The 288,358-nt window shown below is 43.6% G+C and overlaps 1 protein-coding gene across 1 annotated transcript; it reads right to left on the bottom strand.

The window, feature by feature from the left end:
• Nucleotides 1-135,370: 135,370 nt before the first annotated feature.
• Nucleotides 135,371-233,019, bottom strand: Hunk (hormonally up-regulated Neu-associated kinase). Its single transcript, XM_090348615.1, has 11 exons — nucleotides 232,759-233,019; nucleotides 196,714-197,006; nucleotides 179,023-179,078; nucleotides 173,313-173,448; nucleotides 167,796-167,923; nucleotides 157,583-157,718; nucleotides 151,405-151,567; nucleotides 147,022-147,105; nucleotides 143,253-143,303; nucleotides 138,343-138,523; nucleotides 135,371-136,629 (listed from the first exon to the last, which is right to left on the bottom strand). The coding sequence occupies exons 1-11, from the start codon at nucleotides 233,017-233,019 to the stop codon at nucleotides 135,971-135,973; spliced, it is 2,148 nt and encodes a 715-aa protein (XP_090204741.1). The 3' UTR covers nucleotides 135,371-135,970.
• Between the last annotated feature and the right edge of the window lie 55,339 nt (nucleotides 233,020-288,358).

Raw genomic sequence — 288,358 nt, 5'->3', positions numbered from 1 at the left:
TTTTAATTAGTTGTAGGGCTTGAACTCAGGGCCTAGGTGCTGTTCCCGAGCTCTTTAGCTCAAGGTCAGCACTCTACCACTTGAGCCACAGCGCCACTTCCAGTTTTCTGGTGGTTAATTGGACATAAAAGTCTCACCGACTTGGGGCCACAAGTCTGGCCTAGTGGTAGAGTGCTTGCCTAGCATGCACAAGACCCGGATTTGATTCGTTGGTACCACATGCATAGAAAAAAACCAGAAGTGGTGCTGTGGCTCAAGTGGTAGAGTTCTAGCCTTGAGAAAGTCCAAGGACAGTGCTCAGGCCCTGAGCTCAAGGCCCAGGACTGACAAAAAAAAAAAAGTCTCATGGACTTTTGTGTCCAGGCTGGCTTTGAACCGCAATCCTCAGATCTCAGCCTCCTGAGCACCTAGGATTACATGCATGAGCCACTGGCGTCTGTCTAGACTCTGACTTCTTGACCAGCTGTGTTTGGAAGTGTCTGTTCCCCAGTAGTGTCTAACTCCACAGATAGTTATTGTACTTGGTCTTCTCCATCGTCCTGATAGGTGAAATTTAGAGACCTTGAAGGACTCTGTTGTAGAGACTGGAGAAGAGTTGCTGGTGTCTGAGCCTGGAGGCCTCCTGTCCTGTGTGCTGCAGAACTGAGCTCAGCATGCTTGCTTCTCTAGTGGACCTTTGGTTCCCATTAGAGGTATAGCTTTGAGCGCTTGACTTCTCCTGCTCCTCCTTTAACAGCATCTCTGTGGCTGGATAGAATATATGGACTTGAAGCTGGAAGAAAACATCTGGAGCATTTGAGGACAGAACAGAAGCAGTGCGTGGTTACAGGGAGATGTAGAAGAATGAAGGCATGACTGCTTTTTCAGGGCACATTATAGTCCTGCCTTCTGATTGCTCTGCATTTGACACTCATCAAATCTCTCTAGGTAATCTGAGTAACAACGTTATGTCAGAGGAAGTCATCCAGTTATTCAAAGAAAAAAATGGATCCGGTTGCTTTGATGTTAGCTTTTCCCATCCAACTGATTTGCCACTCTCCTTCCTCTTGCCCTCAAGTTTACTTCACAAGTACCAGTTCAACCAGTCATGAGATGCACCCTCACTTAGGATGACTCAACTTAACAATTTTTTGACTTTACAATGGTATGAAGCAAACATTCATTCAGTAGAAATTGTAGTAGGAGCTGCAGTGAATTCATGAGGCTGTCTTGACATTCCATGGTGGACTGTGTTGGTAAACTGGGATCTAGATTAGGTGTGTTAGTCTACCTATGTACATTTAGCAGGATATAAACCACCCCTTATAAGTCAAGATGATTTGTAATTTCTCAAAGGCATCTACTGTGCTAGACTTATATGTATGTGGAGGCATGTATACATCTGGGAAGGTTTTTATAGAGGACTGAGGCAGAGGGGCCAGGGAGAAGAGCAAATGGAATCTTATCTTTACTTTTGACATAGTTTAAAATTGTTCTGTCAATGCAGATGAGGAAAAATTGATGTAGTTTGGGTGATATCCTATGTGCATAGTATTCTGGTCATTTTCTGTCTGCCCATGGAAATACATCACAGAAATATCTGCTCCAGCAGTCAACTAAAGGAGGTGGAAACTGGAGAGACAAAGTTTTCAGTCTCTATTTCAGAACAGATCCTTCAGATTTGAGCTCATACATGGTGGACAGAGGGCCTGCACTGATCCCTCTCTTGGGCACCTTGCCAACTGGTGACATAGAAAGGGGATCGGTAGCCATTTCCAGGAACAGATCCTGCATTAGAAGATGGTATCTGAAGTATAACATAAAGACGGTAGCGCAGTGAGTGTGTATCATTCCAGATTGAGATTAAGAGGAAAGAACAGATGTGTCATTTTGTTGAGCAGTTACATGTTTCCTTTTGATTTATTTCTCTGGTTAACAATCCTGCTTGTACTAGAGGCGTCATGGATCAGAGTTCACGGAGTCATGGACCTGAGTTCACAGTTATAAAACAATGGAGGAACAGGAGAGCAGAAGGAAGAGGAGAGAGAAGAGAAGAGAAAAAAGAAAAGCAAAAAAGAAAAGAAGAAAAGACGAGAAATAAATAAGACTTGACCATTTCTAGCTTATGTTGGCGTCTGATTGGTTAGTTAAACAAGGAGGTACAAGAAGATCTGAGTGATATTTGAGAACAGGACTCAATTCCCAGGATTCATTTGATTCCTGTAAAAGAAGAACATTGCTCAGGTTGGAGCTGAGATTAAATCCTACACTTGTTTTGGTCAGGAGGAATGCAGAATTAGAGCTACACTATATCCGCAACAGAGTACCTATGAATGGAAAAGTCAGCCTAAGAGAAAGGACTGTGGTTAGTACCTCTATTAAAGTTGAGAGGGTTGCTGGATGCCTGTAATCATAGCTATTCAGGAGGCTGAGATCTGGAGGACCATGTTTAAAAGTCAGCCTGCGGGGGGAGGGGGGAAGATCTATATGACTCCATATCCAATGCACCAGCCAAAAGCCGGGTTGGAGTCGATGGCTCAAGTAGTACAGAATTGGCTGAGTGAGTTTGAGACCCTGAGTTCAAACCTTGGGACTGGCATAAAAGAAAAAAAGGAGTGACTAATATTGGTCTCCAGAGTTATCAGTGGAAATATCTCGGTTCCTTAGGCGTTATTTCAAGTAGGCAGTGAGGTTAATTTTAATGGGAGCTTTGTGCTCATGTCATGTTCATGTCACTTTCACTGTGCAGACAGAATGGGGATGAGGCGTAGTAAGACGTGTGTAGTCCACTAAATGGCAGCGTCAGCCTTGGCCCTTTTTAGCTCTGTATTGAAAATTCATGAGGACAGGATAGGGCCACTCACTAAATATAAATGGTTAAAAAAAAGAGTCAACCAGGAATGAAGGTGAGTGATTGTAATCCCAATACGTAGGAGGTTGAGATGAGAGGGTCATGAGTCGAAGGCCAGCCTGAGCAACTGGAGACCGTCTCTAATCCAGAGTAATCTCAAAGGGCTTCTTATTTTGTTGTTGTTGTTGTTTTTGAGTAATTTCAAGACTGATGAGATAGATACATGTATAATCATAATAGTGCTGTTGTAATAACAAAGCTGATCTTGGTGCTTACTAGATACTGGAACTTAAATGATCCTTTTTTAAAATTTTTTTGTCGATTGGGGGGCTTGAACTCTGGGCCTAGGTGCTATTCCTGAGCTCAAGGCTATCGCGCTACCACTTGAGCTATAGCACGACTTCCGGTTTTCTAGTGGTTAATTGGAGATAAGAGTCTCATAGACTTTTCATGCCTGGGTTTGCTTTGAACCACAACTCTCAGATCTTAGCCTCCTGAGTAGCTAGGCTTGCAGGTGTGAGCCACTGGTGCCTGGCTTTAAAAATAATATTTCTAGGGCTGGGCGTTTAGCCTAGTAGTAGAGTGCCTGCCTGGCATGCACGAGGACCCGGGTTCGATTCCTCAGTACCACATACATAGAAAAAAGCCAGAAATGGTGCTATAGCTCAAGTAGTAGAGCTGTAGCCTTGAGAAAGCCCAAGGGCAGCACCCAGGCCCTGAGTTTAAGGCCCAGGACTGGCAAAAAATTCTGTAGATAGCTCATTTAATTCTCATAATAATAATAAATAATAATAACTAATTCTACCAGGTGGATGTTATTATCATCCCTTCTGTTAATGTGACAAAACCCAGAAGCCTAGAGAGGTTAAGCCACTTACTTGTCCACTGTTACACAGCTTAGATGTGAGGCTAGTGCTTCTCAATGCAGCCCCTAGAGTCACTCAGCGGAGTGAGACTCTGCACTCGGGGAAGACATCCCTGCTCTGAGCAGTGTAAGAATCTCTACTTTGACTTGGTGCTCAACAACTTTATGATCGCTGTGTCCTGTTCTTTGGTTTGGGCCTGATATACCACTTCTCTGAGCTTTAGTGCTTTATCAGAACGGTAGGGATGATGTTAAAATTGAAAAGATAAAACATAATCACTTGGGCATATGGAAACCGAATGTTAACACTAGAGTTATAAGCCCGATTTGAAAGCCAAGACTGCATTCCCGTCTTCCTAGGGCTCTTCATTCAGAAACTGAGCCTCTGTGTTCAAGGCAGGAAGATCTCAGAGGTCCACTTAACCTGTCAAAATCATGAGGCTAAATAAACATTGGCAAATTGTTGCTAAAAATGCTTTAACATATGCTAACCGTTTTTTTGAGAGAGAAGTTCCCATCTAATGCTAAGAATGCACCCACTTTGAACATCCTATGCTCTATTTTCTTTTCCAGAATTTATTAATACTTAGAGGTTGCAACTAAAAGTAGCTCTTAAAGCCATACTACATTAAATGAATTTTCTTTTAGATGTTCTGCCCTATATAAGTAAAAATGCCTTTATGTAGATGGAGAGCTATTGCAAGAACTTTCTTGAATGCAGCTTCTTTTTAGCCTGAAAACAGGATCGGGCTGGCAGTTGTGCCATTTCCAACCATTTTTGAATAAAAGAAGTCTTCTGGTTGCTTGGCGTTCTCTTCCATCACAAGGGTTGACTGGCGTGGAGCTCGAGCATGTGGCTCCGCCTACAGAACCAACACTTGTCAGAGCTGTGATTTATGTACTGTCTGCCACATATAAGGTTTACAGTGACATAGAAAAGGTTCACCTTAAGGCTGAGTTGTGAAGAGAAATTAAAAGGTCAAAACTCATGTTACTTTTGAATCATAGGACTTTAGATAACCTGATAAAAATTCAAGGAGATTCTTTCTAGAAAAAAAAATGCATGGCCCACATGTCCTTAGAAAATTGGTGATCTTTTTTAACTGTATTTTATTTTGTAGGGGGGATCTTTTTTCTTTTTTGGTGCTGGGGACTGAAGCCAGGACATTGCACTGAGCTACATCCCAGCCCCAAATTTGTAATTTTAATGAGGGTCCTTGAATGAAGAAATGGGGGCAGGGGTAGGAGGAGAAAGAGGGAAAGAAGAGAAGAGGAGGAAAAAGAAGAAGAGGAAGAATATAGGAAGAGGTGAAGAAGAAGATAGAGGAGGAAGAAACCCTCAGAAGACTTGGATAATATGACTTCTATCTTTAAGCCTTAAATTGAGCCCTGGCCTTTTACTTGTGCCCCCAGGACTGCTTGTCTAGTTCACAGAACTCCAAGGGGAACTTTGTTCCACAGTGATTAAAATTTTGTGAACTTTTAACCAAATTCAGGGCCCTTCTGAATGTGGAGCCCTGTGGGTGAACATGAACTTGACCCTGAACATAAGATGCAAAGATCCACAGTGGCCTTTCTGGGGAGGGAGGTGGTTAAAACCATATCTTCATAAAATATAATATCTGCCATTGCTAAATGTTCGGTGACGTTGGTACTTATTGTAATCTCTAAATTTCAAAATGAACATCATGTTTACAGTTAATAGATTGGGGGAAAAAAAGGAAAGGAAAGAAATCAACACAAAACCCAGAACCAAAATGTTTCCTGACCCAGGCCAATGCTGACTGTGAGGTGGAGATGGAGTAGCTACCTTAGCTGAACACAGCTGGGGGCAGATTTCCAGAAAGCTCATTTTCTGGTTGCAGACTGATAACCCAGAAAGTAACTTCTGCCAGGCTCCCAGCTCCCAGGCTAGCTGCTCTCAGCTATCTGTAGTGAACCACCTAGAAGGTTGCATACTTATGAAGTGTGACCCTTTTAATACTTTAAAAAATACGTTTTTATTATTTTAAGTAGTTGTGTAAAGGAGTTGCCATTGAACAAAACAGTTGATGAATACATTTTGTCTAATCGATGTTCCCGTTTCCCCTTCCATACACACACACACACACACACACACACACACTCTCTCTCTCTCTCTCTCTCTCTCTCTCTCTCTCTCTCTCTCTCTCTCTCTCTCTACATTTCTTTAGTATAGGAAAGGAAATAATTTTCCAGTAACATATAAAAACCAACTTCCCCTGACTTCCCCCATGCTTCCCTCCAAGGCTTTCAGCGTTCCAGAAGATTCTTCTGGGCTTTCCCATCATCTTTCTAGGTGAGAGGCCAGTCTGTAATGTATGTATTTCGTCATTGTCTGTCTGCTGACTTCTTTGAAGATATTCTTGTTATTTGTAGAAGCCCTATATTTTCTGAACGTGCTTCCCTTTCCTGTATTTTCTTGTGCAGTTCCCAAGATAGAAATCCCGAATGCTGCTTTCTCTGTCTCCCTTGCTGAAGGGCAGGACTGGGATTTAGATGTCACACAGACGCCCCTGCTGGAGGCTGTGATGTCAGAGCGAGCTTGTGAAGGAAGGAGGCTTCTGGTGAACTTGGTGGCACATGTCTGCTTTGTGAAGATGGAGGGCGGAGACCTTCCAGAATTCTAGTAATTCTAGGGCCTGGGAGTTTTGCCTAGTGGTAGAGTGCTTGCCTACCATGCACGAAGACCTGGTACTACATACACAGAAAAAAAAAAGCCAGAAGTAGTGCTGAGGCTCAAGTGGTAGAGCTCTAGCCTTGAGAAAGTCCAAGGACAGTGCTCAGGCCCTGAGCTCAAGCACAGGACTGGCCAAAAACAAACAAACAAACAAAAAAACAACCCCCCCCCAAAACAAAAAACTAACCAATACTGAGAATCATTCGCAAGTCCTGGTAGAACTGAGCCATCCTTCCCTACTTCAATGGCTTTACTAATACAACACTGTAAGAATATGTCCTCCTCTGTCTTGTCCCTTGTGCTATCCCTCCTGGTTTCTTAGAAAACATCACGAATAACCCACCAGCACTGAAAACAAACTCCACTTCTTACCTGACTCTCACCTTTAGAATTTTCTAAAGTGACTCTGCTATGACCTGGCAGTTCCCTTCATGCCCTGGGCTCGGAGGGGACCCAGTGCAGCCTAATTCCCTAGGCTCAAGGTGAGGGGGAAATAGTCCCCATCTTCTCCCGTGGATGTCACTCCCAGGAGATGTGTTTGGGGGTAGTGAGGTGTTACTTGGACTTTCTCAAGGCTAGAGCTCCACCACTTGAGCCACAGCACCGCTTCTGGCTTTTTTCTATGTATATGGTACCTAGGAATTGCACCCAGGTCTTCATGCACGCTAGGTAAGCACTCTACCACTAGACCAAACTCCCGGCCCTAGTTGGTTTTTTTGTTTTGTTTTGTTTTGTTTTATTTTGTTTTGGTCAACTCTACTTCTCCAGTGTTGAGAGTTATACTCTAGGATATTGTCTTAAGTTATATCTCAGTTATGACTGTATGGGAATTATATTTATATTTCTGTTCTGTATGACTTTTATTTTCTTATTCTCCTAGTTATTTCTCTCTCTCTCTCTCTCTCTCTCTCTCTCTCTCTCTCTCTCTCTCTCTCTCTCTCTCTCTCTCTCTCTCTCTCTCTTTGTGGATCATGGGGCTTGAACTCTGGGCCTGGGTGCTGTCCCTGAGCTCTTCAGCTCATAGCTACCACCTTACCCCTTGAGCCACAGCCCCACCTCCCATTTTCCAGTGATTGATTGGGGATAAGAGTCTCATGGTCTTTAGTGTCCAGGCTGGCTTTGAACCTTGATCCTCAGATCTCAGCCTCCTGAGTAGCTAGGATTATAGGCAAGAGCAACTACACTTGGGTGTTTTTTTTTTCATTTTTAATTACTTTATTGATATTATAGGAGTGATAATTAGTGAAGTTACATTTATATGAGTCAGGTAATAACTATATTTCCTTTCATACAGTGTCATCTGTGCCCTCTTCTTTCCCTAAGTAACAGGTTTTTTTTTTTTTTTGTTTGTTTTGTTTTGTTTTTTTTTTTCGGCAGTCCTGGGGCTTGAACTCAGGGTCTGGGCACTGTCCTTGAGCTTTCTCAAGGCTAGCACTCTACCACTTGAGCCAAAGTACCAGTTCTGGCTTTTTCTGTGTGTGTGGTACTGAGAAATCGAACCCAGGACTTCATGCATTATAGATAAGCACTCTACTGCTGGTCCATGCTCATTTCTTCCTTTCATTTTTTTTTTTTTTTATGGTGGGTTATGAGGCTTGAACTCTGGGCCTCGGCCCTGTCTCTGAGCTCTTCAGCTTGAGGCTACCACCCTACCCCTGAGCCACAGCCCCATTTCCTGTTTTCTAGTGATTAATTGGAGTAAGAATCTCAGAAACTTTGGTGCTTGGGCTGGCTTTGAACCGAGATCCTTAGATCTCAGCCTCCTGAATAACTAGGATTACAGGTGTGAGCCACTGTGCCTGGCATTTGTTTCATTTTTTAATGCAGTCTTCTAACAAGTCCTGTCAGCAGTGCTTATTATTTTACAAATCGAAGAACATTTCTATAATTCACTTGATTGATTGCCTCTTCTTGCTGACTTCCCTCCTAGGTCCTTTCTAAACCTTTAATAGGCCAGTTGTTGTTGTCCTGTCTTTCACTTCCTTTCATGTGCCTGTCACTGGTTTGAATACCATGGCTTGGGCCCGTGCCCTGAAGTTTCTTAGTACAGTCCTTGTTCAAAGAATATGTACAAAAGGAAAAAAATATAGAGAGCTTGCCTTTTGAAATACTTTTAGTCTATCTCCACATACTTGATTGATAATTTTAGCTAGATATATATAGATTTTTAGGTTGAAATGTATTTTTTAATGTAGATCCTTACAGATTAAGATTATACTACCTCAGTGTTTAGTTTTTTAGAATGAAGCTGAGAAAATGGTGCCATTCAAAGTTATACAGCCTGATCCTCCACATTCTAAAAGTTTTTAAATATTTATCTTTGGGGTTGTGAAATTTTACAATGAGGGGTTGGGGATGTGGCTCAGTTGGTAGACAGTCAGGCAATTGACAAAACATCAGGTACTGAATTTGAGTCCCAGTCTTGGAACAGAAAGAAAAGAAATTTCACAATGCTATTCATTGCAGGGTTGAGAGACAGCCAGACGTTTCAACGGGGGATTCCGAAATGTCAACATCTGAAGGCTTTTATATAGGGAACCCTCAAAATCTCTAGAGAAAAGTCATTAAATGTTTCCTCCAAGGCTCTGAGAATGAGTGGGGCGCAGTGAATGATGGGGATTTACATTGCTGTCATAACTCAATGCTGCCTTCATGGCCCCCTCCTGGGGCTAGTTCTCAACGCCTCACCCCTGCCCTTTCTAAAAGTGTGCATGACCCTGGCAAGATGGTCTGCAGTAACTGCCCTACTTTACAGCCCAAGAGCTTCCTGTTTTGCTGTATTTAAATGCTGGAGCCCACTCCTTCTGCACTCCCTGTATCTTCCACTCTGCTCAGCCTTCTTGGGGGCCCTCTGCGGCGGTGATGAAAGTCTGACCTGGTCTGTCAAGGTCTCTGTCTTTCTTTCTTTCATCCGCCTGATCTTTCCCAACAGTGTGGGCTTTCACCACTTACAGACTTTCTTGGTTACACATTTCCAACCTGTTTTCCCACCCACTTCCCATCCTGCTTCTTTAGTTCTCTGAGTAGAGAGTGTCTTTAGTTCAATTTCTCCAGAGAACAAATTTCTTAGCTCCGATCTAGGAATGGAATGGGGAAATAAGGAATCGGCTGTCTCATGTACTTTTTTTTGTGTCTGTGTGTCAGTCGTGGGGCGTGGACTCTGGGCCTGGGCGCTGTCCCTCAGCTCTTCGGTTCAAGGCTCCTGCCCTCCCCCTTGAGCGACAGTGCCTCTTCAAGTTTTCTAGTGGTTAATTGGAGATAAGAGTCTCACAATCTTTAGTGCTCAGGCTGGCTTTGAACCATGATCCTCAGATCTCAGCCTCCTGAGTAGCTAGGATTACAGGCGTGAGCCACTGCACTTGGCGCTTGTGTACATTTTTAAGCTCTGAGTTACTGCTGCCTTTTGGTTTTGTGGGGCTCCTCCTTTCCCATGGCTCTATGAGAAGGGGATTGGCTCATGTGGAGAGGTGGTTTACCAGTCTACAGTGGACTTTCCCCCTGGGATTTCACTTACTAAACGACTTGCTTACCCTTTGCCCTTGAGGGTTTATAATGTGTTTGTTTTTTCTTTACTGTGGAAAAATTCATAAAGTTTTAGTTTAGAGGAATCAGAAAATTAGTTGATACAATGGTTAACTTAAAAACATTCATCTAGTAGCTTGAGCATATGAATGGGAAGATAGGGGACATGGTGGAAGGAGTGGTGTGGCTCAAGATGCATTTTACTCTAGTTGAATTTAAACTCCTCTGTACAACTACTTAAAGGTAATGATAATTAAAAATTAATCATCTACATCATTGAAGAAATGCCCTTCTCCCCCCTCCCCTCCCTCCCTTCCTTCCTTCCTTTCCTCTGGCAGTTCTGGCCTTCCACTTGCCAGGCAGTCACTCTCCCTCTGAGCCATGGCCTCAACTCTTTTAACTTTAGTTGTTTATCCAGTTGGGTCTCATGTTTTTGTTGTTGTTGTTTTGCCAGTCCTGGGGCTTGAATTCAGGGCCTGAGCACTGTCCTTGGACACTTTTTGCTCAAGGCCAGCGCTCTGCCACTTGAGCCACAGCACCACTTCTGGCTTTTTCTGTGTATGTGGTTCCAGGGAATTGAACCTAGGGCTTCATATGTGCTAGGCAAGCACACTACCACTAGACCATGCTCCTGGCCCCGGGTCTCATGCTTTTTGTTCTGGCCAGACAAGACTGATCTTCCTAAAGCTCCACCAGGAGCTGGAATTACAGGCGTGGGCCACTGCACTCAACCCCATTCCTATTTCTGATTCCTCAGTTTGGAGTCAGCTCATCCCGTGTCATAGAAGTTACATTTAAATGTCAGGCCAACTGCCAAACTTACCAAAACAATGGTTTTAGACATCATTTAACTAACAAACAAAGGGCAGTATATCTGCAGTGACTTAGCCTGCCCTAGTTTATGCTGAGCCATAAAGAAGTTTGGTACGATTAGATTAGGTTCCCTTCTTTTTCTTCTCAGGGCAAAGCTGTAGTTTTCAATATTTTTTCCTAGCATGCAGTCTGCTATACTTGTTGCTTGAGTTGGGAAAGCGTCTGCATGTAGGGGGCAGAAACTGTTAAATTCCTATCCCAAATATGCCCAAACTTACAGTGAAATCTCCATTTCCCAGTTTTCCGTTACAGATAAGCCTTGGAAGCAAGTTCTGACTGAGAGATGGAAGTTGAAGTTTTTAAGTGGGCTCTTCAGAGCTGTCTTGGACAAAGCTCACTCAGCTAGAGTGTGTTTGTCCTTCCCTTTATTCTGGACCAGCCTACAGATGAGGTGGTTGGAGCTGCAGGAGAATCAAAGCCACTTGATGATGATGATGATGATGATGATGATGATGATGGTGATGATGATGGTGATGATGATGGTGATGATGGTGATGATGATGCTGATGGTTGACAATAAGACCAAAGGAGGTTGTGTTGGGTCTCTTGTGTTTACCCCAGAGCATCATCTCAGATTATCTCTGAGATCTTTGTTCTATGGGAAGACAAAAGCTCAAATATATTTAAAGCACTACTTAGTCACATTTTCAGTTTCTTGCAACTGAAGGCAGCCCACGCTGACACAGATTTCTTCTGTCTGTTGTGAGTCTGTGTTTGGTGTTATGTTCAGAGGGGGTGGTGATCCAGCCTTCCGTCTGTAAAGCAGGGCAGATGCTCCTGGACCTTCCACCCTCGCCCCTCAGGGCTCACTGTTTCTCCAGTGTCCGCCTGCTGTCCATCTGCCAGCGCCTGTAACATGTTGCCAAAGGCTTTCCTCTGCCTCCTGGACCCTGCTCTGTTTTTTACAGGACACAGGCTGGATAGAAGGTCAGGCAGCTAATGTCCCTCTCCCCTGCTAGCTGGGAGCTTCCCTCCATCCAAGACAGTTTACGCAGCATAGCAGGGCTCCCAACTGTGATTTTTTTTTTGGCCCATTCTGGGGCTTGAACTCAGAGCCCCAGAACTGTCCTTGGGCTTTCTCAAGGCTAGCACTCTACCACTTGAGCCACAGCACCACTTTTGGCTTCTTTTTCCCTATGTATGTGGTACTAAGAAATCGATCCCTAGTCTTCATGCATGCTAGGCAAGCACCCGATTCAATTTCTCAATACCACATACATAGAAAAAAAAACAACTAGAAGTAGTGCTGTGGCTCAAGTGGTAGAGCATTAACCTTGAGGAAAGCCCAAGGACAGTGGTCAGGCCCTGAATTCAGGCCTGAATTCAAGCCCTAGGACTGGCAAAAAACAAAACAAAAATGTTGGCATTAGGCCCACTCTGGTGGACAGACGGATGGCAGTTGTTATAGCCAAAACAAATAATGCGAGAGGATGCTGATGCCAGGTGTCTAAGTCCACAGCTAGAGAAGAGTCTTTCTAGTCCCCGGTGATCTGTGTCTTTTATCATATTTGGGTTGACTTCATCCTCTGATTTGCATACCTCTGAGGTTCTCAGGAAATAATGAAGACTGTTCCAAGTATACAATGACCTGAATATGTAATATTTTTCAGAATACGGAACACACTTGAGCAATGGAATGAGATTATTTGCTGCTAAAGAAAACTCCCCAATTTAAAGAAATCTGTTCAACTGGCAAAGCTGGTCACAAGCTAGTGAGACCTTACAGTTGGGATCAGTTGTTCTAAAACCCACATGTAGGCTGGAATATTCCATGTTGTATGAAGCCATATTTGTTCTCTGAAACCAGGGGTCAGTAAACTACTGCCTATGAACCAACATGTGCTCAGTGCCTGCTTTTGTGAATAATGTTTTATTGGAATACAGCCATGGCCATTTGTTTATATGTCTGTTGTTTTTATGTCCCAGTGACCTAACTGACTGGTTGTAACAAAGATTGTAAAATGAGAAAAGCTGAAATATTTACTATCTGAACCTTTATTTGAAAAGGGTACTGACCCCTGCTTTAGGCACCTACCAAAATTTCACCCAAATCTGGCTCTTCCTTCAGTCCTAACATACATCCTCCCTGATCTCACCAGAAATTCCAATCCACTCCACTCTAGTTCCCAGAATGGCTCTCTCAAGACCTCAGGGTGGCTGGGATCACTGGGTGGGCAGGCTGTTGTTAGTAGTGCAGGTTCTGATGTAGTTCCTCCAGGATGGGGCCCAAGGCTCTGCTTCTAACCAGCTGCCTGGGTGGGCTGAGGCAGGCTGAGCCCATAATGGGAGTACCAAGATTCTAGAAGACTGGACCTTTTCTGGACAGGACAAGCAACTGCTTATCAACATTTGGCTTGGCCACGTGAAATGGTCCCCCTTCTAGATCTTTCTCCCTTTCTTTACACACACACACACACACACACACACACACACACACACACACACACACACACACATCTAGATCACAGAACTATGGAACCAGAGCCTTTCTGGGACATCCTGGCCCCTTTTCTGACAGGCATCTTAAAGAGTTAAAAAACTGAGAAGCCAACAGCCGGAGAAAGCCAAAACTTTAATTAGTCTCCCTTTTTTATATTTAGTTTCTATTAGATAATGTGCGACACCTGTTCACTAGACAGATCTGTTTTTAATCTCTTAGATTTCACTTTCTTGGCTCTGCACACCATAGACATGTTGTGCTGTATGAGTAATCGACAGCAAGCCAAATAAAATAGCCGTTGCTTTGGAATTAGAAGCATAACAGGGACTAAAAACAACTGAAGGCTGATTTAGGCCAAGCACGAGGTGATGGTGGGAAAGACGACTCTGTGTCTGGAGCCAACTCCCAGAGTTCAGGCTCGGGCTGTTTTCTTTCCTTCGACTTAAAGCTCCATTGAGCCTTTGAAGCATGTTTCTTATCCTTCCAATGAAAAGAGAGAAAGGTATAAGTAACTTTCTCTTGCAGAGCTTTTCATCAGAGAACAGGCAGGCAGTCTCTGCAGAAATGATCCACATATTTCTAATTTGGTTTTGATGATTTCATTAGTGTAAAGTCACTCCAAATATTCAGTTTCAGCCTTAGGGATTCTGAGGCCTTTTCCCAGATGCTGCAAGGGAACCAGAAATATCAAATCCATCTTTAAACCTTTCTCTTTGGGTCCTTGGGCTTATTATCTGTTTGCCAGTGGCTGAAACTGATAGACAGATGTGGAAATTCAAATCCATAAATTATGCAAGACCCCGGGATGAGCACTGAATGTCTAAATGTCATCTGTACATGGTGGGTAGCAGACAGGCAGCAAAGCCCCAGAAAGCCTCAGCAGTGAGGATAACTCAATAGTGTAGGGTAAAATCTATCATAAGCTAATGTCTTTGTAGAACTAATAAGAATGGTCACTGTGAAGAGATTGTTCAACATTTGATGCTTTCCCAGTGTATCCAAAATGATTAACACTTCATCTCAGAACTGTTGGGTAAGTGATTACTAGTTTACAGGATTATGTATTTGCCACATAGCAAATACGTGTTAATTTATCCTGTAGGGTAGGTTTATGTATTCCCAGTGAGTCAGTTATTTATTTATTGTGGATCATGGGGCTTGAACTAGCCTGGGCACTGTCCCTGAGCTTTTCAGTTCAAGGCTATGGCCCTACCCTTGAGCCAAGCCCCACTTCCCCTTCCCCTGTTTTCTAGAGGTTAATTGGAGATAAGAGTCTCAGGTCCTTTGGTGCCCGGCTGGCTTTGAACTTTGATCGTCACATCTCAGCCTCCTGAGTAGCTAGGATTACAGGCATGAGGCACCACACCTGGCTATGAGTTCTTTATTTTTGAAACTCCTACGGATCTGTGGTAAGATGATTAAGTGGAAACCTCAAATGTTGAGTCTGTGTGGTGTATTACTTTTATCCAGACATCATAGGCTCAGATCATATATTATTAGTGGGTTTTCTCTAAGGAGATAAGCCATCTGGATGCCTCTGTCTCTCTGTCTGTCTGTCTGTCTGCCTGTCTGCCTGCTTATTTATTATAAGGTTTGGCTCATGTACTTAAAGAGGTTCAAAAGATCCTTACGTCTACACTTAGAGACCCTGAAATCTGAAGACCTGACAACTGGATTCCATGTCTAAAGCTGGAATAAATTGCTATCTCATGTTGAAAACAGATAAGCAGTCAGTCAGCAGATTGGATTAGGCCTTGGGAAGGGCAACTGGCTTCACTCCCTCTACTAATTCAAATGTGAGGCTCATACCCTCCCCGCAGAGTCACACACAGGAATCCAGGGTGATGGTGCATCTTGATTGTCAAGTTGACAATCACCTTAGGAAACATACTTCTGAGTGTGCTTCTGGGAGGATTAATTATGGGGAAACACCTGCTGTGAATGGCATCATCTCATAGGCTGGAGACTGAATGGCATAAAAGAGGGAACACAAAATTGCTCGTGAACACAGGCATTCTGTTTGCTGCTTTGCCATCCTTGCCTCTGAAGGCTCTGAAACCATGAGCCAAATCAATTTCTCCCTTTAAATTGTTCTTTCAAATATTGTGGTCAGTGACAGAAAGTAACTCACATCCCTAGGTAATGTTTAACGTATCTGGATAACCTATGACCCGGTCAAGTTGACATGTAATGTAACTATCACAGACAGATCGCCGTTTTGGAGTAGCCAGTCCACCTCTATTTTTTCAGTTTTCTCTGGAGCACAGAGTTCATAATTAAAGACATTTTAAAGCTTGTCATGGACCATAATATCCCCAGTAAAGAGAGACTCTCTCCCTTAAGAACTTTGTAAGGAAGTTTCAGAAAGGATATTGATTGGTCTGATTTGATTCAAAAGCCCTGAAAAACACACTTAGGTTTTCAGGGAGGGACTTTTAACTGGGCAGCTCGATACCAGACCCTATGGTGAGAAAGACAGAACTCTATGAGCATTTGAACTGGCGAGGTCAGTGAACTTAATCTGAGAACTTAAAATTGTTTCAACTATCCCATCGTGGAAATTGACCACTTTCTTTAATGACACACATGGGTCATACATTTTGGTAGTCCCTGTGACTTTGGAACAGAGGCAGCAAGCGTAAAGTTCCTGGTTGCTAGGGAAACGGACATGGTCACCAGGGTCTCTGATAAGATCAAATCCACCCACAAAATAAGCCTTTCCTGCCCTGCAAAGAAAAGTCTGTGGTTAGTAAATTGCTTACAAAATGACCCTTCAAATGGCTACAACCAAGAGGAACTAATAAAGATGCTGATAAAATTCCTTGGGGTAGATGAAGTGCTACCATCTTAGTAACAAGGATGCATGTGTAAAGGGCAAAGATGGTGTGCCACTTGTCAGTCACTCTGCCGAAGGAAGGATGGCTCACCCATGACCTTGACCTGAATAAAACCCCAGCCTCACAAGGCATCAAGTCTTGCAGTGTATCTCGCTTTCATTTTGATGAACAGTTGCTATCATCTTCACAACGAATTGCTTGAATGCATTTCTTTTTATATATAACATATATAGGTAAAACAAATAACAAAGCAATTTATGAATACATTCTCACCACTCTTCGACCTATCTCTTTCCTTCCTTTTCTTAGTTTTGTGATATATACAATGAGTTTTTGCCTGCATACTCGTGCCTTTATCATCTTTGTTCTGTCTTCCCCTATCCCTTTGGCCCCACCCTTATTCTTGGTTGTTGGTTGTACCCTTTTCTGGTGTTGATTTTGTTGGCCTTTCTTCTTCTTTTTTTTTTTTTTTGTCAGTCCTGAGGCTTGAACTCAGGGCCTGAGCACTATCCTTGGGTTTCTGCAAGGCTAGATCTCTACCATTTGAGCCACAGCACTGCTTCTGGCCTTTTCTATGTATGTGGTGGTGAGGAATCATACTCAGGTCTTCATACATGCTAGGCAAGCATTCTACCACTAGGCCAAACTCCTGGCCCTCTCCAGCTTTTTTTGTTGTTTGAAATCATCTCTAGCCAGGTGCAAAAAAACTGAGTTAGATACTGTTCTGGTTTCCTCGGAACAAGACCAATAGAAATAAAACTGTTGTTTCTATTCCCCTACTCTTTTAAAACATAGTCATTATAAGCCCAGCCTCAAGACCTTGTGAATTAATGCATTATTAAAAAAAAGGCTATCTAAAGCCCATAACTATATCACAAATCAAAATTTCCCAAGAAATAGGTGGTGTTATATAGCTTTAGATGCTTTAGCAGGTGAATTGATTTTATTCTACTTTATATTGTTTCTATGCCATCAGGAGCTTGAACTCAGGGCCTTGCAGTCTTGCTTGATCTTTTCTGCTTAAGGCTAGCACTCTACCACTTGAGTCACAGCTCCTCTTCTGGCTTTCTTGATGGTTAATTGGAGATGAAAGTCTCCTGAACTTTCCTACCCAGGATGACTTTGAACCATAATTCTCGGATGTCAGCCTCCTAAATTGCTAGGATTATAGGAGCAGGCCACTGGATTCTGGATGAACACTAGTATTCTTTATCTCTTCACACACTGGAAGAATGCACTGTCCCTTCTCATGCAGCTTCCTGTGCCTGTGGAGGAAACAGAGCAGCAACTGTGTGCTCACGGGCAAACCCTTCATGGGGCCGGAATAAGAAATCCAGAAGGGAAACCTTGCCGGAAAATAAAATTGAACATCAGCAAACTAACTGTTCTCTTGGGTCATTTCCAATCTGCCGACGTCTGTGATCTTTTCTGAGGTGAAGAGAGCTCACCATCCCATTTCCATTGCTTCTTATCCCCAAAGCCACACCAGTGCTTTAGAACCATTTAAGTGTGCTAAGGATGAATCCTTTTCCATCAACATATGTGATTTCTCTGGCCTTGAGCAAAAAAGCTCAAAGATAGCATCCAGGCCCTGAGTTCAAATCCGCGGACGGGCACACACACATTCTAAAGTCCAGTTCTCCCTGATGAGTGAGGGTCACTGAGTTCCCCATTCTCTCATTCTTATCACCTCAGAATGCCAGTTCTTAACTCAGCTGATTTTGCCTCGAGAACAACTGTGGGCACTATCTGCAGACATTTTTGGTTTTCGCAGTCGAGTCTAGAGAATAAAAATGAGAGCTGTTGCTAAACCACCGAAAATCAACCAACGAGCTCCTGCCACAAAAATGATCAGATCCCAAATGCCAGTACAGTCAGTGCGGAGAGGCCATTTCAGAGTCTGAGCATAAAAGACATCTAGTCTCTCTCAGGTTGCTCCATGGCCAGTCTCAGGGGTACATGCTAAAACACCACAAAAACAAAATACAATCAGAACAGTGCCAACAGAAAGGCACTGGTGTAAGTTGCAGTTGAGAGCAGGGCCTTCTTCGGTACATTTCTTAGAGAAAGAGAATGACTGACAAAGGGCAAAAATGAACCAGATATTATTCGCACAGTAGCGCCAGTTGTACATGGTAAGGTGTCCAGTGATGGGAGGTCATGGTGATTGGAGTGTTTTTCTATCTCAATGATGTGTGTGAAGGTTCTCAAAATCAAAATGGAGTCAAGTCAAACTGACAAAATGGAGGTGGCAGAGAGAGGGAGGCCAGGAAGGAAGACATACATGATTTGCCTGCTCATGGGAACTAGCAAAGGATTTGTCCCAACCCTCAGCTTGTGACCTGAGTCACACAGGACAGCAAATTACCTGATGGACGAGCTCTGCTAATGAATCAGTGTCAACTGCCATATGTCCTCAGAGCCAAGATTCTCTTTGTTTCAAAACAGCTTTGAGAACTTGTCCTTTTTATCTTTAAATGCTTCTTTTCCCTTCACCTTTCCAGGGCATCTATGCTTTGCTAGATTGGAGTACCCCATAAAAGCCAAACTGTTTTCTCTCTGTGTTTTTTGTCTCTTGTCTTTTCTCTCTGCTTCTGTCTTCTTTCTTTGTCTCTGTCTCTCTCTGCCTTCTCTTTTCCAATCTTTCTCACTTTCTACTTATTATCTCTATTCCTCCCTCCTCCCTCCTTGCTTTCTTTCCCTTCATTCCTCCTTTTCTTTCTCCTTCACCCTCCTTCCCTTTCTTCCTTTCTCTGCCTCATACCTCCCTCCTTCCTTCCCTTTTTCTTCATTCCTTCCTTTACATATTTATTTATCTGTCTAATCTATCATCTGTCTTCTCAATCATGCATCTTATCTATCATCTAACATCTATCTGTTCTGTCCATATATGTATCTGTCTGTTACTCTATCATCTACTTATCTGTCCTATTGAGAAACTGAACTCTGAACTTTATCAGGGTTAGCACTCTACCACTTGAGCCTCAGTACCACTTCCGGCTTTTTGCTATGTATGTGGTACCGAGGAATCGAATCCGGGTCTTCGTGCATGCTAGGCAAGCACTCTACCACTAGGCCAAACTCCTGGCCCCGGATTAATTTTTAAAATTCATTTTATGGCTGAGAATTACAAGTGTCTATCAACCTCCAGAAATGTCTACAAAATTTTGTGGGTAGGCTGGGTGTGGTGGCTCACTCCTGTAATAATCCTAGCTACTCAGGAGGCTGAGACCTGAGGATCATGGTTAAAAGCCAGCCCAGGCACAAAAGACCTTAAGACTCTTATCTCCAATTAATCACTAGAAAATGGAAAGTGGGGCTGTGGCTTGAAGGGTAGGGTGGTAGCCTTGAGCTGAAGAGCTCAGGGACAACGCCCAGGCCCAGAGTTCAAGTCCCATGACCCCCCCCCCCAAAAATGTGGGTGGCTGAATATCTAAATTAGGGGAGATCTATGTATCTTATCAGTTCTTCAGGGTTGGTATTTATTTATTTACTTACTTATTTTGCCAGTCCTGGGGCTTGAACTCAGAGCCTAGGCACTATCGTTGGACTTTCTCAAGACTAGCACTCTACCACTTGAGCCACAGCTCCACTTTTTTTTTTTTTTTTCAGTATATGTGGAACCAAGGACTTAAACCCAGGGCTTTGTGCATGCTCCGTGAGCACTCTACCGTCAGGCTACACTTCTGGCCCTCTTCAGGGTTTTTATTATTGATACTCATCACAGACTCACAACACAGAAAAAAAGATACAAATCCATCTGATGACTGGACATTGTCCAGTGATCATTTTTGTTTCTCAGCAGAGCAGTGGTGAGTGATAAAACTACTAGGAGTGGTTTTGCAAATACTGTGGCACTCAACCACTGTCACGATCATGCTACACGCAGGGAAACAGGGATGAGGAAAAGAAAAAAAATAGAAGCCGGGTGCTGTGGCTCACTCCTGTAATCCTAACTACAGAGGGGACTGAGATCTGAGGGTGGCAGTTCAAAGTCAGCCTGGGCACTAAAGTCCGTGAGACTCATCTCCAGTTAACCACTAGAAAACCAGAAGTGGTGCTGTGGCTCAAGGGGTAGGGCAGTAGCCTTGAGCTGAAGAGCTCAGGGACAGCGCCCAAGTGCAGAGTTCAAGCCCCACTACCAAAAAAAAAAAAAAGATGGCGGATGGGCGAGAGGTGCTACTGTAGCTGCTGACTGCATTTCAAAGAAGGAAGGAGGTGAATAATGCAAGAACAAGAGTAGAGAAAATACCTTCCACTCTTCCATGACTCCTTGAAGACTATTTGAAAATCTTTGTGCTCTCAGGGGTTCAGGTGGTTTGAGTTTCCCTGTAATCTTCAGCGTTTTCCAGTGGGCCGAGGCCTTTGTAGCCTTCGGTCTCTGATGTCTAGGGGAGAGCTGAAGAGGCAAGGAGGGTCATTCAGGTATTGGTTGGATAACTTCCTGGTATTGGGTGCTATCATGGGAGTGTGACGAGGTCAAACGTATCTCCACATATCTCAGACACCAATGAGAAGGAAAAAAATCAACACCGAGAGAGCTAAGAGTAGTGTGGAAGGACGATGATAGTACGAGACAGAGGAGTTTCCAGGAAAAGGCGCCTTCCTCTGACTGAGTGATGGGAGCACTGTGTGCAAGTGACAAACGTTTTGTTGTTGTTGTTGGTTGTGGGACTTGAACTCCGGGCCGGGGTGCTGTCCCTGAGCTCTTTAGCTTAAGGCTGTCACTCTACCACTTGAGCTACAGCGCCACTTCTGGTTTCCTGGTGGTTAATTGGAGATAAGAGCCTTGTGGACTTTTGTGCCTGGGCTGGCTTTGAACTGTGATCCTCAGATGTCAGCCTCCTGAGTAGGTAGGATTACAAGCATGAGCCACTGGCACCAAGCACAAGTGGCTATCTTTGAGGTATATCTTAACAGACAAAGGTGAGTCAAGTCAACTGAGTTTTGGATGTGAAACACAGAGAAGTGTGGCTGAGGAAGTAAAAAGAAACAGTGAAGGTGGAACCAAAACCATGGTGGCAGAGAAAGAGGGAGGCAGAGCTCCCAGGCACAGGTGGGAGGTGGTAAAAGGCCAGTTGTGAAGGGTCTTGAGTGGCTCTTCTGTGTCCCCTCTGTCACCCCTGGATCATCCCAGGGCCCCTTCCACTCTTCCATGGGGCCCGGGAGGGTATCCTGGGAAATATCATCATGATTATAATGAGATCTCATTAGAGATAGAGACAGCCCAATCAGATAGGTATTACTAGCGATAGCCCAACCCCACAGAAATGCAACCTTGGGATAATTCTAGTTCCTTGCTTTGATGTGTCTTGAGTTTTGATCCTTTGAGGAGAAACCGACATCTGTTGGTTTGGTAGCCCTCCTTGAGAAAGTGTCTAGGACTCTTTTATGTTTATACATCTCAGAACAGCCTTTTATCAGATTGCCTTTTTAAGGATGGACAGCTTTGGAAGATGTTGTCTTCCTCTAGAGCAAAGGACAGACATGTCTACTGTTCAGATAGAGGTTATAACAGATTTGGCCTTCCTCTTTTTTTGCCAGTCCCGGGGCCTGAATTCGGGGCCTGAGCACTATTCTTGGACTTTCTCAAGGCTAGAGCTCTACCACTTGAGCCACTGTACCACTTCCTGTTTTTCCTATGTATATGGTACCAAGAAATCGAACCTGGGTCTTTGTGTATGCTAAGCAAGCACTCTCACCACTTGGCTAAACTCTGGGCCAGGATTCCTCTCTTGTGCAATTCTGTGCATGCAGGTGGCCCCTGGCCTTTACCTTGCTCTGGTAGGTGGCTTGGAGAAACGACACATTCTCTTAGTAGTATTTCTGTGAGTATTCAGGTCCTCTGTCTGAGATCCAGTTCATGTCTTTTGCAAGCATCTAGGAAAGTGTGGCTGGTTGTCTTAATCAGCTTGGACTGCCTTAATCAGCTTGGCATAATGACATACATTGGATCCTTTAAAAATCTGACAGCGGAGCAATGGCTCATGCCTGAAATCCCCCTCCTGGCTCACGCCTGTAATCCTAATGACTGAGGAGGCTGAGATCTGAGGATTGCAGCTCAAAGTCAGCCTGGGCACAAAGTCCGTGAGACTCTTATCTCCAATTAACCACCAGAAAACAGGAAGTGGTGCTGTGGCTCAAGGAATAGGGCAGTAGCTTTGAGCTGAAGAGTTCAGGGAAAACACCCATGCCCAGAGCTCAAGTCCCACAACCACCACCAACAAAAATCAGACACTTAGCTGGTCCTAGTGGTTCATGTCTTTAATCCCAGCTGCTCATGATGCTAAGATCTGAAGGTCACAGTTCGAAGGCAGCCTGGGCAGAAAAGTCCAACAGACTCTTATCTCTAATTAACCACTAAAAATATAAACGTCCAGCTGTGGCTCCACTGGTAGTACACTAGCCCCAAACAAAAAAGCAGTGAGTTAGCACCCAGTTCTTGAGTTCAAGCCCCAGTGCAAGGACACACACACACACACACACACACACACACACACACACAAACACACACACACACACAGAGGTAAATCAGACATTTATTTGTCACATTTCTGGAAGCTGCTTCCACTGTCCTTCCTACAGTCCTCTTGGGATAGAAATGACCTCCTCACCTCTCATTCCATAACCTTTCATTCATGTTTGTATTATAGCTCTAGTCCAGGGTCAAGATTTATTATACAGAGTTTCCTCTTCTGATCTGTCAGTCTTAGTTTTAGTTGGCACAGCACCCAGTGGGTAATGCTTCATGACTAAGCATGGGGCTTACCTGTAATAGAGGCTGTAGGTATTAGTTCTGAAAAGAGGTGGATTTCCCTAACTAAATTCGAGTACATGAATCCCAAGCACACCACCACCTGCTCCGAACCCCTACTTCCTGCTTTTTCTACAGATGTGAGTGCTGAATCATCTCTAACCCAGCCTTCACTGTTGTAGCCCTTGAATTGGCTTGAAAATGCCACTGGAAAAGTCAAATGTTCCAAGTTCAAGCCCCAGGAAAATAAAAATAAGTAAATAAGAATTCAACAGCAGATGGCCTAAAAGGACAGAGCTGGAATTGAGGATTAACTGACTGGTAATAAAAGCTGTCATTACAGAGTGTCATCATTGGCAGGGTTATTTATTAGCTCTTCCCTTTAGATACCAAATGTCAAATGTGTTAATGCGCAGAAATCAAGACTTCCTTCCCCAGCTGCTCTGGTGTCAGGCTGCCAGCTTCATTGTCTTCTGAACAGGACCTGCCAGGAGTTTAGCGTTCATATGTCGTGTTATGCATACCATATTGCACTTAAAAAAGGCCAGATGAGGCTAGCTCATTCTAATCACCAGCCTGCCAATCATTCTGTTGTACTGTGCTCAAAAGTGCTTTCTCTCAACTCTTTCCTCTCGCTCGGAGAATGGGCTCTGCCTGAGCCCCAACCATAAGACACAAACGGATGGTTTATTGCACCAACCACTGCCATGGATCAGAGCTATTTCCACTTGCTTTGTGTCCATGTAGGCTTAAGGAGCCATAGAACTATTTTGTTCATGTGAGTGGTCCTTTCTTGAAAGACCTTTATTGTTCTTAATCACTCTCTCCTCTCCTCACTCTGTTTATCTTTTAATCTACAACTAAAAGTTTAATCTCGAGTGACAAAATTCCCTATGTACCGTTTCTCATTTGTGATGGTTTGGCTTACAGTTTTTAGATGTCATGAGAATTAGAAAGCCATCTTCTTTCAGTAGAAATTGTCTTGAAAATCTGAACTTCCAGGTGGGTGTGGCAATCTAAGCCTGTTATCTCAGCTGCAGGGGTCAAGGTCAGTGGGAGGATCAAGGTCACAAGCCTGCCTCAGGCAAAAGCACAAAACCTGACATGAAAAATAAACTAAAGCAAAAACGTATGGGGGTGTTGTAAAGTAGTGGGGTCCTGAGTTTAATCCCAAACAGCACCAATTTTTTTTTCAAATTTTCATCTTTTCCTAGGCTAATAATATGCAGTGAAATAATGGCATTCACTCACGATGTTGTCTATAGCAGACAGATTTGTGATAACAAGGGCACACCACTTGCATTCTACAGTACACTGAGTCACTAAGCTATGTGTTCAGTTTATTGGGGGTATTAAATTATCTCACGCCTATAATCCTAGCTTCTCAGGAGGCTGAGATCCGAGGATCATGATTCAAAGCCAGCCTGGTCACTAAAGTCCATGAGACTCTTATTTCCAGTTAACCACAAGAAAACTGGAAGTGGTAGTGTGGCTCAAATGGTGGAGCAATAGCCTTGAGCTGAAGAGCTCAAGGACAGAGTCCAGGCCCAGAGTTCAAGCCCCACAACTGACCAAAAAAAAAATTATCCCACTAGGTTTACCAGGATGTTACCAAATTATACGTTGAGGACATCTGTATTACATAATCAAGAAATGAATTGAATATGACCCTAACATCAGAGTTTGGAGATAGTTCCTATTGTTAGTTAAGTCAACTGAGCTAACAGTCTCCATACCACTTTTTAATTTTTTTTATTGTTGGGGTGATGTATGGAGGGGTTACAGTTACATTTGTCAGGTAGTAGGTGCATTACTTCTCACACATTGATAACCTTTTTTTTTTTTTTTTTTTTTTTTTTTTTTGCCAGGCCTGGGCCTAAGCTCAGGGTCTGAGCACTGTCCTTGGACTTTCTCAAGGCTAGAGCTCTACCACTTGAGCCTCAGCACCACTTCTGGCTTTTTTCTATGTATGTGGTACCGAGGAATCGAACCCGGGTCTTCGTTCATGCTAGGCAAGCACTCTACCACTAGGCCCAACTCCCGGCCCTCATACCAACTTTTACAGTGGATTTCTGGGGAGTCCCAAAGAGGCTAAGGCTTTTCAGAAACGTATAAGCTCACGAGAAGCAAGATGTTAACTATGTCCCATTTTCTATTTTCCTCATTATTCAAGGCAAAGTTATTTGGTACGAAATAGGTGTGTTGTCAAAGAAAAACATCTCTAAAGAATCTCCTAAATTGGGCTGGGAGTTTGGCCTAGTGGTAGAGTGCTTGCCTAGCATTCATGAAGACCCGGGTACGATTCCTTGCTACCACTCACATAGAAAAAGTCAGAAGTGCTGCTGTGGCTCAAGTGGTAGAGCTCTGGCCTTGAGAAAGCACAAAGATAGTGCTCAGGTCCCGAGTTCAAGCTCCAGGACTGGCAAAAAAAAAATCTCTAAATCATCATGACAAATCCTCGATTTTTTTTTCAGGAGTAGTTTTTGTCTAGGGTCATAATGAAAGTGTCAGAAGTTAAAAAGGATCAGAATCCTGCCAGAGTTGCCAGAAAGACCACAGTGTTAAGGACGGATTTGAGACATGAAGCTAAATGTAGCATTCAGGTCCTTAGATCTTGAGCAAGATCCTGGATAGGTGTGTGTCAAGAGCAGTCATTCTACCTGTTAGTGAATGTGGATAAGGTGGAGTTTATACAGAGACTTCGGAGTCCTAGGATGGTATGCAAAGGGACTGGGGCATGGATTGTGTGAGGTGATGGCAGGGTGACCAGAAAGAATGGGTAGCTGTCACATGCCCTGGGTGTCATGTCAGATAAGCAGGGATTGGAAGCCAAGAAATGTTTGGGGATATTCTGGTGACCATTTCACAGGAATATAAATAGAGAGCTGGGCGTTATAGCATATGACTCTAGTCTCAGTATGTGAGAGGCTGAGGTGGGAATATTGTAAGCCAGTTGAGCTGCATAGTTGGACTTTGACTCTACAAACTAAAATAATAATAATAATAATAATAATGATGATGATGATGATGATGATGATAGAAGAGAGAAAGAGCGAGAGGGGGGAGGATTAAAGAAAGATTCCAAATATCCTATTTCCTAATGAGAATACCACAGAACTACTAGGTCTGGCATTTTCTGTTTAGCCTGGTGCTGGAATTATAAGTGAGTAAGAAGATGGCATTTGGGCATTTTATTTGTCATTTCCTCCTTTATTCTTTCAGTGTGGAAACAAGGTCCCAGTTGGTTAGCTTTCCTGTTGATGTCTTTGAGAATGTTCTTCCTCCCAGCCTCATTCTGTGAGTAGGCATGTTTGGAAGTCAATCTTCAAATCTGCAGAGTTTCTTGAGCTTAAATGAGAAACCGGTCGATTTCCATGTGGCAGCTGTGGTGCTAGGGGCTTTCTGAAGGTGCGTGTGCTCTGTTATTTGAGCCACAGCTCCACTTTCAGCTTTTTAATGGGTCATTGGAGATAAGAACCCACCTGGGCTGGCTCAGATCCTCAGATCTCAGCCTCCTGAGTAGTTAGAATTATAGCCATTAGCTCCCGTGCCCAGCCTGAAGTGGCTATTTTGACACAGCTGTTTTGATGGGGGTGAGGAAGAGGTGAGGCTGAATGACTGTAGACCAAAAGGTGGTTCTGAGATCAAGTCCCAAACAGCGGATGCCCTCATCTCTTAAGCATGACCTCTGTAAGACTTACAGATTGACTGTTCAAATCCAAGCATCTATGATGCTGCTCATGAGTGATGCCTCTGATCCTGTGACTTTTCTTGGAGCTTTGAGAGCGTTGGTTTTCCTCTACAGAAGACACATTTGCTTATGTAGAGTTATAGAGTCATTCAGAAGCTTGTCTCTATGGATGGATTTTGAAAAAAATATTTTTATCAAGTGCCTGTGGCTCAACCTGTAATCCTTTTTTGGGGGGTAGAGGTCTTGGGGCTTGAACTCTGGGCTTGGGTACTGTCCCTGAACTCTTCCGCTCAGGTCTACCACCCTATCCTTGAGCCACAGCGCCATTTCCAGTTTTCTAGTGGTTAATTGGAGATGAAAGTCTCATGGCTTTGTAATGCCTGGGCTGGCTTTGAACTGAGACTCTCATTCTCAGTGAGATCTTAGCCTCCTGAGTAGCTAGGATTACAGCTGTGAGCCACTGTGCCTGGCTTGATAAGCCTTTCAGAAATATGTGTTTTTGTTTGTTCTTTTCTGAGACTGGGAGTGGAACTTGGTATCTGCCTCTTTTCCTCATTGGCTACTGGTCTACCACCTGAGCCATACCTCCAACCCCAAAATATGAGTTTTTGATGATAATCTAACTCATGACCTGGAGAAATCTGGGCTGGAGAGTTATCTCACCATTTGATAATCTGGGAACTTTTTTTTTGCCAGTCTTGGGGCTTGAACCCAGGGCCTGGGCACTGTCCTTGGACAGTTTTTGCTCAAGGCTAGCACTGTGCCCCTTGAGCCACAGCTCCATTTTTGATCTTTTTTGTATGTGTGGTATGGAGGAAAATAGAACGCAGGGCTTCGTGCATGCTAGGTGAGCTTCTACGACTAGGCCACACTCCTGGCCCCCTGAGAACATTTTAAAATGGTAAAAGTTCTACTAAAATGTACATTTTTGCCAATTCTTCTCTCTTTTAAAAATGAAAAACACTGCTAGGAACATGGGAATGCAAATCTTTGTGTGACACATGTTTTTATTTCTCTTGGAGGTGTATATGGAAGACAAGTATCTTAAGTCTCTATTTAACGTCTTGAGAACTACCAGTTTTCCAAAACAACTGACCCATTTGATAATCCCATGTGTATGGCATGAGCACTGAAAGTCTTCCAACCTTTTCCCACACTTGGTATGACCCATCTTCCTTCTAGCCATCTAAAGGGTGTGCAATGGTATCTTACTGTGTGCGTGTGTGCGTGTGTGTATTTTTTGCCAGTACTGGGACTTGAACTCAGGGCCTGAGTACCATCCCTGAGTTTTTGTGGTCTACCACTTTGAGCCACTGCTCCACTTCCAGTTTTCTGGAAATCACCATCCTTAGATCTCAGCCTTCTGAGTAGCTAGCTAGGATTCAAAGATTGTACTCCCAGGACTTGGCTTCCTATGAATGTTGATTTGCATTTTCCTAATGACTAAGAGGATTAAGCTTTCTTTCATAAGCTGAGTCCTTCCTTTTAACTGTCTTTTCTTTTTTCTTACTGGTGTTCTCAGAAACACAGAAATTTCTAATCTTCACAGTCTGATTGATCTATTTTTTTTTTCTTTTGCCTCTGTGTTGATGTGGGATCTAAGAAATCATGGTCCCACCCAAGGTTATAAAGATTTTCTTCCGTGTTTGTTTCTTAGTAGTTTTATAGGCTCTACCTTTAGGTAGATATCCATTGTGAGTAAGTTTGACTATGGTGTGAATGGAGTCTAACTCCAATGGGAGCCCAGTCTTTGTCTGGTTATTTTGTCATCCCAGCACCATTTGTTGAAAGGACAATTTCTCTCCACTATATTGCCTTGGACTCTTGTCAAAGATGACTTAACCACAGATGCAAATGTTTACTTTTGTTGTCCCCTAGTCTTTTTTTTAATGTGTGCGAATTCTGGGGCTTGAACTCAGGGCGTGGTCACTGCCCTTGAACTTTCAAATTTCTATTTTTGTGTGTGGGGCTTGAACTCGGTACTGTTCCTGCACTTTGCAGCTCAAGGCTAGTGCTCTACCACTTTGAGCCACAGCACACTTCCATGTCCTTGAGTATATTTTTTACTCAAGGCTAACATGATACCACTTGGGCCATAGCTCTATTTCTGGCTTTTTTTTTTTTGAAAGTTAATTGGAGATAAGTCTCATGGCTTTGAACCATGATCCTCAGATCTTAGCCTCCTCAGTAGCTAGGATTACAGGTGTGAGCTCCCTTTTCCCAGCTAGGAATGTTTATTTTAAAACTCTTAATCTATTCCTTTGTTATACTTACTTGTCTTATTTAGCTTTATTGAATACACTGAAGGTACATAGCCTACTGTTTTAATGTTTACATTTACTGAAATGGTTACTACAGTAAATTAACATATCATCTCACATACTTTCTGTATGTGAGTGTGATAAAAAAAATAAGCCTTCCCATATAGAATATAATGACTAAAGTCCTTCTCAGGCTGTGCATTAGATCTCGCTGGACAAAAAGAGATCGTCATGTTTCCAGGTGGAGCTCCATGACAAAGCACTTACTTGAACAGCGTGTGCAGATCACCAGGTTCAATCCTTACCACTGAAAACAGAGGGAACAATTCTGCTTTGGACATTTCAGTTTTAATCTAGAAATGTTTTAAAATCTAGAAATGCCCTGTCACTCAACTTCCCATGTTTTCGTTAGTGACTAAAAAGAGCCTCTGTGAAACAGCAGATGTAGTTTCTGATCACACAGAATGGTCAGGCGGGAACAATCCAGGAAGGGTACCAATTGCTTCACAAGTCATATCCGAACACATCCACTGCGTGAAGGAAATTCCTCCCCGGGAAGGAGCTTCCAGTCCTCTTGGCTTCTGTAACACAGGGAGGACAAAGCAGTGGCTTATTAACTGATTATGTACAAAGTCTATAGCCTTGACAAGGGCGGACCTGCTGAACTTCAGGCTCTGGATTTCTCTTAGAGCGGAAGTAAGGATGCATCTACTATAAGCCTTTCATTTGTCATGAAAAAGAGCCAGAGGAGGTGGTGGAAGATGCGAGTTTTCCGATACAGGAGGATTCACCAGGAGCACTGGGTAACTTGCTTGTAAATATATCTGTAGCTCAGGGCAATGTGTATGCAGCAGAACAGTCAAGTGGAAATTTGGCAAACGTGATCATTAATTATCTAATTTGGCTGTTTATTCCAATCAAGTTAGTTGGTTAACTGGCAGCATTCCACTCCACTTTGAATTGCTCAGGGGCAGCAGAAGGAAAGAGGATTAAATCACACATCTGATTCTTTTATACACAGCTGATGAAAATGTCTTGGCAGAATAGGAATTTGGCCTTTAAGGTAGTCTATGATGAGTTTTTCCCCCTGTATTTTGATTTCAAGATGACAGAAGGGGCTCAGCTGGATTTCTGGCCCATTAAGTCACTTGGATACTGAGATGAAGCCAGTTTCTCACTTCCAAGTCTCTGACATTGTCTATGGATTCAACAAGATGTGTTTAATAGCCAGATAGAAAACTCCTAGAGAAGTGAGCCCTGTGCCCTTGGCCTGAAAGGAGTGCGGAAGCAGCATTCTGTTCATTTCTGGAACTTTATGTCCCGATGTGGAAAATAATTATAGTCTCTTTCATATTCATCTATCAATCCATGTATTATTGAACAAGGGTGCTATGCCAGGCGCTGTACTAGGTGTACAAGATATAGAGATGAACCGTGGAAGGAAACGTTGCCTAGAGGAGCTCTTTGTTTGGGTAGAGTGTTGGATCCACTGTGGTTTGGTCCTTGGATAATAAAGGCATACATTTTGAACATTAGGTGTAGATGGTGGGGGGCCGGGGGGGAGAGAAAGTCCGCTCAGGTGATCAGGGAAAGCTTGATTAGTAACAGGGAGTTGGAATGGGTAGATGACCTGTCAGGAAAATCCTTCGTATCTCCTAGAGGGGCACATTGAAGAGGACAGGAGTTCTAAGCACGATGGCAGCTCATCCACTGAGCCACAAAACAGTGAGCCTTCTAGGAGAGCCACCTGGCGTCTGTAGCAGCTGGAGACTGAGATGTGGATTGTAAAGTGGGCGCTAAGGGAGCAGAAGGTAGGCAGAGCCTACTTGGCACTGTGAGGGAGCCTTTGGACAGCTCTAGAGGGAGAATTATTTGATCACCTATGAAAGGTTATTGCAGTGTGAGATGTGCAGAATCTCTGGAGCTACATTATGGAAACAGTCCAGATGTCCTACAATAAATGAGTGGACCCCAAAAATGTAGACTTTTATACAGTTATTAAAGTCAATAATATTATGTCATTTGCAGGGAAATGGATGAACTGAAAACAAATCATATGATTTAAGTAAGCCAAGCTGAGAGAGACAAATGATGAATGTTTTCTCTCATATGTAGAAGTTAGATCTCTATATACTGGCTCATGGTAAATTTTACAGAACTCTAGATATTCACGCTCAGTGAAACTAGAGGAGAGGAACATAAAGGTGCAATGCTTCTGATCACATCAAATAATATTTATCGCGATAAACTCCAGGAAATAGAAACAAGAGTTTTTTTTTCTGTGTTACTATTTTCACCTTGTCTTTCTGTCTTGCTTTTCTGTCTTTAAGAGAGTAAGGGGGTCATAGAAATGGCGGGAGAAAGCATAAAATAAAAATGCAGCAGTGGCACTCACTAGACATTCTGTTGAAAATGAACTGTATAACTTGAGATGGGAGGGAAAAACTGGGAGAAAATGAGGGAAGGGGTGACATTGCCCCAAAAGAAATGTACCTATTACCTGTACCTACCTGGACCTATGTAACAGTTACCTCTGTAACTGTTACTTCTCTGCATATATCACTTTTTTTAAAATCTGAACTCTGGGCCCGGGCACTGTCCCTGAGCTCTTTAGCTCAAGTTGGTACTCTACCATTTGAGCCACAGTGCCACTTCTGGTTTTCTGGTGGTTAATTGGAGGTAAGAGTCTCATGGATTTAGTGCCCTGACTGGCTTTGAAGTATGAACCTCAGATCTCAGCCTTCTGAGTGTCTAGGATTACAGGTATGAGCCGCTAGTGCCTGGCTGTAGATCCCCTTTATAGTAACAATTAAACAGAAACAAAGCCTTCTTTCCAGCTACTCAGGTGGCAAAGAGGGGAAGATTGTGGTTTGAGACTGGCTTGGGTAAAAAAATGAGAAAAGGACCGGGAGTGTGGCCTTCTTGAGGCTCTAATTTCAATCCTCAATATTTCTCTCAAAAAATAATGAAAACCAGAAAAGAAAGGAAATTCTGATTACAGCCTTGCATCAAACCCAATAATCCAGGGCATTATATATTATCAAGCTGGCATTCCCACGCATCTCATTCAAACACTGCTTCCAAATAAGGAAACGAGAAAAATAATGCATTTGCATAACGTGATGCACAGCTATTCCTGTATATCGACAACATGCAATCTTTCTCTCTCCCCCAAGGAGGACACACTTGGTTCATTTCACTTCTAGCTGAGTCTTTTTTGGAAAATACTTGTAACAACTATGTTCTTCCTTTCTTTACCTGCTCATGGCTGATATTTATTGCTTATTTCTTTTTTCCCTTCCTTCCTTCCTTCCTTCCTTCCTTCCTTCCTTCCTTCCTTCCTTCCTTCCTTCCTTCCTTTTTTGTCCTGGTAACCACAGCTTGAACTCGGGACTTTGGTGCTTTCTCAGCTTTTTTGTTCATGGCTTTGCATTCTACCACTTGAGCCATGCCTCTAGTTCAGGACTTTGTTGGGTAATCATTGATAAATTGTAGAAGACTTTTTGCCTGGGCTGGTTTTGAACCCAGATCCTCAGGGTCTCAGTCTTCTGAATAGCTAGGATTGCAGGTGTGAGTTTACCAAAGCCTTGCTATTGCTTTTTTTTTTTTTGTTAGTTGTAGGGCTTTAACTCTGGTCCTGGTTGCTGTCCTGAGCTTTTTTTTTCACAAGGCTAGTGCTCTACCACTTTGAGCCACAGTGCCACTCTAGTTTTCTGATGGTTAATTGAAGATAAGAATCTTATGAAATTAGTAGAAATCTTGGGCTCTCCTAGCAGAGATTTACAATAGAGCAAAACCTAGATACATAAGGCCATACAGAATGACGCTAAATGAAAGGACCTCCACAATATAGAAACAAAAGCCATGTAATGAGTGATTGTTGTCCTTAATGTACTATGTTATCTCTCATCTCTTTTGCTGTCCCTTGGTTATCTCATATTGTTACAGTATTTTACCTTGTTACCTATTATATATATGTTTATTTGATTATTTGAAATAGGATAGGGAAGGGGGAGAAACAAGATGAGGGGCAGGGGTGGGGGGAGGGACATGGGGACCAAGACATGAGAAAGGGTATCAATGTTTGTGAAGTAATGCACCTTCTATCTGGTGAATATAATGTAACCCTTCTATTAATTACAATAAAAAATATATGAAAAAAAATCTTATGACATTTGACAAAATACAACAACCATTCATGTTGAAAGCACTAGAAAAAATAGGAATAAGAGGTACATTCCTCAAAATAGTGAAAGCCAAATATGAAAAACCTACAGCCAGTATTATACTAAATGGTGAAAGACTGGAACCATTCACCTTAAAATCAGGAACTAGACTGGGATGCCCACTCTCTCCACTTCTCTTCAATATAGAGCTGGAACCCTTAGCCAGAGCAATAAGGCAAGAAAAGGACATCAAAGAGATCCACATAGGGAAAGAAGAAGTTAAACTATCCCTATTCGCAGATGACATGATCTTCTACTTGAGTGACCCAACAAACTCCACTCCCAAACTTCTAGAATTAATAAACCACTTTAGCAAAGTGGCAGGATACAAAATCAACCTTCAGAAGTCAGTAGCCTTCTTGTACACCAACAATACACAAACAGAAGGCCAAATCAAGAAAATGATCCCATTCGCAATAGCCCCCAAAAGAATAAAATATTTAGGAATATACTTAACCAAAGATGTAAAGGAATTATTCAATGAAAACTATAAAAGCCTAATGAAAGAAATTAAAGAGGACACTAGGAAATAGAAAGACATCCTATGCTCATGGCTAGGGAGAACCAACACAGTGAAAATGGCTATACTGCCAAAACTGATATACAAATTCAGTGCAATCCCCATCAAAATCCCAAAAACATTCTTTACGGAAATAGAAGATATAATCCAAAGATTCATATAGAACAAGAAAAGACCCAGAATAGCCAAAAATATTCTAGGCAAAAAGAGCAATGCTGGAGGTATTACAATACCAGACTTCAAACTCTACTATAGAGCCATAATAACAAAAACTGCTTGGTATTGGCACAAAAACAGACCAGAAGATCAGTGGAACAGAATAGAAGACCCAGAAATAGAACCACATACCTATAGGCAACTTGTATTTGACAAAGGAGCCAAAGATATATAGTGGAACAAACACAGTCTATTCAATTATTGGTGCTGGCAAAACTGGGCAGCCACATGCAGAAAACTAAAAATTGACCCTAGCCTTTCGCCATGCACAAGCATTAACTCAAAGTGGATCAAAGACCTCAATGTCAGACCGGAAACAGTGAAACTGCTACATGATGAAGTAGAAGAGACACTGGAACTCATAGGCACAGGCAAAAGATTCCTGAACAGAATCCCAGGGTCACAACAGATTGGAGAGAGACTGGACAAATGGAACTACCTAAAAATAAAAAGTTTCTGCACAGATAAAAGCATAGTCACAAAAGTAGAGAGACAGCCAACCAACTGGGAAAAGATATTCACCAACAATACATCTGACAAATGCTTAATATCCAGTATCTACAGGGAACTCAAGAAACTAATCCCCCCAAAATCCAATAAACCATTCACTAAATGGGCAAGGGAACTAAAGAGAGACTTATCAGAAGAAGAGATTAAAATGGCAGAAAAGCATATGAGAAAATGTTCATCATCTATGGTCATAAAGGAAATGCAAATAAAACCAACCCTAAGATACCACCTTACCCCAACAAGAATGGCCAAGATTTTGAACTCAGACAATGACAGTTGCTGGTGGGATTGTGGAGAAAAAGGAACCCTACTACACTGCTGGTGGGAATGTAGACTAGTTCAGCCACTCTGGAAAGCAGTGTGGAGGTTTCTTAAAGAACTGAAAATAGGGCTGGGAATTTGGCCTAGTGGTTAAAGTGCTTGCCTAGCATGCATGAAGACCCAGGTTCGATTCCTCAGTACCACATACATAGAAAAAAGCCGGAAGTGGTGCTGAGGCTCAAGTGGTAGAGCTCTAGCCTTGAGAAAGTCCAAGGACAGTGCTCAAGCCCTGAGCTCAAGCCCAGGACTGGCAAAAAAAAAAAAAAAAAAGAACTGAAAATAGACCTTCCCTACGATCCTGCCATACCACTTCTGGGCATCTATCCTGAACATCATGACCCAAGATATGATAAGGACACCTGCTCAGTTATGTTCATCTCTGCACTATTCACAATAGCCAGGCGATGGAAATAATCCAGATGCCCTACTGCAGATGAATGGATACAGAAAATATGTGGTATATATACACAATAGAATTCTACATAGCCAGCAGACAAGATAAAATAATGGCATTCGCAGGGAAGTGGATGAATCTAGAGCAAATCATGTTGAGTGAGACAAGTCAAGACCTAAGGAACAAAAGACGCATGGTATCCTTAATATGTGGCTATTAAATCCGAAGAGTACAAGAGCGAGGGCTCAATAACTGCATACCCAAAGCTATGGACATGGTAACAGAAATATAAACATAACTATATAGACATAAAAACCTATGACTCTATAGACATAATGTTTTATTTCATAAATTAATATGTTTCTATGACATATACCTTAAACCTAATTTTGATTAAGTTCTAAATACTAAGTCCCAGTGATTGTAAATTGAGATTCCCTCCTTGAACACTTGTTTGTTAAACTTGTCATTTAAAATATGATGTAAAAATCAACATTAATAAATTCTCTAATAAAAAAAAAGTCTTATGAACTTTTGTGCCTGGGCTGGTCTTAAACCATGATTCTCAGATCTCAGCCTCCTGAGTAGCTAGGATTACAGGAGTGAGCCACTGGCACCCAGATTCTGCCTATTGCTTTTTATCTTCCATGAACCAGTGCACAATTCTCTGATCTTATCAGGCACAGCAGGCAGGCAAGACTCTGCTCCTCAGTCTATGGCAAGACCAAATCATCATTCCTGAAAGGTTATGTGTGGTTAGCCATCCTGTCTAAGTTGACTTGCTTTAGTTCCTTATTAAGTTTTTGTTGTTGTTTTCTAATTTTGAGACCAGATCTTATTATGTAGCCTAGGTTGGCCTTCAACTCAGCATTTTTCCTCTTTAGATTCTTCTGCGCTGGAATTATAGGCATATACAAACTATCAACACAGGTGTACTGAAAGGTGTCCCGGAATGTCTGCTGTTCAGGTATCCTGTCCACTGCCCTCATGGGAAGCTGGCCTGGGGAACCCAGTCTCAGCTTCTCCATCAACAGCTTTGTGGTTACCTCCTAGAAGCCAGAACCTCTACACAAGCAAAAATCCAAGATCAAAGGGACAAGAAGCACAGCCTTAGCTATTGAATTATAAGTAAGAGAAATCTCTTCCTTTCCACTCTTGATTCCTTTACTACCGAAACAGCACAGTCTTGGTGATAAAAGCCCAGCCTATGTTGTTGAGCCCACACAGACCATCATGTCTGCTTGGCTAAGGAACTCATTGGTGAAGGATCTGGGGTTGGATCTCAAAAGGCTGGCTGACACCCATAGAGGGGGTGGCCTCTATGCATTTCCAGGTATGTTTGCTTTTGTGCTTATATTTTTGTGACACATAGATACCTTCACATTGTGTCCCTTTAGAGAGATGTACCTATGTCTCTCCCAGATCTTCTGGTCATTAATTTTTCAAATGTGCTTCTTTCGAATAGTTGATTCTCTGGTGAAACTATTCCCCATTGCTCATACATCACCATAAGTCCTTATCTCCGGTCAGTTGAGCTTCTTCAATCGGAATTTAGGTCTTGCACAAAAATTGGGAAATGTTTATCAATTATTTATTTAAATGATTTTTTTTCTGTTCTAATCTCTCTCATTTCTTCTTCTAATAATGGAAGTTTGTATATTATGCCTTTTTAAAACAGGTTCCTAAGACTTTGTCAATTATTTATTTCCCTTGTTTCTTAGGTTGAGTAAGTTCTGTGGATTTGTCTCTAGGTTCATTAACTCTTTCTTGAGTCACTTCTGTTCTGCTCCCAAGCATAGTGAGTTTTAAATATCAGTTAGTATGCTACTGATTGATTAATTGATTTTTGCTAGTCCTAGGGCTTGAACTCGGGACTTGGGCACTGTCCTTGGGCTTTCTGAGGGCTAGTGCTCTACTACTTAAGCCGTAGCACCACTTATGGCTTTCTCTGTTTATGTGGTACTGAAGAATTGAACTCAGGGCTTCGTGAATTCTAGGCACGCACTCTACTACTAGGCTGTGCTCCCACCCCCTGCTTTTTAATTTTAGAATTTCTGTGCGCATCTTATTTGTAGTTTCTGGAAGTGGTCCTGTGTTGTCATTCATTGTAATAATATCCTATCTTAGATCAATGAATGTAGCTTAATAGCTGCTTTAGGATGCAAACACGCCAACTTTATCATTTGACTTTGCTCTTTCAGACTGGGTGAGTTTTGTTGACTCTTCATATATTAAGTGGTTTTTGAAAATTATATTGAGGAGATTATAAAGTTTACTTTGTGGAATTGTTGATATATATGTATATGTATATATATACATATATCCTGTTATATTTTTTCACAGATAGTATATTTTGGCATTCTTTGTTTAAACATCACATTAACATAGATGAAAAACTACAAATTCAACCTGGATGTTTCCAAGCCCTGTTTTCTGTCTAGGGCTAGTTCTTTTAATTGCATGGTAATCCCTTTCAATGTGGGCTCTTTTCTGTAAGTTCCTCGAAGTAGTAACAGGGCCTAATTTTTGTTTTATATATAGCTGAATATTGACATTCATGGACCTGCCATGATGGTGAATGCATGAATGACCTATTGAACTATGTAATTCAGAAAACACCTATCAAATTAGGACATTTTACTAAGAAATGGGATCCATGAAGGAAAAAGATAGGAGTTGTGTATCTTCAACTTCCATCCTCCATGCTTTGGTGACATTTTTATTTGTCAGTCTCCTAACAAGAATCTGGGTTCAGTCATACCCTCATGTGTTATTTACTGCAAGTACACTATGCACTAAAAGAGAAGAGAGAAATAGTTTAACTGTACTTTAGCTATATTCCCATAGTGTGGAATTAATTCAAGATGTATAAATTTCAGGCACAATCCATGGCAGCGGTTCATTCATTCAATATACATTTGAGCTCCTCATGTTGTTGCATTTGCAATATTCTAAAAATACCAAAATTAATCAGCAGTGTTCCTGCCCTCAAGGAATGAGGAACACAGAGGGGCTAGCCATTTAACTACAATATTTACAGGTTTAACAAATAGTTATTGAGCAGAACTACTTTGTTCTGCAGGGATCTAAGGATACAGTAATAAGAAGATGTACAAACTTTCTGCCACTAGTGTTTTTGTGGAAAATATTAACTCCAAGGGAGTTTTTTTTAAATTTAGAGGATCCTTTATTAGTTTCTGTAATCAAACCCACATAGATAAGACCTTACATATTTAATACAATGTGTTTACTCCTGTACAAATAAAAAAATAAGTTTAACGTTTCTAGACCAATATGGCTATTAATTTCTGTACAATGCCAGTTCAACATGATAAGCTAGGATACTTTTTCCAAAGTTGACAGCGCAGCTAAAGTTTCCAAAAATTCAAATTATATACAGGTATATATATGTATATATTTATATTTATATAAAAAGATCAGTAATAGCAGTATGTTATGCATGGATAGCAGCAAAAGCTTTCCCAGGCTCTGCAGTCATCTAAACAAAATTAGACATCCAGCACACTCCATTAATAAAAAGAAAAAGATAAAAAAGAAAAACCCTGAAAAAATGTGAAGTTCTGTTACTGTTGTGGTGCCTGGCACCATTTTTTTTTATTAGCTTCTCAATCATTGTCTGGAAAGAAAACGTTCTTGAGTAACCTCATTAAAAACAGCTCTGATAAAGCACAGTCACCACGACGTATCATTAAGCAGGTACAAGGTATTTTATATTCACAGAGGGATGATACAGTACTGTCCTACGTCTATCATACTAGAGAATACAATTAAAAGGCATTATTGAGACTTGATTCTATTTTTCCAGCAGAAGTCCCAAAGGATGGTATGACACAGCTCTGTAAAGAAATTCACTTTCTTAGGATTTCCTTCCATTAGTGGCACAGTTCTAAGAACTCACTCTATCAGCTATAAATGGTTTGAAAATGGAGGCGTAGGAGTAAGAAGAAGAAAAAAAAAACCCAAACAACAAAACAAAAACCATACCCACAACCACTGGATTCATACAAAGATGACTGAATGAAGGCAAGAGGGACTCAACCTAACACCGTTCAAATGTAAAAGATTTGGTAAAATATTGTCCGGGGGAGTTTTTCTACATGCAGTCATTTAAGCACCACCCTCACACTCTCACCTTTTTTCTCTTCCTCCTCCCCCTTTTCCCTCTTTTTCTCCTTCCTTCCTTCTCCCTTCTCCTCTGCCTTCCTCAACTTATACAATATGTGCTGTTAACTCATATTTCACTTAAGTTTCAAGCTGCATAAACTTAAATAAAATTAAAATCAAAAGGAAAGACTGTATCATTGCTTGAGTATCCTATTAAGCCTTTTCAGATGCACATTAGAATAAATGTGTAATTAACAACATGCAAAATGGCTAAATGCAAAACATCAAAGAGTAAATGTCCCTCTCACATTGCTTTAAATGTGTTAAAATATTTAAACAAGAGGCATTTATAAAGTACTAAAAATACTTTGGAAATATAAAAGGAGTTATTAATTGTGCTTGGTGTTTATATGGAAGGCTCTGCAGAAGATCTCCTTGATGCGAATGACAGGATATTGTACCTTTCATAGTAGGCAGAATGATGACTCCCAACAAAGATGCCTACCTCCTAAAGACCTTGTTACATTTTATAGTAAAGAGCACTTAAGGATGCAGATGGAATTAAAGTTGCCAATTCATTATATGTAAAGATGTTATGCTGAACTATCGGAGTGGGCCCAATATAAGCACAAAGCTCCTTAAAAACAGAAGAGAGAGGCAGAGAGATAGTTAAGTGACAGGTTGTATAATATAAGGCAGGGCCTTGGAAAGCCTATGGACTCTAGAAGTTGGAAAGGGCAGGAAACCCATTCTCCTCAAAGCCTGTAGGAGGTTACACAGCTCTGTTGATACTTGGACCATAGCTCAGTTAGACCCCTGCTTGACCACAGAGCTGGATGATGATAAATTCGTGTTGGTCTGGCAATGTCACCCAGTAGTACAGTGCTTTCCTAGCATGCTCAAGGCCCTGTGTTCTATCTCCAGCTCTTCAAAATAGAAATGCTAATAATAATAATAATAATAAATCTGTGCTATTTTAAGCCACCAACTCTGTGATAACTGGTTACAGCAGCCAAAAGAAACTATTAAGTCCTTATGATACTAGGTATACCCTAGACATTGGTAGAAAATTCACCAAATGGAAGGAGGACAGGATTTTATCATGTTTGTGGAAGAAGAGAAAAAGATTGTATCCTTTCTTCCAGGCTAATCACAGATTTGCCAGAGAAAAAGCATAACAAATTTATTTAACAAAAGTTTCATTTGACCCAGGAACCTTCAGAAATGATGAATCAAAGGCCCAGAGAAAATTGTGTGTGTGTGTGTGTGTGTGTGTTTGTGTGTGTGTGTATGTGTTTAACACTTAGGTTTGATGAACAATGGGCTGCTGGGTAGAAATATAATCAGTCAGGAGAGGAGTTGAACCTAATGACATCAAACTGGGGCAAGGGAACTAGCAAGTCCTGTTGGATTTGATTCTTGTCCTGTCTGTGTAACACTTGCTCTGTACCCAGAGCAAGACACCTGTCACATGAGGATCTTATGACACTTTCAGAGGAAGAAGGCCAGAGGTCTTTGATAACTAGGTCTCACGTTGCAAGGTGTGGAAAGGTTAGAGGATGACCTGTATGTCTCTGCTATTTTCTCAATTTCCAAAGTGCTATATTTTGGGGTCCCAGGCTCTGGGTCTACACTGCCATTGCACTTGGCGTGGAGTTGTGGGGAGTGCATTTTGGATGAAGGCTCTCTTTGTACTGCACAATGAAACCTGGACTGAGTCCCAGACATGAACTGAGAAAGGGCTTTCAAGATGGGGAGTTGGCTGAGCAGAGATCTGCCTGTTCCTGGTGTGTTTGGTGAAATGTGTTCACATCTAGTATTAGGCTGTGTGCTGGGGGAGGGTGACAGCATCAATCCAAGGTGGTGACAGAGAACAGCTCATTTGGGGCCTTGTGGGGCCTGCCAAGAAGTTGGGGTTTGGGTCATGAGGCCATAGGGAGTCACATCCATTGCCTCTGGGTGGCGTGAAATGCGATACTCCCTGGCTTTCCTGTGGGCTCGTTTCTTTCATTCTTCATAGAATCTTCTGGATTCTTGGGTTTCTGGAAACAGGATCCTTGCCATTCATGCACATGTTTGGGAGCAGGCTTGACTTCTTGGGCTTGAGTTCTCGGCCAGGGTCAAGTACTGCCCCTTGGAAATGGCCAGACAGTGGCCTGAGCACCCAGATGGCTTGCAGACATCTTGTCTTGCTGCCTTCCTGCAGGAGCTGAGGAGCCGCCAGGGTCCTCACCAGCAACTCTGGGCGCCATGTGTATGCAAATATGATCACAGAGATACCTAGGGCAGCCCTGGTCGGGTGTGGAGCGGGGAGGGGGGGAATTTAGCTATGGAGTCATTGCTTCCTCTCTTTCCCTGTGCATTTTCAAGATGGCTTATTTTCCTTTCTTAAAGTTACAGTGGAATAAAAGGACAGTAATGAGTTCCAGATGCTTTTATTTTGCTTCTTCTATAATTGGAAACAAAAATATAGCATGGCTTTTAAATTGAAAGTGCCAGAGAGGGGTGATGCTTTTAGCTCTGGGGTTTTAACCATAATTTAGAGCTCAGCATGGGGCTGTGGCCGTGGTCACCACAGCTAGCTGGCTCAGGCTGCTCCCTGCAGACCCGCTCAAGGCTTTCTCTCTGAGTCTCAATGAGCTTCAGCAGTGAGTCCTATTTTAAGAAACTCAAATACAAGGAACTCAAATGTACAAAGCAGACAGATTAGGGCAGCCTAGTATTCAAAGGTTGTTTGTCAAGCAGGCCTACACAAATCCTTGCAGATCATTAATCTCTGCAGAAGGGGACAGAGACGCATTCTAAGCATGGAGTGCCAAGTGAAGACAAATGAAAAAGTCAAGATACCAGAATCTTGAGGCATAAAGAATCTTAAGGAGAAAGAACATTTGAGTTTCTCTGGGCCCATCCATTGGCATTCACCTTCAGGAGAACTTCAGATCCATAAGACAAAGACGTGATTTATAGTCCTGTTTAGAATGGCATCTTTCTTGGCAAGTTACACAAAGAGAATGCTCTAAACCTATAAGGAGAGGATAGTTATTTCATTTAGGCTAAAAACTTTAAGCCTCTCTTGGAATCCTCTTGGCTAATGGTAGTTTCACAATGGAATGGTTTGGAAAGCTGGATTCAGGTTAAGCATGGGAAAGCACTTGGCTCCCATCAAAAAGACAACAATTACACATTACATTTCCTGCTACATTGAAGGCGTAGTAGATCCCAGACCTCAATGTAATAGCAGGCCAGGAAGGAAAGATAAAGCTAAATGGCGGCTCAGTCCTTAGATAGTTTACACACTACACCAGCACACAGGAATTCTGGACCTCAGAGCTGAAATTGAAGAATAGTCCCTTCCCTTTTGTTTACTGCAAAATAAATACAGTCAGCCCTCCCTGTCTGTGGCTCACATGCAAGTAGATTTAACCAACAGTAGATGGAAGATATTGAGCTATTTTGGTGGTACTAGAATTTGAACTCTGAGCCTTCTGCTTGCTAGAAAGGTACTCTAGTACTTGAACCACACCCTCCAGCCCCTTTTTATTTTAATTATTTCTCTCAGATATAGTATCTTTTTTTTTTTTCTTAAATCCAAGACCAGGCTGGGTTATAGGTGTGTCCCACCATGCCTGGCGTACTGGTTGTGACAACAGAAGTCTTGTTCTCCTCCTCCCCCCACTTTTTTTTTTTTTTTTTTGGCCTGGGCTCATCTTAAATTACGTTTCTCCTGATTTCTATTTAGAAGCTTGGTTTATGGCAGATGCTACCATATCCGGCCCAAATGGAAAATGTCTTAAAATTGTGCATAGGACATGTGCAGATGGTTTTCCCTGTTACCATTTCCTAAACAATGCAAAGCAATATTAACAAATCATTTGCATCCTATCAGGTGGTATAAGGAATCTAGAGAGGGTTTAAAGAGGAAAAGAGAAGGCCATATGTTATGAGGAGATAGGATCCCATTTGTTTATTTATTTAGCCAATCCCAGGGCTTGAACTCAGGGCCTAAGCACTGTCCTTGGGCTTTCTCAAGACTAGAGCTCTACCACTTGATACAAAGCACCACTTCCAGCTTTTTCTATGTATTTGATACCAAGGAATCAAACCCGGATCTTCATCCATGCTAGGGCAAATACTCCTACCATTAGGCCAAACTCCTGGCTTTATTTTTTATATATTAGCTATTTTCAGGAATTCATTCTACACCAGACAGATGTGTTTCATTAGCAAAATGAAACAACTCCTTAACTGGAAAGTCTGATTACATTTGGCATAGCAGAAGAGCCTAAAAACTCTTTCAGAAAGCCAACAGAGTATGTATGTAAAGAAAGCAGGCAGGCCTGGAGTTTGGCCTAGAGGTAGAGTGCTTGCCTAGCATGCACAAAGACCTGGGTTCAATTCCTCGGTACCACATACATAGGGGAAAAAAAGAAAGAAAAGCAGGCAACTGTTGCCAAATCTCCAGTGGAAAGTAAGTTGCACGCCTGTAGCTCTAGCACTATGCCATTATATATGAGGAACCTGGGCATCTGCTGGCCTGCTGTCTGTGGCGGGTCTTGGGGACACTCTTTTGCCTGAGGGGTGATGGGACCTCTCTTTTGATGCCAAAATTTCAATCAACTCAACAAGCAGTAGTGACTGTCTCGTTCCCACTGCCTGTTCTTCCTTTGCGCTTGATATTTTCCTCTTACAGTCCTCAGCCATCTCTGAGCACCTGCTGTGTCGTGCTCCCTTTCAAAGCTCCCAGTCTTCTCATCTATACCTTGAGGAACAATCTGTCGGTGCCTTCCAAGGCTAGACTCCTTCCTGACCCAAGAGACCAGTGTCTCTGGAGTTTGAGTCTCCTGTGATCTGTATGCACAATGGCACTGAGAAGCTTCATTGGTCACTGGGAGAGCTGGCCCCGAGTTAGAGAGTCCTCCATGTTGTGGGGGCTGCAGTCCACTGGTTGTCTGCCCTTGGGTGTCAACTCTAATGGGTCAGCAAGGAAGACTGAAATGAAAGGCATATTCCTCATTCCTGGGATGGCTGCCATCCTGGGTCGAGTCTTTTCCTCACCTACTCAGTTCATTTAGAAAGCAACTACGAGTTCTTTTTCCTTCCTCGAAAAGAAGGTCTGGAGTCATTTTTCTGTCATTCTCTTCTTGCTTCTGCAATGTCTGGGATAGTCTCTGCTCAGCTCCTTCTAAAGCCATAAGATTCGGTTTTGTTTCTCTATCTTCTATTTGTCTTTATTGAGTATGACAGGCCCCGTCCACTCAGGGGAGATGAGCACATGTCTTCCAGGATATCTAGATTCTCTTGTGGGGTGTGTGTGTGTGTGTCTGCACCTGTCTTAGGGCTTGAACTCAGAGCCTGGATGCTATCCCTGAGCTTTTCCATTCAAAGCTGGCATACTACCACTTGAGCCACAGTTCTACTTTTGGCTTTTTGTTGGTGGTTAACTGGAGATAAGGGTCTCACCGATTTTCCTACCTAGGCTGGGTTGGAACTATAATTCTCAGATCTCAGCCTCCTGAGTAGCTAGGGTTGTAGGTGTGAGCTACTAGCACTCAGCTTTCGGTCCATCTTTACTTAGTTCTCATAGCCAATGGGCCATTTCAGTATGTTGCTCGATTCTGGTCTCGTACTGAGAGCCCTCCCTGGAAACCCCCAACCCTACAACCTCCAAAATAATGGAGCTCCCTGAACTCAGGCAGAGCCCCTGAGTGGGATGAGCCTCTTAGGAGAGAGAACCCATCAGCCCTCATGACTCCCCTGGAAGAACGAGGGAAAGAGAGAGGCCAGGAGGGTTCTTTCAGTAAGGGTCAGCAGCCTGCTTTCCGTGGCTCAAACTATCTGGCTGTCTGCTTTGTAAAATTAACTTTTAGGGGCTAGGAATATGGCTGCATGGTAGAGTGCTTGCCTAGCATGCATGAGGTCCTGTGTTTAATTCCTCAGTACCACATAAATAAAAAATTTTAAAAAATAAAATGAAGTTTTACTGGAACTTAGCCACATGTATTCATTGATGCACAGTCTAATGCTGCATTCAGGCTTAAACAGCACTGGAGCTATTCTCACAAGGGAATGAGAATGCTGTTGGCATGTATCTATAATCCTAGTTACTAAGGAGGCTGAGATCCTGAGGATTGAAGTCAGATACCAGTCTGGTAACAACTTGGATTACAGGTATGTACTACTATGCCCAGCCCCCTTCTTCTTTTCTTTTGTGTCGAATTGTCCTATTTAGTGCCTTCTAGGGATATTTTGATGCTGTTTTGGATCCTTCTAGATAATAATAATTTCCCAGAATAATTTCCCTGGCAAGGACTCATTCATCACACCTACAAAAACATCTTTTTCTTTTCTCCCAAATAAGGTCTCATTCACAGGTTCAACAATTAGGTTCTGGGCATATTACTAAGGGGTCTTGGGCCCTACCACAGGGGATAGAAGATTGGCTTTGATTCAGCAGGAATGACCAGAAACCAATGAGGAGTTTTGCAGGGCTATACATGGCAGATTCCAGTTGGTTTATGAGGGATTGGAATTCACGTTCTGTGCCCCTCCACACAAACACCATTTCCACTGACAAAGGGTGTGGACCACAGCAAGTTTCTGCTAACTGCGAAGAATCATAGCTGACAGGTCAGGAGAAAGGAGCCAGACCCCAAACTCACATTAGCTGCTCAGTGTTTCTCCAAATGCATCAACTCAGCTCAGTTTCTCAGTTTTAGGGAAGGAGATCCGTCACTGGTTTTCAAGGAAGTGACTAAAGTGGTCACTTGCCATTCTCCCTGTGGCAGGAGACAACAGGGTTGGTTTAGAACATCACTACAACTTACCAAGAAAGATTGTTGAAAGATTGTCTTATCTCAAGGATTATTTTTATTTTATTTTTTGTCAATTATGGGGCTTGAACTCAGGACCAGGGTACTGTCCTTAAGGATTTTCACTCAAGGCTAGAGTTCTACCACTTTGAGCCACAGCTCCATCTCTGGATTTCTGGTGGTGACTTGAAGATCAGAGTCTCATGGACTTTTCTGCCCAGGCTGGCTTTAAACCATGATCCACAAATCTCAGCCTCCTGAAGAGCTAGGATTATAGTCATGAGCTACCAGTTCCTGGATCAGATTGGTTTTTTTGGGGGGTAGGGGGGATGCTGGTCCTAGGGCTTGAACTCAGGGCCTGGGCAATGTTGCTGAGCTTTTTGGCTTAAGGCATTTAAGCTACACGTCTACTTCTGACTTTTTTTGATGATTAAGAATCTCAGTGCCCAGGCCCTGAGTTCAAGCCCCAGGACTATTAAAAAAAAAGACTCGCAGGCTTTCCTGCCTTGTCTGGCTTTGAGCATTGATCCTCAGATCTCAGCCTCTTGAGTAGAAAGGATTACAGTTGTGAGCCACCAGTGCCCAACATCAGCTCTCTCTTAAAGATTCTTAGAAACTGGTCTATTGTGACTAGGAATGTGAATGCCATTTGAAGGCATAGCTTTCTATAATAGTATTAATAAATAAAAATAAGCAGTATACAAGGCATGGAGACTTGGCCCACAAAAGATCTTCTATTTTAGGAGCTTGTTTCTTTTCTTCTTAGGCAACAAGTCTAATTCCATTTCTAGAAATCCCAGTTGCCCTTCTGTGGTCTAACTCCAGTGGGCATCTCAGAGCTCTGAGCAGCCTTTGGAAATGTCAAGACTCCCCAGTGCTGCTATTTATGAGGGAGAACTGGTGCACGTTTCTGCTTTTGGCAAAGGGTAGCAGTAAGGAACTTTCTCCTGAGTGGGCCCCTCTGGTGATCCATCTTGGCAGCGAGGCTGACCCTGGGCACATGTGTGTAACATATGTCAGTCTTGCCTTTGAATCTAGAGTATGAATCAGAGCGCAGCTCTGTTCGTGGGGATTTGAGATCGTGCCATTCCTCCGGAGTGGAAAGCAGTATTTGGCTTTCCGGGAGGAGGTGATATTTTCTCAGTCAAATGTGCACAATGAACACAGTCAGTACTCATTGTGAAGACTTAGAGAAAACAAGCCCAAAGGTGGCCATTGGCTGGCTTCCCCTCCATGGGGGTCATCCCTATCGTTTTCCCGTGGGCAGTGGGATGCAGGGACTCTCTTGAGAGGATGAGGTCATCCGTTCCATCAGCGAAAGTGTTTGCAAGTCTCTGGGAATTAAGAACTCCAGCAAGTTCTGGGGCAACACTGGGAGGAGTAGGGGTGCTCAGAGCATTTGCTTCTTATAAAGTGAACTATTCCAAGCCCCTCAAAAGTCACCATCTCGGCAGCAAACAGTTCTGATGACCGAGTTCACCACGGGTGCTTTGGTTTCTAGGTTCACCAGGGTCTCTCATTCTTTGTGGGTTATGATTTGGGAACTCCAAGAGTTTCCCAGGGCTTTGGGATAATTGGGGAATTCACATTGATCTGAGCCCAGTACCTTCTGTAATTTTATTTGTCCAGGGACTCACTGAATTTGGGCTCAATTCCCTGGGGTTGGACTCCACTGGGAGTTCTTGAGGTCTTTCAAGGTCCAAAGGAAGCTCAAGGTACAGAGTTTGACCTGCTGCTGTAGTCTGAGAGGATTTATGAGGGGAAAAAGCAAAAAAAAAAAACCAAAAACAAAAACGCGGGGCGAGTGGATTTGTCTGGACTAAGGCTGTAAGAGGAGAGAGGAGGTGATCTCAGAAGGACTGTCAGGGTGGTTCCCCACCCCCATCCAGGGCCTGAAATCCATGGGGCTGGTGGATTGGGTTGAGCCTGCCCTGAGGAAGGGAGGGCAGGGGCAGTCCCCATATCTGTGGGTCAGACACTGAAGCTAGCGTGGTGGACAGAGTTCCTGGCTTCCTGAGGTAATTTCACTGCACTCAGGCTACAAAAGAGAAGGCCATATGAAAACAGGAAGCCACCATGTGGAAGAGATGCTAGCTGGAAAGAAGGCGTGGATAGAAGTCGGAAAGGAAGCTAATGGGATGGCAGGAGCCACAGGACATCGGGTCCTGTCCCTCTGCTGCCCAGGGACCCTGAGCACACTGGAGGCGGAGGGCCCCTGGCTGTGGCTGAGGGAAAGGGACCCAAAGACCTGCTGTTGAAGGAACCTTTGTGCTCACGGTTGGTTTTGTTTTTGTGTCAGTACTTGAACTCAAAGTCTGGGCATCCCTGTTCTGCAGCTTTTTTTTTGCTCAAGGCTGACATTCTACTCCTTGAATTGTATCTCTACTTATGGCTTAAAAAAATTCAAATTATTATGAAGGGGATGTACAGAGGGGTTACGGTTACATAAATCATGTAGAGTGCATTTCTTTTTGGACAATGTCACCCCTTCCTGGCTGTCTCCCAGTTTTTCCCTCCTGTCCCGACCCGCAGGTTAAACAACTCCATTTCTTGGAGTTCATTTTGATAAATATTATTTTATATGATCAGAGCACAGAGACATTGTGCCTTTGTGTTCCTCTCCTAAGAGTATCTTCCTTTGGTCTCACTGGGTATGAAGGTCGAGAGTCTTGTATAATTTATCATGTCTTCTGTATTTAAACCTAGCTTCCACACATACTTCTGGCTTTTTGCTGGTTAATTAGAGATAAAAATCTCACCGACTTTTCTATTCGCACTGGCTTTGAACCTAGATCTTCAGATCTCAGTCTTCTGAGTAGCTAGAATTACAGGCAGGAGCTGCCAGTGTCTGGCTACACAAGGTTTTTGAACCCAATCCCTCCATGTCTCACTAGCACTGTTCTTGTCCCCTCTCCTCCCACAACCCCCTCCACCTTGATGCCCACACCCCCATCCCTGGCATTCAAACTTACTAAAGATGGGGGAGAGATAGAGACAGACAGGCACAGAGACAGACTGTGGGGGGGTGATGACATGAAAAAGTGCCTCTTAGGCATGGGTGTACACAGTGGGCTGGTGTGGGGAGGTAGAGGAGGACAGCTCTGTATTCCTCCACAGGCCCATCCTCATCACCTCCATTTTATTCTTTGCAGCTCTATCTCAACAATGGCATTATCTTTCAAGCTCACATGGAATGTTCTAGAACGATGTCAAGCACACTGACTGAAAGAGCCTAGATGCTCCTAAAAGCTGAGGTCAGGTACAATTAGGGTTCTAGCCACCTTCTCCATGACAACACCTTCCAGAACAGTAGTTAGTTCTCTGTGGACATGCCTTTCTCTGACTTCTTTTTCTAGAAACCAGGACAGAGGGGCTGGGACACTGGGGATGCACCTTTCCCGTGGTAGACTAGACAATCTGACCTCACCCTTCCTCTGTCCCGGGCCAGAAGGGGACTGGGTACCATTTGTAGACTGGACTGTCCAGTCAGGAATGCAGATGACAGGAGGTGAGAGCCTGCACGAATTCACAGCTTCCCATAAGACGCCCACATTTGTTTAAGACCGGAAGTGGTCCATTCTGTCCACTGAGAAGAAATTAAGCATCCAAATGGAAAGGGAAGACAAGTGGGCCATCTCTCCCACTTCACTTATGTTATTTATTAGAAGTGCAGCACATAGGTCTATTCTTAGCTCTTTTTAAACAAATAGCCACTATTGGCTTCCTATTAAATTAGCTTCAGTGAGGAGGTCTGAGTACCTTGCTCGGTCTTTTCCAGACTCTTCCTGGAAGAGTCTAGAGTAACCTCTCCCCCCCCCCTCTCTCCCTTCCTCCCTCTCTCTTTCCTTTTCTTGATTTTTGCTTTTGTCTTATTACATAACCCAGGCTGGTCTCAAGATCATGATGCTCCTGCTGGGATTGCAGGCATGTACCACTATGACTGGCTGTAGTATAATCCTTCTTTTGGAGCAAGTGTTTTATAGAGGTGGTGCTTTCAACTCAAGGAAAGAGCCCAGTTTGGGAAATCAAGCAGGTTTCAGGTTTGGGCATGAATCAGTTCTGTATCCTTTCCTGTCCCTCTCTCAGGGTCATTGCAAATATGAACTGAGTTTCTGTGTGTGAGGTGGTTAGCACAGTGCCTGGCACATTGCTAGCTCCATGTGGAGGTTTGCTCTTAGGACAAGGATGGCTATTATGGAGAAGGAACAGCTGGTAGGCTTCTCTCCCAGCCCCTCTCCCCTTGGCCATAGCCAGGAAATGTTCTTGGTTGCACTTCAAGGCACTTTCTTCCTGTGCTTTCTGCATTGTCCCTAAACCATGGGCGTCAGCATGGAGCTGAACTTCATTTTCCCACATGGCTGACTCAACATTTCTCTAAAACAGCTCAGTGGACATAACAGTTGGCAACAAAAATGGCTGGGCCTGGGTGCTGTCCCTGGGTGCTGTCCCTTTTTGCTCAAGGCTACTTGCTCTGCATTGAGCTACAGCTCTGCTTCTGGCTCTTTTCGTCATTAGTTGGAGATAGGAATCTCACAGACTTTCTTGTCTGAGCTGGCTTTGAACCACAGTCCTCAGATCTCAGCCTCAATATAGGCAAATAATGAGTAATGTGCCCCACATAGTAGGTTAAGTGGTAGCCACTTAATTATCATTGTTGTTTGCCTCTCCCAGTTAATGGTGGTTTATCTACTGTCACATCATGTGCCTTCCCCACAGGGGAAATGAGGAGCTCATAGCTCTTGTCTTCCTGGTGTCCTTTGTGGCTCCTTTACTTGAGAACAGCCTGTCACCGATCACCTGGGATGTCAGGGGATGGAATGACAATTTTGTACTATTGTCTATTTGTCCACAGTGAGCAGATGGCTTCTCTGATGTCACTTGGGTTCAGTGTCAGCTTAGGTTAGAAGCAGCTGATTTTGACTGGGCTCTAGAACTGAATTCAAAGTCATCCAAGAATCCCAGGTTCAGGCTAAAGTAAACTACAGTATTCCGATGGCCTTGAGGGTCCCAGGAGACACCCAACCTTGAACCCTAGCAGCCACGTTAGAATGTCAATGATCTCAGTCTGTATGTGCATGTGGAAGAGAGTAACATAAAAATGCATGGTTGTTCTGTAGCAGCCACATAAGGTGGATTTCTCTCAGCTCTAGAGATCAGTTTTCTGGTTTCTAAGCACTGACTCCCCATGCGTGGAAGGGTGAGAAATCGGAGGGACCTCTGTATAAGGGCACTGGTCTGTTCATGAAGATTCTGCACTCATAACCTAATCACCTCCAAGGCTCCACCTCCAGGGACCAAGGTATTAGTTTGCAGCACAGGACTTTGGAGTTCGTCATTCTGGCCCTTTTGCCTCTCTCTTGCTGTGGTGTGGGAAAAATAACAGCCTGCCTGGGGCATTCTTTTTTTCCCCCCCTTCAGGTTTTTTTTTTAAACCATGTATTAGTTGCACAAGGGAGGTTTCATGTGCTGCAAACAATGAACTTTCAGTCTCACCCCCCTTCATCACCCTCCCTTATCCATCCTCCTCCTCTCTTCTTAAAATAATTTCCAACAGGTTCCTTTTTTTTTTTTTTTTTGGTTGTGGAGCTTGAACTCTGGGCATGGGCACTGTCCCCAAGCTCTTCAGCTCAAGGCTACTGCCCTACCCCTTGAGTCTCAGCCCCACTTCCCATTTTCTAGTGGTTAGCTGGAGATAAGAGTTTCATGTTCTTTAGTGCCCGGGCTGGCTTTCAACCATGAACCCCAGATCTCAGCCTCTTGAGTAGTAGGATTACAGGCATGAGCCACTGTGCCTGGCCATGTTTCATTATTCTGTTTTCATATGCACATATGAAGGTAATTTGCTTTAATGATAATGGAGAAAAATGCTCCATTTCCGTTCTCTTGGAATGCAACCAGTACAGTCTTTAGGGGGTATTTTTGGAGCTTCAATCAAAGCACTTTGAATCTTTATAACCTAGTGGTTCATCAAGATATATAAGGAATTGTTCAGATGATCAGGAATATTCTCATCATTATATCAGAAATAGTGAAAACTCATAAAAATATTTCCTCATGGAGGGAGGGAAATGGGGACCAAAACATGAGAAAGGGTATCTATGTCTATGAAGTAATGCACCTTCTATCTGATGACTATAATGTAACCCTTCTATTAATTACAATAAAAATATATGAGAAAAAAATTCCCTCATATTAGGCAACATAACCTATTGACATTCATGAAATGAAATACTATACGGGGATTTCAAAATATTTTTAAGATTTTAAGTGACATGTAAAATGTTTTAGAGTGTATATATACATATATATACAGTATACTTAAATTACATAAGAAAAGGAGAAGAACTTGTATTTATTGGTGGTGGACTACATGCTCTATTTATATTGTTTTATCAGGAGCTGAGTTTTTGCCCCCAGTTAGGGCTTTAGCTCTGGACCTTGAATTCTCTGTCAGCTCAAGGCTGGCAATCATCCATCCTTGTGATCCTTTCATTTCTGCAGCATCGGCCTTTATTACGGTGACAACCACTGTCTTTGGTCCTCCGTGCTCTAAGCTATCTGTATGAATCACTTATTCTGATTGGTGCTTCCATATCATCGTCATCATCATTTACATTTATATACATTTCATTCAATCCCTCCCCTCAAACAGCTTCTTTATGTATACTATATATTTGTTGTTGCTTCATACAAGGAATAACACAACCCAATAAGCTCTAATATTTGTCCTCATGAAGACAGGCCAGTAAACAAATGCTTTAAAAAGAAATCCCAGCAAATACAATAAAGGATGAGAGAAGAGGCCAGAGTGAAGCAATGACTATAAATTGTGTAATGTTCTAAGATGCTGTTACAACAAATTATGCTGGAACAACTAGGCCATTACCTGGGGCTTACAAATATTTCAGTTCCACATCGCTTAGATTTTGACTGTAACTGGATTTGACTTGTGTTTGGTGGCTCTATTTCCTCAGGGTTGAAAAGAGGCCACATCTTTCAGGAAACAGGCTAGACAGCAAGCAAACTTTCCTCTCTGTGAACCATTTCTAGAAATGAAGACCATCTCATGCCACAGGGTATGACTGGATTTCTTATAGCTTGGTTGGCAGACCAGGTTGTTAGAGTAATGGAGTTTTAAGAAATGCAATCTGTATTTCTATTAAAGTTATACACGGATCCAGTTTAAAAAGCCAAACAGAATTTAAATGCTTATACCAAAATAGCAGTCCCTAAAACAACTTCCCTAGCATCTACTTTCTCCTCCACTGAGGCAAATACTTCTGCTGGGCTTTGATGGCTCCTAAAACTCATCTTGAAATTCAGTGGCAATTGCATTAAATTTTCTGAAGGTCTCACCTTAATCCATCCTGAGACTTTTCCTCAGGATGGACTAAGGCTGATATTGCAAGAGTGGCTTAGTTATTATGAGCATGGGTTGTTTTCTCAGCTTCTTCTGAGAAAGCTTACCCTGAGAAGCCTTCTACGATGCTCTGATGCAGCAAGAAGGCCCTCACCAGCTACCTGTACCTTGGCATGGGACTTCCCAGCCTCCAGAAGTGTAAGAAATAAATTTCTTTCTTTTTTGGATGATCAAGTCTGTAATAATCTGTTAGAAGAAAAAATGGAGTAGCATAAAATCTTTTAATATTTAACCATGTATTTCTTTTCTTTTTTTTTTTTTGCCAGTCCTGGGCTTAAGCTCAGGGCCTGAACACTGTTCTTGGACTTTCTCAAGGTTAGAGCTCAACCACTTGAGCTTCAACACCATTTCTGGCTTTTTTCTATGTATGTGGTACCAAGGAATCGAACCCGGGTCTTCGTGCATTCTAGGCAAGCACTCTACCACTAGGCCAAACTCCCAGCCCGTAACCATGTATTTCTAACTCTGCTGTTATTTCTCAGTTTATCAACTTCGGATGTTTTCATTTCCTACTCCCTTCTCCAATGTTCATTTTCATGTCTTTTGCCTTCCCAATACCTAGTTATAGGACAATACTTTGTTATCAGCACTTAAGAGCTATATTATTTTGACTGTATAAATATCAGTTCCATCAGAACCATACATAGCTAACCATGATTATCTTTGCCTTTTCATACAGTTATTTTTCCTAGAATTAAGAACTACTCATTTTCCTACTGGTTTGTCTCTATATGTACCCTGAATTTATTTTCTCTGCTAGGGCTTAAATACCTTTGAATACTAATATGCGGAATTCACTTTTTACATTATGTCCTCAGAAAGATTCCAGCTATGAATACTACTTTCCCTCTACTTACCTTAGGAAGTATTCTGGAGTTGGCGGTGTGGTTCCAATGGAAAGGGATCTGCCTATCAAGTGCAAAGCTCTAAGTTTAATTCTAAATATGAAGAAAGACAATGAGAAGGAAAAAGATATGCAAAGGAGGAAGAAGAAGAGGAGAAATAACAGGAGGAGGAAAGCAGTAAGAGGAGAAAGAGCAGGAGGAAGCAGAGAAGAAGAAACAGTAAGATTGTTTTAGTGAGGAACCCTAAATTAGAGCCTTTATTTCCTTGATAACATATCATCTTTAGTTCCTTGTTTGAGCGGAGCCTATTAACAAATTGGATCCATAAATGTCTTCACATAATTATACTTTTTCCTGCACACTTGGTTGTTAGTTTGATGAGGTATAATTTTTACTTTAAACACCATTTGCCTCATAGTTTCCTATGTTTCCAGATTTCATTATTTCTATTGAGAAAAATGCATGCCGTACTGATTCTAAATCCTCTTATATGTGGCACCCTCCACATCTGAGATGTTACAATGGTTTCCTCTGATCAGCTTTTCTGTGGGACTCTTAGTCATTCTTTGTGCATGACACTCAGAAAGCCCTTCCAATCTAGAGGGGGAGACCTGCAGTGGTGGTATTTCCCTGTATTTGTTCTGTATTATTATCTTTCCATTCTGTGTTCCTACATTTTATAATTCACATTATTCAATGCTGATAGTTCCAAACTAACCCAGAGGTCTCAGGATCTTCTCTCTCCTTCTTCATGTTTATTTGCTATTTCTGGGTGATCTCTTCTGCTTCTGGTTCTTCCATGCTTTTCTATGAAATTTTCCATTGTTACGTTTTAGGTTTATAAGAACTCTATCTCTTTGTGTTTTACAAATATCCTGCCTTCTTTTATGTGTCAGCTTTTTTTTTTTCCAAATGCTTCACAAGAACTTTGTATCTTCCTGAGGAGAACTTTAAAAAGTTGTGTTTTAAACTTTTTTCTTGATCTTATCATCCTGTCTCTTTAGGGTTCCTCTTATTTACCAGAAGCTTCTCCTCAAAATATGCAGTGACCCTTCCTGTTCATTTTCATCATGTGTGTGCACGTGGTATTGCTTTAAGGACAATGACATATTTGGAAGGGGATGGACACAGTAGTTGTATAGCATTGTGAATGTGCTTTAAAAAGCCTCTGAATCATTCACTTTTAAATGATTATTTTTGTCTTGGTTGAATACTACCTCAATAAAAATGATCACTGAAGAAATCCAAGCCAGAACCTCCCAGTCTTTCCCACAGCACAGCAGAGCTGCCCAATGAGAAATGGTGTTCTAACCCACTGTCTGGATTTCAGTTTGCCAATTGTCTCCTATCTCCCTGTTCTGAGTGTGGCATCTCAACCCACTCTAATATCCTTGTAATCAAGGCACCTTGGTTCAGTCTCTTCAGAGAGCAAACTGTTCCGTAGTCTCTAGCAGAGGTAGGGAAGGTGTAGTCTCTGTACTGGGAGGTCCAGGTAAAAGGAGGAAGCTGTCTCTTCCTTTGCTGGAATGAGGTCCAGGTTAGTGATAATGTCATCTTCTCACTGCCCAGATCTGGGAGAGATGGAAGCTTAATAACTTTATTAGGTTCTTGGATCTCCACATCTGAAACTCTAGAAAAACGACTTTCTTCATGCTCTGCTTCCAGTCCTCGTCCCTCTGACACTTAGGTTACTTTACTTTGATGCTCAGGTTTTCAAAAGTTATTATTTCCCAAGCACCATAATTCCTTCTATGAGGCTGCCACTGAGAACCTGATCCCTGGAGGAGAGTAGTGTACTTCTGATATGGGTAGATTCCAGACTTAGGACTGAAGTCAGGAAGCGCCTTAGCATCCAGGTCTTCTCTCTGCCTCTCTCTTAGCTCTGAATGTGAATGCATGACAGAATCCCTTGGTCTCTGGATTTGTCAGTATTTCCCTGTGTGTGAAATGGTTTTGAAGAAGGGGTCATTCTAGTCCACAAATCTAGTGCCTGGGAAGAAGCCATTGAGAGATCAAGTGTCAGCCCCTTTGGGAAGGGAGAATTACAGGGAGTCCCTTTGAAGCCTCATGTGGCTATTTAATCCTGCCCATACTTTTGGAACAACATTTTCAGTCAAAGGTAGAAAGCACATTCAAAGTAAGTGAATACTTGAAACACAAGTTAATCTCTAGGGCACAGAGCTATTGAGTAGAACAGGTGACTAGAATTCAGGCTGATGGCTGAAACTGATATGCTTTAAATTTTCATGCTTAAAGGATGACCGAGTTTACCCGTCAGCCTCTCACTCTGTGACCCTTCTCCATCCCAGGGCTGGCTTCTGGCTCAAGTGGGTTCATGTGAACCTCTAAATGGCAGTGGAAAACCAGAGTGTTTGTAGACTTCACAGTACTTTAGAAAAATCTAGACAAACCAAGGGAGTAAACAGCTTTCAATGTTCAAAAGAAGTTGGTGCACGCAGCTCAGGTTTCTCTTGCTCTTTCTATAAAACCACTAATACCATGATGAGCCTCACCCCATGGCTTCATCTAATTCTAATTACCTCTCAATGGCCCCACCTCCAAATCCCATCAGCATATGATGATTACATTTCCAGCAGTCAAGCCACATGGCCTCTGTTTACTTTCTAAGTGGAAGGTTGGATATAGCCCAGAGGATATAGCTCAGGGGAGAATCCAGGTGATGGATTTCTACCAGACCTGCGCCAAGCCATTTCTCTTCTGCCTGTTTGTCTATGAGATTCTAATTTCTTAGCTCATTTTTTCATTTCTTTGAAATGATGTCTCAAGCCCCACACATCCAATTAAATGGAAGAGGAGTTAGGAAGCACCAATGTGGAGAAGGAAGCTCAGGACCTGCAGTTAAATTGTTCCATGCATCTTACCAAAGCTCCAAGGTTTGGGTCGGATATATTTTCATTGGCCTGAAAGGTGAATGAGAAAGCTGTTTCCTTTGATGTGTTGAATCTGCCTTTTTGCCATCCTTGACTGGGATCATGAACTTATTATTTTTAAAGAAGTATATTTTAAAACAAATCTGTACTCAAAAGGACCCTTTATAATGCCCAGAAACTTGAAACCCCCCGGAAGGATCACCAGAGACCGAAGATCAATGCAAATTGCAATGAGTCGTTTATTGACGAGCTCGAGCACGGGTCTCTGCGCACTGGTAGTCGAGTGCAGAGCAGAGGCCACGAGCACAAAATTACAGCGCCTTTAATACATTCTTTGGTAGGGGGCAGGCCCCAGTAATCATTCCATTAAATGATTGGCGCAATACAAAAATGGGAGGAGGGTCGTGACTAGTCATTGGTCGGTTTAGCGAGCTGTTGCACTTTGAACTGATTGGCTGATGGGTGAAGGGACAGACCCACTCTGTGATCAGTGGAGAAAAACTGACAAGGGGCCTGACTAAGGGGTAAAGGACAGACCCACTATGTGATCAGAGGAGAAAAACCGACAAGGGGCCAAGCAGGCTAACAGGCCTGTGCCTAGTTCGTTGGCCCTCAAGTCCGATCTTGTACAAGTATAAATGAATACAAGTAAAAATACAAATGGCTTATACGGTCCCACCTCAATATGTATTTAATTATGCTTTTCACCTTGAATGTCTGTCTAAAGTGATATAAGACCCCGAGTCCAGGGAAGAAAACTGAACCTGGCTAGAGCCTCTGGGGAAAGGTCATAGGGTTTCCTGAGGCCAGCAGGTGGACATGTGTTTCCCAACTAATTTGCTGTGCAAGTTTAAGCCATGACTGTCTTCTCCATTATTTCCTTATGTACAGAATCTGAAAGCATAGTCTAAATGCGCAGGTAGGATTTTTATGGTTTAAGGAAGAAATATTTGGTGATCTGGTCAGACCAGACTGACACGTGGTAAAAATTGAGCAGATAGTCCATTGTGAAAGTGGCTCATAGAAGTTTGGGAGTCTTGGTGTTTCCATTTACTCACTTGCCTCCAACAAGGCTGGAAGACATTTAAAATCTGTGTTTTGGATTTGAGATTTCTTTGCTGTTTGTCGTATCGGCCCGTGACATGGCTGCCATAAATACTCTTTGAACTTACAACCTACTTGGGTGTGGTGAGTCCCCTGGCTGGGAGTTAAGATAGTGTCCCCTTCTTCCAGGGCTCCAGATTTTCATACCCATGTCTTGTTTTTCTCTGGCTTTAGGAGCAAGGTGCTCTAGTTTTAAGAACTCATTAGTACTCTTTAGGATCAGGTGTGAATGCCTAGGAGAGAGGTGGGCATCTCTCTGATGGGCTCTTATTTCCTACCCCAGGACACAGAGACTGTTTAACCTGCTAAGGCACGAAGATGCCAACCCTGATTATGTAACAGCTACTGTATTTCTCAAGATGCTTGCAGCACTGCAACTTTGAAAGGTGTAGCGGGAATGGGCTGTTGGATATTTTGGGCCAGATCTGTACCAAGGGAAATAATCGGAGTGATTTGAAGGAGCTTTTTTAAGCCCATCCAGCCTTGTGCTGAGTTTGTGCGTCACCAGAGACGTCACTAGCTTCTCAGAGGCTCCATGTGTCCCCTACCACACCAGCAGGCCTCAAGCTCGTCAGCCACTGGGCCAAACCGGGAGCTAAAGAACTCTCAGCTTGTATCACATGAGTTGAAAAGGAGCCAAGGCCTTTTACCATTAAGCCAGCATGCTAAAAATAACACAGAAAAAGAGAAGAAAGGCAGATGAAGGGATGGTGAAAGGCTGAGCAGTGGGTACTAAGAAGCTTCTGGGTACCATTGCACAGTATGGTCACTATAGATAACAGTTACTGCTGGGCACAGTGGCTCACGCCTGTAATCCTAGCTACTCAGGAGGCTGAGATCTGAGGATCATGGTTCAAAGCCAGCCTGGGCATGAAAGTCTGTAAGATTTATCCTCAATTACCAGAAAGCTAGTAGTGGCACTGTGGCTCAAAGTGGTAGAGTGGTAGCCTTGAGCTTAAGAGCTCATGGATAGCGCCCAGGCCCAGAGTTCAAGCCCCATGACTGACAAAACCAACGAAGAGCAGAAGAGGAGAAGTGGGTGGGTGGGGGGACTGGAAACAGGACATTCTCTCCAAAGCCATGTCCTTACAACTACATTTTCCAACAAGGCCCCCTTCTAGTTTATTCAGCTACAAACTCATCAGCAGGTTTACTCATTGGCACTATTAGCACTTTGAGGTCTAGCCATCTCTCAACAGCACCTTGTTCTGGGGACTGATCCCTCAATATATGAGCCTTTGGATGGGGACATTTCGTATTCACATGATACCTGTCATGGATTGTCCATTTCAAAAATCTCCCAGACAGGTTATCAAATATTTTGTCCATAAAGCAATGGCAAGTGTTTAAAGGATTCAACACATTCATTAAATGATAAATGGGGGATGAAAACATGGTCTCATCATAAAGTAGAATTCTATTTGGTAATAAATGTAGTGAAGTGTTTATATATACTGCACCATGGATAAATCTCAAATACATTATGTGACGTGAAAGAAAACAGTCAGAAAAGGCCATATATTGTATGATTTGTATGAGTCCAATTGTATGAGAAGTGCAGAATAAGAAAAATCCATAGAGACACAAGTAAGATTAAGAGTGGCCTAAGTCTGGGGTCAGAAGGGAAACAGGGAGTAGTTGATGAGAATAAGGGTTTTTGTTAGGGGTGACAAAAGTATTCTGAAGTTGAGATGATGGTTGTACAACTCCGATTAAACTCTGCAAAAACAAAAACATTGAATTGACTGAATGTTGTACCTGAGGAAATAGTATGTAACTATAACAATAAACCTGTTACAAAAATAATTGGCTTGTTTTTACATTTTTTTTTAAAAGAAACGACTTCTTATTCAGAATGAAAGCCTAGTACAGTGCTTGGCCTACGAACCCCTTGTCCAGTCTTCTGTCTTGACCAGCAATGGCAAGGCTTACCTGAGCCAACAAGGACTTTTTGTCCTTCTGGAGATTCCAGCAAATTACGGAGAAATTAGTACTTGTAGAAAGTTTATGCAGTGACAATGATGATGATGAATATTGGTTTAATTGTCGTGAAAGGAGTCAGAGACTTAGAGCAGGTCATTGATTTGGGAGACAGGTAGGAGCAGAAAGCTTGCTTCTCTTTCTTTCTTTCTTTTCTTTCTCTCTTTCCTTCCTTCCTTCCTTCCTTCCTTCCTTCCTTCCTTCCTTCCTTCCTTCCTTCCTTTCCTCCCTTCCTCCTTCTCCCCTTTTGTGTGTGTGTGTGTGTGTGTGTGTGTGTGTGTGTGTGTGTGTGTGTGTATGTGTGTGTATGTGTGTGTGTGTGTGTGTGTGCTGGTCCTAGACTTAAACTCAGGACCTGGACATGGTCTCTGAGCTTCTTTTGCCCAAAGCAAAAGAAGTTCTCTATGACTTGAGCCACAGTGTCACTTTCAGTTTTGTTTTGTTTTTTTCTTCTGAGTAGTTTATTGGAGATTAGAGTTATGGGCTTTTCTGCCTTGGCTACCTCTGAACCACAATCTCAACTTCCTGAGTAATTAGGATTACAAATAGGAGCCACTAGCACCCAGCTGTAATCCCCCAGATCTTGCCGAGAAGCACATAGAGCACTTTCTCCAAACTATCCTTCCAGAATGATGCGATGGTCCCAATGCACGTTGTCAGGACTAAGACTCTTGCTGAAGCTTAGTCTGTTGCTGATGCTTTGAAAGGTTAAGGATCTAAGGTGCCTAGGCAGTTCGCTCCTGGCCTCCCTAGTGAGGGGAAGACTGGAGCCTTCCCAGTGTCCCTGCCTACCTTGAGCACCCCCAGACCTTATTAGAGCTGAGTTCATGCCGGCGCCAAACCTGATCCTGTCAGCTCAGTAAGCATGTTCCTTTTAAGATATGTAGACCCAGGTATTCTGTTACTGTCCCACAAAATAGCCTAAGTCAGACATCTAGTCACTAGTTGCTCCGCCCACTGGCTGGGAATTGCTTGTGGGATGGTAGCTCCCCCACATTCCCAGGTTCACTTGGATGGGAGCCAGAGGCAGCTCCACAAGGCCCTGGAGCTTGAAGCCCTGAGCTGTGTGCAGCACACTTGAGGGGGTGGGCGCGCACATGGATTGTTCCATACGCAGAAACTGTGGAGACTTATTCTAGGCACAGAGGCATGTGCCAGAACAGGCAACTCTGGCTCACATGAGCGATTCAATGTCTAGGAGTAGGACTTTTTAAAATGTAGTAAACCAGAGCAAAATTTTCAGATGTATTTTCACTTGATTCACCTAACAGTTGTAGGACATCTGGGCTGTTGCATAACTTGGCTATTGTGAATAGTGTTGCAATGAACATGGGTATGAGAGGGCCTAACATGTATTCTGACATTCCTTCACATAAATAAGAATGGTAGTACTAGATTAGAGGATAGTTCCATTTTTAGTTGTTGTTTTTGTTTTTGTTTTTGTTTTTATTCAAGATTAGTGCTCTGCCACAGCAACACTTCCAGCCTTTTCTGTGTATGTGATACCGAGGAATCGAACCCAGGGCTTCACGCATGCTAGGCAATCACTCTACCACTAGTTTAGGCTCCCGGCTCCTGTCTTTTGCTTTTTGTTTTTGAGGAATCTCCATGCTGATTTCCATAATGATTGCACTATTTTACATTCCAACAGTTATACAGGCGCATTTGCTGTGCCCTTACGATGGCCATTTTGACTGGCTAGACATGTTGAATCATTTATTCATGTAGTCATTTTCATTTCTTCTTGTGAAAGTTATCTTTCAGTTCATTGTCCCATTTACTAATTGGACTGTTGATACTTTATTTTTATAATCAAAGGACATTTTTAAAGGTAAAGTGGGGAGAATCATGTCTGCTATTTTGAAACAATAGGTCACCAGAATTGAAAATTAAGGTATTCAAAGATTAACAAAGTTGGTGCCCATTCAAAATAGAGCAGTCAGCTATTGGGCAGACATCCTTATAGATGTATGCTTTTCAGGTGTGTGGTCATGGCAGTCTCCTGTGGTGGTCCTTCTTATTAGGCCTATGTGTTTGGGACTCCTCACCTTCACAGTCCCCTGGCTTTATTTGTCTTATGTTTTGCTAGAACTTAATGTGAGCAGCTCCATTTTGGTTCTGACAACTTTTACTGTACAATCCTCCAAAAGGCCTTATTTTTTTCAAATACTTTTACTTATAGTCTCCTATATGAGAGTTGGAGTCAAATGTTCTTGTAAACAGCCAGATATTATAGTCAAGAAGTGTGTATGATAGAAAGCAAAATGCATCTGAGTTGGAAGAAGTTCAGATGGGTCCCAGGAGCCCAGTCTAGCTGGCCTGTGTCAGAAAAGAGATTTGCTTAGAGCATAAGGTGATTTTAAGGTCCCAAAACAGCAGAAGCAGGAGTCAACTGAAGCCTCATCCTGTTTGCCAGAAAATGAATAGTGAGCCTGTCCTTTCAGCAGACCTAGCAAATGCTTGTAAAGCTTGGAAGTCTGGTTTTTCATCAAGTGGCTAACAATTTCCCAAGGTGCTAGTTTCACACCCAGAGAGCAAAAATGTGAAGTCTAGAATGCAACCCACAGTTTAGATGCAGAAAGTCCTGTTTCTCAGACAAATCTCTACCTATGTCTAGTTTCTCATAATTAAAATGAAGAGACTTCTCAGCCCCCTGAAGGATAATAAACACCCTCTGAAATGGAAAGGGGCTGGTGTGATGTTGAGTTTTTGTTGGATTTTTTTTTTTTTTTTGCCTATGGGAAAGAACCACTAGTCACATTGGGGTCATATGTATTCAGAAAAGTTATTTTAATGTTCCTGGCCAACAAAAGACACACTGATCCACCAACATTCAGCTCTATAGTTGGTTTTGCTTGTGCTGATGGGGATAACAGCAAGGAGGCATGCCCAGGCTTGCCTCCACAGGCTGAGAGGAGAACCAGGAGGGGTTCCCCCATGCTAACCTAGCCTTTCCTCTGGACAGCATCATGAACCTGGAACACTAAAGAATGCTTTCGTATTGGCCCTCATTCAGGTCTCCCCTTAGGCATTTTACCGTGTCAGAAATGGAAGGACAATGAGGGCAGCATCATTGGTTGCTCTTCCAACCCTTCTTCATGTGTTCACCTGCGAAAAACAAGCATCTATACTGAGGGTTCGGAGCCCAGGAATTTGCATCCTTTCCCTTTCTGAACTCCATCTTCCTTTTGCAGGAAGGCAGCAGTGTGCTCTGCTATTACAGGCCCTCTACTGCAGAGGTGAATGCGGATGAGGCCCAAGATGCTATAACATGGGTCAACCGAGAATGTTCCTGGGAGAAGATATGGCTGAAGATATGAAGCAGAGGTGCTGGACACTCAGAGAGGCCAATGTTTTGTCAAGAGTGCAACTGGTAAGTGGCTGACAGGACCCAAATCCAAAAAATCGATTTCATATTCTAGAACTTTTATAGCTTTTCACTTTGCATGTAATTCTATGATCTAGTTGATTGAAGTGTTTTTGCTGATTAATTAGAAATAGTCTCTTGGATAGCTGATAGAATTTTTTCGTGTGAGGGGAAGGTCTGTACATTTGGATATCCAGCACTATTAATAACTATTAATAGTAATAGTTATTAATATTATTATTAATAATAATATTCTGTGGCAAAGGGTTATGTATGTGTGTGAGAAAGAGACAGGGAGACAGACATAGACAGAAAGGTTAGAGTTACCATGTGGCCATTTTTTAAAAAGGATTGACTATTTCCTAGGAGAAAATTGGTTCAATGTGAACACAGTAAGCATGGCAGATTAAACTTGTTAGAAAACTCTAGTTGTTGATGGTAGGCAAGCTGGACCATCTTATGCTATCTTTTGGTATCGTCTCCAGTGTCTAAAGCATTGTGAGATATCAGGGCCCAAGTGTCACCCTTGGTTAGAGCCCCCTTGACACATCCTAGAGTAATAGACTAGTTTGCTGAATCTGCTACAACAAATCACCACAAACATGGTAGATTCAAACAACAAGAGACCTGTTCCCTCACAGGTTTGGCAGCCAGAAATGAAGGTGTGAGCAGAACCATATTTGTGCTGAAAATTCATGGGGAAGTTCTGTTTTTCGTCTCCTCCAGCTTCTAGTGGTGGTCACCTTTGCAGGCTTGTGTTTCCACGACATCAATCTCTGCCTTTCTCTCCTGTGTATCTCTTACAAGGATATTGCCACCACATGTAGGACCACCCAGGCGATTCAGGGTGATGTCATCTTAATTATATCTTTAAACACACTTTTTCCCCCATTCACAAATTCCAGGGATTAGGACATGAGCATACATTTCAGGACCGCAATTCAGAGCATTGCAAAGAGCTCAGGCTATTATCCAAATTGTGAGTTCATGAATGGGAAATAGAGTGGATGTTCACATCGATGTAAAAGCTCAAATGATATTAGCAGGACTTATTTCCATCTTTCATCTCCTTTTTCTTTTTGTTGGCCATGGGGCTTAGACTCTGGGCCTGGGCATTCCCCCTGAGTTCTTCAGCTCAAGGCTACTTCCCTACCCCTGGGGCCACACGCCACTTCTGGTTTTCCAGAGGTTAATTGGAGGTAAGAGTCTCACAGTCTTTAGGGCACGGGCTAGCTTTGAACCGAGATCCTCAGATCTCAGCCTCCTGAGTAATTAGGATTGCAGGTGTGAGCCACCGTGCCAAGCTTCATCTCTTTTTCTATCAATTTGATTTTATTTCTGCAAGCCTTTCTCATGGACTGTAAAGATCTTTCCCCAAAACTCCACATAGTAAAAGAGGATTGTGTGTGTGTGTGTGTGTGTGTGTGTGTGTGTGTGTGTCCACAGAGGGGTTGATGGATATTGTGGGTCATATGTTTTTGTTCACTTCCCTGGAGGAAGTGTTTGGAGGGAGGGATTTTACAATGATGGAAAATAGAACTATATAGAAGAAATATCCAAGGAAGACTGCTGGATATATAAACTAAATGTACATACTATGAGATATCCTTGCTCCTTCTATTACTAAATAAAGCACAACTTTGTGTGTGTGTGTGTGTGTGTGTGTGTGTGTGTGTGTGTGTGTACACATGCTGGCCTGGACTTGAACTCAGGTCCTGAATGTTGGTCTTGAGCTTTTTTGCTCACAGATAGTGCTCTATCATTTGAGCCACAGCTCTACTTCTGGCTCTTTGGGGAGGCAGTGCAGTTAATTAGAAATAAGAGACATAGACTTTCCTGTCTGTCGGAGGCCAAGGAGTTAAACGGAACATTGCAAAGACCCTCTAGCTTTGAGCAAACCGCACCTGGTTGAGTCATCTGCACAAAACACTTCTCGGAATAACCACAGGTTGTGTCGCTTGGGTTAGCACAACGGCCAAAAGAATAGCCTGACCCCCCCCTAACCTCGAAACGTCCCGTTCTTGTTATTGCAAAAACTTTCCATCCTCCCCATACTCCCTTCCTCACACTCAGGGTATATAAACCCTGCTCTGCTTTTAATAAATGAGACCTTGACGCGACCCAGACTGACTCTGTCTTTCTTTATGCACCTGGTCTCCTTCCTCTCTTTCCCCCATGGGTTTTCTTCTCTTAGGAGGTGCCTCCTCGAGCCTGACGAATAACTGAACCCGCGGGTCGGGAGAAGTGGCGCCCAACGTGGGGCTCGAGACACGGTGACCTACCGGACGGCGTGGAGAACAGGGGACCCCGACTATCCCGAGGTAGAGACGCCCGCACCGCATCGCTCGTGCACCGTGGGAGAGTCTTGAGGTGAGTTCTGCCGTCCCATCTACCATGGGCAAAGCGTTATCAAGAGAGGTATTATTCATAAAAGAAATGAAAGGATCGCTCAGGAAGAGAGGAATAAGAGTTAAAAAGAAGGATTTGGTAAAATTCTTTTGTTTTGTCAGAGAGAAGTGTCCGTGGTTGGTCTTGCACGGGCCAGACATCCATCCCCTTACCTGGAATAAGGTGGGAAAGAATATCAGTGATTTACTCCGCCAGGGAGAGGAAGTCCCGAGGCCTTCTTTAGCTTCTATGGGGTTGTTAGAGACATCTTGAAGGATGCAGAGGAGGGAGGTGACAGTGCTCGCTTACTAGTTTTAACAGAGGATTACCTAACGGGGTCACGTTGTCCGTCTCCTAAGAGCCAAAGCGACAATGAAAGACCTACGGCCACTGGCCTTCTGCCTGGCCCGTGCACCCCCTCTTTGATTGATGAGCCTGTGCCCCCAGGACGCCGCCTGGCGCCACCTTTAGTCCCCGAAAAAGAGGAACAAGTCCAACCCCCTTTAGAAGACAGCACCAAGAACAATACTAAAAAGAAAAATATGCCACTAAAACCTTATAAAAATATTTATCCTATTATTCCTAAGACTTCTCCTGATCCTGGCGGACTCAATCCCTCCTCTGAGGTGGAGCTAGAGGAGGAGGCAGCGCAGTATGAGGAAGAAAGATATGGCCCTCTTTCTCTTCCCCAAGTTTTTGCAGCTACACAGACTCCGGAATCAAGGGCCCTTCACTGGCCCTCCCCTCCCCCTTCTGCAGACCCCCCTCTCCCGTCAGCCCCACCGCAGGAAACGTTGAGGTCATTTTCTGTTCCCCCGGAGGTGCAAGGCCTCCTTAAAACCAAGGACTCTCTCTTAAAGCAAGTGACAGAATTAAAAAACATACTTCATTTAAAAAGAGAGTTAAGGGACCTCACTTTGCAAATTCATGATTTACAAATGAATCTTGTTGGGGAAGCCGTGACTACCCCCCATGCCTCGGGTAACAAGCCCGCTAAAACACCCTCGGCCTCAAAGAGCCGCAATAGTAGACTCAGATCCGGGGCGCAAACTGTTTCCCCCTCCTTCCCCGAAAGTACTCGTTCTAACTCCCAATTTCGGGAACAAGAAAGGGAGGAAGAAGAGGAGGCTGACACCACCAGAAGGCAGGAGGAAGGACAAAACCTAGATTCCTCTGCCTCCGAGGAGGAGGCAAGGGGAGATTCTCAAATTACATATAGGAAATTAAAATTTAAACAGATTAAAGAACTACATTCGGCTGTCAAGAATTATGGAATTAATGCCCCTTTTACTTTAACAGTACTGGAGGGCCTCGGGGGTGAGGGACATTTATTACCTCATGAGTGGCATAAAATTGTACAATCTGTTTTAACCAGGAGTCAATATTTAACCTGGAAAGCTGAATTTATAGATAAGGCAGAAAATCAAGCTATTACCAATAAAAAACATACACAAATGGCTTCATGGTCTTCTGATAAAATTTCAGGGAGGGGCAAATTTGCCTCGGAGGATAAACAACAAAGACTCCCTGCAGGAATATTAATCCAGACTGCCCAGGCCGCCCTGGCCGCCTGGAGAGCCCTGCCCGCTGCAGGAGCAGTTACCACCTCTCTTTCCAGGGTAGTGCAAGGCAATAATGAACCATATTCTCAATTTGTTGCCAGATTGTTGGAAGCAGCTGAAAGAATATTAGGTGAGGTAGATACAGATGATATTATAGTTAGACAGTTGGCCATAGAAAATGCTAATGCAGCCTGTAAAGCTGCTTTAAGAGGCAAAACAAAGACCCTAGATTTAAATGGTATGATTAAAATTTGTAATGATGTGGATTCCTTTGAACATAAAATGTCTAAATCTATTATTTGGCCATTGGAGCCATACTCCAAAACCGGACTCCACCTTCAGGAAAGCTAGGACAAATATCTAGCCCTAAAAACTGTTTTAAATGTGGACAAATGGGACATTTTGCTAGAGAATGCCCTGGAACTATTAAACAACCCAACGTTCCTGGGACGATTCCCCTCCCCCCTACCCCTGGCCTTTGTCCTAAATGCAAAAGAGGCCGTCACTGGGCTAGAGAGTGCCGGTCCAAGACCGATATAAATGGCCAGCCTTTGTCCCAGCACGGGGCCCTGCCTACCCACCACGACAACCAATGACCCTTCCCGCCCAAAATCTGCCTCTGATGCAAACATCGCTGACTCAGACTTGTTCCGAGCCACTGCAGGCAGCGCAGGACTGGACCTCTGTTCCTCCACCACCAGGATTATAACTCCAGAAGAAGGAACAGTTGTAATAAACTCTGGAAGGTTCGGGCCCCCCACCGCCGGGAATGTTTTTTATTATTATAGGCCGAGCTTCAAGCTCGCTGCAAGGACTCTCCATCATCCCCTCGGTGGTTGACACCGATTATTCAGGCGAATTAAAAATTTTAGTGCATGCCTCTCAAGGCCCTCTTGCCATATCGGCAGGCCAACGCATTGCACAAGCCCTCCCTCTGCCCGTAACAGGACAGTTCCCATATAAGCATCCCCAGCGTGGCAATTCTACCCCAGGATCAACAGATATATTTTGGGTACATCAATTGACAGAATCTCGACCAACCTTAAAACTTTTTTTAGAAGGAAAACAATTCCTGGGTCTTTTAGATACAGGGGCCGATGCTACCGTCATTGCAAAACAACACTGGCCTATCTCTTGGCCTCTGGAACCCACCGCTACCCATTTAAAAGGCACTGGGCAGACTCATAATACGCTCCAGAGTTCTAAAATATTAACATGGACAGACCCAGAGGGAAACACTGGGACAGTTAAACCTTTTGTAGTGGAAGGACTCCCTGTAAATCTGTGGGGAAGAGATATAATGACCCAAATGGGAGTTATCATGTTCAGTCCTGAGGCTGTGACTAACATAATACTTAAGTCTGGATATTTGCCAGGAAAAGGGCTGGGAAAGCATGAGCAAGGAATTAGTCACCCAATTATACCCAGCTATTACCCAACAAAATATAGGCTATTTTGACCCCAGTTTGCCTCTTTATTTAATTATATTTGCCACCGAATTTACCCCCACTGGTTTACTGTGGCAGAGAGCAGTACCCCTACTTTGGGTACATGCTTCTGCCTCTCAATCTAAAGTATTACCCCCCTATCCCCTTTTAATATCTCAACTTATCTTTATAGGATTAAAAACTTCAGTCAGGTATTTTGGAAAAGATCCCGATATCATAATCACCCCTTACTCTAAGGAGCAAATTAATTGGCTACAACAAAGACAAGATGATTGGTGTGTTATGCGCTGGGTTCCAGGGTAGCTTTGATACTCACATGCCCAGCGACAGACTTATTCAATTCTTTAATATCACTCCTTTCGTTTTTCTAAAAAATACCTTGATAAAGCCCATCCCCAATGCTTTGAACATCTTTATTGATGTTTCAAAAAATGGAAAAGCTTCATATGTTATTAATAATGTTTCCCACTTTGTAAATACTTCCTTTAAATCTGCTCAGTTAGTAGAATTATTTGCTGCGCTTTGTGTTTTTCGGTTGTTAAAGACCCATCCTTTTAATTTGTTTTCGGATAGCCATTGTGTTGTCAGAGCTTTACAAGTTTTAGAAATGGTTCCGGTTATTCAACCTACTACACCTACTTTTCAATTATTTTTTGAATTGCAAAAGCTTATTAGACAACGTTCGTACCCTTTCTTTGTAGGACATATTCGTGCTCATTCTGGCCTACCTGGGCCACTAACCCGGGGCAATGAATTAGCTGACTTGGCAACCCAAATAGTTACCTTATCTAAACAGTTGATCCGGTGATCCTTGCACAAGAGGCCCACGCTGTTCACCACCTTAATGCTCATACCCTGCGCTTAAAATTTAAAATTACTAGAGAACAGGCAAGACAAATTGTTAAAAACTGCAAAAATTGCCTAACCCTGCTCCCTGAACCCCATGTAGGTGTAAACCCCAGAGGGCTCATACCTGGACAACTTTCGCAAATGGATGTTACTCATGTCCCCTCCTTTGGAAGGTTAAAATATGTACATGTTACCATTGATACCTTTAGTGGATTTATTTGTGCCTCCGCTCATTTAGGGGAGGCCACAAAAGATGTTATAAACCATCTCCTATATGTTTTTTCTGTCATGGGACAACCCCAAACTATAAAGACAGATAATGGGCCCAGATATACCAGTCAAAAGTTCAAACAATTTTGCTCCCAAATGAGCATAAAACATATTACTGGAATCCCCTACAACCCCCAAGGACAAGGAATAGTGGAAAGGGCTCATCAGACTTTAAAAAACACCCTCATTAAGCTTGCTTCACAAGAAACATTATATTCCCTTAAAGGAAACTATAAGACTTTACTATTACATGCTCTCTTTGTCTTAAACTTTTTAACTCTTGACGCTAATGGCAAATCTGCCGCAGAACGCCTTTGGCATCCCACCACACAAACAGACTATGCCCAGGCCCTATGGAAAGACCCACTGACGGGAAAATGGAACGGCCCTGACCCAGTCATTATCTGGGGAAAAGGATCAGCTTGCATTTATAATTCTAAAGAAGGGGGAGCTAGGTGGTTACCTGAAAGATTAATAAAACCGTATAATAAATCCAGGGACCTTCCCTGAGAAAGCTTTTTCTTCTTCTAGGTTCCACAGCACTGTGGGGTCTCAATAACTCATGACCATTCCTGTAATTTGTAAGATAAAGATGCAGCCAAAACTTGTGCCCCTATGGCTTCTGGCCTCAATAATAATAAAAAATGTAGATTCAGGCTTTGGACCCCCCCCTCAAGAAAGGAACTTTCTACTGCACTCTTTGGCCCTCCCTGTGACTGCTCAGGAGGATATTGGCCTGAAGCTCCTGGTAGTTACACTCGGACAGTGGATTGTACAACTAAGGTGGCCTACCTCCGCGCAGAAGTAAATACTAATTCTGGAGGATTTCATCAACCTAAATAGGTTTGCATTAATAAACCAAAAATAGTTCCCTCTAAAACAGGCCAAGCCAGACAAAATTGCTCAGAATCCTGCGCATACACCACAGCAATACATAGCACTTGCTATACATCAGCCGCCATTTGTATAGGCAAACAAGGCCTTCAATACTTTCAAGCCTCCCTGACCAAAACCTTTCACCCTGAAGGAATGGCCACATCTGACCACTGGTCTTTTGGGTATACAAGACTCCATACCCAGTTGCAACTTGCCGGCTGTGAGGGAACTATTGGTAAACCCTCTTGCTGGCCCCTTACGGCCCCTATAGGCGTATCTGATGGAGGAGGGCCCACAGATGCTATTAAACATATCCAAGTACTGAAATCACTAGAACCCCAGCTGCCTTAATTTACGTATCATCCCTTAGCTTACCCAAGTCCCAAGCATCAAATTTAGATATAAATACAATGGATATTTTAAACACCACCTTTCTTTTACACAACAACTCTAACCCCGTACTTGCTAGTGATTGTTGGCTTTGTTTAGCAGCAGGGAGAGTTATGCCTTTAGCCATTGCCGCCACATATAATGTGAGCACTAAAGACACATGCTCCCCTAGCCCCCCCCTTAGGGTCCAACCCAAGGGCAATTTTACAACCTGCCTCTTAGGTGCAATGCAAAACAATACCCTAAATGTTGATATTGGCACATACCCCTCCAATAATTGTGAAATATTGAAGAACTATTCTCACCCTACCCCATTTCTTTGCCCCCCCCAGCGGCACAATATTTGTCTGCGGAGGAAATTTGGCCTATCCCCAACTGCCATCCAACTGGACAGGAAATTGTGTTCTCGCCTTATTACTCCCAGATATAAGTGTCGTACCAGGGGACGAGCCCCTACCTGTCCCTAGTTTTGATATGATAGGAGGAAAGAGACACACACGAGCAATTACATTTATTCCCCTCCTTGCGACCCTAGGAGTTACTGCGGCCGTAGGGTCGGGAACAGCCGGATTAGGTGTGTCTCTACATAAGTATAATCAATTATCAAAACAATTAATTGGAGATGTCCAAGCATTATCTGGCACTATCCAGGATCTGCAGGACCAATTGGATTCCCTAGCGGAAATGGTCCTCCAAAATAGAAGGGGATTAGATTTATTAGCTGCAGAACAGGGAGGTATTTGCTTGGCTTTACAGGAATGATGCTACTTTTATGCTAACAAATCTGGCATTGTCCGGGACAAGATCAAGAACCTTCAGGAAGATCTGGAAAAACGACGAAGGGAACTGACTAATAACCCCCGCTGCACTGGACTTAATGGACTTCTACCTTATCTTCTACCCCTGTTAGGGCCCTTATTTGGTATACTTATTTTACTCTCTTTCGGGCCTTTCCTTGTTAATAAAATTATGACTTTTATAAAAACCCAAATAGATCCAGTAGTTAAGACTAAAATAATAGCTATTCAGTATCAGCTCCTGAGTACCGTTGACACTGACCAAAGGCCAGGACTAGATTTTACCACTCTAGCCTAATTTCGAGACCTTTGTAAATTTTTCCAGTGTAATTCTTTTGGCCTTTGGGCTTTTCAGCGCCTTACATACCTTATAAAAATCAAATTAATTCTGCCCTTTAAAAAATTCAATCTCGGTGCATTATCATCGCCTAGAGGACCTAGAAGGCCCTGCAGGGCCTGTTGAGAACCCTCCTGAGAGAGGACTTCAGTTCCATAAACTCCTCACCCGTTAACCCCAAGGTAGCTAGAGAGCATCCAATGACGGGAATAGTATGGAGCTTACCCTGGATGGCACAACATACAGAGGCCGTACTGGCTGGCTCAACAAGGCATGTTGCCAGGAGTAAGGTGGCCCTCCATATAGCCTAAGACAGGATGTCCTCTCAACCAACCTTTAAAGACTGTTCTTTAAAGGAAAGGGGGAATTGTCGGAGGCCAAGGAGTTAAACGGAACATTGCAAAGACCCTCTAGCTTTGAGCAAACCGCACCTGGTTGAGTCATCTGCACAAAACACTTCTCGGAATAACCACAGGTTGTGTCGCTTGGGTTAGCACACCGGCCAAAAGAATAGCCTGACCCACCCCTAACCTCGAAACGTCCTGTTCTTGTTATTGCAAAAACTTTCCATCCCCCTTATACTCCCTTCCTCACACTCAGGGTATATAAACCCTGCTCTGCTTTTAATAAATGAGACCTTGACGCGACCCAGACTGACTCTGTCTTTCCTTATGCGCCTGGTCTCCTTCCTCTCTTTCCCCCATTGGTTTTCTTCTCTTAGGAGGTGCCTCCTCAAGCCTGACGAATAACTGAACCCGCGGGTCGGGAGACCTGTCCATTCTGGCTGTGAATCTTCCTCCTCAGATCTGAGCTTCTTGAGTAGCTAGGATTACAGGCATGAGCCACTGACTCTCAGCTGAGGCATAGCCCTTGTTTCTATGGGATATAATCAGCAGATAACATAATACAGTGACAGGAAAACATATTGATGAATACAGACATAAATTTCAACATGTTAGAGACTTAGCCAAAATGGGGGAGATGACTGGATGGATATTGTAACTGAAAAAAAACTAAGTGAGGTTCTATTTTCAGACACAGTTTAATCAGGATGTTAAACATCACCATGGGACTTACTCATCCATACTATTTCTTGGTTAGTTTTTCTACTGACTTCATTCTCTGGCAAGTTGTCTCTATGTGTTAGTTCTGGACATCCTCAGGCTTCTGTCCTCCAAGTTAGCAATTTCGGTGGAAAGATTTCTATGTCCACTTTGACTCAGACAATGGCTACAAGGATAGGAAAGATACCATCATTCAACTTGAGTGTGAAGCAGATGATAGGGGGACAGATTTAAGTTTGCTGATCACTAGGAATTGGGAGTCATTCCTTAACATGCAAATCAACCCATTTATTGTTTATGCTGTTTGTTTTTGTGGGTCATGGGGGCTTGAACTCTGGGCCTGGGTGCTGTCCCTGAGCTCTTCAGCTCAAGACTACCGCCCTACCTTTTGAGCCACAGTGCCACTTCCCATTTTCTAGAGGTTAATTGGAGATAAGAGTCTCAGATTCTTTGGTGCTGGGGCTGGCTTTGAATTTTGATCTTTAGAGCTCAACCTCCTGAGTAGATAGGATTACAGGCATGAGCCACCAGCCGGCTCCATTTATTGTTCTTTCTGTTGTTTTTCAGGAGTTTTAGTCTACTATGACAGGAGACTGATCCTTGGCATGAATCAGATTTCTATAAAACAATCAACAAATCCCTTCAGGAACTAGACAGAATCCTGTTCCATGCCTAAGTTAATCAGCTGGATGACTGACGGTCACATCCTCTTTATTCTGATTTCTAAGCCATCTGCTTAGAATTTGTTGGTGAGCACTTGGCAAAGAGCCTCTTCAACTGACCTTTTTCTGGACAGTTCTTTTTAATGAGTAAACCAGTGCTTGGTTTATCTATCTATCTATCTGTCTGTCTGTCTGTCTGTCTGTCTGTCTGTCTGTCTGTCTATCTATCTATCTATCTCTCTATCTATCTATCTATTTTTCTGCTTCTGGTGAGATTTCTTTGCATTATCCTTTTGGACAAATGTTGGACAAATATGTAAATAGTTTTTTCAGATTTAAAGATAATTTGAACTGGATAAAAGAATGCTGTTGGTAAGGGAGCATGTCAAATGTAACTGGAAGCGTGTGTGTGTGTGTGTGTGTGTGTGTGTGTGTGTGTGTGTGTGTGTGTCAGAACTCATGGCCTGAGCACTGCCCAGAAGCTTTTTCTCTCATGGCTAGTGCTTTACCACTTGAGCCACAGCACCACTTCCAGCTTTTTCTGGGTAGTTTATTGGCGATAAGAGTCTTAAGGACTTCTCATGCTAACTTTGGACTGTGATCCTCAGATCTCAGCCTCCTGAGTAGCTAGGATTACCGGCATAAGCCACTGGCCCTCAGCTAGGGATGGCGCTTTTAGGAATTCCTGGATGGCTACATTGGTTGGGAAATTGTAACTGAATTACAATCCTTTCCAGCCCACATTGAGTGTGTAGCAGCCTCTGGATGGCATGAATTGGCTGCAGAATGATTGTGCTGGTGGAAAGGCTACCTCCATAGGTGCCACAGAGACCAGCAATGGAGAAAAAAGGATTATGGGAACAAAGTGAGATTCCTCTTTGAACAATTTCCACAGACTTTTTTTTTTTTTTGCTGGTCCTGGGGCTTCAACTCAGGATCTGGGCACTGTCCTTGGACATTTTTTGCTCAAGGCTAGTGCTCTGCTACTTGAGCCACACACCACTTCCGGCTTTTTCTGTGTACGTAGTACCAAAGAATCGAACCCAGGGCTTTGTGCATGCTAGGTGGGCGCTCTACCACTAGGCTATGCTCCCAGCCCCTCCATAGTCAGGTGCACTCTGAGCGCCTCTACTGAAATGTGGGCCGTAGAAGTTAGATTCTCCACGCTGAGCAGCACAGGTTGTCTTTTGAAGAAATAATCTGATTTTGTTTTGTATTCTATCAGTCAACGTTCTAGAAAGTTGTTACAATTTAAAAGTGCCCCCATCTCCAATGCTTGTGTGTCAAAAACTTTGCCAGTTCCAAATTATATGTGGGAAGGGGGCGTTTGGAGGTGACCAGGGTCCACCTGAGGCCGTGAATGTGAGGCCTCTACACTGGCCTTAGTGGCTTTAGAAGAGGAAGAGCAACTCAGCTGTCTTTCACCACACGTGTGCAGAATATGATGCAGCCATATGACGTGTGGGACTCATAAAGAAGGCATGCGGATCTTAACTAAGACTAAAATAAGCCCAGGTTGTGACACAGCCTCTAAAATCGTGACTGGTCATTTCTCTGAGCACTAGCTTCCCTGAAATGATGACTACTTTCTTGGTATTGGCATCTGGTGGGAAGACAAATTATTCAAGGTGTTTAGTTTTTGCTGGGTGTTGTTTACCGTGGTCTGCTGGTCTTACTTAGTTTACTACCCTACAGCTTTACTGTTCCCATTTCCTGGTTGAAAAGGCCCGAGGAAGTGAAGACACTTGGCAAAGTCACACAGAATAAAGTAGTAGAGTTGGAGGCATGGACTTGAAACTACATTGATTTGTTGTTTAACAGGTATTTGTTCTCTGCCCCATCCTAAGCCTGTGTCTGAATATTTGAACATTTGGTTGATCTCAGCTGACCAGAATTTTCTATTGTCTTGGAAAACCTTTAACTGGTTTCTTTCAGGTAAAAAAAAATAAAAAAATATATATATGTCTTGGAGTGGAAACTGTCAGTCTGGACAATACTGTGACTTACGCTTGCTGATACTGAGAATGAAATTGCCTAAATCTTTCCCTCTGCCGAGTGCTTGATCCATACCTAGCCTGCAGAGGTCAAGGAAGGTAAGACACCTCAGAAGGAAGGAAAGCTGGGGGCTCTAATCCCTTAAAACTTGTGTTTCTTTCCTATAGGCACGAGCATTGTTGCAGGTTCTGGTGTTCTCTAAGGTTGCAGAGGTGGGGGTTGGGGGTGGCAGGGAGGAGAAAGAGTTAGGATCCCAAAGAGGAAAGAAAAACAATTTTGGGATTTGACAGCAGCCATTTAGAAAGTAGTAAACTGTGGCTGAACGTGTGGCTGAGATGGTAGAGCACCAGCCAATGAACAAAAGCATCCCATCTCTGAAAAACAAAACAAAACAGAAAGGAGGAGACTGAGGCCCATGAGGACTGAGGTCAAAGGAACAGCTTAGGGAGGAAGAAGGGACAAAAACATTTGGTGGAGACTGTGTGTGTGTGTGTGTGTGTGTGTGTGTGTGTGTGTGTGTGCGCACGCGCGCACGTGCACTGGAGCTTGAACCAGCACTTTCACTTGGCTCTTTTGCTCAAGGCTGACACTCTGCCACTTGAGTCATCCCTTTACTTTAAACTTACTGCTGATTAATTGGGGATAAGGTAAAATAAGGATGCTGGGTCTAAGTAACATTGCTTTGTTCTCACCCCATCCTGGCATTTTGATGTGGAGGGGACTTTTCACCCCTCTCCAAAAAGCCTAGAGGTGAGACAGGCCATTCTTTGAATTGCAGATGTCATGCTATTTAGCCTCAGGAAAGCTTTGCTACAGAGACTGCTGGTCCCTGAGAACTTAAGTAGATGGAGAGCTTTGCTTCTGAGTATTCCCTTGTATGCTATGGGTATGCTTTCACTGGGCTTGGGTTTCCACCTCAGGAATGTGGTTTTTATCTTTAAAACTGTTGTGCAAGCTTCTTTCTTGGAGCTGCAGGTCTTTGAGACAGAAGTCCACCTGCAGCTACCAGCTTTCTACTAAATACTCCCAGTCTGATCGCTCAAAAAGTGGCTTCTCTATATCTCACAACTGAATTCCCATAAAACAAAACCTCTCAGACTTTTCTGCATGAGTTGGCTCAAACCACGATCCTCAGATCCTTAGATCTTGGTCTCCTGAGTAGCTTGTGCCTGGCACAAGATTTTCAGTCACAACTTGAAGAGGACTACTGAGTGCATTTAGTAGGTGTCAGGTCAGGTGTTCTGTTCCTGCGTGGCCTTATTCTATGAAGATATTTCACCAAAAGGGGATTGGCTCCATACTTTTCAGAGATCAGTCATAAGGGCTGCTGTAGAGATGAAACGCCACGGTGCTCAATTTGCAGAGAGAAACTTAGTAACCAGTAACTTTGCAAAGATCACACAGAACGGGGCAGGACTAGGGTCTAAGCTGAAGTCTTTTGGCTCCAGAGCCTTACTGCAGCATAGAGAATTATCAGGGGCATGAAGGAGCAGTTGGCTTTGAGGCGCCATCATTCCTGGGAAATCTATAATGAAGCCAGTGTGGCTTTACTGGTTCTTTTTCTATAATAGACTCTTCTGCAGTCTGGAAAGAGAAGCTGCCTCCAGCCTTAGAGTAGATTGGAGAAAGGGTACATGTGCAGACCCATGATATGCCAGCTCTGAGTGTTGGTGATCTCAGCTTCTTGGGATAGACAAAAAAGTCTCCTGTCCAGTACCACAACCCAATAAAATGTGCTTGCCCTTGATAGTGAAGCTGCCTAGAGGAAGGAAGGAGGAAAACTGGAAGATGGGAGCAGAGCAGATGCCCCTGGAGGCCAGCCACATAAATTAGCCATGAAAGGAAAAGGGGACAGTGAAACTTGACCTAGGAAGTGACAAGGGCAAGTGCCCTTGGCCAGAGGTACAGAGGCCATCTGCCCATTTCTGCCAGGACACCTTGCTCAGCAGCTCCCTGGGCGCCAGAGAGAACAGAACCTGGCCCAGCCTGGGGCCATTGTCTGGTGAAGGAAAAAAAAAAGAAAAAAGAAAAAGGAACAATCATGCCTCCATGACCTAGTTTTAATAATGTGAGTTTGTAAGTAAGCTGAGGGAGCCAAACTTTAATCTTTAAAGGAGCTTAATTTCTCAAAAAAGCATCTCTGGTTGAGTGCAGTTCAATTTAAACCTTAGAATAGGAACTGTCAGAGAGTAGGCAAAGGGAGCTCTCCGAGACAGTGGTTCTGAGTCCTCTGAGTGTAGACCTTCCAAAGCTGACAGAAAAGTTGCAGAGCAACATGGTCTAAAGGGATGACATTCAAATGAGGGCCTGTGACCACATAGCTCTATAAACTATGGCATACACACTCACTAATACATTTAGGGAACTAGGCCAGATTGTTTTTTTTCATATATTTTTATTGTAATTAATAGAAGGGTTATATTATATTCGCCAGATAGAAGGTGCATTAATTCACATACATTGATACCCTTTCTCATGTCTTGATCCCCTTTTCCCTCCCCCCACCCCCTCCCGTCATCTTGTTTTCCCTATCCTATTTCAAATAACCAAATAAATATATATACAATATATCAGATAACATGGTAAAATACTGTAACAATACGAGATAACCAAGGGACAGCAAAAGAGATGAGAGATAACATAGTACATTAAGGACAACAATCACTCATTTTATGGCTTTTGTTTCTATATCCTGGAGGTCCTTTCAATTAGCGTCATACTGTATGGCCTTGTGTATCTAGGTTTTGCTCTATTGCAAATCTCTGCTAGGAGAACCCAAGGTTTCTACTGATTATGACAAATGAGGGAAACCATTGAGCCTATGTTCCTTTGAGTCTGTAGGCTAGATTATTTTAAAGTAAATTGTCTAAGAATATGAGAGTCCATAGGGCTTTTAGCTATTCTTCAAATCAAAGTTCTCCTTGAGGGTCCAGACGTTGAGTGATGACCCCCTGATCAGACTTCTGTTCTAATCATTTGAAAATTAGAATAATTACAAAGGTGTCTGGGCCAACTTTCTGGATATAAGAAGCCCCTTCGGAGAAAAGTGGTGGATGGTATGGGTAAGCAAGAAAACAAATACTGATGAGCCAGAGTCAACACGAAAGATGAAGGTCAATTTAATTCTCAAGCTTTCTTGCGCATGAAAAAAAGAAAAGTCTCAATGTCGATTACTTATTGACAGAGTTTAGATCTGTCAATGCAGTTGTCTTCACAAAGTTCATTTTTCTGTCCTGAGCTGTCTCAGGAAGTGCTGAGGATGAGATAGAGTGCTGCCATTCCGATCATGCTGGGATCCAGGCTCCTTTCATCTTTCCGTCTCTCTGCTCCTGACAGTTCACCCTTCACGGACCTGGTCCACTACTCTCCACTTTGCCTCCTCGCCCTGTAAAGAGTGTGGAGGGTAAGTAGCTTTCCATGGTAGCTGGACACCTAATTTCCACAACATCCCATTTTCTGGTACCTAGTCACGTGGTTATGGCTGAAAGGGAAGCTGGGACATGTAGTTCTTGGCTGGGTGGTCCTCCGTCTAGCAGGAGGAAAGGACTTTTGGTACTGGGAAGCCACACTCGGCAAAGAGTAAATAATATTCATTATTCTAGACCAGTAAAAAAATTGATATTGTTAAATCTCCAATCAGATGCTATCGTTCATAACTACAATTATGGCTAATTTTTTTTTTACTAGTCCTGGGCTTCAGCTCAGGGCCTGAGCACTGTCCTTGGGGTTTCTCAAGGTTAGAGCTCTACCACTTGAGCCTCAGCACCACTTCTGGCTTTTTTCTATGTACATGGTACCAAGGAATCGAACCCAAGTCTTTGTGCATGCTAGGCAAGCACTCTACCACTAGGCCAAACTCCTGGCCAATTGTGACTAATTTTTAAAGTTAAAAGAATTCATGCCTGAAGATATCTCTTCTAAGGGCTCCATAGATATTTACTCAGCAGAGCAAGAAGGGAGAAGCCCTCTGAGAGTCTGCAACTGCCGCACGCTGCCTGGTTCTGGAGTCTTCCACTGAGGGCAGCCAAAGCCTGCAGGGCTCTGGAGCTATAATACGGCGACCCAGGGAAGACGGGAGGGGAAGTCTGACCTAGGATATGCAGGGTGGTATCATGATGCCACTCAAAGCTTATCTCCCTCCACAGAGTGCCTGGCCACTGTTTCCTCTTCTCTTTCCATCACTTCATTTTTTTTTTTTTAATCAGTCCTGGGGCTTGAACTCTGGACACTGTCCCTGAGCTCTTCAGCTCAAGGCTACTTCCAGTTTCTGGAGGTTAATTGGAGATAAGAGTCTCACTGACTTTCGTGTCTGGGCTGGCTTTGAACTGTGATCCTCAGATCTCCACCTCCTAAATAGCTAGGATTACAGGCGTGAGGCACTGGTGCTCAGCTCATCACTTCATTCTTAAAACTATTCTATGATCAGAAAGCACCCACCATACAGGATAATTCATTTAAATGTGCACGCGCACATGCACATATATGTGTGTGTGTATACATGTGTATGCGTGCACGCACAGGTTCCTGAAATCTATACTTACCCCTACTGGAGATATGCATCCATGCCCGGTAATCCCTCACTAGTAGAGGCCCAGCAGGTGGTGTTCCTCAGGCCACCAGGGAGTTTTCACACAGAAGGTCTGATACCAGGTCCTAGCCTCTTGACGTGGCATTCAGGGCCTGTCCAGTGGGTGATCAGTGTCCCCATCAGGGTTCCCTCAGGCACTTGCATTTCCACAGAAACTGCAGTATGGTCCTCCCAGCCCAGGCAAGCGCCTCACAATGTCACAAAAGCAGGGCAGCAAGTGTCCCGTGGCAGTGGGGAGGGAGAGCTGAGCCATCACCTGCAGTCTGGATGACAGTGTGAGAGCTGGGGCACAGTCCCTGCAAGTTAAGCGGCTGCTAAAAACAGCAGTGGAGACAGGACTCATAAGGCAGAGGACATTAGAGGGGAGAAACTGACCTCCTCCCTCTCCCCAGGGCCTGAGGAGCTGTCTGCAAGCAGCTGCCCGGCTGGTGTCATCTCAGGCAGCCTGACATTCTTCATCTGTGTGTCTCAGTAGAGGCTGCCTAAAGAGACAGACAGATGGCCAGATGGAAAAGAGGGCATGGGGGCAAGGATAATGGAAAGAAGGAAGTAGGGACAGGAGATAGGGAACGACAGAACAGGGAAAAATATGGCAGTGACCAGAGGCAGGCAGAGTGGAAGGAAGGGAGAGAGAAAAGGGAGGAAGAAAAGAAGGAAAGAAGGAAGGAAGGGGAAGAGAAGGAGGGAGGGCGAGAGAAAGTAGAAAAGAAAAGAAAGGAAGGGAATAAAAGGAAAGGAATGAGGGCGGAGGAAAGAATAAAGGAAGAGCAATAATAGTGCTCAGGTCAAGTCTTTTCAAGTATTTCCACAGCCCATTTGTTCTGGATTAATTTTTGCCTCCTCCCCCCCAAAATAGGTCAAAAACCTCTCCACCCCTCCCTACCAGGACCTCAGAATGGACCTTAATTGGAAACAGAATCACAGAAGTAATTGAGATGAGTTCATACAGGGTAAGATGGGCTTCTAACCCAACTGGACTGGTTTTCTTTTTGTAAGGACCCAGATACACAGTGAGAAGTCATAGATAAGGCCTATGTTTTCCTAAACCAAACAACTAAATCTGGGAGGGGAAAGGAAGAAACCTTTCTCTGTGGGGTTTCAGAAGGTCCATGTCACCGTGTGTCCTTCCAAGCTTGGTGGCAATAGATATCTGTTTAAGCCACCCAGGTTGTGATCCTCTGTTAAGGCAACTACTTTGGTCAGGCTTCTGTACAGGAATAGGACCAACAGAATATAGATAAAACTATAAATTCAACCATAAAGGGGGATTTATTTGATTGGCATGATTAGAGGCTGGGACCTAGTCACGTGGCCATAGCTATGGAAGCTGGGAAATGTAGTCTTTGGTTGGGTAGTTCAGTACCAGGCAGGAGGAGGAGTTTAGTCTCTCATGGCTGTTTCAAGGCAGGAGAGGCAGAGAGCCTGCTGCTACTCAGCCCAAGAATCTGAAAGCACAGAACAAAGGTGACCAATATGACAACTGATGGCCTGGAGGTCCGCTGGTGTGACTCTGGTGTGAGTCTCTGGTGGAAGACTGAGGAAGCTGGAGAGTGATGCCCACAGGCAATGCCTGCAGCGATAGACACATGTGGGATGGAGGTTGAATGAGCTGCCTGGCTTCATTTCACCTTTTGTTCTGTTTAGGCCCCAGCCTATTAGTTGGTACAACCCACATTCAGGGCAGATGCATGATCCTCCCCACTTGCTGTCTCCTATTCTGATGGTCTCTAGTAACGTCCTCACAGACACACACTGGGTTGAGCACTTCTCGGTCCAGTCAAGGTGAACATGCCAGCACATCTAATATCCACATTGACTTGTGCCAAGAGGCTTATGCCTATAGCCCTAGCTACTCAGGAGGCTGAGATCTGAGGATCACTGTTCAAAGTAGGAAAGTATGTGAGATTTTTTTTTTTTAATCTCCAATTAACTACCAAAAGCCAGAACCAGAGCTATGGTTCAAGTAGCTGAGTGCTAGCCTTGAGTGAAAAAGCTAAGGGACAGTGCCTATTCTGAGTTCAAGGCACCCATGTATGCACATACACACATGACATGATTTTTAGGAAAGATCAAGTGGTTATAAGGAAAGAGAGGAGACAGAGACCTTGACAGATCAGATCAGATCAGACTTCTACCATCATTGCAGAGGGTAACAGCGAACACAGGGTGCAGAGGGAGTGGGGTCTAGGGTGTAAGTATAGCAAAAATAAGTAGAGAAAATGAGCAGCTACAAAAGACAGTCTGGCCAGGGGCTGGGGGCAAGGCTTCCTAAGAACTGGCCCCAGGGGAGTGGGAGTCAGTGAGCCTTGAAGACAGCATTGGGTTAGGACAACAATGCAGATTCCCATTTGTGATGAACAGGGGGGCTTCCAAAACAGGAGCCCACAGCAGATCTGGACAGACACTGGTCAGGCATTGCCTCCACTTACAGTGGGAGGGTCGGCATGGCAGGGTCTTTGGAGAATTACTCATTCTCAGGGAGCTGAGCAAAGAGGTCTGGGCCCAATGGGAAGGTGTGGGCAGGTGACAGTACGTTCACTTCCCACACTGCCAAGGCAATCTGCTATCCGTGACTACTGTTGCAGGTTGACTATTGGACCCCTGGGGCCTTGTAGCTTTGTAGAGGTCCTGTGCTCCTCATGCGTCTTGCCCTGGTCTCTCCCTCCTCGACCCATAATCCCCTTTGTCCCCTGAATAAACTCTCTTGTAACCTTTCTCACAGTTATGCTGTGGCCAGATTTGAAAAGTCCCAAGTTACCTGTGAAAATCAGAGAATAAATTTCAAGTTGTAGGAATAATGAATATGGACTCATTCCTTCAGCCTTCCCACATGGCAGGGAGAGTTTGGCAGGGAAACCGTAGCTCCTTGCAGGGGCTGGGATGCCTCTCTCTATTCCAGCATGGGACAGCTTTCTCTGACCCACCAAGAACCAAATGACACTTTCACAGAGTAAGATAGGATTGGAAGGAGGGGATGGGAAGAGCCAGGCGGTGTTGCTTCTCCCTAATCAACAATGAAAAGTTCATCTCCTTTTCCACATGGTGAGGAAAATGATCCCAAGTTAGAAATTTGGGGGTGTTCATCTAGATGGAAACTCTGACAACTCAGGCCCTTCACATGAATAAATCTCTACTCCTAAATTGAAAACATCTCAGCACATCTTGCATGTGGCGGTGGTATTATGGAAGACCAACCAGTAAATATTCTAGACAGAGCAACGGATTAGTATCCTCTCTCAATCAGGACCATCATCTGTGTGCTAAACTCCACGGAACATATTAGCCAAGCTTCTGTCCATGTACTCTAGATTTGAGTCCTTTTCTCAGAATACCAATTGTAGAGCCCATCTCATTGACCAGTTGTGTCTGGATTCCTAGGGTAACATAATACAGGGATATGAACTCCCCCCAAGTCTCCATGTCGCTCTGATCCACAGTGATGGCATGAGGTCTGTAGATGGAAACTTAAAGAGAGGAAGAACTCATAACAGACAAGGTGATTCTCTCTGGAACAGCATCACAGACCAAATACTTGCCAGCGGGCTTAAAAGACATTCATTTATTTAGTAACCTCCAGAAACATATTCCATTTCCTCATTGTGGTAGCTGGTGAGTCAGAAAGTTCTCACTAGTTAGATGATTCTTGTTAGAGAGCCTCATAGTGGATGGTGTCACAATAGTGGGAGTTATTATGAGGTCAGCCAATTAGTTTGCAGTATAGCCATTACTGGTGTGTGTGTGTGTGTGTGTGTGTGTGTGTGTGTGTGTGTGTGTGTGTAAGCCATCTCTGAAGTTTCCTTGAAAGGAACTGATTTTCTAGATACACGGTAACTGAGGAAGCCAATGGACTTATTCTGGGGAACGAGAGTTATCCTGTAAACCCAGCTCTGAGCCAGAACTAATGGTATTGCAGGGTTCTGAATGACCATTATAGTTGGCCACCCTTAGCTGCAAGGGAGGCATGGCAACTCAGTCATGAGCTGGATGGATTACACTGAAACTTCTCTTACTATAGAAGAGACTGAGAGACTGAAGGATATGGGAAATAATAGCAATTCCCACTGCAAAATAAATGAGAGGATTCCCTAGAGTGCATACAGAAAATATGGGAGCTGGTTTAGGAAGTAGTGTTCTCTGGTCTGTCTTCCCATTTGTGCTACTGGTTCTTACCATGACTGCCCTAATTTGTGCTGTCAAGTTACTAAAGTATTTTCCATTTCATAATTGTTCTTATTAGCCTCTTTCCTGTATCATTTCTATGCCAAACTAATTATGTCACATACACATACCCTACTTAAAGTCTTTTTGATAGATCCTCACTGCCTATAAGATTAAGTCCAATCCACACAGAAAAACTTTAGAATCCTGGCCAACTCTAACTCACCCTCCCCCACCTCCCCCGTGCCCTTGCATCATTAACCCAAGCTCCAGACAGATGGAACAATTCTCCAAAATGCTGTAATCTCACACTTCTTTGTCTTTGTTTTGTGTGGGAGGCCCTGCCCTGCTTTGTCTTTCTGGTAAGCAGATTTAGTTCAGTCTACAAGGCTCAAGATGTAGTGTAAATGTCATTCCTCTGTATAGCCAAGTTCATTTGAAAATCCTGGATAGGAAGGGCAATGGAAAATTCCAAGGCCTTTATAGTGGATAAGCCTGAGGTCTGAGGTCTGAGGTTTGGGTTTTTTTTTTTTTTTTTTTTTTTTTTTTGTGGGTTATGGGGCTTTAACTCGGGAGGGAGGGAGGGGGGGTGCTATCTCTGAGCTCTTCAGCTCAAGGCTATTGCTCTACCCTTGAGCCAAACCCTACTTCTGTTTTCTAGAGGTTAATTAGAGATAAGAGTCTCAGGCCCTTTTGTGCCCAGGCTGGCTTTGAACCTTGACCCTCAGATCTCAACCTCCTGAGTAGCTAGGATTACAGGCGTGAGCCACGGCTGGTCTGAGTTATTTCTATTCATGCATTCACTTTTCTTATCTATAAGCCAGATCTATCCATACCTAGAGTATAACCTACTTGGCACATTCTTGAACATAAGATGTGCTGACATAGATTTAGGAGGCTGTAACAAAATACCCAAGGTTGGGGCCCAGAGTTTGGCCTAATAGTAGAGTGCTTGCCTAGCATGAACGAAGTCCTGGGGTCGATTCTTTGGTACCTCATACTCAGAAAAAAGCTGGAAGTGGTGCTGTGGCTCAAGTGGTAGAGCGCTAGCCTTGAGCAAATCTGTCCAAGAACAGTGCTTGGCCCTGAGTTCAAGCCCCAGGACTGGCAAAAAAAAGAAAAGAAAAGAAAAACAGGTTTCTTATTACATCCATCCCATTTTCTCAGGATCTTATCCGATACTGAGAGACTTGACCCAGTCCCAAAAGGCAACATAAATCCCTACAGGAGATGGTGACTCCATGACCTAAGCACCATCTTTTATGTACCCCGTCTTAAATCTTCCACTACCTTAACACTGCTATACTGAGGACCAAGTTTAACCACATGAACTTCTGGTGACAAACTATTACCAAGCCCTGGCACAGGTGTGTGTAATGTCAGACCCATGAAAGGGGTCCAGTTCCTGTTATTAAAATTATTTCTCTGTGTCAGGGCACTGCTAATCTGATATAACAAGAGAACCCTCAGATCTGCTAAGGCAAAGGAATGGCCTTTAACTGGATGGAAGATTGTGTTATATAGATGGAATATTTGTCAAATCTCAGCATAAACACACCTGAGAGTTATGTATATTGTTGTATGTAAATATAATAATTATGGATGCCCAAGGATTCAGGATGAAATGTAGAGGTATAGCTACAAAATACTTGTATCCACAAAGAACTTAAATCAATGGATGAGTATATTATTTTTTAAACAAAAAGAACAGTAAAATACTTGTAGAAATTGGGTTGTGGATAGATGGATGTCCACTCTATAATTCATCTACCTTTCCTATATATTTGAGATTTTTCATCACAAAAATGGGTGGAAAGATCCTGTCATAAAGTAGTTATAAAATTGTAGGGATTTTTTTTTCTCCTGAGGTAAACAGCTCATAGGGAGTGTGCCAAGTTTGTGGGCAGTTCTGTTCCATCTGCTCAATGAGGGTGCCAGGCCTGTAGGCAGGGACTCTATTTCTTCCAGGTTGTCAAGACTTGCTCCATTATCCTCTAGCCTCAAGGGCCTTATCCATGTCTGTGGCCAGAGTTAGACCACTCTGTCCTGATCCTAAGGAAGAAAGAGGCAAGGTCACCCCACAACACCCAGACCTAGCAGTGGTAGCCATTTGTCCATTTACATTCAATCAGAAGACTGGAATTATGTCCCCAGAGAAACCTGGGAAACATCAGGACATATCCTAGACCCGGAAATACGCCAGGATGCCATATATGACAGAAAAAACATGTTATACATTTTCATACCATTAAAACCAAAATGATTTAACCTGAAATGGCACATCTTAAAGACATGCTTTTTGAATGAATGAATGAATATATGATAAAGGGTTAAAATACTTTGTTAGAGAATATGTCTCTATATTTATCTACATTTATCCAGGGAAAACAAACCAGATCTTGATCACATGCATCTATAATATACCAACTTGTGTTTGAATGATGGCTACTCATTCAAATCAAATTAAGTAGTAATTTACTTCCTATTATCTTCTTCATCCTTCAAATTCTATCTTCAGGAGAATTCTATCTTGAGGAGAAACAAGAATTACTGTTTGTCTCCAGGCACAGTGGCTCATGCCTATAATCCTAGCTACTCAGGAGGCTGAGGATTGAGGTTCAAATCCAACGTGGACACTAAAGTCCATGAGACCCTTATCTCCAATTAACCACCAGAAAACCAAAAGTGGCCTGTGGCTCAAGGGGTAGGGTGATATCCTTTAGCTAAAGAGCCTCGGGACAACGCCCAGGCCCAGGGTTCAAGCCCCAGAAATGACAAAAAAAAAATAGAATTACTGTTTTACAAAGTTTACTAAAAACAGCCTTCTATACTTTGATAGGGAAATATTCAACCTGATTAGAAATGAGAATAATCTTCCTCATTAGAGCAATTGAGTAATACCAATTTGGATTCAAATAATGTGAAGTGGCACATGGAAATCATCTGCCTATTGCAAGTGACCCGTAAGACTTCTATTTGGTTATCCATTTTTTTAAGTCTAGATAAATATTCAGAAAGAATATAATTGTGTTTCTTCCCACTACATTCTGATTCCAATTACTGTGTTTTTCCTGAACTTTTTGAATATTTAATCTGGGATTTAAAGAAACATTATACTGTTCTACATCAAGTATTAATTGAATCACAATTGGAAAAAAACACAGGAAATCTAATTTTCTCCGTAGCATTTGATGGATTTGTCTCATGAATGCTGAGGACCTTCTTTTCCAGTGCTCACATAATTTCTTTCATGTAATTCAAGAGCCTCCTGATATTCTGATTTTTACCTTAATACCTCCTCCCGTCATGGTTCTGTGGACATATTCTTGATATCATTTGTGATTTGGTGACATCATATAGACCAAGCTGACCACTTGTGAAGGTGAGCGGCCACTATCTTTTGTCTCCAGACCCTGCAGAGGTCAGCTGATGTCATGGGGCTCACGGCTCCCACTGTAAGTCATAGGTGCTAGCGTAGACTCTTCAAGGTCCAAGTCCCCCAGAGAAATAGAAGCACTCACAGCGGGTAGGCTTTTCCTGAGCAGAGAGCAAAGTCCAAACCCAGGGTCCTTTTTCATGACGGGTAGCTCTCATCAGGATAGATCAGAGGATGGACTCTGTGGCCCCAAATTAGAAAAATCATCCTACTATCCAAGTGACAGTCTCAAGATTGTCCAAAGTCTGTCGGGAAGGCTCTTATGCCCAGGGCTCAAATTCTAGAAGCTTCTTCTTATGAATTGCTTATCTTATGGTACTTGGGTAGGTCTTTCTGGTTAAACAACAGCAACACTGGTGTGGTCCCAGCCAAGTTTGTATTTAAGTTGTGCTGGTTATATTGACTAAGAGGCGTACCTATTAGTCAGGTATAGCTCCTGAGCTATACCTTGTGGTCAAGGAGATAATGACACCCACAATAACTGACACTCCTCATATGCTGATGTATAGTCACAGGGACTTGACGTGAAATCAAGCTAAGGGCTCCACATGGCACCCCAACCTAAGTTTTCCTTCTCCTTGGAGTGGAGAACAGGAGAAATCAAAGATGAATGCAAGCTTGCTCAAAAAGGTTCTTTATGAGTCTATCGGCTCCCAGTCTTGCTGTGCCTGCAGAAGACTCCAATCCAGAATCTCCTCCCACTGTTCCTCAGGCTGCTCCCTATCAGATCTGGACAAAATTGCCATGCAGTGAGTGTTTCTAACCATAAGTGAACAGAGGGTCCTCACAAAGCCAGCATATTCATTTCCCCGCCCTATCTTAATCATTACTGAGTACCTGCTACGTGCCTGCTAAATCGCTAACTTCCAGGGAAAGCATGAAGTGAAGGAGTTTGTCCTCACCCCTGAATAAAACATGCTCATTGTTTACGCAGACAATGATGCCAGGGACACATAAACGAGGTGGCTGGTAGCTCTCAGGTAGTAGTTACTTCTCCTGGGTTTTGGACACTGGGCAGTCCAAGACCAAGGTGCTGACAGATTTGGCATCTTGTGAGGTCCCACTTCCTAGACTCTCATAGCAGAAGGGGCAAAGGTCTGTGTGGAGTCTGTCACGAGAGCATTAACCCTGTAAAACTCACTTCTCACAGGTCCCAGGCTCCGATCTCATCGCTTTGTATGGCTGGATTTCATGACCTGAATTAGGGCAGCGTTCGCTAACCACCCACTAAGGATGAGGAGGGCATCCCCCCACATATCCAGTCTACGTAGACTGTGTCAGGGTGGCATCTAGTTGTGACATAAGATGCGGTCATTAAGATCCAGTCAGTTACTTCTTCACTTCCTCTTCATGGGTCCCCTGGGTTTCAAAACACTGGAGATCATCTACAAGTCCCAGTGACCAAGAGAAGGCGACAGGGCTGGGAAAATCAGGAGCCTGGCGATGCCTGAGGTCCATTCTGATTAGTGGAATCTCACCCAGTTTGTCTTTGAATCTCACCTGTGGGATAGTTCTCCTCGAGGTCCCCACCTAGAGCTTTCCTTCTCAAAGAAGAATCTTCCATCTTTCTGGTGGACAAGGGTTGTTTCGGAAAGCACTTTTATGGGATCTCCCATCTCTTTCCTTGGATTTGTCTCTGGGCAGTAAACACGTCTTCAGAATCATATCACTGCCTTTATCCTATTGCAGCACCCTTGGTGATGTTTGGCTCTGAAAGGACCCCTTTGTGTGTGAAAAACTGTTCTGAGGTCTCCAAACAAGAAACAAAGTGGTATTATATTACATAGCATTGTATGGGAACGCCACACCATTTGTCCCGTCCCTGGTGAGAAAGTGACTACAAATTCAGGATTATTGTGAAAATGAGTGATTTGGGAGGATGCCAAAATAGGCAAAGAGAGGAGGAAAGCAAATTTGCTGGATGGATCTGGTGGCATCAAATAACAGAGATTCAAATGTGGTGAACTTCAGTGTTTTTGATCCTTGCTGAGAATGCTGATTAAAAGAGACACTATCTACATTATGATGTTGCTCCTATTTTTTATTTTTTAAGAAGAATTTATTAATGTTGATTTTTACATCATATCTATTTTTTATTTTTGATTTAATAATTCATGTCCATATTTAAAAATTCCAAATGAAGGAAAATGTTTGCATCAGGGAGTCTTATTCCTGATTGCTTCCCATTACCACATATTGTATTGTTAGTTTGTCCTCCATCCTGTTGGGAGCCAGAGTGGAATCAAACTGTACCTTGATTTGCATCAGACAATTGCTTTATTGTCTTATTGTTTTCTGGCCTTATTCTGTTTAAATGACCTGAGATTTACCATATGAATGGAACACCTGGAAGTTCCTTGGTTTCAAGAAGGGATATAAGCCTGGAGTTGAGAATAAACGGGGCTGCAGTTTTTACCTGGGCTGCAGACCTCCCGGACCTGATGTGTTTGTTTCTCTTCTATTTTTTCCAGTCCGCTGCCAGTAGGCCCCGGCACCATCCCTCCCTCTTTCCCATTTTCTTTCTCGCCTTGAGCTTTTATGCTCAAGATTAGTGTTCTACCATTTAGAGTCACAGCTCTACTTTCCAGCTTTTGGAGGTTAATTGGAGGTAAGAGTCTCACAGACTTTCTTGTCCAGGCTGGCTTTGAACTGTGGTCCTTAGATCTCAGATTCCTAAGTAGCTAGGATTAAAGGCATGAGGTATCAGTACCTAGCTTGCCTGCCCCCCCCCTTTTAAATACAACTATAAGCAATAAATCATCTTTGGTTTGAGAAATCCTCCACTGAAGGACAGAGCTTGTCCCCATTCTACAAGTTCACATCAAGGATGCATTTCAAACCTTTCCCCAAGCCCCCTTCTGGACCCCACTTCCATATCCCAAGCAGGTATGCCATTTGATTTCAGTTCAGACAATCAAAAACACCTTCCCCAGGCTTTGGATTAAAAGATAATGACAGATCAAAGGAACACAGAGAAGAATCTTTTCTAGCACAGCAGTAACCACATCACCTTTCTAGGGTCAGGCAGATGGCAGAGGACATACACGATGGCAGAGGACATACACGGAAGCCCTTGCAAGGCCAGATTAATGGTTAACCTCAGCTTCAGGATGCCTCATGTAATGGGTTTCTTGCAAGAACTGGGAAAGGGCTCTCCCAATTTGTTTGCATGTTCATATAAAAAATTAGCAAAAGTAAGCTATTCAAACTGTGATTGGATAAAACTGTTTGTCTTCTTCCACTCTAACCTCTCACATTTCGTATTTCCTTTTGGGCCACATGGTATAGCAGTGGCTGCCATACTTGAGGGGAAATGAGCTAAGCAGAAACTGGGTTAGGATGTATGTAGTGTGGACTCTATGTGACATATTTATATGGCTCTTAACTACTTGTCCAGTCATGGCTGGCTACGCTAAGGAGAAAGAGTTTCTATCCAGAATATTCCTATTACCAACTGTGTGGAGTCACCAAACTTCCTGATTTGAAGGTGACAGGACAGGACTGTCCTCAGTGCCAGGCCCTCGACAATGCGTAGATGAGAGCAGAAATAACATCTCAATTATGTGGACCTAGAAGCTAGATGTGCTAGATCTTCAGACCACAAATGAAAAGTTGGGCAGTATGAGAATTTGCTCTCTAGTTATTAAATACATTTTAAAGTGATCAATATGTAGACAGGCTGATACTATGTCAGAAACAGGTATGGAGCAGAATAAGAAGCATAGATACTATCCTAACTGCATCTAAAAACTCAGAATATGCTGAAGTGTTCTAAGGAAGCCAGGAAAGATGAACTACTCAATGAATAGTTTTGGAAAGAGCTTCTAAACATTTGGAAAAAATAAAATTACATTCTCTCTTGTAGCATCCAAGGTAATAACTTGCACATGGCTTATGTATATTTGAAAACACAAAAGTACCAGAATGAAAAGGAGGTACTTATAGTGTAAACTTATAGTATGACAAATTTGCTGAGTTTAACCTAAAGCAAAGTCAACAAAGAATTGGAGAATTATAGGATTATAAAAATATATTGTACTCAAACAATGGGAAAAAAAAGTGAATAAAAACATGAAAACTAAATTACATCTGAGAAGCAGTTGTGATGTATTCTCCACATAGGGAGATTGTCCATAAAACAAAGAAGTTTGACAATTAGAGAAAGGCGAATAGCCAAGTGTAAGACAAATGGCACAGAATAAGAATCAAGTATTCGGGCCAGGAATTTGGCTTAGTGGTAGAGTGCTTGCCTAGCATGCATGAAGACCCAGGTTCGATTCCTTGGTACCATATACATAGAAGAAGCCAGAAGTGGTGCTGTGGCTCAAGTGGTAGCACTCTAGCTTTGAGAAAACCCAAGGACAGTGCTCAGATCCTGAGCCCAAGCCCAGGACTGGCAAATAACAACACCACCACCAAAAAAACCCACTACCAATAACAAAAATGAATCAAGTATTCTAGCTGGGTGTTGATGTCTCACACCTAATAATCTTATATACTTTGGCAGCTGAGATCTGAGGCTCACAGTTTAAAGCCAACTCAGGCAAAAAAGTCAGCAAGACTCTTATCTCCAATTAACCAGCAAAAAGCCAGAAGTGGAGGTGTGGCTCAAGGGATAGAGTACCAGCTTTGAGGGAAAAAGCCTAGCATGATTGTAAGGCCCTGAGTTCAAGCCCCCGTACAGGCACAAACACAAACATAGACAGACAGACAGACAGCTACACATACATGAACCAGACATTCATATCATACATACAAATGACCAGTTACTGTATGAAAAATAGTATTCAGCCTTATTATTCAATAGAATGCATACAAAACAAAATATGGAGCCATTTTTGTTTTAAGACATGTAAAGTTCACCTCCTAGACAGATGAACAGTGATGTCATTTCTGGAGGACACTTTGGCAATTCATCTTCATTGCTTTACCAAGACACGTGTTTTCAGACCCACCAATCTCCTTCCTGTGGGAGGGAGGCTGAGCAGTAACAGTCTAAAAGCACCAAGAGATAGGGCTAAGCCTATGACCAGGCCTATGGGAAGCAAAGAAACCAAGAATTTTTAAAAATGGTATTTTGAAAATTAAGATATAGATATTTTAGATAAACCAGGCTATTGCAAAAGTTCTTTTATGGCTTAGGCTTACTATAATCATTTATTTGTTCCTTTGACTTTGACATAGAAATGCTGTAACTAAGAAATGGTGATCGATGATAACGATGATGATGATGATGACGATGTCAGTATGGGGATTAAACTCTGGGCCTGGACCTTGTTCCTGAGCTCTTCAGCTCAAGGCTACCACCCTACCCTTAAGCCATAGCGTCACTTCTCGTTTTCTAGTGGTTAGTTGGAGATAAGAGTCTCATGGACTTTAGTGCCTGAGCTGGCATTGAACCTCGATCCTCAGAACTCATCGTCCTGAGTAGCTGGGATTACAGGCGTGAGCTACCATGTCTGACAGAAACAGTGATCATTTCACCTGTAATCCTAACTATTTTGAGGCTGAGCTACAGAGGATTAAAGGCTTCCTGCTCTTACTTGTGTTTTCTGCTCAAGGCTGGTCCTCTACTACTGAAGCCACACCTGCACTTCTGGCTTTCTTTTCCCCCCTGCTAGTTAATTGGAGTCTTTTGGATTTGTCTGTCCAGGCTGACGTAGAACCATGATCTTCAGCTCTCAGCCCCTTGACTAGAGATTAGAAATGTGAGCCACCAGTGCCCGATTTCCCCTTTCCAACAAGATTCTAGGCCGTTTCCTTCCCTCCTTATCATGAACAGGAGCCTTTCCCCGCCCACAGGTTTGCTTTCTGAGGTGTCAGAGGACCATCTGAAAATATTAGAGGGGAAGATTCCGAAAAGTAAACAGTTTACAAGTTTTAAATCGCTTTTACTACAGTATATTATTACTTTATTTTGTTATTAAATCAGCACTATCAATCAAACACAAGAAGCATGGGTATGCATTTATAGGAAGCACATAGCTGATCTAGGGTTCAGTTCATCTATGCTGCTAGCTGTGCACCAGGGTGAGAGGAGAGGGCTTCTGGGATTTGCTGTGGAGGTTTTGCATGGGAGGGGTGTCCCTCAGTCACTCAGCACTTGGGGAGCACAGCTTAGCCCCTTGATGAACTCTCTAGCCCCCAGGACCCCGCTGTCCTCCGTGGGAGATGAAGATTCATAAAGCTTTCTCAAAAAGAACACGGTAGAGGGCTGAAATGCAGTCTATGGGCAGTGACCCTGACCCTTGAGACAGTCGAGGGAGCAGGCTACATGGTGAGAGGTAGAAGCCTGGAGCTTCCCATGTCTCCTGGGGAGATCTCCCAACTGTCCCCAAGCTTCTGGTGGCCACCAGCAATCAGACCTGTGTGTCCCATGCTAGTGGAGCATGGGAATGCAGCCTCCAGAGTCCTGGAGGGGACACGTGCACTGCTGGGATGAACTGGCTCCGTGCAAGGACCCAAGCTGGTCTTTCCAGTCAAATATCTGGAAGGCCAGGAGCTCTCCATAAGTGTCAGTGATCACTTAGCCCTTAGACTCTTCCTGTGGGAGATGGTAGGGCTGCTGGGTGGCTTTGGCAGTGCCAGCCGGCTTGGCTTTCTGAGCCAAATGCACGTCAGTTTACTTCTCTGTCATCTCCCACAGAGCTAACCCTGCTCTACAACGAAAACATGAGTCTTCCTCAGCTTTCCTGAAAAGATACTTTTTCCTTGCCCATTAGCTATGCACTATCAATAGATGGACATCTTTGTTTTTCTAGAAAAAGAATCACATTGTAATTCTGGCACATTATATTATTCTTTTATCTTTGCTTTTAATGAAAGTCTTTCAAATGACTTGCCTTCTATAGGAAAATAGTATGTCATTGTTGAAAGGACCTTGTAACTGAGTTTTTTTGTTGTTTAAAAACAGATTTAGTGCAAAAAGGTGGCTGTGTGGTTAATACTGTCTTGTTCGTTTGTTCATTAATTTGGCCTTTCAGCTATTCTGAGTGACTTTGGTTTGGTTTTGGTCTCAACTCTGTCTTGCTGGAGAGACCTGGAGGATGAAACCACAGTGTGAGGCTGAGGGTCCATGGGTGGCTGGCCAGGCTGGGAGCCCTCACAGGGAGACAGATTCCCGGTAGAATGGGGCTAGGAAGATGGTGGAAAGGCCCACCTGCAGGCCATGGGGGTTACTCTAGGATTGCTAAGCTTGGAGTATAAAGAGACAGAAAGCAGTGACTGGGGTGAGGAGGAGTCAGGGTGGAGACAAACCGGGAACCACAGCTTTCTTTCCCTCTCTCTGTGACACTCAGCCTCTACCTGCCCCACCCACTCATAAGATATACAATACATATTCAAATATTCTATTGATACATAGGTCATCCACCAACTTCTTACTGATGGTGCAATTAGATTTCTTCCTGTTTTTTGCACTATTAAACAAGAAGACAGGGAGCATCTTTGTATGTGAAACTTTATGTAAGTATGAGTGTAAGGTAATATAAGTTCTCCAAAGAGAAACTTGAACTGTGCCAAAAGGAAGAACGTGTGTGTGTGTGTGTGTGTGTGTGTGTGTGTGTGTGTGTGTGTGTGTGTGATGTAATTTGGGCTTTGTTTATTTTGTGTGTTCATACCTTACCTACAAGGAGTTCTTTCTAAACTACGTTGTAGATAGAACCTAGAGTTCATTTTCTTTTTTTTTTTTTTTTTTTGCCAGTCCTGGGCTTGAGCTCAGGGCCTGAGCGCTGTTCTTGGACTTTCTCAAGGCTAGAGCTCTACCACTTGAGCCTCAGCACCACTTCTGACTTTTTTCATGTATGTGGTACCGAGGAATCAAACCCGGGTCTTCATGCATGCTAGGCAAGCACTTTAACCACTAGGCCAAACTCCCGGCCACAGAGTTCCTTTTCTTGACCCAAATTACATTTTATCAGTCTTGTTCATCTTTGTCCAACTGATCAGTCAAAATCGACATAGGAAACTGTCCCAGCAAGCTTAAGCCTGTTTTACATTCTTACTCTAATTCTGTCTTCTGTGAGTGACTTCCTGTCAATCTTTTGTTATTTCTTATCTGTGTATTTCTTTTCCAGGTTGTTGTGATGTGTGCCTGTGACCTGAACTCCCTCCCCTCCCCCTCCTGATACTTGATCATCTTGCCTCCTTTCCTCTATCAGGTTGCCACAGTGTGAGGCAGGAGGAAGCTTCTAGAAGGCCGTTCTGTAGGCTTTTGTCTCCTGGGTCCTTTTTGTTTCTTTTTCCTCTCCTTCCAGCTTCCTGTTCTTCCATTTTTTTCCTGAACAGTGTTTCTTGGTCACATCAAGGTCCTCCTCCTTCTGTGTTTTCCTGACAGAGGAGTGTGTCTGGGGTCCAGTGGAAGGGACGTGTGAGACAGAGGTCCTGCCTTGGCATCTCCTGCACCCTGCAGGGTTACTGTGGCTTGGCCGCCTTCACCTGTCCTCCGGGCAGAACCAGACCCTGAGTGATGTCAGCCAAAGTCTCAGCCTGCTCTGCGCCTTCTCACGTTGGCAATGGCTGGGTGTCCTGGTGGAAGTGTGGGATCTGGGCTTACACAGTGCTGCTCTTTCCAGCTATGTCAGCATAAGGAAACTACTGGCCCCCTCTGTGCCTCAGCTTCCTTATCTGTGCAATGGGATAATCAATAGCACTGTTTTCATACGGTTGTTGTAAGGGGTCAATGACACTGTCCATGTGGAATGCTGAGAACAGTTCCTAGCCCACAGAAAATGTTCAGTAAATGCTGGCTATTATTAAAGGTGCTAAATTTGCTCTTTGTGACGCAAAAGCAAGAACCAAAATAAACTGGATGGAACGACTCTCTGAAAGATGTCAGCTCCATAAAATACTTGCTGGCAAAGGGGCAAAGAAGTAGTAGACTTGCTCCTGCTAGTGTCACCCAAACTTTTGGAGGATAGTCACATTCACGAGTGCCAGGAGGGCCACCATCACCAGAGGACAAGCTGCCCCCTTGACCTCTCAGGCTATTCTCAATCACAGGGCCTACAGAACACATGGAGATGGTTCTCATGGTCTTTGAGACATGGGTACAGTCACTTCTTTCTCTTCTCTGTTGTAAACCTAACTTAAAACAAGAGCATACTCAGGAGGTAAAAGTATGAGAGTTGTGGTTTGAGGCTAGCTCAGACAAAAGCATGAGACTATCCTGTCTTCCACAGGAGGGAAGGGAGCAGAAGGATTTACAGAACTTACCCAAGGCCACAGAGCTAGAAAAGGATAGAGCCAAGCTCTCTGGGGTTACCACCACAGAGACAGCTACCAGTTGAGCTGAGTCCATCTTCTTTCAAAAGTCCCTGGGTTAACAGGTGAGGCAGGACAGGAGGGCTGAGTGAGAGAGACAGAGTTAAAGGGCAGGAGTCTGCTGGGCCTACAGAATGTAAGTCATGCATGAGGAGCTGATGGGTGCCTTGAAACTTACCCAGTTCTCCTAAGAGGCTGAGATCTAGCTAGGTGAACCGGTTGGTCCCAAATCCCAGAGCAAATTAGTGGCAGAACCAGGCTAAGAGAATATGTCCTGGTTTCCAGCCCAGCGATCTCTGTTAAGTATCTTGTTCCATCTGAGTCATTTTCTCCTACAGCGTGAGATTTACAAAGGATGCTAAGGGTCCTTGCTCATCACTGAAGTATGCCACGGGTTCTTCATGGTGAAAGGTAAGGTAGACGCCGTGAGTCTGCCTCAGACACGTATTTACCTGCTGCTGCCAACTCCCCTAGGCTGACCAAAAGCAGACTGAAGCCTCCTGGGACTTAAGCGCGAACTTCAGGGCATTAACCTTGGTTTAAAAGCCATCCGTGTTCCTCTGTTCTCTACGCTAATCCCTGATACATGTGAGCCCGTCTTGTGGTATCATCCTGTTAGCACAGTGTTTTGAGACACTGGCAGAATGGATATCAGAGCTCATTGTCTCTTCAAGATATGTCTTCAATATTTCCGTTTGTGCTGGTTGAGGGGGTGTCAGACCTTATAATCCCAGCTACTTAGGAGATGGTCAGGGGACATATGATTCAAGGCCAGCACTGGCTGGCCCCAGATAAATACATAAGACCCTACCTAGAAAAATAACTGGAGTGTGATACAAGTGGTAAAGTGCTTGGCTAGCAAGTGTGAAGCCCTGAATTCTGACTTTAGTACTTTTTATAGTTTTTCCCATCTATATAATCTCATATTCATAATCTGTATCTGTCTACTCAATGTATTTATACTATACTGCTATACATCTTGGAGCCCAGCAATCTGAGTGGATGACAATTGTTCTGTCATGAATGAGAGCTCTGTATGCTGTTAACTGTCACCTGCCTTTCCACATCCCATGTGCAGAACCCCAGGCCCCAGGGGGAGAGATCTGGAATCAGAATGGCCAGGTGGAGGGAAAGGGGTCTATGGGAGCTTCTCAGCTTTAAGGAGCAACAGAATCACCCTGGGGAGGTGGAGATACAGGTAGAGAGTTTGTTAAACACATAAACTCTCAGACTCCAGCTCCCAAAGGTACAATGTGGGAATCCATAAATTTGTATTTAATTTTTTGTTGGTTGTGGTCCTTGAATTCTGGGCCTGGGTGCTGTCCCTGAGCTCTTCAGCTCATGGCTACCACTCTATCACTTGAGCCACAGTGCCACTTCCTGAATTTGTACTTTAACGATCTCCCAGGGACATTGGTCCACAGGTGGACTTTTGGGAAATACGGCTTACAGGTAAACTTCCAACTTGCAGACCCAACTTAAGGCCATTCCCCAGCCCAGGACTTTCCCCCAGGTCCCGTGAGGTCTGCAGTAGTGGGGCTGGTCTCCACCCTCTGGGTCTCTCAACAAGGTTAGCATCTTGCCTGACAGTGATATTGAAGTCAAAGTTTAATGTTCTTGGCCTCTCGGACGGGCCTAGCTGGCCTGGAAACCCCAGCTTGTTCTTAGATTAACTCATCTTACAGTTGGACCCAGGATTTCCTTCCCCTGCATCTTCCACCATCTTCCACCTCTGCCATGCAGGTAGCTTACGTAAGCAGTCATTTCAATAGCTGTTTGATGTTCCATTTTCCCCAGATCAAAGTTCACCAGCACAATCCAGATAGAGGTCTTTTCTTTAACCCACTGGAGCCCCGCACTTTGGGATGCAAGCTCCTTTTGTGTTCCAGACAGAATAAGAAGGAATCCAGCACCAGCCTCAGGCTCCAGGGCCACAAGAGAGGCCTGCCTGGGGCCCTCCCTCCCTCTCAGCATCCTTCCCCTTCCAGGAAAGAAAGTTGGCCAGCCCTGCCCAATTCTAGGGTTTGCTCCCATTTTGGACAAACATATTTATCTATGAAGGATGAGTGGGCCTGACAACATTCCAATAGAGCTTGCTAAAGTCTGTGCCAGGAAGAGGGCTGTCAGGACACCCCGAGGTCACTGGGGGACAGAAGAGGGAGGGGAGGAAGGACATAACAGGCATAGAACACGAAGGTGAAGAAACCCAGTCCGGTTGAGGTGTTCTGTTGCAGGAGCTATTCCATGTTGAGTGGCATTCCAGTAACAAGCTGTCCCCAACCTCTGGCACTTGCTCATTTCTTTCCCCTCAGTTCTTACTCTGGCTCTGCTTTGACATGGCCCTTCAGAACATCTGGATAAACAGTCCTGGGCTGCCCTGCACTGTGCAATGTGGCCTGGCAGAGTCTGCTTTTTAACTTCTGATCTTATCTGGTTTATAAAGTCCATATGGAGAGAGAGGGAAAGAGTGTGGAGGGAGCAGAGAAACTCAGGGGACTTCAAGGACAGGTTGATTCTGGCAGACATGGTCACCTTTTTGGGTCTGGAGTTTTCTTGCCCCTTTCTATTGCTCGTAGAGCCTCAGTGGTTCAGCCGGTCTGCTGACGTGAGAGCAATGCCAGGAGCATTTAGTAGGTTACAACTGAAAACTGAACTTGACATTGAGACTGACATTGCTACCAACTCCCACAGCAGATTGTGACCTCTGCCCTCCACCTGACAGACAGACCACATCTAACCTGTCAGAGACCAGAGGGTGGAGACCATCCCCACTGCTGCAGACCTCATGGAACCAGGGGAGTCCGGGAGTCCTGGGTTGGGAAATGGCCTTTGGCCCTAAGTCGGGTCTGCAAGTTGGAGGCTAACCTGTAAGCCGTATTTCCCACAAGGCCACCTGCAAACTAATGTCCCTGGGAGATTTTCACTTTTGGACCTTTGGAAGCTGGAATCTGAGAGTTTATGTGTTTAACAAACTCTCTCCCTGTATCTCTACCACGCCAGGGTGATTCTGTTGCTCCTTAAAGATGAGAAGCTCCCACAGACCCCTTTCTCTCCACCTGGCCATTCTGACTCCAGATCTCTCCCCCTGGGGCCTGGAGCTCTGCACATGGGATGTGGAAAAGCAGGTGGTATTTGATAAGTTACGAGAGCTCTCATTTATGACAGAGCAATTGTCAGATGGCTGGGTTCCAGGATGTGTAGCAGTAAAGGTTCTCCCTGGGCACCAATAGCTCATGCCTGTGACCTGAACTACTCAATGGGGTTGAGATCTAGAGATCATGGTTCAAAGCCAGCCCACACAGGGAAGTCCATGAGATTCTTATCTTCAGTTAACCACCACAGAGCCAGAAGTAAACCTATGGCTCGTGTGGTAGAGACCTAGCCTTGAATGACAAAGCTAAGGTGCATTACCCTGGCCTTAAATTCAAGTCCCAGGACCAGCACAAAACGAACAGTAAAGGTAGGACAGAGAGAGCTAGAGAAGAATGGTGGACAGGATGATATTGATCAAGATTCCTTGGACTTATAAATGGAATTGAAACCCCTTTGTATAACTACTTAACGATAATGTTTTAAAAACCCAATACTGGCAAAAATGTTAAAAATAAAAATGTTCAAAGTTGAGAAAAGGAAAACAGAGCCAGTAGGAGATGGGTCTATACACATGGGAATATACAGTTCTCTACCTGCTTTCCTTTCTGTGGATCTGTTACCATGTATCTAACAAGTGCACCTGAAAGACTGGTCTACCTGGTTATAGGAGCTGTCAAGTCTCAAATCTGCAGACCAAGCAAGCTCGAAACTCAGGCAAAAGTTTGATGTTACAGATGTGCGTCAGGATTGCTTCTCCTGGAAATAAATACCAGCCTTTTCTCATACGGACCTGGACAAGGGCTATCGCTGTTAGTGAGGAGAATCTCCTGTTACTTAGCTCACTGATTATAGTTTTTAACCATATCTACCACATACCTTCACAGCCACACCTAGACTGCAGTTTAGCACAATTACTGGGTGCTCAGTGGATATCCACGGGAATCCTTAAGTGGTAGAACTGTAGAGGAAGAGGAGATAACTCTACAGCTGATGGCCAAAGCTGGCTTCAGAGAGAAAACTGAAAGCACCCACCCCATACCTCCAGCTAGATAGAATATCTTTAAGCCACCGAAGTCAGGGCTTGGCTTCAAGTGTGAAGAGACACTGTGTCAACAGCGATGGCCTTTCCAAATCCTGAGGGATTTTCTGTGTTGTCCCGCTTCTAGTCTTCCAATCTTTCATTAAGATGAGTGTTTAGAAGTACCCGAGGTAAAGCTTTGACTTTAAACAAGTAATTATCCTAGGTGTGCCTCTTTCCTTACAGGTAGTTCTAAAAGAGATAAGCAGAGAGGGGCCCTTGACTGAGGGGGAACAACCTGTCTCTGCAGGTTGGGGTTCAGTCTCTGAAGGCAGGCTGCCGCTCACTTTGTTCCTGCTGTCACCTGTCAAATTTGAGGGACAGGGCTTTTGTTCTGGGCACAGAACCCACACATTTTCGAAGGGGTCCCTCACTGATTAGCCAATCAATTAAATACCTCCTTTACAGAGTTTAGGAGAAAATAATACTATATCATTTAGCAGACAGCAGGGGGTTGTTGGATTCAAGAGCCATTATGATAGGAAGTTGATAGATTAATAGTTATTTTCTTCATGCTTATAGCACTTGCTATAGCACTAATTAGACCACTGGGTTGGAAAGTCATTTCTGAGAGGCTTCTCTAAGACAGCAGGCTGGCCAGGAGGAGCATTCTGCAGCCACCGAGTCTAGATTCAGATCCTGCCTCCACAACTTAAGATACATGTGACTGGGTCAAATTTCACACTGACCTAGTTGTAGGGCCTGAATGGCACACAAAAGGCGCATAAATCAGTGCTTGGTCCATAGTTTTAGGATCAAGTTTGGGGTTCAGGAAGCAAGCCCAGAGTCTCCATTTTAACAATCTTCCCCATGGGTTCTGGTTCAAGTGCTTAATCACTCCAAGTCAACCCCCAACTAAGCCAAACTTGCTCGTTGGCACCACAGGGCACTGCTTTTTTGTTTTTGTTTTTGTTTTTGCAAGTCCTGGGGCCTGAACTCAGGACCTGAGCACTGTCCTTGGGCTTTCTTCAAGACTAGAGCTCTACTTCTTGAACCATAGCACCATTTCCAGCTTTTCTATGTATGTGATACTGAGGAATCGAACCCAGGACTTTGTGCATGCTAAGCAAGCACTCTATCACTAGGCCAAACCCCAGCCCCAGGGCACTGGTTTATAAACTACTCAGTGTAGGAGAGAGCCAGCCGCTGGTACTACTTCACACTCTTAGACTGATTGTATCACAGGAAGGATGCAAGCCATGTGTTTCCTAGCAACAAGATGGTACTGGGGATGACAGAGGAAGCATCTTGACCATGCCATAGAGTATCCAGTCTATCCCCCAGCCCAGCTCTGGTGTGTGGGGAAGTAGACTCTGCAGCCATGACCCCCACCTTCCACTCATTTCAGGAATACCTGCTCTGGGGCTCTTTGTACCCCCATCCTCTCTCCTGCTCTGCTTTTTCCCCTTTTGACTTTTTATCAAAATTCCTTCCTTTCTGCCAAGGCTGATGGATGTTTGCATTCTAACTTGCCCCGGAAATTTGATTCACCCAGTGACCTAAAGATCTCCCACCAGTACCTATCTCTTAAAGGTTCCACTACCTCCTATTCTGGGAAGCAAGCCTCTAGCATATGGGATCCACCATCCCATCACCATCATAACCCCCACTATCACTACCCCTGATTCACTACCCAGTACCCCTACCATCAACCACAGTACCACCACCACCACCACCATCATCATTAGTAATAACAGCATCGTCACCATTCTTCCAAACACACCCTTAGAAGGCCGAACCATAGCATCCTGTGTTAATCAGGTTCCTAGAAGGCAGGGAAGGGATTACATGGCTTGGTCCAGATGTCATCTCACCCACACCACAAATATGTAAATGAGTAACATGGTACCATGGAAACCAGCAAGGAGAACTCAGAGCCCACAAAGGTTTCAGCCAAGGTTCAGGTCTTCCGGAAATACAAGAAATATCCAAAAAAATTCTTCAGTGGTGGACATCTGTGAATGCACATGTGGGAGAAGGGGCCAGATGCAGGGAGGTGTCGTGTAGATGGCCTAGTGGCATTCTTTAGAGCCCACTGGAGGCCATGTGAATGTTCAAGAAGGCCCTGCCTCCCACATCTGGGCACACGGTTCAGCTTAAGCCTGAGTTGTCATATGTCCCAGGGTTGGAACCTGAAATGGCTTTGGGCCAATTGTTTGATTCTCGGTCCCACACCACACTGCTGGGACTGACTACATTCAAGGGGATTTTCAGTGCATCTTTTGGGGTCACATGTCAGGAGTCTTTCATCTGAGACCAAAGCCTATCTCTTCAGCATTTACTGGCATCTAGCTTTGGTGTGAGACTGCAGAATCTCTTCTTCTACCACCTCCTCCTCCCTCTCAAGCAATTTCTTCTCCTCACTCCTTCCCACTTCTTCCTCCCTCCTCCCTTGGGCCCCCAGTTCCAATACTTGAGAGGGGAAGTCACGCACATGAAGAGTTTGGAGGGGATTAGTCAGTAGAGCCAAATCAGATGGTTAGTTCTGTGAGGCAGAGGGATAAAGTCACATCCTTCACTTCAACCTAGAGTAAAATTAACTCCAGATGGCTTAAAGAATTAAATAGAAAAACATGAAGCCATTAATGGAGAAACTTCAAAGGTACGATGGGGTCAGGGGATGAACCATAGAAGAACTTTTCCAACAAAAAAGCAAAAAAAAAAAAACAACCCCCCCCCCCAAAAAAAAAACAACCCACAAAGATGCAGCTTGCTTGGACCAGATACATAGAAACACAGACTTTCCCCATCCCAGAAGGACAGCCTGGAAAAACCAAAAGGTGAATTGCAAAGTTGGCATCATTTATAATAGGCATCTGTACAATAGTAAAAATATTGCTAGTCTTTAAAGAATTCCTAGCTGGGCATGGAGGCTCACGCGTACCCAGGAGCCTGAGATCTGAGGATCACAGTTAAAAGCCAGCCTGGCATTAAAGAACATGAGACTCATCTGCAATTAATCACTAGAAAATGGGATGTGGGACCGTGGTTCGAAGAGTAGGATGGTAGCCTTGAGCTGAAGACTCAGGAACTGCCCAGGCTCAGAGTTCATGCCCCGTGCCCCACACACAAAAAAAAGAATTCCTGCAAAAATAAGAAAATTGGAAAAAGAAAAAGCAAAATAAGGCAAGAAAGTGAGTGTGCATTTCACACAAGAAATCAAACGGAAATGTTCATGAAAATAATATAAACATCTGGAAATTAAACCATCGTCAAGAAAATACCTTTACTTATTTATTTATTTATTGCCAGTCCTGGGGACTGAGCGCTGTCCTTGGGCTTTCCTCAAGGACAATTACTCTACCACTTGAGCCACAATACCACTTCTGGCTTTTCAATGTATGTGGTACCAAGGAATTGAACCCAGATCTTAATGCCTGCTAGGCAAGTGCTCTACCACTAGGCTATACTCCCAGCTCCTAATATACCATTTTGAGGATCAAAATCAGCAAATATTTTGGCTAACTCATTTTCCTAAGGATGTAATTGTAATCACACTAGTCTACTGCCATAAATTAGAGCAGCCTTTCTAGAAAAACATTGAAAATGTCTATACAAGATAAACTATTGCTTTTTTTTGAGATACTAGAACTTGAGTTTGAACTTGGGGCCTTATATACTCTTACCCACTTGAACCCCACTCCTAACCCTTCTTGCTTTTGTTATTTTTAAAATAGGGTCTCATGTTTTGCCTGGGCTGGTCTGGACTTGGATCTTATTTATGGTTCCTGCATAGCTGGTATGACAAGCACATACCTCCGCACCCAACGTTTGCTTGGTCTACTCTCAAACTGGTATCTTCCTAATCTCAAGGATTCTAGGTGTGAGTTACCGTGCCTGGCCAGTGAGTAGGAATTCCCACATTTGGAAGGTAGTCAAAGGAAATAGTGAAAGATTTCAAAGCGCTGATAACATTGTTAAAGACATACACACTGAGCCTTTTGGCTCTACCACTTTTTCGGCTTTTTTGGTGTTTAATTATTGCAAATGTCAGATTACTGTAGTGAATACCTAAGGCAACTGGCTTATATAAAGGTTCTGCTTGGGTAACTGTTCTAGAAGCTCCAGTTTATGAGCCTAGACTCCCTTGCTTAGGCCTCTGGAGGGGAGCTGATGGCAAAAGCAGCAAACATGAGAGCAAAATCCCTTTCTGCCATCTCTGTCTATCACCTGTCAATCTCTCTCTAGTTTTCTATCTATGTCATCTCTTCTGCTATACTTTATTGAACAGGCCAGGAGACTGTTTAAGGGCAGCAAATTCTGCAAGGTGTGGTTGGATGAACATTCTCCCGGGCTTCGCACTTAACCAGTTTAGCAAATGTTTTGGAACTGTAGACTGGTTGGCAACTAATATATCAATGTCAGAAATGTGTATTTCTTAAGCTGAGCAATAGCTATTAAAGGATGGTTCAAAATTTGCACCTCTCATTTGACACCAAGTGTCACTGACCTGTCTACACATCTTTAAATAGCTACTTTTACATCCGTCACTCCCAGAGACAACCACGATTAAAACATCAACATTCAACTTACCATCCTCTCCAACAGAGCAAATAGAATCAATACCTTGAAGCTTCATTGTTGTCCAGGCTTCAGACTTGCTTTGGTGAGTGAAACTCGAGTTAGGGTAAGTGTTTTGGCTCCAAGGCAAAGCATTTCTTCACAATCAGATCAGTGTCTATCATAGATCAGCAGGAAGGATGAAGAAGCACAGACAGGGGGAAGGAGAAAATGAAGACAGGCGGAAGTCATCACGGCTGTGGCGGGAGATGGGGGCTACCCTGTAGGGAGAGGGCAGCATGGAAACGTGGTGGGGTCAGTGAAATTTGTTCTCCCCTCTGTGAGGCCCTCTCTGCAGCACCCACCAAAGGAGCAGAATTGTGCTCCTCCATTTTCTCTGCTGTCATTTCTATCGTTAACCTCTCCCTGTTTGCTGGTAATTGTCAAAATGCAAAACTCAAGTGTATTCAACATGAACACATTCCCTGTTCCCCAGCTCCACGCTGCACCATTCACATCTCTCTCCTGAGCTCTCCTCATCCTTTGCCTCTAAATGCTGCAAACAAACCACTTACCTTTGCCATCTACCCTTTTTTACTTCCTACTCAAGTCCCAGCTCTCACTCGGTCTTTATCTTCTTCCCTTGGTGTCAGTCAGCTTTCCATGACTAGAACGAATGTCTCAGATCCATCCACTGAAAAAGAAGAAAGGTTTACCTTTGGAGGTTTCAGCTCTTGACAGCGGGGCTTTGGGCCTGTGGCAGCACAGTGTATCACAGCTGGAGCGTGGCCTCTTCCCTTTATGACCAGATGTGAAAAAGAGGAAGAAGAAGGGGCTGAGATTCCAAGGACTCGCCTCAATGACCAATGTCTCCTACTAGATTCTACATTCCATTGAGCTGGGAAGGAACCCTTTAACACACGGGCCTTTGGGAACAGTCATCCAAAACCTAGCGACTGGACGTTCCAGTAAATCTCTTAGGGCCACCACTAAATCTCCCTGAGGAATCTCTCCTCACCACACATGCCCCATCTCCGTAGTGTGGCCCACTGTTGACCTGTCCATCGATGCTTCTGGATGCATTCTTCTCCTTCAGTGAGTGCTTGAAGTATCTTTAGTCTCTTCCCATCTCTATGGCTCCTGCACAGGATCTCTGCCCTGCACACAGGTTGATGTGCCCAAGAGTTGATGCGTGGCTCTTTCCCTCTAGTCAGTCCAGGCCAGAGCTCCTAAATCCTGTACCTGGAACTTTATAATACACACAATTCCAAAATCATATACCTGATATACTGGTGTGTATGTGTGTGTGTGTGTGTGTGTGTGTGTGTGCTGGTATTGGGGCTTGAATTCAGGTCTTAGGTGCTGTTTTTTTTTGCCCAAGGCTGGCATTCTACCACTTGATCCTCAGATCCCTCTTTGGGTTTTTGGTGATTAATTCGAGATATAAGTCTCGAGCTAGCTTTGAGCAGAGATCTGCGAATCGCTTAACAAGCTAGGACTATGGATGTGAGCCACCAGCACCCAGCCAAATCCTGATTCTCAAGGCTCTAAAACGTGGCTCATTTTTCTGTCTTACCAAAACTCCCAAGCTAGAAAATGATGTCCTTCTTCACACCATATTCGACCAGAGACGAACTAGTGCTTTAACAGAAACTATTAAGTTACTCTATCTACATCTTTCCTGGGCCCATATCTTCCTACCACGTTTACCTCTGTCACTTTGGTACAAACTTGTTTCTATGAAGGGTCAAATAACCAAATATTTTAGACTTGGAAACCATATGGTCTTTCTTGTAACTCTTCATCTCCACCATCATATCCAAAGCAGTCTAGACTATTTGTAAATAAATAAGTGTGACTGTGTTCCAACACCACTATTTATAGACATTGAAGTTTGAAATATATACATATATATGTGTCTATATGTGTGTGTATTCAATGCTAGAGATGGAACCTAAGGCCTTTTTACCTATGAGAAGCACCAAGCTACAATTCCAATACCAATTTACTCTTACAAATATATGTTTTTATTCCTTCTTCTTTTTTTTTCTTTCTTTTTTTTTCAGTCATTGTACTTGAACTCTGGGCCTGGGCGCTGTCACAGAGTGCTTCAGCTCAAGGCTACTGCCCTACCCCTGGGCCTGGGCATTATCCCTGAGCTCTTCAGCTCAAAGCTACCACCCTGCTCCTGGAGCCACAGCGCCACTTCCTGTTTTCTAGTGGTTAATTGGAGATGAGAGACTCAGAGACTTTAGTGCCTGGGCTGGCTTTGAACCGTGATCCTCAGATCTCAGCTGAGAGTAGCTAGGATTACAGGCGTGAGCCACTGTGCCTGGCCTCTCATTATTTCAACCATTAAAAAGCATACACTATATCCACAGCTTGAGGGCGGTATAAAAACAATTGCAGAGCAGGATGCCAGTGTTTCACACCTGTAATCTGTGGAGCCCATCACATCAGGGAAATGGAAACCTCTGCTGTAGAAAAGGAGGCCTAACTCGAGGCCCAGTGCTCACTTCCTGGTCTTGGGACCGCACCTGGCTGAAATGGTGCCTGCTGCCTGGTTGGAAGGTATGGGTGTGGTTTGTGACATAAAGTAAGGCCACCTTTAGGATAGGCCCCGAACCCTTCCGCCCTCCCGGACAGCACATGTAGTGAGAGGAAACACGTGGACCTCCCCCGCCCTACCCACCTTTGTGCTGATAGGCTCCTGCACCCTATATTAGCTGAATGGACTTCCTCAGTAAACCAGTTCCTGCCTTGACGGGTCTCCCTGTTGCGTCTGATTGTCCTTCCGTGAGGGAGGGCTGGGTGCGGGAGGTCAGTCGGCCCTCTCCTTTCTCGGCTTGTCCTGGTCAGGGCGTGTTCTCTCTATTCTTCCTGCAGGTCTGAAGGGACCAAGGACTAAAAACCCCGACAGTAATCAAGGAAGCTACTCAGAAGGCTGAGATCTGAGGATCACAGTTGGAAGCCAGCACCGGCAGAAAAGTCTGTGACACTCATCTCCAATTAGTTACCAAAAAACCACCAATAGAGCTGTGGCTTAAGTGGTAGAGTGCTAGCCTTGAGTGACAAGTGAAGGGCAGCTCCCAGGCTCTAAGTTCAAGCCCCACTACTCACTCATATACACGAGTGAAGAATGGGTAAGTCTCCCCGTCATAGCTCCCATCATTACTCCACCATGCATGAACTGCCAGTTTGCTTTGGTGTCTGAAAACTTGCTGAATGAAAAGGAGCCATTTTTTAGGGAGAAAGATAAGTTGGGGGTAACATTTTGGATGTGTGTGGCTGGAATTCGGTGGCTGGTGGGCAGCAAGAGACTGGCTTTGAGTAGGATGTTAGACTACCCACACAAACCCATGCAGCAGGATGGAAAAGGACCGGAGGCCAGCTGAACAAGGCTGGAGGATGGGCCGACGAGCGCTTGTGCACACATGGGCCCCAGACTGCATCCCAGTGCGCCTCGAAGGATCCCGTCCCCACCTTGAGGCGAGGAGAATGGCTGTGATGAACTCGTGGGGGAGAAAAATATTATGACACTTGATTTTTGCAGCAGAGCTTGGAGCCCTGTCCCTGCCACCGGCAGCCGCATGGCCGTAGCAGCCGCACACCAGCTGACACTTCAGCAGCTCCGAGTGGGAGTATTAGGAAAACAGACCCAGGACTGAGGCAGCCAGCATCTGGTTTGCATTTCAGACATCAGGGTCACTGAGAGGATTACAAAAATAAAGGGGGGAAGCAAGCCCGCCCCTGGAAGGCTGGGCAGGCCCTGCAAGGGTGGGCGACGCTGCAGGCAGAGGGCATCTGCCCATCTTCCTCCTGGAGACGTCCCTGGCTTTGACGGGAAGTGTGGTGAGTGAAAGTTTCACCATCTGGACCTCATTCAGGAAGCTTCCTCTGCCTTTGTCTCTGGCTTTCATCAAGTGAACCCAGCCCCTTCGCCTCTTCCTGCACTTCCTGCCCTCCTCCGAGAGCTCCCCATCAATCTGTGCTCCCAGGCAGGAAACCAGAATGGCCAGGGCCTCTGGGTCTGTTCCCCAGCCCCTAAAAGCCGACAGAAGTAGGAATTCAGGAATAGTCAATCCTGAAGCCTGGGAGGCAGCAGAGGAGCCTGAGCACTGAAGCAACCCAGCCTGGAAGCCAGAGTGTGGCTGAACAGGGTCTATGGCTCCGCTCTGCCCTACACGTCCAGCCAGCATGAATGGGTCCCTGAAAGGCTGCTTTATTGTCACTGCAGTCAACATCGCAGGACTTGAAGGGCAGGAATCTGGCAGACACATGGCTTAAGCAAACCAAAGCAAAATGCAGAATGAACATCCTCGTGGATGAATGCAGTCACTAGCTTTCCTTCACTATAACAAAATACCTGAGCTGGTCAATTTGTGAGGAGTGAAGTTTTGTTGGGGCTCATAGTTTTGGAAGTTCCAGTTCATGATTGATGGCACCCATTGCCTTGGGGCCTGTGGCAAGGTAGCACTTCACAGTCAAGCAAAACGGCTTATCTCATGGCCAGAAAGCAAAAAGAAAGGAAGAAGAATAGATCAGAGTCCCACTGCCATCTTTAGAGCCAGGAATCCAATGACATAAAGACCTCCCACCAAGCCCCTCTCCATTTTCTTTCCAAGTCCCACCTCTTAAAGGATCTGCCACCTCCCAACAACACCTGGGAATCCAGCCTTTACCACCTGAGTCTTTTGGGAGACATTTCAGATCTAAGCTATAGAAATGGACAGTGGGTAAAATTATGTGTTGGCTTGAATGCAAAATATGTATATTTCTCCAAAATATAGGTCTAAGCCCTAACTCTCTGCCTTGCTGGCAGAGATGTAAGTAAGTGATGGTCTTGAAATGAGCACATATTAGATTTAGAGTGGTTTGTAGATCCAATAACAAATATTCTTATGAGAGAAAAAAAGGAAAGTTTTCAGGCCGGGAGTTTGGCCTAGTGGTATGAGTGCTTGCCTAGCATGCATGAAGACCCAGGTTCTATTCCTCAGTACCACATACATAGAAAAAAGCCAGAAGGGGCCGGGAGTTTGGCCTAGTGGTAGAGTGCTCGCCTAGCATGCACGAAGACCCGGGTATAATTCCTTGGTACCACATATATAGAAAAAAGCCATAAATGGTGCTGAGGCTCAAGTGGTAGAGCTCTAGCCTTGAGAAAGTCCAAGGACAGTGCTCAGGCCCTGAGCTCAAGCCCAGGTTTGGAAAAAATAAAATTGCTCATACAGAAAAAAGCCAGGAGTGGTGCTGTGGCTCAAGAGCTAGAGCTCTAGCCTTGAGAAAGCCCAAGGACAATGCTCGGGCCCTGAGTTCAAGGATGGGCAAAAAAAAAAAAAAAGAAAGAAAGGAAAATTTTGTGTAATAGTGAATAGCTATAATCCCAACACTTGGGTGGCAGAAGCAAGAAGATTCTGAATTCAAAGTCAATCTGTAGTTACAGTGAGGGGGGGAGGGAAAGACACAGAGACAGAGACAGAGACACAGAGATGGGGGGAGGAGAAAGGGAGGAGGAGGAGGAGGAGAAAAAGAGGAGGAGAAGAAAGAAGAAGAGAAGGAGGAAGAGGAAAAATTGAGAGAAAAAGAAGAGGGAGAAAATTAAGAGAGGAGAGACCCATTGAACAAGGCCCTATGCCAACATACAGAGATCAGTGATTTGTTGCCACAGCCAGAGAATTTGTGGCACTGCCAGAAGCTACAGAAAAGAAAGGGGGACTCTTCTCTAGCTCCAGAGGGATCCCAGCCCTGCTGGCATTATCTTGTTTGGGATTTCTGGCCTCCAGAATTAACATTGTAATAGACTCTTAGAAGACTTTCGGAAGTCATTTTCGATGTTAAAAATCCAAGGTCAATATTTTTTTCGAAAAAGCCATCATCAATCGTACTTACATGTACCTATACTAAATTAAATAAAATAAATAATAGTAAATAAAATAAAAATAAATTAAATTAAAATTTTTAAACTATACAATGAGATCAAATCAGAGGGAGTTTCAGAAAAACATTCACAGGACTGAGTATCCTAATACTTAAGAATAAATATAACAAAAGATAGGTAAGACTCCCCAATGGAAAAGCAGAAAATATTACTAAGACAAACAAAAAGCCAAACACCAGTAGGTCACACCTATAATCCTAGCTACTCAGGAGGCCAAGAACTGAGAATTGCTGTTTGAAGCCAACCTGGACTCAAAAGTCAGAAGTAGTACTGTGGCTCAAGTGGTAGAGCATTCAACTCGAGCAAAAAGAAGCTCAGGGGTAGTACTTAGGCCCAGAGGTCAAGCCCAGGCCGAGCACACACACACACGTTTAAATAATCAAAGTAGAATTTTAATATGCAAAGATATCAATTCTTCCAAATGATTAGTGCAGTTGCCATGCAGAGTGAATGCAGCTCCAGTCAACATCTTGGTTAGCGCTGGTGAAAACTGGGAAGGTGGTTTTCATTTTGAAAAGCTTTTTCATTTAGCTTTCTCACTCAAGGTTAGTGCTCTGCCACTTCAACCATGGCTCCATTTTTTTTTGGCTTTTTAATGGTTAACTGGAGAAGAATGTCACAGACTTTCTTACCCGGGATGGCTTCAAACTGTGATCCTCAGATCTCAACTGCCAGCCAGGATTATAGGAGTGAACAACAATAAGTTGGTTGGTAATTGTATATTGAAGGGAAAAAGTTCAAGCATAGCCAAATGAACAGCAGCATAGATGGAGGCTTAGCCTGACAGCAATAGAGAGGTATCGTGTTATTGGCACAAAGAGAAAATAACGAATAAAACAGAACAGACCATCCAGGCATACAAGTATCACAAGCAGATGTGATTTATAACAAAAGATGTACAGAACAGAACAGAGGGGAAATAGAGGCTTGCCCATAAAAGGCTGTGCCCTGGTTTGACTTTGTTCTCTCCTCTCTGAGACTCATGTTCAAGTTTATGACAACTGTGGTAATTCTGGGAGGTGTATCTCCTATGAAGTGATTGGGGGATTAAAAGAAATCATGCTTTTCTTGTAGGACTGGGTTCATTCTCACAGGACTCTTTCAGTTACCTTAAAAATGGGTTATTGTTACAAAGCAAAATCATGCATCGTGTCTGGCCTTTTCTTCCCCTAGCCACTTTATTTCTTGACTTGAAGCTCCCTGAAAAGGCTGCCTCATCTTGAACTTCCCAACCCCAGGAACCATGAGGGAGCAAGACTCAATAGCTCATGGTGGCCAAAAGGCCTGAACTTCAGCATTCACCCATACCACCTTCCCTGTGGCTTCTGTGACCTTCAGCAGACGCAGCCCAGCTCCGAGAGTGCTCAGGTGGCCTGCACCAGGCTGCGTGACCTGCAGCCCCATGGGCTCCCATGCATGGGCTCATCTGTTGTGTTTCTAAGCCTGGCTCACAGGCCCAACCCAGAGCTCTGCCTAGAGCTGTCACTGCCTGTTATGTGCTAGACACTGGTCTAGGCACTTTACTTGACCACATGAGCAATTATGCAGGGTAGATATCAATTAGTAGCATTTTTTTATCTTCCAGATGTGAAAACGGAAATACAGACACATTAAGAAACTCAGCCTCGACAGACACTGCTGGCTCACATCTGTAATCCTAATCCTAGCTACCCGGGAGGCTGAGATCTGAGGATCATGGCTTAGAGCCAGCCCTAAGCAGGAGAGTCGGAGACTTTTATCTCCAATTAAGTACCAAGAAAGCTAGAAGTCGATTTGTGGCTCAAGTTCTCTAGAATACATGGTATTGCAGTTCACTGCCCTAACCACTGTGCTCTACAATGTCAGACAGTGAGGTGTCTCCGAAGTGCAGCCACAGATAACACCTCTGAGACAGAGACGGGTGCACAAAGGGAAAGGCAAGGGCTTCCAAAGTGGAAGCTGGTGAGATTCTTCCTCCCTGGCCCCCCTGGCAGCTTCTCAGCAGCAGGCTGGGGCTGCAGTGTCCAGAAGAAGCCTCAGTATCAAAGCTGCGTGCTGGACTTTGAAGCCTTGGCCCAGGCAAGCTTTGTCCTGGATCAGGCCCTGCTGAGCCCCGGTCAGAAGGTCCCGGCAGACACAGGAGCCAGCCAGCCCCACTCCTGCTCCGGTGCTGACCTTCAGATCTTGTCATCTCTGGATTGTCCTGTCCCACCATCACCGATTTCTGCTTCCTGTTTCTGTCTTTCCTTGCCACTCACTAGAATGTGAGCCCTAGAACGCAGGCTCCAGAAGGTGGATGAGCTCTAGAGAATGCGTTCTAGAGTGTGGGCTCTAGAAAGTGAGTTCTAGAATGCAAGCTCTGCAATGTGAGCTCTAGGGTCCATCAAGTTGATTTTTACATCATTGTACATCCTAAAAGAGCGTGGAAAACAGTACAGCAATTTATACACCAGTCTGGGCTTGTAATACTGTCTGAAGACCAATGTTGCATCATTAAATAACAACAGGTAACCCAGAAAAATCCACCGGAAGCTGAGATCTGAGGATCCTATTTTGAACTCAGTCCAGGCAGAAAAGTCCATGAGACTCTCGCTCCAATTAGCCACCAAAAGAACCCCGGAGTGGGGTTGTACTCCAGTGACAGAGCACTCGCTTTGCATGGAAAAGCAAAGGGACTGAAGGATTGAATCCTTGTTCTCCCGGGTCAAGCAAGAAACCAGGCACACATGAACAGGCTTGACCACATGCCTGTCTGCAGGCAGGTTACGCCAATCTAGACCTGGCTGTACATCCCATGATGGACCTAACAGAAATGCTGACCCCGGTCATGACAGCCTGATTTTTACTTCTTTGTTTCCTTGTTAAGCCCCATAGAAACCTGGCCCCCAAATCCAGTTCCTTGTACAACCTCCAAACCCGTGGAAAGGTCTGTGCCCCTCGCTGGTGGTCCTCGCCTGTTGATGATCGAGTCTGGCGTAGTTCTTTTCCATTCTCCTAACAGGGGCAGCACCTTGTCCATGTACTTTCTCTGAAGTCACGTGATGAACTCCTACTGGGATTCAGGCAGGGTCTCAGCTGTGGCCAGAAGGTTCCAGATGTCACAGCCTGGGAATGCCACAGGATAAAGATGCTGTACACTTCTGAAGGTTCTTCTCCTGGAAGCTCTTCATTCATGTGTTTCCTCCCCCCCGCCACACACACAACATATACTATATGGTTCAATTTCTTTCTTCAGACCTTTTGAAGCACACACTACGGTCCCCATCCACAGAGTAACTTTCCAAATCAAAAGACTTGTGATCTTTTGTCTACTTCAGATCTCCCATCATCCATGTGGTCTCTCTAGACATCGGGCAAGGTGTGGGCTTTTTGTGGTTTAAGCTAGAGGTTTTGATTATATTATCTTTCAGGACCTGTGTCATTAATGTGTGTTCAAGTATACCAGTATCCTCACCTGCATCTGGCCCCTGCTCCTCCTCCTGCTCCTGTTCCTGCTCCTGTTCCTGCTCCTGCTCCTCCTCCTCCTCCTCCTCCTCCTCCTCCTCCTCCTCCTCCTTCATCTGATGTTTTTGTTCATTGACTTGCGCTCTACCAACTGAGCCACAGATACAACCCCTCCTCCTTCATCTTTAAGACATTATTTCACTGTGTACAAAATTCTAGATTGGTGAGTTTTTTCTTTCCGCACCTGTATTTCTTTGCGTCCTCTTCTTGCTCACGTGCCGTCTTAACCTGCTTTCTGTTGCTGTAACTAAAACTCGGTATCCCTGAATGGGATGCCAGCACCTGGAGAGAACCCCTTGTCTCAGAGCATGAAGCATGCTTGCTGGAGCGGGCTCACTCTCCTAACAAAGCCATGCCTTCAGGGACCCATTTATTTCTTAATCACGAGTGGATCGTTGCATTCATCAGGGCAGCATCCCTCCAGCCTATTTCCCTCCTAAATCCCCATCTCCAAACATCATTGCCATAAGAATTTGAGGGTCGCTGGACCCTGTCACCTCCTATTTGTAATCCTATCCGCTTAGGAGGCCAAGATCTGAAGATAGCGATTTGAAGCCGCCAGCCTGGGCAGTTAAATCTGTGAGACTCTTATCTCCAATTAACCACCAAAAAGCAATGATTCAAGCAGCAGAGCACTGACCTTGGAGGGAAAAAAGCTAAGGGACAGCACCTAGACCTTGAGTGCAAGCCTTCAAGAACGGCACAAAGCAAAACTAATTGAGCTTCTACTTTCCAATATGTAAAATTAGGAGGATGCATTCAAGTAATATGTGGTTTCTGAAGAGAAGTCTGTTATGATCTGTCTTTGTTCTTTTACAGCTAAGGTGTCTCTCTCTCTCTCTCTCTCTCTCTCTCTCTCTCTCTCTCTCTCTCTCTCTCTCTCTCTCTCTCTCTCACACACACACACACACACACACACACACACCTCCCACTGCTCCTGAAGAATTTCCTCTGTGTCTTCGCTTTCTGTCTTTCAAGTGTGACATGCCTGGGTGTCAAGTTGCAATCGCATGCACAACTTTATGATGTCTGTGTTCTTTCGGAACTGAAGTGGGCATGCCTCTCTCTCCCACTCACCCCAGCCATGTCAGGAAATTCTAAACTAGAAAAATAGAAGGCTCCCTCCACATCTATAAATCTTTCCTTTCAGGGGAATGAATCCCTGACCTTTTTTTTTAATGGGATCCTGGAAATGCAAGCTGGGGTACCCTGTAGCCATTCGGCAGATCCCCAGACCCTGCAAAAAATGCCTTGACTTATACAGTGTTGTAGATTTCAACTTAGAGGCCCCTAAATTAAGCAAGTGAGCACATACACTTCTCAGGAGGGCAAACACAGGGAGACGGCCAGACATGGCACCTGGCCAATGAAGCTGTAGGCTTGCACTGTGGGTCTCGGAACCCAGGGGCTACAGAAACTCCTATCTGGATGTAGTAGGAGTTGGTTGTGGAGCAATGGCTGGCTTCCACTCAGTACATTTGTCAACACTTGCCATCAGGTCAACATTACTTGAGGGCCATGCTTATTGTGTATCCCCCCAGTTGTCCTGCATGTGCCCCAGCCAGAGGGGATATTGTCAGGTCAGGGTGACTGGCTGGGAAGTGCCTCGACCCTTCAAAAACACAATCAGAGGGAGGAGAATCCATGACAGTCAGAAGGAGGAGAGCCCAGAACAGTCAGAGAGAGGAGAGCCCAGCCCCTTCCCCACTGCACACACTTCTGAGTGTGATCCAAGACCTGACCCATATGTGATCCTGGGCGTTCCATGTGCACACCTGGAGTTCCTCACACTGCATCACACTCGTGTGCTCTAACACATGCTACACACACCTCCTCCCATACACACTTACTGGATCTACCCATACATTGTATACAATCCTCTTGGTACACAAGTTTTGTTGTTACTAAAAAGGTGATGTACAGAAGGGTTACAGTTACATAAGTCAGGAAAAATCTTTTTGGACATTGTCACCACAGAGCAAACATTCTGGAAGTCCCTGGAGAGAGGAAAGCCATTTGAATTTCTCTGAGCCTCTGGGTCCAGGCCTGCTTGTGGTCTGACTGTTATCAGAGGGGCTTCTGTGTCAATCTGCTCGGCTGGGATAGCCTTTTACACAAGCCCAGCAAGGCAGTGCTGTGTGTGTGTGTGTGTGTGTGTGTGTGTGTGTAGGGGGAGATCTTTATGGCTTAGAGGCCAGTGCAGGCTGGTGTAAAGACAGCAGAGCCCCTCCCATAACCTTGGGGCCTGCCCTGGTCCCTTGTGGGTGTTTCAGCCCTGATCACCTAGGTGACCAGATTGAGATTGTGTCTCTTGAAGCCCATGTTCTTTGAATCTCAGGCTTTCTCACGCTTTTCCTACCCTTTCCCTGCAACTCAGCTGTGGCTGCTGCTGTTTGGGAGACCCCAGAGGACAAATTAGAACCATTCACTGCTCCTTAATTCTGGCTTTCTTTCAGTAAGTAAATAAATACTGCGCTCCCTGCTCAAGGCGAGCTCAGCTGGCGGATGCAGCCGGAGTGCTCAGAGCTCAGGACAGGCGGGCTCCAGAGCTGGATAGGGCAGGGTAGGGACACAAGTTCAATCAAGAAACGGGCACAAAGGTAAGTGCTGACCATGAGCGGGCAGGGTGTCGGGAATGGCATGGTCTTGGCTTCAAAGCTCAGGGATGAGAAGGCACAGGACCGTGGGAGCCTCTGGCAGTTGTGTATTTATGGAGAGATAAAGGTGGAGACAAGGAGAATGGGCCGGGAGGTGCTTCTGGGGTGGAATGGGGTGAAGAGGTGAGGACATTGTGTCTCACAGCTCCACCCTCCTTGTTTTCCCGGGACACAGAGCCTTCCCAGGTCAGCCCTTTTCTCTCCAGTATGGTTCCCCAGATTCCCACCAGAAAGCTTCCTCCAGTTGTTTTTCTCTTTTCTCATTGCTCAGTCACTAGGCAGGGAAGGCCTTTCCCCGACACCCATCAAACATATCTCCCTCAATCTGGAGTCCTTCCCAGGGGAGCCATCGACCCAAACCAGCACCCCAGGGGACTGGCCCTTTTCCAAAGAGCAGGAAGATGCCTACATAAGAGAGGAACTAGGCCTTGGAGGCATTGCTTTAGATAAATTCGCCGAAATGAATGTCCAATCCAACGTGTTTTATTTTAAAATAATTTACAGATTTAGGCTTTGTTAATAAATTCTTTTCTTGTCCAGCATAGGGCTTCAACTCAGGGCCTAAGTGCTGTCCCTGAGTTTTTAGACTCAAGGCTACCATTCTACTATTTTGAGCCACAGTGCCACTTCCAGTTTTCTGGTGATTTCACTGGGGATAAAAGTCTCATTAACTTTCCTGCCCAGGCTGGCTTTGAACCATGATTCTCAGATCTCAACCTCCTGAGTAGCTAGGATGACAGGCCTGAGACACCAGTGCCCACTTGGTTACTAAATTCTAAGAATTAGAAGTGCAATCCACAGCACACACAGACCGTCCTGGCCTCTGGTGCGTCCAAAGACTAAAGGAAAAGGCTGGGAAAGAGAAAAGTGAAGAGCTGATTCAAAGGAGGGCTGTTGGTATCAGTGATATCTGACAAGCTGGCAATCTCTGATGCTTAGTAGTTATGAAGTTGAGACTGGGAATTTTTTTTAATGCTTTTTAATTAACATCAGTTCATTGTACCAGAGGGGTTAATTCTGACAGGTCCCAGTATGCGTACGAAACACCTTCATCAGACTTGCTCACTGCCTCTCACCCCTCTTTCCCTTCAACTTGTCATCTTTTTGAATTTTTGTTTTAGTTTGGTCTTCTGAGGCAGAGTCTCATTATGTAGTTCCACTGGCCCAGAACTCCCCAGCCTTCCTGTATGGCTCTTGTGGTGTGGAATTGGACTTGAGAGACAGCGTGTCTAAGCCTGAGACTTCCATTCTTCCTGCTTCAGCCTCCTGAGGGCACACAGAGCCATATGTAGTTAAGGCTTGTGATGTTTTAGCTATAGTCAGGTTCTTGTGGTAGGGGATTGGACTTGAGAGACTTGTGTAACACAAGTGTGCCTGCTAGCTGGCCTCCCTGGCTCATGCAGTAAGCTTCCCTTTAGAGTAGCTTCTCCCAATCATTTCTGTCATCAGGTAAACTGGAGGTGGAAATGCATCCTTCATTCTTTTTCCCAGTTCTACTTGGTCAGGACTTCACACTGTTACTCCACATTGTGATTGTTGTTGTTTTATTTTTATGTGTCTGTTAATTAGCTTTATTGAGCTATTCCAAAACATGTAGGTATATGTAAGACAATGTTGACACGAGTGAAGGAAATGCTGGTGATCCTCTGGTCTCCTGATCTAGATGCCAAATGAAATGATCAAAAGCTGAGCTGGTCTCAGCACAGGCAGGGCCAGAAAAAAAAAAATAAAACAAACAACAACAAAAACCCCCCACACCCTACAGAAGCCAATGACCCTAGTGGAGGCCATAAGAAGCTTCAATAGTTCTCCAGTTTGAGTCTGATCACATACCTCTTCTGTGCCTGCGAGCACATAGTAGATAATAGCTAACATGAGTCTGCTTTCCCAGTATATCTTCTATGATAGGGAAGAGTTACCTAGCTTTGTGGGTAAGATGTGCTGGAATCCAAGGTAATGGCTCTGCAAATCAATATCTTTTCTTCAGTGATCACTTAGAAATCTAGCCCCAGGAAGGTATGCCCAGGACCAGTGGGAGAAAAGGAAAAAAAAAAAACAAACAGCAGCAGAGGGGTTAGGCCCCAAATTGGTCCTAAGGAAAAATGTCTGGCTAATCACTGTGTTTTGCTCAAGGAAATTATCCAGTTCTTCTATTGACCAGACTCTTCTTTCTGCTACCCTCTGATTCCCAATCACACGTCCCACGTGGCTCTGCTGGTGGCATATCCCCAGAGCATAAACAAGATAGCTGGTAATGCTGTCCAAACCCAGAGACCTTCCTTATTAACAGCTCTTCTCTCCTCCAGGGAAAGAGCAGGGCTGGAGGCATGGCTGAGAGGTTGGGTTCCCTCAGACAAAGCTAGAAACATTCAAGATAGGATACTCACACGACCTTTCACTGTCTACTTGCTGGAAGACAGATTATATTCCATTTGCTGGAATTTCCTTTTCTTTCGCCTTCTTAGGCTTCTCTGAGTATACTAGGAAAGATACAGCGACTTGAAGTGGGGGTTTCCATATCACAGAATGGCCTTAAGGCATTTCTCTTGTGTTTTCAGTCCATCCACATCTCCCCTCCAAAAGTGACAGCTCAACAAAGGGTCAGGACACAGGATGAGCAAGGGTCTCCCCACCCAGGAAGTGCAGCCAATCCCATGAGAATTCGGCCCTCGTTCTCAATGTGAAGGGGGGAAAGGCGTGTGCTGTGATCCTTAGGGATGGTTCAACCATTCCCAGCAGACTTAGTGCTGAGGCATTTGTCACATCTCACTGGCCACCAGCAAAGGGCAGTCAGAGAAGTCTATCAAAACATGAAACTCAGCCAGGTTCCAGTGACTCATGTTTGTAATCCTAGCTACTCAGGAAGCTAAGATGTGAGGATCACTGTTCAAAGCCAGCCTAGGCAGGAAAGCCCGTGGAAATCTTATCTCCAATTACCAACCAAAAAGCTAGAAGCGGAGCTATGGCTCAAGTGGGAAAATGCTAGCCTGAGCAAAAAAGCTCAGGGACAATACCTAGGCCCTGAGTTCAAGCCCCAGGACTGACACAGCCAAACCAAAGCCATGAACCTTAACAGCAGGACCACATGTGAGACAGAAATATTGCCTAAATCCCCGACCTTGAGATTCCTCTGCCCATTGGAGAGGTATTACATTTTCTTTAAAACATTTGAAACTTACCAGCTGGGACTTACGGACACTAGAAAGAGCCACCAACATAAGCCTAGCCTTGAATTTCCCATGTGTGTCCATCCCAGAGCCGTTTGGCACCACGGGGTCAGGCTGGGTGCCAGCACTGCTTGTCTGTTCCCAGCTGTGGATTAGGATGTCTTGGCAGCTGTCTTCTATCCCAGCTTCCTCAAGCCCTGCCAACATGAATTCCTTCAGGGCATTCCCAGCAGTCACACTGAAAGGAGCATGCCAGGGATGGGAGGGAGGTCTTCCCTTGGCCCCGGTTGCAAATCCTGCCATCAGCAGCCTAAGGAAACAACCCTGCCAGAGTTACCAGTGCCCTACGCTGCAGCAACAGGCTCGTTCACGAGGGCCAAAGCAAGGTTTCCCAGTTTGTCTCATCACCTGTGCAAGCACAGAGACATAAACTGAATAGCCAGAGGCAGGATGGTCATCCAACATGGCCGACCCCTCAGTGCAATAATGTCTTACTCGTGTTTGTGACCCACCCTCGCCAAGACTTTTGGGTGCTAAAAGTGGGCAAATCCCCAGCAAACTGGTACCAAGTGCTCACGGGACACCCTCCATCATCACTGTGGGCAGTTGGGAAGGACGAAATACAAAGAATCCCTTGGAAAGGAGAATCCTGACATCGGGGATTCTTTGTATGTCATGATTCAGGGGCAGGGATGTAGCCCAGTGGCAAAGCGCTTGCTTGCCTTGTAAGTGCAACAGCCTGGGTTCAACCCCCAGTGCCAGAAAAGAAAGGACAACAACAACCATAATGAAATAGACTTGGCTGAAACTGTGTTGGTCAAGCTAGGGCAGTACTGGGTGGTTTAATTCATTTCTGGGGACTTTGTAAGGACTTGCTAAATGACATGTAATCCTTCTAAGGCAAAACTGGATTTGGGGTGCCCAGAGGAGTGTCCTGAGAAGCTTGTGGAAATCAAACGTTTTAACAGGAATTGGTGCCAGAGACTAGAAGGGTAATCTGCTTCATGGCTTGGTTAAAAAAAAAAAAAGCCATTTCCAGAGCAAAGAGGCTCAAATTTCATGCAAAATAGAACAATGGGCGAGCAGGACATTTTGACATGTTAAAAAGGAACATTGGGAGAAAATGCCAAGAACAGATGGCACAGACAAGAGCTGGTGATTGTCGCAGAAGGCTTAAGAAGGGAGGACGCTTCTGCCGCAGAGCACAAAAGAGCGGCCTGTCATTCGTAGTGAGGAAAGGTCACAGTGCTGGAAAGGTCACCACGCTGGACAATGAATCATGAGTGCAGTGACTGTCCTGATGCACTCACATGGAAGGGACTTAAACACCACAGAAACTCGATGAAAATTGCCCAAGGACTTTGTGAACTTAAATGCAGAAGTCTTGGCATTTGCTCTGATTCTTCAAGCGAGGCTTGAGAAAAATTTTTAAAAAACACATATTTTTTTTGAGAAAAATAAAAAACCATAACTGATCATGGAACATGGATGTTTCTATTATGATCCAGAAGCCAAGCATGAGTGTTTGATGAAGAAAATGTCAACATTGCTGGGTGCTGGTGGCTTATGCCTGTAATCCTAGCTACTCAGGAGATTGAGATCTGAGGATCGCAGTTCAAATCCAGCCCAGGCACAAAAGTCTGTGAAACTCTTATCTCCAATGTAACTACCAAAAACCAGAAGTGGCACTGTGGCTCACTCGGCAGAGCAATAGCCTTGAGCTGAAGAGCTTAGGGACAGCGCCCAGGCCCAGAGTTCAAGCCCCATGATGAACCAAAAGAAGAAAGAAAGAAAGAAAGAAAGAAAGAAAGAAAGAAAGAAAGAAAGAAAGAAAGAAAGAAAGAAAGAAAATAATCCCCAAAGTTAGGAAACGTTCCCATTTCAAAGCCAAAAGTGAAGACAATGCTAATTTGTTTTCTTAACATCAGTTATATTGCTAAATACATCGTATGAAAGCCCAGAACTGATCAGATTATTTTATGCACAAATACAGAAGGGACTGGCAAATATTCAGTAGTTTTAAAGGAAATTATGATTCTCTTCACAGCAATGGAAACACTTTGATTGGCAGATTACTTTCTGTCACAAGATTTTGGGTGAAGGGTGTTATTTAAATACCATGCTTCTATCTTACCAGCTGTAATTTCAAATGTTGTTAATATATTTTCAAAACCTATTCCCCAAAGAAGTAGACTTGACACTATTGGTAAAACTCAAAAGAACATGGAGAACTAGGGCCTTATGGAGAACTGGCTGATGCTAAGTTGGGCTTGGAAAATACTAGATGATCCTGAAGCATGTGGTGGCACAGGAGGAAAAAAGATGCTCAAGAATCAAAGGGAAGGAAGGGAGTCAAGGGGACCTAGCAGCCAGTCAGAAAGAATTCCTAACAACCAAAGCTAAGACAATCTGAGCAGCAAAGTAAATTGTGTAGCAGGGAATTAGAACCCAAAGTGTAAAGTAAATACCTATGAGTCCCTGTGGATCTGACAAGTGATTATGCAAACAACAAAGCTGAGGAAGGTAAATACATGTCAGTACTTACTGTCTCATTTCCTCTTCTCCACCCTCCCTTTGGGGTGAACTGCTTTCAAAGATAAAAGTAGACAGCTCTCTGGTGCAGGAAGCTGGCTGACCCCACCATCACCAATGGATGAAAGCTCTTATTTCCACAGCCATGAAACCTCACCAAGGATTTCTGGGAACAAGAAGAGTTAGGGAAGGAGTCTGAGAGCCCTTTCCTCTGCATGTATCCAAGACACCTTCATCTCAGACTTAAGCTGCAGCAGTGAGGAGGTGCTAAGGGTTAGCTAGGACAAGACAGGGTTGTGTGTCTGAAAAGCAATGGAACAAACTAAAAGACCTAGAAGTAAAGTCACTCACCGTATCTGATATTTGACAAAGGAGCCAAAAACATATGGTGGGAAAAGGACAGCCTCTTGGTGTTTATCCCTGTTTGTCACCATGCACAAATAGCAACTCAGAGTGAATCATGGTCATCAATGTCAAACCTGAAGCTTTGAAATTACTGTGAGATACAGTAGGAGAAACATCAGAACTTATAAGTAGGAATGTTTTGGAAAGAGTCCCAGGGGCACAGTAGATAGGAAACTTCACATATAGGACTATAGCAAAACAAAAAGTTTCTACACAGCAAAGGACATAGTTACTCAACTAGAAAGACAGTCAACAGACTGGGAGAAAAACCTTTACTGGCCATACATCTGGCAAAGTCCTAATATCCAAAATACAAAGTACTCAAAAAACGAACCCCCCTCCAAACTTATAAACCAATCAATAAATGGGCAAAGATGCTTAAGAGAGAGCTTCAGAAGAAGCAGCAAGAACAGTAAATAGACACATGAAGAAATGTTCAACGTCCCTGGCCATAAAAGAAATGCAAATCAAACCAACATTGAGATTCTATCTCATCCCAGTTAGATTGGCCAACATTGGGAATTTGGGGAATTTGGGCAACAACAAATGCTGGCGAGGATGTGAGCTGTTGGTGGGAATATAAACCAGTACGATCACTCTGGAAGTCAGTGTGAATGTTTCTCAAAAAATAAATAAATAAATAAATAAAACAGGACTTTCCTAAGACACAGACATACCACTCTTGGGTATCTATGCAGATCAATACAAGCCAGAATACTTGCATATCCATGTTCATTGCTGCACTGTTCACAATAGCCACATGAAGAAAATAGCCCAGATGCCGTACAATAGACTAGTGGGTCAAAAAAAAATATGGGATATACACAATGGATTTTTACTCATCCATTAGAAAGATTATTGTCATTAGTGGGGAAATAGATAGATGTAGAACAAATCATGTTAAGTGAAGGAAGTCAAGCAAGAGGACAAATGATGCATGTTTTCTCTCATATATGGAAGCTAGATCTAAAATATAACTGGGCATGATAACCTATACAAGATTCTAGGCCTTTACACACAGACCATTAGGGAGGGAACCCAAAGGTATAACTTCTCTGAATATTTAAAATAGTTATCAAAATACAATGCACAAAACAGAAACATGTTTGTTTTTGTTGTTATTGGCTGTTGGTGGTGATGTTTTTTTCCCCTCTGGTGAGGGAGGCACAGAGAGTATAAAGAGGGAAGGAGGAAGGGTGAACAAATACAATCATATTATTCACTATGTGGAAAATGACCTACATAACTTGTGGGCAAGGATAGAAGGGAGAGCTAGAAGAAAGAGAAGGAAGGGGTGGCATTGTCAAAAAAAAAGTATTCATCATCTTACTTATTAAATGGTAACCCCTGTATATAGCACCTTAATAACAATAACATTATATTAAAAATATGAGTTGTGTGGCTACCATCTTGATGAGTATATGTCTCCTTGTGAAAATGTATCACCTACTTGTGGCTTTTAGATTGTTTGAACACAACAACCCAGCTGGAGCCTTGAGCTGACAAGATTTGAAATGAGGACAATACCCAGAGAACAGGCATTTGTTTTTTCTTTCTTGAGGAGTTTGGACCTCAGTATTCTGAATAACTGTGTGGACAGATGGAGAGACAAGTTAACTGTGCCCACTTATTTGATAGTAGCTTAATCTTTCTTGTCAAATCTCTGTAAGTCATCAAATAATGGAGACACACGTATTTGATAAGAGGAGACAATGGCTTCCTCTTGAACAGAAGTCTATAATTCTTGGCTCCCTGGCTAACTGAACCTGCTATAGGAAGAGCCATTGCTGTCTTGAAAACGATGCTGGTACCCAAAATCAGAGCCCTGATATTTCTTTCCTAGGCCTCATTTGAAAAGAAAAATCACCTATTTGAGGACTTACACTCAGAGTTAGAGGAGTATTTTCCTTTCTTTAATATATTCCAGAAACTCCTTAAATTAAGTGTGCATCTCCTCTTAACATTTACTTCCAACTTTATTTTTCATCAAGCCATCTGTCCTCCCACACACCCAACCACTCATCTGTCTACCCAAACATCTTCTCATCCATTCATCTATCTATCTATCATCAGCCTATCTTACAATCTATCCATCTATTCATCTATCTATCCAAACATCATCCATGCATCCATCCATCATGTGTTTGAGTCACTGAGTGTAGAGTTCAGAGGGTGTCCCAGAAGTTTGGAAGATGCAGTAGTGCAAGTTAAAAAAATGGTCACCGTGTGTATTCGGTGGAAGCTCACCTACTCAGGCCATTCAGAAGAGGGCGAGATACTTTCAAAAATAATCTTCCTACTTTCTATGATGGTTTTCATCATGAAGCCCCAAATTGTGCAAAACCGAGCAAGTAGATTTCAGATACCATGCTATCCAAAGAATTCCCGAGGGGTTGTGCATCTTGTACTCTAGACTCTTCCTCTGCCAAAACTGGGCTTGGAGGCAAATGCCATCGCCTCGCAGCCATGAGTTCTTTAGCACATTGCTTCCCCATCTGACTTCAAATGCATCATTTGTGAACGGAGGAGGTTGAACTTGACTTCGACTTCTGAAAATTATCCCTACAAAGGTTCCACCAGCAGATAGAACAGTTAAGGGTTCACAAAATCCACACTTGATTTTGCATCTGCTGACACATTGGTTGTAGGTAAAATGGTTCCGTTTTGCTATGAAATTAACAGTAGTTCCAAAATTTCTGTTCTTGGAAGCTATATCATACTTCCTCCAAGGATCCCTGTTTCTTGGTGATGCTTTGACGTCCTGGAGACCCAAGCCCAGAAGCGGGTCAATGTCAAGGTCCCCGTAATGCTCTGACATGGCTTGGAGGTTTGGAAAGCTTGGCTCATACAACTGACATGCTGGTGGGTGGAGAGGACACTGAATGGACAATTCAGAACCCTGTGACTCACATGATACAATTTGTCCTGTCCTGTTGGTGGGTCCATGTCATTCAGCCGTGAGTAATGGTCGTGATTCGTCTCTGAGCTTCATTCAGCTTCACCTCTGGACTACATTCAGACTTGTTCCCTGAGACTTTGAGTAAGCTCTTTTCCTATGCAAATCCTAGCCCACTTGTGGGAGGCCGTTCAGAAGAAGTGAAATGGAAAATGGCTGGAAATGGAAAGCAGGGCTGGGAGTGGCAGAAATGAATCTCATAGTGGGAACTAAATGGTAATGGCAGACTGGTGAGGAGGTGGCTCTGTGCCCGCACTCAGCACACATCGCTGCAAGTTATTGTGGTGGCTTGCACGGAGTTTGGGTGCGTTTCCTAAGGGTTCGGGTTGAAATGCAATCCCGCTCTCCTGTTGGGAGGCAGGGCCTTCGGGAGGAGATGGAGACTGGCTAGTCCCGGGGAAGGAGCCCCATGATTGAGCGCTAGTGGCTACCTAGAGAGAAAAGAGGAGAATGTAAAAGTGTGTTTCTTGTCTCTCGCCCTAGGCTGTCCCACAATATCTTGGGGTCCCTCTCTCCCCCACATGCTTCCTTTCCCCCTGTCTTTTTCAGGCAAAGAATTCCTAAAACGAGTGTTTATAATGACTACAGAAGCCCTGCTTGTGAGAACCAGGTAGGAAGAAGGCCATCTTGAATTAAATCAACAACTTGACTTTATAAAGCTATTTATGAGCCGGCCGTGGTGGCTCATGCCTGTAATTCTAGGAGGCTCAGATCTGAGTGCAGGTCCGGAGCTCAAACCCCACGACTGACCAAAAAAAAAAAACTACTTATGTATTTGATTATAATAATTTAAAAAAAAAGATGAACAATAACAACAGAAAGGATTAGTACATTTGCCAAGAGTAACACAAGGAATAATAAAGAGAAAAGCTAGTCTTTCCTCATTTTCATTTTTCCTTGGGGGTTAAATTATTCTGTCAGATGCTACTGGTTCTTTTCGTCCTTTTTCTGTCAGTCATGAGATTTGAACTCTTGGCATGGGTGCTGTCCCTGAGCTCTTCAGCCCAAGGCTACTATCCTACCGCTTGAGCCACAGCACCACTTTTGATTTTCTGGTGGTTAATTGGACATAAGAGTCTCACAGACTTTTCTACCCGGGCTGGCTTTGAACCTTGGTCCTCAGATCTCAAGCCTCCTGAGTAGCTAGGATTACAGGCGTGAGCCACGGAGCCTGGCTCTTTTTGTTCTTTCCTCCTTCATTTCCTTTCCTTCTTCTATTCCTCCCTTCTTCCCTCCCTCCCTCTTCTCTCTCTCTCTTTCTTTTTTTCTTTCTTTCCTTCTTTCTTTTTGTGCTTGTTTTGGGACTTAAACTAGTCATTGTCCCTGAACTTTTTTGCTTAAGGCCAGCACTTTACCACCTGAGCCACAACTCCATTTCTGGCTTTTGGATACTTTATAGGATACAAGAGTTGTAAAAATGTTCCTGCTCAGTTGGCTTGGAACTGTGATCCTCAGATATCAGCTTCCTGACTACCAAGCTCTTAACTAGTTCATTACCAGGCTCAGAATCCATTGGTCTGGAGACTATCACAAAAGGGATCTCTCCTCTCCTCTTCTTCCTTTTCCCCTGACCTCATCTTCCTCTTTCCTCCCTTCTCCCACTTCCTCTTTCTATCTTTTCTACCCCCTCCCTTTCTACTTTCAGGCAGTAAATGCTTAAAACCACCCTTTATGGGAGCAACTACAGAAGTCTTGCTTGTGAGAACTGGGCAGAACTCACTAAAAATATGTGTAAAGCAGAAAATACAGCACTTCACAGGGTTCTTGTGAGGATTAAATCAGGCCTTAGCAGACTATGGCCTGAGGGCCAATGCTGTGACCTATCTTTCTATGTCCACTAGATAAGAATTGGATTTCCTATTTTTTTAATTAAATAATTTTTTATTGTGATTAATAGAAGGGTTACATTATATTCACCAGACAGAAGGTACATTACTTCACAAACATTGATACCCTTTCTCATGACATGGTCCCCATTTCCCTCCCACCTGGATTTCCTATTTTTTAATGGTTGTGAAACAATAACAAAAGCTATGCTCAACTAGAAATCATCAAAACAAAGCAAAGCAGAGCACACCACTAGCTGCGTGGCAATCCTCAAAACTGGAGCATCAACTATTGGGTCTTTACCCAAAGGATGTAAGTTCAATACTGTGAGCGCCACAGCAAGGGGACACACAGAGGAGGTGCAATTTCACTCTGCAGAAGGGAACTTCCTGAGTTCATTGTAAGGAGAGGGTCAATGGAGTCCTCAGATGAGACAAAATTCCTAAGGTTTGAAGATCATACAAATATTACTACTTGGACCTCTCCCATGTGAATCTACCAGGTTGGCTTCAAAAACAGACATTTCTTTGCTCCCAGTCCTGGAGGCTGGAGTGAGATGAAGGTGTTGGCAGGGCTGAGTCCCTGAGGCCTCTCTCCTCGGCTGGCAGATGGCCACACGCGAGCTGTGTCCTCACATGTTCTTTCCTCTGCCTGTGTCCCTTTGTCACCTTTTTAAATATGCACACTGCTCAGATTAAATAGGTCTCACCCTAATGGCCTCATTGAATTTATTCTTTAAGTGTCCTATCTTTAAACAGGGCCACATTATAAAGCTCTGGGGATTAGAGCTTCAACATATTTGTTTGAGGGGAACGATTCAGCCTAAAAGGTCTCCTTTAAATTAAATGAAATTACAAATAACCAATGTGGATCCTCTAATCCAGAAAAAGCAGGTCTTAATAGTCAACGTACATATGTGAACAGAGCTGGGTATATTGAGGGGTTCAGTGGGGTTGGGAGAGATGGGTGAGAATGATGGAGAGGGATGGCATTGATAGACTCACTGTTCTCGCAAGTGACATGTCAAATTAAAACTCCTGTGTGCTACTAAAAGGAAAGAAATAAAATAGACACTTTGCCCACTAAGAGGTACTGTAGTTGTGTAATAAGGGGACAATGCTAGTCCAACTTTAGGGGACAGTTATTTATTTTTGATTTCTCAGACAAGGTTATTATGTAGCTGGGTCTGGCCTTGACCTCAAGATTTTCCTGCCCCAGCCTCTCAACTACTGGGAATAGAAGCATGTATCACTAGGTTCAGCTCTATGTAACCTTAAAAGACAGCATCTATACCTTTTTAAGGTATCTGAAACATTAACTGGACCTCAGATGACCACATGCTCCCCCGATACCCTGGTCTTATGCTCATAAGCAAGGCTAAAAGAGTAGCTGGAGGCAGAGGGCAGTGACATCATGTGACATAGCCTTCACAGAGCTCTCAAGGGCTGTGGAAGTTCTCTTTTCCTGGCTCAATTCTGAATAGATGGAGCCGTCAACCAAAGGAACTGTGGACTTACCTTGTGGAGGACAGTTGCTCTGGACTCACAGCCTCATTAAAATATGTGGAGGAAGCTGGGTGCTTGCACTTCCTGTCTACAATACTAGCTATACAGGAGGCTGCTACTTAAGCATCAGGGTTCAAAGCCAAGTTGGGTAGGAAATGTCTCTTATCTCCCATCATCTGCAAAAGGCTGGAAGTGGAAGAATGGCTCGAGTGGTTGAGAAAAAGCCCAGAGTGAAAAGGTTATAGGTGAGCATGAGGCTTTGAGTTCAAACACACACACACACACACACACACACACACACACACACACACACACATTGTATAGTAAACAAATCTTTACTAATGGTCAACCAAGATTTGGACTGTAGTATGTTGGGAAGGTAAACACCCCAGTCTCTTTTCCAAACTGGTGGGCAGGTGAGAGCGCCCACTGAGGAAGGAGGGTACAGGGTGTTCTTTTTCCTTACAGCTGCCACCAATTCCCCACCCAACTTTGGATGAGAAATCTTGCCTCTTGCAGCTGGTTGTGAAAAGAGGTGTAGAAAAACACTAAGGTTTTGTTGAAGTGTAAAGTTGAAATCAAAGTGTATGCGCATCTTCTGAATAGAGAAGGTAAGTGGCTCAGGCCGGGGGATGTCAGTATCATTTATGTAAAATGCTTCCTGGCAATCTACCACCTTCCCATTGTAAACTACCCAGTTCTAATTGATTCCCAAGTGTGCACCACATCAAGGCGATTCTCTACTCCCAGATGTGGTTTCCCCAAATGCCTCATCATTTGCACACCAGCTCCTTCCCCTTCCCATTCCTTCTTACCCACAAGCATCCAATCCAAGACTCAATGGTGTGTTGAAAACATATCCACAGGAAAAAAGGACAAATATGTACCCTGTTTGTCTTTGGAGCCAGATGTCTGAAAAGCTCCCTTGAGAAAAAGAAAGAAAAGAAAGAAAGAAAGAAAAGGCTGCCACAAAGAATACTCTCATTTACTACTCAGGAAACATGCTCCTTTCATTGAAAAGTGATGACATGAACTTGAACTGCCTCCCAGTACTGCTCTGAATGGTTCTCCCCACGCCCATGCAGAGGACTGCACACAGAAAACAAATACCGTCACCATGAAACTTCCAGACCCTCCCCCCTGCCCCTGCCAAATAAGCAGCCTTATGTTCTTTCTGAATCTTTCTTCCTCTGTAAGGCTCTCTGCACATTGTTTATGGACTCTACTAAAACTCAATTTGGTTTTTTTTGGTGCCAGTGCTAGAGCTTGAACTCAGGGGCTAGGTGCTGTCCTTGAGCCTCTTTGTGCTCAAGGCTAGAGCTCTACCAGTTGAGTCATAGTGCCATTTCTGGCTTTTCTGAGTAGTTTATTGGAGATCAGAGTCTCGTGGACTTTCCTGCCCATGAGACTTTCTAGCCTGGCTTTGAACCACGATCCTCAGATCTCAGCCTCCTGAGTAGCTAGGATTACAGGTGTGAGCCACTGGCACTTGGCTCCCAACAGCCTTTTAATAGCTGAAGTAGAAATCAAGGCTATCCGGGAGTTGCTGCCTATGTTAGAGACCAATGGAGGAAGACACAGTCACAAAGTAAGCTGTCTGTCTCTACCTTTGATAGACTGTGATACTCAGGAATCCACGCAACCAGCTTCAGAGTTCTGCAAAATCAAGTTGCGAATGGTGGTTCATGCCTATGGTCCCAGCTTCATGAGAAGCAGAGACAGGAAGTTCAAGTTCAAGGTTGATCTTGGACAAAAGTACTATATCCTAGCAGAAAAATAAACTAAAGCAAGAAAAAAAAGGCTGTGGGTATAGTTCAAGTGGAGAACCCTGAGTTCAAACCCAAGTATCACTCTCCCCTCCCCGCTTATTGTGCAGCATCTCAACAAACTGTACAATTTTGAGGGCAACTCAAAAATGCAAAGCCTGGATTATCACAAACTCAAAATTATCTGCTGACGCTGAGTGGCTCACACCTGCAGTCCTAGTTTCTCAGGAAGCAAGATCTGTGGATCGAGATCTGAGGATCACAGTTCGAAGCCAGTCTAGCAGGAAAGTCTGTGAGATTCTTACCTCCAATAAACCAATCAGAAAAGGCCAGAAGGGCATTGTAACTCAAGTGGTAGAGCATTGTGGCCTTGAGAATAAGAATCTAGGCCCTGAGTTCCAAGTTCCAGAACCAGTACCAAAAGACAAAGATAAAAACAAAAACAAAATCTACCTGTTGGAACCACAACTTAATCTGCTCTCCACTTTCCAGCTACGTCACCACTGAACTTACAAATCTTTACCATAAAAGGGGTTTAAGCAATGTGATATGTACAAAAAACACTCTGCGAATGGTTAGGAATGAAGTGATTCCTGGAACAATTTGTACAGCTAAATTAGACTCCATCATCCCTGCTCCCCTTGGGTTAAACCCATGTTTCACACAAGGACTGCGTCCTGTGTCATGGGCTATTTACAGTTCTCATGAGTAGACTTGACTCAACAAAACTGGAAAGAATACAGACTCTCCAACTGTCACTTCCCATACATCAGGCAGACAGATGTTTGGCGACATACCTGGTACTGGTAAAACAGAAAATCTCTCCCAATAAACCCACAAGCTCCACCCCCACTTGTATCCAGATCCTGGGCCAAGAATTGTAAACGATGGTTCTATTTATCACATTCCTGATGTTTTTAAGATTTGTCAGCAAATAAAGAAGCAGCCGTAGTGAAGAAAAAGTGTATTTCACAGTCATTATAAAAGTACATACATTGAATAATGGTGATATAAATATCATCCTTACTTATGACCAAACCATACAATTAGCATGGAGTCTTTCCTTTTGGGCTTCAGCACGCAGAATGGTTGGTCATTTCTGTCAGTTAGTGACAGGCTGACTGAAATCACAGGCACAGACTGATGCAGGACAGTCACGGGCTGGAGAGACAACACACTTTGTACTTATCAAAGGAATAGTCAAGTTTCCCATATAAATATAATAAAATAATAAAGACTGTTTTTTAACATTTCTTTTCTCATTTGAAACGATTTCATAGATTTGTCTGCCAGGTGCTCACACACACCCAGAACACAGTTTCTTTCACCTCCCCCTCACGCCCTTCCACTGGGTTTAGAACACACCTGAGTTTGGAGTCCCCGGTTATCAATGGAAACAGGGTCAGCTAGTGGTACTGTATTGGCAGCTGTTCCAGAAGCGTGCAAAGAGAGGGGGACCATGTTCTCCACGAGACAAAGGCAACACAGAGCCACCCACTCACATCTGGTGAGGACAATCAGATGCAAGGAAAGGACAGGAGCTACTAAACACAATGCACGGGACACAGCCTTCCAGCTCGCAGGAAGGAACAGTTGGAAGCTATATGTATAAAAAAAAGAATTCTCCACCCACCCCAAATCGAACATCTCATGTTCAATGCAGAGAGTGTCTGGCCAGATGATTCTTCAAAAGCTCTTATTTTTCAATGGTACATTCTGGAACCCAGACTGAAGTCACATAAAGGAGTATTAGCAGGAGACTGCCCTCTTCTTGGTGTGCTTTAGATCTGGGGTGAATCCCTCCAAAAGGGTCAGGCAGCCCCATAATCAGCTGGGATAGAGGCATCTCAGTGGCTTCCAGAACCGCCCAGAGGCCTGTCCTTACCACATCCAGTCAGCTGGGATGAATCTAAGAAAGTCTTAAATGGTAACTGAGAAAAGGTAAAAATCACATCTCTCTCTTCTCTGGCTTCCAGGGAGGTGAAGGCTAGCTTTATGTACAATAGAAGGGACTTGGTCCACGTTGGGATTGATGGACCAGATGACTGCTCTGAAGGGACCACAGCAGTGGTCACTCACACCCACACTAGACAAAAGTCAAAGAGTCCAGGTTGTACTGTAACTTGTTTCCTGAACTAACAACTATACAACCTGGGCCAGGTCTTTCCCTTCTTGCAATTCTGCTCATGACTGAGTACCCGCTTCCAGATGCCAGGGAGGCAGCCCCCAGTGGGCTGTCCAGCTGAACACAGTCAGGTAACACTAGAAGCCACAAAACATACACATGCAGACAGTACAGTCACAAAACTGGAGACGCATCTTTGGTTCAATCCTTGGCAAAAGGGTGGAAATAACACATGGACTGAAAGTCAGGACACACAGCTTTTGTTGAGGAAGATACTTGGTGTACGTGAACTTGAGTTCTGTGAGGGGCAAGCCGGTCCATGGTTCACAGCAAACCACCTGAATTGCAGCTCACATTCATTCCTGGGGAGCTGGAAGTTGTGTCCACTTCATACCACTCAGATTCTGCTGCAACACCCTTTTCTTCCTTAAGGAACCAACTGTAGCTGTGCTTTCCACCTTCTGGAGGGATCAAGGCTCTGTTGATGCAATGAGATAAACACAGGGTGGCGGGGATCCTGGCTTTTGGCACAGCACTACAAACAACACCCGAACCAGCTTCTTGTGAACACATGAATTTGGTGGAAGTGCTCTTAATCTCCCCATCTAGGTTCTAGAGAATAATCTTACTCAATTTAACACAGAAAGAAAACAAAAAAGAAATCTCTTTGGATAAAATCATCTTTCAACAAGTTTCAACAGAAAGAAAGAAAGAAAGAAAGAAAGGAAGAAAGAAAGAAAGAAAGGAAGGAGGGAGGGAGGAAAGTGAGTCTGCTAAAGCTCAGCTTGGGAACAAATGTTTCCCTCAGTCTTTCCTTCAGTTCCCTTCCATCGGATTCCACCACTGTCTGAGGTTCTTCCTCTGGGCTTCTTGCCCCTGCTTGGCTGGGCTCCAGGGGTTTGCTGTTTGGAAAGCAGGGCCACACGGTGCCTTCTTCAGAGGGAATTCTGGCCAGGATGAATAAGCTTGGGGTGCTGTTGGCCCCATGACTGACTGCTGAACAGAGGAGTCCGCAAAGAGGCAGGTGCATAACACAGAGGAAAGAAAGAAAGGTGGGGTAACAATCTGTAGATCCAAGGGACCCAGAAGGTCAGTGGGATTTTCAACCCTTAGCCCAGCATGGGGGTGAGGGAGGCAGCGGGATGAGGAGTCTCAGCTTGGAAGTGGTGGCCCCCACTCCCCAGCCTCCCAGTGACTTTGGGGACGTGTGTGGAAAGGCTGGTTTGTGCAGATGCTGGGGCCATGCACTTCAGCTGGTTCATACTAGGGTTGAGGCTCTAAAGGAAGCTCCCATGAGGTCTCCCGACTGCTCACGCTCTCTTGGGTCTGTTGCTGTCCCAGAACCCCACAGACTCAGGTTAACACTGGCCTTTGACTCCATCAGCCGTGTCAAAGGAAAGGCTGCTGGGGCCGGTGGGCTGCAGTGGGGGCATGCTGGGCTCCAGGGACCTCTCCGCGGAGGGCTGCAGGCTCTGATGTCGCTTCCTCAGCATCTGTCCAATGCCCATCATCGGAAACCTGCCTCTGCTCTTCACGCAGTTGGGACTCCCCAGGGGCTGCACAGGGCCGCTACTGGGAATGGGAGGTGGGGAACACAGCCCTTCCTCTTTTGGGGGGCCGCTCTTGTCTTCTTGAGCAAAGGAGACCAGAGTAGAATGCAATGGGGTCTGGAGAGGTGACATACTTCCAGATAAGAGCCCTGGAGAGAGTGTCCTGTCGCTGGGATTCCTGTGGGCCAAGCTGACAGGGGAGTTCAGGATCCTGTAGTGGTGAGAAGGAGACAGCAGTTCTATGTGGTCGTCGCGATCGACAGACTCAAAGGAACGCACCATATCGAGCATCAGGGGGTCTTCCTTGGTAAGGACGCCAGCACTGCCAGGCCCTGGCTGCTGGGGCTCTGCTTTCTTCACAATCCTGGGGGTCCTGGGAGGCAGGACCGGGATGAACTCCATAGAGGATGAGGCCACACAACTGGAATCAGAGGTTTTGCGGAAAATATTGCGGCAGCCAAACGAATCTGCATACCAAGAGATAGAGGAAATCAGGATGATGGCCTCTGCCTGCACTGATAGCCAGCTTGGTGAGACAGGGGCCCAGTGGAGGACCACAGAAGCAAGACACGAAACAGCCACAGCTCCTGGAGGAAAGAGTCAGCTATGGTAACCTAGGTCCCTTAACAGGGCCTGATGGGCTTTCTAGGATGGACAGAAGGCTGGACAGGAACAAAGCTGAACATTTGCTCTCCTTTTGGTTTCTTAACATTCTAGATTATAAACCAGGAGCTGGTGTAATGCCAGCTATTTAGGAGGCTGAGACCTGAGGACCATGGGTCAAAGGCAGCACAGGCAAGAAAGTGACACCAAAAGCGGGGAGTGGAGGTGTGGTGGTGTTCTCTCTCTCTCTCTCTCTCTCTCTCTCTCTCTGTCTCTCTCACACACACACACACATTCTAGACTATAGGGAGTGAATATGATCATAGTATATTATGCGCATGTATGAAAGTCACAATAAAATACTGCTTTGTACAATTAATGTATGCTAATAAAAATAATTTACAGATAGTTCTAGAGTAAAAAGGGCCATGTACTGAACAGGACATTTATTCAATCCTGCAAGTATTCCAAGCCCACCTTACTGACCATCTGCTAATCTGCTCCTTCAGCTGCTGCCCTGCAAGAACTGCATCCCTCAGGGAGAGAAGTGTGGTTTTGTCTTTGTTTGAAACAAACCATGGTAAAACATACAGAGCAGGATTTGACTGTTGTCACCATTTTTATACATAATTCAGTGAAATATATTCGTATCATGCAATCAAACTTCATAGCCATTTTCATCTTGTAGCTGATTCTCTGCATCTCCTTCTCTCCCTGCCTCTCATCTTCACTTCCAACTAGCATCACACGGTAGCTCCCTCCCCCCACTCCTCTCTTGAACTTTGAACTTGCAGAGACCTATCTGAGCAGAGGGGGTTCATCCACACAGTTCAGGCAACCACCCAGTTTGCATGACTTCTACCTCAACTGGGTGCAGGCCAGAGTTCAGGTTTACCAACAGCATCGGGAAGGAGAGGGGAATTCCCTTTACAGATCTGGAGTTGAGGGAAATAAAAGTGAAGCTCATATGGAATCAGTCACAGATTGCTTTTCCTGTGGGTTTTATTTTCTAGGCTCCCTCAAGGCCCAGCTGCAGGAGCAAGCAGCTGCCCACTGTGCGTGATTCTGGGAGCAGCTGAGGGCACTAGACTCTTCCTTGCCTACATAAATAAACAGAGACACCAAAATAAATCTGTTCAGGCAGCAGATGTGAAAGGAAGTAAAATTTCCTGAATGCCTAATGTGTCCAGCACTCTGGTGGACATGTGGGCAGTCCCTCATCAGTATGTGCTAGGTATTCTGCACCCAGGAAGGCGAGCTGTTCTGGGCCACATGGGGACAGAGTGGCCACTGTCCAGTCTTACTAACTGCCTGGCCAGCCCGAGCTGACCTCAGATGGACATGGCCCTTTCTCTAAAAGCCCTGCTTCTTCACATCACAAAAAAACGAACTGAACAATGGCATCTCTCCCAGCATCTCGGGAACAAGAACTGTCTGTCCTTCGATGCCCACATGTGTATCAGGATGCCCAGCCTTGGCTGTCTTTTCTCTTGGTGTTTTCTCCCCTGTGCATCCAGTCAGAGTCTGGGGAGTTCTCTCCTTTCCACAGCCTCCCCTGCCTGTCCCAGGACACCCACCTTTGTCAGGGAAGGCAGACTTGGAGGCCTTCCGGTCCTTCAGCAGGGCTTTGGTGTTCTGAATCTGCGTGATGAGGGAGGTGGGGGGCTGTTTGTGGGAGGGCAGGTTCTTATCCAACTTCTTGGAAAAAGGTCGGTGAAGAAAATCCCCTCTCTTTTCTTGTTCTTTGGGTTTCTTATCCTTCAAATCAGAAGCAAACACATATACTGAGCCACACATGGGAATGGATGATGAGCTTGCTCTCTGGAAAGTCATCAGGTCAGAGGAGTTCTAGCTTTACGACTCTGCATGCTCTCCATGAACCATGCCTGACAGCAGGTACCACACGAGGGAGGAGCTGAGCCCAGGCACAAGCTCCAAAGAGCCCTGCTCTTGCTCCGCGTAGCTGACAAGCCGGCCTCGGCTGTCTCATACAGCAAAGCATCGCTTCAAGGGTTTCCAACACAGGCCAAGTCTCCCCTAGGGGTCAGTTATTTTGAACTGAGCTGAGCAAACCAAAGTGAAGCAGATAAGGCCTTTTACAAACCTATCATATACATTTAAAGCGGTACCTAGCCAGGGAAGGCACATTGATCTTCATCCCAGCAACCAGAGAAGTGGAAGCAGAATTCCAAGTTTGAAACTAGCTTGGGATACATAACATTCTGTCTCAAACAAACAACAAATAAAGTAGTGACCTGGGAATCCTACCCTCAGTGGGGCTTTGCAACCTGAGATGTAGCTCCTGGCCTCCAAACATCACAGCTTCTGTTCTGCCAGGCCAAGGGGCCCTGCACAACTGAATAGGGCAGCCCAGAGCTCGGAGCAGTTCCCTGTGGATTTCTGGTGCTTTGTACTCTCTAGGCAGGGAAGCACTTCCTTATAGGACTAAAACTCAACAAGCATGCATGCCTGACTTTGTTGTGAAATTTATCTTTCTTTAACTAGATTATAATGAATCTGATAGGAGAAAACTTGGCACTACTGATATATCTTCAACCCCACTACCTTGGCATAAAGCCAGGCACTTTGAAAAAGCATAAGAAGTAGCCATTGAAATTAACATTAAAGAAAAGGTCAGTGGACACTAAATAGAGTTCAGATTAGCTGAGTTCATATCTCTGGCAAGGGTGGAATGCCATGAACAGAAATTCTTTCTCTGGCCTGCAGACAATACTTGAAATTTACCATGAACAACAGATAGAGCATGACCTGGGCCTGGCTGAGGGAAAGAGGCAGCCATCCACATTTTTGTTTTTTTTTTTTTTACCTTCCATTTTGAAGATTATATGCAACTCAAGAGTTCATCTATTTTTCATTTACATAGCTGAAAAGCTTCCCGAAGAAACATCTCTTTGCACTTCTGTAAAAGTGCCCTCCCAACAAGAATGCTTGATGCTTTTGAAGAGCGTGACTCACTGTGTCCAGCGTGTGAGTGGAAAAGCACAGGGAAGCAATGGTAGGTTGGGGGGGGGGCGGGGAGGGCTATACCGGAGCCAGTTGCCTGTTCCTAGTCAAGGGGCAAAGTGGGATGAAACAGAGGCAGTGCTTCCTCAGACTCCTGCCACACCCACAAATGAGGAAAACAGCGGCAGCAACTGCATGGCACACAGGGCCCACCAAATTGCAGTAGGCATTGGTCCCTTTACAAGGGAGCACACAGTCTGGGAGGTTAAACAATTTAGAGAAGCAGGCTGAAAACTCAAGACTTCCACAGATCTGAAGTCAGAATTATGGATACTTGACTTGTACATGGCCCCAAAAGCCTGCGAGTGGGTGTCAGGCAGTACTGGAGAAGAGAAAGAGCAGACCTGAGTGGCTGGGGCAAGGAAGGGTAAGGAGCATACGTCAGCCTGGCCCCTGGAAGGTGATCTGAATGTGAGGCACAAGGCAGAATGCTCCAGGTTATCTGCTGGTGGGGTGGCTTGCTGTTGTAACCGCGTATGAGGTGGGCCCTTTACCACCAGGCGTGGTAGTGCATGCTCGTGATCCCAGCACTCAGAAGATACTGAGTGTCAGATTAGCCTAAGCAGAGTGGTATATGTACTTGTCTCAGAAGGAAAAAAATAACAACAAACAAAAGAAAAGGAAGGATGGAGAAGAAAAAGAAAGAAGGAGGAAGAGAAAGAGAAAAGGAAAGGGGGCAAAGAAACAGAAAGAAAAAAAGGATGAGATGAGACCTTTCAAAGGTAACAGGTCATAAGAGGATCACCGACCTGAATGGATGGGTGTCCCAGCGTGAACCAGCCACCTTAGGCTTGGGTTAGTAGTCATGGGAGGAAGCCCCTCACTGGAAGGATGAGGTTAGCCATTGTTCTCTGACTCTCAGGTACTTCCTAACCATGAACTACCTTCCATCAGGTTAGAACGAAACACAAGACCCTGCCCAGAGGCCAGTGGCATGCTTTTGGACTTCAAAACATCTAGAATTGTAGAAACAAGTCTCTGTTCTTTGTAAATTGCCCAGACTCAGGTAATCCATGCCAGCAAAGAAAAAAAAGTCTGATATGCTACAATGGGAACTATGTACTCTAACATGAGACAGTAACAACTTTAAGCTGTTTTCTGCTACATTGTTTCCATGAAAGTAAGGAACCACTTTGTCTAAAGTGTAGAAATATGAGCTTTGACAACACACACACACACACACACACTCACAATGATACATCTAAAGCATTCAAGAGGGTATGAACGGTCTGTTCTAAAAGTCTAGCAGACTTCCTTCCTTTTGCAGTTTTCTATATTTTTTATGTATGTTACCATTTCTCTGTCAACATCTTTAATAGTACAAGAGCCAACTGTACCTCTGTGATGCATTTTAAAACAATATTGATTTTTTTTAATAAAGATCAAATTGTATTCACCCCTTCTGGGGATTAAAAGGAAAGTCACAGCAACATTCTTTCAAGCTGTTCTGTAACCATCATGCTTAGCGAGCTGCCAGCAGCCACAGGGATCCATGTCAACTCCCTCCCATCCCTCCTTAGGGTCTCAAATGCTTAAAGGTCAAATCACAAAATTTCTCTCAGACTGAATTAAGTAGCATTAAGGGATGTACCCTGGGTATCAATGGTTCACATCTGTAATCCTAGCTACTCAAGAGGCTGAAATCAGAGGATCCCAATTTGAAGTCAGTTCAGGTAAGAAAACCAAGAACTTCTTATCTCCAATTAAACAGAAAAAAGCTGGAAGTGGAGCTGTGGTATAGCGCTAGCCTTGTGACAAAAAAAGCTAGGCAAGATCATGAGGCCCTGAGTTCAAGCTCCATGACTAGAATATGTGTCTGTGTACACACACACACACACACACACACACACAGTGCATATAAGGCACAAAGTTAGAAATACCAAGGATACCAAGGTTAGCCTATATGACCAATTTTTCCTCTAATCAACCAAGGGGTATTTGGCAACAACCAGAAAGCCCTCTCTAGCAGCAGAAGAAAATGAAATTTCACTTTACTGCTTGACTGAAAGTTGCAGAAAACTCCATGAAGACTATCTTTATTGTGATTCATCCCAGGGTCCTTTTCAGCCTAGAACTGGCTCCAGACCACTCATTCTCTGAAGGGTAAAACCTTGCCCAACCTGAGAAGCAGGGTCAACAGCTGGGAGGAAAGGGGGTTGTTTATAATCAGCTGATGTCATTACCCTCCAAGCACACATTACCAAAGCGCAAATGATCACCCCATTCTACCTTCTCATTTGCATGGCCTATTTTTTCCCAAAGAAATTTCCTAAGGAGCCAGTTGCTCAGCCGCCTTACGTAACAGAAAAAGGTCTTCGGCAAGACAGATCACACTCTGCTCTGTAAGGGCACGTGCCCATGCTCAATGCTGCTACCTGTGTTATCCACAGGGTCCTGGCCTTCCAGTGTCCCTGCCACACATGAGGGCCTGAGAGCTAAGGAACAAGTTTAAGCTCTGCTCTGAGAACTTCTTTCTTTGTTACTATCTCTTTTTCCTTCTTTTCTTCCTTCTTTCCTTCCTTCTTTTCCTCCCCCACTCCCTCCCTCGCTCCCTGCCCTATCACGTATGTGCGCATGTGTATGTGTGGGTATAGATGTGGGTGCGGGTGGCACTAGAGAGTGAATAGGGCTCTACCACTTGAGCTCTCAGTCCACTTTGCTTTTTTAAGTTTATTTCTGATATACAGTCTTACTAACTTTGCTTAGGCCTATACTCAAACTGTGACCTTCCTACCCCACCCCTCCTGAGTAGCTGGAATTATACACATGCCATCATGCCTGCCCTGGGCCTACCCTAAACTCCTCTAGCCATCAAAGGAGAAGTAGCAGCGTGTTGATGATTGCCTTGGCTTCGGGGAAGAGATGGGTTCTCAACTATCTGCTCTGGCAGCCTCTTAGATAATGGCAGCAGCTGCTGGGACACAAGCCAGTAGTCTAGAAATAGAGAAATGCAGACTCCCTTCCTGGCTCACTGTTACTGGCTGGTGAGCAAGGAATGTCAACCGGAAGTGTTTTCCATCCATAAACAAAAGTGTGCACCTTTTCAGCTCTGTGAGGATACACACGGCACATGTGTTGTTTGTTTTCAGGGCTTTAGAAAACTAATTCTGACTCTGAATGCATTGTAGACTTGGACCAACAGTGACAACTCGGTTTTGGGCCCGCTGGCCTGCTCTGCAGAGCTTGGACTTGCCACGCTCTCAACCCCATGCTGGAGTCTCATGTCTGTAATTCTAGCTACTTAGAAGGATGAGATTGGAGGATCAGAGTTTAAAGCTGGCCTGGATAGGAAAATCTGGGAGACCTTATCCAATAAATTACTGGGCGAGGGAGGGGGGAGAGGTGGAACTGTGCTCAAGAAGCATTGAGAAGCTCAGGGACAGCATGCAGGTCCTGAGTTAACCCTCCCTCCCATATCAATCTCTTTGGCAGTCTCTCTCTCTTTTTCTGTTCAAGTCCTCACCTGCACAGCAGCATGGAGTTCAAAATCTCTTGTCCAGGTATCCAGCGAGGCCTGTGAAAAGCAGTATATTTCAATAATTCAAGAAGCCACCCTGCTCCTTCATTCCTAAACTTTATCCCCACGAATTCTCCTGCAGCTTGTGCTGAAGTGATTCCTTTCAGATTTTGTAAGTAAGTCTGGTTAAACATGAAGATTCAGAAGAGAAGAGCATCCTAAAGACAAGCAAACAGCGAGATCGCCATGTGACTAGAACCACATCATCACATCAGGCCCCAGAGCCCAGCGGGCGCCCGCGAGACTCCCCTCAGGCCTTCTCCAGCCTCTCTGCCCCACGAAGAAACCATCACTCCCATTTCCAGCCTCCCACATTGCTTGAACCAATTCTATACTTGTATAATTTTTTTTTTGCCAGTCCTGGGGCTTGAACTCAGGGCCTGAGCACTCTCCTTGGGCTTTCTCAAGGCTAGAGCACCACCACTTGAGCCACAGTACCACTTCTGGCTTTTTTCGATGTATGTGGCACTGAGGAATCAAACCCGGGTCTTCATGCATGCTAGGTAAGCACTCTACCACTAGGACAAACTCTCAGCTGTCTATACTTGCATAAGATTTTAAAATAAGACATAAAGCAAACATTTAAGTATTTACCTTTCAGCTATGTTCCCTGTGGTAAGTGTATTCAGATTCCCTTATGGCGTATATTGAAGCTGGAATCCTCAGGACACCTCAGAATGTGTCCTTATTTGCAGACAAGGTCTTTATACTGAAGTGAGTGAGTTAACCTGAGGTTACTGCGGTGGGCCTGAATCCACTAGACAGAGGTCTGCCAAGAGGTGAAGTGTGAATACAGTGTGCCCACAAGAATGGTATCTATGAGGTCACCGGTCTACAAACCAAGCATCACCTCGACCCACAGTAGAACCAGCAGCAGATTCCACTCACAGCCTGAGGAGAAACGGGTCTTGCTGAGCCTGGATCTTTGATGTCAGCACCAGAACAACCAAGAGCCCAGATTCCTGCCCAGTTGTGGTATTGGGTACAGCAGCTGGAGCAGACTAATCCAGTCTCCTGCTTTTTCTATGCCACATTTCCTTCCTAATTCCAAAGCAGTACTTCGTATCACACAGAAGACCTTGTCCTACTTCTATTTTACATTTTGGTAGAGACCAACATTACCTTTTCAAGAGATCTGAACAAAAATGGCTTTATACCCTGTGTGGCTTTAATAGTTAAAAAATGATGGGTACCCGCTCTCGATTCTCATGGTCACGAAGAAGACGCCTCAGACCCATCTATAGATATTTCTAGGTAAGACACAAGTCTCACTTTCACAAATACATTTTCTGGCTGGGTGCTGGTAACTCATAACCTTAGCTATTCAGGAGGCTGAGATCTGAGAATTCAGGTTCAAAGCCAGCCTGCACAGAAAAATCTGAGACTTCTCTCCAACAAACCAACAAAAAGCTAGAAGTGGAGGGACGGCTCACGTGATAGAACATGAACCTTGAGCAAAATAGTTAGTGAGAGCACAGGGGTGCTGAGTTCAAGCCCCAGCACTGGACCAAAACAACAACAACAACAACAATAACATTCTCTGCTATACTCTTCCAGTTGAAGAATGTCTTAAAAATCATAGAATTGTAATCCTAGCAGAGAAATTAAAACAATTTAATTTAGCTCGTTTGTATCCTAGGAGACAAAGAAATAAAGGAAATAAGAGTCTGCTGATGCCCTTGGTACACAGGACACAGCTTGATGCCATCCCTGGGGACATGGACCCTGCGCTACATCCTGTCAGCCCTCACACAATCTGTCACTTTTGTCCCTGCTCCCTGCCTCCATCCATCCCACTCCTGCAGCATGGATGATTCTCCTCCTGCAGCAGTCATGGCAACTAGACTAAAAGCAGTAAAGTTGGGTCTTTTTACAACTTCCTGTCTCTTTCTCTCCTCTCTCACTCTCCCTGCCCCCTTTCTGCTTCTTCTTTCCTTTCCCCTCCTTGACACGGGGTCTCAATGAGTCCCAGGCTGGCCTGGAACTTGTGATCCTCTTGCCTCAGACTCTTAAGTGCTGTGATTACAGGCACGTGCCACCATGCCTGGCTATATATAATAGTGCTTTTTCCAACTAGCCCCATTCCACTTTCTCATTTCCAGCACAGTCAAGTTGGGCAATCTAGTAATAGCTTGTAATTCAATTAACAGAAACACCACTGCAGTTTGGAGAAAACAAATGGATCACAGAAAATTGAAATCCTGTTTGCCCATTAGTGTTCCTATTTAAATCGTAACTGTTTGATATTTTAACAAATGTTTAAAACGTTCACCATGTGCATTCAGGCCAAGTAAAATAATCACTAGAGAAAATGATCCAAACGAAAAAAAAAAAAAAAGGAGGCCTTTTGCATCACAGTTCTGGCACTAGCTACATAAGCACAGAGGGTTGGGATGAGAAGAGCAGAGGTAAGAATACAAAGGCATCAGCAGGGGACTGAGCAGCTATGGAGGACACACTTAGGAGTCTCTGGTCCCTGGCTGTGGCTATGAGCATTGTCACAGCCAAATGCAAACCAAGCAGCCAAAAGCCTAAACATGAATTCTGTGTCTCCTGGTCTTGGAGGGATGACCACACTCCCGGCAGGTGACCTAAAGAGGCCCGTCCCTGCTGTAAGACATGGCCATCTGGCCATCTGCCACTGAGGATGCCTCTGTGTGCTGGGCCACAGGTGCATCCCTATGTCAATCAAGTGAGGTGTCTCGCCTAGAATGTTCTGCCTTCCCCAGGTCCCACTTGATTCTTTCACTTGACCTTGACCTTTTAGCAAGTATTTTTTTTTGCGGGGTGGAGGGGCAGGGGCATCGGTTATGGGGCTTGAACTCTGGGCCTGGGCACTGTCCCTGAGCTTTTCAGCTCAAGGCTATCACTCTACCCCTTGAGCCACAGCACCACTTCTGGTTTGCTAGTGGCTAATTGGAGATTAAGAGTCTCATGGACTTTGGTACCCGGGCTGGCTTTGAACCACGATCCTCAGATCTCAGCCTCCTGAGTAATTAGGATTACAGGTGTGAGCCACAACACCCAGCTTTAGCAAATATTTTTAAAATGTTTATTGTTATTATAAAGGTGATAGATACACATAACGTTATGGTTGCACAGGTCAGGACAACGACATCCCTTGCCTGGCTCTCTCCCAGTTTTTCCCTCCTGTCCCTGCATACAAGTTGTATATCTGATTTTCAACAGAGTGTCTGGTGAGGACACTGCTGCGTCTGCTCACTCGTGTAGCATCGAGTGCATGCCAGCCATCAGACAGTCCCAGCTGGGCTCAGCAGTGCCTGCTCTTATGACACCCACAGGCCTGGGTAGGAAAGAGATGCTAACCCAGGAGTCTTCGAATGAGAATCTGGTAAGTGTATAGCATGAAATGAAAGCTGCACTAGAGGAATGGGAAGAGCAGGGGTCTAGGAGGAGCTGTCCTGGCCTTAGGATCTGAAGAGACACAGGTATTGTCTAGGCAAAGAGGGCAAGGAAGAATATTCGAGAAGGAGCAACCATCTAGGTGCAACCCAGAAGTCACAGGATGAACAGTCAGGCCTGGGTGTGAGCTGAATAATGACGGCACTGTCGTAAACCTGTTCTCAGGGCTCAGCTCCAAAGGTCATTGTCTTTTGGTCTTTGTGTTCCACAGTACCTGGCTTTGTCTTCTGTCCCCTCAACATGGAAACCTGGGCTCCGAGCCTCTGAGTTTGCTTCCGGGCCACTCACTTACCTCATAGGGCTCCTTGATGGGCCTGCATTTCTCTATCTGGTAGAGCTGGGTCTTGTAGCACACGCTGTCCTGGACTTCAGATTTCTACCAGAGGAAGGAAGAGAAAGCATGGATTAAGTCTTAGCAAACAAAAACATCCACTGAGCATCATGAACTTATAAAGCAGAGCTTGAGTGAGGAAGGACGAGAAGCCAGTCAGTTTGAGAGCAAGGTCTCATTTTTGCCTCACAGGCATAGGCCTGGGCCCAGAGTCAGAGATGTCTTTCTCTTCTAAACTCTGCCATCAGAGGGCCCGGTGATGTTGGGCCACTAGTTCTTTCCCCTGGGCAGTGGAGACTATCCTACGCTGGGAAATTAGAACTAAATAGCTAAACTTGGAAGAATACCGATTTTATCAAACCACTAAGCAGAATATCAATCTTGCTTGCTTGCTTACTTGAAAATAGCACACAAAGCCAGTGGCTTATCCCAGTAATCCCAGCTTCTTAAACCAGCCAGAGAAGAAAAGCCCATGAGACTCTTATCTCCAATCAACCAGCAAAAAGTTGGAGTACAGATATGCTCAAGTAGTAGAGTGCCAGCCTTGCATGGGAAAAGCTAAGGGAGAACAACCTGGCACTAAGTTCAAGCCCCAGTATTTACACACACACACACACACACACACACACACACACACACACACACACACACGCACAAAAGAAACAAGAATACTAAATAAATAAATGCAGAGCACAAACTCACTACCCAAAAGAAAGAGATAAGTAAACTATGAAAGATATTAAGGTATCTCTGGTGACTTAAGATGATAGAGACCCAATCTTGGTTGAAGGCAGAGAAAATTTAATTGAATGATTAACTAATTTTCCAACCCACAAACAGCTAATGAATGCCCTTATAAACTCTCATTTCAAATATATACGTCTTGGTTTTAAAAGAAGGAAGTCAAGAGAGAAGGGGAAAATGTCAAATAATTGAAATGCAACATTTTTTTTTTAGTCCATTAGACTGAATTTCCAAATTATGCCTTGGTTGCTAATAACTGGATGATATGATTAATAACTGAAACAGTACAGTTAAATGAACCATATCTGGGAATTACCATCAGTAGTTGTCTGTGGGATTAATCCACTCTAGGTAAAAACAGCCACTTGCCTTATTTGCTTTTTCCCACCAGATATGTCCTGTGATTGAAAAGTCTAGTGTGAAAAATTGGCACAATAACATGAAAACCTTCTCCAGTTTAAACGGTGTCTGGGCTGAGTTTCTAGACAAATTTCTTCAGGCTTAGCAGTGCACATCTGGAACCCTGATGCCTGGCAAAGTGAAGGAGCAGGGCTGCTGCAGAAAGCGAGACACTCAACAAGGCAACAGAGGTGTCACTCTCATGAATGCACTGCAGAATAATTTTGTAAGATTGTTTCATTTTTATTTTTAGACTGTTTTAAACTGTTTTTCTCTAAGGTGATGTACACTGGAGTTAAGATTGTTTTATTTTAACCAGACCTAGTATCTGTAAATGTGGAAGTACACAGAGGAAACTTAAAAATCAGATACCCTTCCATTTTTCTCATTAAACCACCCAGAGAACTAGAGTGCTTGAATCTACTTATAAATGGATGGATGGGTGGATGGACTGCTGGTACCAGGGCTTCAACTCAGTGCCTCAATATTCTCTACTCTACCACTTGAGCCACGGCTCTACTTCTGGCTTTCTGCTAGTTATTTGGAGATAAGAGTCTTACTGATTTCCTACCTGGGCTAGGTTGGATTTTTTTTTTTTTTTTTTTTTTGCTAGTCCTGGGGCTTCGAACTCTGGGCCTGGGCACTGTCCTTGGGCTTTCTCAAGGCTAGAGCTCTCAAGGCTAGACTTGAGCTATAGTACTACTTCCAGCTTTTTCAGTGTATGTGGAACCAGGGAATTGAGCTCAGGGCTTCGTGCATGCACTCTCCTCTAGGTTAAGCTCTCAGCCCTTGGGTTGGCATCTTAACCCTCAGATCTCAGCCTTCTGACTAGCTGGGATTATAGAGGTGAGCCACAGGCACTAGCTAAGAAACCAATCCAGCTGTGGTGAGACTGGAGAGAGCTGGACTGAGAAAGTTGCCTAGGAGACTAGTGATGTTTGCTTCTGGATCTGTCTAAAGAGGATTAAGTAAGGGGAGGGAGACCTACCCTGAATGTGGACAGCCCTATCCCACAGACTAAGGGTCTAGATAAGAGTAAAAAAGGGTAAGGAGAAAGTCTGCCAGGACTAGCACAGGCATTGTGTGTGTGTGTGTGTGTGTGTCTTTGTCTCTCTCCCCCTTCCTTTCTCTGTCCTGTCTAGCCTCTGCCACGTGTTCCCACTGCCATGATGTTTTACCTTACCCTAAACCCAGAATCAATAGAGCAAATGCCGCAGAACTGCAATCTATGACACCATGGGCCAAAAGAAATAGTTCTGCTATTTATGTTATTCTCTCAGGTATTTTGGTAACAGCTACAAAAAGCTAACTAGCACACCAGCCTCAGGTACTTTGTTACAGTAACAGAAAACAGACTACTACATACATCAGGTATCATTCTGGATTTGACACTTCTCTTTCAGTAACTTTCCTTTGGACAATGCAGCCTTGGGGATACCAGCTCTAAAATGCAGCCTCCAGGCCATGCATCTGTCCCCACCAGAAATGCCACTGCATTGCTGCTTATGCAGCATGGAGTTTTCTTCACCCCATAAACATCACACTTTGAAAAGTCTTTTACTGTTGAGAATGTTTCCAAAGCGATAGGTTTGGAGTCCTCATTTGGGGTTTTTTATATTAAAGCAAAAATAAGGAAGGCAACTACATAGCTCAATACAATACAAACAGGGTCAAGGTCATCTTGCGAGAGTGAATGAACGCTCAGTTATATCTCAGATGGGCTTCCTGCCAACCCTGAACCTCTCTGGCTGAAGGGTGGTCTGTGCCCACCCTTCTGGATGGAAGTTACATAGAGAATCTATTTTATCTTGGGTGCAGTTTTCTTGATAAAGTTCTTTTCAAGTCTTGTCTGTTTGGAGACTGATGTGTGAGTGAACTCTGAATACTGAAACATTTCCATGCCATTTCCCAACATATATGAACTCCTTGTGGCCCAAACGATAAGAGAGGACTAGTCTTTTGGAGTGCCTCTGTCTACCCCATGTGTGACAGTATGCCTGGATTTTCTGACTCCAAGACTGTGTAGGTGACTTCAAGCTGGTTAAGTTCAGTTTTTCTTCTTATTTTCTGGAGAGATGTAAGCACCATTGTCTCTTGATACCTTTGGGTGACTGGCTCCAGGAACCTGGAGATAGATACCAAATCTATAGATACAAAGACCCTTATAAATAGTTCAATATTTATATATAAACTATGCATACCTACCACATACTTTAAGTCTCTAGATTATCGATAATCTATAATACAATATAAATACTAGGTAACTAGTTATAATATTGTTTTTTCTTTTTCTTATTTTTTTGGGGAGGTAAAAGGGGGGTGCTGGTCCAGAGCTTGAACTCGTGGCCTCGAGGCTATCCCTGCATTTTCTGCTCAAAGATAGCATTCTACCCCATTCACAACTCAACTTCCAGCTTTTCTGGTAGTTAACTGGAGATAAGAGTCCCACAGACTTTCCTGCCCAGGCTAACTTCAAACCATGATCTTCAGATCTCAGCCTCTTGAACAGCTATAATTACTGGCATGAGCTGTCCAGCTCCAGACACATCTTTTAAAAAAGTTTTCTATTGTTATTATAAAGGTCATGCACAGAGGGATTACGGTTACCTAAGTCAGGAATACATTTCTTTTTTTGACAATCTCAACCCTTCCCTTACTCTCTCCTGGTTTCTAGTTGTATAGTCCATTTTTAACCATTTCAATGGTCCAGGAAGTACCATTGCTACATTTGTTTACTCTTTGTCAGACACAATTTCTTGAAATTCTTTTCAAATTGTTGTTGGGACCTGGCAAGGTAAAGAATTCTCAGACAAGGATGGCTGGCTGAATGCATTCTCGTACTCTGTGCTTTAGAGATGAGACTCTGACTACCACGCACTACTCCCCAACTCCAATGACCAGAGAATTCCTCAAAGCCTCTGACATGAGGAATCCCAGAGAGCTAAGAAATGACAGAAGAAATACAGGCAACTGAGAGGCTGAGAGAAAGTGAGGCTTGCAGTGACCCTCCTTCCCCTGACAATTCTTTCCTGGGCTTCGTGTTTCAGAGAAACCTTTCAGATTCAAGGTGCTCTCCTAGAAGCTACTTTCCCTCACATTGAGGAAACCCAGCCTGACAGTAGGTTAAATGAACAGCCTGGATCTGGTGACGGCCACTGAACAGGACTAGATAGAAGAAACCTCCGGGAGGCCTCCACTCACCCCTGACAAGTAGCGCTCGAGTTTCTTGTTCAGGAGGAAGTAGATGGCAAGGATGTGGCAGGCACGGTTGGACAGCACTGTGTTGATGACATCGCTGTTCTTGTAGCCCAGCTTCTCAGTCATGTGCAGCACCACACTTGGGCTCAGGTCTTCCAGAGAAATCCTGCCAGGCAGAGACAGAACCGTCACCTTGTTCAGCTGAGTGGGGTGGCACAGCATTGGACCCTCCCGCAGGTCCTCTGGGGACAGTCTGGTTCACATGTTCACTTATTCACTTTTTGGGGCTGTGTTGTTTGGGTTTTTGTTTGTTTTGAATTCTATTTTCGTGATCTTTAAGCAGTTGTACAAAAGAGTTGCAATTCAATACATCAGTCTACGAGTACAATGCATCAGGATCAATCACACACACATGCATTTTTCTTTCTTTCTTTTTTTTAATCAGTTGTGGGCTTGAGTTCTGGGCCTGGGTGCTGTCCCTGAGCTCTTCAGCTGAAGACTACTGCTCAACCCCTTGGATCACAGTGCTGGCCGGTTTTTTGGTGGTTAACTGGAAATAAGAGTCTCACAGACTTTCTTGTCTAGGCTGGGCTTTGAACCTTGACCCTCAGATCTCAGCCTCCTGAGTAGCTAGGATTATAGGCATGAGCCACCGTGCCTGGTCACTCTCTATTTTAATTACATACACCATAACCGTGGCTTTGGATTAAAGCCATATAGCCTGGCATCTGGATGCTGAAGCTCAGTCCTTGCTTTCAGCCAGAAAGCAAGAAGTCAGTGAGAGCTGGGAAGGGGTGTGTGCCAGTGTCACAGCAAATACTGGAATCCTTGAAGGGATACCAGGAAGGCACTTGAGCAGCCCATGTCTGCTGGCCAGCTCGGACATATCCACCACAGTGCCTGAAGACTCCCTGAGAACCTCAGATCTCCTAACAGCACAGTGAACCTCCATAGTAAAGCGAGGCCTGGTGCGCTCACTCTGCATAGCAGGTCAGTTGGGATACCAAGGGCAAAACTGTCTCTCCTGGTTATCCTCCACCTACAGTGTAACCTGGACCTCCCTTCATTACACGCCACACCCAGGAGAGCAATTCCTTACTGCTGTCACATACAAAATTATAAGTTTTAGATAACAAGTGGGAGGGTAATAGTCTTGGGTGTTGGGTTTTTTTTGGAAGGGGATGTATATATGTGTTTAAAGAAAGATACTGGTTTAAGATACAGCTCAGTGGTAGGGCTTGCCTAGCATATGTGAGGTTCTGAGTTCTATCTTCAGCACCAAAAGCATTTAAAAACAAACAAATATATCATTTCTCCCTCTCCTTCCCCTCTTCTCTTCTCCCTGTCCCTTCCTCCTCCTCCCCCTTCCCTACCTAACTTGAATCTGGGATCTTATACTCAAGGGCTTTACCACTTAAACCATACTCCCAGCCTTATTTCTTCTATTATTCTTTTTCTATACTACAATTGCTTGTCAAAATATTTAGCATTTGACTGTGTGATTGGTATGGCTGAAAATACTGGAAATGTCAAAGTGGGTGCAGCCCTGTAACTGGCCAATCAAATCACAACTGTGACCCCCCAACAATGGCCAATTAGATCGCAGATAATACTTGGACAGCCTCACTCCTATCTAGAGAGGTGTAAGATAGTGTAGGTGTAGGTGTAGGTATAGGAGGGTGTGGGATGATACCATAGCCCAAAAGGGACTATTCGGAGATAAGGAGGGATGTGTGTGAAGATAGACACTCCACCTCTGTCCTTTATCTCTGTGATAAGGAGAGCCAGCTCTGCCAAAATGGGGTCTATCAACTGATTCTTCACTGACAGTAATATTTCAAAGTTTCCAATAAATAATATATATACATGGTGCTCTCCAATGTTACTTCGGTTGTATTATCTCTGTATGTGCACACCAAACAGAAGATATTAAAAGGGCCCAGATTATGATGAATTATCATTTGAATCAACTAAAAGCACAATGACTCCATTGCATATCATTTCTTAAAAATCCAATCCTGGGGCTGGGAGTTTGGTCTAGTGGTAGAGTGCTTGCCTAGCATGCACAAAGACCAATTCCTCAGTACCACAAACATAGAAAAAGCCAGAAGAGGTGCTGTGCCTCAAGTGGTAGAGCGCTAGTCTTGAGAAAACCCAAGGATAGTGCTAAAGCCCTGAGTTCAAGCCCAGGACTGCCCCCCCCCCCACCAAATTCTAATCCTGTCTTGTATTACTGATAATCCCACCTACTCCAAGAGCTAAATGAGGTGGGGGGGTGGAGGGGAAGGGAAGGAGGGAGAGGAGAGGACAGGGGAGAGAGGAGGGGCTGTCTAGGCCCCATCGGGACACAGGAATCTAGGTCAATTCTGTCACAAATGTCTGTGCCCAGGTCAGGAAGGCAAGCCAGGCACTAAACAAACATATGCTGACTGACTGGCATGAAAATTTATCATAAAACATTTACCCCTAATGTTCTCTTCAACTTGCCATTTAGAGATCAACCTAAAGGCCCAAATGACTTCACAGGGGAAGGCTTTAAAGAAGAGTGATGCAAACCTGCAGGTTTTGTTTGTTTGTTTGTTTGTTTGTTTTTACTTTCCCAAAGGGAAAACACTGAGCACATCTCAAATAATTAAGTCTGAAGCTAAAAATTGGGAAACTACATGACATACTTTATAAAGAAAATACTTTTTTCCCCTTCCTTCCTTTCTTTTCTCCCCCTGTCCCATTTCTTCTGAGACTTGAAATCAGGGCATTACCCTTGCCAAGCAGGAACTTTACAACTTGAGCCATGTCTAAAGCGTGTGTGTGTGTGTGTGTGTGTGTGTGTGTGTGTGTGTGTGTGTGTGTGTGTGCGCGCGCGCACGCGCGTGCATGCGTGTTGGTCCCGGAGCTTGAATTCAGGGCCTGGATGCTATCTGGGAGCTTCTTTCTACTCAAGGCCAGTGCTCTTGATCCACAATTCCAGTTTTTTGGGGTTAATTGAAGATCACAGACTTTTCTACATGGGCCGTCTTCGAATCATTATCCTCAGGTCTTAGACTCCTGAGTAGCCAGGATCACAGGCGTGATCTTCGGTGCCCAGCTTGTGTTGGCTGTTTTTGAGATAGGGTTTTACTTTGTCCTCAGGCCAGCCTGGACTGCATTCTTCCTACTTAGGCTTCTCCACATCACTGGGGGCGACAGGCTTAGCCACTATACTTCACAAGTAGTTGAGATATCAAGTACAGACCACTGTACCAGCCACTGGTTAAGAAATAGTCTGGGGGCCGGGAGTTTGGCCTAGTGGTAGAGTGCTTGCCTAGCATGCACAAAGACCCAGGTTCAATTCCTCAGTAGCACATACATAGAAAAAAGCCGGAAGTGGTGCTGAGGCTCAAGTGATAGAGCTCTAGCCTTGAAAGTACAAGGATAGTGCTCAGGCCCTGAGCTCACGCCCAGGACTGGCAAAAAAAAAGAAAGAGTCTGGGCTGGCCCCAAGCCACAGTCCTCCAATCTCTACCATCCAAGTTGCTAGGGCTGCAGAACAGAGCTACCTCTCTTAACTGAAAATATTCCTTTCTTTGCTTTTGGTTTTTTCTTTTGGGACTAGAAGAATAATGACCAAAAATAATACATTTTTGTTTTAAAGAGAAATGCTTTTTTTCCCTTACATAATTAAGGCGGTAAATAACATGTCCCTACTCCACATTTCAGAATTTTGGTTTCCTGTCTTAAAAACTAAACAATTGACTTATCCCTGGTATAATATGAGCAATGAAACATAAACAGAACTCAGTGTGCTGATATTTTCTTTAATGCATAACATCTTAACTTTTTTTTTTGCCAGTCCTGGGGCTTAAACTCAGGTCCTTGAGCACTGTCCTTGGGCTTTCTCAAGGTTGGTGCTCCACTACTTGAGCCACAGCACCACTTCTGGCTTTTTCTACATATGTGGTATACCAAGGAATCGAACCCAGGTCTTTGTGCATGCCAGGCAAGCACTCTTACTACTAGGCCAAACTCCCAGTCCTTAACTTTTTAAACTATCCGTGTTCCATCTTTTCCTTCCTCACTGAATCCAAATGCCAAAAGTACCAACCTGGTCCACAGTGTAGAAAATTTACATACAAGTTTTAATGTATCGAAATCTGGCTGCACCCTGTGGGAAAGCTACTAGATATCATATCATACCCTAACTCTTTGTCAATGAAGATGTAACCAAGGAGGGGGCTCACTCTGTTTCTAACACCAGCTCCACTGCCTCCAAAGCCTGGCTGTACTGTGGAGTGATTATGCTGATTTAGAAGGTGATTATATTAGCTTAATGACTCATTTGGATGCTATAATGTCCCCCCCTTAACAAAAAGCAAATCTGCATGCTGCTAGCCATTGGTCACAAGACCTGGGCCCCTCAGCTCTGTTGTGGGTCTCACATTAGGATAAAATTTCCGGTATCTGTTTCACATTCTGGCCCAAATTGAGCAGGTGTTGGAAAACAGCATCTATTTCCAGGTTCCCTTGATAACTAACCTAAGTCACCCCAGACGTGGTCTGAATTACCACCCAGGAGCCAAATGCTAGAATTCTAGATGGAAACTGAGCAAAATCATCTCCTCTATGACTAGCGTAAGAGTAAATTTGACCCAGGAGCAGGGATGCAGATCTGGATAGATAGTCCACCTATACCCCTTAAGTTCTTCTAGAACTTTCCATCTCGAGACAGCACTCTACTGCCCAACTTGCCTAGAGAACCCACTGATTCCGCTTTCATGAGGACCAGTGGTTATTTCCAGGCTTTCTTAGCTATTTTGGAAATACGACCACAGAGGATACTGTGCACCCCCCACCTTTTCTCTCTCCTTGGCCTCCCACCTCTCCACTGGTAAAGTGTTCTCCAGTCTGCATCCAAGCTTGGTTGCATGTGCAGGAATTCAGAGGTCTGAAGAAAGAAGGAAGAAGGAGACTGGAGGTCTTCCTGTTTGCTCAGAAGCAGCCATGCCGGCACTCTGGTTCCCACACTGACTGGTTCTCGGTTTCAAAGTAAGTAGGAAAGACATGCAAGAAAGCTTTCCCCATGCTCCTTCCAATCTGTAAGGCAGCAGCCCTGCAAGGCCCCTTCAATGAGGGCTGCGTGAGGCGTCCCTCCAGATCCCTGTTCTGGGCATTATGTTTGTAGCCTTCCTTTCTAAGTCTCTTCTTGTGGGTTGCTGGTACACAAGGCCTCCCCAGGAAGTCCACAGAACCTGGCCTTAAGGCAGGGTGGGACTAAGAGGAGCATCAAGAAACAAAAATTAGGCTGGAGCTAGTGGCTCACGCCTATAATCCTAGCTACTCAGGAGACTGAGATCTTAGGATCAAGGTTCAAAGGCAGAAAATCCTTAAGACTCTTATCTCCAATTAACCACCAGAAAACTAGAAGTGGAGTTGTGGCTCAAAGTGACAGAGAGCTAGCCTTGAGCAAAAAAAGCTTGGGGATAGCTTGCTTCCAGATTTCAAGCCCAATGACTGACTGACAGAAAGAAAGAAAGAAAGAAAGAAAGAAAGAAAGAAAGAAAGAAAGAAAGAAAGAAAGAAAGGAAGGATTAGGAGGAAGAGGAGAAAAAGGAGGAGGAGGAATAGGAGGATGAGGAAGAGGAGGAAGAGGAGGAGGATGAGGAGGAAGAAGAGGAGGAGGAGGAGGAGGAAGAGGAGGAGGAAAAGAAAAAAAGAAAAGAAGACCAGGAATCTAAGGGATGGTTTGAAATAGTTGGTACTACAACTTAAGACTATCAGGAGGGTTCCAGGGTGAATCTCTCCCTCTCTTCCTCTCCTTCTTTTTCTTCCTCTCTTACACACACACACACACACCCTGGTGCCCTCATTTGTCTAATGGTCCCTCTGTGTCAACTGGATAGAAGTGCCCCTTGAGGCACGTCTGAAGCCAGTTCTGGCTTTGAGGGGTGGCCTGGAATTCAGCCTCCCCTCATTGTGGCCCTCCAGCCTGGCACCCTGTGCAGGCACCCCTTGTACCCGCACAGGATGGTCCTTTCTGTACTTCCTCTTGCTCCTTGAGCTGATCTGATGTGTGGATACAGAGCTGGGAAGGACAGCCAAAAGAAAATGCAGCTTCATTTTCCATCACAGAGCTGCTGTGCACAACTGATTGAGGCTGGTGGTACAAGCTCTGTCTTCCCAAGTCCCTCAGTATGTTCTAAATTACCTGTTGGGATAGGTGACATTATAGGGCACTTTGCCGGTGTAATTCTCATTCAGCCAGCGATTTGCCAATGCCTGGTGGATATTTGGCCTCTTCACGGGGTCTGGTTCCAGGAGAGAGCGAAGGAAGTTGATGGCCCCTGAAGACATTTGGCAAAGAACACATCCAGGTTAGAGGCTGTATGCTGAGTGTGGAGACTGCAAAGAGCAATCTCTCCTAAGCCTAAGTAGTGATTTTTCTGTAGGTGTCTGGGCCAGGCTTTGATTCAATGGTTTGTAGAGTGTAGGTTCAGCCCTATCTTTTCAAAAGATGAGGGTTTAAAGCCTTCTTTCCCTACCTTTTTCAAAAAGAAGTGCTAGTATCTGTCCAAGTGCTACTGTACATGATAGTCTAAAATTGGGTTTGGTCCTTCCAGTCATATACTTTTTAATAAAACGGGTGGTCTTCTCTGTCTGCCAAAGAAATATACAGAAAAATGAAGGTGCCCAGTGTCAGTGGCTCACGCCTGTAATCCTAGCTATTCAGGAGGCAGAGATCTGAGGATCACAATTCTAAGCCAGCCCAGGCAGGAAAGTGAGTGAGACTTGTACTTCCAATGAACCACCAGAAAACAGCAAGTGGTATTGTCATTCCAAGTGGTAGAATGCTAATCTGTGTGAAAAAGCTCAGGGACAGCTCAGTGGCCCCGAGTTCAAACCCCAGAACAGGCACCAAAAAATAACTAAAAAGAAAGAAAGGAAATGTTAAAGATATGAGCTTAATGGATCCATTTGGGCAGGTTGCTGAGTTAAGGTAACTTCCTGAAGACTTGTTTGAAGTACTATTCACCAGAAGAGCTTGGAATATACTGGAGTGCGTTTTTGTTCCATTTTCACAACCAAGCACTCTTGAGTCTTCACAAATTGCTGATGAACCCAAGTCATTTTGAGTTTAAGTCTCTGCTGACAAATTTCCTTTCTTCAGCCGTCATGAACATTGCATTGCTACTCTGAAAGGCCTTGGAGATGCTCTAGAACTCTCTGAAGTCTATGTGAAGGGCTTGAAAGCCCTAAAACTAGGGCTTTCCTCTTGTCTCAGAAATCTATGGCACCTTCCAGCCCACTGAGCCAACCTGTGGGTTGTCACCCTTCAAATAACCCAGAATCACACTGCAGAGGTGCAAAGCCCTATTTCCACTCCAAGGTGTCAGCCTTCCCAAGCCTGGGCTTGTTGGATCTTGCATGCCATGACTAGAGTCATGCCTTGATTCTAGTCATGGCATGCAGGAAAGACAAAGCCATTAAGTCCTCAAGTACGCCCAGCCCACGAGCTGCAAGCAGAGGCCCATCCCGCCCCAGGCTGCTTTCTCCCCACCTCCCAGGTACAGAATTGTCTGGGAGGTTGTCTGCGTAAGGCTGGAAATCTTATCCAACGCTGGCTTAACTTTCCCCAATGTTCTCCCTCCTCCAGCTTCATTTGGGTGAATTCAGGGCGTAAGAGCCTCTTAATTGGAAGTGACTGTTGGGAATGTCTTAGAGATGTGATCGCTGAGATGCAGTGATGGAAGAATAAACAGTCTGAAAAATGTTCAAGCTCTGAAAGGCATGCACTACTCTGTGATACACAAGTGCTAGCTTGTAGAAGAGGAAACTGTCCAGGGGGCTGGACTGGAGAGGCCCCCAGAGTTTAAGTTTGCCAAGTACACGATGGAAACGAAGGCGGTCATTATTTGGGAACACACGGCCTGGATTTACAAGGAATAGAATGCTGCATGCTTCTGACCTGAATTTGAAAAAAAAAAACAAACTTCCTTAAAGAGTATGGGCGCTAATGAATTTAATGACTGCATATGGGAGTGACAGAATCATCCCATTAATAAAGATATGTGTTATAGAAAGGTAATAAGACTCATGTGTTTTCTTTTCTTTTTTTTAATGTAGACTGACATTACTTAAAACACAAGGATCTAAAGGTAATAGACAATACGCTCAGGTTCTGTGTGTGGAAGTGGAGAGAGGAAGAGCTACATCTCTATAGTCAATAAAAAAGTAAAAGGGAGAGAAACAGATTTCACCCCTCTGAGATTCAGTTTCCTCACTGGTAACCTGGGAGCAATGACAGTTACCTTGTATGGTTGGGTAACAACAAGGTAATATGAGATAAGTCCATACCTGGTTAATCAATAAATGACAGGGTCTCCTGTTACTGGGAAACTAGTATTTCTGGACATAAGCCAAAAGTATCATGAGAGAATATAAAGGTTCACCAGACTGCTTAGAGGGGAGAAGAGATATTCTTAGTAAGGTACATAGAGTGGGGAAAAATAGGAGGTTGTCAGAAAGTCAAGAGGTGAATTCTAAAACTGAAATAACTCCATTTATGAACAAGATATGATGCCCTGGGATGCATTTGGCACTGCTGCCCAATGCCGAATCCTCCCCCATGGGGCCAGGCTCCCCTTTTAGTGGTCAAATGAACTGAAGGGCTGGCTGCCGTCCCAGGTCACCAGAGAATCAGTTCAAGCCCCATGACAAAAAAAAAAAAAAAAAAAGAAAGAAAGAAAGAAAAGAAAAGAAAGCAAGAAAGATAAAGACAAGTTGGATTCGTATATGTCATCCTGCACCAGAATTAATTCCAAATGGAGCAAAGTCTTTGAGGGAAAAAGCAGATACCCTGAAAACTTTACAGGAAGAATAAGAGATACACTAGGGCACCTTGGAACAGGTCAAAACTTTCTTAATAAACACAACAAATTAAAGAAAGTTTAGATAAATGGGACTGTGCATTAAATTGCAGAGCTTCTGTATGGCAAAGGACATAGCTAGCAAGTTAAACAGAAAGCCCACAGAATGGGAGAAGATCTTCACTAGCTATACAACAGACAAGGGCCCCATACCTAAAACATACCTACAGCTCAAAAAATTGAGTCTTTCAAAAACAAATCCTCTCATCACAGGGAGGCAAAGCTGGTTCAACATACGCAAATCAATTAATATAATTCAACACATCAACAAGAGCAGGGACAAAAATCACATGATTGTCTCAATAGATGCAGAAAAGGCATTTAACAAGATCCAACACCCCTTTATGTTAAAAGCTTTGGAGAAAATAGGAATCCATGGAACATTTCTCAATATAATAAAGACTGTGTATGGCAAACCCACAACTAGTATTATACTTAACGGTGAAAAGCTAAAGCCATTCCCTCTAAAATCACGAACGAGACAAGGATATCCACTCTCTCCACTCCTCTTTAACATAGTATTAGAATTCCTAGCCAGTGCAATAAGGCAAGAAGCAAGCATAAAGGGGATCCAAATAGGGACAGAGGAAGTAAAACCTTCCCTCTTTGCAGATGACATGATCCTGCATTTAAAGAATCCTATAGACTCTACTCCCAAGCTCCTTGAGCTGATTCAAAACTTTGGAAGGGTAGCAGGCTATAAAATCAACCCTCAAAAATCAACTGCCTTCCTCTATGCCAACAGTGAGAGGAACGAGGCAATAATCAGGAAAGCAACTCCTTTTGCAATAGCCTCAAAGAAAATAAAGTACCTAGGAATTACCTTAACTAAGAATGTAAAGGACATTTTTGATGAAAATTTCAAAACCCTGAGAAAGGAAATTAAAGCAGAACTGAGGAAATGGAAAAACCTCCCATGTTTCCGGATTGGAAGAATCAATATCGTGAAAATGACAATCTTGCCAAGAGCTATCTACAAATTCAACGCAATACCCATCAATATCCCAATGTCATTCTTTAAAGAAATAGAAGAGGCAATCCAAAATTTCATATGGAATGATAAAAGACCCCATATAGCAAAAACACTTCCTAGCAGAAAGAACAGCGCAGGAGGAATTTCAATACCAAACTTTAGACTCTATTACAGAGCTATAATAATCAAAACAGCTTGGTACTGGCACAAGAACAGGCCTGAAGACCAATGGAATAGAACTGAGGACCCAGATATTAAACCACAGACCTATGGCCACCTAATTTTTGACAAGGGAGCCAAAAAAATAGAATGGAAGAAAGACAGCCTCTTCAACAAGTGGTGCTGGCAGAACTGGTTAAGCACCTGCAGAAAACTAAAGTTAAATCCTTCTTTGTCACCCTGTACTAGAATTAACTCCAAATAGATCAAAGACCTGGAGGTAAAAGCCGACACTCTGAAAACTTTACAAGAAGGAATAGAAGATACACTAGACCTCTTTGGCACAGGTCGAAACTTTCTTAATAAGGACCAAGGATCACAACAAATCAGAGAAAGCTGGATAAGTGGGACTGCATTAAACTGCAGAGCTTTTGTATGGCAAAGGACATAGCTAGTAAACTAATTAGGAAGCCTACAGAGTGGGAGAAGATCTTCACCAACCATACAACAAAGGCCTCATATCTAAAATATATCAACAGCTCAAAAAAATTGAATCAATCCCAAACTAATCTCCAAAGTAACAACCATCCCATTAAAAGATGGGCCAAAGGGCCAGGAGCTTGGCCTAGTGGTTAAAGTGCTTGCCTAGCATGCATGAAGACCCGGGTTCGATTCCTCGGTACCACATACATAGAAAAAAAGCCAGAAGTGGTGCTGAGGCTCAAGTGGTAGAGATCTAGCCTTGAGAAAGTCCAAGGACAGTGCTCAAGCCCTGAGCTCAAGCCCAGGACTGGCAAAATAAATAAATAAATAAATAAATAAATAAATAAATAAATAAATAAATGGGCCAAAGACTTAAAGAGAGTCTTCTCTGAAGAAGAAACAAAAATGGCCTATAGACACATGAAGAAATGCTCAACATCTCTGGTCATAAAAGAAATGCAAATCAAAACAACTCTAAGATTCCACCTCACTCCAGTTAGAATGGCCAGGATCAAGAAAATTAATAACAACAGATGCTGGAGGGGATGTAGCCAGGAGGGATCCCTACTACACTGTTGGTGGGAGTGCAAACTTATTCAACTACGGCAGTATGGCCGTTCCTCAAAAGACTAAACATAGAGCTCCCCTATGACCCAGCAATTCCACTACTTGGCATTTACCAATCATCCAGAAACAAGGACATACTAAATCCACCAGCACAACAATGTTCACTGCAGCACTATTTACCATAGCAAAGATATGGAACCAACCTAGATGTCCCTCAGTTCATGAGTGGATCAACAAGATGTGGTATTTGTACACAATGGAATTCTATGCTGCTGTCAGAAAGAATGACATCGCCCCATTTGTTAGGAAATGGAAAGACTTAGAAAAAAATCATATTAAGTGAAGTAAGCCAGACTCAAAGGAACTTAGGCTCAATGGTTTCCCTCATTTGTCATAATCAGTAGAAACCTTGGGCTCTCCTAGCAGAGACTTGCAATAGAGCAAAACCTTGATACAAAAGGCCATATAGTAGGACGCTGAATGAAAGGATCTCTAGGATATAGAAACATAAGACATATAATGAATGATTGTTGTTCTTAAGGTGCTATGTTATCTCTCATCTCTTTTGCTGTCCCTTGGTTATCTCATATTGTTACAGTATCTCACTTTGTCACCTGATATATCGGATATATTTGTATTTGGTTATTTGAAATTGGATAGGGAAGGGGGGAAAACAAGATAAGGGGTGGGGTGGGGGGGAGGGAAATGGGGACCAAGACATGTGAAAGGGTATCAATGTATGGGAATTAATGCACCATCTATCTGGTAAATATCATGTAACCCTTCTATTAATTACAATAAAAAATATATGAAAAAAAAACAAAAACCAAATCCTCAAAGAATCAACCATCCATTAAAAGGTGGGCTAAAGACTTAAAGAGAAACTTCTCTGAAGAAGAGATCAGAATGGCCTATAGGCACATGAAGAAATGCTCAACATCTCTGGCCATAAAAGAATTGCAAATCAAAACAACTCTAAGATTCCACCTCACTATAGTTAGAAGGGCTATTATCAAGAAATCTAATAACAACAGATGCTGGAGGGGATGTGGCCAGAGGGCAATGCTACTACATTGTTGGTAGGAGGGTAAACTCGTTCAACCACTATGGAAAGCAGTATGGCAGTTCCTCAAAAGACTAAACATAGAGCCCCACTATGACCCAGCAACCCCTCCTTGATATTTACCCAAATGTCCAGAAACAAGGGCATACTAAAGCTACTATCACAATGATGTTCATTGTAGCATTATTTACCATAGCTAATATATGGAAACAACCCAGATGCCCCTCAGATGAATGGATCAAGAAGATGTGGTACTTAAACACAATGGAATTCTTTGCAGCCATAAGTATGAATGACATCATTCCATTCATAAGGAAATGGAAAGACTTGGAAAAAAATCATATTAAGTAAGCCAGACCCAGTGGAACATAGTCTCCATGGTTTCCCTCATCTGTAATAATGAATTCACATCTAGGATTCTTCTAGCAGGGGATCACAGTAGCTCTAAAGCTATGTACATATGGTCATGTAGGATGGGACTAAACAACATGAAATCTAGGCTATCGATACAAGAGGTTTATCTTGTGTGATTGTTGTTCTTAAGGTACTATGTGCAGTTATTTCTTTTCTCTTTTTTTTCCCCCTTATGGTTAATCTCATGTGGTTAATGCATCTGATTTTGTTACCTGATGTATTGTATATACATATATTTGTTTGAAATAGGAAAGGGAATGGGAAAAACAAGATGATTGTCCCTAAAGGAGGGCAAAAACATGAGAAGAGGTATCAATGTTCAAGAAGCAAAGCATCCACTACCTGACCAAAGTAACTGTAACCCCTCTATACATTACCCTGACAATTAAAAAATAATTAATTAAAAAATTCAACCCCACCAAGTGTAGTAGGAATATTAAGACCTTTCATAAGCACACACAAAGGAAGGCCAAATGTAAAGCAAGAGCTATGTGAGACAGATACCCCAACCCCAGTGACGGTGAAACTGCTTGGACATTTTTAACATTTCTTGGGTGCAATTACCTGTGGACTATTTTCTTAAAAAAAATTTAAGGCATGTACATTTTACTTTTTTAAGGATAAATTTAATTTTCCCAGTGGAGAAAGACTTAGCAGTCTAAGAAGGCTAGGTAAAAATACTGGGAATAAAAGCAAGCACTGAGGGAACGCAGCTGTCTGTCTGTCGTGTACTCTTTACGTACCTCTTTTGCTTGGCTGCCCACCCCAGGCCTTCCTGCTCATTCCTGCTCCCCACAGTCTGGAAGTGGCTCTTGCTAGTTCTGGCCACAAGTACTTCTGGCTCTGTGAGAAATTTCACTGGTGAGAACCCTCCCCTTTCTCTTCTCTTCCTTGTTAAAAATGGTGGTTGTTCCATCAGCCTGGAACATACACTTGGAATGGATAAAAACCTTTCCATCCCCAATCCAATACCTGGTAAATATGTAGTTGAGTGAGAAGCAAACCTTGATGATTTCAAACCAAGGAGAACTGGGGGTGGATTGTTACTGCAGTACAACCCAGACCTTCCTGACAGAAGCAAGGAGGAGGCAGAACATCAGCAATCTGCTGGCTCCTTAGGGTGTCAGTGGGAGTCAGGGTGAGCTCTCTTGGCCCATTTCAGACACAAGGCACAAACATCCTACTGTCCGATGTGCTCAGGACAAGGCAGGGTCTGAATCACCAGAGAAGCTTCAGAACTATTCTGAGTCAGCAATATTTGTGACTATAGAAAGCTGCTACCATTGGAATTTGCCAAAGGGACCCCCAAAATGAAACAGTCACTCTGAATAAAAGTACGGCAGCTTCCTGTACAATTACATATGTGCTTACTATCTGACCCAGCAATTTCATTCTCTGGCATTGGTCTCAGAGAAATAAAACCATGTTCACATGGTTTCATTTGTAAACAAATACTCACTACAGCTTCATTCATATCAGCCCTAAATAGGGAAAACAAAAGACCCTGCAGTGGGTGGATGGTGAAACAGGTTGTGGTACAGCATCTGGGGAATATTACTCAGCAACAAAAAAGAGATAAAAATCCTAATACATGCAACAGCTTAGATGAATCTCAAAGGTGTTACGTGAGTGAAACATGTTTATTTATGTATTCTCTCCATCACTTTATCCTTTTGAAGATGCTACAGAGATAGAACAAAGGCCAATGGCTGGGAAGGAGTTAAAGAGGAAAGCACTAGCTGTAGAAGAATGCAACGTGACCATGATCATGGCAGCCACCACAAATCAACACATGGTGGAAACACATACAACTGAATACACACTAACACACTCATGGATCTTGTCAACTATCATTTCCTGATGGTCACATCAAACTGGAGACAATATATTACCTCCAGAGAAAACTAGGTGAAATACCTGGGCTCCTCCTCATTTATTACAACTATGTGGGACAAAAATGTTAGCATGCGGCTTTTCCGTCAGTTTTTCTGCTGTTGTATTATTCTGTTGGCGTGACTTTTCTCTCTTCCTCTCTTTCTTTTTCATTCCTTCCTTCCTCCCTCCCTCCCCCTCTCTTTCTCCCTCCCTCCTTCTTCCTCCCTCCCTCTCTCTCTCCCTCTCTCTCTCTCTCTCTCTCTCTCTCTCTCTCTCTCTCTCTCTCTCTCTCTCTCTCTCTCTCTTCTTTGTACAAGATGGGTATTTAAACTCTACCTGACATTTTTGCTCACTGGCTAGCATTCTATAGCACAGGCTGACTCCCAATTCTCAATCTTCCTATATCAGTCTCCAAATATTGGGATCAAAAGTATGTGTTATCACACATGCCCCTCCCTTCAAAAGAAAGTCTTACTTGTTAAAACAAAATACCATATGTACCTTTATGTATTTCAATTGCCTTTATTTTTTTATTTTATTCAATTTGGCATACTTAGACTACGAACTACTGGGTATGTTTGTGCCCTCCATTGATTATAAGCTCCACAAGAGTAGAAACTACATCTGGCTTAGTCCCTGTCTTCCTGGGACCTAGAACATGCTTAGCACACGACTGGTTGTTTGTGGAATTAATGAATGGATATAAACTATGGAATGGATGGTTGAGTGAGTGAATGAAGGAATAAGCTTTCTACCCAGTTACAGCACTTTTAATAATGCTTACAGTTCCAGCCTAAATATAACAATTCCATGGAGCTGGGAGTTTGGCCTAGTGGGAGATGCACAAAGACCCAGATTTGATTCCTCGATACCACATACACAGAAAAAGCCAGGAGTGATGCTATGGCTCAAGTGGTAGAGCATTAGCCTTGAGAAAGCCCAAGGACAGGCCCTGAGTTTAGGCTTCAGGACTGGCAAAAACAAGAAACAAAGTTCTATCAACATTTTGCACAAATTTTAATTCTAAGGTCTCTGTGCATAAGCAGTTCTTTCAAGACACACATCTAGCTTATCTGGCCGAGGTTCTTCCTTCTGACCTTCACATATCTTGCTACCTCACAAAGGTGACAATATGGCCAAAATTAGATAATTTACATACAAGACCCATTTAAGCTTAAAGTCCATTGGCAAGCATAAACTCAGGGGGGAAAAGAGAGAGAGACCTAACAACAGTCAAAGAAAATACTATATTTTAACCATGAATCATTCACTGAAATTAAATCATTCCCCCCACCCCTTTTTTGGTGGGGAGAGGGGTTAAGCCCCATCTCAGAGAAGTTGAGCTTCTTCTAAGGGAGAATTCAATAAGCCTCAGAGCTGAGCTCTAGGATGATGTGTGAACCAAACAAAAGATCAAATTTGACTCTTTTCCTGGATCTGAAACCAAACCTTAGTATGAAATGTGAAGCCAACAGAAGTTGTAGAGGACTTCATAAACATACTTGATAATTTAGTCTCACAAAGCAACAGAACCCAAGTGCATTTAAAAGCTTTAGGAGCGGCTCAAAAACTCATAGGATGAATCACAGACCCAACTGGAATGAAACATCACAGGGAATTAACTCAAGAAAACATCATGCAATTAAAAACCTTCCCCAAGCCAATCCTATCCAAGGTTGAGTTTTTAACAACAAGTTGTTTTCCGAAGGGACAACACAAGGTTTCTCCCAGTGCGTTTTGTGCAGAGGAAAGAAGTCAGTGCTTCAGACTTACAATGGAAAAGGAAAGGACCGGGTGAGGGGAATGGAGGAGGAAAGCCATCCATGTCTGAACAGCAGAAAGAAACATACAGCCCTGCAGTGGTGACAACATTGGAAAAACAAAATTCTGTTTCCTAACTGGACCCAAATGCACCCTCACAAAGGCCCTGAAACCCTGAAGCCCGAGCAGCAGGTGTCACCTGTGGAGAGCTGGCTGGGGAGGGGGTTCATTTCTTTGTCCACCATCTTCTGGTACAAAGCCCTCAGGCTGAAAGGCTCCACTGTGAATGGGAGGGTTCCAGTCAACATGGCGTACATGTTCACACCTCTGCAAAACAAGAAGAGACCAGAGCCTGAGAGGTGGTGGGGGGGTGGGGGTGTAGAGACAAAGAGGACACATGATTAGCTGTGAGACTGTTGAGGTGGGAGAGCAGGGCAGGTGTGTGTGTGTGTGTGTGTGTGTGTGTGTAAGAGAGAGAGAGAGAGAGAGAGAGAGAGAGAGAGAGAGAGAGAGAGAGAGAGAGAGAGGAGTGTGTAGATATATATGTGTGTGAGAGAAGAGCATGTTTGTGTGTATGTGTGTGAGTGTGTGTGTGTGTATGTATGTGTGTGTGTGTGTGCGCGCGCGTAGCACTACCATTTGAGCTACAGCTCAATTTCTCTCCCTCCCTCTCCCCCCCACCCCCCGATTAATTGGAGATTTAAGAGTCTCATGGACTTGTTCGGGGTGGTTTTGAACTTTGATCATCAGACATTAGCCTTCTGAGTAGATAGGACGGTAGGCATCAGGCACCAGTGCCCAGCTTGGCTCAGCTTTGTTTTACTCAGATTAGTGCTCTACTATTTGAGCCATACCCTTAGGAAAGCTTTTTGCCAATTAATTGTAGAATCTCATGGGATTTTATAGCTAGGATTATAGGCATGAGCACTGTTATTTTCTTGCTAACTTCACCAAACCTTCTTGACCTCAAGAGTCTTACTACTGATGTGGTTTTTCCAGTACAGTTTATTAGATTTACCCTGGAAAAAGCCAGACAAGATCAGGAAGCACAAATCCCAAGCTAACCAGCCCAACAGGTTATTCTTCCAAAGTTATCCTTCATACCTTTGAAACAAAGCCAGAGTAAGTCTTTATCCTTTTTTATCTTTCAGTATTAGGATTTGAAATCAGAGTTCTTACTTGCTAGGCAGATGCTCTACTGCTGAGCCATGATTTAAGCCCTGCTTTTTGCTGGTTATTTGTGAGATAAGGGCTTTGTTTCTTGCCCAAGTCCATACCTGAACAGCAGTGCACCTGCCTGGGTTGGCCTTGAACTTTGATTCTCCTGTTCTCAGCTATGATTGCAGACATGAACTACCAATACCAAGCTCAGAACCAGTCTTTTGTCTTTCTCTGCTCAGCTCTATCCATCTCAGTGTTATTTCTATTTTATTATTTCTTGTGAGACCTCTGCCAGTAGCTCCTGGCTCAATATCTCAGTAGTGGCTGGCAATAGTTTCTAAGTGGGATTCACTGCTTATCTCCAAAGCCAACCTGGAGAACAGAAAAGTCTTCTTAGGTTTTATTTTCCTGATGTCATTCTGAAGAGATTTCCTGATGGAGATGAGATGCAATAAGATTTCCAGTCAAAACAAATCCAAAGAGACTGATTGAAATGAAGACCCTTGAGGCCTAATTCCACTTAGACGCCTCTGAATCTCAGCATTCCAAGATAATAACAGGTAATCCAGCCCACAGGCTGTGGTTTCAGTCACTCTCAAATTTCAGGCACAGGCTAACACCAGGCTCTGCTCTGAACTTACAGCACAGTTAGAGAGACAGATATACAAAGATTCATTCCATGAATTCTTGCTGGATGTCTCTTTGCCCCACAGAACACTACAGTGGTTGGGTACTGTGAACCAGAGCAGGGTGTAGCCATCTTGGATTTAGATTTGGGAGAGACAATCAACAAGAACACGAAGAGATAGGTACAAAAGTAAAAGGGGTAAGAAAAATCTAAACTTCTGACAACAAGAGTAGATTAAGGGAGGCAGAAACTTCTAAAGAAGCACATGAAGCTGGGTCAAGATGGCTCATGCCTATAATCTCAGCTACTCAGGCGAGATCTGAGATCTGAGCATCTTGGCTCAAGTCCAGAATGAGTAGGAAAGTCAGTTAAGATTTTTATCTCTAATTTCATCTCCAATTAATCTCCATACGAAACTGGAAGTAGAGCTGTGGCTCAAGTGGAAAACCAAAAAAAAAAAAAAAAAAAAAAAAAGCTCAGAGATAGCACCCAGGCCCCGAGTTCAAATCCCAAGTCACACACACACACACACACACACACACACACACACACACACACACAAACGCACAAACAAAGACAGGGAGTGAGTATGATATATACAAGCTTATATATTTTTGACTAGATGGACATGAGGATGGGGAGATGATCTATATTAACCAAGAGACAGAGACAGGCATGAACGAGGCATGTGCAGTGCTACTTGCAGCAAGTGTCTGTGTGCAGAGCAGAGCATGTTCCCCAGACCTGAATAGATGCGAAGTAGACAAAAGTGCCACCGGCAAATGACATGGGAAATAGTTGAGGCACAATTTTTGTGCCTCAGCCTCCTGAGTAAAGAGGTCACAGCCCTCTACCACAGTGGCCAGCTAAAGTGCTTGTATTAAAGATGGTACCAAGGAACATTGGGGTCCAGCCAGGATCCAGCAGGCAGTTTGCTTACAACACCCCAGTATCAAGCCAAGAATCCCAGTTCTCTATGAGGAGTTAATAATTGGCAAGACAAGTCACAAACTCCTAAAGAAAATCTAGCACTCCTATCCTAGAGTCTTCCATCTACAAAATGCGAACAGTGTCACTACTGCAGGTTACCTTCAGAATGATAAGGAGAAAAATTAAATGTTCAATAAATGTGCAATAATTGTGGCCTATTGTTTTCAAAGAGTTTGTTTTGTTTCGTTTTTGTGCTAGTGCTCAGGCTTGAAATCAGCGCTTTATATTTTCACAGCTGGTGCCTTACCACCTATGCAATGTCTCTACTTCTTGCTTTCTCCAGATTAATTGGAAATAAGAAGCTCAAGGACCTTTCTACTCAGACTGTTTTTGAACCTCAATCCCCAGATCTCAGCCTCCTAATTAGCTAGGATTACATGATTGAGCCACCAGTGCCTACTTTATAAAAGATCTTAAAAAAAAAAAAACTACGAGGGGGGAAAAAGACAAAACTAAGAGGGGAAGACACTTCAATTACATTTATGCTCTATTACAAAAACAGCCATGCCTAGGAGATTGTAAAAGAGAAATCAGATTGAGTGTCTTTATTCCTCTCCCCTAGAGTTTTTTTCCATGTTTAAAATTTGGAGAAAGAGAAATCTAGTCCCTTTGACATATCACAAGTATTCAAGAATACCAAGGGAGAAATGTGGAATGTGGTTTATAAACCTCTGTAATCCCAGAGAATTACGAGGAGTTTCAAAACATGTCCAGAATTTCCAAGTGGGTCTTTTGAAATATGGCTCAAGGGCTCCCTAGCCTCTCCATGGCAGGCATTAGCCCTAAGAATCAGATAGCTTTAACAAAATAGTGATTGGAGACAGAGATGAAGGACAGAAACAGCAATTACTACCAGTGTCTTCCTAAGAGAGAAGTAAGGGTGAGTCACTGTTGGGTGGAAGAAAGCTAAAAGGGTCCTGGATAGTAGGAAATACTATGTCAAAAGTAAAAGAAAGCCAGATAGATTTCTTTTTGTTTGTTTTTTGTTCTTTTCCTTTTTCCCATCTCCCTAGAACTGCACTGCCATGAACTAAAAAGGCCAGGGCCAATACATGCAGTTTTGCATCAAGGGCTTTTGCAAACATTAGTGTATTTTGCCAGGACTCTGAGTGTTGCCTCATGGGGGCTCTTCAGAGTACCTCCCCCTGTACATCACTTCTAGGGTAGGAGTGGCGGGTGGAAAGCAAAAGAAAACTGCAATGAAGTAGAGGTGATCACAGCAAGGGCCAACTGACCTGGGAAACTGACCCAAATACACCATAAGCCAGCATGGGGAGGGAGCTGGCCAGCGGCCATAGCCCTGACATGGCAGAAACCCATATCTAGAGTCATCTTCATCCCTCCCCTCGGGCTCCACCAGCCACCATTACCTACTTCAGCTTACTGGAAGGAGACAGAGGTGGCAGGGGCCAGGTGGAAAGGAAGAAAGTTTGCTGAGAGCAAGATCCTTTATCCTTTATTTTAATTATGGGGTTTTAACACTGAGAAAGGGAGCATCTGTGGTTTGTAAACATGAGTCATGTCTTCTCACCCCCCACCCCCACCCCAGCAAGCTGTGTGGAAGAGGGCAGAGAGCAAGGCAGAGGCCTTTAGGCAGCCTAGCCTTTCATCTCCCTGCATATCTCTCCAGACTCTGGGAACCCGAGCTCACATGCCCCGCCCCAGCTCACAATGTACATGGCCTCTTGGGCATTCTGGACTTGAAGGAAAGTCTGGTTTACCAGGTCAGATCAGAAAGGGTCCATGGCTCCGGGTGAGCCTCAGCACTGCCAGCTGACAGCAGCACAGTTCTGTCTGTGCCCTGGAGAGTAGGACCCCACACCTTGACCCGCTCCCCCACCTTCCAACTCCTCTTTCCCTTCCATCAGGTACCTTTGCCTTCCCATCACCAGTCAGTCACCAGCCATTCAGCACTCTGGGAGGATTTCTGGGCATCTTCTGGTTCCCCCAGTTCTTTTCTGATACATAAATTCTCCCTTTCATATCTTTCCACCAAGTATAAATGAGTTTCCTGCTCTGTGGTGGTTTTAGTGACTAGGGAGAAGACAATGGAGGGATCGACAATGTCAGGTGCTGCAGGGGACACACACAGTGTCAGGAGAGACTTGAGGGGATCCCCTTGGTTGGGAGTGTGAAGAGTCTGCAGCAGCTGGGGTTGGAGCAGGAATATGGGAGGAGGTGAAGAGCTGGGACTGGAGGAGGTGAAGAGCTGGGACTGGCGTTCCAGGCAAAGAGAAGAGCAGGCAAAACCAGATGTGGGGAAGGGGAGGCCAGGAGATCTCTTCAGACTCTTCAGGGGGTGAGGTGGACACAAAGAGGGGAGGTGAGAAGAAATACAATGTAGTTTTATGCTGATACTTTCAAAACTATAGTGGAATCTTAGGTGGGGACAGAGTGGTTCAAGGAACCCAAATTTAAGGTTGGGGAGAACATAACTTGTTTCCTTTATCTTTCCCTTTCTTCCTCCATGCCTTCCTGCCTTCCTGTCTTCTTGCCTTCCTGCTTTCCTTCTAATACCAGGGCTTAAATTCATGGCTTCCCACTTGCTACACTTCCTCACTGGTGCTCTACCACTTGAGCCATGCCTCCAGCCAAGGGTTTTTTTTTTCTGATTAATTAGTGATGGAATCTTATAGAATTTTCTGCCTGGGCTAACTTTGAACCACAATCCTTAGATCTCAGCCTCCTGAGTAGGTAGGCTTTTAGATATAAATCACTGGCAGTCATAGCTAGGACTTGGTTTTCTTTTCTCCCAAGAAACTCAGTGGATTTAGGTAAAGGCTGTTCTGGCAGTTTACGCAGAAAAGACTGGAATGAGGAGAGAAGGAAAGGCAAGGCTCCAAAGAACATTCTCATCAGACACTAAGAATCACGTCATAAGTAAGAAGCAGGGGAGACAGCAGGGGAACACTGACGTTTATGAACTCAGTAACTCACATGGACCAGACGTCAATTTTGGGGCCATATTTCTTCCTGGCCAGAAGTTCAGGTGCAGCATAGGCAGGACTCCCACACTGGGTACTGAAGGGATCCGAATAACCCAGAATCCCTGCACAGTTGCTCAAACCAAAGTCTGAAAGTGAAGAGGACAAAATCATCTCAGAATTAGAAAACATTGCTGAAACAAGAATTGGGGGGGTGGAAGTAGAGGGGAGGGGGAGGGCAGACAGCAGGAAACATTCTCTCAAGCTAACACATAATTTAACATCCCAGAGGGAAGTCAACAGCTGCAAGCCATAACCTCTGGATCTCAGTCTCCAAACAAAAGCAGGTCAGGTGGTGATTTTAACTGGAACATTTTTTACATCAGGCCTCCCTGTAAAAACCTAGCTTAAGTGTCTGCTGAACCGAAACATATTTCCATCAAGTCTTGTAAATGAGTCATTCAGGGAGAGAAAGGCCTTGGCTTTCTAGGGCTGACTGAGGAAGGAAGAAGGAACTCACAGGGGAGCTGGGAGGGGAGTCTACCTGTCTTCTGGTTTCCCAGTGGCCAAGGAAATCTGGAAAACTGGTATATATTTATACGAAGATATAGACATAGATACATAGTTTTTTTCAGGCTGGTTCTTTCCATCAGTGACTTCAGTAACATGCAATTCAGCCACTCATAACAGACCTCATTTTAATGTTTCATTTCATAATTCTTTTAGAAGAAACATCTCCCAAATTTGTGAGGCACACAGTATGATTTGAAAAAGGGGAAAAATATGAATCACAATTTAAACAGCCCTGCACCTTATGTCTGGAGAAAAAAAAAATGCCAGGAGGATGGTTGATGCCAATTAGACTGAGTGATGGCGCTTTGCTTTATTCTTGGCAGATGAATAAAAGAGAAGCTCCATCCATCTCCTGCTACTCTGGGTCTCATGTCTTTTGTGCTATGCTACTTTTGATCTTAAAGATACTGCAACTGATGGGAACTGAAGGGCTGTTGCTGTTATTAGAGTGCTTTGCTGCTATCTTGCCTGGATCTTTGTTGATCTCAGAATTAAGATCACAGGTCACGCTTTGAAGCCCGGTATAAATATTGTGGTCCTACCCCCCAGCGAGAAGACACCCAGACTGCCTGGCTCTTGCAGTCAGACTGGCTCCTTAGTCCCCCTATACTAGTCACGTCTCATTACTGCATTTCTCTCCTCTTGGCATGTCTCTACCTGTAAAGGGCTTGACAGGTAATGAAAAGTATAGGGAAGCTCAGGGAAGGAGCAGTGAGGAGCACTGGAAGGGAGCTGGGGGCGGGCGGTGCCAGGGGCCACTGAGGTCCACTATGGAGCAATCAGACACCATGAGGAAATTTCCCAACACTCGGTGTGTGAAACTGCGTAACAACAGCTATAACAGAACTCCATTTGGGCAGAGCTCCAAAACTAAGGCTTGGAAAAATCACTAAACTCTGCAGCACAGTCTTGTAAGACTGTGCACTGTAAGCCCTATACAACAGAGCTTGGCCAACTCACCAACCAGGAATGCTACATGTTTGAACACTGAACTCTTGTTTTGTTGTGATTTCATTTTTTTTTACCTCCTTTGTATTCACTCCTCCTGTCTTTCTTTGCTCCCTTCCTCTTCCCTGCCCTAACCCCAAGTCTCCACTTCCTTTCCCATGCCCTACACAGAAAAGCCCTTTGGGGGCCACAGAGGGTCTCTGTGTCCCATTTTAGGAGATATATTAAAAATAACTTGAGAGACTCTGTTCTCAGACCCGAGTATCCTGGACTGCAATATTACTGACAAGAAGGAGGTTTTTTGTTTTTGTTTTTGTTTTGCCAGTCCTGGGCTTCAGCTCAGGGCCTGAGACTGTCCTTGGACTTTCTCAAGGCCAGAGCTCAACCACTTGAGCTTCAACACCACTTCAGGCTTTTTCCTATGTATGTGGTACGGGGGAATTGAATCCGGGTCTTTGTGCATGCTAGGCAAGCAAGTCTACCACTAGGTCAAACTCCCAGCCCAAGAAGGTATTTTTATAATAAGAAAAAATCATCTTTTTAACATGTGAGGATTGCTTCCATAGTGCCTACCAGGGAAAAATCTGAAAGACAGCACTGTAGGGTAAAGACGCAGTGTTCGGTGGTGACATTTTAAGGAAAGCTTCCTGAATAGTCAAGTTAAAGGCCCATCTCCTAGAAGTCCCAGAAATCATGTATCTAGATTTCTGAGGTTAAAGCAAATGGTTCCATTTCTAATGTCAGCAGGGGTGAGCAATAACAAAAGTATGGCCTTCTTTCTTCCCTTTCATCGTGCTCATGATCTAGTCTATCCAGACAAGCAGGAAAGGGAGAGATAAGAGGCCAGATGACCCTCCATTGTCCCTGGAAAACCTGGCCTTAAACACATACCTAAGAGGATAAATTATCAAGGATTTCGAGGATAGAATTGCATGGGAAGTGACTAGGGATAATCTGGCCAAAAGAACTTGATTAAAAATACACTGTAGAGAAATAGCCAGCCTGTTTCACATTCGTAATTGTAATTATTATAGTTTTACACATCTGCCTGTAATTAGAATCATAAAACCAGAGAGAAATTTGCCTTCCAGAAATGTCACATAGGTCTGCATCAATTAGACTTAGTAAACACATAAGCTCATTACTGCTCCATTTTTTTCAGAGAGCTGGAAAATGAATCTTAAAAGAATGCCTAAGTATATGCTATTAGCATAAAGCTGTCCTAAGTTGTGGCTTTTCCATTTTAAGATTACATTAAATTTACCAAACATTAAATTGCAGCCCCCTCTTCTTTTTGGGAAAAAAAAAACCTGATTAAATCAAAACTTATACCTGGTAATTCTAGTTAATTTGAAACATGGCTTAAGTAAATTTATTCAAAGTGAATTCTTTCAAAGAAATACAAACTATTATGAGGAAATGATAATAGCTATAATCACCTCTGGAAAACAATTAGGTAATCCTTTGAAGATAGTGAGGTTCAAAGAGTTTTTAACTTATAGAAAGCCACAGTGGAGAACTTTGATCCACAGGGCCCAACCCGGAGGCAAAAAAGCCTGCAAGACACTGGGCTTTCCTCCCTGGAAATGGAGGGAATGTGAATTCTGCCAAGAAAATGTAATTTCCAGATGCCTTCTGTGATGTGTCTTTCATTTGTAAATATAAGTTAGGGCTTGTTAACTTTCTCTGGTCATGAGGTGGGGAGCTAAAGAGAGAGTTCTGAGGAAATTCAATGAGCAGAGCCTCCTTTTTGGCAGTTTAGTATCACTTCTGATACTTGGTCAATTTCAGTGACTGTACTTTATTGTGTCCTGTTCAATTTAAGTTTGGCCTAAAGCTTTCAATTTATACATTTTAAGTTTAATCTTAAAGATTCTCCATGCATAGTAGACCGTAACCTAACTTGTTATATAAAGAAATAGTAACTTACTCTTGTTAACAAGTACCAGCCAATCACAAGTGGCCATTCAAATTTCGAAAGGATATTCTGAGTTGCAACCAATCAGATTCTTTGCATCTTATTTCCATTTTCCGGATGTCATTGCCTTTTTGCTAGCTCTCAACGCAACCTGCCCTGACCCACATTCTGAACCATTTTGAGTCAGGACTACTGTCTACTTCTAGAATCACACATGAAGCCAATTTAAGATCTGAACATTTGATTTGTTCTTTTTAAGTTCATCTTTTAACAATCCTAGTGACCTACAATGCCATACTTTTTTATACACAAATGCAGCACTGGCCGGCTTAGCTGAGAGAACTCTGAGGACCTTGATTCTGGCCCCCAAAAAACAACCCTCAGACTTTCTAAGATGGAAACTATAGGTGCTCATTTAAGTATGCAATTCCTTCATATTATTTGTCTAAGTCTCTTCCAAGAGATTTTATCTGTGAGCTCTCTATAAACACATCTGGTTTTTACACTGAATCTTCAGAGCAAATGTCTGCTCAATGAGACGGTGTGTGTTCTTCAACCTCGCTAATTCCACAGGATAGGTTTTTAAGTGATCATCTAGGGCTACCACAGTAGAGAGCCAGCCCACAGGCAGAAAGTGAGACAGAAGGAAAAACATGGTGCGGGCAATGCTCCTTTGCCATATGGAAACTACCCACAAGTGGATGGATGGCTCTTCACTTGACTCATCAACCTTGTCTGTATGATGGAGTACATTATTCTAACTTTGACTATAATGTAAATCCATCCTTTAGGAAGCCTGTTCCCTCAAAACCTCTGCTGTTAGGAGAAATCTGTCATTGTCACCTTCACATGTTCCAAAGACAAATTACAGGTCAGTCCACTAGAAAAAAAAATCTTAAAAATCTAAAAAAAATACAATAAAAGGTCTCCATTCCTCCATTCTTTATCACCCAACAGGAAGCTTGTTTGTAAAAAGCAAAGATCTCAGAAAGAACCAGGAAAGTATCTTTCAAGGCAGCCCAGCAAGACTCATTTCATTGTTTCTGTACTTGGCCCTCAGGACGACTGAAATGCAATAGTAAAACCATCTAACAAAAAAGAAAATCTCCAAATGGCCAAAGAATCTGCTAAGAATAGATTCTATAAAATGCTTCTGGGAGTGAAAATTGGTTTCTTCTTACTTGTTAATCATCTATAATGGGAAAAATTCATCAACATCAATCAATGGGGCTTCATCATTCAAACAAGAGAGCTAGAGTCCCTGCAGTCTCCATTCTGTTGACTGTCAGGTCTCCTGCATGGCTCTTCACTGTCACTCCAAGGTATACAAAAAGTCACCTGATAGAAAATCTTTTCAAAACCACTGAGGTGGAAGAAAATACTTGCATTTGAGGTGGAAGTGGGGAGGGAGAAGAAAAGAGAGGAAGGAAAAGAACAGTGTTGTCTAATATCTCCATGTGAAAATTATGGCTAGAACCAGCTCTATGAAACAAACAACACTTTCCTGCTTCTTGAGAATAAGCCATGAAGTGGAACCTGAGTGAAACAATGAAGACTAAGTTTCCAATTGTTTCAGATTCTCATTATCCTCAAGGGCACTCTGCACAGCCACCACTGAACCAGGGGACCTACACACAGATTATATTTAAAAAGAGGTCAGTTTTATTCCTCCTTATTTGGGGGCATTCTTAGATTCTTGGAGAAGTGGAGTATAACATATAAGGCTATGGAAAGCATTTCTGAGCCATGCTTTCTTTCATTACTTTTAAGATACTTTTCTTATTAAATTGAATTTTAAAATAAACTAAAAAACCCACATTATCTGAACATAAGAAGAGGCTAGATAACCCAAAATAACAGGTAACCAACAACTGTTTGATATGGGGCTAAGAAATATTTTTTACAATCAATGTTACCCAAGTGCCTTTGCACATTCCAGGTACAGAGTTGAGAACAATAAATCTAGACTACAGAATACTTCTTTTGGATTCTGGAAATAAAGTATATATGTGTGCTAAAGAATGTATTTGTTATCAAAGCCATCTATAAGCATGACTATAAACTCTGTCATCTTAATTTGTATTATCTTCTTAATTATGCTTAAATTATTATTTAAATAAACTGCTAAATTCTATTAGAATTAATTTTTGTTTTCAAAACTATCACTCGCTCTAAGAAGATAATCAAGATGTCATATTGGGGGGTTGTTGGGTAGAGATAATTTTCAAAGGTGAGAATGGATAACATAACACTTAAAAGATAATCTTGCTTAAAAAAATCATACCAATCAGCTTGATATTATTGTCTTCATCTAGTAGCAAATTTTCTATCTTCAAGTCTCTGAAATAAACAAAACCATACAATATTTCAGATAAGCATTGGAAACCGTGAATGACATTGTGCTTCGGAAGGGGAAGGAACTATTTTAGGGACACTGGCCACCCACCCAGAAAGCTTTCTACCCCAACTGACTCAATCCCTAAGCCAATATTTGTAAGATACAATATAATCAGTTCATCACTTGCCACCCACTATGAAAGCTAAAGGTGGAACACAAAGCTGGGCTCACTCCTGTAATCATTGCTTCTCAGGAGGCTGAGATCTAAGGATCACAATTCAAAGCTAGCCAGGGCAGGAAAGTCTGATACTATCATCTCCAACTTACCATCAAAAGCCAGAAGAGAAAAAGCAGAGAAGGAAAAAGAAATCATGAGAAATGACCTTCAGTACAATCAAAACTAGAAGGTGGAAGTTAAAAATACAACCTGGATGAGGAGAAGGCAGAACACACCATCACCCATGCACTGCCCCAACAGTCAGAGAGATACCAACATGGCCACAACTCTAATGTGAGGAGCAAGATCAGCCAGTCACAAACAGATCTGGTGAAGGAGTTTAAAAAAGAAGAAGGAGAAGGAAGAGGTCGAGGAGCAGGAGGAAGAGGAAGTGGAGGAGGAGGAGGAGGAGGAAGAGGGGGAGAGAAAGAGGGAAGGAAGGGAGGGAGGGAGAGGGGAGAGAAGGAAAGAAGGGCCGGGAGTGTGGACTCGTGCTAGTGTGCTTGCCTAGCACGCATGGAGCATGTGGGTTTGACTACCTAGTATCACATATACAGAAAAAGCCAGAAGTGGTGCTATGGCTCAAGTGGTAGAGCACTAGCCTTGAGAAAGCTCAAAGACAGTGCCCAGACCCTGAGTTCAAGCCCCAGAACTGGAAAAAAAAAAAAGGGGGGGGGGAAAGCTGATAAAGCTGATTCATCTGTCCCACCATGCCTGAAGCCTTAATATCATGACAACTTGACAAGTGAAAATATAATAATATAATATTATAAACAAATTTTATCATGGATTGAATAATGGATTTCAGAGATACCAGAGTCCAAATCCTTGGTGCTAATCTGATGTGGTCAATGAAAACTGAGTTTGCAAGGGAAGAGAGCTGATCAGACAAAGGGTGATGTCATTCATTCGAATTCTCAACACTGTAATTCTACATATCTAGTGAAGAACAGTGAATCTAGACAACTAAAGAGACCCATTTTAGATTTTTGGAAGCAAAGTGTATATTTGTACAAAAGTAGGAAAACAATGTATTTTTCATCAAAGCTATCTGTATCAACAATTATACCCTCTGTTGTTTTAAGTGATAGCCTATGGATTCAGACATATCGTCAATATTAACTATATATGACTATTTTTTTCATACACATGAAAAACAACACACTCTATTATTTTAGAAACAGTCCATTCTTGGTAGCCTTTATTTTTCGAGAACTGGGATTTGAACTTTGTGCCTAGTGCTAGCCTGGAAGCTTTTGTATCACTTAAGTCACCTATACACCTAATCTTTCGTATTTCCATCATTTTTCAAACAGACTCTCACTTTCTGCCCAGAATGGCTTAGCCCATCCTCCTCTTATTTTCACTTCCTATGATAGTGGAATGACAAGGGTGTGCCATCACATTCAGCTTTTTATTGGTTGAGATGAGGTCTCTCTATCAACTCTTTTGTCCACGGTGGTGTGGAATTTCAATCTTCCCAATCTAACCTCCAAAGTAGCTAGGATTATAGATGCGAGCTACTGTGCCAGGCTTGGATCCAGAGTTTATCTTCTACATATGAACAAAGAATTAAGATATATATATATATACATATATATTCTCTTTTATCTCTACTGTAAGAAACTGAATAGCATAATTATAATACAACAGAAATGTCAGCTGATATACTACATCAATGTCTAGAAACAAAAGGAAAGCATGGCAAGGGTTGTCTCTGGCATACAGAAGAGCAATGTCTCATTTAACATGGACAGTTCCTTAAAGCTCAGCCCGGAACTGTCAGCTTATCCCAGAATTTTGTATTTAGTCTTCATTTTAAATATTGGCAATAAATTCACATTTAAAATGCTAATGCTAGGCAGGCCAACCTTACAAACAAGATAGAGTCTGCCAACTACCAATTTTCAACCTCAGTGTAGGTTGAAGCCAAAGCTGTGAAAAGTCAAGACTGCCCAAGAGGAAGTTAAAAGAATGGGAGAAAAAAGAGCAGGGCATAAAGGCTGCGGGGAGCATGCGTTACAGGGAGCACAGCCTTTCACAGCAGGCAGAGAAGGAACAGGAGGAAAGCAGCAGTTCAGCCAAGAAGGCTGTTGTTATAGGGACAATCAAGGGAGAGATTTCAATTCAGGAAGAAAAATCAAGCCGTCAAATGGAGAGAAAAGGTAATATCTATGGTGCTGAACAGATTCAAAACTGGAAGACTGAGCCAGACACCAGCAGCTCATGGCTGTAATCCTAGCTTTGCAAGAGGCCAAGATCTGAAGATCACAGTTCAAAGCCAGCCCAAGAAGAAAAGTCCCCATGAGACTCGTATCTCCAATTAACTACTCAAAAACCAGAAGTGGAGTTATGGCTCAAAGTGGTAGAATGCTAACCTTGAGCAAAAGAACTCAGGGGCAATGCCCAGGCCCTGAGTTCACGCCCCAGGACAAGCCAAGAAAAAAAAGAAGAATGCTGCCAGTGCCAGGACTAAACACCTAGATGAGAAGAAAAACTTCCTCCATGAATGGGAAAAGTTGTATACATTCACTTCTGTTCAAATGAAACACGAATACTGGGTGACTGGACAAGATGGCAGAAGAGTAGCTTTTTCTGTCAGACTATGAATAAGATGAGTCTGAAAAACAAACAAACCTCAGTCCTGGGATTTGGAGTCCTGGCTCCCCAATGTGACAGGTCAATTTCATGCAAGAAAACTTTTCACTCCCCATAGCTTGGAGTGAGGTGACATGTTGAGGAGGGTCTCCTGCTTAAGATGACATACTTGGAGAACAAGTCAATACTATTTACAAGCAACCTGTGGCCAAGCAGGCTTTGAGACCCAGCCACAGCTGGAAGCTTAATCGGTGATCAGGGAGAAATTAAACACCTTGCTAAGGTCCAAGTGTCCGACTATCACCAACACTCAGAAGTCTTTACGTAGGCTTTGCCATCAGCAACCCCACCCTTTCCAGTAAGAGAAGATTCATTGCTGAAAGCCCATTTCAGAAAACAGGGCCTCTAGCCTCTGTTGGTTTACAGCTCAGATCAGAGTGATCTATTTATAAGAGCAGCCTGCAACTAGGCAGAATGTGGGATTGAGCCATAACTAGGGGTCTTAGAGATCAGAAAAAAATCAGTTATCAGGAATTTCTGGGTCACCAAGCTACAGTGTTCAGGTAAGAGACTGTTATACTGGAGGCCAACACTGACAGGGAGAAGCCTTGACTCAGGTAAACTAAGGGCTCTTGGAGAAAGCTAGGGAAGCAGTGAAAGTAGGATCAGTGGAAGCAGCCAGTGGGAGTAGTTTCACTGCCTGAAGGGCAAGTCAGAAAACAAGGCACTGGCCTCCACCAAGAGCTCAGATAGTAGGAGGTACAAGAACGATCATTAGCTCATTAGTAGCCTAAAGGCAGGTAGGCCCAGACACTAGTTCACATCTGGAGGCTTGGATAGCAAGGAACAATCAGGAGACAGTCAGGAGAAAATGCTACAGGGAGAGAAGGAAGGACACAGGCAAGCTGGGAGTTCAAAGCAGCAACTCAGAGCCTGGAGGAGGTCAGTGACCCCATTCTCCCAGGAGAGAGCAAGGCCTAATGTCTGGGAATCACTACAAAAACAGCACCAACCCTGTGGCTAGCACACTTCTCAGCATCCAGGAGCTATCTGGTGGGTTTGGAAGTTTGATGCCAGGTGGGGATGAGAGCTCCATGTACAGGACCCAGGACCCACATGGTACCCAGTCCTCACTCAGCCTTCCCAAAGGGCAACAAACCGCTGAACAGCGTCTGAGAGAACGAAGGCCTGCAGGCATAGCAGTTGAGTCTCTTTGCTCTCTAACACCAGAAAAGAACTCAGTTCTGCAGTTCCCTGCCCCTCCTCCTCCCCCCATGTTCTCTTCAGGGTGCAAAACCAAGAGACTCATGTAACATGCAGGGATTTGGTCCATAGACTAAATACCACTATGCAGCCATCAAAGGCTTCCGGTACACAAATAAGGGAAAGCTTCTATGATGGAAGCAGGCCAGAAGTGGAAACTGACTCTTGACCAGCCCTGCCTTCAAACCACAAATAAAACAACCCGAACACAGATATAAGAGACCCTAGCTAGTTCTACTCTAGCTGAGCGGTACTTAAGACCAGGCTACATACCTTGTGTACATGGGCCACAGTTTGGTTACTGAGATATCCCCAGTCCAGTATAAACAGATTATACTACAACATTCCCATTACACAGTCCTGTCTGAGTGTTATAAACACTCCGACTGCAAGATCATGGGTAATATAAAACATATAGCCAATAATTTAGCTCTAGATGCATAAATCTCTACTCAGAAATATTAGGAAGCAAGACAATATGACATCTCCAGAGGTAAAGAACCTCACAGTCACAGAAGTTAATGGAGAAGAAAGCCCACAGAATTCAAAACCATAAGTATAATAATGATCAATGAAATAAAAGAGGCATATATAAAAAGCTAAATGAAAGAGAGCTGAGGATTGCTGTTCAAAGCCATCCCAGAAAAGTACAGTCTGTGAGACTCTTACCTCTGACTAACCATCAGAAAACTGGAAGTGGAACTGTGTGGTTCAGTTGTAGAGCACTAGCCTCGAGCAAAAGAGCTTAGAGACAGGGCCCAGGCCCTGAGTAACAACCCTGGGAGGGGTGGGGAGAGTAGCTAAAAGGATTTCAAGAGGATACAAATAAACTGAAAGAGCTCAAAAAGAAAACAAATAAGCATGTGAACAAAGAAAACAATACAGGCTATGAAAAATGAATTTAATAAAGATTCAAAATCCCTGAAAAAATATAAAATTGAGATTCTGGAACTAGAAAGCTCAGTAAGTCAAATTAAAAAACAAACAAAAAAAAAAAAACAAAACTCTGTGGAAAGTGCCTGCAATAAAGTAGATCAGTTTGAAGACAAAAATATCACGGCTTAAAGACAAGGTAGATGTATTAGAGTATCAGGAGGCTAAGATCTGAAAATCATGATTAGAAGCCAGCCCACGCTAAAAAGTCTAGTAGACTCTTTATTTCTAATTAGCTACCAAAAAGGGCAGAGGCAAAGCTTTGTCTCAAGTGGTAGAGCAGTAGTATAAAGCAAAAATCTCATGGATAGTACCTAGCAGGACAGCACCCAAAAAAAGAGAAAAAAATGATGATGATGACAATGACGAAGATGATAAACAGTAATGGAAATGTGACATGAACATAGAAGCACTATCTAGGAGGGGTTATCAGCTGTGAGGGAGCGGAGAAGGAAGACATGACATATACACACGAATGTATGAAAGGATGGAATGATGGTGGGGGAGTAGATTTGTTTAGTGTACAATACATGTACGGAAATATCAACAATGAAACACTCCCATATTACAAATGTATGTGAACTCAAAATAAAACAGAATAAAAGACAAAGCTCATTGTTGGCATGTTGCAACTATCATAATGAAACCCCTAAACAATCAATTATGCTAGTTAAAATGTCTTAGAAATAATACATAGTATACCTCAAAACCAGTGGCCTTTAAAACATATCACATATATCCTAATACAAGATGACTATGCCTCTTTTTTTTCTAATTTGTCCCTTAAGGAAGAGATTTTGGAAAACACAGATACAAAATGTCAAGAATGCAAGAGAATTATCATATGACTGTTCTTAGTATTTAGCAATGAAGCCCTACCATCATATTTAAGACTGAATCCTAAAATATTAGCATCATTAACTTTAGAAACAGTGTTTCAGTACTCCCCCCCCCCCCCATCACATTTCCTGAAACAATGATTCCAATTTGTCAAGGAGAATAAGCAAAATAACCATTGTACAATGTATCCTTTTTCCCTTGACTACTTGATTATAGCAAGATACTTAGAGGGGGTAAAGATCTGGGGATGGAACCCAGGGGCTCCCACGTTCTAGACACTGAGATCCCTCTTCCGACAAGAAAGAACTCTGATTCTGCATGTAAAATACTTGCTAGAAATTCTACTCCAGACCATAAGCGCCCATTTCAAAGCTGATTCTTGGGTGATTTTTAGAATCTCGACCCACCCCCCACTCCAAGCCCAGCCTGTCAAATCAAGGTTAATATGGCTTCTCCAACTTATTTTTGTTGAAAATAAAATAACAGAAAGTAAGAGACTTGTGAAGACTTTGTAAGGTACATCTTTTCTGAAAACAATGAAGACAGACATAAGCTGACATCTATTCAAATATATACGGTAATTCCAAGACACACGCTCACACATACAAAATAATGTGCCAGAAATAGCCTAAACTGTGATTCTATGAAAACCAATTCCATAGCAGCGATACCACAGTTTGTTTCGAGTGAAATTAAGCCTTTTTTGCCTGGGAAGAATGGAAGTCACACCAAGGCACTGCGGAGAAATTTGGTTCAGAATAAATATCATGCAGAAAAACAGCATAAAGAGATGGGGTAAAAGTAGCTACCAAGAATAATCAAACTAAGCTGGCGTACTTCTGAGTTACAAAAGCCCAGAGAACAACTACAATCATTAGAACAATGATATAAATGAAAGACTAAAGTAAAAGAAAACACAAAAGGAAAAAAGAGATACCACCTGCTTTTTAAAATCAGCCAAATGCCATAAACCACGGAGGAAGTATAAAACTATCATTATTACACAAAATGGAAAAAGTAAAATCAGCTCACAAGCACTATCTTCCTATCCACTCCATCTCAAAGTATCCATCCCCAACCTCGGGGGGGAAAAATGGACAGAACAAACCTGTCTGATCTGCAGTATTTATCTGCATGCTTCCCTTTTATCCAAGATTCAAGGAGAAACCAGCCTAACTGCCAAGAAGTTCTATCATCAGTAATGACAGGTAAGCTGTACATCCTAGACTTGGTCTTTGTCTTTTGAACTGTGTCTAGGAGGAGGAAGTCTATTTTCCTTGTGGCTCCTCACAGGAAAAGGTCCTAATGTCTAACGTTTTTGTTGTTGTTGCTGTCAGTCTTGTGGTTTGAACTCTGTGCACTGTCCCTGAGCTCTTCAGCTCAAGGCTACCACTCTACCACTTCAGCCACAGAGCCACTTCTGATTTTCCAGTGATTAATTGAAGATAAGAGACTCATGGACTTTCATGCTCGTGTTGGCTTTGAACCTTAAATCCTCAGATGTCAGACTCTTGAGTAGCTAGGATTACAGGCATAAGCGACCCGCACCTGGCTCTAATGTCTAACTTTTAAAAGTCACCTTTCCCTTTGTACAGCCAGCCCTTTATGTTCACTGGGTTAGTTCATCTTCAGATTCAACCAATGCCAGACTGAAAATACTGAGCATTTGTTTGTACTGAGCATTCATATTTTTTGTAGAGTAGCATAACAACTATATGCAATACATTAGATAGTGTAAGTAACCTAGGGGGTATTTGGAAAGATGTTAGATAACATGTATAGACTATGCCTTGGTGTGTGTGTGTGTGTGTGTGTGTGTACCAGTCCTGGGACTTGAACTCAGGGCCTGTGCACTGTCCTGTGCCTCTTTGTACTCAAGGCTAGCACTAACACTAACACTTGTGCCACAGCTCCATTCTGGCTTTTTTGCTGGTTAACTGGAGCTAATGAATCTCACAGACTTTTTATGGTATTCGCTGGCTTTGAACCATGATCCTCAGATCTCAGCCTCCTGAGTCACTGAGATTACAGGCATAGGCCATCAACAGGAGATCAAGCCTAAATTTTTTTCTATAAGGGACTTAAGCATGCACAGCATTTGGCAACTTTGTCAACTCCTGGAATCCATCTCCCCAAAATAATGAAGACAAGTGTTTGTAACAGTTTTATCCATAATCTCCCATAAGTGGAAGGACTCAAATGTCCTCTGGCCAGTGAGAGGAGAAACAAGCTGTGATATACTAAGACAGTGACGAGAATGAGTGAGTTCTGGAGGGAACTGTGAACAGACACAGGGAAACCTCCGAAGTGAAGAAGGAGGAGGAAGAGGAGAAGGAGGAGGAGGAGGAGGAGGACGACGACGACGACGACGACGAGGAGGATGCAGCAGCAGCAGCAAAAGCGCAGCAAAAGCAGAGGAAGAAGCCAGTCCAAAAAAGCTACTTGCTGTATTACTCTAACTACATGACATTCTGGGAAAGGAAAAAAATACACAGGTGGAAAAAAAAGAAAGAAAAAAAAAGATGTGGATGTCAGGGATGGGGTGAGAAAGAGAAGGAAGATAAGGCAAAGGGGCAGAGAACAGAAGATCTTTAGGATGGTGAGATTATTCTTGATGATCCTGTAGTGGTGGTTACATGGCATCATGGATTTGTCAAAAATCTATAGGAGGAGCTGGGAGTTTAGCCTCGTGCTAGAGTGCTTGCCTAGCATGCACGAAATCCTCAGTACCACATATATATAGAGAGAGAAACCCAGAAGTGGTGCTGTGGCTCAAATGGCAGAGCACTAGCCTTGAGAAAGCCCAAGGACAGTGCACAGGCCCTGAGTACAAGCCCCAGGACTGGCCAAAAAAAGAAAAATATCCATAGGAATGCACAACAGGTGAATGAACATAACATGTTTGGGGGGAACAGTACTGGAGAAGGCAAAAAGAATGAAAGCTAAGCTGGGCATGATGGCTATGTCTGTAATCCTAGCTACTCAGGACGCTGAGATCTAAGGATCAATGTTCAAAGCCAGCCCCAGGCACTAAAGTCCATGAGACTCTTATCTCCAATCAACCACTAAAAAACTGGAAGTGGTGCTGTGGCTCAAGGGGTACGGAGGTGCCCTTGAGCTGAAGAGCTCAGGGACAGAGCGCCCAGGCCCAGAGTTCAAGTCCCATGACCAACAGCAACAACAAAAAAGAATAAAAGCTAGGGTCTGTTGTCCACTCAGGAGACCCCAGTGGAGCAGCACTCTGGCAAGGCACAAGCAAGACACCCAGATAACAGAGAAAAAGCTAACTGGGCAATTCCAAGAAGAGATGCCAAGAGGGGCAGACTTGATATTGAGATGAGAAGTTTCTAGAGTTGCAGAAAGGACCAGAGGGCTTTAGCATCCCACCCCACTAGCTTCATCTAAACATGGGCCTTTGGTGAAGGTGTTTATTCAACACAACAGCCATTCCTGACAGGGGAAAGTTCACTCTCCCTTTCATCCCACCTACCTGACCAAAATTCCCTAGCATTTCTTTGAGGATGTCCTTTTGAAAGTTTGGAGAATGGCCACAAGAACCTCCAGGCCCTTACAACCCCAGACAGAGAACCAGGAAGGACGCCATCTGTGACACACATAGATCCTGGCTTGGGGTACAAGCACTGCACAGACCACAGGGAGCAACAATGGGGAAACAGTGAAGGTGTGGCTAGAACATGCCTGTGTCCACTGCACATATGTGTGCATGAGTTTGTGTATGTATATTTCACGTGCAAGCACGTATTCACATGTATGCACACGTGTGGATGCCTGTAGGGGAAGATAGTAGTGTGTAGGTAGCTGTGTGCATATATGTACATACACCTTTGTGCACATATGTGATAGTGTGTATGTGTTACATGTGACTTTATGTGTGTATGCACAGTGTGGCTATGACTGCACATACATGAGTACACACGAGTGGGTGCATCCCACCATGGGAATGAAGGAAGATGTCATCCTAGGTTTTGGCCTAGCCAGGAATATCAGCTGGAGACCCCAGCAGAGTAGAGATCTAAACTGAGGAGTGGGAACTCATAAGAGTGCCTGGTAGAAGCCACTCAGAGGTGACACCTACAAATCATTTGCAATAATTAATATACATCTAGGACTCCCCTAGCAGAGGATCCAAATAGCTCAAAAGCTATGTACATATGGTCATATAGGATGAGACTAAACAAAATGAACTCTAGGATATAGAAACAAGAGGTTTATCTCTGTGATTGTTGTTCTTAATGTACTATGTGCAGTTATTTCTCTTCTCTTTTTTCCCCCCTTATGGTTAATTTCATGTGCTTATTGTGTCTAACTTTGTTACCTGGTATATGTATATATGTTTGTTTATTTGAAATAGGGAAGAGCAGGGAGGAAAACAAGATGATTGGGAGAGGGTGAGGGAGGAAAAGGGGGACAAAAACATGAGAAGGGGTATCAATGTGTGAGAAGTAATGCACCCACTATCTGACAAATGTAACTGCAACCCCTCTATACATTACCCTGACAATAAAAGAGAGCGAGAGAGGGAGAGGGAGAGGGAGAGGGAGAGGGAGAGAGAGGGAGAGAGGGAGAGAGGGAGAGAGGGAGAGAGGGAGAGAGGAGAGAGAGAGAGAGAGAGAGAGAGAGAGAGAGAAAGAGAGAGAGAGAGAGAGAGAGAGAGAGAGGAGCTGAAAGGCAGAAAACTGAGGTAGCCAGGATTCAAAGAAGAGTAGAAGAGAACATGAGACATGGAGGACCAAGGAATTGTGGAGGCCAGGGAGCTGAGCAGAGACAGACAATAAAACATGGTAGCCAGAGTTCCCTGACAAAAAACAGGCTCCCTCTCTTCAAGTGACAGCCCCTGGGCTGCTCATTCAAACTCCACGAGCTTCAGATTTTTGCTTGAAAAATGACACCCTGAGGGGACTCAAGGTAGGGTCACTCACCGAGGAAGCAAGGCCGTGTATTCTCCCAGCTTTGTGGCCCCTGAGAGGCACCAGATGGCTATGAGATGAGAAGATGGATGGAGGTGAGGACCATGAAGTTGAACATTCTAAGACGAGGAGGAGAGAAAAGTCTCCAGAAAAAACTCAGAAGGGTGATTAATGAGTAACGAGGAAACACTGTTTGGGGATGTGGCCCTCAAAAGACTGAAGGATGGGGGCCCAGGAAGGGCTAAACCAAACGCAAACAGGATTAAGTCTGAAGAAGAAAGTTTTGCCTGTGGCCTGTGGGGATAGAATGGACACAGGATGGATTTTAGTAATAAGCCAAGAATAAAGAATCTGAGAAAAGCATCTGACTCCCCAAGGCAACAAGGCATTTTGTAGCTTTCAAGAAGGTTTTGTTGTTTGGTTTTTCTTTGGGCTTAAGCTTTATCTTCAAAAGCACTGCATAAAGACTAAATGATTTTTAAATCTTTGATTTATTTATAGGATGGGTATCTTCATAAAACACAAGAATTATTTAAGCCCGGACCTCAATTATTTATTCAAAAGGAAACCTCAACAAAGTTTCTATAATGTTCCAGAATCAAATTCTGTTTATAAAAATGACAAAACTAGTCATTCAAAAGATGGCATTCTATAAACTAGAACAAAACAAATGGGCACTAATTCAATAAAGAATGCCCTCTGAAATTCTAGGGCAAATGTGGAATATTCCAGAAAGAACATGGGACTGGCTACCAGAAAGCTTCCATCAGTGCCAGCTCTGACATTATCTATATCCATTCCGTTTTCATTTTCAGATTCTTACTGTGTGTGCCCTGGACTGGGCCCATATTTAAACCACTATCTGGGCAGAAAGTAGATCAGACAAGTCAAGTCAAGGGAAAGTAAGTGCTTGGAAGGTCAATGGAGGCTGGTGTGGGAATGCACGGCCAGCATGGCTTCCTGGGGAAGATGAACATGGAGCTAAGATTCAGCCAGATAATGGTGGTGAGGAATCACATGAGGACAGCCCTGAGCCCTGGCAATCGACAGGTAGATATAGCTGGTCATAGCCCTCATGGAGAGGGGCTCTAGAGGAGCACTTGCTATAAAAGTCCACAGTGACCACAGAAGTGGATGGCCTCTTCCCCTGTGGTACATATGCATGAAGAGGCACCAAGCCACTTGTAAGAGAGTAAGTGGACACAGGTGATCTGGCCACAAAGCTACCACCACTGACCTCTGGACATGCCAACCCTCCAAAGGACTGGGCTGCTACTTAAAAACAAAAAATCATCATCTCACCTTTGTGATCAGAGTTTTTAGAATCCAATGAAACAAAGCCTTTCGTATAACCACTCTCCCCAGACACATGGCAAGCTTTCAGCAGAAGGTCATGAGATGCAACCAGCTCCTGATTATGAGCAGAAATCCTCCTCTCACCTTCCTCCCCATTGCTCCCTTGCCAAAAGGATGGATGGGGGAAGCCCTAAAAACTTAGAAGTTAAAAGAGCTTCTTAATCTCACACTAGTCCGGGCTGTATCTGCTTCTTGTCAAATCCAAAAGAGGAAAGAAAAGGCCTCTCCCTCCCGCTCCATTCTCCTAAGCACAGAGGACCCTCGCCCAATACTGATGAATAAATCCTAGCCCTGGAAGGCACAGAGATGACACAGGTCCAAGCATGGGTTCCAGCACACTCTGGTCAGGGGTCCTGCCACTCCGAAGTTTGGGAAAGGCACATTCGATTTCTCTGTAATGTGTCTGTATGGCTCCACTGGAGTGTGTTCTTTTGAATGAACAACTGAATCTCCAATTAGTTTCTCAGCAGAATGAGTCTTCTTGCTGAGTCACATTAAGCATCAATGCTCTGGGCACAATAGGCAAATCGTCACGTGTTGGGATCCTGCCAGTAGAGCTCATGGGAAGAGGGAGGATGAATGCTGGTTGGGTGCCAGTGGCTCAGGCTTATAGTTCTAGCTACTCAGGAAGCTGGGATCTGAGGATTACCATTTGAAACCAGTCCAGGCAAGAAAGTCCAAGAAGCTACAATTAACAAACCTCCAAGTATTCACCAAAAAGCTGGAAGTGGAGCTGTGGCTCAAGTAGTATAGCACTAGCCTCGAGCAGGGACAGTTCCTGGGCCCTGAGTTCAAGCCCCAGTACTAGTACCAAATATAAAGAGGGGAGAGGAAGAAAGGAAGGATGGAGGGAGGGAGGGAAACACTCATATATATTAAATGTGGAGTTAACTCAGGCAATATTAGATTCAAATCATGGAAAAGTTAGACCATACCTTACATAGTTTAGAAATTAGAAGCCTTTTTCTGTTATAGCAAAAACCTCCCAACAGGTCCACCATCACATGTAACTAAATCCTATATAGATTTTTTTAAATCTACTCACAACTAGGCACCTGTGACTTAGGCCTGTACTCCTAGCTACTCAATAAACTGATATCTAAGGATCAAGGGATGTTCTGTTGTTCTTTTTTGTTTGTTAGTTCTGGGGCTTAAGAATCTGGACCTGGGTGCTATCCCTGAGCTCTTCAGCTCAAGTCTACCACCCTACCCCTTAAGCCAAAGCACCACTTCCAGTTTTCTAGTAGTTAATTGGCGATAAGAGTCTTTAGACTCTTTAGAGCTTAGAGCCCGGGCTGACTTTGAATGACTTTGAACCTAATCCTCAGCTCTAAGCCTCCTGAGTAGCTTGGATTACAGGCTGAGTCACCACACCGGGCTATTCTGAGGTTCTGAGTCCAAGCCTCAGTATTGGCATGCACACACATGTGCACACGCACACGATTACAAGATTTATTTAATAATTGTCTTCCTTTAGATAATACTTAGGTAGATTTGAATAGATAATCCAATATTTAGGTTTAATATCACAGGAGAAAAAAGGCAATGCCTTCACTAAGAAGCTGAGAAGACAGTGAATGTTTAGACTCCCTCTCACACATAGAACCAAGAAGCTTTAAGTCACATGTCATGTAGCCAAGAAGGGCTTGCTCAAAACCCTGTGCATTATCCAGTCTACATGCTCAGAAACCTATGTCCAACGGCTCCAGAGCATCTCAGAAATCAGTATACTGTCTTGTACATTTGACCAAAAAAAAAATCTACCCTGAAAATAATTTCCGAAATTCATTCCTCATCTACAACATGAGGAAGGAAATTCTCCCCACCACTAGAGTAAAATAAGTATTGTTAGGAAAATGGAGGAGGGAAAAGGAATACGCTGGATTGCATCAATAGGCAAGGACTATTTATTGAGGCACGGTGAGGGGCACAGACCTTCTCACAGGTTTGGAGGTTGTGCGAGGGACTAAATTCGGAGGCGGGTTTATTCAGGGCTTAACAGGAAACAGACAATTAAAGATGGGCTATGGTTTCTTGTCTGCAGACAAGCACATGAAGGCAGGACTCAATCCTTCATGCTCCATCTTTGGATACATAAAAGGATTAGCCAAGAGTGGAGAGCCAAGTCCTTCATATAGGGTCTTTGGATACGTAAAAAACGATTGGGTTGAGAGGGGAACAGCATGGAGTTATGAGAACAAAGCAGATTCCTATCAAATATCCCAAAGGATCCATAAAATTACATATACAGAGAGACTACGGAGTGACAAATGCTAAGTCAGTCAAATGGGACCATTGACAGTCAAAGCATTTGATCAGAACTACACATGAATACATTCTAAAGAAATACTTGAATGGATGTCTTAACAACCTGACCATATTGGTGACGTGTGTTAATGAGACTTCTAGAGAGAGAAGTAAAGAAATGCTCCTAAATCAATATTTACCTACATTTTCAATCTCTTCTAACTATAAAAGACCCTAAGCCATCACCATTATTGGATTATGAACTTACTTCCAAGAAGAGAGAAGAAAGAGAAAGGAGGTGAGAGGAAAAAAAGTAGTCTTGGCTATCCAAACATTAAATTCATTCCTTTGACATCCTGACAGTAATTGAACTGAGAGAGACTATATTTTGTTAAATGACTTTAAAAGGGTTGTTGAGAATTCCCCTTACAGCAGAGACCCATTTGTGATGAGCTTAGGTTTCTCCTGATTTTCCTTTCAGCACAGCACTCCCCTTATTTTTGACAGAACAAAACCCTTGGAAACACACCCAAACCCCACCAACAGCTCTACCACTTGCAGTCCTCTGAGTTATTTTCTCCTTTGACCTGCAGGGTCAGTCTGTAATCCACGCTGGTTCATTCCTCAGGTTTAGACCTCCAATCATCTTAATAAATAAAGACAGAGCACAGCCAGGCACCTTAAGGACCATCATTTTCCTAATAATGGCAGAGCGGTGACACAGCAAACTACAAAAAAATGTAGCTGGGGAAAGCCTAAAGAAAAGTCCTGCGCTTCCAATTTCTGAATGTCTCCTGTGTTTGGCTGGAAACCCTGAGTCCTAACAAAGCATAATCACCTGACAGCATGTGTGACTAAGAGAGAAGGATCTCCCTCAGTGAGGAAGACGCTGTGGCCTGCTTGCTACTTTGCCAGGGCTGGCTCTGGGAAAGCCTAAGCAACAGCTTCTCCCAGCAGTTTCCTTGGCATGACACAAGTCAAGCCCGGGCACCCCACAGTGCCAACCTCATTAGAAAGGACATGGCCTCTGCTGCCTGGAAAGAGTTCTGTTAAATAAAGCACCAGAGTTGCCCTTCTTCATACATCAGACAATGAACTGCTTTCAGAAAGATAAAAGGCACCATTAGATACTGAATTTGGAGAAAAAAATACATGTTTTCTTAAAAGTTCACATGGAGAGGTGTCAAGGATCCAGCAATTTCACTCTTTTTTTGTGAGTATGTGCCCATCTTATGGCTGGCATCTAAGGTCTGGATGTGGTCCCTGAGCTTTTTTATTCAAGGCTAGCGCTCTACCACCTAAGCTACAGCACCACTTCCTCTTTTCTGGTGGTTAATTGGAGATTAGTCTCACTGACTTTCCTACCCTGGCTGGTATTGAACCATGATCCTCAGATCTCAGCCTCCTGAGTAGCCAGGACTGCAGGTACAAGCCACCAGTGACTGGTTGTTTTGTTGTTGTTTTATTTTGTTTATTGCCAATCCTGGGGCTTAAACTCAGGGCTGGGGCGCTGTCCTTGAGCCTCTCTGTTCTCAAAGCTAGTGCTCTACCACTTGAGCCACAGCACCACTTCCAGCTTTTTCTGTGTACATGGTACCAAGGAATCAAAAGCAGAATTTCAGAATTTCATGCATGCTAGGCAAGCACTTTACCCACTAGGCCATGCTTCCAGTCCTTTTTATTTTTCTTTTGCAAGGTAGCTTTTAAAAAGTTCTTTTAGGGCTGGGAGTTTGGCCTAGAGGTAGAGTGCTTGCCTAGCATGCAAGAAGACCCACGTTTGATTCCTTGGTACCACATACTTAGAAAAAGCCAGAAGTGGTGCTGAGGCTCAAGTGGTAGAGTTTTCTCTAGCCTTGAGAAAAATCCAAGGAGAATGCTCAGGCCCTGAGCTTAAGCCCAAGACTGGCAAAAAAAAAAAGTTCATTTATTATCATAATTGTATTATCTTTTTTTTTTTTTTGGCCAGCAGTAGGGCTTGAACTTGGGGCCTGGGTGCTGTCTCTAAACTATTTTGCTCAAGGATAGTGTTCTACTACTTTGAGCCCCAGCTCTACTTCCAAAACAGCATTTCTTCACTGAGAAATAATTCTAAATGGATTGCAGTGAAGTCACCCATCTCTGAATATATCAAACACAATTAAATGTTTAAATACGATGAATTTTAGAATATATGAATTACATCTAAACTTCAATGTATGCATGTGTATATATATACATATATATAAAGTACAGGTACACTTAATTAAACATGCTTTTCAATTTTTCTCCACAATGAGTAATTATTTATTATAATTCCATTAAAAGAATAATCACACACTTATTAGTAAAGGAGGGCTTTTTTTTCTTTGAGAGGATTCAGTACTGGGATTTGAACTCAGGAGCCAGAACTTGCTCAATTTGCTTGCTCATTTGGTGCTCTACCTCTTGTGCAATACCTCTAGCCCTGCTTTTTGCCGATTACTTTGGAGATGAAGTCAGGCAACTTTTCTGTCTGGCCTAGATTCCAAATGCAATCCTCTGATCTCAGCCTCTGAAAAGCTAGGATTACAGTCATGAGCCACCAGGCATGCAGCCTTTTAAAAGTTTTTTTTAAGTTTGTCCTCCTAAGGGGAGTCCACCAGCTATAACAACATTGCAAAGAACATTTCCACTCTCTGTGGACCCCAACTCCTAGGTGAGAACAAGTTGGTATATACAAATTCGAGTGACATAATTATTTGCAAGGTTTGCTTGGCTTTGGGGGGGGACCATGCCTTGATTTGCAGGACAAATTCAGAATTCAAATGGTGATTCCATTCAAAGGAATGATGAATTTGAACGGCTACAATTTGAAAGCAAATATCATGAGAACACCATCCCCACGACTGGGTGCAAAGTCTACCTCCCTCCATCTCATGACTGATCCTGCCTTCAGTCACCTACGGGGCTCCTCTCCTGACTTGGTAAATAAGAACAGCAACTGTCTCCTATATGGCACTTCCTGTGCTCCTGACCCTCTTCTAGCAATTTCCATAGACAAACTCACCCAAATGAGAGTGACATTATTTTAGCCCCATTATACAGGCGAAAAGACTGAAGTTCGCCCAGATTATAGAAGCTCAGTTATGAATGGGGAGCACTGGTGCCTGGGCCCATGTCCTCTGGCTTTAGCCACTACGTCAAACCCCCCAAAATGCGAGCCCACCTGACAACAATGCAGGCTACAGCTCCCCAGCTATGCTGGGAGCTTCCCTTCATCTCCCGTGTGCCCCTTACCTGTGGACCACCCCAGCCCTGTGCAAATGTTCCACTGCGGAGATGAGCTGCCGGATGTATCTGCGGGCTTCCGACTCCTCCAGCCGCTTCTTCTCATAGATTTTGTGCATTAAGTTGCCACCAGGGCACAGCTCCATCACCAGATAGTAGCTGTTTTCCGTCTCTAAGATATCCAGGAGCTGTGTGATGTTGGGGTGGCGGATCATCTGCTGAATCTGCCCCTCTCGCCTCAGATTTTTGGTGACATAAGTGTCCTTCTTGGCTCTCTTCTTATCAATGACTTTTATGGCCACCTGAAGAGAAACCGAAGACCATGGCTGTTATCAGGGCCCACCAGCAAAGGTCATTTCTCAACTACTGTCAAGAATGCTAGGAAGATGATATAGAAGTATAAAAGGCAAAAGACAAATGCTACATCGTGTGGGAGAAACAGGGATGTAAAACAGCATCAGGGGCTGAGGGCTAGTGGCTCACGCATGGAATCCTAGCTACTCAGGAGGCTGAGATCCGAAGATCTCAAGTAGAAAAAAGCCTTAGCACTCAAATCTAAGGGACTCCTCTTTGCCATTAAGTAGCAAAAAGATAGCAGTGGAGGCATGGTCCAAGTATTAGAGCCCCATCCGTGAGTGAAAAAGCTAATAAGCAAGAGCATGAGGCCCCGAGTTCAAGCTTCAGTGTCAACATAAAAATAAAACAAGGAAGGAAGAGAATGAAATTTGCTTAAGCTTCTTGAATGGTGTCTCCATGGCTCTCTACAGGGGTGAGAAAGGAACACATTTCTCCAGAACTAAGAGCTCTCTAGCGCCATCCACATCTTGGTCCTCCAAACCCAGATACCCAGTCCCATGGGCAATCAGAGATACCCATTCCCCAGTCTTCAATTCCAGGATCCACTCAGAACATGGGGAGGAACAGCTCAAGGATGCAGCTCTTCTGGTCTCCCCTACCCTCAGCCCTTTCTGTGCCCTGAGCAGACAGGCTGTGTCTAGCCTCTGGCAGTGACCTCTCATCCCTGGTAACAGGCTTTTCAGGAGAACTCACAACCCAGCCTGCTGTCAGATGTCAAGCTCAACTCTCAACTGCCCACAGAAAGCTCCTCCTGGGCCAAAGTCTTACAATGAACTTGTTCAAAAAAAGTAGGGTGGAGAGCCAGGCATTGGTGGTTTATGCCTATTATCCTGGCTACTCAGGAAGCTGAGATCTCAGTCTCAAGGTTTGAAGCCAGCCCAGGCAGGAAATACCAGAGACTTTTGCTTCTCTCCACCAAACTACCAAAAAAGCCTAGTGAAGCTCTGGCGCAGTGGTAGACACTGGCGCAACGCTCGCGCGTACACACACACGTAGAATGGAGGAAAGGGGGAGACTGTCTTCCTCTTATTCAAAGCAGTACTAATTTCTTCTCTCTCTCTCATCTCTCTCTCCTCTCTCATCTCTCTCTCTCCTCTCCTCTCTCCTCTCTCTCTCCTCTCTCTCTCCCTCTCCCTCTCTCCCTCCCTCCCTCCCTCCCCCTCCCTCCCTCCCTCCCTCCTCTCTCTCTCTCTCTCTCTCTCTCTCTCTCTCTCTCTCTCTCTCTCTCTCTCTCTCTCTCTTTCCTTTGGGGAGTCACTATTTCACCCTCCAAGTTCTATAACCCCACCATTCTTGACTATGGGGTGGGGGGAGGCCGGATGTAGACCAACAACAAGGTTTGAACTCAGAGCCTCAAGTTCGTATTGCTTATATGTGGCTGGTAATCTTACCACTTGAGCCATGCCTCCAGTCCAGCTACTTGCCAGTTAATTGGAGATAAAGTCTATGGGACATTTCTGCCCTGACTGCCTTTGAATATCCTCCAGTTCTCAGTATCCTAAGAAGCTAGAAAGGCATGAGCCACCAGCACCCGACCACTTATTCTTCCTTATAGCCTCACTTCTCTCTCTGATGAGACAGACAGACAGGCAGCTCCTTCTGTCAGATGTGGGTTCAGAGTCTGCCTCTGAACACCCAAGCTACCATCTCCCACGGATGCTCTCATACCCAGCTATGGCAAGAGGACAATGGGTCTTCCATTTCTGTTTATTTCCTTTTTTGGCAATTATATTTCCTACTATATATTCCAATTACATAGTGCCTCTTTCACAGGCAATGCAAAAAATTAGTATAGCATGAATATATTTATATATATATATATAATGGTATAGGGTGTATGTACATACATAAATGATAGGTAAGTAAATAAGTATGAACTTTCAGTGAGAAACTCAAATGTTAATTTGTGGACACAATTCAAGGTAAAATAATAAAAGCCTGCATTCTACTGTACAGCAAGGTAACTACTATTCATGAAAATGAATTGCATGTTTAGAAATAGCTGACTACAGCAGAGTTTCAGTGTTCTTAAAATACAGACATATACCTAAACCCACACCCCAGACCCCTCTGAGGTAATGGCTATGCTAATGAGATTAGGAACTCCTATCACCATCTATAGACATATCAAAACATCACCCTAAACACAGTAAATGCATGCACATTTTACCTGTCAACTAAAACACAGTTATGTTATTAAAAAAAACTTTTTTTTGTTTGCCAGTCCTGGGCTTGAGCTCAGGGCCTGAGCACTGTCCTTGGACTTTCTCAAGGCTAGAGCTCTACCACTTGAGCCTCAGCACCACTTCTGGCTTTTTTGTATGTATGTGGTACCAAGGAATCGAACCCGGGTCTTTGTGCATGCTAGGCAAGCACTTTTAACCACTAGGCCAAACTCCCAGCCCTAAAAAAAAAAACTTTAATGAAAGGAAATGTTAAAAAAAAAAGTTTGCAACCCAGGCACTGTGACTCACGCCTGTAATCCTACTACTCAGGAGGCTGAGATCTGAAGATCACGGTTCAAAGCCAGCCTGGGCACTGAAGTCTGTGAGTCCAATTAACTACTAGAAAATGGGAAGTGGTGCTGTGGCTCCAGGGGTAGAGCGGTAGCCTTGAGCTGAAGAGCTCAGGGACAGCACCCGGATCCAGAGTTCAAGCCCCAGGACAAGGAAAAAAAAAAAATTCACAAGTTTCTGGATAGATCATGCTTGAAGCTAGCACAGGCAGGAAAGTCCTTAAAACTTTTATCTATTAAGTACACGCATGCACACACACACACACACACACACACACACACACACACACACACACCAGTCAGTGTATCAGCAAAGGGACCCTGGGCAGTCCTGTGCATCTCAGCAGATCCACACAACCCCAAGTCCTTGCGGTTAGCACTCTCAGTACACAACAGCTGTGGCTTGGCCCCAACCCATTCCATAAGTGCTAGAGTAACAGCTTTATAAACCATGTTTATTCCCAACACGTGTGCGCGCGCTGCGCGCGCGCACGCGCGCGCGTGTGTGTGTGTGTGTGTGTGTGTGTGTGTGTGTGTGGTTTCTCTTCAGAAGATGGGGAAAAGCTGAAAAGCAGAATTAAGTTATTAAGTTCAGTCTCTGCTTGGCTCAGTGGTTGCAATGTTTTAAAAATTACACCCTTTGGCAATGAAATCTTAATCTAAGTACTATGGATAAACAACAGTCTAAAAGCCAGCAGTGATACAACCTGTGCATGTTTTTTTTTTAAACAGAGCATACAGTTATTGTTAGGATAATTTATCTAGCTCATTAATTGCCTGTGCTAGTTTGAATAATGGCCACCCAAAGATATTAAGTGCTAATCCCCTGGATTCTATCAAAGTGACTTTATTTGGAAAGAAAGACTTTGAAGATATGGTCAAGGACTTGGAGGTGAGACAAATTCCTGGGTGGGCTGTGTCTATCCTCCCCAGTGTCTTAATCAGTTGGGGTCAGAGAGAAGTTTAGCACAAATCCACAGAGGAGAAGGCATGTGAAGAAAGAGCCAGAGTTTACAACGATGGAGCCACAAGCCAACGGAGACTACCTGCCACCAGATGCTAGAAGAAGCAAGGCAAGATTCTTTCTCCAAAGTCTCTGGAGGAAGTGTAAGTCCTACCAACTGTATGGTTTTAGCTTCTCAGCATCCAGAACTCCAAGAATTAATTTTCTACTTTAAGCCATCAAGTTTACGAAAATTTGCTATGAGTCAAAAGAAACTAATATATTTGAAGATGAGGACAAAAAAACCCTTAAGGACAGGAATTGTTACCTGATTCCGTCCCTCTGGCTCATGGTGGTGCCAGAGTTTGAACCTGAGAGCTTTATTCTTATCAGTCAAGTGCTTTACCACTTAAGACATACCTCTAACCCTGTTTCGTTTTTTAATTTTAAATAGGGTCATATATTGTTCCTAGGCTAGCCTGGATCACAATCCTCTTTTTTTTTGTTCCAATCCTGGGGCTTGAACTCAGGACCTGAGCACTTTCTCAAGGGTAATCCTCTACCACTTGAGCCACAACACCACTTGCAGCTTCTTCTGGGTATGTGGTATCAAGGAATCGAACCCATGGCTTCATGCATGCCAGGAAACCCTCCCAGACCATGGATCACAATCCTGTTACTTAAGCTTTTAGGGTAGCTAGTATGATAGGAGTGTATCAGAGAGTGAGGCAGGATGGGGCTGGGCGGGGAACGGGGAGGGGCCTCCTGACCTTTTTTTCTTTTTGGTCGTGGGACTTGATGTCTGGGCCTGGGTACTATCCCTAAGCTTTTCAGCTCAAGGCTACTGCTCTACCCCTCGAGTCACAGTGCCACTTCTGGTTTTCTGGTGGTTAATTGGAGATAAGAGTCTCACGGACTTTAGTGAGTGACTTTCATGAGTGCCGGGGCTGGCTTTGAACTGCAATCCTCAGATCTCAGCCTCCTGAGTAGCTTCATGAACTTTTTTGTCTGCACTGACTTCAAAAACCTCGATACTCTCAATCTCCACCCACCAAGTCATTTAAGACTATAGGCATGGGCCACCATGCTTGATAAAAACACCATCTTTAACCTACAGCCTCTTTCTGTTCCTCTCTCTTCCCATTCACTGCAGTCCCAAGGCTGGTGCTCTGCCACTCAGGCCATACCTCCATCTCTGACGTTTTGCTAGTTAATCTCGAATTTATCTGCCAAAGCTGTTTTATCTGAACATTGCTGTTCAGATCTCAACACTGAGCTATGCAGTGAATCCACTTCCTGTGAAAGATCAGTGAAACCAAGAATCCAGCTCTTCAATGCAGCTGAACTGCAAAGCCATCTCCACCCCAATTTTCCAAGGAATCTGTTTTCAAAGATTTCTCCCACATTTCCAACAAAGTAAGCAACAAAGTGCTGGGAGATTCCAGTAAAGGACAGTTGGAAGGAGATTCTTCATTTTTCATAAGTTACTGAATCAAATAATACGGTACCTCTCTCTACCTTCATTCTGCCCAGTCCATAACAAGATGCCTACAGGTGATGGATAAAATCATCCAATTGCCTTTAAAAAAAAAAAAAGCTAAGCAACTAAGAAAGAAATGAAAATCTGAGGGCTAAAAAAGCACCCTAGAAAGCATCTCTAGAGATAAGAGCACTGGAAGGTAGGAAAACGCTAAGGAAGGAAATGAGCAGACAGAAAGGCTCTTTGTCCTGAATGGAACTGGAGCCTGATTCTCTCCAGTATGAGAAGAGAAAGGATAAATATAGGTCCCAGGCTTAAGGAAACTCAGTGGCAGCAGATTCCTGCTTGATGCCTTTGTCTTTGATGAGGAGAAAACGCAGGGCATGGGCACTGTGAGAGATGCACAGAATCACCTGACTCAGTACTATATTCACTTTGATAAAGCAGTCTGTTCCTATGATAATGTACACAATGCACTTAGCACAAGGTCTGGCACTCGTCAAGTACACCCTAAATTGATGTCATTATTACCATTACCATTCTACTTCCAACCAATCAGCCTGGAGAGATAGTGAGAAAGCACTCAAGTTTACCAGCTGACCAAAAAATGGGTGTTTCTTTTGCCCACTACTGGAGCATAAAAACAAGCTTGAACCATGTTTCAGTGTTTTGAACTGTCTGGAATAGAATTTTCTTTAAATCCCAAAGCAGTGTCTATCCATCTAATCTCATCCTCTTTAAATATTGACTTAGCTGAGAATGTCTACCTAGGATCAGTGTTCACAGGGTTTTAAATTCAGCCCTTCATCTTGCACCACCCTTTGCTGCCTTGAAAATGCATCACTCAGAGTCCTATCAAGAACTGCCAATGTATCCAATCTCCAAAATGAAAAATCAGATGGAAAACGGAAATTCCCTATAACTGAAAGGCAGGAAAACAGAGTGAGCAGAGACTCCTTTGTAATATCACTGAACTATATGCATGTGTTTTACCCATTATACAATAGTAAGCTGCATTTTACAAAGTTCATCCCCCCAGCAAATCACTTTTGAACCATAGGGTATTAAATAATTATAATGCACAGGGAATAAGAAGTCTCGATCAACTGAATTTGATTTTGACATGGAAATGAGCCCCTCCAAAAGGAGCTTTCTTTTCCAGAACATTTCGGTTTCTTAATGAGTACTGTGTGCTAGAATGAAATTAATCTTTCTTTGTTCAATGAACATTTATGAAGCACTTAAAATACACCTGACACTGTTGCAGGTGACAAGTGCATACTATGAAACAGTTGTAGCTTTTCAGAGTCATTTGTGGTGGATGTTTCACATTCCTTGCAGTGTTTCAAGATTACTGTTAAAAGATAAGTGTGTCTTACTCAGAATGCACACAATGAAGTCCTAAGCAGTGAGACTAGATTTGGAGATAGAAATAAGATTCCATCTCCATGTGAACCAGCAAAATGCCAGGCTGGAGACATGGCTCAGCTGGCAGAATATCAACCACAAGCAAGAAAGCTGAGTGAAAGTGGAAGGCCCTGAGTTCAAAGGCCTAGTACTGTCATAACAATATTTTAAATAAGAGGTGACCGAGGCACAATAAGATTGCAGGGATGAGGTCCTAATGTCACAGGGCCACTGTCAATTTAAGAAGAGACATTAGAGTTTTCCTCTTGTTCTCCGAATGTGCACAGAAAAATCCATGTGCAGCCACAAGAAAATGGGCATCTGTAAGCCAAGCAGAGGCCTTAGAAGAAATCAACCCTATTATTTCCTTGATCTCAGACATCCAGCCTCCAGATCTGGGAGAACACAAATGCCTCTTATTTAAACCACTTAGTAGATGACATGTTGTTATGGAAACCGAGGTAGACCACAGACCCTCTGAGCAGCCTCAATTCTATGGTATTCAGCATGGAGTGAAGGTGTAAGAATAAAGGACTACAAAGAGTTCACCAAGGGCCAGGACCAGACTTCCCAGGTCCTCTCCTAACCCCCCGACTTCCCATCCTGTAGTAAGTCTAGGGGTGCCCAGAACAACAGATGAGCGCCCAGGCTCTGAATTTGGGGTTCAATGGTTCCCAATTCATTCTCTGCCACCTATTTGGTGGGTTGGAGCTTTTTAAGCCCTAATTTCTAACATGTTTTAAAAGTGGAGGGAGGATAACATAACAAGGAGAGATAAAGGAGGAACCCCAGCAGCTGTTTCTAGCACCGGGAACAATCAATGGAGCCCTTGATCCTGGAGAGTTCAGGATTCTCATATTTTGTACAAGAGGAAAAGACAGAAGCCAGAAGCTTGGAATCCCTGCTACCTCACTCCCACCTTCTAATTCTGACTTGCACTTCTGCTGAGGGCTCTTTGGGACCCTAAGACACATGAGATCATGAAACATAACATGAGATGCCACCTAGGTCTATAAAAGAGGGAACCCCACAAGATGGGGATGCAGCCAGCACACCAACCCCATCACCAAGTCACTTGCCATGAGCCCTGTCCGGGAAAAGCACTAGTTAAGTGCCTCTGTCCATGAACATTTTCTCCTGCCCGTAGCATGCCCGTGGCATGCCTGTGGCACTTCAAACTGACAAACAAATCCACCTGCAACTGGGTCTTGCATTTGACAACTCCATGCTCTGAATAGCTCGGTGGCTGTGCTTCACACAGATTCTTATCCGATCTTCTTGAGAGTCTAGTCCTCTGTGCCAGTGTCTCCAGCATGGCCCTAAAGCCTCTTTAACCCTTTCTTAGAATGTACCAAAATAGTTTTTGTGAAGTGTACCATGTGATCTGAGGGTTAATATCTGCAACTAAGATGGGACTAAAAGAACCTGTGTTGCCAAGGTCTTGTGCTTATCAAGAGAACACAACAGTACTGGCACAGGCAAGCCAATGATACTGACACTGCTTGTAGACTTACAGTTAGTTGGTAAATTTAGACATTATGGAAAGACAGTGTGTCTGTCTACACTTCTGATTTAGCTCGCTCACCACAAGCTAGAACCCTCAATGTGACTATATTTAAAATAGAGACAATTAAGGTTGTCATAAAAGTGGGTCTACAAACTGGGTGCCAGTGGCTCATGCCTGTAATCCTAGCTACTCAGGAGGCTGAAATCTGAGGATTACACTTCATAGCCAGCCTGAGCAGGAAAGTACTTCAGACTCTTATCACCAATTGATCACAGGAAAAAGCTGCAAGTAGCATAGTGGCTCAGAAAGTGGAACATAAGCCTTCAGCAAAAGGAGCTGAGGGACAGCATCCAAGCCTGGAGCTCAAGCCCCAGGTCTGGGAAGAAAAAAAAAAAAGCAGGTCTTCGGAATCAAAGTTCAGCAAAAATAAACCACCAGGAAATAGGTACTCAAAAGGGGAGGGTGGGGCCAAGGGGAAAGGAGTAGACAAATGAAGAGAAGGGGAAAATACAGACAAGAATCCAATGTATGTCCTACAAAATAAAGAAGAGTGAGGGAATAAGTGGGGTAGGGAGGAGATGAGTGGGAATGTTGAAAGGGATGACACAGATCAAGATATATTGTATTCATAAATTTAATCCTGGCAGTATCTTTATGAGAAAGAGAAGAGTGGGTCTCCAATCCAATAAGACTGGTGATTTTATAAGGAGAGCAATCTGGATGCTACAAGGACACACAGAAAAAGGCTTGTGAGGACACCGCAACTTGATGACCATCCCAGGACAAAGAGAAAGGCCTTATGTGAAACCAAACTTGCCAACACCTTGATCTTGGAACTCGCAACTTCCGGGACTGAGAAGCTAAATCCCTGTTGTTTAACTGCTCAGTCTCTGGAATTTTGTTACGAAAGCCCGAGTAGACAGACAACCAGTCATTAGAATGTCTTGTCTTGTAAATTCCGTCATAAATAATAAAATCTGGATGACAGGACAGGAGAAAAGGAACTGAGCAGGGTGGGCAAAAAAGGTAGTCCTCAAAACCCAGGATGAAAATGACAATGGGCTGCGTGCTTGGCTGTGCAGCCCAGGCCTGAATTCAGCATAAGAAAGGCAGAAAGCCATGGTGATTAACCAGATCCAGGGGGAAGTTTTGAAAATAAATTGGTTTCACGCCTTCTTCCCAAGAAACAATGTGTGTAAATGCATCCAAGCAGAACCTGGTCCTGTGTGGATGGTACTTACTTAACAGAAAGCAGAAAATTTCCTTTGCTGCCTTTATAATTAATTTCAGTGTTGCTCTAATTCACAGAAAGGATGCTAAACTGTCTGACACACATGGCTGTCTTTTATAGGGGCCCATTAATTGCTGCTATTTATGTAGCCGAGCTCAATTGCTTCTGACCCTTAGCTCCCCAAGGCTTATTCTCCTGGGTTGCTGCAAGCTAAAAGTTTGTCTTTTGTGTGTGTGTGTGTGTGTGTGTGTGTGTGTGTGTGTGTGTGTGTGTGTGTGTAAATGAGAAGAATAAGTGTTCTTCCCTCAGTTTTGAAAATGAGGAGAAAAAGATTTCCACCCCAGTTGAAACAACAGAGCCAATAGAGCTCATTAGGTGGGATGAGGCAAAACAGAACCTTTTTCAAAGAAGACGCCGGGAAAGCCCTCCCACGCCCACCCGAGGAAGTCCGCTTTCCCAGGGATACTCTACGCTGTCTGCAAGTCACTGAGCAAATCACCATGGAAATACAGCCCGCTGGTAGGAAATGAGAAACTGGTTTCTGCAAGACAGAGAGAGAGGAAAAAAAAAAAAAAACAAACACAACACGGAGCATTCAGAGAAAGTAAGGTGGAAATGCCAGGCTGCATAAACACGAACAGATGTGATAGCTGGAATTCCTATCAAAAGTCCATCCATTTAAAGAGAATATGCTCTTCTTTCTTCCCCATCAAGACGCTGATAGGATCCACAAGGAAGAGAGGCCCACAGGCTTAATGCACAACCCTGAAATCAGGGTTGAACACAGCCGAGCCACACATGCAGTACTGTCCAACCAAACTGTGGCAGCCACCTATGGAATTTAACAGCTCCTTACTAGCCACATAAAAAAGAAGCAAGTGAAGGTAACTCACTGATTTTCTACAACTCAGTGTATTTATACCGGTTTTTTTGACATGTGAATTCTTGACTTTTGCTTGAGCCAGAGTCTTGCTACATAGCCCAGGCTGGCCTTAAAAGTCAAGATCCTCCTACCTCAGCCTTCCTAATGCTGCGATTTCAAGTATGCACTATGACTAGCTGCTGCTGCTGCTTCTATTTCTCCTCCTCCTCCCCTTTCTGCTCCTCCTCTTCTTCATCTTCTCTTCTCCCTTCTCCTCCTCCTTTTCTCCTCCTTCTCTTCTCCTCCTCCTCTCCTCCTCCTCCTCCTCCTCCTCCTCTTCCTCCTCCTTCTTCTCCTTCTTCTTTTTTGTTATTTTGGGTCAAACCAGACAGTGCTCAAGCATGTGAGGCAAACACTCTACTTCTTGAGCCATGTTTCGAGTCCTTTTTGCTTAGGTTATTTTTCAAATGTGGGGATCTCAATTTTTTTTTTTTTGCTCCAGCTAATCTTGCACCTTGATCTTCCAACCCATGTCTCTCAAGGAGGTGAGTTCAGTAGCATTCGCCACCACATCCATCTTATTTGTTGAGATGTACTCTTGCTAACTTTTTCCTCATACTAGACTCAAACCTCAACCCTCCCTATCTCTACCTCCAGAATAGTTGGGATTATAAGTATAAGCCACTGCACCTAGCGTCAGCCCTCAAATTTTCTCAGTGTACTATTTTGTAAGCTATTTGTAACACTGTATCTTTGAAATATGGTGTGTATTTTATACTTACAGCACATGTTTTACACTCAAACACAAAGAAGGGAAGAAGTGGTAAGAAGTTTCTCTTGTAACTTAGAAAAAATCATATTAGGTGAAGCAAGCCAGACCCAAAGGAACACAGGCTCAATGGTTTCCCTCATTTGTAATAATTAGAACAAATCTTAGACTCTCCTAGCAGAGGATTGCAACAGCTCAAAACCTAGATACATAAGGCCATATAGGATGAGGCTAAATGAAAGGACCTCCAGGATATGGAAATAAGAGCTATATAATGTGTGATCATTGTTCTTAATGTACTATGTTATTTCTCATCTCTATTGTTGTCCCTTGGTTATTCTCACACTGTTATAGTATGTTACCTTGTTATCTGGTATATAGTATATACCTTTATTTGTTTATTTGAAATAGGAGAGAGAAGGGGGAAAACAAGATGAGGGGAGGGGGTGAGAAGAGAGAAATGGGGACAAAAACATGAGAAAGGGCATCACTATGTGTAAAGTGATGCATCATCTATCTGGTGAATAAAACTGTAACCCTTCTATTTATTATAATAAAAAAAGAAGTTTCTCTTGTAGACAGAAAATTCCAGCTGAATGACTTTATAAGATCACTTATACCCTCTAAACCAAAACCTAGCCTGCTACGTGTCTAAGACCTAGTATTCAACCAAAGCCCAGTGAGAAAAGGAAAGGATGGCGCAACGTCCCACTGGCTCATCTCCAAAGTCATAGGAGATCACCAAACATTTTCATGAGAACAAAACTGTGCCTATTAGGACCCAATCAAGGTCCGAGCCCCAGTCCTGAGAAACCCCACGTCAACAAACCTGAGATGCTGCACCAGTGAGGATAATGGGGGTAAACATGGTGGCTGAGGTAAATGGTGCCCTGTACTTGGCACACAAGTGCCCATCCAGTCACTGCAGTTACAACTGAGTCCACAATGAGACAGTAGGATGAGTGGATAGTGGACAGCTGGAGATGAAGGGAGGAAGGATAGAAGAAGAAGGAAGAAAGGAAGAAGAAAAGGAAGAGAAGAAGAAAGAAAAGAAGTGCTAGAGGAAGAAAGGAGGGAAGGAAAGGAGGTGGTGCAGGAGAGAAGGGAGAGGGACAGGGAGGGAAAAGAGAGAGAAGGGAAGGGGAGAGAAGAAAGGAAAGACAGAAGAAAAGAGGAAGGGAAGGAGGGAGGGAAGGAAGGAGGCCAAACCAACACAGAATAAGGCAAAAAGTCAGAGGCAAGGCAGGCAGGCAGACCCAGAAAATGAGGGCTATGCACTAAACTGAGCTCAGGAATCCTTACATGACTTTCCTCCCCAGACCCAGGGTTGGGGGTCCTCAGCCCTCGGCAGGAGGCCTTGCCATGAAGCGTGGACACAATGTGAAGTGTCAGGGCCCGCTGGGAGCCTGTGCTCATCACAAAGTGAGAACATGGCCTTTCTTCCTCATGTGGCTGGCATGGATGGTGTCAGTCAGAACAAGGCACAATGTGTGTTCCCACAAAGCCCCCGAAAATCCTCCTGGCCTCCTTGCTGTTCTCCGAGAAGACTGAACACTCTGCTGCCACTGACAGCAGCCAGCAGTCTGGGGAAAGGCACAGAAAACACATGCAGATCACAGGGGAACTAACTGGGTGGGTGGGAGGCGGGTAGGCATTTGCACACCCCGCTCCTCTGCATCGGGTAAAGGTTCACAGAGGATGCCTGGCTAAGATCCCAAAGCTCAGGCCCTGGATCCTTTTCCTTTCTTTAAGTCATTGTCATTAGTGTCTCCCACTGGGCAGGTTTGTTTGGGCCACACACTGGGTGGCTGGAACGACAGCAGTCTCTTGTGCCTCAAGTCTGAAGACCAAGGCCAAGCTGTCATGATGTTGGTTTTCTGGGGGACCACTGTCCCCAGCTTGCAGATGGCATCTGTACACTGTGGTCAACGTGGTCCTCCTGCTGTCCGTGGTCGTGGTCAATGGCCTCCACAGATGAAGACACCAGTCAGCAGGAACCAGCCACCAAAGGGCTGCTACCTAAACTTGTTTATTCCTTTGAAGATCCCCACCTCTAAACACAGCCATATTTTGTGGTACTAGATGTTAGGGCTTTAATACATGATTTAAGGGTGAGGGAGACATACCTCAGCCCACCAACACTCAGTAATTTTTTTTAACAGATTTAATGGTGAAGAAACAAAGCTAAGGGATAAGGACCCAGCTCTTAACAGGAAATGATGTGCCAAGAAAACTTAACTCTAACAGTCCAAGACATGTCAAGCAGCTTAAGTTTCTCCTTTCCCTGCCATGTTTTCCTGGTTTGTGAATTTCAGTACACTTACTATTTTAAGTTATTACTTTTCTATCAATGACTATAATCTTTGCATCTTAATGTTATACATCTATACTTCCTGCTGTCTTTGCAAAATGAGAACACAATATTTTCATTAGCAATTATCACCTTGGGTTATCCTTCTCTTAGCTGCTTTCAGTAATGTGCCAAGTTTAGGAAACATTCAATAAATACCCTTCCTACCTTTTATTATTTAAAGTTCACCCAAAAAAAATGCCAAAGATGGTGGCTCATGCCTGCAACCTTAGGAATTTGGGAAGTAGAAACTGGAGGACTGAAGTTCTAGACACAACCAGGCAAAAGTTTTTAAAACCCTATTTCAAAAGCAAGCTAGTGTGGTAGTTCACACTGTAACCTAAACTGTCAAGACTGAAGCAGGAAGATCATCATTCCAGGCCTTCCTGGCAAAAGCACAAAACCCTACCTGAGAAATACAACTAGTATAGATAAGGCATGACTCAAGTGGTACAGTGGTTGATAAGCAAGTCTGAGGCCTTCAGCTCAAGTACCTAGTACTGCCAAAAATTAAAAGGGGAAAAAAAACAAGTTTAGCAAAACATAAACGAACCAAAAGCATATACCCCCAAAAAGAAACTTCCCAAAGCAAATCACTATCAGTAATCATCAAATATTTCAATATTTAACATAAAGAGGACAGTTTCCATTATGGCCATATACCACACAGAGAAAAGAAAAACTCAAGCTGATACTAAGAAGAAACAATTGCTGGCACCATATCTCATAAGGAAATCTTTACAACTTTCTTATAGTAATTGAAGATGGAAGGATGAATTCATAACTGCCCCTAAATAGTCTATTGCTTTCGGGTGACTTTGTTTCAATAGATCACCCACCAAGGCTGGGCCATGGCTGGGCCCAGATTTGACTTTCAACTCACTCTTGGTATACAGGAGAGATCTGATCTGGGTGGGGCCTATGCTGAGCCACCCAGTGTGTTTGTTGTATCTGGTAATTCCACCCAGGCAAGAACTTCCACACACAGTAATGTCTTTTTATCTTTTGAACTATCCAGACTGGCCACTTGCAGAGCATAATATCCAAATCTCTTCACCAGTGATGTCCGAAGGAATTGGCCCTTGCCATTTGTCAGACAGAGGGGAAGTGCCTCCATCACAGATCACCAGAATTCTTTTATGGGCAAAGAAACAGTACAGATGGAACAGAGCCAAGAGAGAAAAGTGTCTGGTAACTCTAATTAACATAGATGTGACTGACGCAAGGTCCTGAACACTGAGATGTCAAAAGTTCCCTCTGAAACTAGGTCCTGGTGACTCATGCCTGTCATCCTAGTTACTAAGAAAACAGAATAGAAAGCTTGAGAATCCGTGCCAGTCCAAGCAGAAAAGACCATCTCCACAGAAGTAGTTTAATATGGTGATACCTGCCTGCCATCCCCACTGTGGTGGGAAGTCTAAAATAAGTGGATATTGGTCCAACTGCATACCAGGCAGAAAGAGAGACTCAGAGCTCAAAAATAACCTATGCAAAGGGATAGAAGAGTGGCTCCACCAATCAGACACTTGCATAGCAAGCACACAGCTCTGAGTTCAAACCCCAGTGCCAAAAGAGAAGAAAGTAGGAAGAAGAAGGGAGAAGGGAACAGAAGAAGAGGAAGAAGAACAGGAAGAAGAGGAGGAAAAGGAAGAATAACAAGAGAAGGAGGAGGAAAAGGAAAAAAGGAGGAAGAGCAGGAGGAGGAAGAAAAGGAAGAAGAGGAGGGGGAAGAAGAAGAGAAGGCCTGAAGGAGAAAGGTATGAGAAGCACAAGGCATATTTGTCTTGTAATTTTCTAAAAAGCTGCCATTGCCATGTATAGACTTAACTTTTTCAGGACAAAAGCAAACCAATTCCTTAAAAGGCTGATCTGGCTCTTGCCAACAGCCATAAAGTGGTCAAAGTAGTCACTTCGAATCATTATCGTGATAGCTTCAACTTCCCAGTCATCACAGAAACAAAAATATGCATTGGGCAAAAGCTTACAAAACCACCAACAGTATATCAACAGCCAGGTCTACAAATGTTGGGCTGTGTCCCCAGGGATTCGTGGCACACTGTGGGGAGAGATGCTCACCACCATCACTGAGGGACGTGTCCTTCCCAGATGACAAACTTCAGATGACTCCCCAACACCACCCAGGAGACAGAACTCTAGTCTCTGGTGACAATTGTAGGCTGGTCATTGCTATGGGTTGAACTGTGCCCCCTAAAACATTTCAGGTTGAAGTTCTAACTCCAGAACCTCCAAACATAACCTTCTTTGGAAACAAGGGCTGTTCCAGACACACTTGTAGTTAAGATGAGGTTATTGGAGTGGACCCTGATCCAGAATGACTGGTGTTCTAATAGAAAGGGCAACAATACTCGTGGATGCTCACAGAGCAGTGCGGGAAAGAATACCAAGAAAGCATGGGACACAACTCGCCCCGCCACCAGCACCTTCGGAGATCACATGATCTCTCAACTCCCTGATCTCAGACTTCGAGCCCCCAGTACTGTATATAGTACACTGCTGCTGCTCTAGCCTCTCACCTTGTGCTATGGATCGTAGCAGTTCCAGGAATCTAACCCCGCACTCAGGGGTTTACCAGCACCTGGTCTGTCCTGAAATGCCTCTGGGAAATTCTTTCCAGTCACTCTGCATCCAGTCCACGAGGAAGTTAAAAAATAAACCACAATAAACCCACAGCTGCCTTTGGATAAAGACTGACTTCCAGACACTGATTAACTTGTGTACCACTGTGCCCATAGGGCTAAGTGAGCTGATGTGGAGAGATCCAGGCTCAAAGATGAAAACTTAGAACTGCATGGGAAGGTCAGAAGTGTAGCCAGAGCTTTCTCATGAAAGGCCTTCACTTCATTGCAACTCCATGAAAAACCATGACAGGTACATGCAGTATGTGTTTAAAATGACTAAGACCCAGCTCTACCCTACACAATTCTGCAGTTTGAGATACAGAAGGAAACACTCCATCACACCACTGCTGGGATATCCCACAGCACAGGATAGGTGACACAGGGAGAGGCAGAGCAACACTGCTCTATGCTGGGAAGATGGGGGCAGGCTTCGTAGATGAATCTCAATGGGCCTAAAGGGGAATAGTTGGCATGGGTACCAACAGAAAGCAGAGGTATCCAGTAACATTCCCACTCCCGCCACACAGAGAGGACACTCAAGAGAACAGAGAACTCATCAGAAGCACTGTGAAAGAAACTGAGCATATAGCCTGGGGACTGATGACAGAGGGCCCTGAATATGGAATCTGATCTGTAGATGACTGGCCTTCTTCAGCTAGGATGTGACACGCATGATTAGAGTCTGTTTTAAGCCAGCCATCTTGGATTAATGTCAGGAATTACTGGAAATAAGGAGGGTGGAAAAGGACTACACCAGAAAGGAAGGAATCAGAAGGCAACCCAGACGAAGAACTCACTGTGTCAAGTAATCCAATAGAGGCCAAGGAAAATGGAAGAAATAAGACAGTAACAAGATGCTGAACTGAAGAAGCTGAAAACAGTGAAGAAGGTCAGATGGTCAGTAAACACACCTCAATTTGGAATGTATATCAGGCCATGTTGGGTTTCCCCAAAAATATAAGCTGGAATTCTTACTCCTAGTACCTTCAAATGTGATGCCACTTGGAAATGGGGTCACTGCAGATTTTTTGGTCTTTTCTTAAAAATCAAATATGGCAGATGTTTTCATCAGAAAGAGGGCACACATACACACTAAAGAGATAGAAACATAGATGAGAGTGACAAAATACCCCAAACTAGGTGGCCCTGGTTTAATTCCTGTGATAAATACCTGACAAAAACAAATGAGTTTCAGAGGTTTCATTCTATGGTCAGATATCTCCATCATTTCCTGAGCCCATCAGGATGTGAGGAGAAGGATGGGGGGGTGGGGGGCAGTGCTGACAGAGCAGAGTAGCTCACTTCATAGTGGATAGGAAGAAGGAAAAGACAAATTTATGCTTCTTCTTTCTCCCATTTTTATTGCATTTGGGCCCTAGCCTACTGGATCTAAGACTTTCCCCTATAGTTGATGCTCTCTGGAAATGTCCTCAAAGATGCACCCCAAAATACAGTGTACATTCCTCAATTCAATCATTAAGTACTCACATTGGGTAGCGTATAACGAAAGCTGGTTTACCTTATATACAGGAAACTGGCTGCCATGTTCTTGGCTTCAAGTGAGGGTCATGCACCGTGTCATAACAGGGAGGAAAAGCAGAAAGGCAAAGGGACATATGCAGAAGACAGAAGCACAAAGGTCAGGTCTGTGTGTTATGACCATCTGTTCTCATGGTAACTAACTCAGTCCTATTGAAAATAACTATCTATAAGGTTGGCACTCTACCACTTTACCATCTCTTGAAGGTCCCACCATCGGTCAATACTCCCACATCAGGACCTGACTTGCCAACAGATAAATTGCAGGAAACATTCCTTAAACAATACAGTAAATGTTCGCATAGTATTGACATCATACTGGGTGTTATAAGCAATCTAGAGTTTCTAAAGGTACACAGGAGAATGTATTTAGGTCTTTCACAAACACATGTTATAGGTTTAATTGTATCTCCCAAAAGCTGTTGGAATCTTAACTCTCAGAATCTGTGAATAGGACTCAAGTTATAAATAGAGTTTCTGCAGACAATCACATTAAGATGAAGTCATTAGGATGGGCTCCAATCTAATAGAATGCTATGAAAGGGGAAATCAGGACAAGACACAGATGCCCAGAGAAAAGACAATGTGAGGACTTGTAAGTAGCAAGTCCAGAAGTACCCAGGACTATAAGAATGGCCTGCAAAGATCTTTCCCCTTCCAGTACTCAAGAGGAATAACCTGACTATCATGAGACACTATTTCTGTGTCTCATCCAGCCAACTGAGCCATCCAGTCAAATCCAGTAATAGAATCACATAGAATCTTCTCATTAACAAGAACAACACCTGTGTGTATGTGGGGGAGGTAGGGAGTGGAGGATGTGCATGCTAGTTCCAGGACTTGAACTCTTGCTCTGCTTTTTCACTTATGGCGTGGCATTCTACTGCTTAAGTCATACCTCCAGTCTGGCACTTTGTTAGTTAACTGAAGATAAGAGTCTTGAGGCTCTGCTCTGGCTGACTTGGAATGGTGAGTCTCAGAGCTCAACCTCCTGAGTAGCTGGAATTATAAGCATGAACCACTGGCCTCTAGTTAAGAACAACATTTTTAGTGTACTTTAAAAGTCAATTAAAAAGCCTTTGGGGGTCACCTAAGTTGTCTGCAGATTACTTAAATAATATGTAAATCTCTCTAAACCACTAAACATAAAATGCCTTTGTGAGCCATTCTAACCATTCATTTTTTTTTGTCTGTCATAAGGGTTTGAACTCAGGACTTGAGTCCTGTCCCCAAACTGTTTTATTCAAGGCTAGTGTTCTATCACTTTGAGCCACAACTCTCCTTCCATTTTTGGGGGGAGGGTGGGAGTTGTGGTGGGTAATTGGAGTAGAGTCTCAGAAACTTTCCTGCCCAGGCTGGTTTTGAACTGTGATCCTCAGATCTCAGCCTCTTGAATGGCTAGGATTACAGGTGTGAGCTGCCAGTGCCCAGTAGCTTAACCATTTCTTATCCCTGAATGTATCCCTTAAAAAAGTCTAAATGGAACTTAGGACACTTCATTCTTTTGATGGTTGTGGAGACCAGTGGTTATTTTCAAACAGGAGACTTTGTCCCTATCTTCCCATTCTCCACACTGAGTCGCATAACCACAGAAACCAGGGGTGCGATGTGCAAGATTGGATTTCTTACTGCAGACAAAGGTGCTCCTCCGTAGCACAGATCTGGCAGGATCTAGAGCAGAATTGAGGAGGACAAGGAGTGGGACAGAGGGACAGCTCGGGTTCTTTCCTACAGGGAAAAGTCAGTGAAGAAGGAAAAAGATCTTCTCAAAAAGAACTCAGCAACCAGCTCAAAAGTCTTAGCTTGAATGCTAATGGTGGCCTTGCAGTTTGGGACCCCCAGTAAATCTAGACATAGAAAGTATCTAGTGTTGCTATCATAAAGCACCACAGTCAAGATGGCTTATATAACAGAAAGGTGTTTTCTCATGGAGGCGCGAAGTTCAAGGAGTTGGCAGGGATGATTTCTTCCAAGGTCTCTCTCATTGGCTTGTAAATGATAACCTTCTACGTGTCTTCACCTGACCTTCCTTCCACGTGTGCATACCTGTGTGCAAATTTCCTCTTTCTGTAGGAAGAGACTGGAATAGAAACTATGCATGTGGCCTCACTTCAGCTCAATTGCAGCTTTAAAGACCTCTAAATACAATCACTTTAGCATATGAATTATAGGAAGACACACTTAACCAGAGGGTAGCCACACTTATAGACAGATGAAAGACTAGTTAGGTTTAGGTGTCCCCCTCTTTGACCTGAGCCTTCCAATACACAGGTGCAGGGGGCCAGGGTCTGATAAGCTTTTCAGAGGCAGGAGCCACGTTGAGCATTGATATTTAAAGGCTGCATTTGCCTAGGCACTAGTAAGGTACAGCCCACCCAGCTGTTGGTAAGAAATCCAAAGTTCCATTCCTAATGCTGAAAATTTCTGCTGTCACACCAGAGACAGAAGAGCCTCTCAGATTACACGCAGAGAAACCCCAAACCACCAACACGATCCTTTCCCATTCAAAACAAAACAAAACAAAATCCCTGTTAAAAAGCTGACTTTCCATTCTTTCCACTTGCATGGAATTGTCACAGGACCCTTACAAAATTGTCACACTATTTACTCATCCAAGGAAAGAACCCTTGCAGAGGAGCTGGTGAGCACTCAGTGCTTTGAGAGATTTTCTTTTTCTTTCTGCTTTGAACTTATGGACTGGGATCTCTCAGAGCCAGATTGAACAGCTGTTTCTGCTCTTCACACACAGGAAGTCTGAGCTCTTGGTCCCCAGAATGGCTTGAGTGATGACTCAGGTGGCAGAGGTTACAGGTGTTAGTGTACAGGGTATGACATTTCCTGAAGACCTTGGTTGCTCGATAGGTCTGAGGCCATCATGTGTCTCTTGGATAATGAATGAAACAAACACACTAAATTTATTTCTCACCTAAGACTTGCCATCTTGCTTTACTTGCTTTTACAAAGCAAACAATGAAGGAGACTTTGCCAAAAAGTGACCCAGATGATTTTTTTACTGGCAGTTCCCTACCCTCCTGGGATGTGTAATCTATCACTCTGTAGGGAACATTTACTTTTTTACTATAACAGCAGGGGTTTTCTGTCTGTGATTCACAGCTCAGTACTATCTCTGGAGGGCATGTTCTATTCAACACCATCTGATTCTTTTGCCTGGTCACAGCCTCTTTGGTACCTTGCACAATGGCACTCATTGGAGAAGTCCCCTGGGAGCAGAAATTCAGCATCTAACTTAGATTGTCACCTCTGTGCCCTGGAGGAAAAAAAATTCGGTTTTTCCTCCAGTAATTCTGACTGCTTGCTAACCTATGCACCCCATCTCTACCCTGAAGGTGCTTCGATTGACAGAGGATTCATTTGTCCAACTGGTCTATCCAGAGGAGGAGCCTTTCCCAATTGGCCTATTCAGAGAAATGGCTTTTTCTAACTGGCTGCTCCAAGTGATATCTTTTTCTAAATAGTCTTAGACTAGCTTTTCTAATTCTTACAAGAGCTCAAATGATAACGGTCCTGCACTTAAAAAAAAAAAGTTATCAGAGATGGATGCTGGCAGCTACTCAGGAAGCTGTGATCTGAGAATCAAGATTCAAAGTCAAATGGAGCAGGAAAGTCTATGAGACTCTTATCTCCAATTAATTACTAAAAAGCTGGAGATGGTAGCATAGCTCAAGTAGTAGAGTACCAGCTTTGAGTAATAGCACCCAATCTCTGAATTGTTCTTTTTTCACTTATAAAAATAAAATGTTTCACTCAATAGTTGCATACCCAATGCTATAAACATGGTATTGGAAATATAAGCACAACTACATAGACATAAAAATTTATGACATAAAATTTTATTACATAGATTAATATGTATCTATGACATACAAACCCTCAACCTAATTTTAATTATGTTCTAAAATCTAAGTGCCAGTGATTGTATATAGAGATTCCCTGCTTGAATACTTTTTTGTTAAATATGTCATTTGAAATAAGATGTAAAAATCTTTGAGCTGAAGAGCTCAAGGACAGGGCCCAGGCCCAGAGGTCAAGCCCCATGACTGACAAAAAAATAAACTAAAATAAAAAATTTTAAAGATAATCAATGAATGATCATATCCTTGGCCAAATAAAGGATATATTTTTGTTTAGTTTGGTTGGGTTTACAACTCGTTATATGTGGAGAAATTCCCCAGCAGTCTACTGAGCAAATGGCATTAGAGTAAGAAATAAATCTTAAAGCAGACTTTAGGCAAATGGAAAGATTTTCCATGAGTGTAGAGGAAATGGTTTGAAAAAAGGAGACTCCCTGGTTGTTTTCTCTTTTCTCTTTCCTTTCCTCCTTTCCCTTCCCCTAGGCTGGGGGTGACCTTCCCTTCTAAACAAAGGAATCTTAACATGTTTTCTTTCAAATTTGACATTTACTAATTTAAACTCCAAAATTAGCACTAATTCAAGTAGCATTCCCATCCCACAGGCAACAGGAAGCAATCAATACCCTATTTTCACATCATAGGACAAGTGAGAGCCACAAGAGGCTCAAAAGACACAGGGATAAGGTAGCCTTGGGAGAAAGAGCCAAAGCACATTACAGAAACTGGAAATTACAGAAATTCTGGAAATAATCATGTCAGACAAAATTCTCTCAACCCAATCACATAGATCTTAGAAGAGCCCGGAAACAACAGGGACTTGTGGCAAAGGGTCAGAAAACAAAGGACCTGGGTACCTTGAAAACTATTAGCGAAGGAGAAATCACAACTCTGAAAGATTGTTGAGAAAGAAGTTAATAACAAATTTAAAAAAAAAACTGTGAGGGAAAAGTTGTCCATAAATCTTCTCATGACTTCCCATAGTAATTCACGGAAAAGCATAAGTGAGTTTACTTCGTTTTAATTCTAGCTTGAAAATGATTTCTTTAAGGATACTTAGTGCCAAGAAGGGGACAAGGAGTGAGGCCAGTAAGAGTTCAGTTAGCCTTTTACTAGTACATTATCAAAGAAATCTAATTATACCAAAAAAAGGAAAGAAAGAAAAAAAAGTTAACACCTAGGAAGTAGAGAAGCCAGAGGCAATGAGAAGGGAGCAGAGTGGCCAGGGAAGCTGTCAAAGACTGCTGGCAGAGGCTGATAGGAGGACAGAGGAATTCAAAGAATGCAGACATCTGAGCCCCCAAGTGTCCAGAGAGGCATTCCAGTGAGGGAGGGTGGTAGGAGGGGGGTGATTACTGCAAAGTGTCTTCCATCTGCTCCTACCAGAAAACTCCAGCATCCAAGATAAATTGAGGGAGTATCTTTCTTGCCATCTAAAGGATGTTTTTGTTTTTCCGATAATAGAGTTTGAACTCAGGTCTTTATGCTTGCAAGATAGGCTGCTCCTCTGGACAACAGCTCTTTCTGCTTCCTGCTTAGAAGCTTGCCTAGACTACAGTCTGTCTCTCTGAGGTCTTCCATCATAACTTAGATGAGAATCATGAGTCACCCCACACAACTTCTTTGTATTGAGATGGAATTTTACAGACTTTTCTACCTGGACTGGCGTGGAACCACAATCCTCCCAATGTCAACTTCCCACAAAGGCATGAGCCACAGTGCAGGCTATGGGTTAAGGAAGGGACTTCTAAACCTTTTCTGCCTAGACTGGCCTCAAATCGTGATCCTTCAGGTCTCAGACTTCCCAGGTGGCTAGGATTACAGGTATGGCCACCAGTGACCAACTGAAAGAGACTAACATATCCAGACCTCAAGTTAAGAGGGCTTAAATCCTTTCCCTAAGATTATATACCTAGAAGATCCCCAAAAGATGGAATCCAAAGTTGCCAGGCCCCAAAGTCTGTGCCTTAGTTCATGGAACCTGTAGATTAAGTCATTATGCTCTAGAAGAGAAAACATAAGCAAAAGTCCCAACTCAACAGACTTCTCTTCAGACGACAATGACAACACTGGCCAATAAAGGATACAGTCGAGTCAATAACAATACATTCATATACAGAAGCAAATGATGAATTGGAAGATGTACAAAAATAAGAAATTATTTCAGTCAGGCACAGTGGCTGTGCTGTAATCTTAGCTACTCAGGAGGCTGAGATCTGAGGATCACGGTTCAAAGCCAGCCCATGCACAAAAGACGGTCAGACTCTTATCTCCAATTAACAACTAGAAAACCAGAAGTGGCACTGTGGCTCAAGGAGTAAGGGAGTGGCCTTGAGCTAAAGAGGTTAGTGACAACACCCAGGCCCAGAATCAAAGTTTCACAACTGACAAAAAAGAGAAAAAAAGAAATTTCAGTATGCCTCTGCCTTCTTACTCTCCAGAAAAACCATATAATCAATCAGAGTATTTGCAACATAACCAAGATGAAAAGCTATCATTGCCAATAAGACAAATGGAAAGAAAAATGGGGAAATTGGTAAAAATATTTCATGAAAGAAGAAAAAAAACTTTTCAATCAAGTACACATACTGTGATTAGTTCTACTAATTATCAAAATACTTATTTAAAAAGTCACTTTCAGCCAGGTGCTGGTGGCTCATACCTGTAATCCTTAGCTACTCTGGAGGCTATGATCTGAGGATCAAAATTTAAGGCCAACCCAAGCAGAAAAGTCCCTGTGAGACACTTATCTCCAATTAACCACTCAAAAATCAGAAGTGACACTGTGGCTCAAAGTGGTAGAGCACCAACCTTGAGCAAAAGAGCTCAGGGACAGCACCCAAGCTCTGAGTTCAAGCCCCACAATCAAACTGAAAAGAAAATTCACTTTTAGACTGGATTCAGTCGATTGTGGTGATAATGCTAGCTACTTGGGAAACAGACATCAGAAGGATCATGATTCGACACAAGCCTAGGTAAAAAATGAGTTTTCCCCTATCTCAGCCAATGAGCTAAGCAGAGTAGTACACACATACCGTCCTATGTAGGAGGCCATAGGAAGATGGAACAATCCAGGCTGGCCCAGGCCCGACCAGTGGGGAAAAAATGTTGGAGGTATGGGTCATGCAGCATAGCACCTGCTTAGAAAGCCAAGGCTGTGATTTCAAACCCTAGTACCACGAAAAGCATACAGTGCTGTGCCATGTGGTATGATCCTTCCATAGTGGAGTTGGGCAAAATATCAAAATCCTTCTAAGCATTTATCCTTAAAAAAAAAAATGTACTTACAAGTGTAGATTCGAAGCCTCCTTTATGTTGGAAAAACACTGGAAGAAACTCAGTGTCCTTTTTACAAATACAGTGTTTCAAACACCAGAATGCATGCATCCTCCTCCAAATTAAATATTCAAGGCATGGTTAGCAATATGGGAAAGTGTTCTAAGAGTCATTAGAGTACAGTTTGTGTGGTGCGCCCCAGCGCTAGGACACAAGTACTCAAAGGAGACAAAGAAAACTCAAGAGTAATTGCACCACTACACCTGATGTGCACTGGATGGTGGGACCACCGGTAATTTCTAGTCTTCTTGGTTTTGCTTACTTCCCACATGGGGTGTAAGAAATCATTTATAACTAACCAGTGGGGAAGTCTCTTGGTGCTCTCAAGACTGAGGGAGAGCTGATGATGACACGAGATTAGGACAGCCCACAGGAAAGAATGCAGTTCACAGGGACGCTGAAAGTGACTACATAAGGAAAAAATGTGTATGGCAATTAGCAAAGATTAGTCCAGGGCTTATTTGAGAGTGTCAAAAATCTCAAATAGTCTAAAATATACCTGTGAAAAACTGATTTAAGGAATTCCAAGATAGGAAGGACTTTCCAAAAGGGAGAGAGAGAGATGAGAGAAGAGGAAGAGAGGAACAAGGAAAGAAAGGAGGAAGGAGGAAAGAAAGAAAAAGAGGAAGAAAGGAATGAGAGAGGGAGGGAGAAGGGAGAGAGACAGGGAGAAAAGGAGGAAGGAAGGAAGGAAGGAAGGAAGGAAGGAAGGAAGGAAGGAAGGAAGGAAGGAAGGAAGGAAGGAAGGAAGGAAGGAAAGAAGGGAGAGAGGGAGGGAAGGAATCATTCCATTCTTGAAAGGCATCTGGGAGTAATGAATTAAGTAAGAGTACAACAGCCTAACACTTTCCCTCCAGAGGGAAATTCAAGTTTTATTACATCAAATTGGCCTTGAAATTGCAACTACTGCTCACAAATGTTAGTTTTTAATAGAATAAAATGTCATCCTATGGGAGTGACACTTCACAAACCTCGAGAAGTGTTTTCAAAACAAGCTTGCTTTATTAGTATTATTAAATGTAAATGTTCTACAGAGCACTGAGTCACAGACTCACTTCTCTAATTAAATTTTAAACCTGGAATAAAGAATGTGCTAAGGAAGCTAGGCTCCTACATCAGAGAAGCCGAAATGCCCACTGCAAACCAGACTGCCTAAGGGATATCCCTCGTCATCATCTATTTAAGTTTCACTGAAGTGAGACTCACATAGAAATGCTTAAATAGTCTAATCCCAACTCCATACAGATACCTTTTCCCATGTTTTAATTCTCCCCCAAACATTTCCTCATTCCATTTGCCTCTGATATTCCTTCTCAGAGTGCCTGAGGACTCCTCAAAGTCTGGGAGAAATGGGTCTAGCTCCAGACAGCCTACTACTAACCTAGGCCAAAACACTGGGTATTCTGTGTTCACGATGGTTAGAGACTGAGTGAACAGTCTCTGGGCTGCATGACATTAGCTATCTAATTGCAAAAACCTCTCTCCCCCCCACTCCAGAGCAAGAAGTACTGAAGTCAGACTGAATGCATGGACCCTCACTGCTTCCTTCATTGCTGTCCAAAACAAAACAAAACAAAACAAAAGGCACCTGTTTGTATATATTTATACTTAGCATAGTATTGCATTGCTTATATTTAATTCAATATATACATATGTACATATGCATCTGTGTATACATACTCATGACATAGATACACATCCACCTTTGTATGTAAATATTTGAGTGTGTGTACATACACAAACTTGGGTACCTATTAGCTCAAGCTCACTACTTAACAGATAATCCATTAAAACAAAACACAGCTGGATACCAGTGGTTCACACCTATAAGCCTAGCTTAGGAGGTTGAGATCTGAGGATTGCAGTTCAAGCCAACATGACCAGGAAAGTCTTATCTCCAATGAACTTCTAAAAACAAAACAAAACAACAACAAAAACTCAAGCTGGGTGGCTCATATCTGTAATCCTAGCTACTCAGGCCTACTCATGGCTCATGCCTGTAATCCTAGCTACTCATGGTTCGAAGCCAGCCCGGGAAGGAAAGTCCCTGAGACTCTTATGTGCAATTAACCACCAGAAAACTGGAATGGACACTCTGGTTCAAGGGGTAGAGTGCAAGCCTTGAACTGAAGAGCTCAGGAACAGCACCCAGGCCCAGTCTTTAAGCCCCACAACCGACAGAAGTGGAGCTGTGGCTTCAGTGGTAAACACTAGCCTTGAACAAAAAAGTTCAGGGACAGCACCCAGGCCCTGAGTTCAAGGCGTAGGAAGGACAGGCATGCACACACACACACACACACACACACACACACACACACACACACACACAAGCAGTCCTGCAGATGTGGGAATATCCTCACTCCCCAGGACCACACATGGAGGATTTTACCCACAACCCAGTATCCCAGTAACACCCACGGCTTTCACTCAGCACTGATCCATCACCTGATTAATATTTTCTTTGGAAACACTCAGCTAAGACTCCCAGCACTCTCATGAAATGTTTTTTGTGGTGAATCTGGTTTTGCCTTTACCTTCAGGGCTTCTCAAAGTGTGGGATTTTCTATGCTGAACTCAAGAGTCATGAGCAAACCAAGATGCAGAGCCAAACTTCCCTACCCAACGAGGAAAACAATACCTGCCACAAAAAGCTGCTGTGGCAAAGTTGGTGTCATACAGGGCTGTAGGCCACAGCCCTGCAGATGGTATGATATCAGGAAGTGTCACTCATTACCAGGACTGCATTGCCTCCTCATGGGTGAGGCACAGAACACTCACTCATCTCCTTGCTGTAGGCTTTAGGTCAGCAAATGGCTGTGCTGCTGCTCCAGGGAGATGGGGGAGTTTCTAGGAATGTGAGCTTCATACTCTTGCCCGAGAGATGCCCATTCTTGCTGCCCATTTCCAAGGAGCCATACACAGACCTGTCTCACAGTGTGATCAGGCTGGCGTGCTAGCATATACTTGTAGAATCACAGTTCCAGAAGAGAAAAAAAGTTAACAAGACTCTGTCTCAAAAAATATATATATCCAGGTGTGGTAGTACACACACATAAGCCTAGCTAGGTGGGAGGCAAAAGGAGAAGGACTGCTGTCCATGTCCAACACGAGGCAAAAAGATTGAGCTCTTATCTGAAAACATAACAAAGCCAAGCCAGGTGCCAGTGGCATACACCTGTAATCTGAGCTACTCAGAAGCCTGGGACCTGGAAGACTGTGGTTCAAAGTCAACCTTGGCCATAATATCTGTAGACCCCCACCTCTAATTAACTAGCAAGAAATCAGACTGGGGAAAGTGGTGTTGTGGCTCAAGGGATAGGGCAGTAATCTTGAGCTAAAGAGCTCAGGGGCAACGCCCAGGCCCAGAGTTCAAATCCCACGACTGACAAAAAAAAATCAGACTAGAGGCATGGCTTAAGTGGCAGAACACCAATCATAAGCAAGCAAGCCCAGTAGGAGTATGAGATCAAGCCACAGGACTGGGGAAAAAAAAGTGGGGGGGAGGGCTCAAGTAATTGAGTGCCTAAACAGCAAATGTGAAGGCCTGAGTTCAAACTCAAGAACCACCAGAAAAGTGAAACAGACAGAGAGAGAGCAGGTGACCAAGAGTCCAAACAGGGACAGAAAGATGGCCTAACAATTTCCCCAAAAAGCTATGAGTTAGGATGGAAGACAACCAAAACTTACAAGCAGCAAAAACACAGCAGAGGTCATATAGGTGGTGAGATCAAAGTGAGCTCAGAAACTAGGCAAGGACAGATGCAAGATTGCAAATGTTTTCACAGGATCTGGCTTTAAATACTAATAAACATATAAAAATCCCGTAGTCAAAGAGACCGCTTCCAAACCTACATATATCTCCATGGGAAACATTCTCTAGAACTTATGTTTGCAAATAGTCCTTTCTCCCATCTGTCACAGTGGTGGTACATTTTCTCAGCAAAGAACCTAGGTCCACAGGCAGTCCTAAGACACTACAGAATATTTGTCTGCTTCTGCTTGATCACTGGTCAATCTGATACTAACCAATTCCTACAGAAAGCCCCACTGTTTCTGACCTGGGATTTTTTTTTTCTACAGAGCACTTGTCAACCTCCCTGCTCATCATAAAAACATAAAAATGATTATCACCTGAGAAGCAACCAGTACTACAAATTGCAGTGCCAAGACAGAGAGATAGGGAGAAGTGCTATGGAATATTAAAGACGGCCCTTGTCTGAGCATCTTTTTGTCCCTTGAAATAGTCTACATTCTTGCCGGGTACTGGTGGCTCAGGCCTGTAATCCTAGCTCTTCAGGAGATTGAGATCTGAGGATCATGGGTTGGAAGCCAGCTCAAAGAATAAAGTCTATGACACTTTTATCCCCAGTTAATCGCCAAAAGTCTAGAAGTGGAACTGTTGCTCAAGGGGTAGAGCACAAGTTTTGAGCAAAAAAGCCCAAGGACACCACCCAGGCCCTGTATGCTAGGATTGGCAGGAAAAAAAAAAAAGTTACATTCTTTCTCTAGTTTTCCAGAGGTTGACAAATTTACCAGACTGAAACCTCCCAGTTCCTCAGAGCAAATTCAGGGTGCACAGCAGGCATCATCAGCTCTAGGGCAGTAAAGACAAAGATGTATCACACAGCCAGAAAATGGAGCCTAAGAGAAATGTGGGGTCAGATGCGGACAGCCTGTGGAGCACGGATCTGCCCACAAGCCACCATGTTTCAGACTAGATGAGAAGCTGCATGCTTTGCTTATGGAGCTAGCCTGAGTTAAAAATCCCCAGGCCCCAGGCCTGTCCTCAGAAGAGGACTACAGCTCTGGCCAAATTCCCCAGGTACTTCTAAAGAACTTAGATATGACTCTCGGCTGTGAGCTCTCCCAGGACCAGCCTTCAACTACATTGGAGCCCAGCTGCTTTGCCCCTTCTCCCAGCCTCTCCCATTCCATACACATATTCCCTGAGAATACATTCATCTCCTTGCCAAGGTCAGCTTGCTAGCTTGACCACTTGCAACTCCATCCAACCACCTAAGGAAGTGAAGTAGGCATCCTCCAGAAAGACACCTTCAAGGCTAGCCCCTAGTATCTGTGACTATGAATTTACTTACAAATAAGGCCAAGTTCAGATGAGGCCATACAGGCTAAGGACAGACCCTAAATCCAGGAACTGGTGTCCTTATAAGAAGATGCAAGATTTATACACCAAAGATGTACAAAGACCACATGAAAAAGAATGCAGAGATTGGAGTGCTACTGTTACAAGTAAGGGATGCCAGACACACCAGAAGACAGAAGAGGCAAAGGAAGCTCATCCCCTCATGCCTCCAGAATAGCTCTGCAAAGTACCTTCATTCCAGATTTCTTCCCTCCAAGAATGTAAAATAATATATTTCTATAGTTTAAACACTAAGCTTGTGGTCATTCATTACAGTCACCATAGCAAACAATGGCCAAGTAGAAATTCCAGGACTTTCTCCTCCCTCCCCTACATCCAATCAGTGCAAGTAGGAAGACCAGCAAGTTGGTTCTCATCTGTCTAGGACTGCTTCCCACATCAAATGAGAACACTGCATGAAAAGTCCTGAATAAACCATAAACGGCAAGGTCACCAGGCCGGTATTAGGGATACAGGAACTATAAGAGCTCTCTCGAGCAGGTCACAGCATCAACATAAGACTGTCTTCAGACCCAGAGCAGTCTACCTCTTTCCCATAGCCCTTTGCCACAGTCAGCAGTATCCCATCAGAGAGCAAAGAATTCAGTTCAGGTCAGCACGTAGATGTGGTCCTAGACCGGGCTGAGCAAGAGAAGAGGCTGCACCAGCAGCTAACACACAACAAGCCAATTGGATTGCAATTAGCCAAGAGAGCAAGTCTCAGTTACCATGAAAAGTCAGGAGACGTAAAATACCAAAGAAATGAAACTTCGTGGCCATGCTATCTGTTCATGGCAAACATCTAGCCTGCCTGCCTCTTCTTGCTGCCCCTTCCTCAGGGAAGATAAGCAAAGGGATGGTCAGTTGCCGTACTTCCCCTAAACAGTATGTGGGATTCTGGTCTCGCACACTGAGTTGGCTTCGTATGGATGGGAACCACGCCCACAGCTGGCCACAACACCTGCTGGGAAAATGTAGGGCTGTTTCCATCCCAGTGGGTACCATTCTGCTGACTCTTAGAATACTTTGAAGTCCCTGGGTCCTATATCAATGAACACAAGGAAGGGAGCTGTATGTGCCAATTTCCACCATTCCTATATACTTCAAAAAGATGAGGCAGGGCAGGAAGTTCAAAACAATGTGCCCATGGCTGTAGCCTGCAATGTGGCAAATTACAGACACTGTCAACACAGAGCACCCCAGGCAGGTGCCTTTTGCAAATACCTCCTTCTCACAAGAAGACTTAGCTGATGGTAATAGGAATTTCCAGTTCTCTGAGCATTTCTTGTTCCTTAAGAGTTATTATCCCCCTGAAATATCAAGCACTGACAAAGAAATACAGGAGTTTGCACCTGTTTTGTTTCAGAAATACTGCTAAAAACAGATTTGCCAAAAGGCCACCTCTAAAATTAGTCCTATTTCCTTCTCTGCAAAACATAGTAAGGGATATTTTTAGTAACGCGTTCACTCCAGGTATCTGGCATTGTCGTGTTCTGTGCGTGATTATTGGCAACTCAGTAAGGCAGGCAATCCTTAGTTTTGGTCCAAAAATAGCTCTGATGAAAGATTTAAAAAATAATAATGATACGAAAGTAAGAGCAAGATATGGAAACGTTTTAACCAGTACTTTTATGCCCTCAACTTTGTCTCTTAATCATAAAGATGGTAACTGGCATTGATTGCTTGCTCTGGTAATATATTTTTCCTTGCCTACCAAACCAACTCTATTCCTGAGATATGCTTACATTTTTCTCAATCAACTTTTTCAACTGTTTATAATCCATTTTTTTTTGCCAGTCCTGGCCTTGAACTCAGGGCCTGAGCACTGTCCTTGGGCTTTCTCAAGGCTAGAGTTCTACCACTTGAGCCTCAGCACCATTTCTGGCTTTTTTCTATGTATGTGGTACCAAGGAATCGAACCTGGGTCTTCGTACATGCTAGGTGAGCATTCTACCACTAAGCCAAACTCCAGGTCCTTTAATCCACTTTTAAAGATGCAATCATAATCAATTATATACCAGAGAGTGGGCATTTTCTATTTACCAAGAACTGATCACAAGGAGGCATGATAATAGGCACAGTGGCCTATGCCTGGAATCCCAGGCCCTTGGGAGACAGGTAGGAGGATCAACAGTTGAACTCACACTGATCAGACAGGGGTCGACTTGAGTGAACCTACCAAGTCTATCAGACAAAAAAAAAAAACAAACCCTAAACCAAGGTTAAAAGGACTGGAGTACAACTCAAGTGGTAAAGAGTTCTTTCCCAGCCTGGTGAAGCCTTGAGCCTAATTCCTGCTACTAACAAAAAGAAAAAAGAGAGAAAAAACACTCAGCTTCTGTGAGTCCCTCAGTCACTACTCCAGTGCTCAGCAACTTCATTCATGGACTCAAAGCTTCCATCAAGGTGATTCTTTTCAGAATCAAATGCTCTTCCTACTCTACATATCAACTCAGCTCCCAACAGCTAAAAACCTACTCCTGCCCCGGTATTTCACACAATCAAGTAAAGTATCTGTTTACAGAAATTGCATTAATTCAGAGCCAAAGAAGGAAAACATTAGGTCTCCGCCCAGAGTCATCCTTTCCCCACCAGCAGTAAAGAGCCATCTTGGAATCTAGTTCCAATTACAGCTAAACAAACAACCTCAGAGGACAGGTGAGTAACATGCAGTCCTGCAGGTAATGGCAGCAAAGATAGCCTTTCGATAAGATAGTGCTGAATCAAAACCAAGTGAACCCCAGAAACAAGTTGTCTTTTGTCAGCTGAACTCAGACTCACCCGGGAAACTACACAGGTCTTCACCCAATGCATTTTGGAAATGTACAGCAGCTCACAAGCCAACCCAAATACACACCCATCAGTGCTCTAGACTGCACACACGTCTCCCAAAACAAAATGCCTATGTGTGACAATGGCCACTTTGGTCAACTAGATCCCACAAAACTTGATGTGTTTTTGTTTTCTCCTCAGATTTCTATTTCCAAAGACTTGATTTCCCAAGCAAGAGAAGTGGCCCTGAATCCTTCCAAGTCTACATGGCTTGCGGAGAGGGAGGTCACATCTATTTCTCACTCTAGTGCTCATGACTTCCTTATCTATCCATGTGGCTTGTGCCAATTTAAAAAAAAAATAGAGAAAGAGGAAGTGTTTTACCCCAAAGTATGTACCCCAAGAAAAGAGGAAGGAATGGGGAATGGGAGATGTCTCCTCAAGACCTTTCACAGCAACACCTCTGCTCATCAGAACACTCCTTCCCCAGGAAAAAGCCCTCTCTTCAGTTTGCAGCTTATCTTTTCAAAAGAACTAAGGCTGCATATAGCCTGAGGCTGCCTTCACCCAGAGGGTTTTGGGCTAGCTCAGTCAGGCAAATACATACCCAAAACAAGAGTGAAGCTGGGATTCATTAGCTAAATGATTCCTCCCAGAGTCAAGCATACAGGCACACTCGCACACACTCACACACACATACACACACACACTCACCCCAAAACAGCACATTTTAATCTCTAGGATCTGTAAAACCACACATCTATTAGTGAAACATTAAAGGTGTTGGGTTTGGGAGATAAAAGCTATGAAAGGCGCCATTGTTTCTTGAAAGCTAGCAACTGCATAACTTAAAAATCCAGATTTTTCCCCTGGTGCTTACAACTCCCTTGAGCTCCAATCTGGGGAAAAGGTAAAAACAGTAAAAAGCAAGTTTTTCACCATTAAATATCCACCCCTGCTCCCCTTCTCCCCTGTCCCTGCTAAGAACCCATCGGTCTTTAACTAGATCAAATCAATTAGGCCAGGAGGCTAGATCATTTTACATCCAATTAATATCTCTTCTCACCGCACACAGAAAGTCAGAATCATCATTTAAGGAAACGGGAAGAACGCCAGGCTCCTCATCTGAACTCCTTTTTGAGCAATAATGTCACTATTCCAGGGAACCCGGCACAGAGCTCCAAAACTATAAAAGCCAGGCTCCAGTGGCTCACACTTGTAATGTTATCTACTCAGGAGGCTGAGATCTGAGGATCGCAGTTCGAAGCCAGCCCCAAAGCCAGCCAGGGCACAAAAGTCTGTGAGACTCTTATCTCTAATTAACTATCAGAAAATCAGAAGTGGCACTGTGTGGCTCAAGTGGTAGAGTGCTAGCCTTGAGCTTAAGAGCTTAGGGACAGTACTCAGGCGCAGAGTTCAAGTTCCATTGCAGACAAGGGGAATACAAAAAAAAAAAGACTCATCACTGTAGAGGAGAAATTTACATGACCAGACTGAATCCTACCAGGTTTCAGATGAAAATAAACTTCTACCACTTGTTTCCACAGGACTACAGAAAAGAGTTCACAATTCAAACCCATCCCCCATGACTAAGGCAGACAGCTAGCAGAGTATGGCTTGCTTTGGCTGGACAAGAATGAGGTTTTGAAAGTCCTTTTTTCTTCTTTGAAGAGCGACTTAGTAAGTTTATATTGAACACTCCCCCACACCTCTTCTCATGGCAAGGGCCATTTTAAACTACTCACTCTAATCCTGCTTGCCCAAACTAAAGGAGGACTCTACTCCAAATAGCTATAGAAGTAAAGGACAAGCCAGGCGCCGGTGGGTAGCTCATATCTGTAATCCTAGCTACTCAGGAGACTGAGCTCTAAGATCAAAGCCAGCCTGGGCAGAAAAGTCCATGAGACTTCAATTAACCACCAAAAAAGCTGAGAGTGGGAAATGGAGCTGTGGCACTAGCCTTGAGCTGAAGAGCTCAGGGACAGCACCCAGGCCCAGACTTCAAGCTCCAAGACCAACCAACCACAAACAACAACAAAAAAGCTGAAAGTGGAGGTGTAGCTCAAGTGGTAGAGTGCCAGCTTTAAGTAAAAAAGCTAAAGGACAGCATCCCATTCTTGAGTTCAAGGAAGGGGTGGGGGAGAGGGAGGGAGAGACAGAGAGAGAGAGGGAAAAAGGGGGAGGGGGAGCACAAATTACAGAGTGTTGGAGGCCTGTGCTCCAGGTAGGTCAACATGGCAAAGGTAGAGGTTAAGATGAGGCCTGGACAGATGGACAGGATGGTAATAAGATGGTAGTAAGAAATCTGAGGGGTAGCCCAGGCACCGAACCGCAGGCTCCCAGGCTGTCTTCTCTAGTTAAGACATCCTGAGGGCCCCCTCTTCTCTCTAAAGGGAGTTCTGCATCCTCAACTATGTGCACCCCCCACCCCCAGCCCGGAGTAAGAGATGGCGGGAGCCTTGGCAGCCAGGAACGCGCAGGAGGCCGCCTCACTCCAAAGTAAGTCAGCCTCAAGCCAGGCAGTCTCTAGGATTATTTTTTTTCTTCTTGTAGATCAAGGAGACACCTGAGATCTTCCTGTACCTAGTCTGGTCACAGTTCCCACCACCTAACATCGAACCGGGGTGACAAGGTGGCGCTCTGGGTCACGGGGTGAGGGTGGGGGGGGGGGTCCTCCAGTTCTTTCCTTCCACTAGGACAAGGCACCTCTAACGTCGACGTGCAAGGTCTCTCCTTCAGCGGGGTGGGGGGGTGGGAGGATGGGGGGCTAGAGTGTTGGAGGTGAGAGTCGGTGGGGAGTCTGGGTGTGTGTTGGAGGGGGTGTTGGAGGAGAGAAGCTCGGGCTGGCCGGGGTGGGGGACGGGGCGGGGTGCAGGAAGAATCCCCACCGACCCTGACTCCCGGGGTGGGGGGTGGGGGACATGTCTGCAGGGTCTCAGCTCCCCCACGCCCTCCTCCTCCTCGGCAGAGCCCCAAGAAGGGACCGAAGCCTGGCTCATCTCTGCCCCTTCCTCCCCCTGCCTCCCGCTCTGGGTCCGGCCGCCCCCACCGCTCCCGCCCGCGACCCCCGCGACGGCGTCCGCCAGGCGGCGCGCTCCACGGCCCGGAGCCACGGCGCGGGACGGCTTCGCCGGGAAACCCGCCCCCACCCCCCAGGAAAGTGACCCCCAGCACCACCACCACCCCTCGCCAGGCGCCCGACCTCGTCCCCCGGCCCCGGAGGGCGCGGGATGCCAGCGGGAGGCGGGGCGGGCTCCGCGCGGCGCCGAGCTCCCGGGGTCCCGCCGCGCGCGTGCGCCCCCGCCGCGGGCCGGCGCCCCCCGGGGCGGCCTCACCTTCTCTCCGGTCAGCACGTGCAGCCCCTCGCGCACCTTGGCGAAGGAGCCCTCGCCCAGCTTCCTGCTGCCGATGAGGTAGTTGCCCACGCGCTTGTGGTGCTGGAAGTCGCGGAGCCGCTCGCGGGGCACTCCGCTCACCCAGGCCGGCAGGAAACTTCCCTCGCAGGCCGCCGCCGGCCGGGCTGCGTCCTCCGAGCCCCCGCCGCCCCCCGGCGCCGCCGGCTCGCCCAGGAGCCCGTCCCCCGCCGCCGCGGGCATCGCGCCGCTCCGACCCCGCGCTCGCGGCTCCCACCCCGCGCTCGCAGCTGCTCCGGGTCCGGTGCCCCAACTGCCTCGGCTCCGTCCGCCGCCGCCGCAGCTCTGGGCTCGGCCCCGCCCGGCCCCGGGTCTCTGCGCCCCGCGCCTCCCGGCCGCCGGCCGCGCTCACGCCCCCCCGCGCCTCGGAGCGCAGCCGCCGTGCGCAGACAATAGCGACCACCCCGGACTGGGAGACGGGGACCCGCCCCCTGGAAGTTCTTCCTGAGGGGGTCCCCCAGCCCCTTCCAGGACACTCCCGACCCCGTCTCGGGGACGGGGGACCCCGGGGAGCAGCGCTGGCCCGGGGAGGGGCGCGGCCGAGTGGCCCGGGTTCCGGAGTCGAATGGCCTCGCTCTCAAGAGCCAGGGGGACGTCGCCGCCCTCGCCGCCGATCTGGCCCGCCTGGGCTCGGGTCGGGCTCCCTCCTCGCTCCTCGCCCGTGCACCGGTCGGCGGCTCCGGTCCGAGGGAAGCGCGCGGCGCGGCGCGGCGGGCTGCAGGCGCCCTCTGGAAAGCAACCGAAGAAAGCCCCCGTTCAGTTTGAATTTGCAGAAATTGAATCCGATCGCGGGCGGCGGGAACAAATGCAAGCTCCACTCCGCAGCCTGGGTACTTTCAAATCCCTCGTAGCCCCTCCTTCCCCGCGCGCCACAGCCAAACTCGACCCTCGCTGGAGAGGGGAGGGGAGCAGCCGAGGGGGGCGGTGGAGCCACCTGAGCGCCAGACGAGGGAGAGAAGGGAGACCCTGCGCGCGGCCGGCCCCGGAGACGCGCGCTCCCGGACCGCCCAAGTCGGGCCGCCTCCCGCTCTCCGCGCCGCTCACCCACCGCGAGCGATCCTGGGCTGGAGCTCGCTGGACCTTCTAGTGGGGAATGTCCCCCACCCGGGACACGAGGAAGGGAGGGAGGCGCTCTGCCCCGCCTTAAAAACTGTGGGTTGGGTTGGTTGCCCAGCAGAGCCGGGCACACTGTGGGGAGCCTGGATGGATGGATGGATGGATGGATGGATGGATGGATGGATGGATGGATGGATGGGTGAGTGAGTGAATGGATGGTTTTATGGATGGCTGGCTGGCTGGATGGATGGATGGATGGATGAGTGCATGGGGGTGCCAAGGCTTGAAAGCCGAGCTGTGTTAGAAGAGCAGCTGCACCATTCATAGTAGCAGCAGCCACGCAGGACGCAGGGCGTTTGCTGTTTGCACACGCATGTTCACACCTTCTTTGGCCTGGCGGCAGGGCGAGCTGGAGCCAGCGCCGAGCGCTCGCCGCTCCTGCAGCGCTTTTGTTCTGGGAGCGCTGTAAACAATTGCAGCTGGGTGGACCCCCCACACACACCCCTGTAAGATCTCCCGCCACTCACCCGGTCGAAAGCGGGGGGATCCGCCAGGGAAAAGCTGGAGGGGAGCTGTTTACCACAGGCTACCTGTTGAAGTGTCCGCGTTTAAGGCACACTTAACCTCGGGTCGTACCTCGGCGCTGCAGAGGAGGATCAGGGTTCTAGCAAAGTTCCTTTCATTGTTTACTCGTCAGTGGACGGGGATGGTGAGGCTCCACGTCGGCGCTGAGAGGTGGGGGAAGGGGCGTCCAGCTGTTATCCCTCGGGTCTTAGAAGCTCCTAGAGACACGCCTGTTTTCTCATTTAAATAGAGGTAAATTTGAATCCACAAGTTGCTTGCTTTGCTATTCAGACTGATTTTTTTTTTTGGTGGTGGTAGTGGTGGTTCATTGTTCCTGTTTAACTGTATTAAAGATGCACGGTTCCCCTCTCCCTCTCTCTCTCTCTCTCTCTCTCTCTCTCTCTCTCTCTCTCTCTCTCTCTCTCTCTCTCTCTCTCTCTCTCTCCCTCTCTCTCCTTCCCTTCTTTTCTTTCCTTCCTTTCGAGTCCCCAACTGTACCCCAACAATTTGACAATTTCTGGAGGGCTCAAATCACTGTTATCTCAGTAATCAAATACTAACAGGTTAGTAACATGGACAAGATGGCAAACAACGTCCATATCAAACAAATGTTTTTAAAAAGAGGGCTGTAGCCCTGTGCACAGGAGTGATTCATGCCTGTACTCTAGATACTCTGGAGGCTGTGATCTGAGGAACCCAGCCTCTGCAGAAAAGGTGTGACACCCATCTCCGTTTCAACCACAGCAGCAACAAAACTGTTGCTGTGGCTTTGCACGAGCAGTAGAGTTAGCCTTGAACAAAAGAAGCTCAGAGACAGTGCCCTGAGTTCAAGCCCCAGAAGTAGCACCCCCCCAAAATAAATAAATAAAAGGGCCATGGAGACCACTTCGGGTCAAGATCATTCTAAATCTTTTCCATGGAAAGTGTTTTTTATGGTTTCTCAATGTTGAGTGAATTTAATTGATTTTTGAATATGAAAACAGCTGCTTATGAAAATTTAGAGATTTCTTTATTATGGGTTGAGGCAACTTTCAGAGATTGTTCAGCAATGTTATATGACCAAAACGACAAAGAAACTCTACAAATGGTGGAAGGCATTTATGATGAAATAGAGATTTTTCTTTCCTTCTCCAGTTTTAATTATTTGGGGTACAAAGGAGAGAGAATTCAAGCCCATTAGATCTTTTTTTTTTTTTCCAAGACTGCTGCCTGTGTTTTATTCAAGCTCTCTGCCAACTCTATCAGCCGGGATGGACGCCAAAGAGAAGACCAAATCCTGCCCCTGCCTGGGTTTAGTGACTGGTTTTTGAACTACAGGTCCCCATCTCTCAAATGGCCTTGCTAAATATGAAATGACTTCAGAAATTTCATCCTGTAAGAGAAATTTGTGCACAAAACATCATGTGACCTTCACATTAGGTAGGAAGGAAATATCTGAATAGTAGTAGTCTTACATGGAAAAAATGTCTTCTACTAAGCCCAGAGTAAGTCCTGGCCCTGTCCTATGGCATCCAGAGGGATTGTTTCAGCTATCTTCATCCAGGTTCCTTTCCTCATCTCCACACCTTTACTGATATGGTACTCGTCCCCAGTCTGCTGTCTTTCCTTCAGCCTTAGCACAGGTGTCCTTTGTCCTGTGACACCCTCCTCCACCCATCAGCTTCAAGAAGCTAATCACACCTGCTGGCTTACTCCCTCCCTCCCTCTTCCTCTCTCTCCCCCTCTTTCTCTCTCTCCCTCACCCTTTCCCTCCCTCTCTCCCTCTCTCCTTTTCTCCTTCCATCTCCAAAGTACTTATATTTTCTTATGTCTTCCATATTACTTATGAATGTCTTTCCTCACTTTCAGAAATCAATGAAGACAGGGACTATGCCTAATTCCATCTTAATTTTTCCTGCAGTACCCCTAGTTCTGTGTCTGGAGACATGGTTGCCTGGTAAATATTTGCTGAATAAATGAATGAGAATAATCATTCGCTGATTCTCAAGGGAAGTTTTATTGCTTTAGGCATCAAGACCCCACCAGTCTGGGGGAGGCATTACTAATGACTTTCTCAGAGTGTTTTCATTTACTTATTGGTTGCTTTTCAGGAATCAATAAATAAAATCATTTGTGAAAGAAAGGCCATTGTCCCTGGGCACCCTGGAACATATCCATAGCCCTAACTAATCAAGAGCAGACAGTAGGAGGATCTTCATTCTCAACCTATAAAAAGCGGGGTGTGGTACACACACCTGTTATCCCAGCCATGCTGGAATAAAAGTCAGACCCAAACAAAAAGGGCTAAGGTCATGGCTCAGGTAGTAGAGAACCTGTCTAGCAAGGGCAAGACGCTTGCAATACCAGCACCACCAGCCAAAAGGGAGCAGGGGCAACCATATTTTCTAACTTGGAGGGGTTAACCCTTTCAGTGACATAATCCATCACAGTGGGCTCTAGAGTCAAAAAGCTATCTCCATTCACTTGTGCCAGCTGCTTCCTTCTTTCCCTTCCCCATCTCCTTCTTCCATATGGCTTCCAGCCCATCTGTGTGCTCCCATAGAATGCCAGCTAGAAGGCCCAGCTGGAAGCAGTCAAAGACAATTAGAAGTAATCAGGCTGGCACAGCCAGGAAATGAGAGCCGGCTAAGAGAGCTTAGGCTGGCAGAAGTCGGCTGGTAGCTAGAGGAAGAACAGACAACAAAGCAAAGGCAGAAGGCATGGAAAACTTTGCCTCGAAGACCTTGGGAGAACTCTGCTTCATTCTTACTACATAATAGACTCTGCACTTGAACCCATATCCCCAGAGTTCATGTCTATCAAGAGTCTCATCATGACACTTGACTGTTGTCTGTGCTCTGTACAAAGGCTGAAAAACCGAGAGGGTACCCTCAGCCCCACTGCCTGGTATGCACAGGCAGCCTTCACCTGTTGGGGAGCAGGCTGCTGTCAGGACCCCACAATGAGTCATGACATTTATCTTTGCCTCTGTTTCTTTCATCTGTAAAACCAAACTAAAGAATTGTGAAGATTAAATAAGATGATACACGTGAAGCACTTAACTCAGAGCCTGGCACATCACAGATGTGAGCTCTTTCCATCAGTACTAACACTGTTGTCACAACAGTCACTCAAGAATGTCCCCAAACTCCATAAACAGCTGTTCTTGTTACTGATGAATCACAAAGCTGGGTCTCGAGGTTGGACCTCTTCCCTGAATTTGGAGTCATGTGGCCAAAATCCTCATCTCACAAGGCAGCTGATAGAATGAATCCCAGCTTCCCTTGGGCTCAACAACCCCCCACCCTGATATACACACACACCTCTTCACTCCTTCCCTAAGGCTTCATTCAACATCTAGTATCCATCCTTTGCTTTCTGACCTTTCTAACTCTCGTGTCCAATCCCTCAGCAAGTGCTACAGTATTACTCTTCAAACTGTACCCACCATTTCTCATGACTCTCACCTCTATCATCCAGTTCAGACCTCCATTCTCTCTCACCTACCAACCACCATCCCTTGTTTGCCCACTAAGCCAAATGAGCCCCTAAAAATGGGAACCCAGGGCCAGGAGTTTGGCCTAGCAGTAGAATACTTGCCTAGCATGCACAAAGCTCTGGGTTTGATTCCTTGGTAACCACATACACAGAAAAAGCCAGAAGTGATACTATAGCTCAAGTGGTAGAGCGCTAGTCTTGAAAAAGCTCAAGGATAGTGCCCAGGTCCTGAGTTCAAGCCCCAGGTATGATTAAAAAAAGGGGGGGGGGAATCCCAGTGAGACACCAATGGCTCACACCTGAAATCCTAACTACTCAGGAGACTGAGATCTAGAATCAAGTATTACAGCCAGCCCAGGTAAGAAACTCCATAAAACAATTATCTCCAATGAATCACCAGAAAACCAAAATTGGTGGTGTAGTTCAAAATGGTAGAGCCCTAGCCTCAAGCAAAAGAGCTCAGGGACCATCCCTGGGCCCTGAGTTCAAGCCCCAGAACTGACAAAAAAAAAATAAAGGGTCTGGAAAGGGACATAAGTGGAATAGCTCATGCTTGTAATCCTAATTATTGAGGAGGCTGAGATCCCAGCATTTCTGTACATAGCCAACTCGAGCAGGAAAGTCTGTGAAAGTCTTCCAGCTAGCCACAAAAAAGCTAGAAATAGAGCTGTGGTTCAAATGGTAAAGTATGTCTTGAGTAAAAAAGTTAAGGGGTAGTCTCAAGTTCTGGGTTAAAGCCCCGGAACCAGCAATAACAAACAAACAAACAAACAAACAAGCAAATAAAGGAATCCAATCACCTGCAGAAAGGAAACACCCCACATGCCTTACCTTGATAGACCCTGTTTTCCTCTTTGGTGTCTCATCTCCTGAGAGTCAGCTCTCCCACCCTCTGCTCTTTCTGAGTTACCCACCTCTTCCCTCCTTCAAAGTTTTGACCTCATTGTCATGCTTCAGTCATTTCAGTCTGCAAGAATAGGATACCCCGGCTGGGCAGTCTAAGCAAAAGACACTGCTTTCTCACAATTCTAGACACTGGAAATGCAAGACACAGGTAGCAGCAGACACACACAGGTAGAAATTGACTATAAGGGAATCGATTTGGTCCATTATGCAGGCTCAGCAGTCCAAGGTCAAGGTACCAGCTGATTCATTTGCTGGCAAGGAATGTTTGCTCATTGTGTCCTCACACATCTGTGTGTGTGTGTGTGTGTGTGTGTGTGTGTGTGTGTGTGTGTGTGTGTGTGCGCGCGCGCGCGCGCGCGCATGTGCTATGAGAGGGAGAGAGGAAAAAGGGAGAGGAAGATAGAGAAAGAGGAGCAAACATTCTGGTCTTTTTCTATATGGGCACCAACGATTTCATGAGGGCACCACCCTCATGATCTCAACTAAACCTAATTACTTCCCAAAATTTCAGCTCCAAAGCCTGACCCATTTTGGGTCAGGTCTCAACCGTTGTGTTGCTGGCAGTACACTTCTCCACCCTCTGAAGACATTCCTCACTCCACTCAGGGCTTTGCTCTCCCAAGCAGAAATGGCCAGAGAGTGTCCTGACTTTCCTGGCATCACTCTACCCCTTCCCCTGCTCTATTCTCTTCATCATTATCCAGCTAGTCATCAGAACAATGTACCTCGTTGTCCCCTTGTTTACGGTCTCTCCATCTAGCATTTAAGGTCCATGAAGCAAGGGGCTTTGGGTCCCAACACCTGCAATTCCTATGGAGCAGTGACAATATGGAGATTCATCTCAATTCTCGACCTGTTGGAGTGGATGGTTCTGGCCCCTATATTGTGATGAGATGTGGATAGCAATTATCAGCCAACCTCCACCATTCCTCTCCAGCATCCCCATCGTAGAAGAAAAGGATGCATCCTTACACAAGATGCCAGTGATGGACTTCAAGAGAGCTGCTCTCTTGCCATGGGTGACCTTTCTTCTGTCCCTAAATGCCAAAGAGAATGGCTATTAGAATGGGAAATGTATCCCCCACTTCCTGCTATATGGAAAGCAGGCCTACAGGGTGCTACATCTTGACATTATGCCCGATTCCAAATCCCAGACATATGTTGTTCGGAAGAAAGAAAACTTCAAATCTTTCCAAGAGAAGATAGAGCCTCCTGTGCTCTAGTCCTGTGTGTTCTCATTTGCAGATAATGTCATCCCTGAGGCTCCACGTAACCCTAGAATCTGTGTCCTGCCCTCTAGGGCTGACATTTCTCCCCTATTTCTCCCACACACACCCCACTCCCTTCCAGATTCACTGGCTTTACATAAGGACAATCCCCACCCCCCCAAGCCACCATAGGCCCTTTATGTTTTCCAATTCTTGGAATATATTTATCCTAAGTATCTAGAGAGCTGGATCTCTTTCTCACATCTTCCAGTCTTCACTCGAATGTTACTTTCTCTGTATGCTTTTTCTATGATGTTTTCTCTACAATCCCCAATCCCAGAGTTCTCCTCTTCCCACCCCACCTACTGATTCCCTTTCCCTAATTTCTTTCTTCACATCAGAGTTTCCTTACTTACTTCTTTAGCTTATTATCTAGCTTCCTTTCTAGAATACTGGCTCCATGAGGGCTGGTGTTTTGGTGAAGTGTATTATATCTGGTACCTGGGTACTGCGAAGAATGTAATACAAATTGGTGGTGCATGAATAAACTTGTGATTCATCACAGTAAATGGGAAGGCGGCAGAAAGGATAAACACAATAAAAGTGGATCCTGCTAGAAAGAGCATGCATCTTAAGGGCATACGGGAGAAATATGTGCCACAAAGATGAGCCTCCATGCCAAGCTGTCTGCCAGCAGGGGCTATGCTGGGGCTACATGTACATTTTTTTCCTGGGATCTGGGCAGAACTTGCCATAGGAGAGTCTGCGTGGGATCTGTGGATTCGCCCCAGACAACGGCCCAAACATAGATGCAGGGAGAGGATGGGCACTGTGGCACCAAATGCGCTCACCAGTCACTGGCCAGGGCATCTGAGCTGCTGGCCACTGCTGGCCACAGCAGCCCAGTGCAGACAGATAGTCAGATACAGATGAGTAGGGGCAGGCACCCCCTGCTGGTGGACTCCACTGTGCACCCTCCCCACATCACAGAGACACCAGGAGAGGGCACAACCCGCACTTCACTTGCTAGTGAACTCAGTGCCCCTAAGCATCTCTGCGCATGTTACCTTCATCTGGAAAGGGAAGAGCACCTCTCTGTCATTCAGAAGTCCCAGGACTGCTGCCAGGACAGGAAGAGGCAAATCTATGCAAATGTGCTACAAAAATAGAAACTGTGTTGATTATTGTTCATAGCACAACAGTCTTACATTAAGGAAAGTTCTGAGACATAAATCACATTTCAAAAATTAACCAAAATATAAACTTAAGGAGCAAATGGTTGAAAAGTCATAGTTGTTCAGCACCTATTTTGTGGAGGTCTTCTGGTGGGCATCTGTATTGGATATTAATATTTGTGCCCACTGCCATAGATCCAACCACATGAATGTCTCTCTTAGCCTTTCTGGCCTTTTAGTTTGTCTTCTTCAGGATCCTAGTCAATTGACCAAGCTATCTGTTACTGCCAAGGAGTCTCTGTTTAGCTAGATGAATGGAGAGAGAGAGAGAGAGAGAGAGAGAGAGAGAGAGAGAGAGAGAGAGAGAGAGAGAGAGAGAGAGGAGGAGGATTTTATGATATGTAGACATAGAAAGAGATAGATGACCTATACTGCTACAGGATGAATGATGACAGACAAATGGCAGATAGCAGATTATAAAAATATCAATCAATAGAGGACATATCAGTAGGTAATAATTAGGATAAAGAACTAAAACAATAAATGATATTGAGATAGACATGATAGGAAAATAGATCCATAGACAATAGATCGATAAATAGTTGATGAACCAACAGGAAGGAGAGAAAGGAGATGGGTAATTGATACAAGGTAGAGGGGCAGGTGTGTGTGGAGGCTCCCCCACTAGGATATGCCTCACTGCTGTCATAAAGGTCTATGCTAGCATAGCTGCAGCGTTGTCAATGTCTGTTTGTGGACTGAACCCACATATCCCACCTGAGATCTAACTTCATGCTCTATCTGCCCCATCAGTGGGTCAGTATTAACCCATCCCCGTGCAGTCATGGGTGTGAGCTGATACAAAGCTGCTAGTGCAATGGTAGGGGGGGTGTAAGGTGGGGCTTGATGCTTGGACAGCTGGCTGGAACCCTCGGCCAAGCTTAGATCCTATCTTTCAGTCTTGTAGTGCATGCTGCTGACTGCACCAACCATTTACCTGGTGAATCTTGTAGGACTCTGCCAAGGCTGGGTCTTTCTAGAGAAATGGCCATGGGGGTCACATGTCCTCATGTTCCCTTTCTGCCAAGAGCCACCAGCATAGCTCCAAAAGCCCTGCTTCAAAGAGTATAAGTTTTTGCCATTTCAGATAAAATGAACTTGGCCCAGCAGCCCAGGGGTCTGCGTGATGATCCTCCTCTAGTAATATGCTGCAAACCACAGGGGCTAGTCTTTCTCCAGCACTGGTGTCATGTAGGGCCTGCTAGACCATTTCAGTTGAGCATCTAGGCTGTTTCCATGACAGCCTGGACCCAGTCCTCTAGACTTGCCTTACAGTTATCAGTCTTCCTTTATCGCAGTCTATAGGTCAAAAGAGTAACATTGAGGTACAACATATGCCAACTCCAATATGGGACCTACCAGCATTTGAAGCAGGTCCTTCTTCATGGAGAGAGATAAAAGAGCAATAATTCTTCAATTTGGAGTAGATGCCCAGCATGCCTGAGAAGGCTTGACTGTGCAGCTAAACTATCATGTGCAAGTATGCACACATGTATACATATATACACACAATATGTATATAGATCATATACATATATATACTTATACATCTCTATATATTCTATTATCTGACTCAAGTGAATGCAAGCTCTCTTTTCTTTTCTTTTGATAGCAATAGGAAAAGATACACCCACCAGATGAATGACCACGTGTCATCTATCTAAGGCCGTACTTGTGTGATTTCTGTTATTAGGCTATGGTTCTGTCTGCTCAAGCTCCTGTTGTACTCGAGGACACCAGCGATTCCAGACCTGCAGTGGAAGTCTCTATTCCAGCCGCCACTGGCCCTCCCCTCACACTGCTGTCCCGCTCACAAGCACACTCTTTAGTGCCTAAATAACAGACAGAGCCCATGGGTCTTCCTGTGGATTACAATCAGCTCCTGTCATACTTTGGATGATTGTGCTCCCTCCAAAATTAATGTTGAAGCTTAATCTAAAATTCAAGAATACTAAGAGGTAGGGTCTGCATTTATGGATGAGATTAAAGTTCTTACAAAGAACTTGAGGGGCCGGGAGTTTGGCCTAGTGTTAGAATGCTTATCTAGAGCATGCATGAAAAAGTGGGTTCAATTCCTTGATACCACATACATAAAAAGCTGGAAGTGGTGCTGTGGCTCAAGTGGTAGAGCTCCAGCCTTGAGTAAGCCCAAGGACAGTGCCCAGACCTTGAGTTCTAGCCCCAGGATTGGCAAAAATGAAAAGAAAAGACAAACAAACAAACAAATGAAAAACTTGAAAGACTGGCCCTTAGTAAAGAGACAGAATTCACAGAAATTGTGTGTGCGTGTGTGTGTGTGTGTGTGTGTGTATGAAATGTAGTAGAGAATTGCACTAGAATGACACTGCAAGTCCTCCAAGGTCAAAGAGAGTATGAAAAGTAAAACAAACTTGAGAAATAAATGTTGTTTTTGAGATCAAAAGCATAATATTCAAAACAGAAGCCAATCTCAAAAGAGAATCAGAGAATATATACATTTAAGTTTATACAAATAGAAATCAAGATGCATAACAGAAAAATCAAGAGGCCAGACTTGTACCAAAAATATCTAATAACCATTTCAATGAGTTCTACCTTAATTAAAGTAAAAAATGATGGTTTTTATTGATGCAGTGTATAATATAAAACAGCCACAATGCAAAGCTTTGATGACTGGCTGATATTGTATATTTACCTCTTAGACTATAGAATGCTAAAGATAGGCAAGGAAGAAAATCTAGGCACCAAGGTAAAAACTCCAAGGAAATAAGCCAAAAGGAGATAATTTAATCTTCAGGGAGGAAATGTGGGACAGAGATATTATGTGTGAATTGAGATCATGAAATCCTTCTGTTACAATTGATTTATGTTATTCATAAGCTTCTGAAAATCCTGAAATTTTAATCAAGAATTCAAATATCCTAGAAGTCTTTTTGCACCATCTCTCAGACAACACTAATGGGGATCTGAACCTTTGTGTGGGAACTATGGAAACATCTGGAATTCTGTTCCTCATGGCATCATGAGTGGTAGCCACACCCGACTATTGGCAGGAACCAAATTCTTTCCCATGGGCATCAGACCACTGTTTCCTTCAGATCCCAGATGTCCTACAAAACCTGCTGACCGCACCCAGCCCCAGACATCAGCATATGAAGTGTACAATTCTTGAGGAATGGAAACACCCCAAACTGACATGAATTTCAAGTGCCTTTAACAGAAATTTGCAAAATCTAGGGGAAGTCTGTTGAGTGAGCTTACATAAACCAATTCCACATCTGAAAAACTTTAAGCTTATTCAAGATGAATAAAAAGATCTTCATTCATCCTTTAACACTCATCTTATAAGTTCTTCATGTGCAAATTTGCATCTCCTTTCCAGATCCCAGAGAAACAGTCAGCAGAAAGTGTGAATGCCCCATGCTACCCATGGAGATGAAGAAGCAAGGTTGGAGCTCATAGTCATGTACTCAAGTAGGCAAAACTGCAACTGGAACAAGAGTGAAACTATTTTAAAGAATGCCTCATGGTGAGTATGATGAAATACATCTATAATCCCTGCACTTGTGAGGTGGGGGTAGTGGAAAGAGCACAAGTTCCAGACCAGCCTATGCTTCATAATGAGACTCTCTCTCAAAATTAAAAATAAAATCAAGAACTCTTCATGATGCTAGTTCCTTACCCGGCACAGAAAGAGGACACATGAAAGGAAAGTCATGGTAGGAAACTTCTTCAGAACAAAGGTCCCACGATTGTTCATTACAGGCTGAAGTCAGTGAAAGTGACAAGGTCATTGAAGGGGAACCTGCTCCAGTATGGTAATTTGCTGGTATACTACACAGCTGCCAAAGAAAATTAGTACAAATAATTTTAATTCCAGTATAGTCACTTAGAGCCTTTGTTATTTTGTCCCACTAATTTCATTACTCTAAGGAAGACAGTGGTAGAGATAGATAGATAGATAGACAGATAGATAGATAGATAGATAGATAGATAGATAGATGTAGAAGATAGGTAAATAGATAATAGATATTATAGGTAGATAGATGATCGATTAATAGAAAGATACAGATAATACATATATAGATGGATGCACAGCTATATAGAAATAGATTTGAAGTGTTGGTTCATTTGATATTGGTTTATTGAGACATGGCCCAACTATGTAGCTCAGGTTGGCCTCAGACTCCCAATCCTCCTGCTTTAGCTTTTCAAGTACTAAGATCACAGACAGACAGTGCCATACTTGGTTTAGTACATAGCTATTTTACTAGTCATCTTCTTGGTACTGTTGAAGTTGGTAGCTGGATATCACAGACTGATGTCATAAGCTAAATGTAGAACATACAGGTTTTGAGCATTATGTACAATTAAAAAATGCAAGTGGAGACACTGGAGGTATGGCTCAGCAGTTCAGTCTCTGCCTTAAGCAAGCATGAGGCCCTGAACCCCACAACAAAAGAAGATAAAAATAAAACACAAAGTTAAGAAGAAGTTACCAAAAAATTCATAAATTAGAAATAAAAAATTTATTATAAAATATAAATGTTATTACGTAATTATATGACTATTATGATATAGGGTATTTCTTTTTTATTGTTGGGATAATGTAAAGAGGGGTTACAGTTACATTTTCAGGTAGGAGGTACATTACTTCTCGCACAATGACACCCCTTCTCATGTAGGATATTTCTTTACCCTGAAACTTTGATGAAACTATAAACACTCGATTATTGGGCTGGGAATGTGGCCTGGTGGTAGAGTGCTTGTCAAGCATGCACAAAGCCCTGTGTTAGATTCCCTGATACCACATACACAGAAAAATGCTGGAAGTGGTGCGGTGGCTCAAGTGGCATTAGCCTTGAGCACAATTGCTCAAAGACAGTGCCCAGGCCTTGAGTCAAGCCCCAGAACTGGCAAAAAAAAAAACCCAACCTAGTTAATTCATCATTGCAATACCCATCTTGATATAGCTAAAGTTTTATAAGATGCAGCCTGTTTTCCACTGATATATAATAAAATATCTGTGACAGAAAGAGGTCTATTTAGCTCAGTTTGGGGTCCAAAAGCCCAAAATCAACTGGTACCAGTTCAGTCTGATGGCAGGCTTCTTACAACATTACAATATGGTAGATGACTATCATGTCAAGATCCCAAGAGATCAAGACAGGCAGCAAGAGAAACTCAGAGGCCAAATCACTCTGTAACTACTTACTCCCATGGAAATTAACTGAAGTGGAGTGTCCCCAAAGACCTAATCACCTCCCAGTAGGCCTAATCACCTCCCCTCTTAAACTCTCAGTGCTTGAATACGACCATATTGGAGACCAAGCTTCCATCACAGAGCTATATCCCAACCATAGCAGACAGGATGGTCCTTAACAAGATTAAAGCTTAGAAAATACTAGAAATGAAATATGGTCTCAATATCTTAAAACTTAAACTTCTCTTTAGGTAGCTCTAGGCTCCTGGTTTTGGTTTTCAAGTCATGGGTAATGTGCTATACTCATGATTCACACTGTGCAATGTTCTCTGCTTCACGGATCAAGGATGAATTAGTTTTCAGTGGGATTCAATTATTCTGGACACATTTCATTTTCAAATCTGAACATTTTTACCATGAGGTGGTATTTTTGGAAAGTCTTCTGATATTTCTTTTCAGGAAAACTACTGATTTAATCGAAATCCTTGCCACTAACAAAGCAAAATCCATGAATATAAATATTTAGAATAAAGAAAAGCTCATTTATGCATTTTATGCATTTTATATAAAGAAAATAAACTTAAGATCTCCATGTGAATGGGTATGTTGAATGTTCACTTTTGGTTCTCAGAATGAGATGCTCATATTGTATGAATTATATATAGATTTCAAGATCTTGTAGATGTATATATTTTTAACTCAGCAGTTTTAATTCTAGGAATTTATAGTTTAAAGAATTCTTTTATAAAGGTACAATGACATGCCTATCAATAAGTAGTCCTCTGATATTAGCAGTTCCACTTTCTAAGGGTTTGGTCACTCACAGCCAACCACAATCTAAAAATATGAAGTGGAAAATGATTCAGGGTCATAGGCTCATCAAAGCAATTGTCTTCCTGTTGTGATGTCAAGAGGGCTGACATCACCAAGCTTACATCATTTGCTGAATTTCTCATCAGAAAGCCATTGTATTATCATCTTACATCATCACAAGAAGTTTAAACACAATATAATGTACTTTGCCAGAATGAGAGACCACATTCACATAAGGTTTATTACAGTTATCCTATCATATAGCATAATTATATTTTATGACATTAGGAGCAATTATAATATTCTCATCCCCTGAAGAACCCTTCAGGTCAATACTGGAGGTCTGGGAACATATTCCCGACAGCTCAGGGAGGACTATGTGTATTTATTGCTGCAGTATAAAAAAGAAACTGTGGGGAAAATCAACCTGCCTAACATTAAGGGGATCAAATAAGTAAAATATGGTCCCTACCAAAAATGTGCAGCTACACAGGTGTGCTGTGGCATAGAAGTGTATTTGTGGCAATGAGGAAGTTTATAGTACAAAGTGAAAAGTATTATAATGTTCGTTGCACAGAAATAATCAGTGAATAGAAGAAATAGACATGGAGTCCACAAACTGAAAAATAATAATAGAAAAATAACAATAGAAGTCTTTGGTATTTGCGATTGTCCCTAGGTCGTAGACTTAATGTAGTATTTATTTTGTTGGCTGGAGATATCAATTCAAAAGTCCAGAGCATACAGATAGACTTGGGGCTCTGGAACTAAGTGAGCCTAACTAGGGATTGGTCAATAGCAAAGAAAGGAAGAGTACCTAGGACAAACTCTCAATTTTCTGCATCGTATGACTGACTTTCAAGTTTTGTACACTCTACCACTTGAGCCACATTTCTACTTCTGGATCTTTGGTGGTTAATTGGACATGAGACTCTCATGGGCTCTCCTGCCTGAGCTGACTTTGACCTGTGATCCTCAGCCTCCTGAGTAGCTAGGATTATAGGTGTGAGCTATATAGGTGATTATATAGGTGATTATAGGTGAAGCTAGCTCTTCATAATTTTTTTAGTTAGGAAGTCTAAACATTTACTGTGTCCTCAGCCCTGTAAATTACGTAGCTGACCTTGCCTGGCTACAGAAACTCTCTAACAATCAGTATTGGCTCAAGGATTAGCTCAAATCCTCACAGAACTTGCTTTGCTTCCATCTAAACTGTTCTCCCTTTTCTCAAGGTCTGATGATTCTTTCTACCTTTCCTTGGTCCTGGTTCTACTCTTATCACAATTATTTGCTCTAATATAATCCCATTTATTGCTTGCTTCCTAGGGGAATCAGATGTTTACATGGTAACAAGTGAGAATAATCCTAGTCACAAGTAATGGATCAATTGCTGAAGATTACCATGGTAGCCTGGGGAAATGTGGTATGAGGAATATTAGGAATGTGTTTGCAAAAGCTGGGATAGGACAAGGCCTCGAAAGACAGCCATCTTGACTGAGTAACATTGCCCTGCAGAGTCCCTCTAGAAAGATAATGAAACTTATGGATGATTATCAGCAGTAAAAGGCCCAGGATGGAGTCAAAAGGCCTAGATAGGAGCTCACAAAGAGACCATACCAGCTACAAGGGGAAAAGCAGCTCTGATCAGCAGCAAACTGGAGACAATTCTGTTGTAGTTTCAAAGATGTTTGAAAGCTCATCCAAGACAGGTGTGTTAAGTAGGAGAGGCTGGACAGATAATGCCCAGCATGGAGAATAAACCAAACAGAAACAGATAAAGAGAGCAACCAGACACAATTCAATGAATCCCAGGATCCAGCCAAACCAAAAACCAAAATTCACCTCTGGCTTGCAAAAATAACATTATTCCCTTTATCAAAGGTTAGTTCTGAGTGGCGTTCCTGCCACTCATACTGCAGAATCCAGTCCCAGCTTTCCTTCGTATATTTTTTTTTGCACAGAGAAGCTTCTTTCTTCAATGAATCACAGCTATTCAAGATATTCTATATGCTTTCTTTTTCCTTGCAGAAAAGGGGGAAATGGCCAGCTTACACAGAATGGGATTCCCTAAATTGGTCTTGTTTCAATCAAGAAAATTCTAATGGTAGTCTGGAATCCATTTCAGTCTTTCCTACTCGGCAACCCCTTTTAGGCTTCCTGTTGGCAGACGATTCGTTTTACTTCAGATGGGTCCAGAGTACTTTTAAAGCCCTGTTTTATACAGTCTGGCTCTGGAACTAAGCTCTTCCACTCCTGGGGGTGCTTACAGCCTGGCTTTCTGCTGATGCAAAATTTCTTCCTAATCCTTAGATGTTACAGACCTGTTTTCCTTCTACTTTTCACCACATTTTCTGAAAAGACAGAATAGATAGAGGGTTGGGGGATGGGCACTGTGGTTTCCTGACCCAGTGGCAGAGAGTGCTTGAAAATAGTGTGACTTCATGCGGCAATACAATTCCTAAGATTATCTGAAACACATTTCAGCTCTTACTGTAACATGAAAAGCACACAATCACAGGACATTTGTTGGGGAGCCTGGTCTACAGGCTTGGAATCTGATCATGCATAAAGACATGATCATTGGTCATATATGTTTATTCAGCAAATATTTACAGATGAATATATGACACTTGGAATAGTGTTCCCAAATATTTACTGTCCACCATTGAGGAGAAATTACACATCCATATACCATTGACATTGGGGGAAAGTATTTAACGTATTTGTCCAATGAGGAGTCAATAAAAGCAACACGTGTATCTTCTAGGTAGAAGTTGTAAGAAGCAAATCGGAGTTCTCCATGACCTTCTTTCTTTCTGCCAAGGACTGGCGATGTTCAAAGGCTGGATCTGTCAGCTTGAGTAGCAATGTAGGATGGATGATACATAGCATGGAGCCACAGAAGATGAACAATGGACAGACAGTCTATTTTCTATTGCTGGCATTAAAAAAAAAAACACTGGTTAGATAATGATCAGAAATTTATTTAGCTCATGGTCTGGAGACCTGAAAGTTAAGATCAAAAGACTCAAGATGTACCTACTACCTGATGAATGTAACTGTACCCCTTCTGCACATTACCAAAAAGAAAAAAAATGATATGAAAAGTACATATAAAAATTCACTACATGGAAAAAAAAGAAGAAACATCAAAAGATTGCACCTGATTAGAGCTTTCAGGTTATGACAGCTCTTGTCTGAAGGGCAAGTGAGCACATGCAAAAAGCAAAAGGTGAAGAGACAGACTCACTTTGTAATCATCTGTTTAAGGACTATCTCACTCTAGTCGTAATGACATTAAGCCACTCATGAAGGTGGAGCCACATTACATCTCAAAGGCCCCACTTCTCAACACTATTACAATAGCAACTAAACTTCAACATACATTTACACCTTACCAATGAGCAAGAGATAGTTCTGCCCTGCTAAAAGCTACTGAGATCTAGGGACTCAATTGTTACAGCAATCTAACATAGCCAACCATGACTAACACATTTAGCCATTACGGGTCCATCAGCATGCTGATATAGAATTCATTTACATCTAGTAGATCATGGCCCCCAAATACTAGAAATAATAAACAACTTCTAAATCAGAGTATTCTCCTTAAGTCACAGGACTCACCTATACAGAACTCACTATAAAGCAGACACCAGCAGAGTAGCTCTAGTTGTTGGAATGAGGACCAGAAACCTGGCAGATCAGTCTCCCCAAGGACCATAGCCAATTGGTGCCAGACATCTGGTCAACACTCATTCAGTTACTATTTGGGGAATAAATAATCAGGTATATTAATTCCTATGCATTCTTTGAGGACTCTGGAATTGTATAGAAGGGGATTTAAAATTCCTGGTAAGGAACTGGTGGTCCCTATAGGGTTTAGACATGGTCATCAAATTTATATGTATAGAACAACAGAATGATATAGATTGTAAAGATCTTTTTCAGATCTAACAGTGTTGCTCCCACATCTTTCTACCCACAGTTTACCAGAGATATGAATGGTTGTTGTTGAATGTTTCCTCTGGTATGTTTTCCCCATGATCTAGCCAAATGTAAAGATGCTAATAAATAGAGAAGAGTAAGAGGGAAAGGTCTAATAATTCATACATTGATTAATTAGTCCCAAAGCAATCACCCAACTCCTTATGTCTAGACTGTGTTAGAGATGATGCTACAGTGACAAGCCCAAGAGACCTAACACAAAATTATCCAGTGTAAAAAATATTATTCTCCTTACTCTCTCTTCTCTCCTGCTGTGTGATCTGCTAAACATAATGTGAACTTAAGATTCATATGATCCCAGTGGGGCCGGGAGTTTAGCCTAGTGGTAGAGTGCTTGCCTAGCATACACAAAGACCCGGGTTCAATTCCTCAGTACCACATACATAGAAAAAAGCCAGAAGTGGTGCTGAGGCTCAAGTGGCAGAGTTGTAGCCTTGAGAAAGCCCAAAGAACTCAGGCCCTGAGCTCAAGGCCCAGGACTGGCAAAAAAAAATATTCATATGATCCCAATAGCAATGAGGTCTTTGCAAAGCTAAGGAATTTTGTTAACAGATGTCAGACTAAGGTAAGAGATCAGTTAACTTTCTTGATACATTGTCTTAAATAGGATTTTATGAAACCTTTTTTTGGGGCTTGAACTTAGGGCTTGGGTGCTGCGCCTGTGCGTTTGTGCTCAAGACTAGTACTCTATCACTTTGAGCCACAGCACCACTTTTGGCTTTTCTGTAGTGAAGTGGAGAAGAGTCCGATGGATAGTCCTGCCTGGACTGACTTTGAACCACAGTCCTCAGCTCTCGGACTCCTGAGTAGTAGAATTACAGGCATGAGCCGCTGGCACTTGGCCTTAAACTTGCTTTTTTTTGTTTTTGTTTTTGTTTTCAAAGGACAACTCATCAACTGAAGAGGGAAGGGGTGCTATTTTCTAAAAATGCACACTTTACGTATGTTACTGTATCCCTTCTGTACATCACCTTTATTATAACAATAAACATAGATGAATAAGAGAAAAAGGATAGATAAGCTCAGATGAATGAAGAAGCATCAGTGGCCACATAAAAAGGATAACTGGGGGCTGACTGGCTTACGAGTGAGCTGATACTACAGGTGTACTAAGGAGTGGTTGGTGTAGGTAAACAAGCAACTTGAGTTTTAATGTTTGTTGAAGGAAAAATCTACAACTTGGAGTCATGGAGCTGGACTGTGGAATAGCTGCCATGTCAGCACAAGAGCAGTGGCTTAGCCGGCTCAGGCTGCTTAAACAAAACAGTGTAATTGCTGATTTATAAACCACAGGAATCTGGCCGGGAGCATGGCCAGGAGCTTGCCTAGCATACACGAAGCCCTGGGTTCAAGTCTTCCATACCACATACACAAAAAAGCTAGAAGTGGTACTGTGGCTTAAGTGAGAGAGTGCTAGTCTTGAGAAAGTTCAAGGATAGTGCCTAGGCCCCGAGTTCAAGCCCCAGGACTGCTCAAAAAAATGTCCTTGAACCACAGAATTTACTTGTAAGGTTCTACAGGTTGGAAGGCTGAGATCATGGGTCAGTAGAGTCAGGTTCTCTTAAGGACTGTGTTCTGAGCTGCAACACTAGTCCTTCATCAAATCCTCACATGACAAGCAGGGCAGATAAAGAGGTCCCCTTCATAAGGCTACTAGTCCTACACATGAGGGTTCCACCCAGGACCTAAGCCCCTCCCAAAGCCCACCTCCAAAGACCATCACATTGGGGATAGATATTTGCACATTTCAACATGGGAATGGGGAGGGGCTGTTCAGTCAAGAAAATCATTCATTGATCAATTCAGTGACAGCGACTTTCGTGAAAGTAAAGAACACTATTTACTATGGCATTTCTTTAGTTATAATAATTTCTTACTCTTAGGTTAGTCATAGCTAGCGCTCTTATTATGAAGTCCCAAGATTTTGAATAGATTGCTTAAGCACTTAGCAGCTTTTAATTAAGTCATGTCTATTTTACCCCAATGTTTTCTATTTGTTTTTAGAGTTTATACAAAAATGATATACTCTACGGGGGGAAAAAAAAGCAATTTACACAAATTCGTATACTCTACTGTTCTTTAAAAATCTCAGGGATTCAGACTTAAACAAAAACCAAAACCGGTGCCTGGAGTTTGGCCTAGTGGTAGAGTGCTTGCTTAGCATGCATGAAGACCTGAGTTTGATTCCTCGGTACCATAGAAAAAGCCGGAAGTGGTGCTGTGGCTCAGGTGGTAGAGCTCTAGCCTTGAAAAAACCCAAGGACAGTGCTCAGGCCCCGAGCTAAAAGCCCAGGACTGGCCAAAAAAACAAACAAACAAAAACTATGGCGAGATCACCAGAAAAGTCAGGCTAAGGAACCTCAAAACCCATTTTATCACAAAAGAAACAAGAAGACTGAAAAACGTGGTCAGCAACATTTTTTTTTTTTTTTTTTTTTTTGGTGCTAATCCTGGGGACTGAACTCAGGGCCTGGGTGCTGTCCCTAAGCTTCTTTTGCTCAAGTCTAATGTTCTACCAATGAAGCCATAGCTCTGCTTCTGGCTCTTTTTGTTTTTTGTTTGTTTGTTTGGTTGGTTGGTTGGTTGGGTTTTTTTTTTGGGGGGGGGTGGTAGTGTTAGTGCAGATAAGAGTCTCACAGACTTCCCTGCCCAGGCTGGCCTCAAACCACGACCCTCAAATCTTAGCATCCTCAGTAGCTAGTATTACAGATTTGAGCCACCAGTGCCTTGTGCAGCAACTCTTTTAAAACTCTAGAAATTGGGTAGAGATTGGTAACAACCCACCAGGAAAGCACAACAAATATAAACATGTACATACCTAACAATAGAAGTCCATAATACATGAAGCAAAATAGAGAAAATGAACAGATATCAAGGGGAAAATAAAGTCAACAATAAATACTGAAGAATTTGAATTTCATTTTTTTATTGTTGGGATAATGAAGAGGGGTAACAGTTATATTCGCAAGGTAGTAGTGCATTACTTCTCACACATTGATACCCTTTCTCATGTTTTTGACCCCTTCCCAATTGAATTTCACTTTTAATCAGACAACAAGAACAAATGATCAGCAAAGAAATAAAGAGTTGAATGACACTATAAAACAATTAGACAACCAGACATCAACAGAACATTTCTCCCAGGAAAAGAATAGTATTGTATATACATGGAAAACTGTCCAGGAAAGACAACAGGTTAAGCCATAAAATAAACCTTGATAGGTTTGGACGGATAAAACTACACGGGTTTGCTTTTTCTGATCATAATGAAATGAGATTAGAAATCAGTTACAGAAAGAATTGGAGAGAAATGTGAAAATTGAAAATTAAACTAAGAGCACCTAAAGAATCAATGAACAAAAGAAAAAATCACTCAGGAAATTTGAAAACACTTTTTTGATGAATAAAAATAAGGACTGGGTAAAGTGGCTCACACTTGTAATCCAAGCTTCTTCGGAGGTGGAGATTAGGAAAATCACTGTTCAAGGTAGCCCGGACAACAAAGTGAGACTATTGGACCGAGAGTTTGGCCTAGCATTCACAAAGACCCAGGTTCGATTCCTCAGCACCACATACATAGAAAAGTCAGAATTGGTTCTGTGGCTCAAGTGGTAAAGCACTTGAAAAAGTCCAAGGACAGTGCTCAGGCTCTGAGTTCAAGCCCCAGGACTGGCAAAAAAAAAAAAAGTGAGACTATCTTGAAAAATAGGTTAAACAGAGTGATTCATGGCTTTGGTCCCAGCTACACAACAAGCTGTACAGAGACCAGACCTGGGAAAAATATATAATATCCTACCTGAAAAATAGCTGTCACCAGAAAGGGGTGGAAACAAGGCTCATGTGGTACAGCACTTGCCTAGCAAAAAGGAGGCTCTGAGGTCAAACTCTACTACCAGAAGAAGAAAGAAAGAAAGGAAGAAAGAAAGAAGGGAGGGAGGGAGGAAGGAAAGAGGAAAGAAGGAAGGAAGGAAGGAAGGAAGCAAGGAAGCAAGGAAGCAAGGAAGAGAAAGGGGGAGGTCAAGGGGGAGAGAAGAAGAGAGAAAGGGAGAAAGAGAAGAAAAGGAGAGAGAAAAAGATGGAAAGAAAAAGAGAGAAAGGAGAGAAGGAAAGGAGAGAGAGAGAAGGAAAGCAAAAGAGAGAAAGACAGAAAAAAGAACATCTATAAAGAACAGAAAGAGAGAGAGAGTCGGGCATGCTAATGGATCATGCCCTTAATCCTAGGACTTAATCCTAGGATTTAGGAGGCTGAGAATTGAAGTATTGAATTTCACAACCAGCTCAGACAGAAAAAATTTAAAAGCATCAATGAATCAGCAAAACTGTGGATTGGAGGCATGGGTCAAGTCGTAGAGCACCAGGTATGAAGAAGAAATCTAAGGAAGAGCACAAGACTCTGAGTTCAAGCTACTGTACCAGCATATACATACACACATGCACATACACACACACACGTCAGAGGAGAATCCAAGTCACCCGTGTGGAAGTGTTTTTCGTTCTTGCATAGGAAAGGATATAGCATCCTAATTGGCTGTTGTATTAAGAATTGTTTATTAGAGACCCAGCAATTCCACTACTAGGCATTTACCCAATCATCCAGAAACAAGGACATACTAAATCCACTAGCACAACGATGTTCATTGCAGCACTATTTGCCATAGCAAAGATATGGAACCAACCCAGATGCCCCTCTGTTGATGAGTGGATCAATAAGATGTGGTATTTATACACAATGGAATTCTATGCTGCAGTCAGAAAGAATGACATTGTCCCATTTGTATGGAAATGGAAAGACTTAGAAAAAATCATATTAAGTGAAGTAAGCCAGACTCAAAGAACATAGGCTCAATGGTTTCCCTCATTTGTCATAATCAGTAGAAACCTTGGGCTCTCCTAGCAGAGATTTATAATAGAGCAAAACCTAGATACATAAGGCCATATAGTATGAGCTAAATAAAAGGACCTCCAGGATATAGAAACAAAAGCCATATAATGAGTGATTGTTGTACTTAATGTACTATGTTATCTCTCATCTCTTTTGCTGTTCCTTGGTTATCTCATATTGTTACAGTATTTCACCTTGTTATATGATATATTGTATATATGCATATTTTGGTTATTTGAAATCAGATAGGGAAGGGGGGAAAACAAGATGAGGGGCAGGGGTGGGTGGAGGGAAATGAGGACCAAGTCATGAGAAAGAGTACCAATGTATGTGAAGTAATGCACCCTCTATTTGGTCAATATAATGTAACCCTTCTATTAATTATATTAAAAATATATGGAAGAAAAAAAGAATTGTTTATTAGAGTAATTTTAGGAAACAGTGGGGCCTGGCTGCCAGACAATACCATTCACTACACTGTGAACATTTTTAGAACATTATTTCCTATTACAGTGCTGCTATAATGCCAAACAACTGACTTCAGCCCAAGGAAGAAAGTGAATGGAATACAAAACTCCTGGAATTTGATCATTGGGTTTCTTCATCCATGAGAAGTTAAAAATCCAGTGAAAGTTTTAAAACTCCTCAAAAAAACAAAACAGTGAGCTCGAGTGGTCGTTCACGCCTATAATCCTAGCTACTTAGCAGGCTGAGTTCTGAGGACCATGGTTCAAAGCCAGCCCAGGCACTAAAGACTCATAGACTTTTATCTCTAATTAATCACTAGAAAAAATGGGGAGTGGCCCTGTGGCGCCAGGGCTAGGGCAGTAGCCTTGAGCTGAAGAGCTCAGAGACAATGCCCAGACCCAGAGTTCAGGCCCCATGACTGACAAAAAAAAAAAAAAGGAAAAGAAAATATATTAAAATAAATAAAAAGTAACAAAGGAGATACTTTTCTGCCTTTACAGCTCCATTTAAGTGAATGGAGGGACAGGTTCTTGCAGCTCAAATGCAGATCACAGAGTTCTAGTTCTTAATGCCAGCGGCCCCACCACACCCGCAGTCATTTACCTCCAGGCCCAAATCCTTCTCTTAGCACAGTACTGGTTGGTCACCATTTGCCCTGGCCTAACACCACCCTCGTAAGACTGAACACTGAATAGCCTGGAAGAAACTGGAATCTTTCTAGCTGGTGACACTGTTGCGATAGTGGCAGTTGTGAGGTCTTAAAGGTTAAGGAATCATAATGATTTCTAGTCCTTGCAAGTCTGACCCAGAGAGAAAGGAGGCCATGTTACTTTCCTTCCTATTATAGCAGCTCATCTCAGAGGTTGCCAGTGTTGGAAGAATTCATGGAGGGAATACATACTTAACATTTGAGGGGTCCTTATGATATGCCAGGAATTATTCTAAGACTTTCTACAAAATGATTTGCCGAGAAGAAACTCTTAAGTCACCCAAAATTACTCAACTAGTAGGTTTTTGATCCAAGATTAAAAAAAATAGCCTTAGCTAAATCCATTTCCTCTAAAATCAGGTAAGGATGTCCACTTCTCCACTTCTTAAAGTGTAATTCTTAAAACTCCTAGCAGAGCAATAGGGTAAGAAAAAGATATAAAAGGGAATCACATAAGGAAAGAAGTCAAACTATCCCTATTTGCAGATGAGATGGGCTGGAAATTTGGCCTACTGGTAGAATGTTTGCCTAGCATGTAGGAAGACCTGGGTTCAATTCTTTACTACCACATACATAGAAAAAGCCAAAAATGGTGCTGTGGCTCAAGTGGTAGAGCTCTAACTTTGAGAAAGCCCAACGACAGTGCTTGGGCCCTGAGTTCAAGGCCTAGGATTAGGAAAAAAATGGTGAAATAAATAAATAAATAAAATGTTTAGGAATAAATCTAGCTAAAAGACCTCTATAGTGAAAACTATTTCTTTCCTCAAATTTGAAGAAAGAAATTGAAGGTGAAACCAGGAAATAGAAAGACCTCCCATGTTCATGGATGGGTAAAATGAATCACGTAAAAATGGCCATACTGCCAAAGGCGATCTACAACTTTAATACTATTCCCACCAAAATCCCAATGACATTCTTCATCAAGATAAAGAAAACAATCTGGAAGTTCATACAAAACAACAAAAGACTTTGAATAGTGAAAGCTATTTTAGGCAGAAAAAAGCAATACTGGTGGTATCACAAGCTCAGACCTCAAGCCCTACTACAGAGCTATAACAACAAAAACAGCTTTGAAGTGGCACAAAAATAAACTCGAAGGTCAATGGAACAGACTAGAAAACCCAGAAATAAAACCATGCACTTATAGTTATCTGATATTTGACAAGGAAGCCAAAAACATATGATGGGGAAAAAATAGCTTCTTCAGTTATTGGTGTTGGGAAAACTGGATATACATATGTAGAAAACTAAAATTGGATCCATGTTTGACACCATGCACAAATATCAACTTAAAGTGGATCAAAGACCTCAATCTCAAACCTGAAACTTCAAAAAGATGCAGTAGGAGAAATCGGAATTTATAGACATAAGTAGGAAGTTTTTGAAAAGAGTCCCATGGGAACAGCAGATAGGAGACTTGACAAGTGAGATTATATCAAGACAAAAGTTTTTGCACCACAGAGGTCATAGTTACTCAACTAAAAAGACAGCTAACAGACTGGGAGGAAATCTTTATCAGCAATACATCTGGCAAAGGCCTAATATCCAAAATATATAGCATTCAAAAAATTTATACCCCCCAAAAATGAACCAATCAATAAATGGGCAAAAGAGCTTAAGAGAGACTTTTAGAAGAAGAAGCAAGAACATCAAATAGACACATGAGGAAATGCTCAACATCTCTGGCCATAAAGGAAATACAAAGCAAAACAACTGAGGTTCTATCTCACCCTAGTTAGATTGACCAACATCAAGAATTCGAACAGGAAGTGATGGCAGGAATATGGGAAAAGGAGAACCCTAATGCATTGTTGGTAGGAATATAAACTAGAGCAACTATTCTGGAAGGAGGTCTGTAGGTTCTTCAAAGAACTTCAAAAAGAACTTCTCTGTGACTCAGCCATACCACTCTTGGGCATCTACACAGATCATTACAAGTTGGGATATGGTAAAGACACTTGCACATCCATGTTCCTTGCTGCACCATTCACAATAGCCATGTTACTGAAACAGCCTAGATGCCCAACAATCAATGAGTAAAGCAACACATTGTAGTATATATAGTTAGTAGAATTTTATTCAGCTATTTGGTGAGTGGACTGACCTAGAACAAATCATGTGAAATGAGGTAAGCCAAGCTTAGAAATACAAATAACACATTTATTCTCTCATATTTTCTCTCCCATAGATCTAAAATATAGCTGGACATGATGACCTATACAGGACTCTAGGTATTCACACATAGCTGACCTCTAGGAAAGGAACTCAAAGTTGTAACTTTGGACATTGTCCAAAAGAAGAGTATTTATTACCTGACTTATGAAGTAGTAACTCCTCTTACAACACTTTAATAATAACAATAAAACTATACTTTTTGCCAATCGTGGGACAATAAAACTATATTTTAAAAATTCTTTTTTTTAAAAAATAGTCTTTGCAGGCCTGGAGTGTGGCCTGGTGGTAACATGATTGCCTTATGTGCACAAAGCTCTGGGTTCAATTCTCTGTAACCATATACACAGAAAAAGCCGGAAGTGGTGCTGTGGTTCAAGGGGCAGAATGCTGGTCTTGAACAAATGTGTCTAAGGACAGTGCCTAGGCCCTGAGTTCAAGCTCAGGACTGGCCAAAAAATATATATATAGTCTTTACTTTCTCCACTGTGCCTCAGGCCTGGAGATCATCTAGGCTCCTCATTAAAATCTAATGTAAAGAGAAAACAATTAAAACTTAAAAAGTTATCTAATATCACACAGTTGATAAGACAGTTGGAATTAGATGGTCTTTTCATTTATAGGCCATTGTATTTTTCAGTATGCAATGGACAATGGACAGAATTCACTGGTTGGGTTTTCTCAATGCTTTTCATTATGACATGAAAACTGGAGACATGAATGAGTGAAGAACAACAGTGAAGATCCCGGCAAGGATCATATCGATCCACGTCTCTGACTGCATAGATTTCCTGTTTCCTTCTTTGGGGATATGGAAGTGAAGTTGCCATCTTTGGGGCGCCATGGCGAGCGGTAAGCACACACACCAGCAGAAACGGTATGCAAATTTGAATGTGAGGAAAACTCATTTGATTCTCCATCTGTCTCCCTGTTTAATTACTTAGCCATAAATTAGCACTTCTTTTTACTAGCTGTGTTCTGCAAATGTGATCAATTCACTGACTTTAATGTCAAATAAGGAATATTTTTGACTTTCAAACACTTAGCCTTTTAATTTACATTCACATTTAGAAATATAAATTGACTGCTGAAATTTGCCCAAATGTAACATTAGGGAATTTTTTTTTCTATTTGTCTTCTCGTTAATGACATTTCTTTGATTGAATCATTGATGATATGCAGTTTTGAAACATGTTTTTCCCACTAAAGGGCAAAGAAAGAAAGTATTTTTAATATTTTAAAGATGTAATTAGGATAGGTCTCAAGAACAGTGTGAACTCAAGGCCTTGAAGATACAGAACCTACATTCAGTCTGCTTGCAACCTGACAGGATGGCTTTGAACTACCTTCTCTATACTACCATCCCCATATTTTGATCAACAAAAGAGGCTGTCACCTTCCCAGAAGCCCTTGCACATATTATCCTATAGTACTATTGAAAAACAACCTTTCATCCCCTCTGTTACTAAAAGTATCCCATTTTTATTGGATTTTCACTATATCCATAAATATTATCCAGATTCAAAAAGGAAATAGAGAAGGTGAGGTAAGTACTGATAATCTAAGACTATCAGGCATGAGAAAAGGCCTACAAGAGGAGACATAATAAAATAACCTTGCCTATGTGCATGCATATTGTGGTACCAGGGTATTCTTTTCCTTATTATTCCTTTATTTAGGAATAATATTATTATGCCTAAATTATTATCCTTATTACTCCTACTTTATTTAGAAAAATAATCTGTCCAGCTCCAGGTAATGGACCAAGACTAATTGAGTCTAATCATGATAACCCTGTTCCTTAAGTGTCAGATATATCTGTACTACAGATAGTCCTGAGACACTATTTTAGCTAACAAATACAATAGAAAATACCCTTGGGGCCGGGAGTTTGGCCTAGTGGTAGAGTGCTTACCTAGCGTGCACAAAGACCCAGGTTCAGTTCCTCAGTACCACATACATAGAAAAAAAGCCAGAAGTGGTGCTGTGGCTCAAGTGGTAGAGCTCTAGCCTGGAAAAAGCCCAAGGGCAGTGCCCAGGCCCTGAGTTCAAGGCCCAGGACTGGCATAAAAAAGAAAATATCCTTGGAGAGCTCCAGGGAAGCGATCCTCTTGATATAAGTTCTGGAGTGCCCTCCTATCCCTTTCTGTTATGAATGTACCTATGATATTTGGAATGTAGATATCATCTTAAGATCATAAGTGAAAGACAGAAAGGGTTGCAAGGATGACAGACCTGAAATCTTTGAGTGAACTAATGTCAGAAGCTACCTTTAAGCTTCTGATATGAAAAAAAAAATAAATCTTTTACATGCAACTAAGTGCATTCCTAGTCCAAGTGTGTGTGTATGGAGATATATATATATATATATATATATATATATATATGTAAATTGCAAGACACATTTAGTTACAAAAAATACCAAAATACATCCATGAAAGAGGAAGAGTTCCTGAAAAGCTAAGAGTTAGTTCAATGTCTGCTTTCCATTTGTATCTCAAAATATCCAGCTGAGCCAATTTCTCTTCCTCAGTTGGATGCCAATGCATCAGCTCACTAAGACAGTGGGCTCTGAATATGTTCTTTGGGCTAGAACAAATGCAAGAGAGAGATGTGCTGGTGTTTGGAATGAGGTACACAGAAAGCTCTGCATAGAACAAGAAATTTTAAAAAGGTTTCACTGCTTAAAACTCAACATGAACAGGGTACCTCCTGGCTAAGGAATGTCCAGGTTAATACTGCTAGGATCAGCAAAGCCCTTCTGATAAGCTTCATAAGTCAATGAAGAAATAATAGTTGGGCCAGAAGTGGCGCTGTGACTCAAGTGGCAGAGCTCTAGGCTTGAGGAAAAAGCCCAAGGACAGTACTTAGGCCCTGAGTTCAGACCCCAGGACTGGCAAAAAAAAAAAAGAAATAATAGTTGGATACAAAGCAATTTGCAGATTCGATACATTCCTTTTGCAAAAATAGAAAAGTAAGAATTTGCATTTATATGAAATTGTAAGCAGCTCTGAATATCCAAAACAATAATAAAGAAGAACAGAGTTGGAAGATACACACTTTCCAATTTGCTTAGTACAAAAGCTGTTTCTGGTTAATTTATTTTTTTGCAAAGATGCCACATCATTTGATAACAAAAATAATATCACTTCTTATGAATTGATGGTATTGGCCAATCAAATTTATTGTAAAAGAACAAAGGTCAACCTTGTTAATATGACAATATTAACTCTAAATGACTCAATGACCTAAATAGTAAAGCCAAGTCCTAAAGCTCTTCAAATAAAGCATTGGAGTAAACTGCATGACCTTGGATTTGGCATTCTTCAAAATATCACCAAACCAAAAGTCACAGAAGCAAAAACAGATAAACTAGTCTTGGCCAAATTAAAATACGATCCATCAAAGATCGTGACTGAGGAAGTAGAAAGACAGCATATACAGTGGGAGAAAATATTTGCAAAACATAAATCCAATCTGAGCTTAATGTATAGAATGCATCAAGAACTCATGTTCTGTCTTATTCTGAAGCTATAAATAAATATTATCTGTATCAACTAGCTACTTAATATTGTACTTTTTAAAATTTGTTTATTTGAAATAGGGAAGGGGGAAAACAAGATAATTGGGAGGGGTGGTGTTGGGGGCCGAGTGTGGGGTCAGAGTGACCTTGGACCTGCACAGTTGAGAACACAAGCTGTTATCATGATGACTTTGGGCTATGTCAATCGCTTCTCCTTTAACCTAGTTGAGACTTGATCGCTGTTTTGTACGAATGTCACCCCTGGCAGTTTCCTGATTTTAAGAAAAGTCTTTAAGATTGGAAGAAAGAAATAACCGGGGCTGCAGTCTTAAGTTCACAGCCTTTTTGGGCTGCTGACTTGGGCTATAGACCTCCTGAACACCCCCCCCCACCTTTTTTTGTCTTCTTCTTCCCCAAGTCCCTACCCCCTAAGTAGGAATTCTGCTTTGCTGCCTGCTGGCTCCGGCGGTATAAATATTTAAGAAGTAATGCACCCACTACCTGACCAATGTAACTGTAACCCCTCTTTACATTACCCCAACAATAAAAGAAGAAAAAAATAACAAAAGGAACCCATGTTCTGCAACAAGAAGACAAACAACATTTAAACATGGACAAGGTACTTGAATAGACATGTCCCCAAAAAAAGACATATGAGTGACTGAAAGCACAGGAAAAAATGTTCAGTCAAATATCACTTCACGCCTAATAGAAATAGCTATGATTTTATTAAGTAAGAATTAACAAGTACTGACAAGGATATGAAGAAAATTAAGATTCTCATCAGTTGCTGATAAGAATGTAAAATGGTACAGCCACTATGGGAAACAAGTCAGTTTCCAAAAGCTAAATAATTAGCTGGATACTGGTGGATACTGTAATGCTAGTTACTCAGAAGGCTGTTATTTGACTTGGGTAAGAAAGTCTGTGAGATTCTTATTTCTGTCAAAAAGCTAAAGGGGGAGGTATGGCTTCAGCCTTTAACAAAAAAAGTTAAGGGATAGATCCTAGAACCTGAGTTCAAGAACTAGTACCAGCACATAAAAGGGAGGAAGGAGTGCTAAATATTGCATTACCGTAAAACCCAATCATTTAATTCCTATACTCAGAAGAACTGAGACCAGAGATTCAAATTGGTACTTATATGGAAATGATCATTGCAGCAGCATTCACAACAGTCCCAAAGTAGAGATAGCTCACATGTGAAGGACTTGAGTTGGGAACGTTTCCTTTAAACGAAGAAGGCAAACTTAGAGCATTGGATCCTTACTAACATATAAACCTTGTGAGTCTCCTGGAGGGAATTTCAAAAGACTAAGGTCACTCAATCATTTGATCGCTCCCTTAACAAAATCAATATAAATAATTTGTACTTGCAGATTGTTGTTTTATTCTGACAAGTATGTTAACAATTTTTGCCCTGGTAAAATAGAAGCACTGAAATTCACTGATATAATATGGAGTCTCTCTCTGCAAGGCAAGCACTTCTTTTTCTACTGGGGGAACAGACAGCCCTGTATATGTCTGGTAATGAGGATCTAATCCTGGCCTTCCCTCTCCTCATCTAGAAGAGGGAAGGTGCCCACACATGGAAGGCTCATGTTAACCCAGCGTTTTCAGATTACTCTAGTCTATGATAAGATGGTGTACCATCAAAATTTAATTCCACAAAATAAGACTTATCTCCTGTATTAGGAAGTCAGGGCCTCCACATCAAAGCACACTGTGTAAGCACCATAAATAATGAGGAATCTATTAACTCACAGTTCCAGAGGCCAGCAAGCAGTCTTAAGATCAAGATGTCAGCCAGACCAGTTTCTTCCGAGGCCTCTCTTCTTGGCACAGGAGATCCCCTCCTCCTTGAGTGGTCACATGGTCTGTCCTTTGTGTCTCAATCTCCCTGTCTTGTCCAGCATCAGTTATATTGGATGTCGACACACCAACTTGGAGACACAAGTGTAGAACAATAACTCGATTTGTCCTTAGTCATTTCCCCTTTTCAAGTCCCTCCCTCCAAATAAGGTTATGTTCTGAGTTACTGGGAATTAGAACGTTAAAATATAAACTTGGGAAGAGGAGACAGAATTTAATCCATACCCCTTTTCATGCATGTTCATACATGAGCTCTCCATTTTATTCTAGTTTTGTTTCTCCCTTCCTTCCTTCCTTCCTTCCTTCCTTCCTTCCTTCCTTCCTTCCTTCCTTCCTTCCTTCCTTCCTTCGTTCCCTTCCCTTCCCTTCCCTTCCCTTCCTCTCTCCCCCTCCCCCTTTCTGTAGTGGGGCTTGAACTCAGCCATGTTATTTTACAGCTGAGGCAGCACAGTACATGTGGCATGAATATGAGGCAGAAGAGGCATGTTCACCTCATGGCAGTGAAAAAGCAAAAAAGGGAGAATGACTACAAAAGGCTACAACGTGCTTTTCTGAAACATGCCCTCAATCACCCAACTTTCTATCAGGCCCACTTTTTAAAGGTTCTACCACCTGAGTCTTATGGTAATACAATATTTAGCACCTCCCCCCACTTACTCTCTTTTATGTGCTGGTACTAGTGTTTGAACTCAGGGTCTAGGATCTGTCCCTTAAGTTTTGCTAAAGACTGAAGCCACACCTCCACCTGTAGGGGGACCAAACTTTTAACACATGGGCCTTCAGCGAGGCATTCACATGTAAACTGTAGCATTATTCAACAGTTTGAAAAACATTAGTGGACACCTTGACCTTGACCAGTGGCCTGATCATTAATAAATATAACCTTGATAAAGAGTTAGAAAACACAGCCTTCAGATTCTGATCTGAGGCCTCAATGAAAAGGGAAGAGAAATGCTTTGGGTGAGATGACCCAGATAAAAATCCTGCCTTTATCCTTCATTGTTTTTTCCTGCTCTGTGTAAAGACTATTAATGTAGCCAGGTCATATGAAAGACTAGCTGACAGCTAGGAACCCAGGGACACATAAACCTTGTGTCTCCCTCCCTCCCTTTCTTTCTTTCCTTCCTTCCTTCTTTCTTCCCTTCCTTCCATCCAAAATGGTGAACCCTTTGGCTTTGATGCCATACCTATATGTTGCTCATACTGTGTCTTATAATCTCTCCAGAAACAATCAGGCAGATCAATGACGAGACTGGGCAATATGTTCTCAAAGGAAATCTAATTTCCCATTCAGTCTCATCATAAATCAGAAGCTTGGGTGTCTGGTTGCCTCACAGCTAGCCCTCTTCCCCATGCCTCAGAGAACTGAATTTCATCTTATGTAAAGAAGTTCCTAAAATTAGTTGCTCTAATTTGAATTATTTTCAAAGGATTGTTATTATCTTTACCTATTTTTTCAGTTGAATTCCTAGTGAATTAATTCACTCTAAGTGAATTTCTTGTGTGCATAATTAGACTTTTTTCATTTTGGAAAAATGTCTTTAAGATATTTTTTAAGTTGAGCTGCTTTTTAGGTATGAATTTAAATCCTTGCCACCTACATCTATCTCAATGTTCAGTGACGTGTTGGGTTGACAACATCAAATTATCTGTTCTTTAAGGTAGGAAAGAATGTACTGTACACAAGCTGAAGATGCCAGTATGTCCCCTGGGAGAAATTCTGTATACAGAAGAGGCTGTGTCTGAGGGTTAGACACATCTAGGTTAAGAAGAACAGAAATTAATTCAAGGACAAATGCCCTGAAAGGGGGGAAAAAGCATGTACATAAGACAACCTAAAAATAATCCCTTTGGGCTTGGTGACAGTGGCTGATGCCTATAATTCTAGCTATTCAGGAGACTGAGATCTGAGGAGTGGATGGATCAAAACCACTGTGAACAAACAAATTTGTGAGACTCTTAGCTGCAATCAAAAAGCCAGAAATGAAAGTATGGCTTAAGTGGTAGAGTGTCAGCCTTGAGCAAAAATGAAAAATAAAAACCAAGGCAAGTTCAAGTGCTAGTACCAGCACAATTTTTTAAAATTTTCTTTGGACTGGAGGTGTGACTCAAGGGCAGAGTGCCAGCCATGACATGAGCAAAAAAGCCTAGTGAAAGTTCAAGGCTCTAAGTTCAAGCCCCCATACTGGCACCAACATAAACAAATAAATAAATAGCTATGAGCAAGAATCCCTTCTTTGAATCAGAAAGATAGTGCTTATAGAATCTAAGGACCACAGCACTTTCATTCAAATCCAACCTGAGATACTGCCCATCTTTTTCTTAGGAAATGAGGTAAGAGGAACCCGCGATCAAGGGGTAATAACACCATCATTTTGTTGGTGTATGTGCCAATATTGGGGCTTGAACTTCAGTCCTTGTGCTGCCACTCAGCTTTCTTACACACAGCTGATTCTCTACCACTTGTGCCATACCTCTAGCCTGGAATTGTGCTAATTAATTGGTGATAGAGTTTTGTGCACTTTCCTGCCCAGGCAAAGCTGAATCCTGATCTTCCAGGATTCAGCCTTCTTATAGCTAGGATTATAGGTATGAGCTACTGGCACCTGGCATACCATCATTTTTCTTTTGCCAGTCCTGGCCCTTGAACTCAGGGCCTGAGCACTATCCTTGGGCTTTCTCAAGGCTAGAGCTCTATCATTTGAGCCACAACACCACTTCCAACTTTTCTATGTATGTGGTACTGAGGAATCGAACCCAGGTCTTCATGCATACTAGGCAAGCACTCTACCACTAGGCCAAACTCCTGGCCCCCATACCATCATTTTTAAGAAAAGAAAAAGTTGGGCATGGCTTTACATACTTGTAATCTGAGTCCTCAAGAACCTCTGCTATAGGAAGATCCTGCTTTAAAAAAAAAAAAAAAGCACATCCTTATTTCATTTTTTCTTTTGTGTGTTGGTCCTGGAGCTTAAACTCAGGTGCTGGCCAGTATCCCTGAGCTTTCGTGCTCAACTCTACCACTTTGAGCCACAGTCCCACATATGGCTTGTTGGTGATTCACTGGAAATGAGAATTTCACTGACTTTCCTCCCGGGCTGGTTTTGAATTGCTATTCTCAGTTCTCAGTCTTTTTGAGTAGCTAGGATTACAGGCATGAGCTGCCAGCTTCTTATCCCAACCTTTAAAAAAGGATCTTCTCTCCCTTCCCCGATCTTCTTCCCTCTCCTCTTCTCTTATTTGTTCCCCCACTCCTCACAAACACTCACTTTTAACATACCTTTATAGGCTCATAATGGGGTTATTTTCAGAAGTAGTTAATATGGAGGTTAAATCCCCAAATCAACACCTAGACTATTTTTGCTTTGTTTTTCTATCATCCCCAGTGGTTCATTTTATTCTTTTAGATGGGTTCCTCTTGAGGGGTCCCTAGCAGGTCACCAGAGCTCCATGATTATATATGTCACTTTCTCATACACGTACACCAGAATTGGTAAAAGAAGCATGGCCACGATGCCAGGAGTTTGGCCTAGTGGTAGAGTGCTTGCCTCGCATGCACGAAGACCTGGGTTCGATTCCTTGGTACCACATACATAGAAAAAGCTGAGAATGGTGCTGTGGCTCAAGTGGTAGAGCTCTAGTCTTGAGAAAGCCTAAGGACAGTGCTCAGGCCATGAGTTCAAGCCCCAGGACTAGCCAAAAAAAAAAAAAAAAAGAAGCATGGCCACTTTTTCCAAAGCAAAAGAAAATTCCTTACCAAAATTTTACCAGGTTTGTCCACTTATTTCATTGGCCAAAATGTGCTCATCTCTCTACCAGTGCCTTCAGACAGCTCTAGTCCACTAACAGAACACCAGGGGCACAATGCCTTGCAAAACAAAGAAGTTGGTTTAGCTTATAGTTAGAGGCTGAAAGTTTGAGAGTTGGTAGTCACATCTGGTAGTCCCCAGAGAGGATCTCATGGCTCTGCCACAATCTCTGTGAGCAAGGCAAGTAGGGCATGCTGAAGAATCCGCATGGAAGGGAGTACATGGGTAGGTGCAGCATCTACAATGACAGCCCATCCTCGAAGGAACTGCAAGAGCCAGCCTAATTCCTGCCAAAGGTGGTGCCCTAAGGTCTCATTGTCTCTTCACTATCCTACCAGCTTATCACCATGACACGGGAACCATACTCCATATCATTCAGAGGGAAAACAAGATCTTCTATCCTGAATCTGGTGCCATCGTGAGACCCTTCCTACACTGAACAGCATGGCTGTTTCTCGGCAGAGTCACTGAAAAATGGAACTTGGTCAGAGTGAAATAAGGGGACTACAGCATCTGTTACCAGACATTTGCCTCAGATATATACAGAGGAGCTGCCAGTATTAGGCAAGAAGAAGTTTGGTGGGATAACAGGAAGGACATCACAGAGGCTTTGTTGCAGAGATGACTTGTGAGTGTGCCAAAATATCCCTGATACAAAACATCCTCGTATCCTCCGCACACCATCCTTCCTGCTCTCCCATGTCTTTGTCATTTTATTATTACAACTGCCTTTTTCCCCCTTCCTGGAGTCTTTTATGACATTTCCTGCATTAGATCTCATTTCCTCTCAAAGACTCATCTGAGTTTCTAAATCACCAGCCTCCTTTCAAGGCACTAAACAAGGTGATAAGAGCATCTCAAAATGTCCTCAGAAGCACAATGGACCAGTTTAGATCTTTGCACTTGAATAATTGTGATAACTTGATAGAATTACAGTGAGAAATTTCTTTATTCACACGCATAAAAAGATTAGTTACTGAGCATGTGGGCTTAATGTGGGCTCTGGAAAATGAGGTGTTAGGGAGAACCAGGAAAGAAAAGGCAATTCTGTCTTTGAGATGTGCGGCACAAAGAACAATAAGAAAACAAAGCAACATTCCTTACCATCACCTGAGTCTCCAGTTGGTTCTCCTCTATTTCCTGCTGCCTCCTCACTGTGCTTATTATTATACTGGCTAGCATGGAGTCAGCTGAAAGAAGAAGAAGAAGAAGAAGAAGAAGAAGAAGAAGAAGGAGGAGGAGGAGGAGGAGGAGGAGGAGGAGGAGGAGGAGGAGGAGGAGGAGGAGGAGGAGGAGGAGGAGGAGGAGGAGGAGGAGGAGGAGGAGGAGGAGAAAAAGAAGGAGGAGGAGGAGGAGGGGGAGGAGGGGGAGGAGGAGGAGGGGGAGGAGGGGGAGGGGGAGGAGGAGGGGGAGGGGGAGGGGGAGGGGGAGGAGGAGGGGGAGGAGGAGGGGGAGGGGGAGGGGGGAAAGGGGAACTCTTAATTTACTTTTTCTCCACATCTTAAGATGTCTGTAGAGGTTCTCTTGCTGACATTTAGTTCACTGGCTCAGAATCACCTATTCCCATTCTCTTATTCTCCACTTATTAGCTGTCTGTCTTTAGCTTTATTGTTGCATGGACAGAAGGTGGCTGCCACAGCCCCAGGAATTGTGAATATACTTAAAGTCAGGATGCACTGGCTTTAATAATGAAGGAATTCCCCTTACTTTTCTAGCCATATATGAAAAGGAACAAAGATGTTTTTCATAAGCCATCAACAGACTTCCCCTTTGTCTCACTGTTCCATACCAGGTCTCAGTCCTCACCAGCAACGAAGGGGAAAATGATTTAAATACTTGTCAAATATACTAGCTCTGCCATGACCTGCTAAGCCAATCACCTTTCAGAAAATTGTTAGTCAGACAGAAATCAGAGGAATAGCAGATACCCAGATCTCCCAAATTCATCACATATGCGCCTTTTACTCGTGTCACCTCACCTGTGGTAGCTTCACCAGCACTCCTTTTTTTTTTTTGCCAGTCCTGGGCTTGAGCTCAGGGCCTGAGCACTGTCCTTGGGCTTTCTCAAGGCTAGCGCTCTACCACTTGAGCCTCAGCACCAATTCCTGCTTTTTCTATGTTTGTGGTACCAAGGAATCGAACCTGGGTGCTGTACATGCTAGGCAAGCACTCTACCACTAGGCCAAACTCCCAGCCCCAGCCCTCCCTCTTAATCAAGGTCATTTATATATCAAGGCTCCAGATCTCCTTGCTAAATTTAGGATACAGCAAAGACCTATATTATACCCAAAAGGAAAGCTGAGCTGATCAATGACTGCTTTGGGGATAAACACTGGACTCTGGAATCTGCTTTCCAGAGCTTGAATACTGGCCCTACCTCTTTCTAATTATAGCCATTCAGGAATTGATTGACCCCCCTGGAAGTGAGGGTCCTTTTGTTTCCTCAACTATCCAATAAGTACAAACTCAGTGACAGCACAAAGTCTTTCATGTTAAAGAAGAACGGATGGATGGATGGGTGGGAGAGGGGTAGGTAGATGGCAAGGTCTGTAGGGAGATGAGAAGTCAGAAGCTAAAATATTCTTCAAGGAAAGCAGGGAACAGGAATACATCTTCTCAAGTCTGTATTTCTAGGCCACAGGCTCATCCCCTGAGGAGCACACACATTATACCCGGTCCTAAAAATGGGAATTAGATAGGGATGTGGAGTACCAGGAGACTGTCAGACAGAGACAAGGAACAAGTTCCTTAAGGGAGCAATCACACACACACACACACACACACACACACACACACACACACACACACACACACAGGGCTGGGAGCTCACACCCATAATCCTAGTTACTCAGGAGGCTAAGATCTGAGAATCGCATTTCAAAGCCAGTCCAGGCAGGAAAGTCCATGAGACTTTTATCTCCAATTGACTACTACCTCCTCCAAAAGCCAGAAATGGAGCTGTGGCTCCAAGTGGTTAAGAACTAGCCTTGTTTCAAAAACATGAGAAGGGGTATCAATGTGTGAGAAGTCACGCACCTACTATCTGGGCAATGTAACTGTAACCCCGCTATACATTACCCCGACAATAGAAAGTAAAAATGTTTTCAAATGTCAAACTTTATTGTAAAAGGGATGTATAGAGGGGTTACAGTTGCATAAGTCGGATATTGAGCATTTTTCTTTTTTCTTTTTTTGTCAGTTGTGGGTCGTGGACTTTGGGCCTGGGCACTGTCCCCGAGCTCTTCAGCTCAAGGCTACCGCCCTACCTCTTGAGCCACCACACCACTTCTAGTTTTCTAGATGTTAATTGGAGATAAGAGTCTCACAGACTTTAGTGTCTGGGCTGGCTTTGAACCTTGATCCTCAGATCTCAGCTTCCTGAGTAGCTAGGATTACAGGCATAAACCACTGTGCCCGGCTACATTTCTTTTTTTTTAATTAAAGAATGTATTAACATTGACAATAAAAAGTAAAATTTTTTTTAAATGTTAAAAAAAAACTATCATTGAACACAAGCTCAGGGACAGAATCTAGGCCCTAAGTTCAAGCCTCAGTACTGCCCTCCTCCCCCCAAAACTGGAAAAGCTCCATAATTACCTGGAAACCTAAAATTTGCCAAGGGGTAAAGTTGCAATCTCCTAATTTGTTCTGTAATCAAATTCATCCTTTCTTTCCTTCCTTCCCTCCCTCCCTCTCCCTCTCCCTCCCTCCCTCCCTCCCTCCCTCTCTCTCTCTCTCTCTCTCCCTCCCTCCCTCTCTCTCTCTCTCTTCCAGTACTACTGCTTGAACTCAGGCCTGGGCTCTGTCCCTGAGCCTCTCTGTGCTCAAGGCTACTGCTCTACCACTTGAGCTACAGCGCCACTTCTGGCTTTTTCTGTGTATGTGATACTGAGGAATCAAACCCAGGGCTCCATGCATGCTAGGCAAGTGCTCTACCACTAAGCCACACTCCCAATCCCTTTTATACCTTGTATACCCAAAGCTAAACTGTTCCTGTTCACTGCAGCTGCTCCATCCGTGCTCCCATCTCTGCCCATGGACCTACGATGGGATCTGTCTCCTCCTCTTCACATACTGCTGGCATTGCAAGGATAACTTTCCATGTGATGGCTCTCATACTTTTACCATGGAACCAGTGACCACAGTGCACATGCTCAGATACTGACATTGCTTTGCTAGGGCTTCTCATGACCTAAATCCCTTCCTTGTAGCATGAGTCCTGCATACTGAGCCTGCATCGCTTCCTAAACTGGCGCTCTCATCCTTTCCCTTGAGAAGTACTTGCACGCTTTTCTTCCTTAAGTACAAATGTCTCCACCTGGAGCCCTGAACCCTGCACATTCTCCCCCCACATCTATCCCTGTCATCCTTTCCTTTACTCACTGAAATTTTTGTCATGCATTCATGAGAGCTATACAATCATCACAGAGGCTGCACCTGTGAATCCACCCATCACAGTAAGACATCAGATGTGTCAGGCTTGTCAGCTATTCATTCTCCTCTTCTTCCTCCCATAGTGTTTGCCCCTCCCACTTCCAAGAGCTGACATCCCTGACATTCCACATCATGTCTTGATTTCTCTGCAGCATTACACCTCTTTGTAAATGACATACTCCTCAGTGCTGGCGGATTCTGAAGTTATAGACAGTATCATTTTCTATGCATTTTGCTGTGACTAGATTCTCCTTTCCTGTCAGCTTATTGGAGATATAATTCACAGGCCATACAACTCACCCACTTAAAGTTTATCTGTTCTATTTCACTTCATCTGTTCTAATTCACTCTATGAACCATATGCATTTCAGCTTTCTATGACTGACCAATCTCCAGTATACAGGAACATTTGTCATTCTGCCCTGAGAATGGGAGCCAGGTCTATGATGAAATTTGTTACATTCCTCTGCAAGGAAGTCTTCTATCCCTAAACCCTCTCAGCCTTGCCAATATTCCTATAGGCTGCAACTGGGTGGCTAGCTGGTTTTCAACCATCTAGTTGGGAGGGCCTGTGGAGGAAACTCTGCCCTGTCTTCAGAATGTCACTTGGGGCTTCAGATAATCCAAAGAAAAGAAAAGGCTTTATTCCCTCAGAAGACTAGGAGCTCCTGGAAGACAAGAATTCTGCCTACTTTATGGTATTGCATCTACTCCTCTTCTCAGGTACTTCTTTGGTACCAGGCTCCAAGTAAGAATTTCAGAGGCAATAAGCAAGGTTGACATTCAGCTTTAGGAAGAGGATGGAAGTAGAAGAGATTGAGTTGCAGAGATGACTCAAAGTGAAGGCTCTAGAATTTTCACATATTATTCAGGATTGAAAGCTATTTTTCAAGGAAGTCAGACATCTCCCAGGTTAAAAACAAATTCAACGTTCTGCATCTGTGTGTTCAACTTCTCTGGATTCAACTAATTATACATCAAAAGTATTTAGAGTTGAGTTCTAGTGGCTCATGCTTGTAATCCTAAGTACTTTGAAGGCTCAGATCTAAGGATTGTGGTTCTAAGCCCGCCAAGCCAGAAAAGCCCATGAGACTCTTATCCCCAATTATCTAGCAAAAAGGTCAAAAGTTGAGCTATGGCTCAAGTGATAGAGCACTGGCCTTCAACAAAAGAGTCTTATGGATAGCGCCCAGGCCCTGAGTTCAAGCTTCATGGATCAGCACACACACATACACTCATACACACAGTATTCAGAAAAACATCACAACTGTACTGAATAAATACTGACTTCCAAACATATATAATAATAACCATTTGCATATTTTGCATGATATTAGTTTTAAAGTATATGAAAAGACTGCTTAGGTTATATGCAATTAGTACACCATTTAGGGACTGAGGCACAGGAGTCTTGGACAATTGCATATAGCGTAGGTAACATTATGCAGACTGGTCCTATCAAGTTGAGAAGGTACAATATGGGAATTAGGAGGCACAAGGAAAAGAAAGAATCTCTCTCACTGAATCTAGGACCTTAAACTATTTTCTATACAACCCTATTCCTGAAAACCAATCTGTCATCAGCCATTTCTCAGTGATACTAGGCAACATACCAGTCTCTGTCTAGACAGGGGAGATACCCAGATCTCACACATGTAGAGAAGTCATATTAGCAAGATAAAGAAGTTAGGGTCTGGAAATCACCACACAAAGTATCCACTTAAGTAACAGATGCTAGAAGCTACTCAGACCTGGCTCTCATCCCTTTGCATCAGGGTCTCTGATTCAACCTAAACTATTGGGCTTCCCACCTCTCGTTAGTCAAATATTTACTGACAATGGCTAGAAGTTATGACTAAGGCTTGCTAACATATCATTCCTATCACCTCTTTCTAAGAGGTCTGTGGGGGAGATGGCCCAGAACCACGAGATCCTCTTCCTCTACCATTAATGTTTTATCTGCCTCCCAATACAACCTGAGGCTTCCTCTTCCTCCTCTTTGGCTTAATCAAGTTGTTACCCTCACCTAGAAAGTGGGCTCATACATAAGAGCTATGTCAATACTTCAACACTTCCCAAACTGTTATCTAGTCAACTTATTTTGGATGTCTATCATAGATTGAACTGGGTCTCCTCACAATCTCAATCTTGAATCCCTGAGGCCCAGGTCCTCAGAATATATTTGGAGATAAGATATTTAAGGAGGTGATGAATTAAAGAAAGGTCTTTAGGATGGGCCCTAATCCAATATGACTGATGTCCTTTCAAGAACAGATTTGGAGGACCGGGAATTGGGCCTAAGGGTAGAGTGCTTGTCTAGCATGCACAAAAACCCAGGTTCAATTCCTTAGTACCACATACACAGAAAAAAAGCCAGAAAGTGGTGCTGTGGCTTAAATGGTAGAGCTCTAGCCTTGAGAAAGCCCAAGGACAGTGCTCAGGCCTTGAGTACAAACCCCAAGACTAGCAAAAAAAGAGAGAGAGATTTGGATGCAAACATGCACCTGCGTGGGCACACACACACAGACACACAGAGGAATGATCAGATGAAGACAGAAGAAGGAGGAACAAGATGAGAGTAGATCAAGCCTCAGAAAGAACCTGCCCTGCAGCACGTGAATCAGAATTGTAGCCTCAGGACGGAGAAAATGATTTTTGTTAAGCTGCCGGGTTTGTGATACTCTGTAATGGCAACCATAGCAAACTCATACAATGCTTCCTTGGCTCCTACATACAGAGCCACACATTGGCCTCTTCAGAATGCTTATATAGACCTCAAATTCTCACATTTCCTTTTGTAGCAGATTTAAAATACTTAATATAAAATATATACCCATTATTCCAATCCTGCCCTCTGATGGCTGTCTTCTCCTGTTTTCTATCCTTTGCTAGGCCCATCTCCAACCCCAGAACTCAACATATCAACACTAATGTTGCCATCTTATCTTGACTATCTTCTGTCACTTCTATGTGGGAATCAACCCCCTTCTCCTGTACTCACCTTGTCTTTCAAGACTCCATTCAAATAACATCCTATGAAGCCTTCCCTGAACCCCATCTTCTGTGAACTTTTTTTTGCCAATCCTGGGGCTTGAACTCAGGGCCTGAGCACTGTCCTTGGGTTTTCTCAAGGCTAGAGCTCTAGCACTTGAGCCACAGCACCATTTCTGGCTTCTTCTGTGTATGTAGTACCAAGGAATCAAACCTGGGTCTTCATGCATGCTAGGCAAGCACTCTACCACTAGGCCAAAGTCTGTGTACTTTTATTACCTGTTTATCTGGGTTGCAATTGCTGGGAGGCACAGATGTCTTTTGCTCATCAACTGAATCATAACATTATGTAATTATAGTACTATGCAGCTAGACATATGAGTTGGATGTCTGGAAGCCCTCAGTTCCAATGGGATAGTGTGGTTGTCCTTCAGTGATAATGTCTTTCAGGGATTGGTTCCCACATTTTCCACAGACACCAGAGTCTCTTTGTGGAAATCAGTCCATCCCAATTTTCTCCTGCATCTCAGGTCTTGGCCAGCATCACTCAGTTACAAGATAATCCCATGCTGCAGAGAGAGCCTCTACTTGAAGCTTGAACACAACCTTCTCTACCTCAATGCAAATCCAGAATTCTGAATGCCTCATGTTATGTAATTTCACTTCAACAGGCATTCTCCTAAAGCATTGATAACATACTACCCCCAAGCATACATAATTCTAATAACTTATATTAGTATAAACATGCATTAAATTGAAAAAGAAATATAATCCACCCGCAACTGAAGCAATTCATTTCGGGATTTAGCTGTTGCTTTTCTCTACTTGTAAGCAGGTAAACCTATTGTGTCAACAAAGGAATACTTGGTGCACTGAAATTTTCTCTCCCCTATTACTGACATTTCAGTAAGCTTGCCCAACCCATCCTCCCACTTGCTGTGTGAAGGAGTCTGAGAGAGGCAGAAATTGTGGGGCACAGATCCCAGTGCCTACTTCCTCTTGTGTCAAGTTGCTGGGAGACAAGTGAAAGGGTGTTTCTGGATGCCCATAGGAAAACATCCCCGCCAGGACTTGGAGGAGGAAAACCCTGGAGACACACGCATTCTACGGTCACACTCTTCAGTACTGCAGACGTGAGCCACGTGTGGCTGCTAAAAGAGAAAGAAAAAAACATTAAATGTGGTCCCCTCATCCACACTCGTCACTTTTGAAGCACTTGGGAGTCCCTGTGGCTAGTGGTTTCTGCAAGCATAGAGAAAAGGAACAATTCCATCATGGTGGAAAGTTCCCCTTGAAAGTTCTAATCCATAACATAAATCATGTATATACAGAAGACCAGAATGTGATTGTTTTTATTTTGAAATGAGTGTTGGGGGAAAATACGTAGCAGGCTTTGCTGGCTGCAGTAAGAACAAATGGTATTTATTAGAAAGTAACATTTCTAGGTTCAATTGACACAAGCAAAAAGGAATACTGGGCCAGGAGCATAGCCTGGTGGTTGAGTGCTTGCCTAGCATGCATGAAGCCTTGGGTTGGATTCCTTGGTACCACACACACACACACACACAGAAAAAGCCGGAAGTGGCACTATGGTTCAAGTGGCAGAGCTCTAGCCTTGAGCAAAATGTGTCCAAGGACAGTGCTCAGGCCCTGAGTTCAAGCCCTAGTACTGGAAAAAAGAAAAAAGGAATATTAATCAGGTGGTAATCGGCAGGGAAAGGACTCCCAGCCAATCAAGGAGAGCCCCATCATTCCAGAGGCAAATGAAAACCAGGGGCCAGAGACCAACTTGTCGAAACCCTTTTCTACCCAAGAAATCCAAGTGCATGCTCAGACAGGCACAAGGCCTGGACTATACAGGTACACTCAAGTTGCCCCCAGAGTGCTAGTATCCACCCATGTGAATACCAAATGCATGGAGACTCAATTCCCTCATACAAAATAGCATAGCATTTGCATATAAATCAACACACCCTGTACATATTTCAGATCACATCCAGATTACTTTGAATCCAATTATACTATGTTCATTACAGTTGATTTTGGTTGCTGTGGTTGCTCTTGTTGAATCTAAGGATGCAGAACCTTCAGACACAGAGGGTCAACTGCATTTGTGTTTCTATTTACAAGGCCTAATATAGCCAGGCATCAGTGGCTTATGCCTGTAATCCTAGCTACTAGCTACTCAGGAATATGAGATCTTAGGATCATGGTTCAAAGCTAGCCTAGGCATGTGGGTCTATAAGACTCTTATCTACAATTAATCAGCAAAAAGTCAGAAGCAGGAATGTAGCTCAAGTGGTACAGCATCAGTCTTGAGCAGAATAGCTGAAGGACAGTGCCTAGGCCCTCAGTATCAATAATTAATTACTTAATTAAAAGAGCCAATATAGATATGAACAATGATATTACAGTTCCAAACTCCTAGCTTAAGACTACATTGGATCAGTTATAAAGTATATTAGTTCTTCATTTCTGTGACAGAATACCCAAGCAAATCAAGTTAAGAGGAAGAAGAGGGTGGCATTGGTGGCTCCTTCCTATATGAGCTACTCAGGAGGCTGAGCTCTGAGAATTTCAGTTCTGAGCTAGCCCGTGTAAATGAAGCCTTCAGACCCTTATCTTTTTTGTTGTTGTTGTTATTGTTGTTTGTGAATCATGGAGTTTGAACTCTGGGCATGGGCGCCGTCCCTGATCTCTTCAGCTCAAGGCTACCACCCTACTGCTAAAGCCATAGACCCATTACCCATTTTTTAGTGACTAACTGGAGATAAGAGTCTCTTGAACTTTAGATCTTTAGTGCCGGGACTGGCTTTGACCCTCCAGCCTCAGATCTCAGCTTCCTGAGTAGCTAGGATTACAGGCATGAGTCACAGGCACCTGGCCAGACTTTTATCTTTAATTAACTAGCAAAAAGCTAGAAGTGGAGGTGTAGACCCCAAGTCATAGGTATCAGTCATAAGCCAAAGAGTTGAGCTGGATCTCAAGATCCTGAGTTCAAGACAGTACTGGCATGCATGCGCGCACGCGCACACACACACACACACACACACACACACACACACGCACACGCACACGCACACACACACACACACACACACACGAAAAAGATAAAGGGAGAAAGATTTATTTTAGCTCATGGCTTCAGAAGTTTCAGCCCTGATCATCTCACTGTAGTGAGGCAGAATTGCACGGTGGGAACTGATGGCAGCCGGGAAGCAGAGAAAAAGATGAGAGAACACTAGAAACAGGATAGTGCTTCCAAGTCACAGCTCCAGTAACATACTTCCTCCAATCAGACCCTGTCTCTTATTTCCCCGTAACTCTCATTAATGCCATCAAATCAAGAAACCATCAGTGGAGGAATCATTGATTGGACCAGACTATCATGAGCCAATTACCTCCCCAAAGCCCATCCACCTGGCCTCCACACTGTTAAGCCCTCAGGGGACATTTCAAATTCAAACCATGACATTTAGTCATCTATAAGGGCACCAGTGCTGGGGATAGGGTTTGAGGTTACTCAAGGGTGAAAATAACTCATCGTACTTGCCTAAGCCTGTTGGAAGAGAAATACAGTAATCTGTCATTCTAAAGCAAAGATGCTATAGTATTCAGACTTTAATGTCAGCAGATCAACACCCATATATCCAGCTTCGCTACTTTCTTCCCTATATTTATGGGGTTTTCAAACTTTGCTTTGCTTACTAGAATTCAAAGCTGGGTGCCAGTGGGTCATGCCTATAGTTTTAGGAGATGGAGATCTGGGGACTGGGCCAATCCAAGCAGGAAAACCTATGAGTCTCTTATCCCTAAGTAGCCTCCAAAATCTGGAACAGCAGTTATAGCTCAAGAGGTAGGACATCAAGCTTGAGCGAAAAAGCTAAGGGGCAGCAGTATCCAGGCATTAAGTTCAAGCCCCCCCCACACACACAAATGCCATCCTCTTACCATCAAATCATAAGCAGCTAGTGTGCATTCTGCTGCCATCTTGCCTTTTCAAGGCTTGCTTGTTATGGTCGGGAAAGAGTAGTTCAGCTTGTAAGGCTCTAAAAGAGGTCTGAAGAAAATCAGCATGCCTGACTCCTCATTCCAGCTGACCTGTGAGGTGGACTGGCCCAAGTACAGCATGATTCAGAAAGGCTCTGAAACTGGGCAGACCCACTTGTAGGAGCGTGAGACATTGGTACCTTCCCTTTCTTGTTTTGAGATTTCAGCCCAGCATCATCTGGAAGCCTAAGATTCTGAAATCACTGCTCAGTTAGCCATGTTGGATCCAGCCCATATTCAGATTGGCAAGATGACAGAGGCTGGTTTTGTTGGCAGTAAAATCAAGACGTAAGCCCCTCTACCTTTAACTCCAACTAGCAGAGGAACAACAAAGAGCAGCACGCTTAGACACACAAATGAAAACGCTGTGCATCAAGTCTGTCCAGCACCTGCCCTTTCCTTCTCCCCATCCCTCCCGAACACCCAGCACTATCACCCATCCTCTTGCCAGAACAAGGGGTAAGGAAAGTCTTGTCCACCCATAGCCAGGGCTGGTAAGCCTGTGTACCCACTGAGGCCCAGAGCATACTGTTAATAAGGCTGTGTGCTTAGCACATATACAACACTTGCTTATGTAGATATGCCTGTATATACCATTCCTACAGAAACATACAATGTACTCACATGGACATGTATATTTGTATATACACAGATATGCCCATATATGTGTGTATGTATACACATGTGCACATACACATATGCATGCTTGTGAAAGTTCAGCTATTATCAGCATTGCTTTGCCCAGCTAAGCTTTAAGCTGCCTGTGCATGACAGGTAGACTCAGGTGAAACCCAGCTGTCCTCCCACAGCCCTAGAGCTCCAGACAGGAAAGAAGGAGGCTAGGCTGAAATCTCTTCTGTGTCTGCCCCTCCCAGAGGCATTGAGAGTTAGCCAGAGCTTAGGCAAGAGGATGGGCTGCTTTCCAGGTTCATCAGCTCTCCTGAGATATTACTATATCTCTCATTGAAAAATATATCCTAAGCTGGACATGGTAGCTCACACCTGTAATCCTAGCTACTCTGGAAGCTGAGATCTGAGGATCGCAGTTCAAAGCCAGCCCAGACACTAAAGAGCAGTGAGACTATTATCTCCAATTAATCACTAGAAAATGGGAAGTGGGGCTGTGGCTCAAGGATAGGGTGGTAGCCTTGAGCTGAAGAGCTCAGGGACAGCGCCCAGGCCTGCCGGGGCCAACCGGCAGCAAACCAGGGTTCGCAGATTGGGGTTCCTGAAATAGGGGACAAGGACTAGGAAGAAAAAGAAGAGAGACAGACACACTAGGTCCGGGATGTCCGCAGTCCAGGCAAAGACTGACTAGACTGCCGCGTTTATTTTTTCCTCCCCCTTCTTCCCTCCTCCTCTCCCAGGGAACCTCCAGGTGTTACATTCATATGGTAATTCTCAGGTCATTTACATAGAATAGGGCCAGAAAGCAATAAGACAATATAGCCATCGTCTGATGCAAGTCAAGGTACAGTTTGATTCCACTCTGGCTCCCAACATGTCCCCCGTTTTTTATTTTAAAAGAAACACAAGTGCAATTTTTACTCTTTTCTATACCCCTAATTTATCCTGTCACATTTTCCAAAAATGACTTTGGTCCCTTGGTCCAACGGGGATTTGATGGGCGGAGATTCAACTTCCGTGACTTCTTCAAGCTGACTCAGGGGCGCCGTCTCCACGCTTGACCAGGGACCTTAAGAAGCCTAGCCTGTTTTATCAAGGGGTTGCAAGGATTAGACACCAGGAACAACAATCTACTCCAAACTAGAAATCATACTTGACATTCAACAACTGCACAAACCATCCTTGGCCACAACAGCGCAGCCTACCTAGCACCCATTTGCAAAGGCTTTTTCTTGATTGTCTGGGGAACTAAATTTCTGCAACCTTAACAATGCTTCAGTTGTCAGATCTAAACAGATTAATAGAGACACAAGCTTCAGATCCACAAACTTTTCCTGAATTTGTGGCTGGTGTCAAAAATAAAAAAATTCGCTCAATTAGGACTTTAAACTACCCACTATCACAGAAGATTGACAAGTTCCTGCCCAGTTATGAAAGGCACGGGCATTAGTAAGGCATGCTTACAAACTATTCTATGACCTCCCGGCTCTGATTAATTTGAATGGCCAAGCACAAGTGACTCTAAGATCTGACACCAACTCTGCCATCCAAGCAGAGGCTTTCCTGTCCCGGTAGTGTCTCTCCACACAGGGATAAACATCCCATTGGCATTTCACTTTGTTGGTTGCTGGATTTGAACTCAGGGTCTGGGCGCTGTCTCTCAGCTCTCCAGCTCAAGGCTAGCGCCCTGCCACTGTGAGTCCCGAGCTTGGTGCTTGAGTGCTTCCCCCCAGCTTTTCAGCTCAGAGCTAGCACTCTGCCACTTCGAGCTCCAAAGCAACTCTGTCCCAGCATCCTGCTGGCAGATTAGACACCACAGTCTCACAGGGACTTTGCTTTGCCCAGGCAGGCTCAAAACTGTGGCTTTCAGATCAATGAGTCTACAAAAGGCCACTTTACTCCAATTAGAAGCAACAAGGTGGTCAATACAGAAATAGTCTCTAAGCATGATCTTACCTGGAACTTGGTGAGGGCCAAACTTACATCTGAATGAGGATCTGCTGTCCTTCTCCATGGGCCTTCTGGAGATTGCTATAAAGTAACTTACAAGAGTAAGCTGAAATAGCAATTAAGCAATTACTTTGGTAGTCCTGATTTTCCTTTTTTCTCTTTCTTTAAACATTTAAGACAATTTCACTTTCAAATATTGTTTAGAAACCCATTTCCAATGTTCTTAAAACTTTTGCTGATACTGGCTTAAACAATCAACACCTTAGCCTTTATTTGCAATTGAAAAACCTTTAAGGGCACAAAGAACTCCTTCTGCCTTCAGGCCCCCTAGGGCTCAAGTCACTCCTCTTGCCTTTTAGAAAAGGGCTTTTTTTTTTTTTTTTTTTTTTTTTTTTTTTTTTTTTTTGCAGTTTAGATTACTGTCTTAAACTCCAACAACAATTTAAACTCAAATAACAGTTTTTCCCTAATGCAAGAACTATAGACATCAGTGCACCAAAAGTCTAGGTCTGGACTTAGTTTCCTCTCTTTTTTTTTTTTTTTTTTTTTTTTTTTTTATACACCCAATAGCATGGAGATAAACCTTTAAGCATTCCTTTAAAATACTAATCACATTATCCACATTTTACCATCAGATTTGCAAGAAAAGACAGACAGGCAAAATTTCTGACGTTAATGAACAATTTCACATTTAAATCTCTAATACATGTTTCCAAACTTTAACTTAAAGTAATAAATCCCAAATTCCCTAACATCTCTGTGCTAAACAGGATACAATGTTTACAATGTAAACAGTTGTATGCCTTGCAATAAAATGCAGATTTCAGGATCTAGAAAAATATTTACCAGTTTTTCTTTAAGACAATGCAATAATCCTTTGAGACATAGGAAACACTCAAACCTACTAATTTTCTTGAAGTTTAGACTTAGATTTACCCAATTGCTTTTGTGTTTCAAATGAGCTCAACCATTGTTTTATACAGCATGCTGACAATTTAACCTTGAACATGTTCACTCACACCCATTCGTACACACATTCATACTCAAAGATCTTAAAGCGCGCAAAATTAATATCGGCCGTTCATTTTCCGGAAATTTTAGTACCATGAGGGTTTTTTTGTTGTTGTTGTTTTTTGTTGTTTTTGTTGTTGTTGTTTTTGCAAAGCTTATTCTTGGAGGTGACAACCAGGTTTTTTGTTGTTGTTGTTGTTGTTTTTGTTTTTAAACAAAGCTTTCTAACAAGGCAACTTAGCTGAAATTTATTCTTCCAGAGTTTGTTTCTGATATCAGACATATTACTTTTTGCAGATGAAAGTTGGGTGGGAGTCTTAAACCTAGGAGAACTAAGACAAGTCTGTGTCCTGTCACCAAGTGTCTCTAGACTGTCACTTCAGCAGGTTGTAGGAAAAAGGAAACTGAACGAAGCCTGCAGCTGCTTTGTCTGGCCTCTGCTCACCTCAGCTGCAGCGGATTGGGAGGGGCCATACCAGGCCCAGAAATGTTCAAATAAATAACAAGGATGTGTGCTTGAGTACGCACAGAAAAACCATAAGGATCCATACTTAGAAATGGTACCAATTTTAAAGACAAAACTGGACAAGGAAAAATATGTAACACGAACAAGACAAACGGAGACTTTTAAATAATCAGACATTGACATATAACAAGAAAATTGGACTCAATCAGATACACTTAACACAAAAAACATGAGCTCAAATGAATGTTTTAACCAAACAGTTATTTTTAGATTTAGACATGTCTTGCTGGTGGGACTCTCAGGTATGCCTTGTTATTGACAAGAAACTCAGAAGGGGAGGGGGGGGTCAAGGCGTCCCTTGACCACCCAGGCCTCTGTTTTAGGCCCACAGTGCACCTTTTCAAACAAACAAACAAAAATAAAATAAAATAAAATAAAATAAAATAAAGCGCTGACATACAAGGGGGTCGGCCGACTTCTACTTACCTCTGGAGGCCTTTGCTTTTCACCTGGGCATCTTTTACAAAAAAGGTTATTAAGAAGAGGGCTGGTAAAGACAAAATAATGTCACATATTAAATTGTGTAGAGTCAATAAATATGTTAAAAGGTCCCTACATAATAGTAAAAGGAGGAGAAACACAGCTCATATGAATGTGTGGAACAAGTGGATCAGTAGCAGTCCCGATTGACATGCACAAATAACTCAGGTCCTTCCCACGTCGCAGGATGCACCACTGGAGGGTTGGGGGTGTAGGCCCAGTGAGTCACTGCTTGGATGGCCACTGTCACTCTCCACGATCCGAACGCAGCGTTCAGGCAGCCAGCGGGCGTCATTTTCTCCTTGTGAAAAAACACATACATGCCCTCGACCCCAGGTTAGAACAGGATCGGGTCCATGCCAAGCACCAGTTAGGGGATCCTTCCATTTTACTAAGGCAAAAGGACGCTGCGCTCTTTTTTCCCAGAATCGCTGAGCAGCAGATAAATTATTTGAATCCAAATTCAAAAAATTTAAAACAAATAAAGCATGATTAAGTATATTCACAGGGGTAGCGGGATATGACTCTCCTTTCTGTATTTTAGCAATTTGATGTTTTAATAATCCATTAGCTCTCTCCACGATGCCTTGACCTTGAGGATTGTAAGGAATGCCTGTAATATGAGTGATATTATAGGAATGGCAGAAGGATTGAAATGCTCGGCTTGCATAGCCAGGGCCATTATCTGTTTTTATTTGCGAGGGAATCCCCATCTCAGCAAAGCATCGAATGCAGTGAGAGATACAATGTTTAGTGGCTTCCCCAGCAAGGGGGGTGGCCAAGATAAAATTAGAATAAGTATCTACAGTAACATGAACATATTTTAATCGGCCAAATGATGGAACATGCGTGACATCCATCTGCCAAATGTGATTAGAAAGCAGTCCTCATGGATTTATGCCTAAATGGGGGGCTGGTGAAAAAGGGACACAGTTGGAGCAAGTCTTAACTATTTGCCGCGCGGCTTCTCTAGATAATTTAAACTGTTGGCGCAAGGCTCGACTGTTTTGATGATGGATGGCATGTGACTGCTTAGCAAGTTCAACCTGAGTTAAGTAAACTCTGGTGGCGGAGTCAGTAACTGCATTGCCCTCACTTAAAGGGCCAGGAAGATTAGTGTGAGCTCGAACAAAGCCAAAAAAACAGGGGTGGTTGCGAGAACAAAGCAAAGTTTGTATTTGGCGAAATTGGGTCTGAATATTGGAGTTAGTAGTTCCAATAAAGGGAACAGTTTCTATGACTTGAAGAGCACGAATTACATATTGACTGTCTGAGTATAAGTTAAAGGGCTCGTCTTGTAACAGGACGAGTGCTTGTAAAACAGCCTCTAATTCCACCTCTTGGGCGGAGGAAAAACCTGTAACCCAAGATTGAGTTTTCCCATTAATGGTCAGAGCAGCCGTTCCATTTGAGGATCCATCTGTAAATACCAAAGCGGCAGAAGATAAAGGCGAGGCCTGTACTATGGAAGGAAATAGAAACGTATGACACGCAGCAAATTGGAGAAGTTTGTTAGACGGGTAGTGATGCAAAATTTTTCCCGTATAATTGGCCCAAGCAATGGCCCAAGAATCGCAATGGGCGAATAGCCAATCTTGTTGTTGTAAATTATATGGGACACAGATAAAATGAGGTTCCTGACCTAAATATTTACGGGAATCCACTCGGCACATGTGTATCAGATTAGCTACCAATTCGTAGTAGGGGGTCAGCACTTTGCCGGGTGTTGATGGTAGATAAAGCCATAAAAGTGGGCCATCCTGCCACAATACAGCAGTTGGGGAGTGAGAAGTAGCTAAAATATAAACTCCCCATGGTTTAGAATAGTCACAATAGGTCACTTGTTGCTGGGAAATTGCCTTTTCTACAATTTGGATGGCCCTCCTGGCGTCAGGATTTAATTCACGCAACGATGTAGGGTTGGTATCTCCTTTTAAGAGATCAAAAAGGGGTTTTAACTCTCCTGTGGAGAGCTTTAGATAAGGCTGAAGCCAATTTATATCTCCTAAGAATTGCTGAAAATCATGAAGAGTTCTTAAGTGGGAAGTTTTTAATTGTATTTTTTGGCTTTTAAAATAGTGTGGGCCTAATATATGGCCTAGATATGTAAAAGGGGGGTGTTCCTGAACCTTTTCAGCTGCTATTATAAGGCCAAAGAGGCTCAGATCTTGCTTTAGTTGTCCAAAGGCTTGTCGTACGACGATAGGGTCAGAACAAGCCAACAAGATGTCATCCATATAATGAACAATATAAACAGAAGAAAATTTTTCACGAGTGGAAGAAATGGCTCTAGCTACAAAACTTTGACATAAAGTTGGGCTATTTGCCATGCCCTGTGGGAGCACAAGCCAGTGATATCGCTTCATGGGTTCTTTAAAATTAACAGAGGGGACACTGAAGGCAAAGCGCTTACAGTCTTGAGGCGCCAGGGGTATAGTATAGAAACAATCCTTCAAATCTATAATAATCTTATAAGTATCCTTTGGGATTGCCATGGGTGAAGGCAAGCCAGGCTGTAGGGCCCCCATCAGTTCCATTGTGGCATTTATTTTTCTCAAATCCTGTAACAGTCTCCATTTACCTGACTTTTTCTTTATAACAAAAATTGGAGAATTCCATGGAGAGTTAGAAGGGGCCACATGCCCCAAGTCCAGCTGTTCCTGTACCAGCTGCTGTACTGCAATGATCTTTTCTAGTGAAAGAGGCCACTGTTCAACCCATACCGGTTGTTCCGAGAGCCAATTTATGGGATCAGCATGAGGGGGAGGGCAAACGACAGCTCCCGTCAAGGGATACCCCAATCCTTGTCTCGTAGGGTGAGACTGGGGTTGGAGTGGCTCTAGCTCCCCCTGTGCTGCTCGGCCTAGTCCCCTAAAGGGGAGGAGGCCTTGATCAAGTAACTGCTTAGTGACCGCAGCACTAGGACTAAACATATACACTCCCATTTTTTCCATGATATCACGACCCCATAAATTAATTGGCAGATGATCCAAGACAAATGGCTGAAAATGACCAGAGTGCCCTTCCTCATCTCTCCAAACAAGGATCGCACTGCTCTGCTGTGGGTCAGTTGCTTGCCCAACCCCCTGTAGGGAAGTCATAGAGGTTGTCAGGGGCCATTGGGCTGGCCAATGTTTTTTAGATATCACAGACACATCTGCTCCAGTGTCTAATATTCCTTTAAAGGGCTTTTCTTGTATAAATATAGTCATCTCAGGCCTCTCTTGTTTTATGCTTTGTACCCAATAGATATCAGAAGATCTAAATCCTCTCTGTCCACATGGGGAATTAGCAGTCTCCCCGGGAGGTAAAGGCACAAGTATTAATTGTGCTAATTTTTGACCGGCTGGGATCGATACCACGTGTTTCGGGGCAGAGGCCATAACTTTGATTTCTCCAGTAAAATCCTGGTCAATTTTGCCAGGTGTAATCTGTATCCCTTTAAGGGCTGAGCTACTTCGCCCTAACAGCAATCCAGCCACTCCCGGGGGAAGGGGGCCGAAGACCCCCGTGGGGAGAGCTTGTGTCCCCATCTCTGGGGTCAATACTGAGCAGGTGGAGGAACAGAGGTC

Source organism: Megascapheus bottae, chromosome 1 (assembly GCF_031878675.1).
Source record: "Megascapheus bottae isolate mThoBot1 chromosome 1, mThoBot2.hap1, whole genome shotgun sequence".
NCBI classification, from domain to species: Eukaryota; Metazoa; Chordata; class Mammalia; order Rodentia; family Geomyidae; genus Megascapheus; species Megascapheus bottae.
The sequence above is the reverse complement of the archived record's forward strand: the minus strand, read 5'-3'. Positions and strand labels throughout refer to the sequence as shown.

Excerpts from the sequence above, each read along its gene's own strand:
- Hunk (XM_090348615.1), bottom strand. The coding sequence starts at position 233,019 with ATGCCCGCGGCGGCGGGGGACGGGCTCCTGGGCGAGCCGGCGGCGCCG. Across the intron at positions 167,924-173,312 it reads AAAATTGACGTCTGGTCCAT|AGGTGTGAACATGTACGCCA; the intron begins GTGAGTTACTGA and ends CTTGTTTTGCAG. Across the intron at positions 138,524-143,252 it reads AACTCCATGCTGCTGTGCAG|GATAAGAAACCCAAAGAACA; the intron begins GTGAGGACTTGA and ends TCTGATTTGAAG.